This window comes from Nycticebus coucang, chromosome 1 (assembly GCF_027406575.1).
Source record: "Nycticebus coucang isolate mNycCou1 chromosome 1, mNycCou1.pri, whole genome shotgun sequence".
Lineage (NCBI taxonomy): Eukaryota > Metazoa > Chordata > Mammalia > Primates > Lorisidae > Nycticebus > Nycticebus coucang.
This window is the reverse complement of record NC_069780.1, coordinates 60790595-61078952: the sequence shown is the minus strand read 5'-3', so window position 1 is coordinate 61078952 and position 288358 is coordinate 60790595. Positions and strand designations below refer to the sequence as shown.

General features: G+C 36.0%; 2 non-coding genes across 2 annotated transcripts; both read left to right on the top strand.

Annotated features, from left to right (window-relative positions):
- The first annotated feature begins 73887 nt into the window (after positions 1–73887).
- Positions 73888–73994, top strand: LOC128592592 (U6 spliceosomal RNA). Its single transcript, XR_008381941.1, has one exon. It is a non-coding gene; the product is annotated as a U6 spliceosomal RNA (small nuclear RNA).
- A 148616-nt stretch (positions 73995–222610) lies between these two features.
- Positions 222611–222693, top strand: TRNAL-CAG (transfer RNA leucine (anticodon CAG)). The gene has a single exon. It is a non-coding gene; the product is annotated as a tRNA-Leu (tRNA).
- The last annotated feature ends 65665 nt before the right edge of the window (positions 222694–288358 follow it).

The window sequence follows — 288358 nt, the reverse complement described above, 5'->3', positions numbered from 1 at the left end:
ATTTATAAAAGAAAAAATGTCAACGACATTACAAATTGTATTTTTCCATTTCCTTCATCAATTCGTTAGATTCTGTGTAATTAATTCTTGTTCTCCTGGATCTTCTATTAACATTACCTCTAAAAAGATTTCTGGATGCCCTGACAGCCCAGTGGTGTGATCTGGATGAAGTCTAAGCAAGGACGTCAGAAGTGTCTATACCTAAAAATCTATTCTTGATGTGTCAATGGTTTAAGGCTTCTGCTGGAGTCTTACTCCCAGGGCTCTCAGATGGTCTTCTTTTGATTAAGAAAGAAACTCTGGCCTGTAGCTGATTGCAGGGCCTTTAGGCAAGTGTCAGAGTAAAACAAAATCTGTATATAAATGACAGATACTTAATGCAGTCATGGTTAATTTATTACTGATAATTTTAAAGTGTGAAAGGTCTAATGAGAGTTCATAACAAGAATTATGCAACTGACAAGGAATTGGGTATTTCAGTAGCATACAAATAAGATAAAATAGCCATTTCTCAAAAAATTAGACCAGATTTAATTAAGAACAATCAATGATTAAGCTTATTTTCAAATAAGTCAGTGAATGTTACACTTGACATATAAAATAGATGAACATAATTATTAGAGGAAAAAATTTTGGTATGTAACAAAATAATCCTCAGACACCACATGTACAATATACTAAAACACACCAAGGAAATACTAAGAATATGCAACAAAAATACAAAGAATATATAAAAAATATCAAATAAAGTAGCTCAGTAAGTCTGAAGCAGAACCTGAACATCTGTACTTTTATAAAACATTATGGATAATTTAGATATGTCTCCCAATTAAAATAAGAACTGTCTTACAAGATGAAAAATTTAAATTAAAGAAAGAAGATTGAGGTTATTTTTAATAACTAATATTATGTCTAGTAACAACCCATATTATTCAATATCCTGACAACAGCCACCAGGACTTAGCTAAACAGAAAGATTGTGAACACCAGTAAATTTCTAGGAAATTTCAAATTTTATGAAGAACGATGAAGAGTGTGAGCTGTTACTCCACATTCATGGTCATAATCAAGGAAAGTAGATCTTTATTTATGTACCTGGATCAAAGGCCAGAGATATATGACAGCACAGTCCTTATTCCTGAAGGTGATGGGATAGGAGAGTAGTTATACACATACCATGAGGAACAAAGAAGAACAAAAGATTTTCTACTACTTTATATGAGATAGATAGCTAAAACCCTTTACATCCAAATGATTAAATAATAATAATATCTTCCAATAGTTTGAGACCAGAAGGAAAGGATTTTCACCCTAATCTTTTTAGATTAAACACAATTTTCTAAGACTCAGATGAACCCTGCAAGATAGAACCGTCTTCCAATTCTGGGCTTTATCCCTTTTGATGGAAAAATGTTGCTTTAGCTTTATACACACCTAGGGAAAGAGTTCTCCAGTCTTTCTGGCACTTGGAGTATAACCTAGGGATCTAGCCCAGGCCATCACCAGTGGGTTTACTAAAGGAAATAATGGAAATTAGTTATCCTTTCAGATTAAAACAATTAACTAGATAAATGTCTATAGACCTAATCTCTCATGATACATGTAAAGTAAAATACTTCTGGGAGAAGTGAAAGCAAACATTCTGGTTTGCATTGTATACATATTCATGTTTCAGGAGGCTGGGGCATTTGCAGAAGCACTGAAAAATATAGGGAAGTTTTATTTTCCTACCTTCTCATAAAATAGATAATTTATGAAATATTTATATTATGATATTTTACTTGTACAAATTTAACCTAGGGATAACCGATTACCTCTTCTAATTTGGCAATGATGTTCATGCTACTCAACATAATATTTTGTTTTTTAACTATAGCATATATAAATTATTAGAAGTTCATTTTCCTCTTTATCTGCAAATTTTAGAATTCGAATATTTAGGTAAAAGTTTGTGTTCCTCTATAAGTCAATTAGAACAATATTTGTTCACCTTAAGAGGCTATATAAGCTAATTTCTTTTTCATGTTTCTTTTCCTTTTTAGAGATAGGGTCTCTGTTATCCAGGCTGGAGGGTAGTGGAGCAATCATAGCTCACAGTATCCTTGAACTCCTGGGTGCAAGTTATCTTCCTGCCTCAGCCTCCTTAATAGCTGGGGCTACAAGCACATGTCATCACCTTTGGCTAATTTTTTAATTCTTTTTTCATAGACAGGTTTGTGCTATGTTGCCGAGGCTAATCTCACACTTCTGGCGTCAAGGGATCCTCCTGCCTCAACCTCTTGAGTCACTGGGATTGTAAACATAAGACACAGTGCCTAGTAATGTCTTAACATCCTCCAATGATAGGAAAATATTTCATATTCACACATCAGAGGTAAAAACCTTTATGGATTATAGATACACATCCTGGCAGAAAGACAACCTGCAGCTTCAATTTTATAATTATATCCTCGAGTCCATAGTAAACCCAACACACAAAAGCTTACTGAGTAAGATAAGAAAAGAGGGGTCTTCCTTACCAATAGTCAATTTTTTTTTTTTTTTTGAGACAGAGTTTCACTTTGTCACCCAGGTAGAGTGCTGTGATGTCATAGCTCGCAGCAAACTCCAACTCTCAGACTCAAGCAATCTTCATGGCTCAGCCTCCCAAGTAACTGGAACTATGGCCACCTGCCACAATGCCCAGTTATTCTTTTAATGGAGATAGGGTCTTGTCCTTGCTCAGGCTGGTCTCAAACCTGTGAGCTCAGGCAAGACACCTGCCTTGGCCTCCCAGAGTGCTAGGATTACAGGCATGAGCCACCATGCCCGGCCCAGCGGTCAAAAATTTTTAATAGATTTGAACTCAAAGAAGACAAATAGAGAAACATACATGTGTAACAGTTACTAAGCCAGATTCTTTGACATTTCTCATTAAACAGATAATAGATCTCTATAAACCATTAGTCCATTTACAGAGATCATAAAATGGCCTGGCCATAGATGCAAATTCGTAATTATTGCTACCACTTACTAGCCATTTAAAAATACATAGAAAAAAAATCTGAAATTAGAAAAAGAGAGAGTAAAATTCTGTTGCTTTTTGGATTAGTTTCCAGGTAGTTAAAAAAAAAAAAAGATGTTCCTGGGCTTGAGTAACCCCTGAGTTGCACTTTTCTGGCAAAAACATTTTATATTTCTCCCTCTTATGAATCATTTACTCAGGAATCACAGTGGAAAAATTCCCAAATTGTTAAAAAATAATTTTTTATAAAGTAAAATCATGACTATCACGCAGATAAGAAGATAACCTCTTATTAGAGATTTTATTCAACTTGGGATTAACACAATAAAAAGAAATAGTTCAGACAATTCAAAAAAGCATTGAAATAAATACAAATTTATGTGGAGCAAACAAAATAATTAATTTGAAAATGTTTTAAAATATGCTATTTAAAAAGGATGGGGGTGCAAGAAAAGATACTCCATCGACTCTGTGATTGACAGACCTATCTGCAAATACATGGACAAGACTTATTTTTCCTAACTAACTTTCGCAAAAGTACAGAGTTGTAAATCAGCTTCAGGGCAATTAAAACTTAGAAATCAGTTAATCTGGAAAGATGCCTTCTAGAGAATGTGTAGTATTCCATTTAGACACTGAGTTATCTTGGTTCTTTTTCCAAAATTTTCTTTTCATCTACATAAATGAATTAAAATCATATTCCTAATATATCTAGTAATGCTGTTAAGCAATTGAATGTCAGTTTGATTCTTAAACCCTTGCAAATGGCTCTAGAGAGTTTAGTTTTGCTTTTGTAAATGCCTGAAGAAGTATGCTTCTGGCTAGTTGTTAGCTTTCAGTACAAGGGCTCTAGTTGTAGGGTTTTGCTTCTCTTTCCCACTGAGCTCTTTCAAATTGAGGTTTTTATTTTTTACCTATCATACTAATTCTTTAAGCAATGTTTTCTTCTTTTTATGGCATCATGTTATCAAGGAGTTTATTATATGATTCCTAGTTTTTATATCTCTAAACATTTAATAATATTTACTATTTTTCTTTGAATATTTTAGTGAATTACTTAATCTTTTCTTCTAGTAGAAATCCATTCTTCAGCTGTACCTATATAATATTTTCTTTGATCCTATTTCCCCATTCACCATTAACATTGGGTTCCCCCTGCTTATGGCTGGACAGGGACATCATTTTCTAGGAGAATTGATACAGGACTTCTTTACCCAGAATGGCACACAGAACATATTGGACCAAAACAGCTCGTAAACACCATTCTGTCAAGTGTTCCAACTAAGATGCTACTCCCAGAGCCAAGATGCCCCCTAAATGAGACCTCATTCCTTCACAGGGGCAGTTTTAAAATTAACTTCTGCCCACAGGCCCCTGGTCAATTGTGACATATTGCAGACATACATTTCATCTCCCAAACCCCTCCCTGCCTGCAGGGTGAGGAAGAAGGTCCAAATGGCCTACATGTTCAGAATTCCCCCTCTGCTGTGCCAGACTTCTTGTCTTTCTTCTCATCTCGCAATAAAATCTATCCTGTTGCTTAATTGTAGTGCCCATGGGTTCATTCTTCAAATTTCCAAGACCATGGACCTGACAGAGAAAGAGAGATTATGGCTACACTATTATTTATTCAAATATTATATTTTGAATATCAAATGCTTTATTGTGGTTCTTTTTTAATGATTTTGTATTTTCCTTTGAATTATAAATTTCTGTATTTATTTCTCTAATTAAATTTATTTTGCTAATTTTGAATGCTTAGTTCATTTTATTCTAACTCTTCACTTCAACGGAATTTGCCCCAGCAATCATTTTTCCATTTCTAATCATGCCATTGCCAACTTTCATATCCTTATAACAATAATGGTATACTCATCTTTGACTTCTCTTGTCTTCTCATAATCCACATGTATTTTTTTCTCTGCAAATTCAGTTCAGTCTTTAAAATAAATTCAAAACCTAACCATTTGTATTGTTTCTGTTACCTTTTCTGAATCAAAACATTGTCATTGCTCCTCAAGATTAGTAGTAGCCTCCTACCTCCTCCCTGTTTCTACCACATCCTCTATTATCCTGTTCCCACCATAATAGTCTAAGAGAACCTATGAAATACATAAACCATGTTATTTTAGTCCTCTAGGGGTTCTTTCAGAGGAAATCCCCAAAATTCATGATTGCCTATAAGTCCTTACAAATCTATATTTCTATGATCTCATCTTCACATTACTTACATGGAAACATCCATACTGACCTACACATCACTCCCTATAGTGGGTTGAATACTGACCCCTCAGAAAATATGTCTATATCCTGGAACCTATGAGATGTAGTTTAAGATCTCACTATGTAATCATTCTAGATTATCTAGATAAACCTTAAATCCAATGACTGTCGACTAAAAAAGTTAATGATTTATAAAGTGGGAAAAAAAGATCTTTATTTCTCATAAAGGGTAGCAGCCTGCTAGGTAACCATTCCAACAGATTGGGGAGCCGAGCATTGACCACAGACAGGCCAGAAGCCAGGTACAAGTGTTTCAAAGAAGAGACAAAAGAGGGGGAAAAAAGAAAAAAGAAGAAGAAGAAGAGACAAAGGTAACGAGACGTTATACTGAGCTGGGTGGTCAAATATGCATATTCAACAAGCTGTAGGAGGATACATGAATATTTATGAAGCAAAATCATAGAAATATAATTGTGCTTTATCTCTCCCAACCTGTCATGGCTGGAAACTTAGTTTCAAGGTGTTTTTGGGGCCTCTTGGCTGAGAGGTATTGATTCAGTTAGCAGAGGGCTTAAGATTTTATATTAGTTCATATGACAAATTCTCTTTTAAAAGATTAAATAGGAGCCATGTGAAGATAAACGCAGAGACTGGAGAGCTGCAGCCACTAGCAAAAGAATTCTTAGAGTTGCCACAATCTGTTAGGCTCAAGGAACAAAATATCCCCTAGAGCCCTTGGAGGGACTTTGGCTCTGTTCTCACCTTGGTTTTAGACATCTGCTCTCCAGAACTTGAGAGAATAAATCCGTGTTGTTTTAATCCTGGCAGGGTGTGATAATTTGATACAGTCATCCTAGGAAACTAATACATTCCCAACCGAAGTAGATACGCTTTATCCTCAGCATTTGGACTGACTTTTTCTAATGTCTTTGATCATTTTCATCCATGTAATTGTATTACTTATACAATCTTCCTCATTCAAATCTTTACTCAAAAGTCTCATGCAGTGTGGCACATGATGACTACTTTATGTAAAATTGCAACACCACCTTCCTAATGTAGCTGGAATTTCTCCCCCTGACAGAACCTTGTCTTAGAGCAGGGGTCCCCAAACAATGGCCCGTGGGCCACATGTGGCCTACCATGGACATTTATCTGGCCCGCCAGATGTTTTTGCCACAGCTGCCTGTCCTGCTTAGTAGTGAACTTGTCCCGGGCTGCAGTGCACATCTGCCATGTGTGGAATGTGTGCCAACTCTCCGACTCCATTCCTTCTCTCTGTCTCTCCCCGCCAGGTGTTATTGCCATCCTGCTTAGCAACCCACTGTCCTGGCCGCAGTACGCATGTGTGGAATGTGCCCCACACTCTCCAATTCCCCTCCTACTCTCCGACTCTGCTCCTTCTTTCTGTCTCTTGACTCCTCATCTCAGTCTCTGGTGTAATCGGAGGAGTCCAGGTTGCCTGTGCAGAGCATACTGCTACCTAAGGATGGAGGTAAGAACAAGTTAGGATTTTTTTTTTTTTTTGAAGTGAGGAGGTTTTTTTTTTTTCTTTTTTTTTGCAGTTAGTGGGGCCTCTTTTTTTTTGCAGTTAAGGGGGCACTTTTTTTCTGAAGTTAGGAGGTCTTTTTTTTTTGCAGATGGGGCACCTTTTTTAGAAGTTAGAAGAGCCTTTTTTTTGAAGTTAGGAAAGCCTTTTCTTTTTAAGTTGGTTAGTTGGTTGGGGGTAGTTTCTAGGGGAGGTTGAATCACAGTGATAACACAAATAGTCAGTGCTCAGTGCTAATGCAAATTGTCAGTGCTCAGAGGTAATGCAAATAGTCAGTGCTCAGTGATTATGATAATTGTAAGTGCTCAGTCTTAATGCAAATTGTTAGCACTCAGTATAAATGCAAATTGTTAGCACTCAGTATTAAAGCAAATTGTCAGCAGTGTTATCCCAAATGGTCAGTGGTCAGTGTTAATGCAAATGGTCAGTGCTCAGTGTTATCGCATGGGGGCCCCAAACTGGTAATCTGCCTAGGGCCCCATGGGAACTTAATCCGGCTCTGCAGACAGCCAAGGAGTAGGAAACTCAATTTTAATTGCCAGTAAGTGCATTTATATTCTGATTGCTATTCAGTTGTGTATGATGTTGTACGTTGTGTGCTGTGCAAGCCCCGGTTCACACTGTTGTGATCTCTGAGCAGTGCGAGTTCAGCCATATGCTCGGATTAGATTCAGAAGAAAAAAGGCATATGTGCCTTCTTTTTTCCTGCAGTGGAATCTGATCACGTGGGTCTTCTCACCCATGCTATCAGATTCCTGTGCGAGTTCACAGATCGCAGTGAAGTTCACACAGGGTAGTGTGAACTGGAAAAGTGGAGGAGGAACTGGCTCTGTAATCGTGCCTGTTCCTGCACCTCACCAGTGTGAGCCTGAGGTAAAAGTGGAGTTCTACCATATGGGCACTGGTGAGGCTAAAATGATGTGGCTTGACAAGCCTGCATTGATGGACACTGATCAGACTGCATTGATGGGCAGTGCAGTCTATATGTATCTGTGTGGGCAAAGTTATTGCTGGTATATTGTTTTTGGAGCGCTGTATATATATATATATTGGTATTTTACTAAAAACAATTTGGAATCCCTTGGAAACAATGATATCAAGAAAGAGAAAAATTGACTCAGAGTGTAGGATATTCAAAGAACAGTGGACTTATTATTACTTTTTCATGCAGTACAAGGAAAGAGCTGTGTGTTTGATATGCCAGAATATAGCGTTTGTGTTCAAAGAATACAATTTGCGTCAACATTATCAAAATCAACCTAAAGATAAATATGATAGTTTTGTTGGAGAAGTGAGAAAAGATAAAATATTAAAACTGAAATATACATTGACAACTCAGCAAAATACTTTTGTGAAGCAGAAACAGCTAAATACTTCATCACTGCGAGCAAGTTTTCAAGTTGCAGGCTAATAGGATGCACTGGCAGACCATTCGTGGAGGGAGAATTTGTTAAAGAATGCCTTCTTTCTGTGCCAAAGAGATGTGTCCAGAGAAGGCCAATTTATTTAGTACAGCAAGTCTTTCAGGACCCTCAATTACACGAAGGATTGAAGACATGGGAGACAATTTGCATCAGCATTTGCAAAACTCCACAAAAAAACTTTCCTATTTTTCCTTGGCACTCCATGAAAGTAATGATGTTCGTGATTCTGCACAACTTCTAATTTTTATTCATGGTATGAATGACTATTTCAAAGTCACAGAAGAGCTTGCTGCACTGCAAAGCATCAAAGGAACAACTACAGGAGAGGATATTTATGAAAAGGTTTGCCAAACTGTAAATAGTTTGGAGCTAGACTGGGCAAAACTAGCCAGTGTGACAACTGATGGTGCTCCTAGCATGGTGGGGTCTAAGAAAGGAGTAATTGCTCACATTAACCAAGAGTTGGACAAACATAACCATTCTCATCCAATAGCCATACACTGCCTCATCCACCAACAAGTGCTGTGTAGTAAATCACTGAAGTGGAACTCTGTATGAAAACTGTGGTATCTTGTGTTAACTTCATTAGAGGTAATATACTAAATCACAGACAATTTCAGGAATTCCTGTCTGAGCTAAATGTTACCCGTGAAGATGTTCCGAACCACACAGAAGTCCATTGGCTGAGGCAAGGGAGAATTTTGAAACATTTCTATGACTTACTTCCACAGATTACAGCTTTTCTGCTTTCAAAAAACAAAGAAGTACCAGAGCTCAAGGATGCAGAATGAAAATGGCACCTTGCCTTTCTGACAGATGTAACAGAGCTACTCAACTATTTTAATGTGCAACTTCAAGGAAAGGGGAAGCTCATCTGTGATATGCAATCACATGTGAAAGCATTTGAAGTAAAATTAGGCCTCCTCATCATACAAGTGGAGGAAAATTTCTGCCATCTCCCACAACTCAAACTTTGTTAGCATAAAATCCATTGGTTGCATTCCCAAATAAAACATGTGTGGATTCACTGGAAAAGTTGCAAAAGGAGTTCCAATTTAGATTTAAAGAGCTTCATCTCCATGAACAGGACATACAGCTTTTCCATAACCCATTTTCTATTGACACTGAAAATGTGGATATGATTTACCAAATAAAACTGGCTGAACTGCAGAATTGTGACTCTCTGAAAGATGCATTCAAGTCAAGCAGCCTTCCTAATTTCTATGCATCTCTCCCCTCTGAGACATATTCTAATCTCAGGAACCACGCACTCAAAATGACAACCATCTTTGGTAGCACTTATGTCTGTGAACAGACTTTTTCCAGAATGAAACATCTGAAATCTCCAACCAGATCTGGACTAACGGATGCACACTTGCATCACTTGTTACAACTAGCAGTGTCAAATATGGAACCAAACATGGACCATCTCATTAGCCAAAAGCAGGCCCATAGTTCCCATTGAAATACTGGTAAGGTTTTTTTTTATTATTATTAATATTAAATCATAGCAGTGTACATTAATGTGATCATGGGGCACCTTACACTGGTTGTTCTTCGTTTTAAATATTGTATTTGTTCCGATTTTGTTTTTTTACTTCAAAATAAGATATGTGCAGTGTGCATAGGAATTTGTTCATACTTTTTTTTTTTTTTTAACTATAGTCCTGCCCTCCAACAGTCTGAGGGACAGTGAACTTGCTCCCTGTTTAAAAAGTTTGAGGACCCCTGTCTTAGAGATTCAAAGATTGAATCAATAGACCACATGAATAAGCAAAAGGACAGATTTTACTGATAGATGATGGATGGGGGAGAAAGTGAGAGCCTTCTGCAAGCCAATGGGGCTTCCAGAGTGGGAAGTCCCATGCGGACCTTCTGTTGAGGGACTTACCTAGTGCTTTTCCTATCCTGTGGGCAGAGGGGTTTGGGGGAGGTGGAATGTAGGCTGGAATATGTCACAACCATTTGGCATAAGAAGTCTGTGGGCAGAAGTTAGTTTTATAGCTGTCCCTGTGTAGAAATGTGGTCCCAGATGAGGTGCACCCTTCTGATCTGGGAGGAGGAAGACTCTTGTTTAGGGTATATTTCCGGCTCTGGGCAAGATGGCTCAGGTGAGATCATAGTCAGGTTGTATTTTTCAAGCCTGTGGGTGCCCAGAGATGGAGTCTGCAGTAAGACTGATCTCTGAGCTCACGTAGGCCTAGAAAATGGGAATCCCTGTCCATCCCTAAGGAGGGTAACCCTGCATCACTAACATTTCTACCTGGTTTTGTATTTCCAGAGTACTCTTCATTTTCTAAAATAAATGTTTATTTATTATCTTCTGCTCCCTATTAGAATGTATACTTTAGAAAGATGGGCACTTTCTTCTTCTTTTTTAAAGCTGATGTATTTAACTTATGTATTCCTTAGTGTCTACAAGAGTTTCTGGCATATAGCATATAGTGAATGAGTATTTATTGAATAAATTAATTACAGTACCTGAGCTTCAAACATCCAATTTACATATAACTCACACTTACTTACAAGTTGCACTTACCAACAGAGGCTATTACAGGTACTAGGTAAATGTGCCTGTTCCAATTTACATACAAATTCAACTTAAGAACAGAACTACCTATGAAACCTATTAGTTTGTAACAGGGACTACCTGAAATCACTTAGTTTGTCATCTTTCTTTCAAAGTAATAGTATTTCTCCGGAGTAGGGCTAATTTAGACGTGAAGGCATCCCCATGGGGTGCCTGTCACATCCATGACTGGAATCACTGTCTCCACAGATTAACTTAGTGGGTGGTGAGGAAAGAAACATTGTTGATCATTCCCACTCTTCTTGGCTCTCTAGCAGACAATTAATCTAATTAGAGTTTTGTTTTTAAACTACTAAGAAGGAGCAGCTGCTTTTCAAGAGGTGTCCCTGGTAGGTTATGATCAGTCAGTGGGGCTGGGAGAGTGATAGCATGTAGACTGTCCCTGCTCACTGCGGTAGGACTTTTGTTTTGCCCTAATTTGCAACAAAGGTTAGTGCTGCTGCTACCAAGTTTTGTGGTGAGAGGGCAGATCATCATTTTCCCAAGGGACAGGGGAAATGCTGGGACAGAGCATTAGATATTTTACTACCATGTGAAAGAGAAAAGCAGACTCTGTCATCCAGGCGGCAGCCAGGCACTATCAGCTGGGCCTCACTTTTCTCTGGTATATATAAATAATACATAGAACACTAACATTATATGAGGCCACTCTTGACCATAGTGTATCAAGACACAAACACCAGCACTCTGTAATTATATGTGAACAAATTCAAGACACAAATATTGTCCAAGCCATAAAATACTTAACATCCCTCCCTCTCTCCAAGAGACATCCTACCCCGCTGCTTCTTTACCAAATTCAGTTTTAGCCTTAATCAAGTTTTCTTTCCTTCTAGATATGATTTATTTATGGTACCAAATCACATAATAACCTCTATTCTCTTACAATATCCAACGTGAAGCAAAACCCCTTCCTTAAACTCTTCCCTAAATCATTTAACACAAATTCAAATCTTATATTAACTAATTTTGGATGCTCCAAGATATCCTCAATCCCCATACCATTTGCCCCTTGATAAGGTTGTCCAAATTGTACAACTCTAGGGGTGTTCTTACTGAGTGTTGACTAGGAGGCATCTGATACCCACCTATCCACATTAGGCAGCTTCAAACAGTTGTCTAGTCAGTAAAGTGCTAGAAAATGTTCAACAATGGGTTCTCAAACAAAAAGGCATGACTTGCAATGTTTGCTAACATCCGTGGTATAATTACTTTCACCATGGATAAGTTAAAGATACCAGAGATTAAGTTGGCTTTTAAAAATCCTAAAATTCCAAAAATCAGCTATTGCTGGCTGGGTATGACCAGCTACAAGATATTACAGTCTTGAAATCACATCCTTAAAGACTACTTATTTTTGCTTCCAAAGATCCATGCTACCCTGCTAATTTTACAGTTTCTCTAAGGTCACTCTGGGGGCAAGAAAACAGCGTTCCTCAACTGCTTACTCATTCAACACTAACTAAAAAGCCTGAAATTTAATTGTTATTCAAGCAGCCATGTGTTCAGAAGTTTGCAAAATGAAAATTAGGCTTTGGCTTAAAATGCAGATATACATTGACAATTACTTAAAGAACAGAAAGAATTTGGGCTTAATGAAATATAACTTCTGCAGACAGAACTCCTTTTCCTTTTAAGCTGCAGCATACCACATGGCACAAATCATCATATGTGATACTGAAGGCAAATATTTAAAATCGATTTTGGCATTGAATTTCACACATGCTACTTGAGAATTGTTCTTAATAGGAAATATGAATAATTTGCTCCTTAAGAGCATGATACCTAAGATATCATATGTAAAAGAAAAAGTTAATATTAACTAAAGCATTTATAATTGTAGTGCTTAAATAAACCACAAACTGCGAGATCTGAGCTGGAGCTGAAATGTAAACTTACTTTCCTTTTTGTTACCACAAATTGCTTTCTTTTAGCAATTTTGTTTAATCTATATTGCAAGCCCTTAAAGGTAGACTGTCTTTCTTGAAACAAGTACTAATTGGGTGACCTTGGTCAATATACATAAATTCTATTCCCCATTTTACTATTTTGCAACATGAATTTAAAATTAATAAAATCCTCCCTCGGCCCATCCTCCCCCCTCTCTCTGCTCCCTCTCCCCTTCTCTATATTTTTAGGTTATAACTGGGTTATAGCTTTCATGTGAAAGCCATAAATTAGTTTCATAGTAGGGCTGAGTACATTGGATACTTTTTCTTCCATTCTTGAGATACTTTACTAAGAAGAATATGTTCCAGCTCCATCCACGTAAACATGAAAGAGGTAAAGTCTCCATCTTTCTTTAAGGCTGCATAATATTCCATGTTGTACATATATCATAATTTATTAATCCATTCATGGATCGATGGGCACTTGGGCTTTTTCCATGACTTAGCAATTATGAATTGGGCTGCAATAAACATTCTGGTACAAATATTTTTGTTATAATGTGATGTTTTGGTCTTCTGGGTATATACCTAGTAGAGGAATTATAGGATTGAATGGCAGATCTATTTTTCGATCTCTAAGTGTTCTCCAAATATCTTTCCAAAAGGAATGTATTAATTTGCATGAGGGTGATTGGTGGGATTACACCTGCAGTGCATCTTACAAGGATACATGTGAAACTTAGTAAATGTAGAGTGTGAATGTCTTAACACAATAACTAAGAAAATGCCCGGAAGGCTGTGTTAACCAGTGTGATGAAAATGTGTCAAATGGTCTATAAAACCAGTGTATGGTGCCCCATGATCGTATTAATGTACACAGCTATGATTTAATAATAATAAAAATAATAAAATTAAATTAAATTAATAAAATCTGTATCACAGAGTTATGCTGAAGATTAAATTTCATATATGCAAAATGTTTAGAAAAAGCCTTGCATGTGTTAGATGGTATAAACATAAGACTATTCTTATTCTCTGACTTGAGCATACAATATAATTAGCCATTCAAACATGTAAATTTCATGCAAACAAGCATTGCTCAGTAACAACAATTTTTAGAGGCCAGCTTACATGCATAGTATTAAAAATCTTCTTTTAAATGTATACATTTTTAAACATAGAAAATCTTGGAAGCAAAGAGTTAATAAGATAATATTCACAGAACTCTATGAGCATTAGTTATTTGGGAGGAGAAAGTTATATTATCCAATATATTTTAAAATAGAAGTCATAAAAAGGAAAAAAACACAATCATTATAACTGTGTTTCAATATTGGTATATTTTGTTTAAGTTGAAATAAAAGCTATTTAAAACTTTAAAAGTGTGAAATTATCCTTGCCCTTTGAAGTGGTAGTTTAATGTAAATGAAAGAATTAAAAGGTGACTAACCATGTATTACTTTTACACATTTGTCAGCTTAATCCAGTCGGTAGTTTAGAAATTCTGTCACAGATGTCTGAAATTGTTAAAATTAGCATGTTTTATCTGCAGAATGCAGAATGTTCATTTACATAAAATTGGTTCATTTCTAACACAATGTAGCTATAAAAATATGTTTTTATAAAATACATTCAAAGTAGTTGAAATACTTTCTGGGAAAATTATTGGAGGGGAAAAATGGTAGCATTTCTGATGAATTCACCATGATTTATCCCAGCAGGGCCAAGTCCATGCTCTTAAGATTTGATAGTTATTGAACCCTGTTTTAAAGAAAAAAATTGTTATTGCTACAAAAATAGGGTGAAGTATTACTATTTATCAGCAATGTAAGTAATTAGGATAGGCTGCTTTCATATAACCTTTCTCCATCCTCTGAGATTGTTGAATATTCATATAAAAGGCAAAAAAACTGCCACACATAGTACTTTTAAGGTACTAAGTATTTTGAGCAAAGCTGATTTAGTCTGATAAGTAACTGCAGAAAGTTGCCTTTTCTAATGTAAAACATAAAAGTGATCAAAAAACAAAAATAATAGGGAAAATAGGTAGACTGACAGATGAGAGGAAGAGAGGCTAGAGAAGGGGAGAGAGAGAAATCACAAGGAAAATAGGAAAAGAGCAAAGAAAAGAGGAGCATTGTTTTTGGTTTAAACAATTTCTAAGTAGAAATATACTTTCAACAATTAACATAGAACGAACTGTAGGAAAATCCTTCAACCAAAATCTCCAGATATTATGTTCACAAATAACTTGATTTTACTTTTTATAACTAAATATCAGAATGAGTACCGAATCAGATCAATCGAAGCAGGGCTGTTTTTCACACATAAGATTTTCTGGTTTCAACACATTTTCTTCTGAGAGTCCACCCGTGCTGCCTCACCGTCCAGGCAGTTTGAAAGGCCTGCTTCAAAAGTTTGCCAGGCAATGACCAGCAGGGACATTTTGAATAATATGTCTAAAAATCTGAATGTGTAAATATAGGTAACAGGGTATATTTAGCAGCAGGAATTATGCCTTAAATGCCATGAAGTAGAAAAAAAATAGTATGTTGAGTAAAAAGCCAGTGTTGACTAAACCAGATTTAAAGAAGCAGAATTAATTATACAAGGAAAATACACAACAGATGCTGGTCACATTAGTTGCCAGGGGAAAAAAAAAGTATATATAGAGAGATAAAAGCTACATATAAGAAAGGCAAATTCTGTTAATGTTAGAAACTACTGTGGAAGGTCATACACTTCTGCACTGGTTTCTTTTATTTTTATTGACTTTTACTAAAATGCAAAGTATTTTACTTAGGTATATATTATTGTCTTCCTTCCCTAGAATATATTTTCCATAATGGCAAGTCTGTTCTTTGTTTGATGTTGTCTCTACAGAACCAAAATAGTGTCTGGAGTATCACAAATGCTCAATAAATTTTATAAGCTATTACATGGATGATGACTATTATTTTGATATTGGTAGTTCTAGACCTACATTTGTTTGCATACTTTTGTGTTTGTTTCTAGGAGTCTAGTTTTAAGAATGCTCCTAAGTTAAATAATTCTACCTGGATTATTTGATTTTACTTTTTATTAAATGCACACACACACACATACTACTAGCTGGCCTTTTTCCAACTCCTCAGAAGAAATCATTACAAATTTTCTATCCAATTTATTTATTGCTCATTTCCTTTAGCTAAATAATACTAAATGGCACTATCATATTTTCCATTTTTGGTTTTGCAGTTTTAAATATTATTTATTGACTTCCAACAAGGGACTCTTTTTCATACTACCACAAATCTATTTACTTTGCTACTGCCTGTGAGGCAAATAATACTATTTTTCAATTTTTCTAACAACTTTTAGTAAATTTCTTTGGTAATTTTTCCTTGGAAAATTGTTCGTTTCCTCTGAATATAGCTTTAGGAATAATTGTATTCACAAACAAGAGAAAAACTCAATTTAATTCAAGTTGGGGGGAGGGGAAGGAGGGAGAGGACATGGGGAGGATGGTGGGGCCTTGGTGTGCCCTCACCTAATAGGCACAATGTAAGAGTGTACAGCACACCCCCTGTATAAGGGACAAAACTGCAACAGAGACTTTACCTGACAAACCCAAACGTTGCAACCTAATCATTTGTACCCTCATATTAATCCAAAAATTAGGAAAATATCGATCATGTTCAAATCATGGAGAAACGATAGGTAGACTAAAATTAAAATAATATCATTAAAAATTAGAAAGAAACTCAGAGATAAAAACCAAATACTATAATTGAAAACCAGTGATTTTTTTAAACTTGAAAGGGTACAGTGCGGTAAGAACCTGGGAGTCTACACAGACATCCCTTTATCTCCATCAATGACCCATAAAACGTTTGTGTGTAAGCCTAATGATTTCACTTAAAATATTCACTTGAAAAATAAGATTTTTGAATAAATAATTAAATAACTATTCACCTACTCAAACAATCTTTTGTACAATATTTACATAAATTTTTTCTTTATTTTTTTGGCCTGACTCTCTATAGTTGTAAGGCTTTGAAAAAAAGATTTGCATGTGTGGAAATGGAATGAGATTATTTCATATAAGTGAAAAGATTTTGGTTCCAAACTTTTATAAACTCATCCTACTTATCGACATTAATTTCCTGAACTACCCCTATCAAAAAAGGACGAATCAGGGCAGATCAGCAGGTGTCCCCCTTATCCTCTTTCTAATGGCATCCCCATTCCCTTGCAGAGGCGCTTAACTGGCTTCACACTAGGTCCTTTTTTCTTTTTGTGTTTGAACCTAATTTTCTTAAACAAACATTTAACCATGTGGGCATTAGGTTTAACTAAGATATCTAGATCTTCTTGAAAAGTCAGAGATTCTACTACATTGGTTATGCATCTCGAAAAGCAAACAAGTGACTGGAGGTGAGTATTTGTTTCCCTTTTTTTTTTTTTTTGTAGAGACAGAGTCTCACTGTACCGCCCTCGGGTAGAGTGCCGTGGCGTCACACGGCTCACAGCAACCTCTAACTCTTGGGCTTACGCGATTCTCTTGCCTCAGCCTCCCGAGCAGCTGGGACTACAGGCGCCCGCCACAACGCCCGGCTATTTTTTAGTTGCAGTTTGGCCGGGGCTGGGTTTGAACCCGCCACCCTCGGCATATGGGGCTGGCGCCCTACTCACTGAGCCACAGGCGCCTAGCCATATAGAGTCCCTCCCACTAACAACATACACACACACTATACCTACCTTGGGAGGCTGCACTACATAGGCATGTGGCACAACTAGGAATTTGGCCATTCTTGTTTAGTCATGATTCCCAATTTCCCACCTGGAATGACTGCCATTTTTCTCCAAATATTTAAATCCTACAGTTTTCTGTATTTTGTGCACACTTATGTATCCAAATCTTTGCTGTCTTTTCTTATCATCAATGGTAGGTATATGCCAGATTAAGTATTTTTCCTCCATATTTATGGAGAACATGCTGAGAGTTATATACAAGGGTTTCTTTTCTTTTTGTTCTCCTATTTTATCAATATGGTAGTATAGTAAGATTAAAAATTGTTCTATATATATTCACTGAACATTGTTATAGTCACTCCCTACTTTCTAAACTAACTATACCAGGCCATCATAAAGAGGGAACAAGAAATTCAATTTAAATAGTATTTAAATAGTCAATTGCTTCCAAAGAAAGAAAAATACTACTGAAAACAATGTCAAAGGAGACTATGCTGAAAATGTAGCCCATTCTGTTTGCTTAGACACATGGGGAACTTTGGCTCCTGCAAATGTGGCCCAGGACCTAAATTTGGTTTAAGGGATAGAAAGAAACCTGAATTTCTGGTCATAATCATGTGAACTCATGAGAGCAAAGGATGCTGGATTGTAGACCACTATAAATATGCCTTACTCTCAACTGCATATTTCAGAACTAGGATTGTTCATATGATTTCTCTCTCTCTCTATCTGTGCATATATATATATATATATATAATATTCATCTATCTATATCTGTATATCCATCTATCTATACTTATATACATATAGAGATAGATAAGGATATAAATATATAGCTATAGACAGATGGATATGTATCTCTCTCTATATATATATATATAAATAAATTATTTTGATATATATATAGAGAGAGAGAGAGAAAAAAAGAGAGAGAGAGACTTATTTTTGAGACAGAGACAGAGTCTCACTCTATTGCCCTGGCGTCAACATAGAACACAGCAACCTCCAACTCTTGGGCTCAAATGAAATTTTTACCTCAGCCTCCCAAGAGGTTGGGACTACAGGTGCCGGCCCCAATGATTGACTAATTTTTCCATTTTTATTACAGACAAGATCTTGCTCTTATTCAGGCTAGCATCCAACTCCTGAGCTCAAGGGATCCTCCTACTTTGACCTCCCAGAGTGCCACCATACCCTACCTGTTTAAGGAATTTCTCTGAGGGACTTTACTCAGAGTCCCTTAAATACTCTAGACTTCTCTTATGACATACCTATTACCATCTTACCTGACTATTATTTACTGGTAACAATGTCTTCACATATGAGAAAATCATGTTCATGTTCTTGATCTTTCTGATATTAAATAATAAAATATTAATTATTCAAAATAGAAATGGATAAGTTATCAATAAGAATTAAAACGACAATATACTTTAGATTTAATAAATCACTAGTTATAATGAGAGATAGCAGATGAATAAATGACATCCAATTTTAAATAAATTCTGATAATGACATCTACAGGTTTTTAATTATGGCTCATGAAGTCAAAAATAATTTTTCTAGAAGAATATTCTGAACCTCAATAATTAATGAAAACACTTAAGTAAATCTTAGCTATTTATCTGTATTGCAGACATTCAAAAACTAATTTTTTTAATCTAAAATATTTGTAAGTCTATAGGCTCAGCTCATTCCCATATGCAAAAGTTATTTCTTGATTGGTCATCATTTCCCCATCTTGTTTTAGGTGCTAGAGAGACAGAGGTGAGCCAGAGATACTGACTTTATTCTAATGGAGCTGGCATTGCTGCATAGAGTGAAGAAAATCAAATGGAAACAGTTCATGGAGAAAATAGCTTAAATAGTAATAACTGTACAAGAAAAGTAAGCTATGGCTAACTACCATGGGTGTTAGAAATTATAAATTAGATGGGCAGGAAAGGTCCCTGAGTATGTGATGTTTCACTGAGTTTTTAAAAGCACAGAAGGTGTGAGAGATGTGAATTCTCAGCGAAGAGAAATATGGGCTATGAAAGTTCATTCACTTACTTCTTTATTCTGAGAGTGATTCTTGGGCATAGTGTGTGTGCATGTGCACTGAGGCGCCAGAAACCATTCTGGGCAGAGCAGAGACTTCAGTGAGCAAAATAAAATTTCTGCCTTTCTTCTAATGGTAAGACAAACAATAAACAACTAAATAAGTATGTCTATGTTAAATGCTGAGACTTAATAGAGAAAACAATGAGCAGAGCAGGGGACAAGGAGTACTGGGCGTGGGTAGGAATGCAACTTTAGGAAGGATGGCCCGGAAACAGTGATATAAATCAAATCGTAAAGGGTATGAGTCAGCAGACACAGAACGCTATAGAAAGGGAGTTGGCGGGGTACCTTGCGGGTATAAGTAATATCAATTGAAAATGCCCCTCCCCAGGCTAAAAATTTTCTGAAGAATTAAATGGACACCCAGGAAGTCAATGAGTCTATGCAGAGTGAGGAGGGTGAGAAGAGTAGATAAATAGGGCAGACAAGTAACAGGGGATCCCTCATCTGAGTCTGGCAGACCATTGTTAGGGCTTTGGCTTTTTAAAATAAGATGTGAATACATTGGAAGTGGTTAAGCAGAGGGACAACATGCTCACCTAGGTTTAAAACAATTACTCAGGCTGCTGGCTGAGAACAGAATGAAGGGAAGCAAAGGCCAAATTGGGAAGAGGAGTGAAGAGGCTGTGTAGTAATTATTTAGGTAAGAAGTGTCAATAGCTTTGTTTGTGCCAACAATGAAGATGATGAGAAGTGGCAGGAATCTACATACAAGTGGAAAGTCCAAAGGAAAGGATTTGTTGACAAATTGAACATTTAAAATGTTAATTCATTTTAACCTGAAAAGATTTTTAATTATGGGATGCAGTTGTTCAGCAAGGCATTTCAATTTGAAATTCAGAGGTGTACCATTGATTATCACGTCAGATAATTTTATTCTTTAATTTATCGAGTAAGTCATTCCTAAGCATTTACTACACGTAGGTACTTTTGCAGGATTTAAGTAAATAGTCTAAATAAAATAGATTTTATGAACATCTATTCACAAATTCTCATTCTAGAAGACAAAAATGCGAAAACTACTTAATAACTGTTTAAAGATTGGCAAATATAACTACAAAAGTAGAAAAAGTTCTGGGATTCCCATGAATTTACATGAATTTACTTAAAAATTACATAAAAAGAATGACATGTTATGGGTATAAATCATTTTCGGCTTCATCTATTTCTCCTAAACACGAGCTACACCAAAAGGGCAGAAAATGAATAACTCATAGGCATCTCAAGTTTGACTTAAAATAAAGTCACAGAACATTAAACATGATCCAATTAAAAATACTATGGAAATCTTCTGAAAAATGACTTTACTTTTACTCAAAAGCTTTATAATCCTCTCAAACATGTGAGGTCATTGATCTTGGGGTCCTTTATCAATGGAGAAATAGTTCAATGCACCTGTCAAGAGTGAATCTAAAACCTTATAAAGCCATGGGAAAAAATCAAGTGTGCTATTCTATTCCTTAAAGCTTGCAGTTTCAAGGTCAGAACATTTTGATGTCTTCGAATGAAGTTTACGGTTTTGTGAGCTAATAGAACTCAGAGTTGGTTTTGTTAGTGTCTTTAAATACAAAAACAATCCATCCAATCACCCTGCCAGCCATCTGTCCACCCAATATTCTCATGCCAATTGTATTTTTTAATTAAATTATAAAGAGGTAGATCATGTACACACTAATGCATTTATGGGGTACGATGTGCTGATTACATATATAGTTTGGAATGCTTACATCGTACTGGTTAATATATCCCCCTCACCTCATTTACTTAATTATTGTGTTAAGACTTTTTTTTTTTTTTTTTTATTTGGCCGGGGCTGGGTTTGAACCCACCACCTCCGGCATATGGGACTGGCGCCCTACTCCTTGAGCCACAGGGGCCGCCCGTGTTAAGACATTTATACTCTATACTTAATAGATCCGACATGTACCCTTGTAGTATGTACCATAGGTGTGATTCCAATTTTATACCAAACATTGATTATATACTAAGTCAGCCCACAGGAAAATATCTCAATTTTTTTTCATAATCTGGGTATCAGGTTGCATTAACATCAACCAAATTACATATGTTTATTGAAATCCCTTCAGATTTCCTTTAATTCATATTGTTTTATGTAGTCATTTAAACAAATTGTGTCCCATCACTTGTCATGGATTGAACATTTGGAAAAATATTTCAGACGTATATTGTCACCCATATTCAATTTTGCCAAAAAAAAAAAAAAAATTACTTAGCACTTTTCCTATGTAGAACTTATGAGAAAGTGACTTTTGAAACACTTTTCCAATATTAAAATTGTTATAGATAATAAAAATTTACATAAACTTTTCCAAAAATAATTTAGCATTATATAACAGAAATGTTTAAGCAATCTATGACTTGACTCAGTAAAATTTCTGAAAAGAACATATGCATTAGTTTGCTAGGAATATTATAACAAGGTATCACAGACAGGATGGTATATACAACAGAAATTCATTACTCACAGTTCTGGGGGCGTGAAGTATGAGATTAAGGTACGACATGGTTGGTTCCTTCTGAAGGCTGTGAGGGAAGGGTCTGTTCCCGGCCTCTCTATTTAGCTTCTGGTAACTGTCTTCTCCCTCTGTTACTTCCCATTATTTATAAATTATTTTTTCTTTTTTTTGGAGAAAAGTTACAGATTTATCATTTTTTTTTATTAAATCATAGCTGTGTACATTGATATGATCATGGGGCATCATTCACTAGCCTCACAGAGCATTTGACACACTTTCATCACACTGGTTAACATAGCCTTCCTGGCATTCTCTCAGTTACTGTGCCAAGACACTTACATTCCACATTTACCAAGTTTCACATATACCCTTGAAAGATACATTGCTGGTGTAATCCCACCAATCCCCTTCCCTCTACCAACCTCCCCCCTCCCTCACCTCCCTTTCCCCCCTTCCCCTATTCTTAGGTTGTAACTGGGTTATAGCTTTCATGTGAAAGCCCTAAATTAGTTTCATAGTAGGGGTGAGTTCATTGGGTACTTTTTCTTCCATTCTTGAGATACTTTACTAAGAAGAATATGTTCCAGCTCCATCCATGCAAACATGAAAGAGGTAAAGTCCCCATCTTTCTTTAAGGCTGCATAATATTCCATGGTTATGTCTCCAACAAAGGTTTAATAACCAGAATCCACAGAGAACTCAAACGCATTAGCAAGAAAAAAACAAGGGATCCCATTGCAGGCTGGGCAAGGGATTTGAAGAGAAACTTCTCTGAAGAAGACAGGCACGCGGCCTTCAGACATATGAAAAAATACTCATCATCTTTAATTATCAGAGAAATGCAAATCAAAACTACTTTGAGATATCAATTAACTCCAGTGAGACTAGCCTATATCACAAAATCCCAAGACCAGAGATGTTGGCGCAGATGTGGAGAAAAGGGAACACTTTTGCACTGCTGGTGGGAATGCAAATTAATACATTCCTTTTGGAAAGAGATATCGAGAACACTTAGAGATCTAAAAATAGATCTGCCATTCAATCCTGTAATCCCTCTACTGGGCATATACCCAGAAGACCAAAAATCACATCATAACAAAGATATTTGTACCAGAATGTTTATTGCAGCCCTATTAATAATTGCTAAGTCATGGAAAAAGCCCAAGTGCCCATCGATCCACGAATGGATTAATAAATTGTGGTATATGTACACCATGGAATTATCTTTTCTCTATGCCTGTCTCTGTGTCAGTTTTTCTCTTTGTATAATAATTACCAGTCATATTGATTAGGTACCATTTTAATGACCTATTTTAACTTGATTACCTCTGTAAAGAACTTATCATCAAATAAGTCAGATTCTGAGCTACCAACAGTTAGAATGTCAACATATACATATTGGGGAGATACAATTTAACTCATAGCTATTAATATATATCATTATATATGTCTGAATATTTAAATTTAGCATCTTTGATAGGGCAAAAACTTACAAGCACAAAAGTCAAAGTAAACATACATTGGCATAAACATAAATGACTAAATATAGCATGACGTATGTGAAGGTTGCTATAAATTCATTGAAAACACTTAATGTGTATATAGATAGATAAATACAAATATAAAATATGTCAAAATATTCTCTTTCACAAAAAGAAGTTCAAAAGGATTTTATACATGTATGTAGGGGTGTATATGTGTGTGTGTGTATTTCTAGAAAGAAAAGAAAGCATTACCAGGCATTATTAAAAATAGTATTAATCATACCTACCTATAAAGAGTAGGTCTAGGAATTAAAAAGCTTATGGAAATTTTATATCATTGGCATCAACAAAACCTTAGACATAATTTTTCTAAGTACTATGAAAAGGAAAAAGATTGCCTAAGAAAGACAACAAACGAAAATTGAACTTCCCCAGTGAATCAATCAACATGTGAATCTAAGCAAAGCATTTTCTGATATAATTTATTTGTATAAAAAATGACAACAATAATGTCTTTTTTATAATACAAAAAAGTGCAATTCTTACATTTTTAGCAAGATGAAACTCTATGCAATGAATACTAAAGTTGGGGGTTCAGGAGCCCTTATTTCTAACTCGTTTAGTTTAGGAGTGATACGCAGCTGCTTACAAACACACATACACACAGGTTGAGCTTTTGAGTGTCAGGTGGTCAATTAAGACACAGAAGCAAATTGAAGTAACATCAAGCCTTCGCTCACTTATGGTGATAGTGCAGGTAAGAGACAAAAATAAAAGGCTCCAGCTTTCTAGCTTCTCTATAGGATGGCACGAAGCGAGGATCACAAGACAGGCAACACAGATGGATACAACTCTCTCACTGCCAAGGAATGTGAAATGAAAATTCCTTTCTTTTTGGGTCAAGAGGAACTACAGGGTCCAAGTTAAGACTAGAAAATTCTGAAGTCAAAGCCAGGAAAATTGCCATAGGGAAGACCTCTGGCAAGGAGTCCTCTGAGTGGAGGCACCTGGGCTGGAACTGTACCTCTGTGTATGTGCATGCCAACCAGGGCTTGAATCCCTGACTGAAATTCCCTCCAAGAAACTGTAATGCCCTGACTATGCACAGTGTCCCAGATATGGTTGGCACCTTTCCTCAGGAGGTCTACCAAGCAAACCCTTGTAATTGACTATGGCTGGGCCTGAAGGATCACAAATAGAATTTTGGCCCGAATGTACACTGTTCTTAAAGCAATTAAAACCAAGATTGGTACAAATGCTGTATAAGTACTAGTGTATAAATGCAAATGTTTACCAGCAAATGCATAATAATGGCTAGAAATGATAGGAATCTTGAAGTTTATCTTGTATTAAAAAATTTACTTTATAAAAAGTATATATAATCAAGGAAGGAGAAGAGATATTAGAGGATAATAAATGAAACACAAAGGTACTTCAGGTGGTTACAGAAGTTTTTTGAATATTCTCAACTGAAAATTTTAATTCAACTCTTTTGACTTTAAATATTTATAAATTGAGATGTAGAGGAATATTAAATTACTTTTTGCTTACTTTAGAGAACTAAATGAGTTAGAAGTAAGAGTTCCTGACCCCAACATTAGTAGTTATTGAATAGAGTTTTATCTTGCTAAAAATTTAAGAATTATACTTTATTGAAATTATCACCTTGGGCGGTGCCTGTGGCTGAAGGGAATAGGGCGCTAGCCCTATATACTGGAGGTGGTGGGTTCAAACCTGGCCCCGGCCAAAAACTGCAAAAAAAAAAAAAAAATTATCACTTAATTGAGTTTTTTAATAATCCTAAAAATTAACTCAAAGCATCTATATAGAGAATGTCCCTCCTTAAACCTCTTAAAATTATCTTTTTTAGACTCTCAAATAGAATTCACAAGTTTTCATATCCAATAATCCTCTGCTTAATATTTTACACACAACACACATCTGGATTCAGGGTAATCTAGTATTTTTAAAAGCCAATAAGACAAGTACATATGGGGGAAGTGAATTAAATCTAAAAATAAACTTTAAAAAATCAATAATGTACTGATTATAATGAGGAGAAAAGAATCAACAAATACCTGACTTTTATGGATTCTAGAATAGTTTCAGATTCATTTGCAGTACTGAATCAGATAACTTTGAGTTTTCTGGTTTTCTTTCCATTGACATTATCCTGTCATTTTCCATTAAGAAAATAACTGTCTCTTCAAATTATGGGCATTTATTATTATTTTTTATTTTGCAATTGTTTTTACTTGCTTTCTCACTCCCACTATAGAACAAGAGATAAATTAACAAAAAAGGTTATTTATATTTTGGACATTATCAACTTAATATTTTTAAATGTACACAATTGAACATTCAATTGGGAAATATATATTTTAAATAAAAATGTTGGACAAACTTTCTAAAGTGTTTATTAATCTCTTTTGAAAAATGATGTCTTTAAGCATACAAATAATATTGTTCAAAAGATTTCTAAGGTTTAATAACAAAATTTGTTCATCGAGTTGATATTTTAACAGTAAAGGACCAGAGTTTTTTCTCAACATAATAAATGAATTGTTTGAAAACGTTATGTTTATAAACGTTTGTTTATGAAACTTAGTCATACATCATGTCTAAAGCATTTGACTTTCTATTTTTCAAAAATATATGCTTATCTGATGTTGGATAATAACTGTAAGAGCACAATAAAAAAATAGACAAAAATCCTAAGCATTTGAACATCTACATACATCCAGCAAATTATGGGGAACCAGTTTGATTATTCACATTGTTTTGTGTTTCTAGAACAAAAAATCCAACAAAAACAGTCCTTTACTTCTATGGAAGTGTCTCTGGATTGCACATGATGATGCTGGATAATTTCATTATACATAACTCCGGGTTTAAATAAAATGCAGTTGCTGGTGGTTGTTCCAAACACCATACGTTTCTTTTTTCCCTTAGATCTATTTGAAGTTTCTGTGTGTGGGCCGGGGAGGAGAAGGAGTGCCCATGTGTTTTAATGTCTTAGATATTTATGAGGTGTCATTCGTGTTAGACGGATCAAGGCACAAATTTTAGCAAGGTCTCTTGCAAGCTTTGTGACTAACCTCTTGAGTCTCTGAAAATCATTTTTCTCATTTGTAAAATTCCAACAATAATAACTAATCTAGGTTTTCTAAACTTACTTAAAAGTTTTTATCTGAAATAGAATGATATATTATAAATTATATCCTAAACATATAATTATTATATTTCCCAAGTGTGAAATATGTTTTCAACTTTTAAAAAAGTATATTGATAGTTACATGAAAAAAATATACAGTTTTATCATATGTACTGACCAAAAAGTTTTCTTGTGAAATCATCTAATTGTTCTTCAGTGATTATGAAACAGGTATTCCATCTCAATTGTGAAAAGACCCTTAGATAATTACTTTATGCTTTGATTTTAACATAAACATTTATTTCTAAATGTTTCAGATATACTGAAGGCATTTAACATCAGACTTTTTTTTATGTGATGAAATCGTAGTTTCATTTCCAAATGCTTATGTTCATTTTCACATTTTATCTTTCCTGGAATCCAGACAGGTACATTGTAATTATTTCTAATTTGAGGTCATCAGACTAAAGACCAGAATAAATTTTCCTTATATAATCAGTATAGCAATTAATAAGGCAAATGCATATTAGATAATTTGATCCATTCCAATACCTGTGTGTCAAATTCAGTCAAGGATTGACACATATGCTCTGCGATTTATATCAAAGATGACTTTTGAGCATTTCTACTAGAGGACATTTTCAAGGAGGCAAGTTGATCAAAGTATTTATTTTCCCTGGATTCTAACACAAAGCAACATCAAATAACCTTGCTTTGCTGGTTTGGTTTACTTTCATGCTTTGAACTAGAAATATAACACACTAAGCCTTTGTGTCCTAAAGTAAAATTATGAGTCTTTTCTCCAGAATACACTTGAAGAAACTCATGAATAGTTGAAGAAAACATAGATGAAAGTATTTTTCTTGCTTCTCTACTTAGTTATATTTTTATAATCTTGAATGAATTTTTATAGTTTTAGACAGATAATCAAAATATCTCTGGTTTTAGTGTATGTATTGGTTATAACTTATGTGCTTAATCAATGTGAGCTTTGCATAAAATAAGCTTAAATGTGCTCTGTTATGTAGTCAACTGTAAAAAACTCAATAATAAAGAGCATGTAGATTTAAAAATACATAAGAAATATCCCAGAGATCATCTGACTTTTTCATTTAACTTGTTGTATGCGAAGAATAGCTCCTTAGGATTTTTTTTGTGTGTGTATGTGCAAAATATTATAAGTTACCTGATCTAAGAAATGTTATGACTGGAAAGGCTACTGCTGAAATTAGTTGCATTAGTGAACTTGTGACCATTTTAATTGTTATATTAGAGTTTATATTTCCATTATTTTATTATCAATATTATTATTATATCAATTAATTATACATATTTATGTGGCAAAATGTGATGTTTTTAATTTATGTATACATTATAGAAAGATTCAATCAGGCTAATTAACAAATTCATCACCACACCAACTTTTTTTCCAGTGAGATGGTTCAAAATCTATTCTTCTGATAATTTTGAAATAACAATACATTAGGAGGTGGAGCAAGATGGCTGCCAAGTAACAGCTTCCTTGCATCTGGGCACTGTGAGTATGGGGAGATAGCACTCCAGGCATCTCTGGCTGGTGGGATCTGCCTATCATCACCACTGTGAGGATACAGGGAGTCAGCGAGAGACTTCTGGACCCCAAGAAGAGGACTAAAACAGTGGAAAAACGGCAAGTGATGGCATGTGTTCAATCCGTCTAAACCAGCCCGCAACTGTAAGTTCAGTAGCAGCGAGACTGCAAACCAGAAAGGCCTTACCTGTGAACTGTTTTGGTGTCTTTGGATTTGGCACTCAGTTGAACTGCCTTGGGGAGAGCCTGAGCGGGAGTGCGGAGAATTTTGGCTGTTGTCTAGGGAACCAGTCTGAGCCGCTGAGCCAGACGGAGCTAATAGTGTTCGGCTGTGGGACACAGGGAGGCATTGTGAGTGATCTGCCCTGCTAAGCTCCGCCCTCAGGGTCGCAGAGCAAAAATCAGGTGGGAGCTGGTAACCCAGCGACCAAGTAGCCTAAAGGTGGGGTCTGAGCCGCCTTGCAGCCCTAACCCTCAGGGGCAGAGTGAGACTGGTTTTGGCACGCTGGATAAGTGGATAGGCACTTCAGCAGTGATTCCAGCAACAAGCACTTTCCTGGGAAAGCTTCTGCTCAGAAAGTTTACAAGTTCAAAGTGCCTTTTAAGTGGGCTGAAGAGAGATTTAGGGTGTCTACCTGCTGGGGTTTGAGAAATCAGCAGCCTCCAGTCATATCAGAACTGTGATTAACATCTCATACCCCAGAAGACCACGTGTTGCCCAGACAATATTCAATAACATATACATACTGCTTTGTTTTTGGTTGTGTTTTTCTTTTGTTTGTTTATTTTGATGTTGTTGACATTGTTTTGTTTTTTAATTACAACCTTTTCCATATAGATCCTTTTTCTTTCTCAATTTTTCTAGTTTAATTATAATTTCCCATTGCTGACATTTTCAATAACTAGAACTTCATTTTTGCTAGTGTTTCTACCACTATTATTTGGTTTTCCACCTAATTTTATCCCGGAAAGTTTTCTGTTTGCTTGTTTTGGTTTGATTTATAGCATTTTTGTCTTTCCTCTCTATTTGGTGGAGGTGGGGTACTGTGTTTGATCAGGTTAGCAAAGAGCTCCTGACCTCAAGGGAACCACCCAACTGGGCACCCCCAGAAGGTGGGGGATTTTTAAGGTTGTGTCAAAGTACCCTATACATCTATATTGCTCTGTCTCCCTCTTTCTGTGCCTCTCTTCTTTTTGTCAATATTCCTTTTACCCACCCCTCTCCTTTCTCTATATTTCTTTTTTTTTATTATCACTCGGTCCTCCTTTCTTTCATCCCATTTTTGCTCTTAAACCTTCTCACCCTTCTGGTCCTGTAACCCTTAGTCCACAGGCACGAGAACTTAAAGAGCAAGAGGAAGTGAAAGGAAAATTAGGGCAAGGAAACAGATAAAAGAAATCACCCATGAGGAAGAATCAGCAGAAAACTCCAGGCAACATGAAGAACCAGTCCAGAACAACCCCGCCAAGGGGCCATGAGGTAGCTACTGCAGAGGATTCCACCTATACAGAAATGTTAGGAACGACAGAAAGGGAATTTAGAATACACATGTTGAAAACAATGAAAGAAATGATGGAAACAATGAAGGAAACTGCTAATAAAGTGGAAAATAACCAAAAGGAAATCCAAAAACAGAATCAAATAAGAGATGAACGATATGAAGAATAGAAAAAGCATATAGCAGAGCTGAAGGAACAGAAACAGTCAATTAGGGAACTTAAAGATGCAATGGAAAGTATCAGCAACAGGTTAGACCATGCAGAAGAAAGAATTTCTGAGGTAGAAGACAAAGTTCTTGAGACAACTCAGATAATAAAAGAGGCAGAAAAGAAGAGAGAGAAAGCAAAATGTTCACTGTCAGAATTATGGGACTTTATGAAGCGTTCCAACATACGAGTTATAGGAATTCCAGAAGGGGAAGAAGAATGCCCAAGAGGAATGGAAGCCATACTAGAGAATATTATAAAAGAAAATTTCCCAAATATCACCAAAGATTCTGACACACTGCATTCAGAGGGATATCAGACCCCAGGTCACCTTAACTCTAACCGAGCTTCTCCAAGACACATTGTAATGAACCTGTCCAAAGTCAAGACAAAAGAAAAGATTCTGCAAGCTGCCAGGAGTAAGCGCCAGTTGACCTACAGGGGCAAATCCATCAGAGTGACCGCAGACTTCTCTAATGAAACTTTCCAAGCAAGAGGACAATGGAACCTTTAATCTACTTAAACAGAACAATTTCCAGCCCAGAATTCTGTACCCTGCTAAGCTACGCTTAAAAATTGACGGAGAAATCAAATCATTTACGGATATACAAACATTGAGGAAATTCGCCACAATAAGACAGCTCTACAGGAAACACTTCAACCTGTTCTGCACACTGACCACCACAATGGATCAGCAGCAAAGTAAGAACTCAGAAATTAAAGGACACAACCTAACCTCCACACTGATGCAAAAGATAAAACTAAGCAATGGACTCTCACCAAATAAGATGAATAGAATACTACCACACTTATCAATTATCTCAATAAATGTTAATGGCTTGAATTCCCCACTGAAGAGACATAGATTGCTTGACTGGATTAAAAAACACAAGCCATCCATTTGCTGTCAGCAAGAAACACACCTGGCTTCAAAAGACAAATTAAAGCTCCGAGTCAAGGGTTGGAAGACAATTTTTCAGGTAAATGGCATGCAGAAGAAAAGAGGAGTTGCAATCTTATTTTCAGATACATGTGGATTTAAAGCAACTAAAGTCAAAAAAGACAAAGATGGTCACTTTATTGGACAAGGGAAAAACACAACAAGAAGACATTTCAATTCTAAATATTTATGCACCCAATTTAAATGCTCCCAGATTCTTGAAGCAGACCTTACTCAGTCTGAGCAATATAATATCTGATTAATACCATAATAACAGAGGACTTTAACACTCCTCTTACACAGCTGGACAGATCCTCGAAACAGAAATGAAACAAAGATACAAGAGATTTAAATGAGATCCTAGAACAACTGTGCTTGATAGACGCATATAGAACACTCCACGCCAAAAATAAAGAATATACATTCTTCTCATCACCCCATGGAACATTCTCCAAAACTGATCATATCTTGGGACACAAAACAAATATCAACAGAATCAAAAGAATTGAAATTTTACCTTGTATCTTCTCAGACCATAAGGCACTAAAGGTGGAACTCAACTCTAACAAAAATGCTCGACCCCACCCAAAGGCATGGAAATTAAACAATCTTCTATTAATAACAGATGGGTGCAGGAAGAAATAAAACAGGAAATCATTAACTTCCTTGAGCATAACAACAATGAAGACACAAGCTACCAAAACCTCTGGGATACTGCAAAAGCAGTTTTGAGAGGAAAATTCATCACTTTAGATGCCTACATTCGAAAAACAGAAAGAGAGCACATCAACAATCTCACAAGAGATCTTATGGAATTGGAAAAAGAAGAACAATCTAAGCCTAAACTCAGTAGAAGAAAAGGAATCTCCAAAATCAAATCAGAGATCAACGAAATTGAAAACAAAAGAATCATTCGGAAAATTAATGAAACAAGGAGTTGGTGTTTTGAAAAAATAAATAAAAGAGATAAACCATTGGCCAGACTAACAAGGAACAGAAAAGTAAAATCTCTAGTAACCTCAATCAGAAACGATAAAGGGGAAATGACAACTGATCCCACAGAGATACAAGAGATCATCTCTGAATACTACCAGAAAGTCTATGCCCAGAAATTTGACAATGTGAAGGAAATGGATCAATATTTGGAATCACACCCTCTCCCTAGACTCAGCCAGGAAGAAATAGAGCTCCTGAACAGACCAATTTCAAGCACTCAGATCAAAGAAAGAATAAAATATCTTCCAACCAAAAAATGCCCTGGTCCAGATGGCTTCACTCCAGAATTCTATCAAACCTTCAAAGAAGATCTTATTCCTGTACTGCGGAAATTATTCCAAAAAATTGAGGAAGAGGGAATCTTCCCCCACACATTCTATGAAGCAAACATCACCCTGATACCAAAACCAGGAAAAGACCCAAACAAAAAGGAGAATTTCAGACCAATCTCACTCATGAATACAGATGCAAAAATTCTCAACAAAATCCTAGCCAATAGATTAAAGTTTATCATCAAAAAAGTCATTCATCATGATCAAGTAGGCTTCATCCCAGGGATGCAAGGCTGGTTTAACATACGCAAGTCCATAAACCTTATCCACCGTAATAACAGAGGCAAAAATAAAGATCACATGATCCTCTCAATAGATGCAGAAAAAGCATTTGATAAAATCCAGCATCCTTTTCTAATTAGAACACTGAAGAGTATAAGATAGATGGCACATTTCTAAAACTGATTGACAAACCCACAGATAATATTTTACTGAATGGAGTAAAACTGAAAGCTTTTCCTCTTAGAACTGGAACCAGACAAGGTTGTCCTCTGGCACCTTTACTATTCAACATAGTGCTGGAAGTTCTAGGCAATACAATTAGGCAAGACAAAGAAATAAAGGGAATCCAAATGGGAACAGAGGAGGTCAAATTCTCCCTCTTTGCTGACGACATGATCTTATACTTAGAGAACCCCAAAGACTCAACCACAAGATTCCTAGACGTCATCAAAAAATACAGTAATGTTTCAGGATATAAAATCAATGTCCACAAGTCAGTAGCCTTTGTATACACCAGTAACAGTCAAGATGAAAAGCTAATTATGGACGCAACTCCCTTCACCATAGTTTCAAAGAAAATATGGAATATACCTAACGAAGGAGGTGAAGGACCTCTATAAAGAAAACTATGAAATCCTAAGAAAGGAAATAGCAGAGGATATTAACAAATGGAAGAACATACCATGCTCATGGATGGGAAGAATCAACATTGTTAAAATGTCTATACTTCCCAAAGCAATCTACCTATTCAATGCCATTCCTATCAAAATACCAACATCGTACTTTCAAGATTTGGAAAAAATGATTCTGCGTTTTGTATGGAACCAGAAAAAATCCTGTATAGCTAAGGCAGTTCTTGGTAATAAAAATAAAGCTGGGGGCATCAGCATACCAGATTTTAGTCTGTACTACAAAGCCAAAGTGGTCAAGACAGCATGGTACTGGCACAAAAACAGAGACATAGACACTTGGAATCGAATTGAAAACCAAGGAATGAAAGTAACATCTTACAACCACCTAATCTTCGATAAACCAAACAAGAACATATCTTGGGGGAAAGACTCCCTATTCAATAAATGGTGTTGGGAGAACTGGATGTCTACATGTAAAAGACTGAAACTGGACCCACACCTTTCCCCACTCACAAAAATTGATTCAAGATGGATAAAGGACTTAAATTTAAGGCATGAAACAATAAAAACCCTCCAAGAAAGAATAGGAAAAACACTGGAAGATATTGGCCTGGGAAAGACTTCATGAAGAAGACTGCTATGGCAATTGCAACAACAACAAAAAGAAACAAATGGGACTTCATTAAACTGAAAAGCTTCTGTACAACTAAGGAGACAATAACCAAAGCAAAGAGAAAACCTACGCAATGGGAAAGGATATTTGCATATTTTCAATCAGACAAAAGCTTGGTAACTAGGATCTATAGAGAACTCAAATTAATCCACATGAAAAAAGCCAACAATTCCATATATCAATGGGCAAGAGACATGAATAGAACTTTCTCTAAAGATGACAGACAAATGGCTAACAAATGCGTGAAAAAATGTTCATCTCTATATATTAGAGAAATGCAAATCAAAACAACCCTGAGATATCATCTAACCCCAGTGAGAATGGCCCACATCACAAAATCTCAAAACTGCAGATGCTGGCGTGGATGTGGAGAGAAGGGAACACTTTTACACTGCTGGTGGGACTGCAAACTAGTACAACCTTTCTGGAAGGAAGTATGGAGAAACCTCAAAGCACTCAAGCTAGACCTCCCATTTGATCCTGCAATCCCATTACTGGGCATCTACCCAGAAGGAAAGAAATCCTTTTATCATAAGGACACTTGTACTAGACTGTTTATTGCAGCTCAATTTACAATCGCCAAAACGTGGAAACAGCCTAAATGCCCACCAACCCAGGAATGGATCACAAGCTGTGGTATATGTATACCATGGAATACTATTCAGCCATTAAAAAAATGGAGACTTTACATCCTTCATATTAACCTGGATGGAAGTGGAAGACATTATTCTTAGTAAAGCATCACAAGAATGGAGAAGCATGAATTTTACGTACTCAATTTTGATATGATGACAATTAATGACAATTAAGGTTATGGGGGGAAGCAGAAAGAGGGATGGAGGGAGGGGGGTGGGGCCTTGGTGTGTGTCACATTTTATGGGGGCAAGACATGATTGCAAGAGTGACTTTGCCTAACAATTGCAATCAGTGTAACCTGGCTTATTGTACCCTCAATGAATCCCCAACAATAAAAAAAAAAAAAAGAAATAGCAATACATTATTATTAACTTTGTCACCATGGTATACAATGGGTCACAAAAACCTATTCCTCCAGTGCAACTAAAACCTTCAACTACTTTTGTTAACAGCTTTTCTTTTCCCTTTCTGCCCCTACCTATATTTCTTGTAGCCACCTTTGTGCTTATTGATGAGATCAACTTTTACATACTATACATATCAGTGAGATTATATAATGCCTGGTTTTCTAGGCCTGTGTTATTTAAATTAATATAGTGTACTTCAGTTCCATTCATTTTGTCACAAATGACAGAATTTCCATTTTTTTTTAGTTCTATGTGGTATACTGTTGTGTATGTATACATACCACATCAGCTTTATCCATTATCTTTATCATTTAGGTTGTTTTCATAAATTGGCTCTATGAGTAATGCTGACATAAACATTAGAGTGCAAGTATCTTCTTGATACATAGATTTCAATTTCTTTGTGTATAAGGTTAGAAGTGGAATTGCTGGATCATACTGTAATTCTATTTTTAATATTTTGAAGAACCTTCATACTATTTTTCAAAATAGCAATACTGGTTTACATACCTACCAATACTGTACAAAGTTTGCCTTTTCTGTCCATCCTCCACTTGTTATATTTTGCCTGTTTGGTAATAGCCATGCTAATAAGTGTGAGATAATATTTCACTTTGGTTTTAATTAGTATTTCACTGGTAATGAGAAATATTGAGCTTTTTTTTTTTTTCAAATATCTCTTGCCCATTTGTATCTCTGGGAAACATGTGGTCAAGTCCTGTGCTCACTTTTGAATGGGGTCATTGTTTTTCTTGCTATTGAGTTGATTATGTACTTTAGATATTAGTCCATTACCAAATTTATAGTTTGTAAATATTCTCTCCAAATCTGTGGATAATCTCTTTACTCTGTCAATCATTTCCTGTACTGCATAGAAGCTTCTTAGTTTTATGGAATCAAATTTGTCTATTTTTGCTTTGTTGCAGGTGCTTTTGAAATCCTTTTCAAAATATCGTTACCCAGATTAATGTTGTGGAAATTTTAGCCAATGTTCTCTATTAGTAATTTTACAATTTTAGTCTTTATCTTTAAGCCTTTTTTTAAAAAATCCATTTTAGTATATTTTTGTAGATACTATGAAATAAGAATCTAATATTGTTTTGCGTGTGGGATGTCCCAATACCATTTATTGAAGTGTTCCCCATTGAGTGTTCTTTGGCAACTTTATAAAATATCAATTCACTATAAATATTTGGGAGTTTTGTTTTGTTTTGTTATGTGTTTTGAGCTTTCTATTCTGTTCCATTGATAAATGTACCTATGGGCTGGTCCCTTGCTGTTTTGATTACAGTAGTTTTACATCACATTTTGAAATCAGGAAGTGTGATGATTCCAGCTTTTTTTTTTTTTTTTTCTTAATTGGTGTTGTTGTTCAAGATTGGTTTAGCTATTTGGGGTCTTTTCTGGCTACATATGGACATGAGGATAATTTTTTCTATTTCTAAAAGAATCGACATTGGAATGTTAATTAAAATTGCAATGACTCTGTAGATCACTTTCAGTAGTGTAGACATTTTAACAATATTAATTCTTCCAATCCATAAAAATGGGGTGTTGTTCCATTTATTTGTGTCTTCTTCAATTTCTCTTATCAGTATCTTATAGTTTATAATATACATATCCTTTATCTCCTTTGTTAAATTTACTCCTAAGGATTTTATTTTATTTTATTTTAGTCTATTATAAACAAGATATCTCTTTTTTGGAAAGTTTGTTGTTAGTGTACAGAAATGCCTCTGATTTTTATAGATTACTTTGTAATCTGAAATTTTACTGAATTTGTTTATAAATTCTAACAGTTTTCTGGTGGAGTTTTTACGTTTTTCTATTAAAAAGATCATGTCATCAGCAAACCAACAATTTAACTTCTTTTCTGATATGGATGTTTATCTTTCTTTCATTTTTTTCTTCTAATATCTCTTGCTAGGACTTCCAGTCATGTGTCAAATAGAAGTCAGAGAAATGAGTACCCTTCTCTTATTCCTGATGTCAGAGGATAAGCTTTCAAGTTTTCACCATTGAGTATAATGTTAGCTGTGAACTTGTCATGGATAGCCTTCATTTCGTTGAACTACATTCCTTCTATGCGTATTTTTTGAGAGTTTTTATCACAAACAAATGTTGCATTTTGTCAAAAGCTTTCTGCATCTACTGAGATGCAAGGTCAGAGGAAAATATAATAGAAACTAGAAAAACATCAACACATATAATTGCTGGTTATCTGAAAAGATAAAAATCAACAAATCTATGTATAGACTGACAAAGAAATAAAGAGATAAGACTTAAATAAAATAAGAAATGAAGAAGTATACCTTACAATTAATACCCAAGAAATACAAAAATCCTAAGAGGTCACCATGTACTGCACAACTATACACGTATACCAACAATTTAGTTTACCTAGAGAAAATGGATGAATTCCTAGAAAAGTGCAACCTACCAAGACAGGATCAGGAAGAAACAGAACATCTGAAAAATACAAAAACAAATAAAAAAACTCAATCAGTAATAAAAAATCTCCTGTCAAAGAAAAGCCCAAATGGGATTTTTTCCAGGCATGCTGGGATGATTTAACATATGGAATCTATATAGCATATTAACAAATGAAGGACAAAACAATCATACAAAAATCTACCTGTATAAAAGATTTAAAATAAATTGTACTTCTCTAATAATAAAAATTATTATTATTAGATTCAATATCATTATTTTCCATGCCAATTTTAAGTACTTGGATAATGAGACACAGCAATTAAATTTGCTTCTTTGGTCATCTCTCTTATTTGAAATAGCCTGAATCCCCATCTTCTTATACTGGTATTGGGAATTCTCTGAAGAGACAGATGGTTGGTTGAATTCTAGGCAACAGTTTGTGGTGATGATAGAAGACACAAGAGTGTATGCATTTCCTGTCTTAATTCCCAACTGCAATTACTTATTTAAAGATCTTAGTCTGGTGACAAAAGAAAGAGCTAAAAAAAGTGTTGGATTTGGTAATAATGCCTTGGTAATGTCAAGAGCTTGTCCTCATGTAGGAAGTTATGGCAAGCTTGGCTTTTTGCTAAAACATATGGTCACCCATATTGTACCCCTAAAAATACTCCTTGAAATTTATTTATAATCTTTCTAAGAAAAATTCAAAATGTCCCATAGACTTTTAATATTATCTCTTACTTCTTTGTGGTAGAAAAATTGACTGCCTTTGTTCATGGTGAACATGATAAATGATGAGAAAAAACACAATGATAGAGATCCCTCAGGGAGTCACTAGCAAGGTAAGAATATGCATTAATTTTAAGTCAGACAATATTTGCCATTAAATAGCACTAACTGAGGTCCGGAAACTTATGTGAAAATCACAGTAAACTCAATAAACTTGGTTGTAAGATTGTGTTGAATTTCCATGTTTGTTTGTTTTTTTATTTATTTACAGAAAATTTTTCAAATACTTCATTAATTTTACATGTATAATCTTTATTTCTCTGGGTAATTTGCAAATGCTTAAAAACCTTTGACCAATAAAATGTCCATTTGCTTACTGTAGTGGAATAATTTCCAGTTCTTCTTCAAAAAGTTACAGCATTATAAATTTTTACTTTTATTTCCTTATCATTTCTGATAGTGCAAAATTCAAGTACTGGAGAAATAATTGAGAAATTTCTCTAGGACTCTACAGATCATTCATCATTTATTCAGGAAGGAGAAGGTTGTTTTAGATGCTTGAGGTATAGAAATAAGCAGAACAGACAAAAATTCATCCTAAATTATCATTTACATTCTAGAATGAGGAAACAATAAAAAAGAAAGCAAGTAATTATACATTATGTAGAAGAGACAAAAACTTTGGAGGAAAAGTTAAGAAACTGCCTAGAAAAAGTAATAGGAGTTTCCACTAAATTTTGAGTGATCACTGAAAACAAAAGATATTTGAGGAGAGAATGAAAACCAATGAGAGAGCTATCCATGAATGCAGATAGATTAAGGACGTTACAAGAAGATAAAAGCAGGTTCAAAGACTCAGCAATAAAAGAACAATACAGCTAGCACATCTGGTGTGGAGCCAGCAAGGACAATTAAGATAGAGGTGGAAGTCACAGAGGTAGCAGTGGACAAATCCTGTCAGGTTTGATTGTTTTTGGAAAAACAGTTACTTTTATTATGAAAAGACAGGAAGCCAGTGGAGAGTTTAAAGCTCTTACCCTCCAAGTGTTACTCTGCCTGCTCTGCTGTCGATGGACTGAGGTTGGTATGGCAGGGGCGGGAAGTGCAGCAAGCACTTTAAAATTCCCCACAGGGCAGGATGGTGACTTGGGCAATTAAGTAGGTAGGTTATGGCTGCATGCAAGATTTCGTATGCATTCGATGTGGAGATGGGGAGAAAGACTGAACTCAAGAAGGAATCCAAGATTTTTTGGTGTGAATCACTGTGAAATAGAAGACTGGCTTTAGGATTGAAAGAAGAGAAATCTTCAGTTTGGTTTTGCACATGTTGGAGTGGGATGCCTGCTAAAAAATATGAAAGCAGAGTGCCAAGCTAACATTTGGGATTGTGTAGAGTCCCTGGGAGAGGATTTTCTATCCCTCAGGTGGGGATATGATTAAGTTTCCATGAATGTATAGACACCAATTTAAAACATGAGACTGCATGAAATCACTTGGAAAGTGAGTGGAACTAAAAAAGAAAAGAGCTCCAAGGACTCTTGAGGACATATCAAAAGTAAAAGACCAGGGAGGTGATGATCACCAGGCTGAGAGGAATTAGCTAGGGAGGTCGGAGGAGGATCAGAATGAGTCTTGGTAACTGAGATGTGTTTTATGTGATTTAATCCTCTCCATTTATTTGCACATAAAAGTAATTCATCGTAAAATACACCTGAGAGAAAACCTTGAAAACCAGTATTCCCATGAAAATAAAGTTTTTTGGACTTTATTAAAATATATATCACTCCATTTCAAATAATTATTTTGGGGGGGAAATTTTCTAAAATCTTAAATAAGATTAAATAGCTCAATTATACACAAAGCAAAACCAAAAACAAACCAGTAATGGGGGACAGTAAGCAACTTAAAGAACAAAAAAGGAAGGCTTAAAAATGAAAAAAAAAAAAAAGGAAAAATATTTAATTAGCTTTCTTTGATTCACATACCTAACTGTAACTGGGGGAAGGTGTCATCTCATAGTGATTAACAATCTTGTTAGATTCTAGCAAAAAAAATATGAGGTTATCATGACCAAAAGAATATGAATTGGATATTGAAATTATTCACCATTGTGCTTTGATAATTTCCTCTCTCACATTATGTTTTTCCTCTATTTCTAGCACTGCTATATAATAAAAATCAGACCCTTCTTAAACTAGAACACAGCTTTTCTCAAATAATTTATATATCACTTATTTTTCAGCTCTATTATCCAAAAAAGTTAATCAATTTTTTTAAATTTATGAATGCAAATGACATAAGACTAGTATAGATAATTTGTCCAAGCTTTGTGATTTTTTTATTGATCTTGTTTAGTGGTAATAAAATCAAGGATGATTTTACCCCTTGAAGTGGTGGAGGGAGGGGAGATGGGTGGATGCTATTCACATTTAGTAAGTAAAGGCCGAGCATGTTGTTAAATATTCTGCAATGCACAGGACAGCTTCTTATTACAAAGAATGGTCTGGTCCAAATTTGAGTATTTTTGAGTTTAAAAAACCCTGGTCTAGTTTTACAAAACCAATAATATTTTTCTTGCTATATCATTCACCTGGACTGAAAGAATCTTATAAAAATATATCTGAAATAAAATTTTGTGCTGTCTCTTATAGAAAATCAAAACAGACTCATGAAAGGTTTAAATGTATAATGGACTAGCTTAAATATAAAATATAATGTTGGTAGTAAAATAAATAAAATTATTTTATGATATAGACAATACACTAATCCATACTGAATACTGTATGTCTTTAAAAATTAACCTTATAAAAACTGACCGAAGGACCAAAACAATTCAGCAAAAGAAGCATCTGCCATAAATCATTAGCATCATATTTTTCATACTTAAATCCCTACACAACATTTTTCCACTTCTATTCTCTTGGAACACTCATGTCATAATAAATTCTATTGCACTGTAGTTTTGTCTCATAAATTGTTCAACTAAAGTCCAGACAGATTATCAGTTCCTTGAAACAAAAAATAATATATTAGAAAAGTAGCATCAGTATTCTGTAGGCATGTTACATGTTTTTAGTATTAAAACTTTATTAAAATTTTATTTATTAATAAATAAAACTGAGCATTAGAACTCATGTCTTTAAACTCTTGTTCTTTTATTTTGAAATTCACTAAACTCTATTAATACAAATTTTTCCATCATTGTGACTCTCAAAAGTGATTACAATGAAAATATTTTTTAATTTGTTGATTGATTTCCTACTTTTTTGGAGGACCTTACTCTGGACGTAAAGACATAGTTTGTCTTTACATATATATTGAATAAATCTCTCATGAGAGATAAGGCAAGAATGCAATATGGTTAATGCAAAGGAAAGAATGATTAGTGCCGAGAGGCAAATGGAAAGATTATGCTCCATGAGGGAACAGTGCAAAGCATTATTAGTTACTTAGATTGATAACTATAAATATAATATTTAAACCAAATCTTAAATGATGATTAAGTTTTTGTAACAAAAGGAGGGAAATTGCCTTCTTTTAAAAATTCAAAAATAGGGCGGCGCCTGTGGCTCAGTGAGTAGGGTGCCAGCCCCATATGCCGAGGGTGGCGGGTTCAAACCCAGCCCCGGCCAAACTGCAACAAAAAATAGCCGGGCGTGTGGCGGGCGCGTGTAGTCCCAGCTGCTCGGGAGGCTGAGGCAAGAGAATCGCGTAAGCCCAGGAGTTGGAGGTTGCTGTGAGCCGTGTGACGCCACGGCACTCTACCCAAGGGCGGTACAGTGAGACTCTGTCTCTACAAAAAAAAAAAAAAAAAAATTCAAAAATAAAAAAAAAAATGTGTTTAAAGCACAGTAAGTAGACAAATATAAGTGAAAATGAATATTACTTTGAAGAGTCTGGAAATACAAATTTTAAAAAGGGGAAGTAAGGACTTGGAAGCTGTATTTCTTAGCTAAGAGTTATGAAATCACAAATATTTTAGAATACCAATAACTAGATATGTTAAAAATCAATATCTTATGAAAATATTCACTTTATTGATAATCTAGGACAAAATTCTTAAGAAGCTTACAATAATGGACTTCAAGGTGACAGAATTACATGATATTTTCTATCTTAGAAATTTTATAGATTTTATAATATCCATTAGGGTGCCCTAACCTGGTACTTTGAAAATTGTCATGAATAGAGGGCAGATTATACCAGTAGCAAGTGCTAAATTGACCTTCACAGAGTATGTTCTAAATAGTTCACACGTACACGCACACATTTGTAAATCTCACTTTTGTAAATGCTGAAAATTGTGATCTTAACTACATTGCCTGGAAGAATCAATATTCAGTATTTTTTGTTTAAATTCAGCAGTTGGGCGGCCCCTGTGGCTCAGTGGGTACAGTGCTGGCAGCATATACTGGGTGGCGGGTTCAAACCCAGCTCCGGCCAAACTGCATCAAAAAAAAGCAGGGTGTTGTGGCGGGCGCCTGTAGTCCCAGCTACTCAGGAGGCTGAGGCAAGAGAATCGTGTAAGCCCAAGAGCTGGAGGTTGCTGTGAGCTGTGATGCCACAGGACTCTACCAAGGGTGACAAAGTGAGACCCTGTCTCAAAAAAAAAAAAAAGAAAAAAAGGAAGGAAGGGAGGGAGGGAAAGAAAGAAAGTTGGTGAAAATAAATAAAGCCACCCACAGAGTGAAAAGGAAAGACAGACAAGGAAAGCTTCCTGAGAAATTCTAGTTTCTAGTTATCTTTGCCCTCTTTGCCCTTCTCGATGCTTTTTATTTCACTGTTTCACTGGTTCTTTGGAGTCTATGAGATACTTAGTATATATTTTATGAATCCCTTATTTAAATTAAGTTTATATAAAGGCTACTTTTTCATTTCATTGTGATTCTATTAACTCAAGTCTGACACTTCTTCACCTGTCATAGCTCACTGAGTCTCCCTTACAGCCACATGAAAATTATGTATGGGGAAAATTATAAAGCCAACAAAGAAGTCTAGATCACTAAAGTGAGAAAAAAAGCATTTCATTTTTATTATTATTATTAAGTTGTATATGTGCCTGCTTTTGTGAGCTTATACAAATAAATAACCAGATTATAGTCACAAAATCAAAGAATATTAAACCCAAAGGAAACAAACAGGAGCATGTTTGTACCTGATTTTAACAGAAAGACAAAGACAAAATATCTGAATGAGATTTCCTAGGCTAAGTCTGACACTGTAACAGAGAAAAGGGACAGAATCAAATAATATCAAAAACATTGTAACTTCTCAAGAGGTGAATGAATCGATAAATTAATATCTTTTGGATTAAGAAGGAATGAGGTGCAATGGTAGACTACAGATGTAGAAACATGGGGAAGTTGTATGTCAATGAGAAAATTCTGCCTTATTATTTGCATTGTGCTCTCTATAATTTTTTGTGCGTCTTTTGCTATTACTGAATTTTAAACTCACTAGCAGAATACATTACCATTTTTATGTCAATAAAAACCCAGTCTCATATAGAGAACAGACTTTTTATAGATATATATCTTCAAATGTGAATTGAAAGCATTTGGCAAATATAAATTTAAACTTTGAGAGTTGTTAGACATCAGAAGTATTTCTGGAGGAGGAAAAATCAGTGACTTTCATATATTATTTAATATACTTGCTTGATACTTTTATTATTTATAACAAGAATATGTATGTTTTTAACAAGGCAGAAAATAATGTGTAAAATATAAAAAAGTGTGTATGATATGATACCTAGAATATACGCTGAAAAGAAGGCACCCAAATTGGACATTCATCTGCTAAATAAGTAAATAAGCCCAAACAGACAACCTAGCATTTGACTAAAAAAAAAATCTCAAAATAGATCATAGACCTAAATTTAAAATGGAATACCTTAAAACACATATAAAAAAAATAGAAGAAATGTTTTGTGTACTAGGATTTGTAATAAATTTTTAGCTATGGCACTAGAAGTATGATCCATGGGAAAAAATGGCATGTTTTTCCTTACAAAAGTAGAAGTATCTTCTCTGTGAAAAATACCACTAGAAGGATAGAAAGACAAGATGAAGATTGGAAAAATATTTGTAAAAACATACTGGATTTGTATAAAAAATGTAATATACAAAAACTTTTAAAACCTGGTAATAAGAAAATAACCTGGTGGGGCATGATGACTCTTGCCTGCAATCCTAGCACTCTGGGAGGCCAATGCAAGTGGATTAGTTGAGCTCAGGATTTTGAGTCCACCCTGAGTAAAAGCGAGATCTGGCTCTACTAAAAAAAATAATAGTCAAGCATTGTGTCAAGTCTATAAAACCATCTACTTGGGAGGCTGAGGCAAGAGGATCATTTGAGCTCAGAACTTTGAGGTTGCTGTGATCTATGACTCCGTAGCACTCTACCTAGGGTGACAGAGGGACACTCTGTCTAAGAAAGAGAGAGAGAGAGAAAGGAAGGAAGGACGGAAGGAAGGCAATTAAAATACAGGCAAATATATGAACAAACACCTCACCCAAGAAGATATGCAAATGGCAAAAAAGGCAAATGAAAATATGCTCAAAGTCATCTATTATTAAAGAATATTAAATTAACCACTATGGAATAATTAGGATTGGTACAAAAAACTGGGTGTGAGGTATATGAGCATTTTTCTTACTATCTTCACAATTTTTCTCTAAATCTAAAATTATTATAAATTTAAAATTTATTTAGCTTTTCTTACAAGGAAATACATTAGAAGTGATGATGGATATTGCTTAGTTCACTCCACATCATTTGTACCTTTACTGTTAGTTAGTTGTCAGTGTCCATTGTGAATAGGGCTTGATAGTAATTTGAGATTTACATAAATAAATACTCCAATTATATTTGAACTTGAAAATCAGCAATTATGTGTCATTCCTGATCACCAATTTGAGAAGTAGCTATGTGCGTGTGTATGTGTGTGCACATACATTATAATTATAAGAAACTAAATTGATAATTACCATAGTGTTGAGAATTCTAGGACTTGATTACAAAAATATTTGTATATATAATATATATTCTCTCTCTATATATATAGAGAGAGAGAATCAGTCCAATTTTCCTCATTCCAACCAGATGGAAATCATAACTCATTTTATATATATATAAAATTGTTCAAAAATTTTCAGCACATAGCATAATATCTGACTGGTAACAAAAGCTCAATAAATATTTTTGAGAAGTCAATGTTGTTGTTCATATACTAATTAGTTCGAAACAAACCACACTAATGATTTATGAAAAGTGATTAAAAATATACTTAAATAAATGACACTTTTGGAAAGTTTCATCCCACATAAAAATTTCATTGCAATATATATCTACATATTTATACACACACGTATGTATATGTGTATATATATTTATATACTGATTTTTAACTTCTTTGATTAAAATACTTTTCAATAACAATTGCACATACCAAAATCTACTAACCTCATGTTTTAAAACTGGCGAAAATGAATTTTGGCTACAAGCAGGATCCCCCGCTGCCTGAATAGTTGCCAAGAAAAATCTAGCTCAAGAGATTATCTAGTAGGAAGTACTTGAGATTTCATCTCTTTCCGACATTTGTATGAGTTATTATTTACATCTGCTTGCAATGAGGAAAATTGGACTGATTCTCATCCCAATGCTACTGATATTGAAATCTCCTGAAATGAGTATTTGTTGTGATGACTGATAACATAATTATATGAGTTTTCAAGTAGCCATGATTACATTGTGAATTCTAGTGTTTAAGTTTCTCAAGTGTTTTAAACTGCTGATAGCCTTCAAAATTAGTGAACACTTACCGAAATATAAAAAGGCATTAGAACAAATTTGTAAGATTGAAAGCCTCTCCAGATATTTTTCCAGAATATATCCCATTATAGTGAATTATTTTACTGTATTTTAAAACTGAAGATATTCTAAAAATATTATTTCTATATTACTTTATAGCTTTTTCTAATAGAAAAATGTAAGTTAGAATATTTTTCAACATCAATAAAATGGATTGAATACAACAAAAAGTTCAAGGGCTAAGAAAACATTCTTTAACAAGTGAATATTTTAAAGGGTTATATTACTATTATTTTCAAAATCGTGATTGTTTTGGAAAAGTTAAACAGTATCTTTATCACAGTCATAACAAAAACACAAGTAAATTTATCTTACTGTCTATTTTGTTCTATTTAAGATGGATTCACATTTAGAAAAATATAAAAATTTTTGTTTACTGAAGAAAAATATGTACATGAGGATATGTGTATATATATATGTAGCTTTAATTAGTATAATTAGGATATATTACGTATGGCATATTGTGTGTGTTTGTGTGTGTGTAATTTTCCAGAACTACTAATGCCTGTTTCAGAAATTCAGGGAAACATTTTATCTTAGCCAAAATAAATGGTTTACTGGACTAAGGAACAACTTCAAGACATCCTGGCACCACTGAAAGTTCAGAACCTGACAACAGTGACTCAGCTTTTCCAACAAAAAGGAATTAAATATTATTGTGGTTAAATTCTGTGGTTTGTCTTGTATCCTTCATCTGCTTAAAGTTCCCTTGAATTTGCCCCATTGTGTTTTTTTCTGTCCATCTAAACACTGTTTTCTTCTTTCCTTTGTTTCTTTCTATTTTTGCTTTTAAAATTTTAAGTGCTTAGATGCAGTTCATTTTTCCTTATTTAACATTGTTGAAACAAGACCTATAAACACAACTGTATGTTTGTAATATTTTTGTTATCTATTTAGACTGAATGTTTTAATTTTGTGTCTATTAATTTAATTTTTATTGTTTACTAGGTATTTTCTGAAGTAATTCTCTCACTGTTACAATCAAAGACAGATTTACTAAACCCAGAAAATATAAGTATATTTCACAGTAGTCTTTTTGTTTTTGCTTTTGGCTCATTAACAGCTTTATTAATACTTTTCAGTGATTTCCTGAAGAATTTCTTTACATTGCTCTGCATTTAATTATTCTTTTCTCCTATCAATTTAAATTTATTAGGTTGTTAACATTGGTTTTGAGACTGGAAATAAGGCAGTATTTTAGTGATGTCTGGAAAGATAAGCAATATTTTTTTTTTTTTTTTTGTGTAGAGACAGAGTCTCACCTTATCGCCGTTGGTAGAGTGCTATGGCGTCACACGGCTCACAGCAACCTCCAACTCCTGGGCTTACGCGATTCTCTTGCCTCAGCCTCCGGAGCAGCTGGGACTACAGGCGCCCGCCACAGCGCCCGGCTATTTTTTGGTTGCAGTTTGGCCGGGGCTGGGTTTGAACCCGCCACCCTCGGCATATGGGGCCGGCGCTCTACTCACTGAGCCACAGGGGCCGCCCCAAGATAAGCAATATTTAAACATGCAGTGGTGAGATAGGGAGAGAATTCCAAGCTGTGGGGAAAGCAAAGGCAAAACATGGGGAAATTTTCCAATCTTAGAACACAGAAAGGTGCTTGGTGTTGAATAGGTATGATCAGATTAAAGGTATTTCTCATAGAATTTTTATAATTGTATTTATCCTATAGCCAATTACAAACTCATTAAGGTTTTTTGAATGTAAGAAAAGTAATCAGATTTATGCTTTAAAATTGTTATTTAAAAAAATGGACTAAAATATATCCTATCAGGGTGAGAATCAAATCAGAGAGATAGGTTAGACACATGAAATTTTCCTAAGGAAATGGAAGGAGGGCTGGAACTAGCGTAGTGAGAGAATAAAGAGAGGGGATCAAAGAATTTTCAGGTCTAGATTATTTGAGGAAGAGGAAGAGAAAAAAGAAAATTTTAGAATTCTATGTGCTTCTCTGATTAATTCAGTTATGAACACAATGATTTTGAAATCCAATCCACAACTAGAAATATAAATACATTATAAAATAGTGGAAAGAAGATTATTGAGAAAAAAACACATCAATATTTCAGAAAAGTCATTTGCTCTTTATGTTGATCAATTGTAACGATTGCTTTAATACTGTCAGCTATGCCAGAGATGGAAATGAACCAGACATTTCCCCGTCCTAACAGTGCCCAATGTAGGAATGATTCAAATCTGGTAAATCAATAGTCATTTCAAGTGACATATAAATTTATGTTTTTAACCTAGGATGCTACACCTGTTAGGAAGTTACAAGTGTATATGGACTTGATACCTGTCCATAGGCTCCAGAAATAATAGGTAGCATTTATGCGAATGGTCATATGTTCATTATTCTGGTAAAGAGAGTCATAGTTTTTACTGAAGAATGATACTGATGTATTATACCTCCCAGAAAATTAAATTTAAGAACAATTAGAATATAAGAAAATAAATCTTGGAAGAGAGAATTTTGTGAATGTCTACATATAGATTTAAAAAAAAATGACTTGGGATTTTGTGATGTATAAAACCAGCACATTGTACCCCATAGTTGCATTAATGTACACAGCTATGATTTAATAATAAAAAAAGATGACTAGAAAAGAATAATCAGAGAGTTAGAATAATTAGGAAAATGCATTAACAGTGAATACAAGAGGAGGAAAGTTTCAAAAAGAAAGGGATTGACAAATCGTACAGAGACGTCCATAAGTTGGAAGACAGAGCAGTTGCAATTATGAAAAATATGGTCTTCTGTACAGAGTATAAAGAATAGTGGTTGATGAGAGTAAAAAATAAAATTAGAAAATATGTTCAAGAAGTCATTGGTGGTTCAATTTTAACCTTCCCAGGCTATGCTACTACCAAATTATACACTAAATGTGTTTTTTTGTTTTTCCATGAGGACTTTCCTTTCAAATTTACTGAGGTTGAAAGTTTATGCCATATCAAGAGGGCCACCTGAGTGTAACTCTACTGACTTATAATAGATATGGGAGGGACTCTTTTCATATTTTGTCATTTTGTAAGAATTGAATTTATTTTTCAGTGCAAATAATCTGGCATTCTGGGTGAACTTCATGGTGGTAAAGGCCTGAGCCTTGGTGACTAGCCAACTTGGGCTCAAAATTCAAGTTTTGTCATGAAAAACACTCTAGAAAAATTACTCTAAAATTATTTTTCTTGGATCTACTCTAAAAAATATTTTCTATATTTCTATGTCAAAGAGTATAAAATATACCTATACATTTGTTTTCTTTTTTATAAAAATTAAAAGACATAATACTTGTTTTGTACAATATATAAGTGTTATATTTTGAGCAGTTTTTTAAATTATTAATTATTCCAAATATAAAATGAATTAGGAACTTATATATATGTGAAAATATAAAATACATCATGTAAAAATAAAATACTTTTTTTAATATACATGAAGGAAAATAACATGTGATTCTGGTGGCCTGGTGATAGGTTAAGAAAAGGGCAGACAGTGAATGAGAAAGAATTGATCATCAGTAAAAGAAGACACCCTAAAGAACTAAAGCAGAAAGCTACTGATCCACATTGAGCAGGGGTGTCCAACCTGCGGGGCGCAGGCCACGTACAGATTATATGAGGACTGTTTTGTTTATCCGTGATGTTAAGATACCACAAAAAGTATAAGGAAACTTTTTTTTGCTTATCTGCTTCCATTAGTTTTTGTGAATTTAATGAGTGGTCCAAGACAACTCTTATGGTCCCAATTTGCTATGGAAAAGAAGAAAGGTTGGACACCCAAAGTATCTTCTAATGTAGTCTGTAAACACAAGTACACTGGAGTTTGTTTCTATTTTTTTTTTTGTTTTATGGGTGGTGAAAGGTAGTATTGTCATGCTTTGCACAATATACATTTGAAGTGATTATATTTTTTATAATAGTGTCTATCATAGCACCATCCCATTTATGCTAAAGGTTTCTTGAAAGGGAGACACCAATATATTTTAATTTTCACTATCTCTTTCTGGGTACTGCGTTAGCAGTAACAACTTATTATGTGTGTACTCTGCAAGAGAGAAAGATAAACGACTGAATTTGAAATGATGTATTTAAATGTAATATTTACAGATGGTGATTGTTTAATCTTGTTAGCATGGGCAATAGTTCTACAGCACTTTCAAAAATTTATATCACACAGTAAAAACATATTTTAATTATTTATGGGAGACCATAGAACATAACTCCATGACTGATAATGTTGGAGTTGCTAAATAACAGAGAAATTGTTATTAACTGTATGACAGGTCTTATTTAAAGTGGTATACAGGACCAATTTAAAACCTATTATCCATTTTTATCTGGCAAGATAGTGAGATATGAAAAGGTGAAGCAATTTGGCACAAGTCTCTGAGGCATCGTGTGGAGGAGAAAAGAAAAAGTGGTAACTAATCTCCAAATATAACCACCCACAGTTCCTTCTATGGCCATGTGACCAAATTGTTCATCACATCAAAGATGGAATCTGTTCCCTGTCCTCTTGAATGTGAGTTACTCTTGTGACTTGCTTTTATATTAGAATGGTGGTGGAAATGATGTTCTGGGGCCTCTGATCCCAGACCCTGGAGGATTCTGCTTCTCCCTCTAGAAGTTGGTCTTCATTTAGGAGGAAGATCAAGCTAAACACTGAAGTGATACAGGGGTTCTCCCGTTCAGGGCTGGACAGTGCCTTCTGTTTTCTAGGCTGAAGCAAACAGACCTTTTCTCTCCAAAACTGCACTCCCTGAATGAAACAAGACAAGAGAAAAGCAGTTTTTCCAGTACTCCATGTAAGCTAAGACCCCTCTGGAGTGGACTCCCTTTTACTTCCTCCTCCCCTCCAGTGCAAGAACTGCATTGATGACGCTGTTAACACTCTCCTTCAGTCACTAATCATCATCGAAGTCCTGTCAAGTCCTGGCCAAGTATAATTCCCAAACAGTATAAAGCCCTTAGACAAAAGACCCACACAGGAACCCCCCACTTGGGTCTCCTGCTTTGCCAAAGGCTCTGGTGCGTTTCCTCCCCTTTCTATTCTTTCGATCTTAATAAATCCTATCGGATCACTGATCTCTGTGGTCTGTGGGTTCATTCTTCAAATATCCCAGACAAAGGACCTACGACAGAAAGAAATTCCGGTAACAGAGTGATTAGCTTCTATGTATGTGGGGTCCTGGAAGCTGAAAGCCATCTTGTGTGTTTTCACCCTGCTAGGTTGCCAGTGGAATGGAGCTACATAACAGACCAACCCTGGACGAGGTCTGTACATTTGCCCAGCTGAGCCCAAATCAACCCACAAAAAAATGAATAAACTATTATTTTGAAGCACCAAGGATTGATTGTTACACAACAACGGACAACTAATACAGAAATTAAAAACTATAATTAAAGTTCCAACTTAACAAAAATCTAAAATAAAGTTATTCCCACTAGAAGAATGAATTATAAAATGCTGCTCCTGTTGGCAAGAAAGTAGATCATGCTCTGAGATGATGCAGCCACACACCAAGACATGAATTCAAGAAGCTCGCAAGTTCTGTATTATTCTGTACCAGTCACTTTTCCTGTCTTCTTATTCAGATAAAACTCATACCACTTTAAATGATAAGCATCATAGCAGAAGTGGCAATGGGAAAAACACTGTAACAAACGCTAAGTTTTCATTGAAGTGGCTGGAGAATACAGATGACAAAGACCACATGGTATATGGCCCACAGCTTAAGTCTCAAAAAAGACTCCAGGTTTTCCAAAGTCACAGAGAGGTGAGAGAGAAACCATCTACAAGGAATTGTATGAGCAAGAACTTGAAATGTGTTGTATGTCAAGGCCACACGAGTAGCTGCATCTATTTCCTTCTTATTACTCTGACCCCAAATTTCACACAGATTGAATCACAACCTATAATTTTGCTTTTTAACATTTACTAGCTTCTCATTTGTTTTAGAATAAAGTATAGTCACTCTATGTTTTAATTCTTTAAATATACAAACTGACTGTCATCTGAAGGAATCTTCACTGGCTTCCTAAACCAATCACACATTTCTACATCTTCTTCCCAATATAGCCTTCATACTTCACCTTAGTTTTTCTTCAGGAATGATTCCTCAACTCCTCAACAATATAAGTTCTACACATTATATGCTATAAAGAGCTCTGTCTTCCTGTATCCGAACGCTTATCGCACTTTACGAATATTAGTAGTTTATTATTTGCTTTTTCTCCCAGAGAACTCTAAACTCTGTAAGAACATGTTTCCTGCAAGCCTTATTCGACAGGTATCCTCGCTGCTCAACACAGGACCTGTTGCAGAGAAGTGCAATAAATATTTCTGAAAGAATAACTGAATTACCGATACTGACTAATGGCAGACTGAAATATCAGAATGCTTTCTGCTGAACAGAGGAATACTTAAAGTATAAAAATAAGAAAGCAGGGTAGCATTATAGGATAATAAGTAAAGAGAAAATAAAGGATTGAATGCTAAGAAACAAAAAAAGTAAATAACTTGGTCTATTAAAATGAAAAGAGAGTCAAATATCCATAATAACATGGTTCATAAAGTGAGTTGGGTCTAGAGAATAAAAGCAGCAAGGTACAACCAAAAACCATGTAAGGACAATTGTTTGCAAACCTTCTCACTGCAAATACTTTTGCACCTTGACTTCATTTAACAGTGGCTGACTGTTCTCTGTAGTTACAAAGATGAACTTGGTATTATACCTGCTGTTCCAAATTCTAATATCCATTTTTTTCCTCATTGTCATTCTCCTCTGTCATAACTACCAATCATTTTATAAGACCAATCCCCACTTGCTATGTAGCTTACAATAATTGTGGTTTGGACCATCACACAAATTATTTTGAGAACAATACAACTTCAAAGCACAGCCACTGTGATTTCTCTCTTCTGGAGGTCAAGTTCTTGTCTACTTTTCTTCACAACATAGCACATTAATCTAAAACATTTTACATTATATATATTGTATAATGATTTTCTCTCCATTGATAATTCCTATTGTGGGACAGAATTTCATGTGCTTTTTTGTGGGCTCAAGCACTTTTTTAAATGGAGACTCTCATTGGTATAATGGCCTATCATCTATCAGCTTCTAAGTAAATTTCAGGAATTTGAAAGGTAAAAACTACATAAAAGTAAAGAAGCAGAGAAAGACGTAAAAGAACAAACATAGGCAGTCCTTGACATGATGGTTTGACTAAGGACTTTTTGAAATTGCTATGTCTCAAAGAGGAGTACATTCAGTAGAAGTTATACTTGAAATTTTTTATTTTTGTTTTTTTCTCAAGAAGGAAATATTGCTGTGATGGGTGGATACTCTCTAACGAAGCTCCCAGTCAGCCCTCACCCACATGAGGGTAAACAAGCAATGCTTGTATTCTATAGTATAGTCTATCAGTAAATCAGTGTAGGTATCCAACCCTTCATTTTAAAATAGGCTTTGTATTAAATGATTTTGCCTTAACTAATGCTAATCCAAATGTTCTAAGCACATTTAAGGAAGGCTAGGCTACAATGCTAGATAAGCTACGTGTATTAAATGCATTTCTGACTTATAATATTATTATAGGGCTTATCAGGGCATAACCCCATGCATATTGAAGAGAATCTGTAGATCAAAATAAAAATAAGCAAGTAAGATAACCCTTTGATCACTGATAAATCATGTTATGATTAAAATAAAAATAGATTAGATTTCCTCAAGCCTAACAGTATAATATTTTCACATTAAAGTCAGTACAAAAGTTAAAAACAGAAAGACTTTGATGACTCTTGACAGTTTTAGCTGCTTAATTCTGTATTCCTGATGTGCGAGAACCATCACAGGCTTCTCGTTTCTAGCTTCCCTTGTATTTTTCAGCCAACATATTTATGTTTCTGAGACAGAATTTTGCATATGCCATCTTCCTCAGGTTCTCGATGGATTAATGAAGTGCCTCTCAAAGTGAGCTTCCCCCAAAGAGTGATACTTGCTGGAAGAAAAGAAATCAGGTACCACTTTCTTCCCTTTATCTCATGTATCAGAACAAGGGACATAGCCTCATGCCTTCTTGCGGTAACTCTAAGAACATTTCTGATCTGTTCCACGACAGTGATACATACAGGTATCACGTTTCTTCTTTTGCTGCATCAATTTCAGTAATGCTGGGAAGATAGAAGCTCCAGTGAATAAACGCTGCTCTGTTCCTTAGATCTAATTCTATTGCTGCGTAGCCAGGTTTCATCTGCCTAAGAAGCTGCCTAAGAAGCCAACGTCCAGAGACAGCAGGGTGGACAGCAGAGAAAGTTTACTTTGCAATGTGTCAAGTGGGGAGACAGGAGAAATTTCTCAAATCTGCCTCAGTGAAAATAGGAGAGACAGTGCTTTTAAGGATGGTTTGACTGTCAGTGGATTAGTTAATTAGTTTTACTACTTGGCTAAGTTTGGGGCAAAATTATAGGGGTCTAGAAATCATCTCCTTTTGCTTCATAATTCCAGTCGAGTTGGTTTCTTGGTATGAGCCACCAATCTGGACAGCTTAGCCAATCTAGTTGAATACCCGGCATGGACAATATCTTAGAAACTACTTTTAAGGTTCCAAAAGGTGATGTTATCTATGGAGAAAAGTTAATAATCTTTACAGTTACCAGCTATGTGGGAAAAGTTAAGACTCTTTATAAGCACCATCTGGAAGCAAACAGAACTAACTATTATCAAGCAAAGGAAGGTGATTATTGTCATCATTTTAGCTAAGCTTGCTCCTTTCCAGAGTTTCAGGGCCCTTACTTTAGTTCTGGCCTTGCATCCCTTCATTGATTTGTAAGGGCAGTTTCAATCCCATTAATATCTCTCACCTCATGCTAGATATGCAGGAGTTTGGAGGTGGCAAACAAGTCCCCTGCCAAAGCTTCATCTTAGAAGAAGCTCTAACTTCTACAAACTGCTTCATAACTGCAAATACAAATTTAAAATAAAAGGCTTAATTCTCCTGTTTGAAAATAATAGAAGAGACTGAACCTCTATTCTTTAAATTATGGGATACATGAGATATTTTGATACAAGCATACAATGTGTAATAATCAAATAAGAGTAACTGAAGTAACCATCACCACAAGTATTTATTATTTGTTTGTGTCAGGAATATTCCTATTCCACTTTTTTACTTATTTTAAAATATGCACTAAATTATTGTTAACTAAATTGCCCTACTTTGCTATGAAATATTAGCTCTTTTTTATTCTATCTATTTTTATACTTATTAACCATTCTCACTTTTTCTACTCTCCTGATACACTTTCCAGACTCTGATAACCATCAATCTACTCTGTATCTCCATGAGCATAATTAAAAAAAAATGTTAATACCCACATATTGATATCGGAATTTCTTCCTCAGTAGGTCCTTGGTTTCGGAGATTTGAAGAATGAACCCACAGCCCACAGATCAGTGGTAAGACAGGATTTTATTAGACAGAAAGGAATACAGAGGATAAAAAGCATCAGAGCATCTGGCAAAGGGGAAGACCCAAGTCAGAAAATCTTTCTTGGCCTCTTTGTCTAGCAGTCTATATTACATTTCATTTCAGCCAGGAATTGGTAGGTAGAAAAACATCTTTTCAAAGTTAATGAGTACATTAACAAATGAATGAATGTAGTTCCTCCTCCACTAGAGCAAGGTTATCAGGTCCTTACAGTTTTTGTCTCTGAGAAGGGATCAGGATGTGTCCTCCCTACTCAAGGTGAAACTACTCAAAAATGACACAGGCTGTTTGTTCATGACCTTGCTAGAGAAGGGAGCCTGTTTGTGCCTGGAAATGGGGGTCTGATTCTGAGTTCACCTGGGCCTAGAGAATGGAGGGGTCCATGCCCATCCCTGAGTGGGAGAAATGTGTATCAATATGAGTGAGAACATGTGAAATTTGCCTTATTTTAAAGCTGATTTAGAGAGAGAGGTGGAGTAAGATAATCTAGTAGAACATACTTATTTTTCCCTGAACATTTTGTTTTAGAAAACTTGTAATTTCTTTCACTGTATCTTTGAAATGTATGGAAATTTTTGCAAAAGCTAAATAATACTTTTGCCAGATTTACAACCCAGGAAGGCCTTTCTCAAGGGCCATCTCTTTGCAACGTATTGAACAAAGATTGGTCCTCTATATACCAGTTTCTATGGAAAGGTAGTGATACGTCATTCCCCCCACTCAGGGCTGACCGGGGATTCCCCCATTCTCTAGGCCCAGGTGACCTCAGAAATTAGCCTCCCCTTTCCAGGCACAAACAGGTTGCCCTTTCCAGGTCATACCTTCTGGGCTCTAGCAAGGTCATGAACAAACATCCCAAAATGTTTTGGATAGTTCCACGTTGAGTAAGGAGAATACACCCTAAACCCTTCCCTGAAATAACCTTGCCCTTATGGAGAACAAGGTCATTCCTCCAGTTCATTCATTTGTTAATGCGCTCATTAAGTTTGAAAAGATGTTTTTCTACCTACCAAATTGAGAGAATTCCAGTTTAGGTCTCTCCCTTTACCAGAAGCTCTGTATACTCCTCTGTATACTCCTTCTGTATTCCTTTTTGTCTAATAAAATCCTGTCTTTAATGATACCGGAATTTCACTCTTCAGTAGGTCTTTTGTCTCAGGGGATTCAAAGAATGAACCAATGGAGCACGGATCAGTGGTAAGACAGGACTTTTATTAGAAGTTAGAAAGGAATACAGAAAAGCACCAGAGCTTCTGGAAGAGGGAAAGAACTGAAGAACTCTCTCAGGAGTTTCCACGTGGACTCTTTTATCTAGGGGTTTTAAGTCTAAAGGATTACACATGGCTGGCAGGTGGCCCTTTACAGTCTTTGTCCCTGAGAAGAGATTAGGGTGTGTGCTCCTACCCAAGATAGAACCACCCGAAAAACCATCACAGGCTGTTTTGTTCATGATTTTATCAGAGCCCAAAGGGTATGTTCTAAAAGAGGCAGTCTACTTGTGCCTGGAAATGGGGTCTGACTTCTGAGCTCACCTGGGCCTAGAGAATGGGGGGGAGGGCTCCCTGTCTAGCCCTGAGTGGTGGAATCCTGTATCATTAACACTTATCTGTGTTCCATGGGTTCATTCTTTGAATCCTGGAGACCCAGGATCTACTGAGGAAGAAATTCTGGTAACAGTAGGAACCTAATTTCAGTAAGCACTTCCTCCAAGTTGCAAAACTACTTCTGGTTATGCGATTTATAAGAAATATAAAAAAAAAGTAATCAACACAGATGGACATTATTAAAGATCTCAGCACTTAAGAAATTTGAAAAAAATAATGAAACAGTAAAAAAAAATAAGAAAAGGGAAAAAAGAAAAATAAAAACCATAATGAATAAAATAAATATATTTGGAAGATAACTGCAAAACCTAATTCTTTAATAAAACAATGATATCAATAAATGTGTTTTGAAATTAACAAAAAGAGCAAACATAAAAATATCAATTTAAATTAGGAAAGAGAACATATTCAAACATACTGAAGACTATAAAATAAAACACAGTATATTGTGTGAAAATACATTTGGAAATCTCAAGGATATTAACGATTTTTCTAAATATTTTTATACTTTTGTTATATTTTCTAAGGCAAAGACAGTCAAACAGTGGCTTCCCCACCCCCCACAATTCAATTAGCTTCTTTAAATTAAGATGAAGACATTAATTTAATAGAACATTTCCTCTCAACAGTTGCATTTATAACTCCAGCAGAACTAAGACAATCATCTAAAATGATACTTATCTGGAGGCCCAGGGCAAAATGGTTTACCTTAAGGCCTATTAGTCATCACCCTGTAGGCCTAATGCAAATTAGAATTCTGACTTTAGTTCAGTTTGGAATTTTGATTAGCCTAAGGGAATAAAACAAAAGAGGAAAGAAGGACATATTTATTGAATATCCACTATGTATCAGAGAGCTTTTGATGTTTGCTTTCATATAATGTCATTAATTTGATTTTCACAGCTGGAAAATGTATTATTATACATTTTTAGTTTTTTTAAATGAGAGACAGAGTTTCAAAGAGGACAACTTTTTAAAAATCATACCTCAGGTAAAATTGAAATTCAAACTTAGTATGATTGATGGCAAAATCCCTCCACTAATCTGCTGTGTAATACCTCATTTTGTTAAAAAAAAAAAAAGGTACAGAATTACTTCATTAGTTTCCTATTTGGCTTATTTACCTTCTCAAATTTGTTTCCTACAAAACAGTGTTCCAGTTGATGCTCTTACCAATCACACATTTTGAAAAGTAGGTATTTTATGCATGAATGTGATTGGGAAGAGAGAGAATTTAAAAAAAAAAATGGTAGCAGTGCAGATATATATTCATTGAACACTCATTTACTGAATACTTATTCTGTAGTTTTCAGCAAGGAACTAAGAGACCTTCAAACCTATTAGGCCTGAGATGAGAAAAGAAGTTATAGATGAGAAGAAACCAGCAAAGAACCCTGGCCACATAAAAAAAATCAAAGCAACTCAATACCTCAAGGGATCACACTGGTGCTATAGGAGGGACTTCTAACTATAAGGAAATTGTCAAGATGCTAGAAATGGAACTCAGAATATGGATGGCACATTAGATGAATGGAATTTAAGATAAAGTTAAAAACCAACAAAAGAAGCTCAAAAACTGTTTCAACAAATTAATGAAAATGTCACTAAAGAGCTTGACAAAATTACGAAGGATATAGCAGAAATTAAAGAAATGAAAAAGTTATTCAGCAATTTTCAAAATGCAAACAAAATTTCAGCAACATATTAAATCAAGGAAAAGAAAGAATCTTAGAGCTTAAGGACAAGGCTCTTGAGCTAATGCAATCATTTAAAGAGGCAGAGAAGAAAACCATAAGGTAGAGAAAACATTTAGAAAGGCATGGAACTATACAAGTGAACTATACAAGTGAATAAACATATGAATTATAGGTATTTCAGAGGGAGAAGAAGAAAGCACTAAAAAAATGAAAAATCTATTTGAAGATACTATTGAAGAAAATTTCCCTTGTATCATAAGAGACCCAGACATCCAAATACAAGATAGTCATTAAACACCAGGTAGACTTATAGCAATTAGGACATATGCAAAACAAATAGTAATTAACTTGGTCAAAGTTGAAATGAAAGAAAACCTATCAGCATAGCACCAGAATGTTCAGAAGAAACTTTACAAGTCAGAAGGTAGTGGACTCCCATCTTCAATCTTCTGAAACAAAACAACTGCCACCCTAGAACTTTGTATCATGAAAAACTAAGTCACATTTAAAGGAGAAATTAAGCCTTTTCAAAACAAGCAAACATTTGTCATAATTAGACCTGCCTTGCAAGAACTACTCAGGTCTGCATTATATATGCTGGGAGAATGGGGACTGAAGACCCCATTCGTGGCAAAGGAAAGCAGCCCCAGCTTAAAAGAGGAAAACTAAAAAGTAAGCTGAGTGAGTTGGAACAAAGAAAAGTCAGCTAGTTTACATTTAAGCTAGCCATTGCTAGCAAGCTTCTTGCCTATTCTGAAATTCTAGGCTGTTGGGGATACAGCTTATAAATACCCTGCTGAGTCTGTGAGCACTCTGAGGAGAATAATGGTCATAGAAGAGGCTATAGTCATAGAAGAGGCTATGAAGAGTCCTAAGAAAAGATACATCTTCTATCTTTAATGGACAATTCCTGCCCATTAAATAGGCAAAGCAGATACTCATTGTGGAGATATGCATTTGCCTAGGGCGGAGACCAAGGGAGTAGTTCAAGCTCTGAGATATGGGCAGAAGAACTTATATTCCTTATAGCAGAGGAAAATCCTCTGTGGTGGTGATGGGAGGAAAATGCCTCCCTCCCACTGATCCCTCAGAAGAGATTAATGCTGGCGGCAATTATTCCACAGAGAACTAACAGAGCTTAACACGTCCCTACAAATTTGTGTGTGTGACCTCAAGCAGGAGGTTCTCCCAATACAAGGCTCAGATTTCAGATTACTGAAGGCTACTCTTAAGGTTAATAATAATAATAGCAATGGAAGCTGATTATGATCAGTCTTAGAAACTACTGACATCTTTGTTCCCTTCCTCATCTTACCCTCTGAGCAAATAGACTTCAATAAAATCAGAATGGAGCAAACACTCTGGGCCATTGCTGGAATCCCACAAATGGGCAATGGATCCCTGAATTCTCACTTTTAATTCTACTTTATGTCTCTTGTCTTTCTTTACCATCACTCCTAACTCTATTACTTTAGTGGATCACTGCCAGTTTCCACAGGTCTCAGAGAATGCTACTCTCAGGGTAGGACCCCGACAATATAGTGATCACTACAATAGACATCCATCGGTGTACAATTATCCAAATACTGAAGGTTAAAGCCAAAATACTACAATGGTCCAAGAGGTAAAACAAAACAATAAGTTCTACACACCAGGGTGAACATAAATCCACCCCATTTATTAATTTTTTTAGTAAGTGTGAATGACTTAAACTCCTTACTGAAGAGACAGGCTGGCTGAATGGATTAAAAAATGCGAGCCAAGTATCTTTTCTCTCCAGGAAATGTATCTCATCCACAAGGATTCACTCAAAGTGAAAGGATGGAATTAATATTCCATTTAAGTGGAAATCAAGCAAAAGTTGCTATAGCCATTCTCATATCAAGAACATAGACTGAAAATCAACAAAAGAAAGGAAATACAAATATGATCATTATATAACGTTAAAAGGAAAAATTCAACAAGAAAACATAACAACCCTAAATATGCACTCAACACAGTGTGTTCATATTTATAAAGCAAAACCTACTTGATATAAACAGAATGATAAATAGTAGCATCACAATACCCAGGGACTTCAACACCTCATTGACAGACCGAAACAGATCTTCCAAGAAGAAAATAAAGAAAGAAAGGACTTAAATATGACTTTAGAACAAATGGACCTACAACACATTTACAGAACATTCTACTCCAAAACTATTGAATATGTGTTCTCACCAACTCATCCTAGGCCACATAACTCATTTTAATAAATTAAAAAAAAAATAGAAATCATATCATGTAACAACTCTGACCACAGTGGAATAAAATTAAATATTAACTCTAACAGAAACACTAACCTTTACACAAAGTTATTAAAATTAAGCAATCTATGGATGAATGATAACTGGATCATGGAAAAATTATATATGAAAATCAAAATATTCTTTGAAATAAACAACAAAGAAGACACAGATATTAAAATCTGCTAAAACGGGCAGCACTTGTGGCTCAAGGAGTAGGGTGCCGGTCCCATATGCCAGAGGTGGCAGGTTCAAACCTAGCTCCGGCCAAAAAAAACAAAAACAAAAAAAAAAATCTGCTGAAGCAATTCTGAAAGGAAAATTCATAGCCTTAAATGTTTACCTACAAAAGACAGAAACATCGCAAATCAAGAATCTAAGGAATCAGCTCATGGAACTGGAAAAGGAAGGGCAATCCAATGCCAGACCCAGAAAAAGAAAATAAATAACTGATGTCACAGCAGACTAACTTGAGACTGATAACAAAATAATTATTCAGAAGATTAATTAAAAAAAAATTGGTTATTTAAATAGATAAACATGATTGACAGGCCTTTTGCTAGACAGGCTATAGTAACCAAAACAGAAGAACAGAGACATAGACATAGACAAAGAGAACTCAAATATAAAACCACCCACATACAGAGAACTGATCTTAAAAAGCAGAAAAAATGTATACACTGGGGAAAAGAATTCTTATTTAACAAATGGTGCTGGGAAAATTGGATAGCCACATGTAGAAGACTGAAACAGGATTTTCACCACTCACAAAAATTAACTCTGCATCTAACAGACTTAAACTTTAGACATTCAACAGTAAGAATTTTAGAAGGAAATGTTGAAAAATTCTTTTTTTTTGTGATCACTTTTTTTTATCATTTTTTATTTTTTTTATTGTTAAATCATAGCTGTGTACATTAGTGCAATCGCCTGTACCCATTCTAAGATGCACCATAGATGCGGCCCCATCCATTACCCACCCTCCACCAAACCCCCCCCTTCCCCTTCCTTGGCCCTTTCCCCATAGTCTTGTGCTATAGTTGGGTTATAGTCTTCATGTGAAAGCTATAATTTAGCTTCATAGTAGGGCTGAGTACATTGGATAGTTTTTCTTCCATTCCTGAGATACGTTGCTAAGAAGAATATGTTCCAGCTCCATCCATGTAAACATGAAAGAGGTAAAGTCTCCATCTTTATAGATATCAACCTAAGCAAAGAACTTATGAAGAAAAGACAAAAGCAATTGCAGCAACAATAAAAACAAACAAATTGGACCTGATCAAACTAAAAAGTTTCTTCACAGCACATCAATTAAATTCATAGACAACCTATAAAATGGGAAAAAATATTTGCATGCCAGATATGAGGAAAGAGCTGATAACCAGAATTCATAATGAACTCAAGCAAATCAGTGAGAAAAGAATCAAATAACCCTATGAAAAAATGTAGGCAAAAGACATGAACAGATGTTTTCCAAAAGAAAATAGATTAATGTCTGATAAGCATACGAAAAAGTGTTAAAATTGCTATAGCCATTCTCATATCAAGAACATAGACTAAAAATCTATGTTCAAGTATGGCTAGCTTTTTGCCTAAATGATTCAGTGCCTACATCTTACATAAGGTATCTCAGACTCCCTTGTTTGAAAAAATCAGTCTCTAATCAGTAGAGAAATGCAAATCAAAAGCATGATGCGATATTACCTAACTTCAGTAAGAATGGCTTTTATCAAAAAGTCCCACATGACAAATGCTGGTTTAGAGGTGGAGAGAAAGGAACTCTTGCTCACTTTTGGTGGGACTGCAAACTAGTACAATCTCTATGGAAAGTAGCATGGAGATACTTCAAAGAACTAAAAGGAGACCTACCTTTTGATCCAGAGAACCTACTCTTTGGGTAGTTAGACAGAGGAGGAAAAATCATTTTATCAAAAAGACACATAAACTTGAATGTTTATTGCAGCACATTTCACAATCACAAAGATGTGGAATTGATCCAAATGCCCATTATTACACAAATAGATTAATAAAATGTGGTGTATGTACAACATGGAATATTACACAGCCACCAAAAATGGTGAACTAATATCTTTTGTAACAACTTGGATGGAACACAAGACCATTTTTCTAAATGAAGTATTACAAGAATTGAAAAACAAATCACATCTACTCACTGTTAAAAGGGAAATAATTGGTTAACACTTAGGTGCTCATATAATAGTAAAACTCAGCAGAAATTAAGCAAGTGGGAGAAGACAGGTGAAGAAGGATAAATTCACACTTAGCAGGCACAGTGTGCACTATCTGGTTGATAAGCACATTCGTAACTTTGACTCTTACTGCATTAAAGCAACTCATGTAACCAAAATGTCTGTATTCCCGTAATATTCTTAAATAACAAAATAAAAAATAAAGAATAAAATTATAATCCCATCAAGGTAGATATAATAATCAAGTAATAAAATGAATTAAAAAATAATTTCAAGTGTTCAGATAGGTTTTAAAGTAATTTTTTAAAAGATAATGATTTAGAGTACCTAGGGTAGAGCGAGGCAGTGATAATTTATGGTAGATAGTAAAGGAAGATAATCTAAGTTGAGGTGACAGTGGAATTGAAACCTGAATGAAAGCAAGGAGATGGTTTTGCAAATACAAGAGGAACAAAAAGTTCAAGAAAAAATAGGAAAGCAAGACAAATATTCTGAGGCATGATCCAACAGATAAAAAGCCTATGAGTGGATTGTTCTATATTGTGAAGGTGACTAATTGACATAGGGTGGCAATATTGCATAAAAGGAGGTGGTGACCACAGAAGCAGCCTTAACTCTTTTTGTAACTTTCAGAAGCTATGGGAGGACAAATACTTTCTTGCTGTGAATTGTGATTTGCTCTTCAATATGTCTGGGTTTATATGTGCTTCATAGGTGTATTCCTGAATGTGTGGTCTTCAAGAGTTAGGGATGGCTAGCTTTTTGCCTACATGATTCAGTGCCTACATCTTACATAAGGTATCTCAGACTCCCTTGTTTGAAAAAATATATATTGGAATGCCATAGATTTACATGGTATTTCTTTTCTTTCTTTCTTTTTTTTTTAGAGACAGAGTCTCACTTTGCCGCCCTTGGTAGAGTGCTTTGGCGTCACAGCTCACAGCAACCTCCAACTACTGGGCTTAGGAGATTCTCTTGACTCTCAAGTAGCTGGGACTACAGGTGCCCGCCAGAATGCCTGGCTATTATTTGTTGCAGTTTGGCCAGGGCTGGGTTCAAACCTGCCACCCTTGGTCAGCACCCTACCCACTGAGCCACAGGAGTCACCCTTTATCGTATTTCTTTACTTCTCTCTTTTTGCATTTTCTTTAAAACTATTTATATCAAACTTAAGTGTTCTTTATTGTGTTAGATCAAGAAGTTTAAGAGTTTACAACATCCTATTGATGTGATGGGTTTAATGTTCATTAAATTAATAAATGATTATTATACAGTCATAAAATATTTGTCATTTTTAGCCAATGGAAGGTTTATTTTTCAACACAGAAAACTCTCTATTTGCCTTCATAGTTTTAGAGCCTGAATGGCCTCATTTAGTATAAGAATAGTGAAAATGATAAATTCTGAAATAAACATGTAGGCTTTTATCTTTAGAACTGAACAATCCAGCCTTGGGGCATTTTTTTTTTCTTTTACTGAGTTTTTAAAATTATAATTTATATTACTTTTATGTCTCAATTTTCCGGAATTGCAAACTTTCATCTAGCACAAAAATTTGTAAGTAAATGCCTGCACTCAGGACAATGCGTTAGGTTAGTGCACTCTGTCATAAAAAGGATGCACCGAGTAGAAAAGCCAGCATTATACTGACGTGGATCAGTCTCGTGTTTTCAAGATAGTATACGGTACCTCAGAAATCTTCCAATTACTCTGATGTTATCCCTTGAAGGCAAGCAAGTCCTCAGGGCAAAGCTTATATCATTAGATACAGGCTTTGATGTGAACTCTTTTATTTCCTACCACTTTGTCTAACTTTTCAGTACCTGAGTCTACAAAATTGCACATTAGTCCTGGCTAAAATTTGCCTCCAGAGAGATGCTACAAAATGAAACTATTATGCTTATTGCCTCAAGGGTAGATTCTGCTTTAGAGATCAACATATTATATATCACAGTAGTGATAGCACTCCATGGTGTGTGCAGTAGACAGGAGCTCTGTCCTGGTGTGGTATTACTTGAATTTCTAGTTGCAGATAAAGTTCACAGCATGCTCTGTAGATTCACTTTTATCACTGCAAAAATAATCCACAAGCTGTGGTTCAGTACAAAACAAGAAATGTTATTTAGCATGATGCACACCACTAGTCATCACGCTGCAAACCATAGCACAGTATCGGTCGAGATAGTCAGTGGCTATATACTCTCTCATATAGCCTTGAAGTTTTCCTAACAGCCATAGTATATTTAATCATATGATCTCTTTTAAGAAAAGAAATGCAAACAAAAAGTGTCCTTGTTCTTAAGTAGGTCACAGCTGGACATGCCCTGAGTGCATTTCCCCTAGAACATAAATTTCACGTTTTTGCAACAAATGAAATGTGTAATTTTTGGTAAGTCATATGATACATTTTGTTCATAAATTGTGCCAGCTTGGAATGTGATGCTGCTGCTGACAATTAAAGAGGGATATTCTTGTTATTAATACTGCCTCAAAAGTTATAATAGAAGTATGATGATATGCTGTTACTGCTAATCTATCCTATGCCAGGCAATGTTATAAGAGAGGATAGAATATATTACTACCTTGATAGAAAAAGGGCAATCTTATAGGGAAATAGTTGCATTTCCTTTCTTAAAATGAAAAGGAGAGGATTTTCTAGATTGCTCAGAATCTGACAATGAAAGTGTACTATTTCAGAGTACCAAAGCAAATACAATCATGTAATAAATGTAACAATGTGATATAATAATATGTTCTAGGAAAAAGGAAGTACTCAGGCCAACTTTTTTCTTTTGCTTTTGGTAGAGTGCCGTGGCATCACAGCTCACGCCAATCTCCAACTCCTGGGCTTTGGTAATTCTCTTGCCTCAGTCTCCCAAGCAGCTGGGACTATAGGGGCCCGCCACAATGCCTAGCAATTTTTGGTTGTTGTTGTTGCAGTTTGGCCAGGGCCAGGTTCGAACCTACCACCCTCGGTATATGGGGCCAGCACCATATTCACTGAGCCACAAGAGCCACCCAACTTGGGCCAATCTTAAAAACTTCTGGTGTTGTGAAATTTCTTCCTAAATGAGCTGTCCTCTGTTTTACATCTTTTCTACACCTTTCACATTATTTTATAGTTCGTTCACTCTATTCTAGCCACACCAGTTGTTTTTATTATTATTATTATCATTGAACCATGCCCCAGGACTTTTTACTTTATTTTTTTATAAATTCTTAAACTCCTTGTTACCCACATATTTATAAGTCCAGTTTTTCTCTTAATTTATTATCTAAAAAATTTTCACCCACTTAGTATTCACGATAAATTGTCACCCCTCTTCTCTCTCACTCCTGGGCAATGAACAAGGCAGGCAGACTCTTTAACTCATGAAGCTTTTATCACATCACAGTAGAGACAATAGGTCAGTAATTAAATGCATACAGTTTCTAGGGAAACTTTCAAAAGCTTAAAGCAAGATAATGTGCTAGAGCTTGACTATGGGAGAAGAAGGTGGTCATTCAATGTGTATTATAATGTATAAATGAAAATGTTAAAGCCCGATATGCCTGTAGAGTAATCTCAAATAACCATAGAATTATGTGCATAACTTTTGACTGGAAGAATGAACAGGTTGTAATCAGGCAATTATGCTGTGTGCCGCTTGTATCTCGCCAAATGTATCTGAATATCTTTTAACAGATGGCTTCTTAATGAAGAAAAGAATGCTTTTCAAAGGATAAAGTAGGCAGAGGTAAACCCACCGAGGAGTATGCCTCTTTCTGGCCATCTCTTTTTGATAGTTCAGTGCTTCACCCACACAGTATGTGTCGTTTCACCAAATAAAGAGTCTAGACTTTTTCTCCTCCAGAAAACTGTTCTGGAGTTCCCTTCTCCCTGACTGAAAACCAGGAATTAGAGAGGGACCAGCTATTCTAGCAATACCACAAAATTATTTTTACTAATTCCTCAAATTTCAGCCTCACTACCAATTTCCACAATGTCTCTGGACTGTTCATTTTAAATTCTGTTTGTAGCTTTCAGGAATCCAATAGAGTAAATAATTCTTAAGAACAACTCTCTTCAGCCCATTATGTTATAGGTCTCTACAACCTGCTCAGAAAATCATCACTTCTCTAGCTAATCTCCACCATTCACCGAAATGCATTAACATTTATTATCTGTTTGTATTTCTCTTTTAATTCCCTTTGTTCTTATGGATTTAATCTATTTCTTCTTTCTTATCTTTTAAAAAATCCATTTACTTTTATTCAGTGGTGTTGAAGGGATATCATAAATACATGTATCTAATGTGCTTTGTTTCTTAAACATGTTATAAATGATTAAAAACAGCATCATGAAAAATTTTAAGCAAATAATTTATCAGATGAAGACCCTAAATTATTATTTCATTGATATAAAATTTGTGATTTGCACTTAAATATGAAATTTGCATTGTGAAAAGATTTTTATATGCATTATAAATGATCTAGACTCTAGAGCTTATATGAAAGATTTTATATATGACAGTTAAAATGGTTCTGTGTTTATTGATCTAAGGACAGGTATTAATTTAGACACATGAGTGTATATTTGCATATAACAATTCAATTTATTTGTTGAAATAAAAGATTATATGAGTAAAAGAATGAAGCTTAATAGCATTCTTTTAAAACTGAACTAATTTTCCAACTCTCAATGAAGTAATATTAATGTTGAAAATTTTTAACATAAGTAGCATGCTTTTTTCCAGATGTTGATATTTAATTTGCAGCTAGATAACATAAATTTACTAAAGAAATTGAGTTTTTGTATCAAATGACAAGATTTTTATATTTGAAACATAAAAGTGCCAGAGCATTACTCAGGGAAATAAAAATGGATGTCATTTTATCATCACTCATTATTACACTGTTAATTGAAAACGTCTTTTTCCTAAAACATATTTGCATTTATTTAACCTTGTTACCCTAATTCTGAATTCGTATGATCTGAATACTATTACATGTAGTACGTGGTCATTAATAAAGCTAAATGTTTAGTGACCTAAATTGTAAAAAAAAAAAAAAAATTAGTTTATCATATATTTATGATTCAGTAAAAACCTTAGAATCCAGGTACAGAAATAAAAGAAAGTGGCTGACCTAGATATAAAGTAGCCATGCCTCAGTACAGAAAGAAATGTTATAGAAGTCAATATTACCAAGATTTCTAAAATTAATATTTTTAGGAATGTGATTAGTGAATAATGATTAGCCTATGTGATGTTGTTCACATTTCTATTGACCTCAATGTAAATCATCCAAATACAAAAATTGGAATTACTGGTAAATCATGTTTTGACTTTTCAGAGCAATGTTTGATTAACTGGAATAATCAGTGAATGAGAACTGTAGTCATTGAAATAATATTTCATCTTTTATTTTTTTTTGAGACCGGGTCTCTTTATGTCACCCTCCATAGAGTTCAGTGGCGTCACAGCTCACAGCAACCTCAAACTCTTGGGCTTAAGTGATTCGCTTGCCTCAGCCTCCCAAGTAGCTGTGATTACAGGTGCCTGCCACAACATCCAGCTATTTTTCTGTTGCAGTTGTCACTGTTGCTTAGCTGGCCCAGACCAGGTTCAAACCAACTGGCCTTGGTGTATATGGCTGGCTGCATAACCACTGTGCTACCAGCACCAAGCCATGATATTTTATCTTTGAGTAGCTTCATTTATTGATTTAATGCATTGTCTCTATTATGTGCGAGACACTATTGCTAAGCATTAAAGAAATAAAAGTAATTAAAATGAACAGCTTTGCGATTTCATGTAGGTTAACAATCTCTACATGTAGGTTATAATCACAAATGAAGCTTTAACATAACTCTTCTGAATATTTAAAATTTCTTATTTACAGTGAAGTTAATTTCTTATACCACCTCCTGCAAAAATTATTGTAAAATTATCACTATGAGTGAGTGCTCTTTGAAAAACTCAGAAAACTGCTCGAAATACGCAATTGTAGTTGATATCATGATGTATACATGTGATATGTGTGTGTGAATATAATAAAATGGGTACTTTTTTATGCAGTTTGTGGCTGGGGCTGGGCTTGAACCCACCACCTCCAGCATATGGGGCCAGCGCCCTACTCCTTTGAGCCACAGGTGCCACCCAAATGGGTACTTTTTATTTATTTTTATTTATTTTTTTTTTTTTGTGGTTTTTGGCTGGGGCTGGGTTTGAACCCGCCACCTCCGGCATATGGGACCGGCGCCCTACTCCTTGAGCCACAGGCGCCGCCCAATTTTTTTTTTTTTTTTTTTTTTTGGCCAGGGCTGGTGTTGAACCCACCACCTCTGGTGTATGGGGCCAGTGCCCCACTCCTTTGAGCCATAGGCACTGCCCCCAAACGGGTACTTTTTAAAAGGAAAAAGTCATGAAATTTAAAATGCTAAGCAGTATGTTACAAATTCTTGGAAGAATTTGTAAATATTCTAATTATTCTCTTTTGGTATTCTGAGTTCCAAAGAAAACAGATAACAGTTAAGTGAACCAGGAGAGGAAAAACTGAAATGCAAGGTGGTATGTTAATGATCTGACAGAAATTTCTCAATGCACTGCTCATGTTAGGTCAGATGAGACATCTTCTGTGAGACCACACAGAATTCCTGAATCTCCAAACAGTTGGTGGGAGGGAGGAAGGCAAATCAATTTAACTTTGACTCCATCTTGAATGCAGCATCTCCTAGTCAATATTTCCTAGGCCTAATTTCCCTGAATTTCTAGGTTCTTGATCTGACCCTTTCTAGCAGCCTTGGGAAAGCCAAAGAGAGTATTCATCCAGCTGAGGTTTACATAGTGGTCTTTCATGTTGATGGGCACCAGGCTGGGGTTCTTATTGGTCTGTAGAATTGTCGTCGCATTACTGGCTGAGTCTTTACAGTTGTGGAAATAGAGCAAGCTTCTTAGAGAGGGAAGGATGGAGAAGTAAGTAGGGGCCTAACAGGACGATTGTAATTGAGTGTAAAAACAAATTCCAGGGCTGCTTCTGTTTCTCTCTCTCTCACAGTACTACTTTTGCTTTTCTCTTTCTCTAAGTGTATGATTCAGAATTTTTTCTTTCTTTCTTTCTTTTTTTTTTTTTTTAGAGACAGAGTCTCACTTTGTTGCCCTTGGTAGAGTGCCATGGCATCACAGCTCACAGCAACCTCCAGCTCTTTGGCTTAGGGGATTCTCTTGCCACAGCCTCCCGAGTAGCTGGGACTAAAGGCGCCCACCACAACGCCTGGCTATTTTTTTATTGTTGCAGTTGGGCCAGGGCTGGGTTCAATCCCACCACCCTCAGTATATGGGGCCATCGCCCTACTCACTGGGCAACAGGCACTGCCCGAATCAGATCTATTTTACCCCAGATTTAACTACAACATACTTTTGTATATTTTCAAAATTAAATCAGTTAGTGAAAAATTAGCATCTGTAATCATGTTAAAAACATTAATTGCAACTGAAAATGGAAAACATAAAGAAAATGACACTGTCAAAAGAAATTAGTTAATCAGTTACATTATTTCCAGTATTTAAAAATAACCTTGATTTCCAATTTTAAAACACACATGTGGATTTGTAAAAAGAACATTATAATTTGGTGGTATGTATAAAGTTCACTTTTATTTTTTATCAAATTATTTCTTCTACTCCCTGGCAAGCTAGCACATGATACTGAATTTTTGAATAGTTTTATTACTCAAAGGTTATTTCAATTCCTTACACAAATTTGTATTGAAAGTCTTTTGCTGTGCTAGAGTTGTATGTGAAATTATTCTGTTACTTTTATTGACCTTTTGACTTTTCTCTTAAAAAACACAAATATTCTCAGAATGTAATATTATTTTTCTGGAATTTTAAGGTATAGAAAATATAAAGGTAAACAAGAAAACCGACTTTGCCCTGAGACACATAGTACTGTGCAAATTGTGTTCATCTAGTGTCAGCTTTTATAACTGATGTTAGTTGTTCACTGTTTGGCAACTTTAAAGAAAAATAAAAGAAGGAATTTATTAGAACAATACAAAGTTTCTTGTAGGGATTCCAGTAGCTGTAACACATAAGTAAACCAGAACCACACTTTTCTGTAAGGAGGGAGCATGGAGTGATTACAAACTTCTAATTCTGGGTTCTGAGTGATCAGGAACAGAATAGCCTAGAAAGGACGGTCCTCTTTGTATACTGCATAAGGAACTAGAAAAAAGATTCATTTCTGCCTGCTTTTGATCCTTAGAGTCCTTTATGCTAGCCTCAAATTTGTCAAATACACAGCGGCAGACATTCCTGAGCTCATTCAAGCCCTTGTGAAGTGGCTGGACAGCCAGAAGAGTACCTGGAGTCTGAAAGCATAAATTCAAGTTGCTGTTTGAAGGTTGGATTGTAGTGTAACCATAAGGTGCCACTTCTGGCTTCTTCATGATCATGTAACAAAGAGAATTTCCTAGGGGATGGTCCTTATTGTGCAATACGAATGTCACATGGTGTCTGTCTGTTTCAGATGCCTGGACATTTCCAGGGCTGTCTTCCTTTCACCTTCACTTGTTAAGGTAGGTCTTCAATCCGGCTATTTTCCTCTCCAGCTCCTGGTTCTCCTCTTCCGTCACGAGAGTGGGCTCAGGATGATCAGGAGGTGTTGGTGGACTGAGGCTCTACCTGATATTGCCTAACATGGAGGCAGAATAAGAAGGTCAACTTTGTGCTTAGTCACTGTAGCCTTAACAACCCAGGAATAGATAGAAACAAAATAACATATTAAGAACAACTTTTGGGCCAGGCATGGTGGCTCATGCCTGTAACCCTAGCACTCTGGGAGGCTGAGGCGGGTGGATTGCCTGAGCTCACAGGTTTGAGACCAGCTTGCCCAAGTGCCAGACCCCCATTTCTAAAAAATAGCTGGGTGTTGTGGCAGGTGCCTGTAGGCCCAGCTATTTGGGAGGCTAAGACAAGAGAATTGCTTGAGCCCAAGAGTCTGAGGTTGCTGTGAGCTATGACGCCAGGGCGTTCTACCAAGGGCGAAATTGAAAACAAAAAATAGAAAAAGAATGATTTTTATTTGTTGTACTCATTTCTATCTTTATATTTTTAGAAAAAATAAATTAATGAAAGAAGCAAGGCAATACTTAACACAATTTTATAAAACAAATAAGGAAAAGTCAATCCAATCTTTCCTCACTTAACCAGAGTTCAGCAGTAAAGAAGTTTTAAATGGATTAGGTAACTTATGGTAGCATCACAATTTATATGATAGACTGAAAAAAATTAAAACACTAAAACACCATCATCATGGTGATGCAGGACAGGGTGGCACCACAACCTTCCGCCTTAGCCCTGGCAGTGTTGATGCTGCAGCGGCAGGGGGAACCAGCTTGATGGAAGGGCCTACACCTGCAGGGGAGACACTGGTCCTTGCTATCTGCTCCCAGTGGACTTCTGACTGGTCAATTTCATAAATGGCCCTTGCTGTCTCTTCCACATACACTTCTGACTGGTAGATTTCATGTAAGTTTCTAAGGCCTAAGAGTTCATTGGACAACTGGCTGTTACTGACAAGACCCACACCCTAAAAGTCAACATTGAGTTCCCTAAAACAACCCCCCTTCTATTATATAAACTCCTGAGCAGAGAGCTCCAAGACAGACCTTGAGAGAGCAGGAGAGCTTGTTCCCCTCCTGGGTTCTGTCTGCCAGGGCCTTTGGTTTTTGTAAGTTTTTGTATTTCTTTCTGTGAATAAATCCTGACTTTCCACTGATCCTGTGGTCTGTGGATTTATTCTTTGATTTGCCAAGACCAAGAACCTGAAACTCCAGTAGCAATGGAGTGAGTATATTTTGTCTTTTGAACGTATAAATATTACTTTATATTTTGAATCACATATATTTAGGAAAAAATATGTTTTTTTTTTAATACTTGTTCCCCTAGCTTAATTTTATTTATTTATTTACTTATTTATTTTTGAGACAGTCTCACTTTGTCGCCCTTGGTAGAGTGCTGTGGTGACACAGCTCACAGCAACCTCAAACTCTTGGGCTCAAGTGATTCTCTTTCCTCAAGTCTCCCAAGTAGGTGGGACTACAGGCACCTGCCACAATGCAGGCTATTTTTTTGTTGCAGTTGTCAGTGTTGTTTAGCTGGGCTCAGGCCAGAGTTGAACCTGCCAGCCTTAGTGTATGTGGCCAGTGCTATAACCACTGTATTACAGTGCTGGGCCTCCCCTAGTTTATTACTCATTTAATCATTGTTGCTGAGTGTTTTATAGATTAGCACTTTTACCTCTTTTGTGTAATTATATAATAGATGTTTCAAAAGATGAAGATGTGGTGAACTGTAAGTCCCCATTTCTGGAATGAATAACTTATTTCTGCAATTCCTGGTAGTGCTTCTCATAAATAGCCTTTGGTTTTATTCCCCATCTTACAGTAGCTCAAAAGAGTCAGTCCATTTTCCAAGTTCATATAGGGTTTGTTGAGGCATGTGTTGAGAAACTGTATCACAGTTCAACTTCTCCCTCCACTAATTTTTGCTTCCTTCTTTTCTCTTCCAGAAGCATTTTTTTCCAAAAGCACTCTGTAATAATTGTTCTCCGTTAATTTAAGAGTCTGATTTCTAGGAATCCTGTACAGTGATGAAATATTTGAGGAATAAGTGAATAGTTTACATGTATTTGAGGCCATAGTTTACACTGTAGATTAAATATGGAACCAAATCATTATGACTTATCTTATTAAAAGGTGGATTTTAATTTTATTCTCCTTGCGTGTGGGCTGTACTTCATAATTTGTTTGATGAACAAAATGTTAAAGAAGGTGCTTGCTTCGACAGCATATTTGCTAAAATTGGAATGATACAGAGAAGATTAGGATGGTACCTGTGCAAGGATAATAGGCAAATTTGTGAAGAGTTTTTATTTAAAAAAAAAAAAATGTGAAAGAAGAAACCTTCCAGGCTAGGTTGTAGGAAGCTTTTACGTTTTGACTTAATGCTTTTTAAGAATATTTTTTAAAGTTTATTTATAAAGTCTATCATTTCAAATCTTCTTGAGGGCTACCCTGAGAGGTACCCTAAACAGGAAATGACCTGTTTAGGCACATAGGTGTGTCAGGTACCAGTCCCAACAATGCTATGGGTTCCCTCCCACTGCCTTGGTGGAAATGAGAGGATGAAGATAAATGAAAATACAAGAGACAAAAAGAGAGCTTGAGGCGGAGCAAGATGGCAGCCGAGTAACAGCTTCCTTGCATCTGGGCACTGTGAGTCTGGGGAGATAGGTCTCCAGGCATCTCTGGCTGCTGGGCTCTGCCTATCATCACACCTGAGAGGATACAGGGAGTCAGCGAGAGACTTCTGGACCCCAAGAAGAGGACTAAAACAGTGGAAAACCTGCAAGTGGTCGTGTGTGTTCAATCCATCTAAACCCACCCGCAACTGTAAGTTCAGTAGCAGCGAGACTGCAAACCAGAAAGGCCTTACCTGTGAACTGTTTTGGTGTCTTTGGACTTGGCACTCAGCTGAACTGCCTTGGGGAGACCCTGAGCAGGAGTGTGGAGAACTTTGGCCTTTGTCTAGGGCCCCAGTCTGAGCCACTGAGCCAGACGGAGCTAATAGTGTTTGGCTCTGGGTCACAGGTAGACATTGTGAGCGATCTGCCCTGGCAAGCTCCGCCCTCAGGGTCGCAGAGCTGGAATTGGGTGGGAGCTGGTAACCCAGCGACCAAGTAGCCTAAGGGCGGGGTCTGAGCCGCCTTGCAGCCCTAACCCTCCGGGGCAGAGGGAGACCAGTTTTGACACACAGGGTAAGTGTATAGCCACTTCAGCAGTGATTCCAGCGACAAGCACTTCCCTGAGAAAGCTTCTGCTCAGTAAGTGAACAAGTTCAAAGTGCCTTTTAAGTGGGCTGAAGAGAGATTTAGGGTGTCTACCTGCTGAGGATTGAGAAACTAGCAGCCTCCAGTCATATCAGAACTGTGATTAACATCTCATACCCCAGAAGACCATGTGTTGCCCAGACAATATTCAATAACATATACATACTGCTTTGTTTTTGGTTGTGGTTTTTTTTTTTTTTTGGTTTGGTTGTTTTTTTTTTGTTTATTTTGATGTTGTGGATTGTTGTTTTGTTTTTTAAGTTCAACCTTTTCCATACAGATCCTTTCTCTTTCTCAATTTTTCTAGTTTAATTATAATTTCCCATTGCTGCCTATTTCAATAATTAGAACTTCATTTTTGTTAGTGTTTCTACCGCTATTATTTGGTTTTTCCAGCCAATTTTACCCCGTAAGGTTTTCTGTTTGCTTGTTTTGGTTTGATTTACAGCATTTTTGTCTTTCCTCTGTACTTGGTGGAGGTGGGGTACTGTGTCTAATCAGGTTAGCAAAGAGCTACTGACCTCAAGGGAACCACCCAACTGGGCACCCCCAGAAGGTGGTTTGTTTTTTAAGGTTGTATCAAAGTACCCTACTGTACACCTATATTGCTCTGTCTCCCTCTTTCTGTGACTCTCTTCTTTTTGTCAATATTCCTTTTACCCACGCCCTCTCCTTTCTCTATTTTTCTTTTTTTTTCCTTATCACTCGGTCCTCTTTTCTTTCAACCCTTTTTTGCTCTTAAACCTTCTCACCCTTCTGGTCCTGTAACCCTTAGTCCACAGGCACGAAAACTTAAAGAGCAAGAGGAAGTGAAAGGAAAATTAGGGCAAGGAAACAGATAAAAGAAATCACCCATGAGGAAGAATCAGCAGAAAACACCAGGCAACATGAAGAACCAGTCAAGAACAACCCCGCCAAGGGACCATGAAGTAGCTACTGCAGAGGATTCCACCTATACAGAAATGTTAGGAATGACAGAAAGGGAATTTAGAATACACGTTGAAAACAATGAAAGAAATGATGGAAACAATGAAGGAAACTGCTAATAAAGTGGAAAATAACCAAAAGGAAATCCAAAAACAGAATCAAATCAGAGATGAAAGATATGAAGAACATAAAAAGGATATAGCAGAGCTGAAGGAAATGAAACAGTCAATCAGGGAACTTAAAGATGCAATGGAAAGTATCAGCAACAGGTTAGACCATGCAGAAGAAAGAATTTCAGAGGTAGAAGACAAAGTTTTTGATATAACTCAGATAGTAAAAGAGGCAGAAAAGAAGAGAGAGAAAGCAGAACGTTCACTGTCAGAATTATGGGACTTTATGAAGCGTTCCAACATACGAGTTACAGGAATCCCAGAAGGGGAAGAAGAATGCCCCAGAGGAATGGAAGCCATACTAGAGAATATTATAAAAGAAAATTTCCCAAATATCACCAAAGATTCTGACACACTGCTTTCAGAGGGCTATCGGACCCCAGGTCGCCTCAACTCTAACCAAGCTTCTCTAAGACACATTGTGATGAACCTGTCCAAAGTCAAGACAAAAGAAAAGATTCTGCAAGCTGCCAGGAGTAAGTGCCAGTTGACCTACAGGGGCAAATCCATCAGAGTGACCGCAGACTTCTCTAATGAAACTTTCCAAGCAAGAAGACAATGGTCATCTACCTTTAATCTCCTTAAACAAAACAATTTCCAGCCCAGAATTCTGTACCATGCTAAGCTAAGCTTCAAAATTGACGGAGAAATCAAATCATTTACTGATATACAAACATTGAGGAAATTCTCCATAACAAGACCAGCTCTACAGGAAATACTTCAACTGTTCTGCATACTGACCACCACAATGCATCAGCAGCAAAGTAAGAACTCAGAAATTAAAGGACAGAACCAAACCTCCACACTGATGCAAAAGATAAAACTAAGCAATGGACTCTCACAAAATAAGACGTGTAGAATACTACTACACTTATCAATTATCTCAATAAATGTTAATGGCTTGAATTCCCCACTGACGAGACATAGATTGTTTGACTGGATTAAAAAACACAAGCAATCCATTTGCTGTCTGCAAGAAACACACCTGGCTTCAAAAGACAAATTAAAGCTCCAAGTCAAGGGTTGGAAGACAATTTTTCAGGCAAATGGAATTCAGAAGAAAAGAGGAGTTGCAATATTATTTTCAGATACATGTGGATTTAAAGCAACTAAAGTCAAAAAAGACAAAGATGGTCACTTTATATTGGTCAAGAGAAAAATACAACAGGAAGACATTTCAATTCTAAATATCTATGCACCCAATTTAAGGCAGATTCTTGAAACAGACCTTACTCAGTCTGAGCAATATGATATCTGATAATACCATAATAACAGGGGACCTTAACACTCCTCTTACACAGCTGGACAGATCCTCTAAACAGAAATTAAACAAGGATATAAGAGACTTAAATGAGACCCTAGAACAACTGTGCTTGATAGACGCATATAGAACACTCCATCCCAAAGATAAAGAATATACATTCTTCTCATCACCCCATGGAACATTCTACAAAATTGATCATATCCTGGGACACAAAACAAATATCAACAGAATCAAAAGAATTGAAATTTTACCTTGTATCTTCTCAGACCATATGGCACTAAAGGTGGAACTCAACTCTAACAAAAATGCTCAAACCCACCCAAAGGCATGGAAATTAAACAATCTTCTGTTGAATAACAGATGGGTGCAGGAAGAAATAAAACAGGAAATCATTAACTTCCTTGAGCATAACAACAATGAAGACACAAGCTACCAAAACCTCTGGGATACTGCAAAAGCAGTTTGGAGAGGAAAATTCATTGCTTTAGATACCTACATTTGAAAAACAGAAAGAGAGCGCATCAACAATCTCACAAGCCATCTTATGGATTTGGAAAAAGAAGAACAATGTAAGCCTAAACTCAGTAGAAGAAAAGAAATATCCAAAATCAAATCAGAGATCAATGAAATTGAAAACAAAAGAATCATTCAGAAAATGAATGAAACAAGGAGTTGGTTTTTTGAAAAAATAAATAAAATAGATAAACCATTGGCCAGACTAACGAGGAATAGAAAAGTCAAATCTCTAGTAACCTCAATCAGAAATGATAATGGGGAAATAACAACTGATCCCACAGAGATACAAGAGATCATCTCTGAATACTACCAGAAACTCTATGTCCAGAAATTTGACAATGTGAAGGAAATGGATCAAAATTTGGAATCACACCCTCTCCCTAGACTCAGCCAGGAAGAAATAGAGCTCCTGAAAAGACCAATTTCAAGCACTGAGATCAAAGAAACAATAAAAAATCTTCCAACCAAAAAATGCCCTGGTCCAGATGGCTTCACTCCAGAATTCTATCAAACCTTCAAGGAAGAGCTTATTCCTGTACTGCAGAATTTATTCCAAAAAATTGAGGAAGAAGGAATCTTCCCCAACATATTCTATGAAGCAAACATCACCCTGATACCAAAAACAGGAAAAGACAAAAACAAAAAGGAGAATTTCAGACCAATCTCACCCATGAACATAGACACAAAAATTCTCAACAAAATCCTAGCCAATAGATTACAGCTTATCATCAAAAAAGTCATTCATCATGATCAAGTAGGCTTCATCCCAGGGATGCAAGGTTGGTTTAACATATGCAAGTCTATAAACGTTATCCACCATATTAACAGAGGCAAAAATAAAGATCACATGATCCTCTCAATAGATGCAGAAAAAGCATTTGACAAAATCCAGCATCCTTTTCTAATTAGAACACTGAAGAGTATAGGCATAGATGGCACATTTCTAAAACTGACTGAAGCTATCTATGACAAACCCACAGCCAATATTTTACTGAATGGAGTAAAACTGAAAACTTTTCCTCTTAGAACTGGAACCAGACAAGGTTGTCCTCTGTCACCTTTACTATTCAAGGTAGTGCTGGAAGTTCTAGCCAATACAATTAGGCAAGATAAGGAAATAAAGTGAATCCAAATGGGAGCAGAAGAGGTCAAACTCTCCCTCTTTGTTTACGAAATGATCTTATACTTAGAGAATCCCAAAGACTCAACCACAAGACTCCTAGAAGTCATCAAAAAATACAGTAATGTTTCAGGATATAAAATCAATGTCCACAAGTCAGTAGCCTTTGTGTACACCAATAACAGTCAAGATGAAAAGCTAATTAAGAACACAACTCCCTTCACCATAGTCTCAAAGAAAATGAAATACCTAGGAATATACCTAACGAAGGAGGTGAAGGACCTCTATAAAGAAAACTATGAAATCCTCAGAAAAGAAATAGCAGAGGATATTAACAAATGGAAGAACATACCATGTTCATGGATGGGAAGAATCAACATTGTTAAAATGTCTATACTTCCCAAAGCAATCTACCTATTCAATGCCATTCCTATCAAAATACCAACATCATACTTTCAAGATTTGGAAAAAATGATTCTGCGTTTTGTATGGAACTGGAAAAAACCCCGTATAGCTAAGGCAGTTCTCCGTAACAAAAATAAAGCTGGGGGCATCAGCATACGAGATTTTAGTCTGTACTACAAAGCCATAGTGCTCAAGACAGCATGGTACTGGCACAAAAACAGAGACATAGACACTTGGAATCGAATTGAAAACCAAGAAATGAAACTAACATCTTACAACCACCTAATCTTTGTTAAACCAAACAAGAACATACCTTGGGGGAAAGACTCCCTATTCAATAAATGGTGTTGGGAGAACTGGATGTCTACATGTAAAAGACTGAAACTGGACCCACACCTTTCCCCACTCACAAAAATTGATTCAAGATGGATAAAGGACTTAAATTTAAGGCATGAAACAATAAAAATCCTCCAAGAAAGCATAGGAAAAACACTGGAAGATATTGGCCTGGGGAAAGACTTCATGAAGAAGACTGCCATGGCAATTGCAACAACAACAAAAATAAACAAATGGGACTTCATTAAACTGAAAAGCTTCTGTACAACTAAGGAGACAATAACCAAAGCAAAGAGATAACCTACACAATGGGAAAGGATATTTGCATATTTTCAATCAGACCAAAGCTTGATAACTAGGATCTATAGAGAACTCAAATTAATCCACATGAAAAAAGCCAACAATCCCTTATATCAATGGGCAAGAGACATGAATAGAACTTTCTCTAAAGACGACAGATGAATGGCTAACAAACACATGAAAAAATGTTCATCATCTCTATATATTAGAGAAATGCAAATCAAAACAACCCTGAGATATCATCTAACCCCAGTGAGAATGGCCCACATCACAAATTCTCAAAACTGCAGATGCTGGCGTGGATGTGGAGAGAAATGCACACTTTTACACTGCTGGTGGGACTGCAAACTAGTACAACCTTTCTGGAAGGAAGTATGGAGAAACCTCAAAGCACTCAAGCTAGACCTCCCATTTGATCCTGCCATCCCATTACTGGGCATCTACCCAGAAGGAAAGAAATCCTTTTATCATAAGGACACTTGTACTAGACTGTTTATTACAGCTCAATTTACAATCGCCAAAATGTGGAAACAGCCTAAATGCCCACCAACCCAGGAATGGATTAACAAGCTGTGGTATATGTATACCATGGAATACTATTCAGCCATTAAAAAAAATGGAGACTTTACATCCTTCGTATTAACCTGGATGGACGTGGAAGACATTATTGTTAGTAAAGCATCACAAGAATGGAGAAGCATGAATCCTATGTACTCAATTTTGATATGAGGACAATTAATGACAATTATGGTTATGGGAGGGCAAACAGAAAGAGGGAAGGAGGGAGGTGGGTGGGGCCTTGGTGTGTGTCACACTTTATGGGGGCAAGACATGATTGCAAGAGGGACTTTACCTAACAATTGCAATCAGTGTAACCTGGCTTATTGTACCCTCAATGAATCCCCAACAATAAAAAATAAATAAATAAAAAAGAGACAAAAAGAAAGTTTAAGATAGAGCTGGGCCAGGAGTCTGTATGCTCTTCTTTGTGAGTTTCCACACAGCATGTAGCATCTTGTTCCAGGCCAGCTTCATTTTTATTTCATACATTTCATTATTTTTAATCGTAAATCTCATGAGGGAAGGGCAAACAATGACAGTAAGGTTCTTGCAATACTAGCATTATCCTAATTAAACTATTTTTTAATTATGCTAATTAGATGGATTTACTTTTTACTTTTATTGCTCTAAGGTATTTATGATCTTTAAGGCAAACAGAACGTGGAATAGCGAAAAACAGTCCAAGAGCAGAACATCAGAGAAGACCTCAATTAGGCCATGCACACAAATCACAGGAGTGACAATTAATACTCAAGAAGTTTTTTGCTCAGGCAAACATACATTTCTGGTCATATTGAGATGACAGAAGAAAAGAGATATTTTATCTCCAGAGCAAATCTTGCTGTCTTTAATAAAGTTTAAACATTCTACATAGTCTATCTTTACAAAAACACTTCCTCGCTCAGGGAGAATAACCCCCCCTTTCTGGGCAAGTCTCACCTGTTTAGAGACCTCCTTAGGTGGGGGGGGGTTGTTATACTGGGGAAGGCTGAAGTTTTAGCAGGATGTTTGTGGAGTTTTAAAGTCTCCAGGCCTCTGGCAGTGGGTTTTGCACCCGATTCAGGGTTTTCCACATCCACTTCTCTCCTGTTTCTGTTTTCCATGGCCATCCTCTGCAAGCACTTTCTTAATTTAATTCCTAACTGACTTATAACTAATACTTGTATATTGGTTTTAGGCTTATTAAATCATTGTTACTAGCAATGCAAGCACATCAAGATATGACTCTCCCCTTAAGAATGCCCACGTGCATCTACATAGGTCAATGATCCAACTGATCTAGGCCTTATAATCATCTCTAAAACCACACTTTGTATATGAGGAAAACTTTCTTAGAACTGCCAAGTGAGACCATCAGCCATCTAGCCTCCATTGTGTGATTTTTCTTGATGCCATGAAACAAAGGCATTATCAGGCAGAGCCCTGGCCACATTCCTAACTCTCACATCCAAAATTGTGACATGGAATGAAATTTTTGTTTTAAAGCACCAAATTTTAAGATAGGTGGGCATCCATTTATGAATCAGAATAGCTTAGGACAATAACGAGCCTGTTCCTCTTCGTGTGTGTGTGTATGTGTATAAAATGTGATACTATGTGTAGTATTTCTCAATCTAAAAATCAATACAAATACCTCATGTCCATTTTTAAGACTATAATAAAACTTTGCCTGATAAATATAAAATACAAAATTTGACAAAAATAAGATAGAGAAAACAGGCATGATTTTATATATATTGAGTCTCACTCTGTAGCTTAGGCTAGAGTGCAGTGGTATCATCATAGCTCATCATAGCCTTAAACTCTTGGGCTTAAGAGATTCTTCTGCCTCCTCAGCCTCCTGAGTAGCTGGGACTAGAGTTATGTGACACCATGCTCAGCTAATTTTTCTTACTTTTTTTGTAGCTATGGGGTCTTCCTATGTTGACTAGGATGATCTAAAACTCTTCAAGCAATCTTCCCACCTTAGCCTCTTAGGGTGCTAAAATAACTGGCATAAGCCCCTGCACTCATCTTACAGATTATCTTATAATATTATAAACAATTGTGGAATTGTTAGAGAATGTCTGCTAATTTGGGACAAAGAAGATAATGCTTATATGAAAATGGAGAGCATTTGAAGATCTTTGAGCAAAGATAGTATGTGATCAAGAATAGTAATCAGATGATGCTGATTAGTATAAATTTGTGTAGAAAGAAACACATGTAGATAAGTGATTAAGACTTGGCTTACAGTAAGCCAAGAAATTGATTGCTCGTATCTCAATCAATGGAAATAAAGAATTAGAAGCTTTTAGCATAAATTGTTTGGTATAGCTTCAATCGGTCATAGTGATGGAATGAAAGTGATGAGAGAGAAGAGGTTGTTGATGGTGAGTCACTCAATAAAAGGTGATGCCATTATTAGATTTTGAGAAGCAAAGGGGAAGAAAAAGCTCTTGGAATTGTGCTATGCTAAACTTTATCTTGTCTCTAAAGCATTATCAATTATTTTTGCCTTAATATGTTTCCTAATATGAAGTTATCTGTGTTAACAGTAACTTGAAATATAAATTATACTATATAAATAGTTTGAGATTATTAATATAATTCAAAACTTGTGAAATTTCTCTTAAAAAACGTGTTCCTACTTTAACTTCAGGTCTTCATAATTATTTTAAATATTTTGAATTTTTTAAATGAATATGTATGCCTTTTCTGAGTAAATTTTGCTTGTATTTATCATGTGCAGACTATCTGCTGCTCAGGAGTAAAACCACATGTGAAAATCTATTCATTAAATCCTGTAAGGAAACTGTAGCTTCTCCATTACTAATGAGAGATTTAACAAAAATCACTGACAAATTATATCTCTCCTTTCATTTCTTTGTATTTATATGGTATCCTATTGATTCAAAGCTCACAATATTTACTGCACATCTGTTTTACATTTGCAAATATACAGAATACTGCTTCATTTAATGTTTTGTTCCTTACATCCCTTATGCCTGATGCAATTACAGAATTTAGGAAGTGGATAGAAACCTAGTTGAATGGGTAAGAAAAAAAAAACAAGTGTACCCACAGCTGTATAATACTTAAACTTTATAATACATACAAATAGACTCCTTAAGCTCCTGCAGGATGCCTGAACACCTGGTAGATGAGATGGAAATGCAAAGTAGCTTAAATATTTTAATTCACTTTGCTCAGAGAGTCGGAATATGCAACTATGTAGTCATAAACGGAATATATGGCTTGCATAAGATATTTTCTCTTAAGATGTTCTTCAGTAAATGGTCCCAAAGCAGTTTTAAATACCTATCAACCTAAATTTGGAGGAGCTTATGAAGAAATATCTAGTGACTGCAATCAATACCTCCTGTGGACTGACAGAAAACTTACTTTACTCTTCTGTTAGAATTAAAAGATCAAGGGCAATATGTATAAGAGAGACTCTGCAGAAAATATGTACAAATATTAGTTGAGGGACTGGTTAGAAGTTCTGGGGACCAGTACTATGTCAGTTGACTTTTCAGTGAGAAGATAGTGGTAAATAAATATAAAATTAATTTTTCTTTTTCCTTTCTCTGCATGAAATATTCTAAGAGCAGATATTGGTGCTATCCTATAACCTCAAAGGTTGCTGTTTGCTACATTCATGCTGCTAACTAGTCTTCAATGTTTTGTATTCTTCTACTATATACTCCTACAAAATTCTTCCATATATGAAAATGAAACCAGGTAGCAAACAAAAAAACAGTGCTAATTGCCATTGCCAACCACATCAACTTAGGAGTTGAGGTCCAAATATTCCCCTAACCAAATGGTAACCATTACCACCAATACTCTAGTTGTTAACAATATTACTGCCCCATGTCCTAATCCAGAAGTGTATAATTACTTTTCTTTTTTTCTAAATTCTGAAATGTTATGCATGAACAAAACAAATCAGAAAAGATTGAGCCTCTCCTACAACATCATTAATATATTTTTATTCTCTAGATGTTATCAACATATATGTTATTATATATTATTTATATTCATAATGCATGTACAGGATACATTAGTATTCATTGTTATATAATGTATTCATTATTCAACACAAAATAGACACGTTAGAAAGGAACATAAACATTTTTTACATAGCTCATAGATTATCATGCACAAGTCTCTTTTGAGGTCACTGGCTTTATCCACCATAGGAATAATCAATGAACACATGAGAAATTTATGATATACTCCCTGGTAACTAGAAAAATGGGAAAAACCAAAGTTAAGATCTTCTAATTACAGTCTACAGTGAAAGGATTTTCTTGCTATCTCAGATTGCATTCTCCAATAATATATTCATAAAAATGATTTCGTTTTTATTTTGGTCTATCTGGTGGCTTATCTTTATGAATATTATCTTCATGTGGAAATAGCTTAATCTCTATGCATGTTATCTTCATGTGGAAATGCATTTGGAAGTTTACAAACTAGAATTATTTACACATATTTGGAACATGGTGTTTTTTAGTCTGATATTTGTCTGTTAAAAATAAAAGCATGTTGGGTGACACCTGTGGCTCAAAGGAGTAGGGTGTTGGTCACATATGCTGGAGGTGGCGGGTTCAAACCCAGCCCCGGTCAAAAACTGCAAAATAAATAAACAAATAAATAAAAAATAAAAGCATGTCTCTTACCTATCATTATTGTACAATCTTTATCTCTAAGTTTTTTCAGAAAAATAAGCAATTCTATTGTGTGACAATTTTTAATATTACCTTTTATTACTAAATATTACCACTTTAGTTAAAATTATGCTCAAATATATACAACCTTTTCTACTTTCTCAAAGAGTTTTAAATAATGAATAATATTGATTCAATTACAAGTTTAAAGATTGTTGATAGAGGATTAAATGATGTACTCTTGCCATTTTAACAAGTCCTTGAACAATAGGTTTGCATAAGGTTTCTAGAGCCTCTAGCTACTCTGTCCCTGTAATAGGAATTTAAGAAATATATTAAGAATGAATAAATAATTTAATGAGTGTCAAGTGAAAGAATCATTTATTTAATTTCTTTTGGTGGACCTGAATCCAGTTTGAAGGCAAAATGAATGACATACATTTCAATTTTTTTTAAAGTCTGAGGAGAATTTTAGGTGGTCTTGTTTTATCTGGAGTAGAAGCACAACCCCATGGAAGAAAAATTAAAAGAAAAGAAAAATAAAGCAGGGGAAGGAGAAACTCAAGTATAAAGTGTTACATTAGTGGGTTTCTAATTTTCTGACAAGTGAAAACGTGGGTTCAATGACACAGACTATACTCAGAAAGGCCACGTGGAACCAGAACATTTTAGAAAAGTTACAGAGAATAAAGATGAGTGAGGATGTTTTTTCCCCTGGCTCTTCCCCATCTCTTATCTTTGAAATTTGTCCCAGGGGACATTTGAACCCATTGCCACTTTCAAATGACATTTATAGGTCTTTCTGAACAGATTTGGGGGAGGTTAGACTTAGGTCTAGAGCTATCCCCCCCCCCCACTGTGACAGTCCCAGTAGATGCCAGGACCGAGCTCTGCCCACACCTCTGTGGCAGTGTTTAGTGATGAAGCAACATGGGTGGCAGCTAGCACTTTCCAACCATGAGACAAGACACAGGGGTAAGCCATCAAGGCAGCATCACCACCCAGGTGTCAGGAACTGTAACTGACCAGATACATTTTAGGGAGATACATAAATTAGTTCTAGAATACTCTGCCTTTTTAGATCTTAGATCTGTTCCTTATATTTCTGATTCATTTCTGTCCTTACCATCCTTGATTCTTTGAGTGATTTTCTAGAAATTGAAACAATATCATAAATATCATTTATGAGCAAACAGTATGTGATAAATACATTAGTAATGCTTGGGGCAGAGTCATTTAAGACCTGTGGAACATGCAGCAATCAACTGAGGTAATAATAAAATCAAAAGCAGTGAAAGAGAAAAAGACAGGACACACAGAATAGAATTTTCAAAAGTGGCACCCAAGAAACTACTGCTAGCTTGTGGGGCTTCTGCAAGTGGCCCTGAGTATTTGTTCCACCCAACTTTTATTGAAGGCTATTTTCTCATTTTAGTCAAAAGGGTAAGCTGAGGAAGGGAACAAAAACATCAGCAGTTTCTCTGAGTAAGCATGTTAGTTCTTATTCTAGTTATAATCATTTAACTTTGAGGGTCTGGGCGGCCTTGAGAAATTCAGAACCTGAGCCCTGTGTGGGGGCAGCCTCCTGTGTGGTCATGCACCCAGATTCCTTGGGGGAGGTTAGACCCTTCTAGTTTCTCTGTGGAGCAGATGTGGTGGTGTCAGTTCTCCTCTAAAGAATTGGTGAAAAGGGGGTACTTCCCCCTTGTCTCCATCCAGAAGCATTTTCCTCCATGGTTAGGGTACAAGCCCTGCTGCACATATCTCAGGGTGCAAGCTATTCCCTTGATCTCTACCCTGGCCATGATACAAATCCCGACAATGGGTATTTGCTTTGACTGTTGACAGGGCAGGGGTCAGCCTGGTTATTGTTCCTTCCCAGGCCTAGCATGCAGCTTTTGCCATGGCCATTGTTCTTCATAGTGTTTACAGACCCAGCAGGGGGTGGACGGGGTTGCAAGTTGTATCCCTTACAGGCTAGGGATAAAAGCAGAAACTGCTCAGACGAGTAATTTAACTGTTAGTTTAAAAGTGAGCTAGATAAATTGTTTTTATTCTGCCTTGCTCAGCTTATTTCTCTGTTTTTAACCCTTTTCTGGGAGTGTTTTCCCTTGTCAAGAATGGGATCTTGTATCCCCATTCTCCCTGCAAGTAGAACTTCTAAAATGTTAATTAAGTTCCTACCACAAGTCCCCATCAGGCAGCTAGTTATTATGCTATAGTAAAGATGATATGACTGAGACATAAAATTTTAAGTAATATCTTCAAGGTTAATAGTTACAATTTGTGACACCAAAATTTATACTTAGAACTTCTGAATAAAAGGCCAGATCATATTTTTAATTCTATATCAAGATAATAAGAATTTGTCTTTGGTGTTAGGCTTTTGAGCACTTTTCAAGATAATTAAGAGTTTATCTTTCTTTGGTTTTAGGATTTGAACAATTTTAAGTAAGAAATAAATTGCTTAGTCTCGTCATTCTCAAATTGTACATCATATTTAGCCTCAGTTATAATTTTACCAACTAATACAGTAGGATTATCAACAAAGGCTCATGAAAGTATAGCATTTATTTATAAGTAAGGGTCGAGAGGCATTGTAGACGTGGTAATTTTTCGTGCTCCAGTCAACAAGAGAAGCAGCTATAGTTAGGAGTTAAGAGTACCTAATCAGTTTTTGGTGTTTATATTCCATACTATCATTAATATGTTTTATTTGAAAAGTAATGAGATATATTTCACTTTGATTCTCTAAGTGTAATTATAGTATTATGTGATAATATGAAAGTCACACTAGGTTGTCTTCATAAAATATAGTGAGAAAGGTTTATTTTCCAAATGTTTTATTTGACAATGTGTCTTAATGCTCATTAAAACAACAAAAACAATCACCAAGACAATCATTCTATCTATAAATCTGTATGTGTTTATGTTTGTATGGGAATATTTCAATCAGAGAGAAACCAAAGAATAAAAACATTTATAAAACGGGCCTTTTGAGTGATAGAGCAGATGTACACTTGCCCCTACACTGAGACAAACATCTGAATGTAATAGAGGCTTCCCTATTGAGGAGTCCTAAGGATTTTCATGGAGCAAATACTGACAGAGATAATAACTAAATAACACTAAAAACCACACCTTCTGTGATTAGCTATATAACTGCTTAAAATAGCAAAAAGTGTCCAACATTATAAATTTTAGTCTAGAGACTGCTTAAATTTTATGCATTTATTTTGTTAAATGGCACAAACATTTCTATTATGTGCTCTGGGAAGTTACTGAAGACAATGTGCATTTCTGACATAATGATTATTAGAGTTATTTAATATGATAAAAAGTAAAATGATTGCAATAAGAATTGTGGCAGGAAATAATTAGCTCCTTGATTCATGGTCTTCAATAGAAAGATAATACTTAAAAACAGTAACAAAAAAGAGCTATGAGCAAATATAATAAATTACTTAAAAGTTTATCTCTGCATCAATGTGTCTGCATCAATAATCACAAAAAATTCATACATACATTACTTTATTTAGGTACAGTACTGAGACACTCTTGGTAGTTGAAAATAATTCACATTTTGTTTTCTGTTTTTAACTCAAAATGAATTAACAGTATAGAATACTAGAAATCTAAGCACATTTTTAGATTCCTTTAAAAAGCACACTTTTTTATTAATGAATAAATAAAATTTTGATTACCTAATACAACTAAAATAATACTGCCTTCTTCTGAAAATCCTTGGGAATCAAAGATGTTTTTAAGAAATGAAAGTGCTCATTGTGAATTGACCAGTGGCTCTAGTCTCTCACTGAAGCATCGCCACTGTCAGTAGAGATGAAAATCGCAAACAATTGAAATGATTGGCAGAGCCCCTTTCTTGGCACATACGTCAGAAATCTGGCCAATGGCATTCTAGGAACCTTAAGGATGTACATATCTCTGTGTCTCTATGTCATGCAAAGCCAGAGTAAATTCTAATTTGATCAGAGTTATGGCTTTAGGTATTTAGTATTAATTCAAAAAAGTTAAATTTCTATGTGCTATGTTATACTGAGGAAAATAATTCTATACTTCAAGTGCAGGAATATAGTTAAAAAAAATGTGAGAGATATTGAGTGCTTAATTATAATTGCTGATTATCCTATAATTAAACTTAAATTGTTAAACACCTGTTTCGATACACACTATACAAAACTATTATGGGCTTTTTGAATTTTAATGGAGAATATAATAAATGAGACCAAATATACATTGCCTCTGATGTCTAAAAATGTTTTTATTTGCTATGGAATAGTTGATGGAAGAGTAAGTTAGGAGAAGCCTCAGTCATCATGTAACATTCAAAAAATAAAATTAAGGGATTGTCAGATTGTTACTTAAAATTCATTTTCTCAAAAATGAGGACCTAGAATGCTAAATACTGTAAATATTTAAATTCAATATATCCAACAAGTATATAAAGTATTTGGAATTTTATAGCAAAAACAAAGTAAAGAAATGGAAAATAAATTATATTTTTATATATAATGTTTAGAAGTTCTTGATATTTAAGTTCTAGAATAGATTAACCAGAAGTTTGAACATAATAAAATGATTATGTTTTATTTTCACTCATAAGTTTGAACATAATAAAATTATTATGTTTTATTTTCACTCATATAATTGTCATTTATATATCTATTCAATTAACATTGAGTTCTAACAGGTATGGTTTACATTGTTTGATTCCCTAACATGGAACTTGTTTAGTATGCTGTGCTTATGATTAAATATTTTGTTTTTCAAATCTTTGAAACCCTTAAGACAATGAGAATATTATAGAAAAGCATACTCTTTTGAAATATGGTTTAAGAGAAAATACCAGTTGAGTTTTCAAAGATGAAATGATAAGAGTATAATATTTATAGTTCTCTTTATTCTAATGTACCTGGAAATTCCTGATAATCTAAGTCCAAAAACATAAAGGGTTTGTGTACTATCATTACAATTGAAATGTTATCAACCCCAATCACAACTCCAATTGTGATTGGAGTTGATAAGAGTCTTGGATGTTAAGGAAGAAAAAGGAGATGGTATAGTCCTATTAAAATTTTAGTTCTTCTACTTGCTATCTAACAAAATAAATGTTAGTCTTGGATAAAGATTACATGGAGGATAAAGTTCCAGTAATTGAAAATTTACCAGTTAGAAATTTGTACTAGTCTGGCCAGAAAATTTAAGCACTCAATAATCTCTTCTTCACATGGCTGCAAAACATAAATAAATCAAAAGAGCTATTCAATCCAACAGCTTCAATGAAGGGTAAACTGATAAATTTGCATAAAGATGCTATTTTATGTCACCATGGCATTAATTGTATCCTGAATATGGACTGAGGGAAGTGATTAGGAGCTCTCTTAACTCACAGAATACTTTCTGAAAATTTAGGCAAATTGAATGAATTTGTTCTTCAAGTATCCTTATAACATATGGCTCTTTTTCATTTGGAGCTAGATGACTATAACAAGGCATGTGTCCTATGAAACAGGGTAAAGAGTAGATTTTGTTTACCTTTTAGAAGACAAATGCAGAAGCTCCACTTCTTAGAATTGATGAAATCCAGATTATCATACACAGATTCCTTAAAGAGTCTCTAAATTACACAGTGTTCTAATAGACAAGTCAAGGTCATTATTATCATCATCAATTTTATCCATGTTATTTACTTTCTAACATAAGTAAACACACATAGGACAAGAAAAAGTAGGGAAATATATGAATACACAGAGTGGACAGAATGCTGGAGAAGAGTATTTGTTTAAAAAAGGTAGAATTTGGCATAATTGGAAAAGATACAGGGATGTTAAAACCCATGTTATCCCTTCCTATTGGTCAAACCAGAGTGAATATTGGCGGATAGAAGCCTTACTTTCTCATGGTAAATTGGGGACAGCAGATAAGAGGATGAGACAGTTTTAGACTCATTCGTGATTTTAATTACATAACTGTCTTGGATAAAATTAACAAGCTGTGGTGTATGTATACCATGGAATACTATTCAGCTATTAAAAAAATTGGAGACTTTACATCCTTCGTATTAACCTGAATGGAAGTGGAAGACATTATTCTTAGTAAAGCATCACAAGAATGGAGAAGCATGAATCCTATGTACTCAATTTTGATATGAGGACAATTAATGACAATTAAGGTTATGGGGGGGAGGAAAAGCAGAAAGAGGGACGGAGCGAGGGTGGCGGGGCCTTGGTGTGTGTCACACTTTATGGGGGCAAGACATGATTGCAAGAGGGACTTTACCTAACAATTTCAATCAGTGTAACCTGGCTTATTGTACCCTCAATGAATCCCCAACAATAAAAAATAAAAAATAAATAAAAATAAATAAAAAATTTAGTGCTATGGAATGTATGCGTTCCCTCAAAATTGAAATTGAAGCCTATAACTTCAATGACAGTAGTCAGAGGTGGAGCCGTTGAGAGGTAATTAGGTCTTAAGGGTGCAGCCCTCACAAATGTGATTATTGTTCTTTTAAGAAGAGACATTAAGAGAGATGATGTTTGCCATATGAGCACACAGCAGGAAGAACATCTATGAAGGGAAACAGAAAAGCAGTCCTCACCAGACCTTAGAGCTGCTGGTGCTGCAAACTTGCTTTTGAACTTATTAGCCTCCCTAAATAGGAGAAATGCGTTTATGCTGTTCATGCCACTTGGTCTATACTATAGCTTGAGCTGAAAAACACAGGTTCTTAAAATCACACTGGTATGATTTTGGATGACTTGCAAACTTGGCAAACTTTCAAACTTACTTAACCTTGAATATCAATTTTCTCATCTGCTACTTAACTAATAATAACTACAGCAGCCATTGTCATAAAAAATGTATGTGACATATGGTGCGCATTCACATTCATTTAAAAAATATTAGAAGAAGGAATATCATGCATCAGGAACTCATCAATTTGTAAAGGAATAAAATGGTATAAAAAAACTACATATATGTGTGTTCCATCCATGTAATAGGTGATGATAAAATATTGGTGACATATTCTTTATGTTGACTTTCAATAACTAGCTATTTTTCTGAATTTTAGAACTTCTTTTGGGAATACTAGTTATAATAATAGAGTGATGTAATTCTAACCAGAGTGCATGAACTCTTTACCTTTATATGCATTGAATAAATCCCTGAACTTTTAATCTCTAAAGATAGACGATATTTAATATAAAATAAAAAGTATATTTGGTGCATTGCATGTTTATCTTCACCAGCCAAGAGTCCCCTTATTTTTATTCTAAATTAGATAAGGAAGGAAATAAAGACATTTCACCTCAAACACATAAACTTTTTCCTAGGGATGAAAGTGAAGGCTAAGTGTGAGAGAGAGTTTCATTTGACGTGTTTATTTTCTAATAATGACCAAGTAAACGTGTTATATTTTTTATAGCATATGGGTCACTATGGAAGTTTGAGACATACTGTGCTATGGTCCATTATTTCATTTCCAAGAAACAGAGTTGACAGCATCCTTTCTGATTCACCTGAACAAGTTTCCACTTGTTCAGCTTATCAGTGTTGCTGGGAGGACTTTGTTTCTATTAATGTGGATTTTATGTTTCTTGATTTTTTTGTATCTTAGCATTTTTGTAATGACCCACAAACAAAGTGACAAACAGTTGGAGTATTAATTAATATTGGTATAAATGATTCTTTTAATCCCAATATATTATCCTAAGCATCTACGTCTCCCTGGATTTGAACTTGTCAGCTTAGTCTGCTGGGATGAGAACAGAGCTGCAGTCTGGGCTGCTTCTCCCCGAGATGCTGCAGAAGAGCATTGTCCATGTTGTCTTTGATCAGAGTAGTCAGCACTGTGAAAGCTCCAGGGGCCATTGGCCCCTAGAAGCAAGACATGTAAGGTGACAGGATAGATAGGTGAGGACCCAGCAAGTGGACAGCTTTTGCAGGAGGGGTAGCAGGAGAAATTATATAAGCTGTTAACAACACAGGTGAAGTTCTGAAAGTACCGTCCGTGACTTCACTAATGTAGTAAAACAACTGTTTTTTTGGCTGACATCAATGACTTCAATACTGTCAATTAAATCTGCAAACAGCATTTCAAGAGTATTTTTCATGCTGGAGCTGTATACTAGGTTGCTGCCTTGCCCAAAGCAGGAAAAATTGAAATTGAATCAATTGCTGTCCAAAGCCTTCTTATAGCAGCATGTCTATAACTAGGCCTCATGTTTAGTCTATAATTTTTAACATCTTAATTTTTATGATTGATGTAAAATCTTCATTAACATTTTAATTATTACCATTGGTGAAAATGTAAGGTCGACTAAAATATCTGTAGTTATTATGGAAATACTATATAACCAGGGTAGTGAACATGAAAATTAGACAATAAATCCAGTTGCTGATGTAAAGTTCACTTATATACAACCATATTACTGAATATGGGAAGGGGATACTCATTACATAGTTACTCCAATCAATAAAGAAAAAGGAAATAACAGGTAAGAAAGATGAGTTATTGTTCTTGAGAAATAATCAAAAAAACATCTAATTCAAAGTAATTTAATGATGTGAAATATTCTCATTTCAGATTTGTGATTCTGCTTACATTTAAGTAAAAATTAAAGTATTTCATGGCTTGGCGTCTGTGGCTCAAGCAGCTAAGGCGCCGGCCACGTACACCTGAGCTGGCGGGTTCAAATCCAGCCTGGGCCTGCCAAACAACAATGACGGCTGCAACCAAAAAATAGGCAGGCGTTGTGGCAGCCGCCTATAGTCCCAGCTACTTGGGAGGCGGAGGCAGGAGAATCACTTGAGCCCAGGAGTTGAAGGTTGCTGTGAGCTGTGATGCCACAGCACTCTGCCCAGGGTGACAGCGTGAGGCTCTGTCTCAAAAAACAAAACAACAAAAAAAAAACTCTGACGTACTTTAATTTTTTTTTTTTTTTTTTGAGACAGAATCTCACTTTGTCACCCTTGGTAGAGTGCTATGGCATCACAGCTCACAGCAACCTCCAGCTCTTGGCTAGGGCGATTCTCTTGCCTCAGCCTCCAGAGTACCTAGGACTACAGGTGCCCGCCACAAGGCCCGGCCATTTTTATTGCAGTTGCCACTGCAGTTTAGCTGGTTGGGACTGGTTATACCCCATCACTCTTGGTATATGGGGCCAGCACTGTACCCACTGAGCCACAGACCCCACACAGTATTTCAGTTGTAATGGTAGAATTCAAGGAGAAGAAAGTGGACTGTAATTTTATATAAACAATATTTTCCTAATGGAAATAAAATAGACCTGCAGGAAAAAAGGAACAACAAAAAATCTGCTTAATTACAGCATACCTATCTGAATAAATAGGTCATTCAAAATGTCACAAATATTTGTGCTTCTATAGTTAAAACACTTTAATTTCTCAGTTTGACACATCTAGTATGTCCAACTCCAAATAAATACTATCAGAAAGACAATAATAAAGTATATTAAATATAGCTAATGATTATAATCATATTAACAAAAGATACTATATTATCAATTTGATGTTCTGAATATAAAGTAAAGTGAAGGAATCCGAACATATGAAAAACACATTAAAAATGTAATTCCTGGGGCGGCGCCTGTGGCTCAGTCGGTAAGGCGCCGGCCCCATACACCGAGGGTGGCGGGTTCAAACCCGGCCCCGGCCAAACTGCAACCAAAAAATAGCCGGGCGTTGTGGCGGGCGCCTGTAGTCCCAGCTACTCGGGAGGCTGAGGCAAGAGAATTGCTTAAGTCCAGGAGTTGGAGGTTGCTGTGAGCTGTGTGAGGCCACGGCACTCTACCGAGGGCAATAAAGTGAAACTCTGTCTCTACAAAAAAAAAAAAAAAAAAAATGTATTTCCTTATATTGCCTCTGCACGTCTGAATTTTGGTGTAAGTAAATTTGTGTTTTCTCAGAATTGATTAATTCTTGGACAGTTAAATAGGAAAAATACAAATTTTACACAAACTGTTGTGCATATCAATTTTATTAAATAATAGGAGTAAAATTTTTTTTATATTCAAAATCCCCACTTTTATTTTTTTCTGCGTACTTGGTCCAAAACTGAGGGTGTTACAAATGTGAGAATTATGCCAAAGAAGTTGCTTTATTATTGTCACAATTACTTGGATGCAATTTTTCGCTGGTAGGTATACGCATATGTATACAGATAGTCCAATCACTACTACCCACTTACTGGCTTCCAATATCTTCTTTCCTTCTTTTTTTTTAGAGACAGAGTCTTACTTTATCACCCTCGGTAGAGTGCCGTGGTGTCACACAGCTCAAGGCAACCTCCAACTCCTGGGCTTAGGCAATTCTCTTGCTTCAGCCTCCCAAGTAGCTGGGACTACAGGCACCCAGCACAACACCCGGCTATTTTTTGTTGCAGTTTGGCGGGGCCGGTCTGAACCTGCCAGCCTCCTTATATGGGGCCTGCACCTCACCCACTGAACCACAGGTGGCACCCCCCCCTTTTTTTTTTTTTTGAGGCAGAGCCTCACTGTGTTGCCCTTGGTAGAGTGCTATGATATCACAGCTCACAGCAACCTCAAACTCTTGGGCTTAAGAAATTCTCTTTCCTCAGCCTCCCAAGTAGCTGGCACTACAGGCACCTGCCATAACACCCAGCTATTTTTGTTGCTGTTGTTGTTGTTGCAGTTGTCATTGTTGTTTAGCAGGCCCGAGCTGGGTTCAAACCCATCAGCCCCAGTACATGTGGCCCACACCCTAACCACTGAGCAATGGGTGCAGAGCCCAACATTTTCTTGAATTTATCCGAATTCTCATTTGATGCACATCATTCCAAAGTTGATTTTTAGGTGGCCAGATAGTAAATCCAAGCGTTGACCACAGTTTTTGATAAATTATATTTTCTTCCTACTTCAGTATTTTTTTCTTCTCTCTTCACTGCAACCTCCATATCCTTGGCTGCTAAAGTTTACTTCTTCAATAGGCTTTGTATTGCTTTTTGTCTTCTGTAAATAAAATATGAACCCCATGAGGACAAAGAGTTATGTCTGTTCTATTTATTTTTGTATCCTCAGCATTTAGAACATTTTGCGATACCTAATACATGCCCAAGAAATATCTTTGACGTAATGAATGAATGAAAGTAGTGAATGGTTTGGCTTCAGGACAATGTTATTTTGGGAAGGAAATATGTGATAGCATGTTGTCTCATGCATACTTCTGTTCTTGTTACAACTGCTTTTTATTTTGTTTTTTAGGTAGCCTTCTATGTTTGTTTTATATTATTTAAAAGAATTTTCCCAGAGATTAGTAAGAAAATATATATAAAATGAAATATTGTCATGTGGTTTTGTAGTTTTTTTTTTTGTTTTTTTTTTTTTTTTTGTAGAGACAGAGTCTCACTTTATGGCCCTTGGTAGAGTGCCATGGCCTCACACAGCTCACAGCAACCTCCAACTCCTGGGCTTAAGCGATTCTCTTGCCTCAGCCTCCCGAGTAGCTGGGACTACAGGAGCCCGCCACAACGCCCGGCTGTTTTTTGGTTGTAGTTCAGCCGGGGCCAGGTTTGAACCCGCCACCCTCAGTATAGGGGGACGGTGCCTTACCGACTGAGCCACAGGTGCCGTCCTGGTTTTGAAGTTTCTTAAACTACATGTATTCACCATGGAGTGAATGGCATATAAACTGAATGCGTGATTAGATAGCAATGTACACCAACTGTAGGGTGACACTCATTATGCCCTGACCTGTACGGAGCATTTGCCCAATGTCAGAACAAACTGGAAGATTTAATGACTACATTTTCTCAATAGTGTCATCATTATCTCTTGTCATACTTAAAACAGGGACAATTTTTTTACATAGTTAATTTCTAAATACTTTCAAAAGCAAAACAAAACAAGTCAAAGGCATCTTCTTACTATTAGAGTGAAGTTTAAAAGGATAAATGTTGGTATGCCTATATCTATTTTTAGTTAGATATACAAGCTAGATATACACCTTTTCTTGACAGTGTAAATTCTTCCAATTGATTTGGCTTCACAATCTACAGAGGTCGGCTGTCATATTTTGTGAGAATCCTGGGGATTTGAACTAAATTTAATATGTCTTATGATTATTGACTTGATAAAACAAGATGAATATGGTTACACATTTCACTTATTTTTGTTATTTACTTAAATTATTGATTTTATCAAATATTAGTCTTTTCATGGCCCTAAAAATGAAACAAAATTCATATTTTAGTATAAACAGCACATTTTCTTGTTGCTATTAGATGTCCACAATTTTTCTTTTTCTTCTCCCCATATGCTATATAATAGCTAAGTATACTTTGATGGACCACAAATCAAAAAATAGACTTAAAAGCGTCACTTGGATTTGCTTAGCATATTAGAATATATATCAACTCTTAAGTTTGAAAAAGGTAGCAAAATAATTGGTAAGAATGAAAATATAATTTAAAAAACTCATCCTTAATGAAACTTAGGAACAAGAAAGTTCAAGATGTAATTTTACTATTGTAGTTTAGCTGCAATTACATTTTAGACAGGGTTAAATCCTGCAAAATTCTAGTTCAAATTGGGGGCAGTATATTATTTCAAAGTTTGTTGCCTGTAGTTACTTCTAGACTTCTACAGACCAAAGATCAGCTTGACATAAGGTTATAGTTGACTAAGCATAACAATGAGCTTGAGTATAAGTGAAATGCCTTATGGTTACAAGCAAGAATGACCCACCTTTTCTGACATTTACTGCCTTCTATGGTTTTGCAAGCCTTTCTTCTCTGCTGGGTTTCTTTGCAGCAGATTCAGAGTAAAATTTCCCAAGTGATTATTTCTTTTTTGAACTGATACTATAAAAGAGCAACTATTTTTTTTTTAAGTGCTGTGAGATTTTAACACACAGGCAATGCTGAAAACGTAAATGTCTCTGCAGAAGTCATCTTCTCGTGCCCTTTATTGGTATATACCAGCATCCCAGGAAATGTAAATAATAGAAGGGCAGTAAAGACTTTAGACCTTCTCAAAGTAAAAATGCACCCTGCTAGCGACTTGTTTTCTATGTTATTGAAGAATAAGGCTAAGTGGAGAAAAGGCATGCAGAGACACAGGCAGTCTTAGAATTTAACATAGAATAAAACAGAATAGTCAGACAAGATAATAAAATATTAACTGACATACTAGAACTTACCATTTATTTCTTAAATGACAGCTACTTCTTTTTGATAATTTTTATTTTAATGGCAGATGACTAAATGGAATTTCTTCTTAACATCAAGAGGTTACTATACACATAGATGTACTTTCATAGATATTCCAATGTCCATAATATGAATTATAAATATCTTGCATAAAATTAATTTTGTGTGTGGTATATGATTGGAAATGATAAGAAATATTGGGTTTAAATTGACTTTTATATCATTTTTCGTATTATTTATTTTGTATAAATTTTAAGGGGGAAACCTGTATCATTATTGATCTAAATTTAAATACATTAATAGAGTCAAAACATTTAGATAAGTAATGATACAGGGTTCCCCAGTTCAGAGCTGCACAGGGACCCCCTCACCCTCCCATTTTCTAGGCCTGAGCAAAAAGGACTTTCCAGAGTGCGTTCTCTGGACTGAAGCAGGGTAAGAGAAAAGCAGGCTGATTGGTAACTCACATGGGCAGTCTCTCCTGGGGTGGAAAGCATATACTTTGCTGCCTCACCTGGGATCAGGACCAGAAGGGCCATATTCATGTGCTAATTATTTTCTCACTGCTGCCCCCCCCCCCCACCCCTGACCCTGGCCTAATGTGACATATTTTGGACATGCCTTCCCCAGGTCCCCCTGCTCACAGGCAGTATATGAACCCTTCCTTAGACTAAAGACCCACCGGGGCTTCCCAGTTCGTTCCCCAGGCTCTCTACTGCCCAAGGTTCTGTTGACCTTCTTTCCCTAACCTATTTCCTTCCTTGTCAATAAACTCTGTCCTTTCCCTTATCCACATGATCTGTGGTTCCATTCTTCAAATCCTAAGATCAAAAGAATTTCTGGAAACAGTAAGACAAAAGTCCACTCCCTTTACCCTTCTTTACAGTTGGAGTTGCTGCCCAGAAGCAATCATATTTAATTATGTATTTCTGCTCTTCATACTTTTAGTTGTCACTTCATCTCTAAATAGTAGGCAAATTCTAATTTTTCATTTATCAGAGCTAGAGAGCATTGATTTCTTTTTATAACGCCTCTAATTATGATGAGACTATTTTCTCAAAGATTACTTCAGGAATGTGAGACCACAGAACACAAGTTCCATTATTTGCACTATCAATCATAAGAAAATATATTTTCCACATTTTGTAGAATAAAAATGAAAATACTGCTACCCTTCCTTCCATCCCTTTCCCCTTCCATGTCTCTATCTCTAGGAAAATAAAGAAAAAAAAAAAACTTTTATATTCTCAATAGGGACTTATTTACATCTATTAATGATGATAACTGAGTATTTTGTGATTCATCTTTAAAATTAAAAATGTTATAAACCTATGAAAATTAAAAAAAAATTATGATGCAAATATTTAATGTGCCAAGTCATTTCTTATGACAATGTTTTATTACTTAGGGGTCTAATCCAAGCCAGTTATTCACTCAAAGCAAGATTTTCCTAGCATCAATTTTAAATTGATTCTTTTTTCTTACATTCCTTTAATTCAAATTTATGCTATGATGTCATTTGTTTATATTTAAACCATAACTTTCTTTGTAACATTTTCTTCTTCATCCCTCCAGCAACTTTTCTTTTCCATTTATCCTTTGTCTTTACAACTCATAACCCTACAATATTCTTACATTCAATTTTTTCTTTCTTTCTTTTTTTTTTTTTTTTTTGGTCAAGTCATCTTACTTAGATAACCATTGTGCCGCTTGAAAATACACTTTTATATGTTATAAACTTATGCTCAAGCTGTTTGTCTAGAAAATCTCTTTGTTTCTCAGCTGGAACTTCCTCTAATAGTTCTGCTGATTCTTTGATCCATATCATTCTCCTTTTGTCCTTCACCTTTCATTTAACTGGACTTAATCTCTATCAGAATATTCTGAGAGCGGTAAACACTTTGGAGCCAATATTTTTGAGTTTTTGCTTATTTGACATATTTTTGTTCTGTGGTCATACTTGACTGATAAGTTGATTAGACAGAGAATGCAAAGTTGAAACTATTTTCTTAAGATCTGAGAAGGTATTATCCTTTCTTAATTTAGCTTCTAAATGTTTCATAACAGTCTTATTTTCATTTCTTTATACTGTTGCTAGAATTTCTTTCTGCAGTTGGTCCTTGTTCTTGGATCAAATAATGAAAACCTAGGGACAACATAGATCAGTAGTATGATAGGATTTATTAGATAGAATGGAAGAGAAGAAAGGATAGACACCAGTGCCTCCAGCAGAGCGGAGGGGACTCAAGTGGGAAATCCTCACATCAATCTTTCATCTACAGGCTCATACTGTTTGGGGAATTACAATTGGCCAGGATTTAACAGACTTCAGTGTTAATTAGGGACTGAATGAAGGTATTAACAAATGAATGCAATTCCTTTAGGTGGGGGGACAGAGTGGCAGGAGGTCCACTCCAGAAGGGACATAGTTCACATGAAATGCTAGAAAATCTGCCTGTTGGGTGGCGCCTGTGGCTCAAGGAGTAGGGTGCCGGTCCCATATGCCAGAGGTGGCGGGTTCAGACCCAGCCCTGGCCAAAAAAAATCACAAAAAAAAAAAAAAAAAAAAAAAAAAGAAAATCTGCCTGTTACTTGTTTTGCTTGTATTCAGAGAGTACAGTTTACATAGAAAGAGTCTATTTGTTTAGGCCTGGAGAATGGGATTTTTTACTATCTTTGAATGGGGAAAACTTTGTATCAATGGGTGACTAGGTTTTCCTCTGAAAGACTTAAGAGTCTCATTATTCCTAAAATTTAAGATTGACAGTGTTTTGAGGGTTCCTCTGCCCACTCCTGCTATTTCTGAACAAAACCTTTCAGGAATATCAATTTTAAGATTTGTGGCCATTCCAGTAATATGACATTTTAAGACATTATTTTTGATAAATTCTTCCTCTCCATTTTCTCTGTTCAATTTTTTTTTTTATCCTTTAATATTCAGTGGTTGCATCTCCTATACAATTTTTCTATGGCACTTGTTGTTTATCAAATATTTTCTTCCTTTTATTTTTAGTTATTTATTTTGGTCATCTTTAATTTTTAGTTCTGAATTTCCTATTGATTTCTTCTTATTATTAGCAATAAAACTTTCCTTTAATTTCTATTTCTTCTGGAATTGATCTGTTTTAGTACACCTGTTTTTTTGTTACATGAATCCAAAATGTATTTAAAACTATTTAAGACAATAACTGAAAGTTATTTTTTGATCTATTTGTTCAATTCAAATTTTAATGTTTTTCTCAATACCCTAACAATAAACTCAGAATTCATTCCTTCCTCCCCTCCCCTCCCCTCCCCTCCCCTCCCCTTCCTTCCTTCCTTCCTTCCTTCCTTCCTTCCTTCCTTCCTTCCTTCCTCCCTCTCTCCTCCCTTCTTCCTTCCTTCTTTCTTCCTTTCCTTTTTTTAAATGAGACTTTCTCTGTCATATTGCAGCCTTTTTCAAGAATTAGTAATGTGGAATTAGCCAGAGATATTTTTGTGAAGGACATTCTACAAATTTTAAATATGTAAAAAAGGCAGCTCCTGTAGCTCAGACGGGCACCGGCCACATACACCGAGGCTGATGGGTTTAAACCCAGCCCAGGTCAAATATAACAACAATGACAACTGCCACAAAAAAATAGCCAGGGGTTGTGGTGGGTGCCTGTAGTCCCAGCTAATTGGGAAGTTGAGGAAGAGAATTGCTTAAGTCCAAGAGTTTGAGATTGCTATCAGCTGTGATGCCACGGCACTCAACCCAGGGTGACAGCTTGAGACTCTGTCTCAAAAAAATTAAACTAAACTAAACTAAAATAAATAAATAAATAAATAAATAAAACAGTATTTGTTGACTAGCTGTCTTTGCATTTAGTTAAGCAAATGGGGAGGCAGCAATGACAAGTAAGGAACACGTGTGTTTCAGGACCCAAAAGTTTGTCCTTTGGGCATCTGTGCTTTTCTGTTAGCTCTTCCAGCTCTATATGGAAGAGCTCTACAGATGCTATTTCAGCCAAAGCTAATGCTTGTTCCTGTGCATCAGTGTCTCCCCTTGTTCCTTCAGACCTATAGGTGACCCAGTGATTATGGTTCTCTGCTGTTGCTAGACAGAAGTACTTCCATGGTTTCCATGAGTCCCTTTTTTTTTTTATTTTTTATTTTTTTTGTAGAGACAGAGTCTTACTGTACCGCCCTCGGGTAGAGTGCCGTGGCGTCACACGGCTCACAGCAACCTCCAACTCCTGGTCTTAAGCGATTCTCTTGCCTCAGCCTCCCGAGTAGCTGGGACTACAGGCGCCCGCCACAACGCCCGGCTATTTTTTTTGTTGTTGTTGCAGTTTGGCCAGGGCTGGGTTTGAACCCGCCACCCTCGGCATATGGGGCTGGCACCCTACTCACTGAGCCACAGGCGCCGCCTCCATGAGTCCCTTTAAAATCAGCATCTCTAAGGGCGGTGCCTGTGGCTCAGTCGGTAAGGCGCCAGCCCCATATACCAAGGGTGGCGGGTTCAAACCCAGCCCAGGCTGAACTGCAACCAAAAAACAGCGGGGTATTGTGGCCGGCCCCTGTAGTCCCAGCTTCTCGGGAGGCTGAGGCAAGAGAATCACTTAAGCCCAGGAGTTAGAGGTTGGTGTGAGCTGTGTGATGCCATGGAACTCTACCGAGGGCCATAAAGTGAGACTCTGTCACTACAAAAAAAAAAAAAAAAAAAAAATCAGTATCTTTAAAATCAGTCCCTCATTACATTTTCTACCATTACTCTGATGGCCAGTGAGATAAGTTTCAAAAGAGGTGCCTTAATTTTTTTTTTTTTTTTATTGTTGGGGATTCATGGAGGGTACAAGAAACCAAGTTACACTGATTACATTTTTTAGGTAAAGTCCTGCTTATAATCGTGTCTTACCCCCAAAAGGTGTGGCACACACCAAGAACCCACCCCCTCTTGCCTTCCCTCTCTCTGCTCTTCCTTTCCCCACCCCTCCCTTCCTTCATTCTCTCTCTGCTCTCCCCTTCCCCCACCCCACCATGACCTTAATTGTCTTGATTGTCCTCATATCAAAATTGAGTACATAGGATTCATGCTTCTCCATTCTTGTGATGCTTTACTAAGAATAATGTCTTCCACTTCCATCCAGGTTAATACGAAGGATGTAAACTCTCTATTTTTTTTAATGGCTGAATAGTATTCCATGGTGCACAGCCTTGTTAATCCATTCCTGGGTTGGTGGTCTAGTACAAGTGTCCTTATGATAAAAGGATTTTTTTTCCTTCTGGGTAGATGCCCAGTAATGGGATTGCAGGATCAAATAGGAGGTCTAGCTTGAGTGCTTTGAGATTCTCCATGCTTCCTTCAGGAAACGTACTAGTTTGCAGTCCTACCAGTGTAAAAGTGTTCCCTTCTCTCCACATCCACGCCAGCATCTGCAGTTTTGAGATTTTGTAATGTGGGACATTCTTGCTGGGGTTAGATGGTATCTCAGGGTGGTTTTCATTTGCATTTCTCTATTGAATAGGAATGATGAGCATTTTTTCATATGTTTGTGAGCCATTCATCTGTCTTCTTTAGAGAAGTTTCAATTCATGTCTCTTCCCCATTGATGTATGGGATTGTTGGCTTTCTTCAGGTGGATTTATTTGAGTTCTCTATAGATCCTAGTTATCAAGCTTTTGTCTGATTCAAAAAATTCAAATATCCTTTCCCATTGTGGAGGTTGTCTATTTGCTTTGGTTGTTGTCTCCTTAACTGTACAGAAGCTTTTTATTTTAATAAAGTCCCATTTGTTTATTTTTAGTGTTGTTGCAAGTGCCATGCCAGTCTTCTTCATGAAGTTTTTCCCCAGGCCAATATATTCCAGTGTTTTTCCTATGCTTTCTTTGAAGATTTTTATTGTTTCATGCCTTAAATTTAAGTCCTTTATCCAACCTGAACCAATTTTTGTGAGTAGAGAAAGGTGTGGATACAGTTTCAGTCTTTTACATGTGGATATCCAGTTCTCCCAACACCATTTATTGAATAGAGAGTTTTTCCCCCAAGGTATATTCTTGTTAGGTTTATCGAAGATTAGGTGGTTGTAAGATGTTAGTTTCATTTCCTGGTTTTCTATTCAATTCCAAATGTCTATGTTTCTATTTTTGTGCCAGTACCATGCTGTCTTGACCACTATGGCTTTGTAGTACAGTCTAAAATCTGGTATGGTGATGCGCCAGCTTTGTTTTTATTACTAAGAACTGCCTTAGCTATACGGAGTATTTTCTGGTTCCATATAAAATGCAGAATTGTTTTTTCCCAAATCTTGAAAGTACAATGTTGGCATCTTAATAGGCATGGCATTGAATAGGTAGATTGCTTTGGGAAGTATGGACATTTTAACAATGTTGATTCTTCCCAGCCATGAGCATGGTATGTTCTTCCATTTGTTAATATCCTCTGCTATTTCCTTTCTGAGGATTTCATAATTTTCTTTTTAGAGGTCCTTCACCTCCTTCATTAGGTATATTCCTAGGTATTTCATTTTCTTTGAAGCTATGGTGAAGGGAGTTGTGTCCTTAATTAGCCTCTCATCTCAACTATTATTGGCATATACAAAGGCTACTGACTTGTGAACATTGATTTTATATCCTGAAACATTACGTATTTTTTTATGACTTCTAGGAGTCTTGTGATTGAGTCTTTGGGGTTCGCTAAGTATGAGATCATGTCATCAGCAAAGAGGGAGAGTTTGACCTTCTCTGCTCCCATTCAGGTGCCCTTTGTTTTCTTGTCTTGCCTAATTGCATTGGCTAGAACTTCCAGCACTATGTTGAATAGTGATGGTGACAGAGGACAAACGAGTCTGGTTCCAGTTCTAAGAGGAAAAGCTTTCAGTTTTACTCCATTCAGTAAAATATTAGCTGTGGGTATGTCATAGATAGCTTCAATCAGTTTCAGAAATGTGCCACCTATGCCTATACTCTTCAGTGTTCTAATTAGAAAAGGATGCTGAATTTTATTGAATGCTTTCTGCGTCTATTGAGAGGATCATATGGTCTTTGTTTTTGCTTTCATTAATCCAGTGGATAATGTTTATGGACTTGCATATGTTAAACCAGGCTTGGACCCCTAGGATGAAACCTACTGGATCCTGATATATGACTTTTTTAATGATAATCTGTACTCCATTGGCTAGGATTTTGTTGAGAATTTTTGCATTTATATTCATGAGTGAAATTGGTCTGAAATTCTCATTTTTAGTTGGGTCTTTTCCTGGTTTTGATGTCAGGTTGATATTTGCTTCTTAGAATGTGTTGGGGAAGATTCCTTCCTCCTCAATTTTTTGGAATAATTTCTGCAGTATGGTAATAAGCTCTTCCTTGAAAGTTTAATAGAATTCTGGTGTGAAGACATCCATACCAGGGCATTATTTGTTGGAAGATTTGTTATTGTTTCTTTAATCTCACTTCTTGAAATTGGTGTGTTCAGGAGCTCTATGTCTTCCTGGCTAAGTCTAGGGAGAAGGTATGATCCCAAATATTGGTCCATTTCCTTCACATTGTCAAATTTCTGGGCATAGAGTTTCTGGTAGTATTCAGAGATGGTCTCTTGTATCTCTGTGGCATCAGTTGTTATTTCCCCTTCATCTCATTAAGGTGACTAGAGATTTTACTTTTCTATTTCTAGTTAGTCTGGCCAAAAGTTTATCTATTTTATTTATTTTTTTCAAAAAACCAACCCCTACTTCATTAATTTTCTGAATGATTCTTTTGTTTTTAATTTCATTGATCTCTGATTTAATTTTGCATATTTCTTTTCTTTTGCTGGGTTTAGTCATAGATTGTTCTTCTTTTTCCAATTCCATAAGATGGCTTATAAGTTTTTTGATGTGTTCTCTTTCTGTTTTTTGAATATAGGCATCTAAAGTGATAAATTTTTCTCTTGAAACTGCTTTTGCAGTATCCCATAGGTTTTGTGTCTTCATTGTTGTTATGCTCAAGGAAGGTAATGATTTCATGTTTTATGTCTTCTTGCACCCAACTGTCATTCAACAGAAGGTTGTTTAATCTCCATGCCTTTGTGTGGGGTTGAAGATTTTTGTTGGAGTTAAGTTCCAGCTTTAGTGCGTTGTGGTCTGAGAAAATACAAGGTAAAATTTCAATTCTTTTGATTCTGTTGATGTTTGCTTTGTGTCCTAGGATATGATCAGTTTTGGAGAATGTTCCATAGGTTGATGAGAAGAATGTATATTCTTTATCTTTAGAATGGAGTACTCTATATGCTTCTATCAAGCACAGTTCTTCTAGGGTGTCATTTAAGTCCCTTATATCTTTGTTTAATTTCAGTTTAGAGGATCTGTCTAGCTCTGTAAGAGGAGTGTTAAAGTCCCTTGTATTATGGTATTATCAGATATCATATTGCTCAGACTGAGTAAGGTCTGTTTCAAGAATCTGGGAGCATTTAAATTGGGTGCATAAATATTTAGAATTGAAATGTTTTCTTGTTGTATTTTTCCCTTGATCCTTATAAAGTGACCATCATTGTCTTTTTTGACTTTAGTTTCTTTAAATCCACATGTATCTGAAAATAAGATTGCAACTCCTCTTTTCTTCCGAGTTCCGTTTGCTTGAAAAGTTGTGTTCCAACCCTTAACTCAGAGATTTGTCTTTTGAAGCTAGATGTGTTTCCTGCAGACAGAAAATGGATGGCATGTGTTTTTTAATCCAGACAGCCAGTCTATGCCTCTTCAGTGGGGAATTCAAGCCATTAACATTTATTGAGATAATCGATACGTGTTGTATTATTCTATTCATCTTATTTTGTGAGAGTCCATTGCTTAGTTTTATCTTTTGCATCAGTGTGGAAATTAGATTCTGTTCTTTAATTTATGAGATCTTACTTTGCTGTTGATTCATTGTGATGGTCAGTATGTAGAACAGGTTGAAGTATTTCCCATAGAGCTGGTCTTGTGGTGAATTTCCTCAATGTTTGTATTTCAGTAAATGATTTGATTTCTCCATCAATTGTGAAGTTTAGCTTAGCAGAATATAGAATTTTGGGCTGGAAGTTGTTCTGTTTAAGTAAATTAAAGGTGGGTGACCATTGTCTTCTTGCTTGGAAAGTTTCATTAGAGATGTCTGCTGTCACCCTGATGGATTCACCCCTGTAGGTCAACTTGTGCTTACTCCTGGCAGCTGGAAGAATCTTTTCTTTTGTCGTGACTTTGGACAGGGTCATCACAATGTGTCTTGGAGAAGCTCAGTTAGAGTTGAAGCGACCTGGGGTCCAATATCCCTTTGAAAGGAGTGTGTCAGAATCTTTGGTGATATTTGGGAAATTTTTATTTATAATATTCTCTAGTATGGATTCCATTCCCCTGGAGCATTCTTCTTCCCCTTCTGGGATACCTCTAACTTGTATGCTTGAACGCTTCATAAAGTCCCGTAATTCAGTCAGTGAACCTTCTACTTTCTCTCTCTTCTTTTCTGCCTCTTTAACTATCTGACTTACCTCAAGAGCTTAGTCCTCTACCTCTGAGATTCTTTCTTCTGCATGGTCTAATCTGTTGTTGGTACTTTCTATTGCATCTTTAAGTTCCCTCATTGACTGCTTCAGTTCCTTCAGCTCTGCTATATCCTTTTTATATTCTTCATATCGTTCATCTCTCATTTGACTGTGTTTTCAGATATCCTTTTGGTTATTTTCCATGTTATCAGCAGTTTCCTTCATTGTTTTCATCATTTCATTCATTGTTTTCATCATCTGTATGTATCATCATTCATCCCTTTCTATCATTTCTAACATTTCTTTATAGGTGGAATCCTCTGCAATAGCTACCTCATGGTCCCTTGGCATGGGGTAGGGGAGGCGGGTTGCTCTCGACTGATTTTTCATGTTGCCAGGAGTTTTCTGCTGATTCTTCCTTATGAGTGATTTATTTTATCTGTTTCCTAGCCCTAATTTTCCTTTCACTTTCTCTTGCTCTTTAAGTTGCCGTGCCTCTGAACTAGGGTTTTGATGAGTCCTTTGGTACAGGACCAGAAGGATGAGAAAATTGAAGAGCAAGAAAGGAAAAAGAAAGAAAACAAAAAAAAAAAAAAAAGAAAGAAAGAAAAATGAGAAAGGACAGGGATTGGGTAAAAGGGAATATTGAAAAAAAGAAGACAGGCACAGAAAGAGGGAGACAGGAAAAATATAGGTGTACAGTAGAGTATTTTGATTGAACCTTAAAAAAAACTGGCACTCCAAGGTGCCAGTTAGGTGGTTCCCTTGAGGTCAGCGGCTCTTTGCTAGCCTGTTCAGACACAGTACCCCACCTCCACCAAGTAGAAAGGAAAGACAAAAATGCTATAAATCAAACCAAAACAAGCAAACAGAAAACTTTACAGGATAGAATTGAGGCAAAAAACAAATAATAGGGGTAGAAACTGCAAAAATAAAGTTCTAATTGTTGAAAAAGGTAAAAATGGAAAATTATATTTAAACTAGAAAAATGAAGAAAGAAAAGATAAATCTACAGGGAAAATGTTAAAATTAAAAAGAAAGCAATATATATATGTATATATGTATTGCTGGATATTGTCTGGGCAACAGGTGTTCTGGGGTATGAGATGTTAATCACGATGCTGCTATGGCTATACAAGATGGAGATCAGAGGCCTCTGCTGATTTCTCAAACCCCGCAGGGTGGAGATCATAACTCTTTCCTCAGCATGCTTAAAAGCCACTTTAAACTACTAACCTTGGATAAGCAGAAGCTTTCCCAGGAAAGCACTTGTATCTAGGATCACCCCTGAAGTGGCTATCCACTTACCCAGTGAGCCAAAACTGGTCTCACTCTACACCCCTGAGGGCCAGGGCTGTAAGGTGTCTCAGTCCCTGCCTTTAGGCTGCTCAGTCACTAGGTTACTTGCTCCTGCCTGATCCTTGCTTTGCAAACCAGAGGGTGGAGCCTGCCAGGGCGGTTTTCCCACAATGGCTCTGCGTGACCCACAACCAAACACTATTAGCTCCGTCTGCCTCAGAGGCTCAGTCAGTTGCCCTAGACAACACTTAAAGTCCTCTGCATTCTTGCCCAAGTTCTCCCAAGGTAGTTCAACTGAGTGCCAAGTCCAAAAAAACTAGAACAGCTCACAGGTAAGGCCTTTCCAGTTTGCAATCTCACTGATGCTATATTTACAGCTGCCAGCAGCATTAGACTGAATGAACATACACAAACACTTGACAGTTCTCCACTGCTTTTGTCCTCCTCTTGGGTTCCAGAAGTCTCACATTGTCTCCCTGTGTCCCCAAAGGAATGTTTCTGGGCAGATCCCACCAGCCAGAGATGCCTGGAGTCTTCTCTTCCCAGACTCACTGTGCCCAGTTGCAAGGAAGCTGTTACTTGGCCTCCATCTTCAGAGCTGCCTTAATTTTACTGCAATAATTAAGCACAATTTTTGAGGCAAGGACCTTGGTTTTTCATATTGCTATTTAGTTTTTTGATTTGGTGTTAAATATCTGGCTATAAGCCATCCTATGATACAATTATTCAATTTATCCCCCATTTCCAACTCTACTTTTTTCTTTTCCTCTCTGGAACACATGTGTTTTCTCAGAACAGATGATTTAGAGTTGTTCTGAGATATTTACTCCACCTGGAGATTAGGCCTTTAGTCACTTTTTCACACTTTGCTTCTACAATAATTATTTTGGGGTAGGGTACACAGGAGGAGAATAAATAATTGTTATTTCTTCTATTTGTCTTACTTAACCAAAGATTTATTTTCCTATAGCTTGCTTTAAATACAGATAGAGAATATTATTTAGATTTTTCTCCTTACTAAAAGAAAAAATAAAATGCTTATAAGTTATAAAATTTAATCTCTAAAAAAGGTATACTTTGGGAATTTTTATATCTACTACCTTCCCTTTTATACTAATCTCACATAGTTCTTACTATTAACTATTTGTATTAGTTTCTCATTAGTCCTTATAGTGTTTCTTATTGCAAAAATAAAGAAACATTTATTATACTCAAATACAAACATCTGTATCCTTGGTTGTGTCTCTTTAATTTTATTTTACTGAAACATCTTTGAAATCATTTTCTATCAGATTTTAGGTTTCACTTGATTTCATTTTATATGTTAAAGCTCGGTATTCTATTGTATATATATACTATATTTTGTTCAACCTTGCCCTTATTGGTGGGTATTTGGGTTATTTACAATATTTTTCTGCTATAAAATAAAGTTGTAGTAGAAGGGGTGTAACTTCAGAATAGATTACTAGAAGTAATATTGCTGGATGAAATTTTAAATGGTTTCGTAGAGAAAAATAATCTTGTCAGATATCAAATTCATCTCTGCACAATTTGTATGATCATTTAATTCCCACAGACTCTTGCATATTGTGTGTTGTCCAACTATTGGATTTGTGTCAATCTGATAAATAGGCAATGGTGTGTCAATTTAAGTGTTACAAATGCTACTGGTCTTGGTGGTTCATGCCTGCAATCCTAGCACTCTGGGAGGCTGAGGCTGGTGGATCGCCTGAACTCAGGAGTTCGATACCAGTGTAAACAAGAGCAAGACACTTTCTCTACTAAAATTGAAAAACCAGGCAGAAAAAAAAAAAAAAGAAGAAAAGAAAAACCAGGCAGACATTGGGATGGGCACCTGTATTCCCAACTACTCAGGAATCTCAGGTAAGAGGATCACTTTAGCCCAAGAATTTGAGGTTGCTGCAAGCTATGGTGCCAGGGCACTCCGCCCATGGCAGAGAGTGAGATTCTGTCCAAAAAAAAAAAGTCATATGAGTGAGGCTTGAGTATTCATATTTTAAGATTCATAAGAGTAATAATAAAATGATAAAGCATACATGAAGCAAATAATTAAAATCATACATAAAGGAAATTATTAAAATTAAAGGTGATAATAAGTTTTTATGTGTATTATTAAATAACAAAATCTTTAGAGTAGAAAGATTCTTAGCCTTTTTCTTGAATATTTTTTAAGAAGATAATGATCACTACAGTTTCTTCATTAGTAATATGCACCAAATATAAGAAGAAAGAAAATTAGCTTTTTTTCTTTTGTTTATTTTTATTTTATTTATTTTTTTTTTTGCTAAATCATAGCTGTGTACATTACTGCAATTGAATGTACCCATTCTAAGATGCACCTTAGATGTGGCCCCACCCATTACCCTCCCTCCACCAAAACCTCCCCTCTCCCTTCCCCTTCCTTGGCCCTTTCCCCATAGTCTTGTGCTATAATTGGGTTATAGTCTTCTTGTGAAAGCTGTAATTTAGCTTCATAGTAGGGATGAGTACATTGGATACTTTTTCTTCCATTCCTGAGACACTTTGCTAAGAAGAATATGTTCCAGCTCCATCCATGTAAACATGAAAGAGGTAAAGTCTCCATTTTTCTTTAAGGCTGCATAGTATTCCATGGTATACATGTACCACAATTTGCTAGTCCATTCGTAGGTCGATGGGCACTTGGGCTTCTTCCACGACTTAGCAATTATGAATTGGGCTGCAATAAACATTCTGGTGCAGATGTCTTTGTTATATTGTGACTTTTGGTCTTCTGGGTATAAACCTAGTAAAGGAATGATAGGATTGAATGGCAGGTCTATTTTTAGGTGTCTAAGTGTTCTCCAAACATCCTTCCAGAAGGAACGTATTAGTGGGCATTCCCACCAGCAGTGTAGAAGTGTGCCCTTTCCTTCACATCCACACCAAAATTTCTGGTTTGGAGACTTTGTTATGTGGGCTACTCTTACTAGGGTTAGGTGATATCTCAGAGTAGTTTTGATTTGCATTTCTCTGATGATTAAGGATGATGAGCTTTTTTTCATGTGTTTGTAGATCTTGCGTCGGTCTTCTTTAGAGAAGTTTCACTTCAAGTCCCTTGCCCACCCTAAGATGGGATCACTTGTTCTTTTCTTGTTAATATATTTGAGTTCTCTGTGGATTCTGGTTATTAGACCTTTATCAGAGGTATAAACTGCAAATATTTTCTCCCATTCTGAGGGCTGTCTGCTTACTTTACTCATTATGTTCTTGGCTGTGCAGAAGCTTTTTAGTTTGATCAGGTCCCAGTAGTGTATTTTTGATATTGCTTCAATTGCCTGGGGAGTCCTCCTCATAAAATATTCACCCAGGCCAATTCCTTCAAGAGTTTTCCCTGCACTTTCTTCAAGTATTTTTAGTTTCATGTCTTAAGTTTAAATCTTTTATCCAGTGAGATTCTATCTTAGTTAATGGTGAAAGGTGTGGGTCCAGTTTCAATCTTCTACAGGTTGCCAGCCAGTTCACCCAGCACCATTTGTTAAATAGGGAATCTTTTCCCCACTGAATGTTTTCAATCGACTTGTCAAAGATCAAATAACAGTAAGTAGCTAGATCCATCTCTTGGTTCTCTATTCTGTTCCAGACATCTACTTCTCTGCTTTTGTGCCAATACCATGCTGTTTTGATCACTATTGATTTATAGTACAGTCTCAGGTCTGGGAGCGTGATTCCTCCTGCTTTGTTTTTATTGCTCAGTAATGTTTTGGCTATTTGAGGTTTTTCTGATTCCATATAAAACGAAGTATTATTTTTTCAAGATCTCTAAAGTATGACAATGGAGCTTTAATGGGAATTGCATTAAAGTTATATATTGCTTTGGGCAGTATGGACATTTTAACAATGTTGATTCTTCCCAGCCATGAGCATGGTATGTTTTTCCATCTGTTAACATCTTCGGCTATTACTTTTCTTAGAGTTTCATAGTTCTCTTTGAAGAGATCTTTCACGTCCTTTGTTAGGTATACTCCCAAATATTTCATCTTCTTTGGCACTGTTGTGAAAGGAATAGAGTCTTGACTGTTTGTTCAGCTTGGTTATTGTTGGTATATACAAAGGTTACAGATTTATGGGTGTTGATTTTGTAGCCCGAGACATTGCTATATTCCTTGATCACTTCTAAAAGTTTTGTAGTAGAATCCCTAGTGTTTTCCAGATATATGATCATATCATCTGCGAAGAGTGAAAGATTGATCTCTTCTGACCCTATGTGGATACTCTTGATCGCCTTTTCTTCCCTAATTGCAATGGCTAAAACTTCCATTACAATGTTAAAGAGCAAGGGCTAAAACTTCAATTACAATGTTAAAGAGCAATGATCTAAGTGGAAATGATTTCAATTTAACTCCATTCAATATGATATTGGCTGTGGGTTTGCTGTAGATGGCCTCTATTAGTTTAAGAAATGTCCCTTCTATACCAATTTTCTTAAGTGCTCTGATCATGAAGGGATGCTGGATATTATCAAAAGCTTTTTCTGCATCAATTGAAAGAATCATATGGTCTTTATTTTTAAGTTTGTTTATGTGCTGAATTACATTTATAGATTTACGTATATTGAACCAGCCTTGAGACCCTGGGATAAATCTGACTTGGTCATGGTGTATAATTTTTTGTTGTGTTGTTGGATTCTGTTTGTTAGGATCTTATTAAGTATTTTAGCATCTATATTCATTAGTGATATTGGTCTCTAATTTTCTTTTCTTGTTGAGTCTTTCCCTGGTTTGGGGATCAAGGTGATGTTTGCTTCGTAGAATGTGCTGGGTAATATTCCTTCTTTTTCTATATTTTGGAAGAGATTTAGTAGTATAGGTACTAGTTCTTCTTTAAATGTTTGGTAGAATTCTGACGTAAAGCCATCTTGTCCTGGGCTTTTCTTTTTAGGGAGATTTTGTATAGTTGATGCTATTTCAGAACTTGATATGGGCCTGTTCAACATTTCCACTTTGTTCTGACTAGGTCTTGGTATGTGGCGTGCTTCCAGGTATTGGTCGATGTCTTTCAGATTTTCATATTTGTGAGAATAGAGTTTCTTGTAGTATTCGTTAAGGATTTTTTGAATTTCTGAGGGGTCTGTTGTTATTTCATCATTACCATTTCTTATTGATGAAATTAGAGATTTTACTCTTTTTTTCCTGGTTAGGTTGGCCAAAGGTTTATCTATTTTATTGATCTTTTCAAAAAACCAGCTTTTGGATTTATTGATCTGTTGTATAATTCTTTGTTTTCAATTTCATTTAATTCTGCTCTGATTTTGGTTATTTCTTTTCTTCTGCTGTGTTTGGGGTTGAAGTGTTCTTCATTCTCCACTTGCTTGAGATGTTCCATTAAGTTATTGACATCCTTTCTTTCTTTTTTCTTGAGGAAGGCTTGCAGTGCTATAAATTTCCCTGTTAGGACTGCCTTTGCAGTATCCCAAGGTTCTGATAATTCGTGTCTTGATTGTTGTTTTGTTCCAAAAATATGGTGATTTCCTTCTTAATCTTGTCTATAACCCATATATCCTTCAGTATAAAGTTATTTAGCTTTCATGTTTTTGTATGGGTATGCAGGTTCCTGCTGCTATTTAGTTCAACTTTTATTCCATGATGGTCTGAGAAGATGCAAGGAATAATTTCTATTTTTTTAAATTTGCTGAGGTTAGATTTGTGGCCTAGGATGTGGTTGATTTTGGAGTATGTTCCGTGGGCTGATGAGAAGAATGTGTATTCAGTTTTGGGGGGATGAAATGTTCTGTGGATGTCTGTTAAGTCCAGATGTCGAATGGTTGAGTTTAAGTCTAAAATTTCTTTGCTTAGCTTCTTTTTGGAGGATCTATCCAGGACTGCTAAAGGGGTGTTAAAATCTCCAACTACTATGGAAGTGGAGGAAATCGAGTTGCTCATGTCTGTTAGAGTTTCTCTTATAAATTGAGGTGCATTGTGGTTGGGTGCATAAATATTAATAATTGAGATCTCATCATATTGAGTATTACCTTTAACAAATATGAAGTGTCCATTCTTATCCTTAATTATTTTGGTTGGTTTAAAGTCTATTGCATCTGCAAACAGGATTGCAACACCTGCTTTTTTCTGCTTTCCATTTGCCTGGAATATAGATGACCATCCCTTCACCTTGAGTCTGTATCTGTCTTTTAATGTAAGATGCGATTCTGGTATGCAGCAGATATCTGGCTTGAGTTTTTGTGTCCAGTCCGCCAACCTATGCCTCTTTAGAGGACAATTTAAACCATTCACATTAATTGAGAGTATTGCTAAGCCTTTCGAGAGACCCGTGGACATTTTTAATCCTTTTGTGACTGTGGAAGTTGGAATTTGATCAAAAATTTTTTTGGTGGGTTTACGTTTGTGGTGGAGAATTACGCTGGTCTTTATGGAGGATAGGTCTAAGAATGTCCTGAACAGCTGGTTTAGTTGTGGCAAATTTCTTCAACATGTGAATGTAGTTGAAATATTTAATTTCTCCGTCATAAATGAAGCTCAGTTTATCTGGGTACAGGATCCTGGGTTGAAAGTTATTTTGTTTTAGGAGATTAAAAGTCGATGACCATCCTCTTCTAGCTTGAAAGGTTTCAGCAGAGAGATCTACAGTTATTCTGATATTCTTCCCCTTGTAGGTAATGGTTTTCTTTCATCTGGCAGCTTTCAGAATTTTCTCCTTCATATTAACTTTAGTGAAATTGATTATGATGTGTCTGGGGGATGTCTTATTTGGGTTGAGTCATGCTGGAGTTCTGAAACTGTCTGCTATCTGAATTTTGGAATCTCTTGGCATGGCTGGAAAGTTCTTCTTCATAATCTCATGGAGAAGAGACTCTGTGCCTTGTGAAGCCACTTCATCACTTTTGAGGATCCCTATAAGATGAATATTGGTTTTCTTCAAAGTATCCGAGAGCTCTCTGAGAGAGTGGTCTGTTTTTGTTCTCCATTTCTCTTCTTTTTTGAGGGTTTGGGAGCATTCGAAAGCTTTGTCTTCAATGTCAGAAATCCTTTCTTCTGCTTGCTCCATTCTGTTACTGAGGGATTCTACCCTGTTTCTCAGAATGTGTTGAAATCTTTGGTTGTTTGGTCTTTGAATCCGTTGAATTCTTCAGATAACTTTTGGAATTCTAATTCGATCTTATTTGCTATCCAGATCCTGAATTCAATTTCTGACATCTCAGCTATTTGTTTGTGTATGGGGTCTTGTGCTGTTTCTGCCTCATTGATCCTTGGGGGAGTTGATCTACTCTGATTATTCATATTGCCAGAGTTTTATCTGTTGATTTTGCCTCACGATTGTTTTTCACCATTGCCTCTTGCTGTCCTCAGAGTTGGGGATGTGTCTCTCCAAGATTAGACCCCAGCGTGATCACTCTATTGTTGCTGGATCTTTGTAGTGAGTGACCCTGTGTAGCTAGAGCTAGGTAGTTCTGGTTGTGGAAGCAGCTCTGGTTTGTGACCACACCCGGATCCAGGGCTAGGGGTGGTGCACACGGTTCTGGGAGTTCCAGGTGCCCAGTGACTTGGCACAGAGAGCCCAAGACTCCAGCATTCTCTGGCCAGGAGAAGAGCTCTGTGCAGAGGCAGGGAGGGCCCCAAAGGGCATGCAGCTACCAGAGTCCCTGTCCAGATGAACAGGCTAGTGTGGAAGCTGGGAGGATACAGGAGGGAGGATGCAGGGTTGCGTGGCTCCCGCAGTTCCTGGTCAGGGAATGTGGAGGCCGGGTGGGTGTGGGTCACAGGTTGGGGGTCGCTGCACAGCTCTTATGGAGGTCTGGGCGGTGCCAAGCCCAGGAGTTTGAGGTTTCTATGAGCTGTGACGTCACGGCACTCCACCCAGGGCAACAGCCCAAGGCTCCAGTGTGCCAAAACCATCTCACTCTGCCCCTAAGGATTAAGGCTGTAAGGCAGCTCAGTCCCTGCCTTTAGGCTGCTCAGTCAGCAGGTTACTTTGACCCACCCATTCCTTGCTCTGAGACCCTGAGGGAGGAGCTTGCCGGGGCAGTTCTTTCACAATGGCTTCCTGCGCCCAGCTCAGTGGCTCAGTCTGGGGCCCCAGACAATGCCCAAAGTTCTCCACACTCCTGCTCAAGCTCTCCCCAAGGCAGTTCAACTGAGTGCCAAGTCCAAGAACACCAAAACAGTTCACAGGTAAGGCCTTTCTGGTTTGCAGTCTCACTGCTGCTTGTACTTATGGTTGCTGGCGTGATTAGGTTGATCGAACACACGCAAACACTTGCCAGTTTTGCACTGTTTTTGTCCTCCTCTTGGGGTCCAGAAGTCCCTTTCTGGCTCTCTGTATCCTCAAAGGGATGATTATAGGCAGATACCACCAGCCAGAGATGCCTGGAGTCTTGTCTCCCCAGACTCGCTGTTCCCAGTTGCAGGGAAGCTGTTACTCGACCACCGTCTTTAATCTCTCTCCTTATTAAAAGCACCACTGATCCAGTCTATTGTAGCCAAGTTGTCACAGAAATTCAGCTCAATGGCCAGAGCCTTCTGTCGCAGCCCCTAGTGTCCCCTATGGCTCTGGACTCAATCACCTGCAGGAAGGAAGCAGACGTGTGGTGGATTAGAAGTACAAGCTTGCAGGAGGCAGGCTAACATTATTTGAGGGTAGCCTCTCTGATTTTCTTGTTAAATTTACTTCCTAAGTTTTTTTTAGTTTATTATTTTACATGCCTAAATTGACAGATAAAATTGTATGATCTACAACATGACGCTTTGAAGTATATATATGTATATATATATAGAGAGAGATTGTGACAAAGATGAAATCTAGCTAAAATACTGTATTAATTATCTCACATCACCATTATTTTTGTGAGGAAAACCTTTTCCATCCACTCCTTAGCATTTTTGAAGAAACAATGCATTGTATTAACTATGTTATAGTCATCCACATGTAATCATTATTCTACTTTCCTAGATGTTTTATACATATTTTTCAGTTTTTAATTTAGCATTTATATTTCAGTACCACTACTATTTTTAGCTTTTTCCTATTAATTATGAATTATAAACTTTGTAATGGTTGATTTTACTGAGAATTGTGACATGTTTTTATGACTATATGTATGTATGTCATTTGACATACTATAACAAATTTTGTTGTTTCCAGATATGAAATCATCTTTGATTTCTAGGATGTCATTCATAAAGGATCATTTTTATATTCATGTGTTGATATTTATTATGGAAATTAAACTGTAATTTGTTCTCTTTCACTGACTTGAAAACATGAATAAAGGAAGTTTCAATTCTTTCCTATAATCAGGAAAAGTTTAAATAACTTTGAGACTATTTGTTTTATATAATTAAGTGGAAATTAGAAAAAATATCTTCCAGTACCATCGACCCACAAATGGACTAGCAAATTGTGGTACATGTATACCATGGAATACTATGCAGCCTTAAAGAAAGATGGAGACTTTACCTCTTTCATGTTTACATGGATGGAGCTAGAACATATTCTTCTTAGCAAGTATCTCAGGAATGGAAGAAAAAGTACCCAATGTACTCAGCCCTGCTATGAAGCTAAATTATGGCTTTCACATGAAGACTATAACCCAACTATACACAAGACTATGGGGCAAGGGCCAAGGAAGGGGAAGGGAGGGGGGAGGTTTTTGTGGAGGGAGAGTAATGGGTGGAGCCACATCTATGGTGCATCTTAGAATGGGTACAGGTGATTGCACTAATGTACACAGCTATGATTTAACAATAAAAAAATATAAAAAAAAGAAAATCAGAGAAACAATATTAAGAATACATTTAAGTATCATTGAAGTAATTATAGAAGAATATCTAAATAAATAAAAGATATAACCTGCTCTGGTAAGTGGAAATTTTAACCATACAATTGCCAAAATTTCCAAACATATGCTGTTGTGTATATTTGTTTATGTGTATTCAGCACTATTGTATTTACAACATACAATGTAGATTTGTCTTGTTTCATTTGTTTTTAATGCTGTTTTGACCTAGATTTGAGGCTCTGGCTGGAAACCTGCAAATTCCTCTTTTCAGCATCTGATTAAATGCAGACTCCAACAGTCTCCCTTAGGGCTCTTATACCCTGTGTCACTATTCACTAGTCCTAACCGCCCCAGGGCCAGGTACCTAACAACTAGAATAAAGAAAACCCTTATGCCTAGAAGCATAATTATTCAAATTAGCCAATTCATAGGGATCCCTTGAAATACTAAATAATCCCACGGGCTTGCCACACATAAGATACCTGCTATTCAGCCCTCTGTGCCCAGTGGCAGTTTTGTGTAAATAGCAAAGAGTTGTAGCTTTCAAGTATGCTGGTGTCTCTGTGTTGTGTTGGGCCATTAAAGGAAACCCTTAAATATCTGGTAATGGAAATAAGATAGTTTGGCCATGATCACCTACTCTTGCACAAATGGTGGGGAGACAGCTCTAGGTTTACCAGCTGGTTCCCAAGTGCCATGAGGGCCGCTGGGGATAACTCGGCAGCCTGCTGGTGAGTTTGCTCTTCAGCCTTGCCATTTGCTGCTGTGTCAGCCCTGATTACCACATCTTTCCTTCACCAAATGTCCTTGGCTTTGGAATATTCAAAATGAGCAATGAGCATTGGCTAAACTCTAAGGGACTGATAACTAAAGGCAGACAAGGGGGCTAACTGAGCTGTCCCAAGAAGAGGCTGCTAGAGCTCTCCAACTGCAACTTTTTGATCCTTTGAAGGTATAGTGGAAAACCTTGTGATGGGAGGCAGGTGCTTACCAGGCAGGCCACAGAAGGTCTAGCACTTTCCCATAGTTCTTGCATTATCAAATGGAGACAAAAAATTGTGGCTTTAGGCTGCTAGAAGCTGAAATGATGGGAATGAGTGGATGTTGGGAAAGCCTCCTTATGGACAAACGTGAACCAGTGCCAGAAAGTGACGTCAGTCTCCAATATCTGGGCTGTGGGTCCAACTGCCTCTTTCTGTGTCTTTCTGAAGTCCATTGTCCATACACAGCATTATAGAAGAAAATGCCCATAGTAGTCCTGTGCCAGAGAAAAGAAGTTAATTCTGATCCAACTTAAACACCCATTGCAGGGAGGTCTCTAATCCTGACAGTACTGATTTCTCACTATCTAGAAAAGAAATGTACAAATATGATCAGGGTGAAGAGAAGCACACCTCTGCCTCTCCTCCAACAAAATATACTTGATGAACAGACCAAAAGAAAACAACACTTAGGCCTTTTGTTACTATAGGGGCCTGTGGTAAATGTATCTTGCTCTGCAGACCTGTATCTTGCTCTTATTTTCTAAATCTATCTTCCTCTTTCTCCTTTCTATTCCTCAATAAACTTCATTTTATGCCTGCCTTGCAACAAATAAATAAATAAATAAATAGATAACTTATATATAGATGAAGAAATAAAATAGTGTGCATGTATATTATATTTGTATATTATTACTATTAAATTGAAGCACAAGTCCATCATTTGACCCAATTAAAAAGCCAAAAGTTGCTAAAATAATTTATATACTAAAAAGATAAAAAAATGTGCAATTGGCTTTTGTTCTATGAGTCCTAAATTAACTTTAATACTTGCTCAAATGCAACAATTGGCAAAGCTTCAGGTACTTAATCAATACTGGAGTTCTAATTACAGTTATACTTTGTAATCCCAGTAAATTAAACATTATACTCCCTAAAATATTAGGACAATAACTTAACATAAAATATAGAAATATAGGTAAGCCTTACTTTAACTATAGCCTGCCTAAATTTCCCCTAGTATCCATTGCCCAAAATATCCCATAGTGGGCATAAGAGCTCTGACACAATGAATAATAAATTAAATTAAATTAAGTGTTAGACACTTATAAATGTTCTTGATAAAATGAGACCCCATAAATCCCCAGGTAAAATGGTTAATTTGCCCCAATATAAATTAAAACAAAGCCCTCAAAAAATCAAAATTTATTATTTAAGACCCAATTAATAAATGGTGAGACTATCCTCACTGCTTCTCTACGTGCCAGCCCAATGTTTGCTTAAACCTAAAAATGAAATAAATTATGAAAGGGAGCCTCTTGGTAGTCTACTACAAACTTAATGCTGTGGTCCCATCCATTAAGTGCCCTATAACCAATGCCCAATATTATCACAATTACAAAGTAATCCAATCACCCACTAATATTAAATATATTGTTTTATACATTTGGCTAACACATTTTGCTCAGTCCTTTTTTTGATAGCTTCTCAACCACTGTTTGCATTCATCTCTGTAAAGAGGCAATTCACCTTTATCAGAATACCCATAGGGTAGGCCTTCTTTTCTCTTCTTTATTTCATTGATGATTGACTGACTCACATCTTACATCAACTTTTTAAAACCCTCCATTGCCCTTTCTTGCATTTCAAGTGGGGTACAACTCTTTGCCTTAACTCCATGCAAATAAATAGTCATTATAGATGAGGCATTTTAATAATTTGCCCTTCATCTTAATTTTGTTAAGTTTATCCTTATCCCATAAATGGTGAAGGCCAGCCCCAGGACATGTATTCTCTTGAGATTGATTAACCATAAGTTGTCCCATTGTTCTGACACCCCATGTCATATGTCACCATTTTTTTTTTTTATTGTTAAATCATAGCTGTGTACCTTAATGCAATCAAAGGGTACAATGTGCTGATTTCATATACAATCTGAAATATTCTCATCAAACTGTTCAATGTAGCCTTCATGGCATTTTCTTAGTTATTGTATGTACACATTTGTATTCTGCATTTAGTATGTTTTGCCTGTTCCCATTCTAAGATGCACCGTAGGTGTGGCCCCACCCATTACCGTTCCTCAACCCTAACCTCCCCCCTCCTTTCCCCTCCCTTGGCCCTTTCCCCATATTCTTGTGCTATACTTGGGTCACAGCTTTCATATGAAAGCTATAAATTAGCTTCATAGTAGGGCTGAGTACATTGGATACTTTTTCTTCCATTCTTGAGATACTTTGCTAAGAATAATATGTTCCAGCTCCATCCATGTAAACATGAAAGACGTAAAGTCTCCATCTTTCTTCAAGGCTGCATAATATTCCATGTTGTACATGTATCAAAATTTGCTAGTCCATTCGTGGTTGGATGGGCACTTGGGCTTCTTCCATGACTTAGCAATTATGAATTGAGCTGCAGTAAACATTCTGGTACAGATGTCTTTGTTACATTGTGACTTTTGGTCCTCTGGGTATAAACCTAGTAAAAGAGTTATAGGATCGAATGGCAGGTCTATTTTTAGGTCTTTAAGTATTCTCCAATCATCCTTCCAGAAGGAACATATTAGTGTGCATTCCCACCAGCAGTGTAGAAGTGTGCCCTTTTCTCCACATCCACGCCAACATCTCTGGTTTTGGGATTTTGTTATGTGGGCTACTCTTACTAGGGTTAGGTGATATCTCAAAGTAGTTTTTATTTGCATTTCTCTGATGATTAAGGATGATGAGCTTTTTTTCAAGTGTTTGTAGATCGTGCATCTGTCTTCTTTAGAGAAGTTTCTCTTCAAGTCCTTTGCCCACCCTGAGATGGGATCACTTGTTCTTTTCTTGCTAATACATTTGAGTTCTCTGTGGATTCTGGATATTAAACCTTTATCGGAGGTATAACCTGCAAATATTTTCTCCCATTCTGAGGGCTGTCTGCTTGCTTTACTTACTATGTTCTTGGCTGTGTAGAAGCTTTTTAGTTTGAATAGGTCCCAGTAATGTATTTTTGATACTGCTTTAATTGCCTGGGGAGTCCTCCTCATGAAATATTCACCCAGGTCAATTCCTTCAAGAGTTTTCCCTGCACTTTCTTCAAGTATTTTTATAGTTTCATGTCTTAAGTTTAAATCTTTAATCCAGTGAAAGTCTATCTTAGTTAATGGTGAAAGGTGTGGGTCCAGTTTTAGTCTTTTACAGATTGCCAGCCAGTTCACCCAGCACCATTTGTTAAATAGGGAATCTTTTCCCCACTGAATGTTTTCAATTGGCTTGTCAAAGATTAAATAACTATAAGTAGCTGGATTCATCTCTTGGTTCTCTATTCTGTTCCAGAGATCTACTTCTCTGTTTTTGTGCCACTAGTATGCTGTTTTGATCACTATCGATTTGTAGTACAGTCTCAGGTATGGTGGTGTGATTCCTCCTGCTTTGTTTTTATTTCTGAGTAATATCTTCGCTATTCAAGGATTTTTCTGATTCCATATAAAACAAGTATTATTTTTTCAAGATCTTTAAAATATGACAATGGAGCTTTAATAAAAATTGCATTAAATATATATTGCTTTGGATAATATAGACGTTTTAACAATGTTTATTCTTCCCAGCCATGAGCATGGTATGTTTTTCCATTTGTTAACATCTTCAGCTATTTCTTTTCTTAAAATGTCATAGTTCTCTTTATAGAGATCTTTCATATCCTTTGTTAGATAAACTTCCAAATGTCTCATCTTCTTTGTCACTATTGTGAGAGGAATAGAGTCCTTGACTGTTTTTTGGCTTGGCTATTGTTGGTATATAAAAGGCTACAGATTTACGGGTGTTCATTTTGCTGCCTGAGACATTGCTGTATTCCTTGATCACTTCTAAATGTTTTGCAGTAGAATATCTAGTGTTTTCCAGATATACTATCATGCCTTCTGCGAAGAGTGAAAGTTTGATCTCTTCTGACCCTGTGTGGATACCCTTGATTGCCTTTTCTTCCCTAATTGCAATGGCTAAAACTTCCATTACAGTGTTAAAGAGCAATGGAGACAATGGGCAACCTTGCCTGGTTCCTGATCTAAGTGGAAATGATTTCAATTTAACTCCATTCAATACAATATCGGCTGTGAGTTTGCTGTAGATGGCCTCTAGCTTAAGAAATGTCCCTTCTATACCAATTTTATTAACTGTTCTGATCATGAAGCGATGCTGGATATTATCAAAAGCTTTTTCTGCATTAATTGTGAGAATCATATGGTCTTTATTTTTTAGTTTGTTTATGTGCTGAATTACATTCATAGATTTACATATATTGAACCAGCCTTGAGACCCTGGGATAAATCCCACTTGGTCATGGTGTATAATTTTTTTTGAGGTGTTATTGGATTCTGTTTGTTAGGATCTTATTATTTTAGCATCAATATTCATTAGTGATATTGGTCTATAATTTTCTTTTCTTGTTGGGTTTTTCCTTGGTTTGGGGATCAAGGTGATGTTTGCTTCATAGAATGAGTTAGGTAGTATTCCTTCTTTTTCTATATTTTGGAAGAAGTTTAGTAATATAGTTCTTCTTTAATGGTTTGGTAGAATTCTGACATAAAGCCATCTGGTCCAGGGCTTTTCTTTTTAGGGAGATTTTGTATAGTTGATGCTATTTCAGAGCTTGATACAGGCCTGTTCAACATTTCCACTTTGTTCTGGCTAAGTATTAGTAGGTGGCGTACTTCCAAGTATTGGTTGATTTCTTTCAGATTTTCATATTTCTGAGAATAAAGTTCCTTGTAATATTTGTTAAGGATTTTTTGAATTTCTGTGGGGTCTGCTGTTATTTCATCTTTACCATTTCTGATTGATGAAATTAGAGATTTTACTCTTTTTTTCCTGGTTAGGTTGGCCAAAGTTTTATCTATTTTATTGTATTTTCAAAAAAACAGCTTTTGGATTTATTGATCCTTTGTGTAATTCTTTTCTTTTCAATTTCATTTAATTCTGCTCTGATTTTGGTTATTTCTTTTCTTCTGCTGGGTTTGGGGTTGGAATGGTCTTCTTTCTTCAGTTGTTTGTGATGTCCCATTAAGTTATTAACTTCATCTCTTTCTGTTTTCTTGAGGAAGGCTTGCAGTGCTATAAATTTCCCTCTTAGGACTGCCTTTGCAGTATCCCAGATGTTCTGGTAATTCATGTCTTGATTGTTGTTTTGTTCCAAAAATTTGGTGATTTCCTTCTTAATCTCATCTATAACCCATCTATCCTTCGGCATAAGGTTGTTTAGCTTCCATGTTTTTGTATGGGTATGCAGGTTCTTGTTGTTATTGAGTTCAACTTTTATTCCATGATGGTCTTAGAAGATGTAAGGAATAATTTCTATTTTTTTAAATTTGCTGAGATTAGATTTTTGGTCTAGGATGTGGTCAATTTTAGAGTATGTTCCATGGGCTTATGAGAAGAATGTGTTTCAGTTTTGTTGGGATGAAATGTTCTTTAGATGTCTGTTACATCCAGATGTTGAATGGTTAAGTTTAAATCTAAAATTTCTTTGCTTAGCTTCTTTTTGGAGGATCTATACAGCACTGCTAAAGGGGTGTTAAAATGTCCAGCAACTATTGAACTGGAGGAAATCAAGTTGCTCATGTCTGTTAGAGTTTCTCTTATAAATTGAGGCACATTCTGGTTGTTTGCATAAATATTAATAATTGAAATCTCATCATATTGAGTATTACCTTTAACAAATATGAAGTGTCCATCCTTATCCTTAATTATTTTGGTTTGTTTAAAGCCTATTGCATCTGCGAATAGGATTGCAACTCCTGCTTTTTTCTGCTTTCCATTTGCCTGGAGTATAGATGACTATCCCTTCACCTTAAGTCTATATTTGTCTTTTAATGTAAGGTGAGATTCTTGTATGCAGCAGATATGTGGCTTGAGTTTTTGTATCCAATTAGCTAACCTGTGCCTCTTTAGAGGACAATTTAAACCATTCACCTTAATTGAGAATATTGATTACCTTTCAACAGTCTGGTGGACATTTTTAATCCTTTTGCAACTGTGGCGGTTGGAATTTGATCGAAAGTCTGGGGGTGGTTTAATTCTGTGGTGGTGGATTATGCTGGTCTTTATGGAGGATAGGTCTGAGAATATCCTGGAGAGCTGGTTTAATTATGGCAAATTTCTTCAATATGTGGTTGTCATTAAAGTATTTAATTTCTCCATCATAAATGAAACTCAGTTTAGCTGGATACAGGATCCTGGGTTGAAAGTTATTTTTTTCTTAGGAGATTATAAGTCAATGGCCATCCTCTTCTAGCTTGAAAGGTTTCAGTAGAGAGATCTGCAGTTATTCTAATACTCTTCCCCTTGTAGGTAATGGTTTTCTTTTGTCTGGCTGCTTTCAGAATTTTCTCCTTCATATCAACTTTAGTGAAATTGATTATGATGTGTCTGGGGGATGTCTTGTTCGGGTTGAATCATGCTGGAGTTCTGAAACTGTCTGCCATCTGAATTTTAGAATCTCTTGGCATGTCTGGGAAGTTCTCTTTCATAATCTCATGGAGACGAGACTCTGTGCCTTGTGAAGCCACTTCATCACTTTTGGGGATCCGTATGAGATGAATATTAGTTTTCTTCGAATTATCCCAGAGCTGTCTGAGAGAGTGATCTATTTTTGCCCTTCATTTCTCTTTTTCTTTGAGAGTTTGGGAGCATTTGAAAGGTTTGTCTTTAATGTCAGAAATTTTTTCTTCTGTTTGTTCCATTCTGTTTCTGCAGGATTCTACCATATTTCTCAGATCTTTGAGGGCTGCAACTTATTCTCTCAATGTGTCCAAATCTTTAGTCATTTCGTCTTTGAATTTGTTGAATTCTTGAGAAATCTTTTGGGTTACTGTTTGGAATTCTAATTCGATCTTATTTGCTATCCAGGTTCTGAATTCAATTTCTGACATCTCAGCTATTTGTTTCTGCAGGTGATCTTGTGCTGTGTCTGCCCCATTGTTCCTTGGGGGCATTCATCTACTCTGATTATTCACATTGCCAGAGTATTTCCATTGATTTCGCCTCATGATTGTTTTTCACTGTTGCCTCTGGCTGTCCTCAGAGTTGGGGAGGTGTTTCTCCAAGAATAGACCTCAGTGGGATCACTGTATTGTTGCTGGATTTTTGTAGGGAGTGACCCTGTGTAGTTCCTCTGGGGCTGCCCCAGCCAGGTAGTTCTGGTTTTGGGAGCAGCTCTGGAGTATGATACACCTGGGTCCAGCAACATGGCTGGGGGTGGTGAACATAGTTCTGGGAGTGCCTGGTGCCCAGTGACTTTGGCACAGAAGGCCAAAGACTCCAGTAATCCAGAAGAAGGGCTCTGTACAGAGGCAGGGAGGGTTCCTGAGGGCATGTGGCTACCAGATTCACTGGCCATATGAGCAGGCTCGTGTGGAGGCAGGGAGGGTACAGAAGTGAGAACGCGGGGTTGCTCGGCTCTCGCAGTTCCTGATCAGGGTGTGTGGAGGCCTGGCGGTGGGTTGCAGGTCTCTGTGCCGCTGGTACAGAAGTCTAGGCAGGCGTGAGTCGTAGGTCACAGCGTAGCTCTTTTGGATGTTTGGTGGGGAGGTGCTTTTCTTGAATTCCTTAGAGAATGACTTTAATCCAACTAAAAGTTGACTTGGAAAGGCCAGGACTGGGGTTGCAGTGACACAGGTGGTGCTGTCTCTTGCAGCCTGGAGCTTCCCAATCGCCTTGTAGGTCGCTCGCTGTGGGCAGCCACAGGCCCAGCAATTTGTGGTTGAGGCGAACCACCGTGCAGTCTCCCAGGCAACTGGGATGTTCAGGCCTCATGCAGCAGGGCCTATGTCACCATTTAAATCTAAATTTCCACAACCTGAAATACCTTTTTCAGCATTAGGTTATAAGAAGTAGATAATTAATCCATACTCTTTCTCTGATTCTCTCTAAAAACTTAGAATTAGCAGTCTAGGGTCATTCTTTCAGTGTGACTACCCAAAAGAACATTTAAAAAATTCTACTCAGTAAATAAAAAAACTCATATTCAGAGACTTAATAAAAAGTATCACATTCAATATTGATAAACCAGATAACTTGTCTTTGGTAATAATACAGTCCAGAGGAAAATCAACATTGGACTGCAAAAGTATACCAAGTGCAGCTTTATCCATTCTGATGATTATTGGTCTTATTACTATTGTGTTTAGCACTTTCACTATTTTCAATTCAGAGACCTAAACTTTACAGTAACCTACTGTTTCAACTAAACATCAGAAATGCTGAGGTTGTCAGGTTGTTGAGTTTGACTACTGCAGCCCCAAACCTCACTGGTCTGTCCATCACCATTTAAGAGTACAGAAGATTGTTGATTAGATATTGTGCTAAAATGTCATTGGCAAATATGGTGAGATGAACATCAGTAGATTTTTAAGGTATAAATAAAATGGTAGTGGATGAAGTGATAAATGGTGTCAGAATATATAGACATTCATCATTTCTTTGTGTTAGGAACATTTTATTTCCATACTTTTAGTTATTTTAAAGTATAGTAGAATCTTCCTAGTTGACCATCTCCCCATTTAATTTGATCTAATCTTCATAGACTTGACATGCACCACATGTATGTGTCAATGCAGAAGGCCTAGATTCTTATGTTTATCATCTTCATATGTTTACCAGTTGTTCTGGTTTTTTGCATGGTCAACTTGATGCATGTCCCCTTCATCTAGGGCTGAAGACAAACCCCATTTTCTGGGCCCAAATAGGGTTATAAACGAGATTGATTAGAAGTGTCATCTAAGCCACTACCCCTGGAGAGGAGCAGACTGCCCCCCAAAGAACCACACTTATCTACAAGGCCAATTTTGAAATTAATTTCTGCCCACAGGGCCTTATCACCAAGCAGTTATGACTTATTTTAGAGATACATTCTGTCTCCCCAAAACCCTGAGCCTGTAGGAGTTTGGAAATGCTACATATAAACCTCAGGCAGAGAGGCTACCTACTCAGCCCCTCCTCCACTATGCCAGACACTTTCCTCTTTCTTTTCTCTTATTTCTAATAAAAAATTGTCTTTCGCTTACATGTATGGATTCATTTATCAAATTTCCAAGATCAAGGATCCACAGGAGAGATTCTAGTAACCAACTTACAGAGGTTCCATATACCTTAACTTATTGTGGATACCCCAACTATTTGATTAATTCATATTGTTTGCCTATATCAAAACATCGCATATACCCTATAAAGATACACAGCTATTGGCCAGGTGAGGTATCTCACACCTGTAATATTAGCACTAGGGGTCCAAGGTGGTTTGAGACCAGCCTGAGCAAGAATGAGACCCCCATCTCTACTAAAAACAATAAACTGAGGCTAAAGGATTGCTTGAGCCTAAGAGTTTAAGGTTGCTGGGAGCTATGATACCACAGTACTCTACCAAGGTCCACAAAGTGAGACTCTGTCTCAAAAAAAAAAAAAATAAATAAAATGATATGTAACTATTATGTAGTCATAATAATTAAAAACTTTAAGAAAAGAAAGAATATAATAGACTCAGCATGTCACTTTACTTTTTTGAGAACTTTGAAGAAAAACAGCAAAAAACTTAGAGAAAAATTTGAGCTTCAAAGAAAGGTTTTCTTAAAAGATGTGATGTTTGTTAAATATGTATGTAGTTAGGAATGATTTCATATATTGTAAGGACTAATGATGTAGGAGAAACCAGGACTAATAGAGGAGCAGAGTCCTTTGTAAGGACAGAGAGGTGGCAGCCAGAGTGATGATCTTCTGTGTGGGAAGGGCTTCTGAGAAGGGGAAGGTAGCTCCTTCCATTCTTAGAGAAAAGGAAAGAATGATAAGTATATATCAAAACATGTATATAATTAAATATGAGGGCAGAAAAATGGGCAATTTTAATTTCTCAAAGACATAATGGAGTAAATCATCAGCAGGATGTGTGTTTGTGGATGGAGTTTGAGATGAAAGAGATGGAAGTTAGGATGTCCAAAAGGTCTGATAGTGTTAAGTAAATTTTTGATATGTGCTGTCCTACTGGGAATATCTCCCCAAATCTATATCAGGCTCATACAATAATTTTATAAAATTATGTAGTGAGATTGAGTTAAAAGTGCTTTCCGTATTAATTACAGCTTTTTGCCAAAGGAGGAATGTTGTCTCTGGATTGAATAAATATAAAATTAAAAATTTGATTTTTCACATGTTACCCACGTGGCAGCAAATGTTAAGAAATGTATATGGAAATGTTGAATAGTTTTAATTTTTCAAAGTATTTAATGCTAAGATATGTATGTACCATATGTATGAGATTTAAGTTTCCAGAAGTTTGAGTAAAGGAAACTTTAATTATAATAAAATCTGTCATTTTCTCTCCACACGTACACATGAAAGCTAACATCTTCAAGTCACTTCCATTGTGAAGAATACTCCGCGCAATTCTTCACTTTAGAAAGATGAATCTTTGAATATGCAGGTCTCATTTGCATTAAAATACAGTCATCTGCATTGCTATTTTTGCCAACCTAACTATCAAAAGTGCATCATAGTGAATGGCTATTAAAAAAAAAAAAAGTCAATTTGAGGGCATAAGCTTTGTTTAGCTTTAATAAAATTATATCCCTGATGCCTCAACTTCAATACTAGATTCTATGCCAATTGTGGATCAATTTGTACTGATAAAGTTATACAGGCTAATACAACAATAATTTTTATAGTAATTTAATTCATTGCCAACTGGTAGGGAATCTATAGTAAAAGTTAGGGATCACTCATATTCAAATAACGCAAAATAATACATTAGACTGTTTTCCAGTACTTAGCTCTCTAGGAAGGAATTTTCAAAGCACATTGGCAACAGACTAGAATTCATACAGGATTATGCAGTTTGAGAGCATACAAGTGTGAACTCATTATGGCACTGACATGAAAGTTATTGAGTTAACGAAATTATAACTGCATAAAGAATAGGTGAAAGACGAATTAATGGAAACAAACAGCAGAGGTTTTAAACACTTGTGACACAAAAGGTGTGAATGTTTTCAGAAATATTTATATATAGTGGTCCTGGTAATAACCTCTCTTAAAACTATTGTGACTTGAAAGTTGGAATATTTCTTCCAGGCTGTGGGCAATTATTTTTCATATTTTGTGAGCACCTACTACACGCCAGTCACTTTAGGCACTGGGTGTGCAGTGGCGAAAAAGAAGGACAAATTGTCTTTCTTTATAGACCCTCTAATCTAGTGTGGCACTCAAAATGAACCAGCAAATACATCTCTCAGGTGATGACAAGTGTGATAGGAGAATTGAAGCCATCACAGGGAATAGGGAGTGACACCCGAGAACATCTCTCAAGTGCTCAACAGCAAACCTGTAAAGGTATGCAGAGCTGGAAACTGTTGGCAGCAATCAGGGTTTGCTTTACTTTGAAACTCTACTGAGTTGTTAACTGAATAGTTGAGTTAACTGATAAGTGAAAAGCAGGTACATGAAAGGAAAAAAATATTTCCCAATTATATTATCCTATTGTAATTGAATGGTCAATAATCAAAGATTACTTAACCTATTTTTAGAGCTAAACTTTTCCTATGATGCTGATATTCTCAATAACTATTATAACTTTTACAATATTTAAGAAAATAAAAACTACATATTTCATGCAAGCCAAGCCAGCTTAGGTCATGAAAGGAGTCTTTCTTGTTGGTCTCAATGTGACATGACAAAACACACATATATTGAAAACAATTTTATGGCAGTTGGGCCTTTCTGAGCAGCCTAAGTGTTTAAAACACATCACCTCAAGGCACAAAACTTCCCATTCTCTCAGGTGGGCAAATGAGAGTGGGTTGTCAGCCTCACATTCACTGAGGAAAAAAATAATTAGCCTTAAAATGAGGTAATTTTATGTTAAAAGAATAAGAATTGTAAGAAATTGTCACAAACTGATATATCAAACAATATGTTTCTATATATACCAATACAAATATATTATTTTTGGATAGGGAAAAAGTGAGAAGGAAAGAGAGAGGAGAAAAAAGAGAGAGAGTGATGTAAGTTCCTCCCCAGCTCAGGACTGTGCACATTTTCTGGGCCTGAGGAGGCTCACAGCCAGTCTGCATTTTGGTTAATCACTTTCCTTTGGGCTGCCACTGCTGGGAAGGGTGGAACACCCAGGTGGGGCAACATTCCTATACCATTTATTTATTTATTTAGACAAAATCACTTTGTTGCCCTCAGTAGAGTGCCATGGTATCATAGCCCACAGCAACCTTAACCTCGTGGGCTCAAGTAATCCTCTTGCCCCTCAGCCTCTGGCGTAGCTGGGATTCAGGTGTGCACCACCAGGGAGGGCTAATTTTTCCATTTTTAGCAGATATAGGGTCTCACTCTTGCTCAACATTCATATTTGGAGGAAACAAATACTAGGACCATGGCAATGGACTAAGCAGGAGTTAGTGAAGCTGAAGGGAAGCAGATCAACATGGGATGTGCTGCACATGTGTGGCCCCTAAGACTTCCAGACACGCTTCTTGATAATTTTTTTTTTTTAATTGACTATACCCCCAAAGGCTTCTACAGTAAATAGTGGAAGGAAAGCAGGTAAGTGTCACAGTAAGTGCAAAGGGAATGCCCCGAATAGAATGCAGAGATCCTCTGTCATGCTGACTCTATTGTTGAATTAAAATTCACTATTATTCTTTGGGCTTAGGCAGTGTATCATGCTTATCCCACACAGTTAAAAACTGAACATAACAGTGTGGGCAAACAGGTAAAGAAAATGAAGTGTTAGTTCTAGACCAAGAGCTCTTTTCGGAGACAGTTTATGTTTGAAATATGAGAACAATTTAAAAAAACTGCATACCTTCATATTACTCTATTTTTTATAGTGTTTCAACATCTGAAATGAATAAATCACTGCTAAATATAGAAAATAGACTGTTTATTTTAGTTTATGGCTTTGCACAGGTAAAAGAACGTCAATATTTGAATTTATCTTTTGCACTTGAATAATATAAATAATCCAGGCTATTTTCCTTTTGCTTTTAAAATGTGGGCCCTGAAGTCTTATTTGTGCTATAATTCAAACAATTGTCAAAGTTTCACCTTACAAGACAAGAAATCACTTTGTGAAATCTCACTTGCTAATCTTACACCCACCACATACTCCTATTTTCTCAGGTTCTTGTTTAGGCTCCATAACTCCCAAGAAATCAAACACGGAAAGAAAAGCAAAGCAAAGGAAGCCACATTTCAGTGAGGTTAATCCTGATATATAATTGTAGATTATATATTTCTCTATAAAAAAAGAATATTAGTGTACATAAGGAATGTGTTTTTGAATAAATCTATTATAATTTCAAAAACTAATGAATTGCATAGGAAATTTTCCACACTTTTACATCAGATCAGAAACTAGGATTTATGTTATTAGCCCTAACATAAATGAATACATTGGTTCTTAAAAATAATAAATGCAAATTTATCCCCACTTAATTTTGCCACCATTTTCTGGAGTAATTTACAGCATCCACTACTGACTTTTTAATTTAGTCTTCACATTTATGTAAATTACCTCTTAATGTTTACTGCTTTATAAAGGGAGAATATCTGTCAGTATTTGTAGGTTCCTACAAATAGCCATTTAACATAATAGAATTTGAAATCATGTTTTTGTATCACAAACATACATAATGGCATCTATCAAAAATAATTTATATTTTATGAAACAGCATATTGCAATCAAATAATGTAACTCCAAACTTTTCTTTTCATCTAGATAACCGTTAGGTAAGAGGCATGACTTAAAAAATTCTTCTGACTTATTTGCAGTAGTGAAACAAATATTCCATTTCAATAAATCCCTCCTCTCTTTTCCCCTTTATGTTCTAAATTCCATTGCTAAGATTTACTTTTCCTATTTTTAAAAAAATGATACTTTTTAGTGGTTTCAGGTCTTTATGATTGGGATTGATAAAGCAAGGAAAAGGACTCCATTCTCGGAGATAAACTTGGACAGGGACAGGGTCTGAGTAGAGAAGAAGAAAAACACAGAGGAGGGGAAGGGTCTGGAGATGCACATGGGGCTTCGAATGGCCTCAAGTGATTCTCTCACCCCCTCCAAACATGCTAGGATGACAGGCCTGAGCCATCCCAGGCACAGGCTTGTGGTATGTTAATTATGAGGCAAGCTCTTGTCTTCTGCCGATTGCTTATGTCTATGAAATGTGTCTTTCAAGGTTAGTTTTTTTTTTTTTTTTCTTTATCACAGCATATGTATCTTTGGGAGAATCACACCCCGCTGGTTCTTAACTGAAACTGCTTCTGAAGTGTGTGAACTAGAAACCCAGTAGGAACAGCACTTCTGCTATATATTATTAAAAACGCCATACTTCTTTAAAAAATTCTGTGCTATTCTTTCCCCAATCAGAAAGGCTCAGCTCAGATTGCAAAATTTCAACCTTTGACTTAAGTTATCTGTTTTACATCTTTCCCGAAAAAATGTGTAAGACTTGTGTTTTTTGATGGATTCAATGCCTTTTTTACTTCCTTACCTTTCTTTGAGTTTTTTGGCCCAGATATTTGCTGTTCTAACATATTCCTCTATATGCCCTCGAGTGGGTTCTCAAATAGTGAAAAACTGAAAGTGTACAATCCCTTCAAATATTCAGAACTTTAAAAAAATCTTCTAAATAATTCAGAGGTCTAAGAAAGAAAGAGTTTATCCTTTCAGTATTTCAGAAGAAAATATTTTGAACTGAATGGTAAAAAAAAACTGTTAAAATTTGTGAGATACAGGTAAAGTAGTGCCTAGAGTTTAAGGTCTTGTGCAAAATCAAAATTTTAAATTTAATTATTTAAATTTGGGTTGGGAGCAGTGATTCACTCCTGTCATATTAGCACTCCGCGAGGTCAAAGTGGGAGAATCATTTGAGCTCAGGAGTTTGAGAACAGCCTGAGCAAGAGTAAGACCTCATCTCTACTAAAAATAGAAAAATTAACCTGGCGTTTTCATGGACACCTATAGTTCCAGCTACTTGGGAGACTGAGACAGGAGGATTGCTTGAATTCAGGAGTTTGAAGTGGTTCTTCTCTAGCCTGGCCAGGAGAGTAAAACTCTATCTCAAAAATAAGTAAATAAATAAATAAATAAATAAATAAAATATATATTTTGATTAATTAATTAAAGTAACAACAAAAAATAATTATGTAAGTTTGGATCTTAAGAAGCCATAGAACAACAAAAATTCAGCACAAAATGTTAGAAGAAGGAAATAATGTTATTAGTATAATAATATATTATTAATTATATTATAATTTATTATCATGTAATAATAGAAATTATAATATGATAATAGTAGAAATAGAATAGGAAACCATACAGCAGAAAAAATAAATTAATTCAAAGCTGATTAATGGGTTTAATAACTTTGATAGCCTTCTGTACATACTAATCAAGGGAAAAAAGAGTAAAGAAAAAGTGTAACATTCTGACATTTCTTTACTACTTGGTCTGGTACTAGCAATTTAAATGTAAAATTGCACTAGTACTCTGTGGGCAAAAGGACTGAGATGTCTTCTTTCACCAGACCTAATTAAATTAGCCAAAGTATGTTTCTACTCTCTAAAAGCTGATGAGTAAGGACCTAGGTGGCCTATTTCATATTTTGTAGGCCTGGGTAGGCTGGTTCTTTATTTCTCAGGGCCTTAAAAGTTATGCACATACGTTACTAATCTAAGCAAACACTTTGCTTGGGGGATGAGGGTAACCACAATAACCTGCCCATTAAAGCTCCTAAAGCTAGTTGGTCCAGCATATTTTCTCCATATGTATTTTAGTTTCACATCTGTTTTTCAAGTTTTCTCAAGTATGCTGAGACATTTATCTGACACTGGGAACTGAAACCTCTTTCTCACATGAGTTTAAGCCTTTTGAAAGATAAATAGGATTCCAAATGATGAAAAGCACAACATTAACTTTTTTCCCCTCTTTACTGATAAAGGCTAGATTAAGGAACATGGCTTGGGTGTTTGATCTAAGTTAATTTTATTATGTTGTATTCTTAATAAAAACAGACATAACCAGCCATTTACTGATAAACTGTGCACCTGATTCTATGACACTTGAAGATGTAAAGAGAAATACCTAGTCTATGCAGAAAAGAGAACAAGAAGGAAGAGATGAATTTCAGAATGTGGTCTTATTTTCAGAAACATAATTATAGAAAAAAAATCTTGTGTCAAAAAGCAGCTGTGGAAATGCAAATTAGTATAACTTCTATAGGAAACAGAATGGAGATTTCTCAAAGAACTAAAAGTAGATCTACCATTCAATCCAAAAATCCCACTATTAAGTATCTACCCAAAGGAAAACAAGCCATTGTATCAAAAGACACCTGTACTCATATATTTATTACAACATAATTCATAATTGCAAAGATATGAAATTAAGCTTTGTAGTTTTCACCACCTGAAGAGAGGGTATATACAGAGGGTACCAAAAATGTATACACGTTTTAAGCAATTTATCTTTGTATTATTTTAAAAGTTGAATTGAATTATGGTAGCAATGTATAGTATGGCATTTGTTCAAAAGGTGGCATTAATCAAATGAATGTTAACATCACCGTGTGATAGGCATAAGTAGGCTAGCTTTTGCTCTTGAAATGTGTATGCATTTTTTGCACCCTCTATATATAGATGCATATGTATGTAAACATCCTGAAATAATACTCAGCCACAAAAGGAAAATGAAATGATGTTTTTTGCATCAACTTAGATATTAATAGAACTTGAGGCCATTAGTGAAGTAACTCAGAAAGGGAAAATCAAATTTCACATCTTCTCACTTATAAGTGAGAGCCAACCTATAGGTATGCATGGTTATACAGAGTGAAATAGGAGAGATCAAAGACTCCAAATGGGGGAGGATGGGAAGGGGGTTTGGGATAAAAAACTACCAATTGAGTACAATGTACACAATTTGAGTGATGGGTACACTAAAAGCTCATACCTCACTACCACAAAATATATTCCTGTAACAAAATTCCACTGTACACTCTAAATACAGAAGGAAGGAAAGGAAGGAAGGAAGGAAGGAAGGAAGGAAGGAAGGAAGGAAGGAAGGAAGGAAGGAAGGAAGGAAGGAAGGAAGATCTCTGAGAAGGGCTGGGCTGGTTTGGTTACATTTCAGAATCTTGGCTTATTTTAGCAGAAAATTAAAAAAGATATTGTTTTTATACATCAAATTTGTGTGGTGTACCATACAAGTTGATCTATATCTCTAGAAGAAAAACAAATCCAAGGCATCCCTACTTTTAGTGGAAAAATTGCTAACTGAATACTTTCAAAGTTTATTGCTGTACAATTATTTGTAGACAGCAGGAACCTTATAGATCCCTCAGAGATGTCTGGGTTTAGCTCCGCAGACATCTAGTTTTAGTGAAAATGAAAAAGGGTAAAAATTCAGCAAGTACAGATGAAATCATAGGATTAAGTGAGAGTAACCAATTTATTGAAATAATATTCCTTTGAGTTTATAATTTACTTTAAATATTATTTCCTTTTAAGTAGATATACCTAAGTAATGACGTAAGTTAATAATTGTGGAGCTAATTTAGCATAGGTGCATGTAATGTCTTCCCTAGCCTCTGGCTTGTTACTCTTTGTATCTTCAAATTAGAGCAATATAAACTTTACATTCCAGGTTCATTCATATTTCTGCGCCTCACTTTTGAGAAATGAAGTTAAATAACTAGAATAAATTCTAAAAATAAATTGAACATCTAATTTCCTTTGATGCAGCTGCCTTTGCTCCATATTTTTAACTTGATTAGAATACTGACACTTATTTTTCTTGTTTCTAAACAATACTTTAATTGCTACCCCAGTTTCAGAAACTAGAATCTTGTATGTATCTCTCCTCTTAAATCTATCTCAGATCCTTACTCCTTTGACCAACTATCCCTGAGAAAGTAGTCTCTCCTTACATCCTCTCCTAGTTTTCCTAGAGTTGAATATCCTGTTTCTGTATGCTGTTCTTTGACACTGAATTTCCATATCTTGCTGTTAGAACTTGTTCCCTATATGATCTTAGCAGCCTTCCTAGATCTGTACCTAATTCCCTTTTCAGACACCCTAATTTTTCTTCAGCTTTGAGTGTTTCATGTGAAACCTCTTCATTTTATTTTTTTTTGGTATCTCTTCCATTCTCTTTCTGCCCTGTCCACACACATTTCATCTGCTAAGAGTTCAGTCACAAATCTATTATTATTTTGTAGTCTCTAGAGCTATTACAAATTTTCATCCTTTAGTTGAACTTTTCTTAGTTATATGAGGCTTTATTTTTTAATCATTCACTTGTCCTAGATAAAAGCACAATCTCCTAAACCGTATTCCATAACCTAAGGCTCAACTTTCCTTTAGCACTACAATTCCTAGACTATGTACCAGGAAAGATAAATAATACTCCCAAGAAATAAATTGACAAAAAAAAAAAAAAATGTTCAGATTAAATGTTATAATGTATCATAATGGAGTTCATTTGTCATTTTCCAATGATTAATAGTCAATTACACGTACAAAAATAATTTTAATGACTGTGATAGATTTATCTCAATATTAAAATAAAGGGGAAATAAATGTTTATTCAGGTATTCTTTTGTTAAAATACACTGCTAAAATAATCATACTCATTGAAGTTGTTGACCTCTATTTGTGATTATTAGATTTTATTTAAAATTACATTTAGAATGTATAATATTAATGAAATGAAATGAAATTTTATAGTATTGTGATGATTTTAATCATGTAATGTAATATAATTCTAATTTTCATTATATTTATAACTATTAAAAAATGGAATTTCATCCAAGAATTCTAAATCTAGGGAGTATTTAGAAATTACACTTTTTAATCTTTTAAATGAATGTCCACATTTCATGCAAAAGAAAATTCATACAGTTGATTAATGACTTAACATTACTAGTTTCCTTTATCTCAGAGAAGAGCATTGCAAGACTTCCCACTCTTATGCTACAGCGTGTCCCAAAGGTCACCATACATATATACCCAGAGAATACTGGAAATTATAGCTAAATGTAACTTCATTTATAAAATAGTCATTACAAGTTTTACAAAATATTTTCAAAATATTTCTCTACATGTTGATATATAAGTAAAAAACATTAAAGATATATGCTATAATATAAAATATAACACAAGTTTAACTTTTCCTATGTATGGTGGCCTTTGGGACACCCTGGAATTCTGAGTCTCAAAATGCTATTCCTAGAAGAGCAGCATTAGCATCGTGTGGGAGCTCAATAAATGTGCAAGTTATGTAGCCCCCTCAGAGAGCAAACCATCAGAGACTCTGCAGACAAGGCCCAGGAATGGGGACTGAAGACTCCATTCTTGGCAAAGGAAATCATCCCCAAGAAAAGAGGAAAATTTCAAAGTAAGCTGAGTGAGTCGAAACAAAGAAAAGTCAGCTAGTTTACATTTAAGCTAGCCATTGCTAGCAAGCTACCTGCCTTTTCTGAAATTCTAGCCTGTTGGGGATACAGCTTACAATCACCCCTGCTGGGTCTGTGAGTACTCCAAAGAAAAATGGTCATAGAAGATGTTATGACAAGACCTAGAAAGATACATTAACTGGGTCATCTCTTGCCTAGTAAATAGACAAAGCAGATACCCACTGTGGAGATTTGCATTTGCCTGGGGCAGAGATCAAGGGAGTGGCTCAAGCCCTGAGATATGAGCAGGAGAGGTTATATCCCTTATTGCAGAGGAAGATCCTCTGTGGTGGTGATGGGAGGAAAATGCCTCCCTTCCACCAATTCCTCAGAGGAGATTAACACCAGTGGCATTTTGCTCCACAGGGAACTAGCAGAGTTTAACACCTCCCTAGAAATCTATGTGTGTGATCTCAAGTGGAAGGCTGTCCCAGTACAAGGCTCAGATTTCAGATTTCTCAAGGCTACCCTTTAGGTTAATAATAATAACAATAGGAGCTGATATGCTCAATTAGAGAAGCTGCTGGTGTTTTTCCCTCCCTCATCTTACCCTCTGGGCAAATAGGCTTCAATAAAAGCAGAGTGGAGCAAATACTTGGGACCATGGCCGGAAGCCCACAAATGGGCAATGGACCCTTGAGCTCCCAGTTTTAATACTGCTATGTGTCTCTTGTCTCTTTATTTACTGTCTTTTCTAACTCTATATTTCTTCAGTTGGTTACTGTCAGTTTCCACAGGTTTTAGTGGACCCTGCCCCCAGGGCGGGACCCCAACACAAGTAATAGATATTAAAAATAGGTAAAATTTTAAGCATATATTTTATATATCTTTTAATTTATTATCAATAGAAAATTTATATTTTATAATAATAATCTATACTTTGAATTAGCTAACTATCTACTTATAAAAATATCTACAGCAATTAATGAATGTGAAAAAATTAGACAACTATTTTTTGTCATTTATATACTGATTGTATCATGAAAGATACATTTTTAAGCCTAAGTTGAAAGAAAATTTTTATTATAATTAATATTTGTAGCATATGCTATAAAAGTTCTGTTTTCATTGAAAAAAAAATTCTAAAGGAATATTGAGATGTACCCATAAAATACAAAACATGTATTTGAACTTATGGAATTTTAAGAATTTGACTCCTTTAATTGACCACAGGTAATAGGAAGAAAGAAAAGAAAAAGAAAGAGACAGAGGGAAAGAGAGAAAGAAAGAAAGAGACAAAGAATAAATTTTAAAATCTCCACAATTTGCAAGTTGATATGCTTATTTGCATTTTAAAGGATTTAAACAAATGCAGGTTTTATTCAAGAAAATCTATATAATATACTGTATAGGAAAGATATAAAAATAACCCTCAAATACATGAAAGCACTTGCAAACACATAATTGGAGAAAGGAAAAATAAACAATGTTGAAATACCATTTCTTACCTATTATAGTGTAGGCAAAGATTAAAAGATATCATGACATATTTTGTTGGTGAGACTGTGGGAAACTGGTAAAATCCTTCTGGGAAAAATTTGACAGCACTTTACAAAACTTCCCTTTCAATCTTAGAAACTCCACTTCCAGGGATCTACGTTGAAGATATATTTAAAAGAATACAAATATTCACATACGGAGGAGTAATTATATCACAGTTTAGTTAACCACTCTTTTGAGTAGGAACAGGACTGTTTTCAATATTTCCTAATTGCAAACAATAAATTATGGTACATTCATGCAATGAAAACCTGTGTAGCAATAAAAGTAAATGAGAAAAATCTCCTTGAACTGATACAGACTGATTTTCAGGATATATGAGCTTCTGGGCAGTTTGAAAAAACAAAGCACTATCCTGTATTTATAGCATGTTCCTTCTTATGTAAGAAAGATTTATCTGGGTCTTGTGCAAAAGAAAGACAAAAATAGTCTTTCTTTTAGTAAGTAAATAGTAAAACCAAGAGAAAATAATATTGTTTAACTATACAGGGTAGATATAAAAAAGACAGAAAGAAGAGAAGAATGAGAAGGGGCAATAGGGATGGGGTGGGAATAACATTTTCTGAACATCCTTTTTAGTGTAACTCTGACTTTTAAAATCATAGTAATATTTCATATAACAAAAAAATAAGTAGGTAAACTAATTCAACTAGGATATATGAAGACCAAAGGTAAAATTTAAAAAAGAAAAAAGTATTCCAAATATATTATAACATAAAACATGATTCTGAAGCAGGAAGCCAAGGAAATATGTAACCTAAGTATATTTACTTTTAGAAAAAAAGTATTTTGACTGGAACTGGAAAATTAAAGACAAAAACATCTGTACATTAGCACTGCATTCCAGTTTGTAAATTTGTTTCGCATAGAAATTCAGTTAGCAATTCTGAAATTGCTTCATGTCTATAACAAGATCAAACTTTTAGGTAAATATACTATAAATAATGAGATCCATGTTTCTCACTGTCACATAAAGAAATTACAAATAGGCCAGGCGCAGTGGCTCAGAACTGTAATCACAGCATATTAGGAGGTGGAGGTGGGTTGGTTGAGCTTCAGAGTGTAAGGCAGCTTGAGCAAGAGTGAGAAGCTATACTAAAAATAGAAAAATTGGCCAGGCATTGTGGCAGGGGTGTGTAGTCTTAGCTATTTGGAAGACTGAGGCAGGAGGATCACTTGAACTCAGGAGTCTGAGGTTGCTATGAGCTAAGCAGAAGCTAGTCTGGACAACAGAGTGAGATTCTGACTCAAAAAATAAAAATTTAAAAAAATAAAATAAAATTTAAAAAAATACTAGTAAAAGAGGAAGACTAAAATAAACATGGTTAAATACTATTAAATCAAGGGTATGAATGTGTGGGGTGTATATACAGTATATATTTATTCATATATATACAGAAATACACATATTTCTGTAAACACAAGGATGTTTATATGGTGCATGATAAACATTCACATTTACATTTTTGTCTCCTGTCTTCCGCCATGGTAGAAGCAAAGACACCTCAGTTGCAAGGAGTGCAACTAACACTCAAATATTGGTTTTTAAATGCTGTTCTCCAATAAAGGAAGCCATGTATCCGTGAAGATGTGGTTAGATCCAGGGTGGTTGTAAACAATATGAGATGAGCCTGGAGAATTGTGTGGTGTGAGAAAGTAGACATGATCCCAATAGGGGGAGGCCATGTCAAAAGTGTGCAAGTGTCAACGTTGGGTCTATCTGAGCAAAAATAAATGATGACAAGAAATTATAACCCTTGTGAAAAATAAGTATTATTGAACCTCTATTTATATATAATCAAATAAAAAATTAAGTGGAACAGAGGGTACAGCTTTCCCTCATTGAAGAATTCCAATTAATCAATTAATAAATGTAGATCAAAAGAGGGACATAGATAATCACCATTAAGTAAATATTACAGTGAGATCTGTAAAGTAATCAATGGATGGATAGTAAAGAATGTAACTTTACCCCCAAAGAGGTCTGGCATTTGCCTTCAGCTTCAGGGAGATAATCTCTAAGTTTTTGCCATGTTATATCTAATAGGAGGGTTTTATTTGCCTGGGGGCCCTGGTCCATGCTGGGTAGTCTGACAATGTGATTTTGAGTGGGAACAGTGGACCATTTGTATTTGCAGTGTCAGCTTGATCTCCAGGGAGAATGGAGACTAAGGTCCGTTACATCAGTGGCCAAATAGGGTTGTGTGATTGAGCCATAATAGTGATTCCAATACCGAGGCTCAGATGAGCCTCCCTGGTTGGCACTGCTCAATGCTTATTGTCACACCTCAGTGCAGAAAATAAAGCTATGAACACCCCCAGCAGTAGAATAGTTAGAAGCCACGTGTTTGAAAATTTCCTGGCCTCTGCCCTGTGCAGTTTTTCCTCAGCTAATTTCAATCTGCATCTTTTAGTTTTAATAAACTATAACTGTGAGTATAACAGCTTGCTGTAAGTTCTGTGGATTCTTCTAGCAAATTATCAAAATGAGGGTCTTAGAGACTCCAAAACTTACAGTTGGTGTCAGAAAGAAATGCAGACTTATGAACTGTGTTCCCTCCACCATTTCAATGGATAAAACCAAAATTGGGGGCAAAAGTTTGAGAGCGACTGGATATCAGCATAGTCTAAAGTACAGCTGTAAATATTTTTATTATTAATTACAAAGAAAAGATAGTAATGGCCCACATTGGACAAATGCAGCAGATACTGCTTAACTAAAAGATCAAGGTTGCATCATTAACAATAAGACATAGTGACATCGTGAAGCATCCTACCCCCACCAATATGCTGCACTGATAATTTGAAAAGGAAAAACATCACTTCTGTAGTTCCTTTCCAAAATGCATATAACCCCAGTAATCAAGAGGTTAATGTTAATGTTTGTTAATGAACATCGGACAAACCAAAACTGAGGACTGTTTCACCAATAATGGATCAGACTCTTCAACAAGGGTCAAGGTCCTGGAAATGAAAAAAGACTGAGGAGCTGACAGTTTGGAGAAGACCAAGAAAACATAATGAGTAATTGCAATTTGGTATCTTGGGTTGATTCATGGCATCTAAAAAACAAAGTCATGGATGGAAAAAACAAACAAACAAACATAAACTCTGAATAACAACTGTAATTTTGATATTAAGAGTTTCGTACCGATGTTAATATTTTAAGTTTTGGTCCTGTTCTATGAGATGTGTTAACATTACTGGAAGTTGAGTGAAAGGTGTGTGGGAGCCCCTATTATTTTTATAACTTTTTTAAGTCAAGAATTATTTCCAAATAAGAAAGAATGAAAGAGAGAAAGAAATGGGAAGAAAGGAGGAAGGGAGTGAGTGAGGAAGGAAGGAAGGAAGGGAATTAGGGAGAGAGGGATGAGGGAGGAAAGGAAGGGATAGAGGGAAGGAGAAAGGGAGGGAAGGCAGGAAGGGATGGAGAGAGGGGGAGAGTGGGAGGGAGAGAGGAAATGAGAGAAGGAAGGAAGCAAGGCAGGCAGGGAGGGAGGGACAGAGAATAAGAAGGAGTCAATGAAGTAGAGACAAGAAAGGATGGAAAGAAAAGAGGAGGTGAAAGGAGGAAAAAGCCAATATGAAAACTCCACAATGAAACACATCTGCTTCCAAGGAACTTTCAATTATAACTCAATAAACACAAGTTTATATATGCTTGCTTCTCTCTAACTCCTTAGATCTCATTTGAAGATGAGGATGAACTGAGGAGCATATAATACATACAGATGCCCCAGTCTCACGCTAAAAGAAGTAAATCAAAATTATCTCACTAGGGATGAAGATTCCCTCTGGTAATTATTAACAGGATGTCCAGTTAATTGCTCAGACAGGTTTGAGAACATCTAGTTTCTACTGTAAGTGATTTGATTATCTGACTATAGCAAAGGAAAATACATAAAGTCTTAGAAAATATTGTTAAATGAAGTTATATCAGAAATGAAAGTGATACAGTTCTGTTATTATAACGCAATTTTATGGCAAAATAGGATGATTTTTTCACAACTTCTCTATACCGTTTATTGTGTAAATTAAGGTAAATGTAAACATTTTGAATGCATTTTCCAAAATGAATTGTCTTAGTTATAATTAACTTGGGATGAGAGACAAAGAGATAAGAAGATAATACAAAATAAAGATTTTTGTTATAGAATTATTACTCATACCAGACTTGAGGTTCTTGGATCCTGTTTCAATAGACATTGAGGTGAGAGCAGAAAGATTTATGCAAGCAAGGCTTTTGTTGGGACCTTATTATTATTATTATTATTATTATTATTATTTTTGTGACAGAGTCTCAAGCTGTCACCCTAGAGTGCCCTAGCGTCATAGATCACAGCAACCTCCAGCTTGGGCTCAAGCAATCCTCTTGTCTCAGTTTTTCTACTTTTAGTAGAGATGGAATCTCACTTTTTCTCACGCTGGTCTTGAACTCATGAGCTCAAGCTATTCACCTGTGTTGGCCTCCCAGAGGGCTAGGATTACAGTTGTGAGCCACAGCACTGGTCCAGGACTTTTTATTTTAAAAGGGGGGATTGGGGAGAGACAATTGCCAGTTTATAGGGCAACCTGGTTGGCTTTCTGAACAAAGGACTGGGGCAATTTTACTGGCTATAAGGAGGGAGGCAGTGTCAGTCCTAGTCACCCCTTGTAGAGGCAGGGCTCTGTTGGTGACCGCGAGTTGGTGGGCACAGTCCTTCACTCTGGTCGTGATTTTTAGCACGCAAATATAATGAGGGGAAAGTCAGGGTAAGGTCAGTATGGGGGCATTTTCTGGCTTGAGGTGTTTAGATTTGGATAGGCAGGGTTTCCTTACAGGTAGATTCCTGGAAGACATTACTCAAGAGACAAACAAGTTGGTCCTCTCTTTATCTTGCTATAGGCCCAATTCCAGTGGCTAGGAGGCCATCTGTTTTTTGTTTGTTTTGTTTTTGTTTTTTCTCTGTTTCTACAATTAGGCTGAGTCATGCTGCCATAGGTTACCTCTCTCGGTCAGGAGTGAGGCCCATGTTCTGCGTCTATATTGTCTCATTATCTCCAAAGATCCAGGTCAGCAACAATCTGATGGTTCATCAATATATTGTCTTGTATTTGAATATGTCACACATATTCTCAAAGATTGCTTGAAAATGCAGACTTATGTTTTCTAAAGTGTTACAGAACATGTCCAGGTCTTACTCCTCTTTTCAGCTCTTTTCAAAAAAACTAAAATCAAAAGATTGTGAATCAACAACTAAAAAGGACTTTTTAAAATTATGTGAGTCAGCTATTTCTTTTTATACATTAAAAAAGCAAAACAAGGGCGGCGCCTGTGGCTCAGTCGGTAAGGCGCCGGCCCCATATACCGAGGGTGACAGGTTCAAACCTGGTCCCGGCTGAACTGCAACCAAAAAATAGCCGGGCGTTGTGGCGGGCACCTGTAGTCCCAGCTACTCGGGAGGCTGAGGCAAGAGAATCGCTTAAGCCCAGGAGTTGGAGGTTGCTGTGAGCTCTGTGATGCCACGGCACTCTACCGAGGGCCATAAAGTGAGACTTTGTCTCTAAAAAAAAAACAAAACAGAACAAAATACAACTGTACCCAAGGTAGTACTAATGGCCAGCATGAATAGTCATGGGCAGAGTTCGTTCCCACACAATCATAGTCAAATAATTCATAGTTGAATAGTTGAATAAGTGGTCTATACCTGCTCATTTAACTGGCCAAGAACACTTTACATTTTGAAGCTGAGGGCCAATATTGGTTTTGCTATTGTTTCCTATGAAGAATCTCAAGAAATTTCACCACAAAGTATGACTCCATGGTATAAAGAGTATTAGGAATTAATGGCCCTTGAGATCAACAGGCATTGGAAGGGGCTTTCCTTCTTTCTCCACTAAAGAAAAGGATCCATCTACCAGGCCTGGTGGCTCTCACCTGTAATCCCAGCACTGTGGGAGTCTGAGGAGACAGGATTGTTTGACCTCAGGAGTTCAAGACCAGCCTGAGCAAGAGCAAGACCCCCATATCTACGAAAAATTGAAAAATGAGCTGAGCATCCTAGAGGGCACCTGTAGTCCCAGCTACTTGGGAGGCTGAGGCAGGAGGATTGCTGGAGCCCAGGAGTTTGAGGTTGCTGTGAGCTAGGCTGACACAAGGGCATTCGAGCATTCTAGAATGAGAATCTGTCTTAAAAAAAAAAAAAAATCAGAAAGAACATTTGATAAACCTTCCCTTCTCTATTATCTTAAATATTGCAGGAAAGGAGATTACGAATGCAACCAGAACTGGCCCAAATCATTTTAAGTATAATACCTGTGTCTCAGGTTAATTAATTTAACTTCCAAAGAGAAACATTTACATGTCCATCTATTTCCCCTATCTATTCATTCTCCCAGATATGTATTTTTCCCCCCCAGTAACCATTAATTGCCCCTAAACAGAATTATCTATATTCCTCATCTCCCTCTCCCTGCAAAAATGAAGGTATGTAAATTTTTGAGCCCCTCTCTGACATGGAAAATCACTCTGTGATTCTCCCAAATGCGCCGTAAATAAATCTTTCTCTTTTCTCTTACTGATTTGACTTATTGTGAGTTGATCTCCTTGAACTTTCTGAGGCATAAAGGAAGTTTCTTCTCCCCCACACTTATGCTTGCAAACCCTTCTTTTAACTTATTAATTATGTGGCACAAATGTGGGTCTGAATTTAAAAAAAAAAGAAAAAGGGAATGGTCATTCTTGTTAAAACATTACTATAGCTGGAGAAAAATGGACCATGATTAAACCTCCTTCTAAACAGGGTACATTATTTGGAAAACCTTTGCTAATTTACTCTTGATGGATAATAGTCTTAAGTACCATTTCTAACATTGAATCAATACTTTTAAAACATTTCGGCAAGTAAAAATCTCCTATACATGGTGCATGAAATTGCAAACTTCCTTGAAGGCTGATTTTATACATTTGTTTCTCTGAAAAACGTCTGTCTTTTCTCACTTAAAATCCAGCATTAAGAAGCTATAATATGGTGTTCTACTTATACCCATTTGAAAGCATCTTTTGCCTTTAGAAATCATGTCACATCATTCTCATTTACTCAGTGAAGTGCTCTGAATGCATTCAAAATGAGATCCACAGACTCAGATTTTCTGTATGTGCAATTATAGATGAGGCAGGTTCTGTGTTGTCTTCCGTCATATTAATTCTCAAAGCTAAAAATAATAGGTACACTTTAATTCAAATATGTCTCTATCTACAGCCATATTTTTACACAGTTGCATAGATATAGTGCATTACCAGTTAAGGACCTATTTTGTGCATATATTATGGCAAAATTATGGAGATTATTCAGTAAGAATTAGAAGTGATTTATTTTATTCCACTTCTTTCAGGCTTATCTGGACAATTGATCAAGTAGAATTTAAATTTACATCAAGGTATGTTTTGCACATTATGACATAGGATTTTCTTTTAAAATATAAGTGAACATTCTGTTTAAAATGTAAAGAGCCCTACTTTTTAGGTAAGTATATGAGAGCACTTTTACAAAATAGCATTTTGATGTAAGAAATTGTATGTAACTTTATTAATGAAAGACCATTAAGTATCTCTCAAAGCAATTGCTAACAGTGTAGCTAAAGAAATTTAAACAGGAGGGAAAAGTGAATACATGCATTTGTTAGAAGGCCCAATCACAACATTCACACCTGCCAAATAACTTGTTATTGAACACATTAAAAGCCTTTAACGGTAGTAACAATGTTGCTACCAGGTTTAAGCTTTATTTTCAAATACTTCTTGGCATAAACATTTGTAAGTGTATCTATAATCACTGCAGGAAGTAAAGATAACGTTTAAACACTGCTTTAGAAGTGGGATTTGTGAGCTGTTATGTTTTGAAGGTTCCAATGTTTCAGTATAGCCAGAGAAGTACATTAGCAGTGCCTATGCTTAATAGAGAAGGAGAATGTTTTCATTAGTTCATGGAAAGCAAGGTCTTGTTATCTTTAAAGGGATTCTCAGAGATTCTTTTGGTAATCTAAGTGATCAAGTGGATGTTGTCAGAAACTTTCCTTTTCTGTCCTGAGATGAAGACCAATGACAAGACAGAATGGCATGTTGATAATTATAACCTCACTCTCCTTGAAAACCCCGGGTTTCATTTTGGCTCTTCTGATCTACTGTTATGGGGTACAAAGTACCTTATACCTGTGGGAAAATTAATTTATTGTTCTTAGAAACTTTTTGTATTCTAATCCATGCTCTAATTTAAACCACAGGTACACTCAGGGATACAGGACAAGAGAACACTTTTCTTTTTTACAACTGCTGTAACTAGGACAACGCTTATCTGTGAAATCACTATAATACACACATACCAGTTTTCTCCTAACTCTCATTTGATATATGCAGTTGATAATAAGTTCCATATCCAGGGTGACAGATATAAGTATGAAAGGTTTGGCATGTCAGTTGTAACTTCTAGCCAATCAGAAGTCAAGAGGAAACAAAAGTAACTGTAATTCTTATAAAGAATGAGAATCTAAACATGAACTGTGTCAAGCAATTTATTTAAGCTTTCTCGTTTGTTAGTTACAACAACCGTATTGAACAGATGTTGGAATTTTCTCCCCTTCATATTGAGACTGAGCCATGTTACCCTTGAATACATGTGCATCTGAATTTAGAGTCTCGAGTCTTAAAGGATTGATGTTTAAAATAGCTAAGAGAAAATTGTGAGAAGCTTAGAGGAACCTTGTAGCTGCAACTCTCGGATTTGGGTATTGTGTTAGCACATTTTAATAACATTTCAGTGTCTTGAAGGCAAAATCAGAATAAAGAGTATACATTTTACAGCAGTAAATATGTTCAAAAACCCTTGTTTAGAATTGAATTATTAGCAAATAAACAAGCCAGTAAGTGGTAATAAGATTAAGTCAGCTAATGGATCACCACAATGTCACACGTACTAGCTTATATACACTCACAAGGATATATGATTTTCTTACATAGATATAGCTTACCAGTAATTTTTCAAGCCTAGTGAGACATCTTTATAAGCTAACTAAATGTTCGAGAATACTCAAAGAACAAATATTGGATAGTAAAGCACACTCAAGTCCTAGATAGTTAATAATGAAAGCTCATTTGTTATGCCTTTCGCTTCAAAGTGCATAAGATAATTTTAGCAAGAAAACATATGAAAACCAGTGAGATACATATTTCATCCAGGAATATTTGTCCATTCAGCCATCTATGTCCTTTGAGTGGAGAGTTTATTTCACTTGCATTCAATGTTGTCATTGATGGGTAAGGACTTACTGCTCCCATGAATTTATTTGATTTCTGGTTGCTTTGTGGTCCTCTTTTTTTCTTCCTTCCTTCTTTTCTTTCTTTCTTTTTTTTTTTGCACTACTATTATTTCCTTTGATGGTGTATTTTAATTTATTTCTTTTTGTGTGTGTGTGCATTTCTTGTAGGTTTTTTGAGTCGAGTTCATCATGAAGCTTGCAAGAAACCTTTCCTAGCTAATTATTTTTAAAAGATAGCATCTAGGCTCAGTGCCTATGGCTCACACGGCTAAGGCGCCAGCCACATACACCTGGCTGGTGATTTCGAATCCAGCCCAGGCCTGCCAAACAACAATGATGGCTGCAACCAAAAAATAGCCGGGTGTTGTGGAGGGCACCTGGAGTCCCAGCTGCTTGGGAGGCTGAGGCAGGAGAATTGCTTGAGCCCAGGAGTTGGAGGTTGCTGTGAGCTGTGATGCCACAGCACTCTACCCAGGGTGACAGCTTGAGGCTCTGCCTAAAAAAAAAAAAAAAAAAAAAAAGATGTTATCTAATTTCTGCCTACAAAAAATAAACAAACAAGGATACATATAAAAGAAGCTCTTCACTTTCACTCCATGTATCATACTTTTGACTTTTTATTGTTTCCATTTATATTGCTTTAAACTATCTCTTACAAAGTTGTTATAGTTGTTATATTTGATAGATTTGCCTATTAGTCTTCAAGATGTAAATGGTTTATATAGCACAATTATAGCAATAGAGTATTCTGTATTTGTTTACTTGCTGAGCAGTGAGTTGTATACCTTTAAACGATTTCTTATCTTTCCTCAATGTCTTTTCCTGCCAGGCTAAAGAACTCAATGAAGCATTTCTGACTGTTGATTTCATCTGTTGAAATGTCTCAGCTTTTATTTGCCTGGGAAAGTCTTTCCCCTTCATGTGTGAGGGATACTTTTGAAGGATACAATCTTCTAGAGTTAAGATTTTCTCCCTTTGGTACTTTGAATATGTTACGTCATTCTCTCCTGACCTGTAAGGTTTCCCCCGAGAAGTCTGCTTCCAAATGTAAAGGGGCTCCTTCTTATGTTATTTTTTCTTTGTTATTGCTTCTTTTAGGACTTTTTCTGTATCTACAGTCTTAGGGAGCTTGATTATTAAATGCCTTGAGTTAAGTCAGTTTCGCATTAACTCTACATGGTGTTTTATTACCCTCTTCTTTCTAAATATTGATATCATTCTCTGAGGTTGGAAACTACTTTCTCTTTCTTCTCTTTCAGGCTGGTCATTCTTAATTTGGTTCTTTTGAAGCTGTATTCTAGATCTTCTAAGCAGGTTTCACTCTTTTTTATTCTTTCCCTTTTTACTCTACTAACTGTGCATTTTCAAATAGCCTATCTTCCACCTCACTAATTCTTTCTTCTGCTTGGTCAGTCAGCTGTTGAGAGACTCTGATGCATTTTTCAGTTTGTCCTTTGAATTTTTCAGCTACAGAATTTCTGCTTTCTTTGAAATCAATCTCTTTGTTATATTTCTCTGATAGGCTTTCAAATTACTTCTCTATGTTGTCTTGAAGTTCACTGAACTTCTTCAGAAGAGCTATTTTTAATTTTTTGTCTGAAAGATCACTGTAAGATTAATCACTGGTGACTTATTTGGTTCACTTGGTGAGGTCTTGTTTTTTCCTGGGTGTTCTTAATGTTTGGGAATGTTTGTTGATGTCTAGGCATTAATGAATTAGGTATTTTTTTCTACTCTTCACAATTTGGGCTTGGTTTGAATTGATCCTTCTTGAGAAAGCTTTCTAGGTATTCAAAAGGAATTGAGTGCCGTGATCTCAGTCCTTGGTCAATGCAGTTTTATCAGTACTGGGGGTGCTCCAACACCAAGAATGCTGTGACTTCTTACAGACTCCTGGTAGTACTGCCTTGGTAGACTTGAGTAAGATACAGAAGAATTTCCTGGACTACCAGGTGAAGACTCTCACTCTTTCCCTGTTCTCTGCCCTGGGCTTCTGCAGTTGAGGAGCAGTGACATGGGTGCTCCCTGTGACCCCTGTGGCTGGAGTTGCCCCAGTAATACCGGAAGCCATCCCAGTTTCACCCAAAGCCCATTGGCACTGCTGCGTGGGTGTCTGTGATGTTTATTCAAAGCCCAAAGGATCTTTAGTCAGAAGATGGTGAATCCTACCTGGCCTGGGTCTTTCCCTTTATGACATTGGATTTCCTTCTGGCCCAGGGGGGTTCTGCAGATACCATCCAGGAACTAAGGACTGGAATCAGGGCTTCAGGAGTCTACCTGCTACTTTATCTTACCTTTGCTGAGCAAGTACTCACATTGTAGAGAAGTCCTCTGAACTCTTCCCTTTTCTTTCACCAAGTGGAAGAATACTCCCCTTGACCTGCACTGTCTAGAGTCTGGTGGGAGGCGTGGGGGGGCACAGGCACAAGTTTGTTTTCTACCATTGGTGCCCCACTGGGTCACATGCACCCCAAGTCCCCTGGATTGGAGCCGGCACAGCCATGGTACTTACCCCCAAACCACTCTTTGTGGCCTGATGGTCTCACACATTTTTCCCAGGCTCCAGGCCTTTTCTGTCAGCCAGTGGTGGGTCTATCAGGAAATCAGGTTTCTGCCCTCTGGCTGGGCTGTTCCATATGCTCCCTCCAAGAATGCCTGCAAAATTCTGCCCTGAACTTTCTTCCCCTGTGACAGGATGGCCCTGAGTAAATATGTAAAATCACACAATCACTTCACTCTCCTTCCCCTGGGTAAACAGATTCTTTTTCCACCCAGGGCTCTGGTGCAGTGCTGCTAGGGACTGGGGAGGGATGCACTGGCAGTGATGCAAGATTGTCTTTCACTTTCCTTCTTAGTGCCTCTTTCTTTGACATAATGTTAAGACCAGATACTACGGTTGTGCCCTGGATTTTTTATTCTTATAAAAGTGCACTTTTGAATGGATAGTTGTAAAATTTGGTGTTCATGCAGGGGATAAATGCTGGAGATTTCTGTTTAGCCATCTTGCTTCATTCATGGGCCAGTAATGGAAATGTAATTTTTAAATGGCTCCTCAGGAAAGGGCTTGCAGAGAAAGTAACAGATGAGCAATGATTGAAATGGAGTAAGCTATTAATATTTCAGGCAGAAGACACAGTAATGGCAAAGCCCTGAGGTAAAAGTAAACTTGGCTTTCAAAGAATACCTAAGAGATCAGTGTGTTTAAAGGGGGGGAAGTGGGGAAAAGGAGATAGAAGACCAAAACAGAAACCAAAGGGCTTCAAAGGATGAAAGCTCCGGCATGCCTTGGTCTTTTGCAATCAGTTGAAAAAACATGGAAAATTCTGAGCAGAAATATAATTATTTGACTTATATTTAAATAGTATAATTGTAGATACTTTGTAGAAAATAGACTATCAGGAGCAAGAGTGTTAGGGATTTGGGAATAATATTGGTTTATTAAGGGTTGCAGCTGTAAAGGTGGTGAGAAGCATCTGTGTTCTAGGGAATGCAAGTCACTCTTGCAAGGGACAGCAATATGAGGAGGAAAGAAAATGAACAGACAATATGGACGAGTAATTTGCTGGAGAGAGAAACTGAAAATGTGAATAACCCCCCCCCCCAAATTCCCCAGATAATTGGTAACCAAAAGATATAAGAATACCAAATGAACTTCATCATAGCCACAAATTACTAATTTTCGTCATAAAATAAGACAGCTGGCAAATGCCGAGTGTTGTTGTAATGTGGGGCCATATCATTCCTCATCTATTGCAAATGGAGGTATAGATTGATACAGCTTTTCTAAACAGTACTCTGTGCCACAGACTCAAATTAATACATGTGCATCCTACAACCCAGTGATTCTCCGGTTGGATATATGTGTATATATCCCAGGGAAATTCTCAATAAGTTCATAGGGAGCATAACTGAGGATGGCCCAGAAAGTATTTTATTATTATTATTATTTTTTATTGTTGGGGATTCATTGAGGGTACAAGAAACCAGGTTACACTGATTGCATTTGTTAGGTAAAGTCCCTCTTACAATCATGTCTTGCCCCCCAAAAGTGTAGCACACACCAAGGCCCCACCCCCCTCCCCTTCCCTCTCTCTGCTCTTCTTTTCCCCTCCCCTCCCTCATCCTTTCTCTCTCTGCTCTCGCCTTCCCCCACTCCCACTGTGACCTTAATTGTCAATAATTGTCCTCATATCAAAATTGAGTACATAGGATTCATGCTTCTCCATTCTTGTGATGCTTTACTAAGAATAATGTGTTCCACTTCCATCCAGGTTAATACAAAAGCTGTAAAGTCTGCATTTTTTTTAATGGCTAAATAGGATTTCATGGTATACATATACCACAGCTTGGTAATCCATTTCTGGGTTGGTGGGCATTTAGGCCGTTTCCACATTTTGGCGATTGTAAATTGAGCTGCAATAAACAGTCTAGTGCAAGTGTCCTTATGATAAAAGGATTTTTTTTCCTTCTGGATAGATGCCTAGTAATAGGATTGCAGGATCAAATGGGAGATCTAGCTTGAGTTTTTTGAGGGTTCTCCATACTTCCATCAAAAAAGATTGTATTAGTTTGCAGTCCCACCAGCAGTGTAAAAGTGTTCCCTTCTCTCCACATCCATGCCAGCATCTGTAGTTTTGAGATTTTGTGATGTGGGCCATTCTTGCTGGGGTTAAATGGTATCTCAGGGTGGTTTTGATTTGCATTTCTCTAATAATTAAGGACAATGAGCATTTTTTCATATGTTTGTTAGCCATTCGTCTGTCTTCTTTAGAGAAGGTTCTATTCATGTCTCTTGCCCTTTGATGTATGGGACTGTTGGCTTTTTTCATGTGGATTAATTTGAGTTCTCTATAGATCCTGGTTATCAAGCTTTGGTCAGATTCAAAATATGCAAATATCTTTTCCCATTGTGTAGGTTGTCTATTTGCTTTGGTTGTTGTCTCCTTAGTGTACAGAAGCTTTTAAGTTTAATTAAGTCCCATTTGTTTATTTTTGTTGTTGCTGCAAGTGCCATAGCAGTCTTCTTCATGAAGTCTTTCCCCGGGCTGATATCTTTCAATGTTTTTCCTATGCTTTCTTCGAGGATTTTTAAATTTAACTCCTTTATCCATCTTGAATCAATTTTTGTGAGTGGAGAAAGGTATAGGCTCACTTTCAGTCTTTACACATGGATATCCAGTTCTCCCAGCACCATTTATTGAATAGAGAGTCTTTCCCACAAGATATATTCTTGTTTGGTTTATCCAAGATTAGGTGGTTGTAAGATGTCAGTTTCATTTCCTGGTTTTCTATTCGATTCCAAGTGTCTATGTCTCTAATTCTGTGCCAGTACCATTCTGTCTTGACCACTATGGCCTTGTAGTACAGCCTAAAATCTGGTATGGTGATGCCTCCCAGCTTTGTTTTTATTACTAAGAACTGCTTTAGCTATACGGTTTTTTTTCTAGTTCCATGCAAAATGCAGAATTGTTTTTTCCAGATCTTGAAGTACCCTGTTGGTATTTTAATAGGGATGGCATTGAATAGGTAGATTGCTTTGGGAAGTAGAGACATTTTAACAATGTTGATTCTTCCCATCCATGAGCATGGTATGTTCTTCCATTTGTTAATATCCTCTGCTATTTCCTTTCTGAGGATTTCATAATTTTCTTTATAGAGGTCCTTCACCTCCTTTGTTAGGTATATTCCTAGGTATTTCATTTTCTTTGAAACTATGGTGAAGGGAGTTGTGTCCTTAATTAGCTTCTCAGCTTGACTGTTATTGGTGTATACAAAGGCAACTGACTTGTGGACATTGATTTTATATCCTGAGACATTACTGTATTTTTTGATGACTTCTAGGAGTCTTGTGGTTGAGTCTTTGGAGTTCTCTAAGTATAAGATCATGTCATCAGCAAAGGGGGAGAGTTTGACCTCCTCTGCTCCCATTTGGATTTCCTTTAGTTCTTTGTCTTGCCCAATTGTATTGGCTAGAACTTCCAGCACTATGTTAAATAATAAAGGTGACAGTGGTCAACCTTGTCTGGTTCCGGTTCTAAGAGGAAAAGCTTTCGGTTTTACTCCATTCAGTATAATATTAGCTGTGGGTTTGTCGTAGATAGCTTTGATCAGTTTTAGAAATGTGCCACCTATGCCTATACTCTTCAGTGTTCTAATTAGAAAAGGATGCTGGATTTTATTGAATGCTTTTTCTGCATCTATTAAGATGATCATATGGTCTTTGTTTCTGCTTCTATTAATATGGTGGACGTTTATGAACTTGTGTATGTTAAACCAGGCTTGCATCCCTGGGATGAAGCCTACTTGATCATGATGTATGACTTTTTTGATAATAAACTGTAATCTATTGGTTAGGATTTTGTTGAGAATTTTTGCATCTATATTCATCAGTGAAATTGGTCTGAAATTCTCCTTTTTAGTCGGGTCTTTCCCTGATTTTGGTATCAGGGTGATCTTTGCTTCATAGAACATGTTGGGGAAAATTCCTTCCTCCTCGATATATATATATATATTTTTTTTTTTTTGGCAGTTTTTCTGGCCTAGGCTTGGTCTGAAACTCCACCTCTGATGTATGGGGCCGGCATCCTACTCCTTTGAGCCACAGATGCCACCCTTCATCCTCAGTTTTTTGGAATAATTTCTGCAGTACGAGAAAAAGCTCTTCCTTGATGGTTTGATAGAATTCTGGCGTGAAGCCATCTGGACCAGGGCATTTTTTCATTGAAAGATTAAAAGTATTCATTATTATAACTGGGCATTAGATGTACCCTTTATGTGCATTACTAACAGATAAAACAACTAAAAAATAAGTTTTGTAGGAAGACAAGGCCCAATGGAGAGAAAGAGCACCCAAACACCACGTTTATAAGAGGAAGGGCTTTATTCTCCAGCCGAGAGCTTGCAGCATAGAAGAATTCCAAATGGCTGTGCTCCCTGACTGCCTTGGTCTTTCCCTTTTTATTGACAGTCAAAAAGTTCCACCCCACAGGTACCCTTCTCATTGGCAAATTTGAATCAAGTGAGAGATGCTATTCCTGACCCTATAGAACTACAGGATTTCATAGAACTTGGAAATTTCCAAGTTTCAGGAAGTTAAGTTTACAAATTTCCAAGAGCTGAGTCACTGTGGAGAAGACCCTGCATGTGCGCCCTTGTGGTCTCCTTGAGAAGACCTGTTCTTCTAGACCTCACCCTTCTCAGGTATCCTCTCTCATAAGCATTAAATACACAGAAAGGAGAATGCAATTGACAGGTTGGGGATAAAAGAGAATAATGTCTGATGTTCAATTTCAGGACCTATTAGACCATGCAAGAAAAGACAATGACTAGTCTGTTGACTATAACACAAAGATCTCAGAAAAGAAATTTGTAATGGAGATATATTTGATGGTTATCAGCAGAAATCAGGCAAATTTTAGACACAGTTTATAAAGACCTTCTTAAAGATAAATTAGTGTCACGAACTAGCGCAGCAAAGGGGAGCAAACCAGAGTGGAGTTGGTGGGAATGAGGAAAACACAGCATAAGAGAGGCCAGGGAAGCAAAGTACGAGATGGGAGGGCTGATTGAACTGATGCCTGCAACCAGCCCCAAAGCACAAAATCAGCTTTATTTTATACTGTGTGTACAGAGTTGTCCAGGGGGAAGTAGCATAGACAATATGGAGAAATAACATAAACAAAAGACATAATTTTGGTCTTACAGTACAATCGGAAAATATAAATGACTTTAATAAAGACGAATCATCTTGTTAATGGTTTCTACTCAACTTCTTTAACATATGATAAGAAAGAAGAAGGGCAAGATCATGAGGATTTCAGTGTAGTTAACAAAACAAAGGAAGAACCTTGTGACTTAGTGGTTTCTGCTCAACTTCCTTAACATTACTGGAAGTAGGAAGGCAAAGATCACAAGGGCCTCTGCATAGTTAACTGGACAAAGAAAGAGCTAGGTGACATCTGGCAGAGGGAGCCTGAAGAAAGGAATAAGGCTGTTTTGGGAATGGAGAAGAGGTTGGGGGCTCATTCCCTGAATGTTCCCCTGGCTGTGAGGGCCCTGCTGTTTCAAAGCCTGCTCTCAGCAAACTAGAAGAAGATGAAAACAAGTAGAAAACTTATTTAAGATTGGAGTCAACTGAAAATGAGTATCTCATAAACATGTCAAAATGATTTTCTCTCATTATTTCACATGTACAAGGCACTAAACTGAAACTAGAAGATTAATACCTACATGTTCACATGAGAGAAAAACTCAATGAAATTCAAGTGGGAAGAGGGGTTGGGAGAGGGGTGGGTAAACTTCCACCCAACGGGTGCGTTGCATGGTTATAGGGCACATTACCTGGGTGTTGGACTCACCTTACAAATGCAAACTATGGAATCTAACTTTTTGTACCCCCACATTAATCTGAAATTAAAACAACAAGAAAAAAGAAAAACTTTAATTCTAATGACTAAAGCATTAGCATAGAAAACTGAACAGTTGATAAGAAAAGAGCTAAAATAAAATTTCAGATACATAATTTTATTTAATAAAATTAATTTATTTAATTATTTACATAACAAGAAATATTATTCCAACCAATTTGAGTTTGAGTACTATCGACTAGACCCCAAAAGTACGTGATGGCACAGAATACACCAAGGAAAAATGTATCCAGGGTGCTCTTTCACGTCAATAACTCTGTAAAAGGATGCAACTGCATATAAATGGGTTGACAATACTTTGAAGTTCCCTTTATAATCAGAGCTGCCAAAGACTGTTGGGTGTACATATTTTTAGATAAATCACAGCATTTGTAAATAAAATGTCTATGAAACTTTACAGAAATTATATTCAGACAGATTTGGATGACGGCAAAAAATAGTGTTTCTGCTTTTGTACATGTTTGCACACACATAAGGTTGTGATGTAATCTCTATAAATCGAATTGTGAGGGATCTCAGATGTGAGTTCTTAGTAAAACTGAGAAATTTCTTGACTTGTTAGCACTACCAATTAGCTCATGGCAGAGTTGGACTAGAACAGACCTTGACTCCTGATAAATCTATGTCCCACTACTGGGTAAAGACAACTGAAAAATGTATTATTCAAGCACCATTATATGAGTATGGTTCATATAATGCCATAGAATTTTTAATGTCCTCCATTTCTAATTACATGTATCAAAGAAAATTACATATTAAAAATCCTAATATGGAAAAATATGCCTTTTATACTCATTTGTTTTTTGTGGTTGCCATTTCTTTTTTTTTTTTGTAGAGACAGAGTTTCACTTTATTGCCCTCGGTAGAGTGCTGTGGCATCACACAGCTCACAGTAACCTCCAACTCCTGGACTTAGAGATCCTCCTGCCTCAGCCTCCTGAGTAGCTGGGACTACAGGCGCCCGCCACAATGCCCGGCTATTTTTTTGTTGCAGTTTGGTCGTATATGGGGCCGGCGCCCTGCTCACTGAGCCACAGGCGCCGTCCTGTGGTTGCCATTTCAATGTCCTAGTCATTTGCTTTAGTAACATATTATGTATTAAAATTATAATTATTGGGAGGCTATGGCAGGAGGATCACTTGAGCCCAGGAACTCAAGTCCAACCTCAGTAATGAGACTTTGTCTCCAGAAAGGAAAACATTGTACTCAAAAACTGAATACATTTTAATACGTTTTGGTATTATGTCATTTTAAATTGTTCATTTTATTTAAACTTGACACCCTAATTTGTTAGAAGGGTCTGTAAATATTGTCCCCTTAGAGCCCTCTGGGAATAAATGTGTCACTGTAGAGTAATTTAATTATAATGAGATCCCTCATTATAAACAAATAGATCAATTATGTACATAATTCTTAAATATGTATATATGTAGGCATATATTTATGAAAAAGATATATGCTTATTCAAACATCCTTTAAAAGTTTTGTTTTTGTTTTAAGAATTTAGCTTTACTGTATTTCATTGAGCTTAGGTTCTGATGACAGAAATTATATTCCTCTACATTACATACATTTCTAAAAATCACTAAAATCCACATGGATCACATTATATTGCCCTTGCTAAAAGATTATGTATAAGTTATAACAACCTTTTAATTATGCCACTTTGCTGGGTATCTCTCAGACTTCATTGTTACCAATGCATGGAGAAACTGGATTAATTTTGTAATAGATTAAATGCTTAGAAAAACATTAGTAAGAACTAATCCTTCAAAAATTGCTTATTCTGGAAAAACAAGGTAATGTTATATTCAAAATCCTGTGGCTCCTAGTACAGGATAAAATTTTTATTTTCCTGTAACTTACACTCTCCTTTTTACTGGTTGCCTGACTGTCCAATTATGGGAATTTATTAATCACAAATCAAATGAAGGCATTCATTTCATTTTCTTCTTGTTCTCTTTCCAGCTGCCAAGTCCAGCGACAGACAGGGAGCAGTCAGCAGCTCTCACCAGGTTGGCTGACTGCGGCTATATCTGCACTGCTTATAGTGCTCAGCGGGGAGTACGTGTTCCTACAAACTTTTTGAAATATTAAATACATAAAATTATACTGAGGTTTTTGATAGCAGAAGACTGGCTGCTCTGTGGTTTTCTGATCAGGGTTCTATTGGTGATTCCGAGAAGTCAGTGGCGCCTAAATGGGTTAAGTCTAATGAGGTTTCAAAAGCTGATAGTATAATTTAAGATGACTTTCAATCTCAAAGCTATAGACCTGGCTGACCCCAGCAAACTACAGTATTTGTAAATGTTCTGCTATAAACATCTTCGAGTCAACCAAAACCAGATGTATTAAGTGAAAAAATTGAGTTGTGGGCCTCTGACTGCCTTGTTGTGGGCCTTGACACATCTTCTGATCAGAAAATTGTAAGGCATCTGATACTTCCCAGACTTTTAGAGGATACAGTCTTACACACACACACACACACACACACACACACACACACACACACACACACACACTTGGTTGTTTTAATTCTCATTGAAGAAACATAATTACCTTAAAACTTTATCATCATGATCTTATATAGTATGTTTCTCAAGGGGAATCTAAAATCAGTTTAAAGAATTACAACAGAAGGAATAATTAAAACCACAAACTTTCCTTAAAAAAAAAGGCAGAAAAATAAAACTAACAAGTAAACAAACATAAAAACTCCAAACAGAATATATTTAAACTCCTTAACATTAGAAGAAAGAGTTTGATTTTAAAATTATTGAAATTCATTTTTTTGGAGAATCAATGATAATTTAAAGAAGTATGAAGACTAGCGGTGGTTTAGAAGTGACCATTCTTACATATATATTAATATTATAATTTGATATTATATGTCTCTGAAGGTAAAAATGACATGAAATACAGTTAAGATATATACATTTATTTAAAATAGTGATAATTTCTTTATAGCATAAAGTGGTTATTTATAAATATAACATCAAAGTGATTTCCACAATATGAACACCTGGACAAAATCTTAGAAGCTTTGGAAACTTAATTTAAAGTTAATATTTCTCAATCTTTGTAACTGTGGGTTTCTTAAAAAAGAGAAAGCATTTTCCTCACTTTTCAACATATTTTTTGGAAAATCTATTTAGAATTCTGTACTACTTTTTTTCCATTAAAAAAATGTATGTCGTAATATTACATATTATGATCACATTATGCATAATATGCATAAAGGTCATATAATTTGCCTGTGTACATTTTAAGTCAAACTTGTAAGTGGGCCTTTCACCCAGAATGTGGACTTTGCACCAGTTAGGTGTGAATTTGCCTAATCACTCCTCCTTTCTCCCACCTGATTGATTTCCACTGCATTTTACTTCCATAGGTGCACATAAGTGTTGATCAACTAGTTCCAGTTTAATATTGAGAACATGTGGTATTTGATTTTCCATTCTTGTGCTACTTCACTTAGAAGAATGGTCTCCTGTTCTATCCAAGTTGTTATGAAGATACCAGATCACCATTTTTTTTTAAATGGCTGAATAGTACTTCATGGTGTACATGTAACACATGTACTAATCCACTCATATTTTGATGGACACTTGGGTTGTTTACACATCCTTGCAATTGTGAACAGTTGCTATAAATATTTGAGCAGAATTTTGTTTTGGATAAAACGTCTTTTTTTTCCTTTGAATAAATACCTTGTAGTGGGACTGCTGGACAAAATAGAAGGTTTACTTTTGTTCTTTGAGGTATCACCATACGACTTTCCATAGAGATTGTACTAGTTTTTATTAAGCAAATCTTATAACAATAAGTCAAAATGAGCAGTAGTTTTGAATCAACTAAGCTTGAGTCCTTTTTGAATAAGCTAATGATGCAATGTTACAAAGTAAAATCTTCCTCCACATAAAAGTTTGTACAAAATTCAGTGTGTTTCAAAAAATGTCTTTCCCCAATAACTGAAATTAAGGCTTATTTCAAATAATTGTGACTTTATACATTTTTATCAACTAAAACATATTTATGAAAAACTTTCATTTCCTATGATGAATATTGATTGAAAATAAGTAAAAAATAATAAAAGTAAGTCTTAGAGAAACATCGAATAATTTTAGAAATTGTTTTGCATTTTAGAATTATCATTTTTAAAAAATTCCCAATATTTTAAAGCCAAGATTAGTTAACACACTTTACTTCTTGTAACTTAATATTTGATTTGAACTGAAATACCCCTTACCAACTGCTGCAGGGGTGCAAGGTGAGAACTAGAATAAGGATCCCAAAACTCTGTGAAGGAACACACTTAGCTAAAAATAACAATAACAATCAGCCACTGTCCCCTCCTTTGCTTGATAAAAGTCATTGTCCCCTGTTTGCGTCCAGCTGGTTTTTATCAAGATTCTCATCTTTTTCCTTACAGTGGATAATTGTAAAGATTCTTAGCCTTTCTCCATAGATAACATCACCTTTTGGGACCCTAAAGGTAGTTTCTAAGATATCTTCCAGCCCCCACATTCCAGTGGATTGTCTAACCCGCCCAGCACAGAGGGCCACACTAAGAAACCAACCCAAGTGGAATCATAACCCCAGGAGCTGAAGCAAAACAAGAAGATAGTGTCCAGATCCCTATAATATTGCCCCAAACTTTGCCAATTAGCAAACCTAAATACCTAATCTCCTGATTGTCAAACTATCCTTGCCCTCCTAATTCTAGGGGAAGAGGATTTGAGAAAACCCTGCTGTCTCTGAATATTGGCTGCTTCTTGGGCAATGGCCAGATAAAACTGGTTGGGTGGAAATAGGGCCCATTTGTTTGTATTTTTTAAATTTGAGGTAGAGTTGTTGTTCATAGTTCTCCAAAAGCACAAAACTTACCTATATAAACAATAAATAGCAAGAAAAAAATAATAAAAAGCCCTCCTAAGTTTGAAACACTGAGTTGGGCTACATCTAAAAAATTTAAAAATATGCTTAAATAAACATACATTGAATGCTATGTTTTTAAAATATGTACTACACTTCAAATCAATCACTTCAGAAGATTATTTATGTGTTTCGACAATCAAGGTACTCTTCTATGTGTTAATATTTCTGTTCTAGACTTTATTTGCTTGCATTCTGATTATAATGCTTGCAAATCAAATATTTAAAATTATTGTGACTTTCCTTATTTCCTAAGTCCTTAATTTTATTGTTTCTGAAAATAAGCAAAATATCTAAATTTTTCTTTTCAAAAAAAACATAGGTTTTTGATGTAGTTCCAAGAAGACAACAGTCAAAATAATTTAAATAAAGACATTTTTATTGAAAGAGTGATTATCGGGCGGCACCTGTGGCTCAGTCGGTAAGGCGCCGGCCCCATATACCGAGGGTGGCGGGTTCAAACCCGGCCCTGGCCAAACTGCAACCAAAAATTAGACGGGCGTTGTGGCAGGTGCCTGTAGTCCCAGCTACTCGGGAGGCTGAGGCAAGAGAATCGCTTAAGCCCAGGAGTTGGAGGTTGCTGTGAGCTGTGTGAGGCCACGGCACTCTACCGAGGGCCATAAAGTGAGACTCTGTCTCTACAAAAAAAAAAAAAAAAAAAAAAAAAAGAGTGATTATCAATTCAAATGGAAAGAATGTCTGCGATTGAAGTAGTTACTTAATTTTTTATCCTTGAACCCTACTATTTGCAATATTAAAAAGCCACACAATTTTTATGTGTATTTTTTTGCTTAGTATAAAAGTCATAATGATTTACGTTATTTAAAAAATTATTCTAGTAATTAATTTTACAAGTAATATTTTTTCTAAAATAAATGTGGTCTTGTTGGTAAAAAAAATTGGGACATCTTTTATCTGACTTTTGACTATGCTTAGAAAATGTTTGAAGAAATTATATTACATGAAAAAATTTTTATATCTGTCTCTCTTTCTATCTCCTGGAGTTTCTACTTAATTGAGCTGAATAAATTTCATATATAATTATGTAAATATTTATTTACTCAGCCACTGCCTATAAGCAATGTTATTCAATAACAGAAAAGACTTAAATTGAACAAGTTTTTCCAGGGGAGGGATTGACCTAGGGGGTGGAAAATCCTTTGGATCTATACTACGGCTTAGGTCATTAACCAACATCTCAATAGAACACTTTTCAGACAGGAAGGGAGATGGATGCGGTTGTCTTTCCTCTCCATTTATTTTTTATGGTTATTTATTCACAGATGATGTGGGCAGACTGTGTGCAGAGATAAAGCATGGGTAATTTAAGGGCAAATGTAACCTTCAATTGGCTAGGGTATTCAAAGTGCTCTAAGGAATTAAGGGGAAAGTAGGCCATCCGAATCATAAACATTTTTAACGTTTACTTCTTAAGTGAAGCTAATACATGCTTGTTCTAAAAATGCAGGGAAAAAATGACTTCAAATAGGATAAGGAAGGAAGTTAAACAAAACAGAATTATTAAACCATGCCAGTTTCCACACCTCTATGAATTTCAGTAGGTGGTCTGCTTCTGACAGTGTACAAACCAGCGGGAGAGTTTGCTAATGAAAGACAAGATACATGTGTTGACATAGCATTAAATGACTGGTTTGTCACTCCCCCAGGATATGAATTGTGGATTCCATGGGGTAGTAGCACAAACTAACTGCTTTTATCCTCTTGTTTTCTTGACTTTAACGTCTCACACAAATTAACAGCTTTCTGTTTGCCATTTGCATGTTTATTTCATGTCATGCTTGTCTAAAATCAAAATTGGCCCACTAGTCATGCACTTTAAAATTTAGAAGCTCTTCAAAGACCTGCAGGATGACTTAATGAGTATGGAATGTAATTCTCTTCTTTACATCAAATTAAATATACCTCGTCTATGTTCAATATTTCAGAGGTACACTGTGCGTGCTATATATTGAGAATAACTCAATATAAAGGGATAGTTTATGTCTTTCATGTCCAAAATATTTGCAATATGATTGGCTAGCTATGGATTTTTATTCCTGGTTTACAGCCACAGGGGAATTTCTAAATTATAACACTGCAGATCTATGACATTGTGTCCCAGAATATAAACAGCAACAGGACCTAAAAAGATCAAAGCTCAAGTTTTCTTTTGAAAAAGAGACTGTTATAAGAAAACAATTTTCTCCTTTTTATCACCATGGGATATATCCATGGGCTTGAGAGGTCATATTATCATTCAAATTCTTTAAAGTTAGTTTTTCCGAGATGAGAGAATAATCAAAAGTAAAGCACCCTCCTGAGGGTCATGTAATATAGTTAACTCTGACGCCAACATTACAAAGTAGATACTAGTGTCCAGGGAAATGAACTTATAACTAGTTAAAATAAAAAGTAGAGAATCTTCTGGTCTTTTAATTTTTCTTTCATTATCAACATGACATGAATTACCACATCTGTTCCACTGACTAGTACTTCTACTTAAGAAATATAACAGAAAGATTACTTACAATATGAAACTGACTTTTTCTGCTATTGTCAAAGTTTATATTTATTTGCAGACTGAGATTGACACAAATTCATTAATCTTAATTTTGCGATTGTTGGCAAGTCACGTTTTTTTCTTCAAAAAATCAGCAATTGTACATTTAAACTAATTGAGTATGTGTTCACCTATGTTGGTTTAGAAGTATAATACTTATAGATTCCAGTACTTCTAGCTATTCTAGAGGTGATATTGCTAACATGAGAAACTTCTGTCTTTTTTTAAGAGAACAAAATTTTAGAAAACATGTTATAATTGGATATTGTTTAAAACATGTGTGTCATTCCTGAAAATCAAGTTTCTAGACACAAGTCTGATAAATGGTCTAACGTCAATTATATTAGTCCTTTGTTTTAACCATGGCAAAGCTGATAATTCCTTCCACCAATTTTGTCCAATGGCACTGAAAACTTTAGTGAAATTGTTATTAGAAATGATCATTTCTTTGAATACACAGATATAGATAATGTATTCCAATTTGAGAAAACATAACAGCAGTTTAAGAGAGCAGTAACTAAACTGCATGGAACTAAACTTGTCTACCCTGTGCCTAATGCTGTTACTTATGTGAATTTTAAACTAAATATCAAATATTTAACACCTGTGGAGTGTGAGAATGTATAAAGTGCAATGGGAAATTCATATATGAACTATACATGTTTGTACCAAATATCTCGTATTTACCCAAAGATAAGGTTTATTGTACATAAGATTTATTTCTAGGTTAAGACCAGGAACTGTAGAGTTACGATGGATTCAAATCTAAGACTAGTCAGAGTCAAAATTTCAAATTGGAAAATTGAAAATGAGTTATAACACTGTGAAGTCCCGTAGTGTCAACTACCTTTGATAAAAGAATGTCTCACTTTTCTTCCTGTCTTTCCTCAAGAATTTCTTTGTATTTGTTTTTTAGAGGCATTCTGTCACTTAAGCTGGAGCGCAGTGGCAGTATCACAGCTCACTGCTGCTTCAAACTCCTAGCGAGCCTCAAGCAATCCTACATCAGCCTCCTGAGTAGCTAGGACTAAAGGTATGCACCACCACCACACAGCTAATTATAAAAATGCTTTTTTAGTAGAGATGGGGGTCTCAAGTTTGGTCTTGAACTCCTGGACTTAAGCAATCCTCTGGCCTTGGCCTTCCAAAGTGCTGGGATTATAGGCATGAGCCACTGCATCCAGCGTCTTCTCATTTTTTATATGGTATGAAAATATTTTATTGATATTGAAGTTTGCTTTAACTTTTCAAGGGTTGATTTGCTTTTTTTATACTCTCTTGTTATGTAACTTTTCATATCTAGTCATTTGAAGATAAAAATTTAAAATACAGAAATATAAATTTGCTCATATTTTTATCCCAATTGCCTAGCATATCAGAGTGATGAGATAGTGAGATTACTTCTTTTTTTAATATTCAGCTAAAGAGTGAGTTGAGTTTATTTTTTGAAATACAGGTTGAGCATACCTAATCGAAAAATATGAAATCAAAACCTTTGTGAACACTGGCATGATTCCCCAAGTGGAAAATCCCACACCTGACCTCATGTGATGAGTAACTGTCAAAAACATTGTTTTCTGAACAAATCATGGACAACATTTTCTAAAATTACCTTCAGGTCATATGCATAATGTATACATTGAGAGGGGATACAAGGAAAGGAGGCTCCAGGGGGGTGGGAGGCCTGCTGACCAGGGAAGTCTGGACGGCCCATGGGAACATGCACCACTCAGCAGTTCTTGCCAAAAAAGGGAAAAAGAATGTGGGTGTGAGGTAACTTAGGTAATCAATGACCAATAGAAAAGAACGATAATCAGTAATGAACAGAAAATGGCAATAATTCTTGGAGGCCGGAGGGAGGTCAATGAAAGGCCTGCAACCAATTTCAGATGGCGAGAAGGGTTATCTGTGCCCGGTGCTCCTTTGCATTTGTGTCCCTCTCGCCTCTTCTCATCTGTGAGAGACTCTGTGCTTAAATAAAATTTCTACTTGCTACCCTGAAATTTGTGCAGGTTACTTCTGCTTTCTATTCAGGCTGCCTGTGCTGCTCTAGTTTTACTATTTGGTTTCCACCCACTTTCACTTTTGATTCCCACCACACCTTGGTCAAACTTTTTAGTTCAGCAGAATAATCAAACCAGGAGAACTGGGTTCGGCGAACTGGGACTCCGAACACCAATACATATGAAACAAATGAATTTTGTGTTTTTGTTAGGTAACTAGCTAGAAATCAGACTCTCTTGAGGAAGGAGGACAAGGGCGTGGCCTCCAAGCGTGACCTTGGTGCTCCACCTTAGTCCGAAATCCAGTATTTGCTCACACCAGGGGAGGAGGGAATACCCTCCCAGCATATCAGAGCTTAGTGTGCAAACTGCCAAAGAATGAAGAGGAAGAGGACATACAACAGAGTCTTGAAGGTGACCTAGAACAGCCCTAGACTAATTATCAGGTTATGACCTTAAATATTCATTGTGGTCCACACCCCTGCAATAGGTTCTCAAAGACACTCACAGCAGACAGATCCATGTGCGCAGTAAGACTCTTGGTTGCAAGGTGACCTCTGAATCATGAAGTAGGCCTAACCCAGTGAGTATAACGTTTGCCACTTGGATGCCCATCTGCTGTCTGTGGAGACTGTATCGTGTTTCTAAACCTTCTTACTCTAAAAACTTAATTTTCCCCTCCTCAATAAACTTTGTTTAATGCTTACCTGGGGTGTCTGTTCATTCTTTGGCCATGAGGACTTCAAGAACTGAGGATGCAGGAAGTTGCCTTGAAACCCAGAATTTCAACTTGAGTCTCATCTCTAAGCTATCTCACTATGTATGTGAAATATTCCAACATCTGAAAAAAAAGAAAAAAAAATACAAAAACCCGAACACTTTTAATCCCAAGCAGATAAGGGGTACCCAACCTATATATAAAGACATTCTTTTTTTTTTTTTATTAAATCATAGCTGTGTACATTGATATGATCATGGGGCATCATTCACTAGCTTCACAGACCGTTTACCAAGTTTCACATATACCCTTGTAAGATGCACTGCTGGTGTAATCCCACCAATCCCCTTCCCTGTACCCACCTCCCCCAACCCTCCCCTCCCTTTCCCCGTTCCCCCTAATCTTAGGTTGTAACTGGGTTATAGCTTTCATGTGAAAACCCTAAATTAGTCCCATAGTAGAGCTGAGTACGTTGGGTACTTTCTCTTCCATTCTTGAGATACTTTACTAAGAAGAATGTGTTCCAGCTCCATCCATGTAAACATGAAAGAGGTAAAGTCTCCATCTTTCTTTAAGGCTGCATAATATTCCATGGTGTACATGTACCACAATTTATTAATCCATTCGTGGATCGATGGGCACCTGGGCTTCTTCCATGACTTCGCAATTATGAATTGGGCTGCAATAAACATTCTGGTACAAATATCTTTGTTATGATGTGATTTGTGTCTTCTGGGTATATGCCCAGTAGAGGAATTACAGGATTGAATGGCAGATCTATTTTTAGATCTCGAAGTGTTCTCCATATCTCTTTCCAAAAGGAATGTATTAATTTGCATTCCCACCAGCAGTGCAAAAGTGTTTCCTTTTCTCCACATCCGCGCCAACATCTCTGGTCTTGGGATTTTGTGATATAGGCTAGTCTCACTGGAGTTACATGGTATCTCAAAGTAGTTCTGATTTGCATTTCTCTGATGATTAAAGATGATGAGCATTTTTTCATATGTCTGAAGGCCGCATGCCTGTCTTCTTCAGAGAAGTTTCTCTTCAAATCCCTTGCCCAGCCTGCAATGGGATCCCTTGTTCTATTCTTGCTAATGCGTTTGATTTCTCTGTGGATTCTGGTTATTAAACCTTTGTCGGAGACATAACCTGCAAATATCTTCTCCCATTCTGAGGGCTGTTTGCTTGCTTTACTTACAGTGTTCTTTTGAAGCTGCTTCAATTGCCCGGGGGGTCCTCCTCATAAAATACTCGCCCATCCCGATTTCTTCAAGGGTTTTCCCTGCACTCTCCTCTAGTATTTTTATAGTTTCATGTCTTAAGTTTAAATCTTTGATCTAGTGAGAGTCTATCTTAGTTAATGGTGAAAGGTGTGGGTCCACTTTCAGTCATTTACAGGTTGCCAGCCAGTTCACCCAGCACCATTTGTTAAATAGGGAATCTTTTCCCCACTGAATGTTTTTAATTGGCTTGTCAAAGATTAAATAATGGTAAGTAGCTGGATTCATCTCTTGATTCTCTATTCTATTCCAGACATCTACCTCTCTGTTTTTGTGCCAATACCATGCTGTTTTGATCACTATTGATTTGTAGTGTAGTCTGAGGTCTGGTAGCGTAATTCCTCCTGTTTTGTTTTTATTTCTGAGTAATGTCTTGGCTATTCGAGGTTTTTTCTGATTCCATATAAAACAAAGTATTGTTTTTTCAAGATCTTTAAAGTATGACAGTGGAGCTTTAATAGGGATTGCATTGAAATTATATATTGCTTTGGGTAGTATAGACATTTTAACTATGTTGATTCTTCCCAGCCATGAGCATGGAATGTTTTTCCATTTGTTAATATTTTCAGCTATTTCTTTTCTTAGAGTTTCATAGTTCTCTTAATAGAGATCTTTCACGTCCTTCGTTAGATAAATTCCCAAATATTTCATCTTCTTTGGCACTACTGTGAATGGGATAGAGTCCTTAACTGTTTTTTCAACTTGACTGTTGTTGGTATATATAAAGGCTACCGATATATGAATGTTGATTTTGTAACCTGAGACATTGCTGTATTCCTTGATCACTTCTAAGAGTTTTGTAGTAGAGTCCCTAGTGTTTTCCAGATATACTGTCATATCATCCACGAAGAGTGAAAGTTTGATCTCTTCTGACCCTATATGGATACCCTTGATTGCCTTTTCTTCCCTAATTGCAGTGGCTAAAACTTCCATTACAATGTTAAAGAGCAATGGAGACAATGGGCAGCCTTGTCTGGTTCCTGATCTGAGTGGAAATGATTTCAATTTAACTCCATTCAATATGATATTGACTGTGGGTTTGCTGTAGATGGTCTCTATCAGTTTAGGAAATGTCCCTTCTATACCTATTTTCTTAAGTGTTCTGATCATGAAGGGATGCTGGATATTATCGAAAGCTTTTTCTGCATCAATTGAGAGACTCATATGGTCTTTGTTTTTTAATTTGTTTATGTGCTGGATTACATTTATAGATTTACGTATATTGAACCAGCCTTGAGATCCCGGGATAAAATCGACTTGGTCATGATGTATAATTTGTTTGATGTGTTGCTGGATTCTGTTTGTTAGGATCTTGTTGAATATTTTTGCATCCATATTCATTAGTGATATCGGTCTATAATTTTCTTTTCTTGTTCGGTCTTTCCCTGGTTTGGGGATCAGGGTGATGTTTGCTTCATAGAACGTTTTGGGTAGTCTTCCTTCTTTTTCTACCTTTTGGAACAGGTTGAGTAGTTTAGGTACTAATTCCTCTTTAAAGGTTTGGTAGAATTCAGATGTTTCAGAATCTCTAGGCATGTCTGGAAAATTCTCTTTCATAATTTCATGCAGAAGGGCCTCTGTGCCTAGCAAGGCCACTTCATCTGTTTCTGGAACTCCTATGATTCGGATATTCGCCTTCTTCGAATTATCCCAGAGCTCTCTGAGAGAGTGATCCATTTTTGCTCTCCATTTCTCTTCCTCTTTGAGAGTTTGGGAGCATTCAAAGGTTTTATCTTCGATGTCAGAAATCCTTTCTTCTGCTTGCTCCATTCTGTTACTGAGGGATTCTACTGTATTTTTCATATCTTTGAGGTCTGCAAATTCGTGCTTCAGTGTGTCTAAGTCTTTGGTGGTTTTGTCTTTAAATTCGTTAAATTATTGAGACAACTTTTGAATTCTCCTTGAATTCCTAATTCCACTTTGTTAATCTTGTCTGCAATCCAAATTCTGAATTTGATTTCTGACATCTCAGCCAGTTGTTTATGAATGGGATCTTCAAATGCATCTGCCATACCTTTCCTTGGGGGGGAGGTTGATCTATTCTGGTTATTCATGTTACCAGAGCTTTTCCACTGATTCTGCTCCATGGTTGTTTTACTCCCTCTGATTTTTTACCCTGGGGCTTTGTCGAGGGCCAGTACAGTGTTGTGGCCTGAGAAACTGGGGCCCTGTCTGGTGTGGTGGGGATAAATGGTTCTTCCTTGTTTTTAGCTGGTTTCTCTTCCACCCTAGTGAAACAGATACTTTGGATTGAAGTCTCAGCTGTGGAGAAATATCAGTAATTAAGTCACCCCGCCCCCACTGGCAAACAATTGGAAAAGAAAAATCAAACCTTCCTACCACCGTGCACCTAGGGCACCACCTGATTTGTCCTCAGGTGATTGGTTCAGGTCAAAAATGTCCAAATCAATTGTCTCAGTCTGCACCTGTCTCGGCTGAGAGAGTTTAAGAGGTCTCTGGGAACTGGATCATAGGGGTCTGGTGACTACCCTTTTGTGGCTTGCTCCAGTGCTGCGTGGAGTCAGAAGAAGCCACCCAGCCTATAAATCAGTCTGGGAAGGTTGCTGCCTCCTTCCCCACCTTGCACCACTTCACACCCAGTCACTGATAGCCCTGCAGTTGGCTGACCCTGTTGCCTGTAGTGAATCGGTACTCCAGGAGTTTGTACCTGCCTGAATCACAAGGAAGTCTGCCAGGCCGCTGTGCTCTGCCTCCCTCCAGCAGGAGGAGGTGAGGCCTGACAACCTCGGGCGCTAGATGAAGGTTGAGGGGTTTTCACTCAGGTCCAGTCTCGCCCCTGATTAATGTTACTGACAGAACAGAACAGAACAACTTTGTGGTTCCCCTGTAGAAGAGAAGCTGAATTGAGTTCCAAATCAGCTTGTCTTTGCTCTTGTATTGTCTATAGGCTGACGATCCCCTGAGGGCCAGGTGCATCTTAGGGTTAGTAATGCGGACCTCTGGGTCAGCCCCGCCCTGGGAGTTTCCCTGGTTTGCAAGTTGGAGTTGCCTCAGGCAAACTCAGAGTCTCTGGTTGCCCAGGGAGACAGGGGGTGTGGCTTCACAATATTCTGTAGTGAGCCATATTGCTAGCAAAAGAGGGCTGCTGCCTTATGGCTCAGGCAACCGTTGCTCCGGTGTAGCTCCCCTCCGGCCAACCTTCCTCTCTCCGCTCCTGTATCCCAGAGTCTGCACCGACCGGCTGCAGCCCAGCACTGTCTACACCCCTCAAGCAATTGCCCAAGAGTCTGGACCCCTGGGGGACAGGCCTCCAGACCTTGGAGCGAGAGCAGAGGGGAGCGCGGGGAGCGCTGGAAGCCTGGGGTTGTGGGCAGAGAACACACACAGCTTTACACAGTTTTATGCCTGGCCGTATTGTCACCAAAAGACGGCTGTCACACTGTGCCTCAGGGAACTGCCACTCCGGTGCAGTCCCCTCTCTGCCAACCGACTGGGACTGGCCTCCAGACCCCAGTGTGAGCGAAGGGGAGTGCTGGGAGCTCAGAATTCCAGGTAGAGACTATATACAGTTTATACAGTTTTATGCCTGGCAGGAGGACGCCGTGGCACCCTAGTAGGGGAGGTAGGTCCAGTTTTTAGAGGGTCTCTCCCGTGAAGTGTAGTGGGAGGACGTTTGAACTCTGCCTGGTTGTTTGTGGGGCACTCTGAGCCGTTCTTATGGGGGAGGGGATTCCCGTCCGCTTGGTGATGGATTTTGTACCTTTTGTTTGTATCCTTGTGGTCGCAGCTCACCTCAGTGGGGTTGACGTGTGTTCTACAACCTTCTCTCTTATTCTAAAGACTTTCTTCTCCTCTTCTCTTTTATTCCCTCTTCTCTTTTTTTCTCTTTTTTCTTTCCTTCCTTTCCTCCTCTTCTGTCCTTCTTAATGTCTTATTCTGGTGTTTCTTTTCTGGTCAGCAACTCTACTCTTTTTCCCCTCCATAGATTTTAATTATGTATTAATGAATGTCCATGAATGTATATGTACATTTGAAAAACACAGAAAGTGTGTATATTACATTGATCAAATAATATTGCGCTAAATGTTATTCTCTTTTTTCATTTATATTCAGTACCATTATTTTTTAAAGAGTTGTCCATGTTGCTGCACATACTTAAATGTTACTCTTACGACTACTGGATTTCCCCCATAGTTACCATACAAAATATTATTTATCATCTTGATAATGATAAATAAGAGGTATGTGTATTAGATTGTGTCCATGCTTTAGTACTCAAACAATGTTATGATAAAACTCCTTACAACACATTTTCTTGGGGACTTATACCCTCATATTTCCAAAATATATGCCCAGGTGCACGAATGAATACGTGATACATACCCACACATGAAGTATGACTACCCATAATTTTGCTAAATTACCACTTGTGTATGTGAAGATTAGTCTTTCCCCAGACCTTTACCATCATTATTATTTGACTTCTATAATTTTGCTGAATCAATGAATGTATTTACTTTTCATTCACAACCAAAACATTAAGCTTCACTTCACATCTTTGCAGCTCATTTGAATTTTCCTTGTAAATTGTATTTATATATAATTCATCTGATATTTTTCACACCAGCTTTATTATATTTGTAAAATGCCATGAATATATTATATATTATCCCACTATGTTGTTCTGTCATTGTAATCATCTTCACCAAGTAGTTTACTCTTTCTAAAAAGCAATTTATCAAAACTTTAACTTATTTTTTATTTTAGAAAGTTGTTTATTTTAGGAATTCCTGCTTCACTTAAGGTTATACATATGTATTTTTGCTTTTCTTTAAGGTCACATGGTGCAAAAAAGATACAGAATGATTAAGTAATTTGGTCAGGGTCATTCAGTTAGTCAATAGTGAAGCTGGGCATCCACAGATATTTATTAAAGGAAGAAAGTACCACTTGTTTAGTGTCAATAGATCCCACCTGCCCCATCTAACTGGATAAGCAGGAGATCTTAGGAGATCCCCCAAAGGCAGGTGCCAAGGTATAGAAACGTTTGGATCAGGATAATGGTCTGGAGATTGGCAGCCTGTTTGAATTTTTCTTTAGATACAAAACAACAGAACCAATTTTTGCTAGTTTAAGTAGAAAACAAGTACATGAATTAAAATATAATAAACAAAATATTTTTGAGGCCTGGGCGAGAGTCAAGACTACAGTTGTGACAACGACTAATTGTAAGGTCACAGCAGAAACCAGTGCTATTTCCATCATGATGATTGCCTCAAATAATAAAACTCAGAAACAAGATTGGAATAGAAATGGCTACTTCGGCCATCATGATAGACACCACGATTTAGGGAATACATTTTTCAACTACTGTGCAAGATATTTCTGCCACCACCCGGGAAACAATGTGATAGCTTTTTTTTACATTTCTTATTCCCAAAGTGGAGTTTCAACTGGATGCATATGATCGCAATGCTTAGGTCACATGTGTAGTCTAAATTTGAAGGGAGGTGAAATTTGTAACAGGTGGGTACTGCCAAACAATGCAAGTTCTTTGAAAGGATAATATGTACCTGTATATATGTGTGTGATATATATATATATATATATATCACATATATATATATATAAAACAACTTGCATTTGCTCCTCATTTCCATCTCCCTAGAAATACTGAAAAAACTTCTTTGAGTCACTAAAGCAGAGATAGTTTGAAAAATTACCATAAATATAAAGATTATAATTTAGATTGTTACTCATGGTAAATACTACATTTCCCTATTTGTTTATTGATTCAATGATTCATTCAAAGATACTGCCTGTCATCTATTCACTATGCATATGCTATTAGGATAAGAAGAAGAGCAATCCCAAAATTATTTTCCATAATAGTGACATGAAATGAACTTGATTTCAAAATTTATTATGAGCACTTTAATATGTAATAGACCTTTTCTTTACTTACAGAAATATTCTTTTTTTTTTTTTCCTATCATAGTTTAAGAGCAGGAAACTGAAGTCTTCAAGATTAATCTTCACCATAAAAGAGATTTTTAAAAGGTTTTATCCTTCCTAGAATAAGCAGCAATAAAAACATGGACCTTTTTTTCAGAAACTCTTCTTAGGTGTCCAGCAGTTATAATGACAACATTCTAATTTTTCCTGAACAAAAATTGTAAAATCTCAGTTAGTATTTCCTAAAATATAACATATTTTCCAGAACACTAAAGAATAGCATTCAATATGGCTTCTATAGGCAAATAAGCTTGTGATATGCTATACATGTCATATATGCTCCATGCATTTTTATTATTCAAGTTAGAATATTAAAGATCTCACACATTCTGTAATAATAAAACTTTGACTTTGTATAAAGCACTTTTCCCTGACAGATAAATGATATTTAGTTTTAATAAATACTTGGTATCTACAGCCCTTTTCTCTCAGTTGAATAGAGTTGTCTCTTTTATCTTTGTTATAGATAAGATATTGGACATAAAATAAACAATTTTTCTTTCATAAGTAACTTTCTATGTCTAAATTTTTAAAAGAAATCAGGAATTTCAATAAGAAGATTTTTAATTCCATACTGAATATTACCATGTATACTTATAAAGCCAATGATTATTTTAGCTAACCTCTGTTTTGATGGGTTGAAGCCCAAATAGGACCAGTTGTTATCCATTTTGAACATTAACATATTCAAATAAGTGTCTTTTATTACTAGATTTATGAGAAACTATTTGAAAACGTTCAATCTACTCATTCAGATTTGCTTCAGCATATACTATTGTATCAGTGTTGTACTACTTATAATTCTCCATCTAATTGTTTTTCTCCTTCAAAAAGTGCAATCATGGGCGGTGCCTGTGGTCAAGGAGTGGGGAGCCGGTCCCATATGCCAGAGGTGGCGGGTTCAAACCCAGCCCCGGCCAAAAATTACAAAAAAAAAAAAAAGATTTAAAAGTGCAATCATTCACACATTAAATTGTTGTAACTTTTGAACCTATCCACCATGTCACTTATATTTTTCTTCATTACAACATTTTATGATCCATTTATTTATTCATTTATTTATTTGCGTTGTGTTTTAACATTTTTATTCTATTGCACTTCCAGGTCACTAATTGGGGTTTATCAGTGTGTGTACCTTCCTTCAATCTATCTGTTGAATTATTTAAAGTAGAAAATATTGTTGTGTTGTTTTGCTTCAAACCTCTTTCTCTGTTATAATTCATGTTATCTCCTTACTGCTTTTGTTACATCTCTGTTGCATTTCTTATCTTTGTCTTGTAAGAATTCCAACCCTCTGATCATTTGTTCTATTGATTCTGACTTATTTTCTGTTATTATTATTCTAGTTTTTTGTTTCTTGGTTGTTGACTGTCATAGGCATTAACAGGCTGGTGAACATTTGAATGTGAAAGCAGATGTACATCTCAAGACCGTGGATATAGGTAACCCACTAACAGCCCCCTGCAAACATATTTGGAGAAAGCTTCTTTGCAACCACCATCTGCCTTATCTTTTAGCCTCAGTGCTCAGGGGTATCTCAGTCCACACTTTCATGTCCTATTTTCCCATCATGGGAGGAAGGGTGCTGCAGTCTGAATGTTTGGGTCCCCTCAAATTCACATTTTGAAGTTCCTGCCCCCACAGTGATTCCATTAGGAGGCAGGGACTTTGGTAGGTGAGTAAATCCTGAGGGCCCTGTTTTCATGAATACAATCAGTGGCCTTATAAACATGGCCCCAGTGAGATCTCTTGCCCCTTCTAATGTGTGTGAACACAGCAAAAGGATGGCTTTCTGTGAACCAGGAAGCAAATCTGCATCAGACCTGGATATGCCAATGCTTTAATCTCAGATTTCCAGCCTTCAGAAGTATAAGAAATAAATTTCTCTTGCTTATAAGCTACACAATGTCTGGTACTTTGTTGCAGCATCCCAAATGGAATAAGAAAAATAATAATTAGGAACTATCACATGGCCTGAAGCCCAACTCCTTTCCATGAATTCAGATTTCATTTTTTTTTTCTTTTTTTATTTTTGGGGATTCATTGAGGATACAATAAGCTAGGTTACACTGATTTCATTTGTTAGGTAAAGTCCCTCTTGCAATCGTGTCTTGCTCCCAAAAGGTGTGACACACACCAAGGCCCCACCCCCCCTCCCTCCTTCCCTCTCTCTGCTTCAGATTTCTAATCATCAATCTCTGCTCAGAATCCACAGCTTTATGATTCTAGGAATCCGTGATGCTAGTTCCAAAAGACCACACTTAGCTAAAAGAGATAAAGAGCTTATAAAATTTTCCTTGCCATAAATTACACAAAACATTGAGCTTTCACTGTCCTCAGACACTCAGAGCTTCCAGCCTTGCTTTCATTCATTCAGGGAAGATAGATGGATTGCAGTATAGTACACAGGAATCTATGTGTGTGCCCATCTTTCCAGCAGTATACACCGAGGAACATTTTCAGTCCTTCAAAAGAGATAGCATAGATTCTATGAGCTTGGAATAGTGTGCAATTTAAGTTACTGTCTTTTGTCTCAGCCTATATGTTCATCCATTTATTCATTTATTTTTTCATTCATTAAACAACTATTGAGTGTCTACTCTATGGCAGGCACAATAGAACACAGAAATTTAGTGGTGAGGAGAAACAGATGCTGAATTAGCCATCATAAAGCTCAATGTCTAGTGGCAGAAACAGACATTAATGAAAAAAAAAGGAAGGAAGAAAAAGAAAACAAAAGCAAGAAGAGCAACCGAGGAAATGTAAGCATGCAACTTACATTTGCGCTATGTACTATGTCAGGTACAATGAGAAAGAGGTATACGGAGTTTGAAGACATGTAATGAGCAAACATCAGCTTGCCAGAGAGATGAAGAAAGTTTCAATAATCCCTATTTGTGTTAAATAACGAGGATGAGCATGATTTACCTGGGCAAAGAGTAGAAAAAGAAAAAAATAAAATTGTAAGCTTTTAGCTCCAGTGAAGAGAGGGAGGGGGAACTTGATATACGTATCTATCTATGATATATTCTATGTCCTTAGAAGGATTAGTAGAAGCAAAATCATGAGAGATTTTTTTTTGCAGTTTTTGGCCGGGACTGGGTTTGAACCCACCACCTCCATCATATGGGGCCAGCGCCCTACTCCTTTGAGCCACAGGTGCCGCCCGAGAGATTTCTTAATCACAAAAAAATTTTGTTTATATTCCTAGACCAGTGAGTGTGATTGTTAAGCTTTAATCAGGGAGCAGCATATGAGATTCTTATTTAAGAAAACCGAAAACAGAAAAGCAAACTTTACCGTATAGAAAATAAATTTGAGTGAAGAAAAAGTGGAGTTTCGGGGACCCCTTTGGAGTCTACCATGGTCTTCAAAGTGAAAAACTTTAATAGCCAGAAGGAATGTGCAGTTGAAGATATGGAAATAGGAATACATTTGTGAAATAATTAGGAAGTAAAATTGTCACAAGTATTTGACATAGAGTTTGAAAGGAAAGGAGGTGTTGATAGCGGAATGTCAGGTTCTTGGTCTTGGCGATTTGAAGAATAAATAGACAGACCACAGGATCAGTGGTAAGTCAGGATTTATTTACAGAAACCAAAAATTGCAACAACTACAAAAACCAAACCTCCTGGCAGAGAGAACCCAGGAGAGGAATAAGCTCTCCCGCTCCCTCTTCGAGGTCTGTCCTTGGGGGTCTCTGCTCAAGGGTTTATATAGTGGCAGGGGGGTTGTTCCATTAGGGTGTGAGTCTTGTCAATTACAGCCAGCTGTCCAATGAACTCTCAGGCCTTGGAAACTGACAGGAAATCAGAAGTTCACCGTGGAGGAGACAGCAAGGTGTCAGCATCTCCCCTGCAGGTGTCTGGCCCTTCCAGCCAGCTGGCTCCTCTGTCCACAGGAGCATCAACACCTCCAGGGCTAAGGCAGCAGATCATGGTGCTGCCTTGTCCTGCATCAATTCTCCCTCTCCAAGTGGAAACTCTAACTGCTGTTAGGGAAAAGGGCGAAGACTCGATCTAACTGCTTCTTGTTGAATAGAGTGATGATAGGAGGGGGCAGTTAGGTTTCTCCGGAGGGAGAGCGATACAGGGGTCCACAATAGAATTGAGCCTTGGACAGGAACCATCTTTACTGTGTGTGGCCTGATGACATTTCTGGAAAATATAAATCTGATCAGTATAATCAGTAAAAAGCAAAGGTAGGACAGTGTCAGGTTAGAAGCACAAAGTTAGCGATGCTAGAAAAAACTATATTAACAGTTTTCTTGCCATTTTTTAAATAATAACTTCAAACCTTCCTTTGGCTCACAAGTGTAGGTGGACTGTGGCTGGCTCTCTTCATAGTCTGCTTCGGTAGAAGGTGGAAGGTTCCAGGATTTTACTCATGAATGATGTATCCAGGAATCCACTCCCATAACTTTAACAGCTGTAAAGGAAGATAAGATAACAGGAAAGGGACCTTCCCAAGTTGGGGTTAGGGAAGGTGAATTAGAGGGAAGAGTTTTGATCATGACTAGATCCCCAGGAGAGAAAAGCTCTTTCAGTGTTGAATGTGAGAATATATTGGAGTATTAAGGGATACAAATAGTTGTTCCTGTTGAAGTTAGTATGTTCCTCCTCCAAAGGTGGGTAGGACTTGTAGACATGATTAGGTAGGTATGAGGAAACTGTTATCCTGATTGTATCTTAAAGATTGAGTGAAAATTTTGGTAACTGATACATTTACAGATTTGGGGGATAAAAGATTAAGGTTAGAGAGAAGTACAGACAAGGTTGCTCTAATGTCCAGAAGACATTCTGTTACCTGGTCTTCCACTGTGAGGCAAACTCAGGGCTCTTGAGGGGTGATGACACAAGCTAGAGCCATGAAAATTTGCCCCAGGCACTCTTAGTCCAGGTCAGGTGCTGATGGGATCACTGTTTCCAGGCAGTTATTCCTAAAGAGGCCAGCCTGCCCACATTGGAAGCACTTGTTCTTAGCTTCTCTGGCTTCCCTTTGCCCCTGGAAGGTGTTTGTTTGTTGGAATGCCATTACTAGAGCTGTCATTCTTTTTTTATCACTTCTCTCTTTTTCTTCCTCTTTCTCCTGATCTCGGTTATAAAAGATCATAGTGGCTGGTTTAAGAAGATTCTCTAGGTTATGATCTAGGCCTAGAGCCAATTTCCAGAGTTTTCTTTGAATGTCTGGAGCGCTTGAGTAATAAATTTGTCTTTTAAAATAATTTGACTCTCTATGAAGTCAGGTGCCAATTGGGTGTGTTTTCTCATTGCCTCCCTAAGCCTCTCAAGAAAGGCTGAGGGATTCTCATTTTGCTCCTGGCAAATAGTAGACAACTTGGAATAATTCACAGGCTTTTTCTTGGACCGATGTAAACCTTCTAGGATACAAGTTAGAAAATGTTTACGCTACCAGTCACCTTCCTTCTCAGGGTCCCATTTGGAATCCTGAAGGGGAACTGCCTGTCTTCCCATGGGGTATCTATCCCTGTCCCCAGGAGACATACTGCCATCCATATTGGATATGAACCACAAATCACCCCACTTCCAGGTTTCATCCAGTACTTATTTTTTTTTGTTAAACATTAAAGTTTGATCTAATAGTAATATTGTATCTCTCCGAGAGAGGTTAAAGCTTTGTCCTAACCCCTGGAGAACATCTATGTACTTATCGAGGTCATCAGAAAATTTTCCTAAATCAACTTTAATTTGCCTTAAATCTGCTAGAGAAAATGGAGGGTATACTTGCACACTTCCCCTTTCACCACTTGCAATCTCAACCAAGGGACACAAAGAAGGATATGGTTGCCGTTTGGGGGTCCCAGGAGGACCAGAAAAAACTCTTGGGATAGCCTCCCTCCTGAGCTTTTCTGAACGCATGGAGGAAGGTGTGGGAGAAGTAGATGGAGGGTTTGAACTAGGGAATGATGGTGTCTCCCTTGAGAATCCCTGACCATTTGGGGAAGTTACTATAGCTGAGAGAGCAGAATCTACCTGGCAGGTCTTACCCAACTGGGGGTTGTCCCTGAGGGAAAAGAACACTTGCGCATAGGGCAGCTCAGACCCCTTTTCTTCCTGTTTACAAAAAGCATCTAGCTGAAAAATGGTGTCATAATTAAGTATACCCTCTGGGGGCCATTGTTCACCAGCGGAGAGTTGATACTGAGGTCAGGCCTGGGTGCAGAAGAAAACCGTACATTCTTTTTTCAGCGCCTGGGGATCAAACATGTCCCACTGCCCCAGAATACAGCCCAGTGGACAGAGAATCCCACCCTGTATTCCTGAGTCATCAGAGCATCCTCTGACCAACCCAAGAAGCCTTCCAACCAAACAAAAGGAAGCGTCCTTCCAGTGCTTGGGGAAGAGTACCTGAAGAGAGTGGCCTCCTCAGCCCTGTGCTTGTCTAGAACTAGCCACTCTCACCAGTGTAGCGCTTAGTGCCCGCCGGTTCTCCTGTGCTTACAATGTGCCGGCAGCACAGCTCCGAGAAATCAGGTATCAGGAGCTTTGGTCCCACCTGATGCATATATTCTGCCCCTTTCTGCCCCTTCCCCCCACTAGCCTCAAAGTATCAATCAAAGGGGGGATGAGCCCCATCCTGGAGAAAATGGCTGTGTGATGTTTGCACGTTTAACTCTATAGAATCTGTATAAGCTTTTTCTAAACTCTCTGTAACAAAAAGGAAAGTAGGCTTTCCATGATGAGCAGGTCTTGGTGTTAAACGCTATGCTTTTCTAATTTCTCTTTCTTTCTCAAAGGTTAGCAAAGTTATCAGGGTTAAATTGAGAGACCCTTTAAAACTTTTTGTATTACAATTAGTTACACTTAGCCGAAGTCCTAGACAAACCTAGAATTACCTTAAATTTCCCCACACCAGAAGAAATCAAATACCCAGGGTCATCCTCATTGCTCTTCTTTATGTTCAAAAGACTGAGCAGTAGCTAAGGTTCAGGGCTATTCCCAGGAGTCATCCCAGGCTTCCCTTCACAGGCCTCTGGTTGGTTGCCCAGACAAACTGTGGAGGGGAATCATGTTGCCCCTTGTTTGGGGCTGACTTCTCTTTAACAAGGTCAGCCCTTGTGTTGTTAGGAACATAAAAACACTAATGAACATTAATAACTCTCAACCCACCTAAAACATTTGAAACCCCATTAAAACATCTAATATACACTTCTAAAAAACCAGAATACCCTTACAAAATTAACAATATAAACAATTCTTGCCTACATTCAAACAAAGCATATATGCTATTAAAGGAGAGAAAGAGAACTAGAGGTCTACAGAGATAAACAGAAACAATTTGGGACCATGGAAGAGAAGAGAAGACAGGAAAAGCTGGGTGAGCATGAGTTTTCAAAGGCCCTCCCCAGTCCTGGGGTCAGAACAATTGCTGGGGACCCCAGGGCCTCTGGATCCTACTTCCTTACTCGGCTCTCAACCAGGGAAAAGGAATAAACAGAGAATAGGTTCAACATTCTACTAACAGTCCCTTCCCCACCTTTCTGAAGCCAAGGGGAATTAGAAAGTTTGCTCCCCAACAGCCTCTTGCCCGTGACCTGGAGGCCAGCATCTACACTATGGCCAGTTACATATGGGGGGGGGGGCATTGAATTTATTAATCTCCACTAGGATAGCTATAGAGAAAAACAGGATAGAGGTAAGTAGTCCCATTGCTTACCACAGATGTCTTCTTTCCCTCTCCATATGGGCCACCAAATATGTTACCGGAATTTTGTCTTCTCTCCTGGCTGGCTCACCCAATACCAGAATGTCAGGTTCTTGGTCTTGGCGATTTGAAGAATAAATCGATGGACCACAGGATCAGTGGTAAGTCAGGGTTTATTTAAAGAAACCAAAAATTACAACAAGTACAAAAACCAAACCTCCTGGCAGAGAGAACCCAGACGGGGAACAAGCTCTCCTGCTCCCTCTTCAAGTCTGTCTTTGGGCTCTCCGCTCAGGGATTTATATAGTGGCAGGGGGGTTGTTCCGTTAGTGTGTGAGTCCTGTCAGTTACAGCCAGCTGTCCAATGAACTCTCAGGCCTTGGAAGCTGACAGGAAATCCACCAGTCAGCTGTGGAGGAGACAGCAAGGTGCCATTCATGAAACTGATCAGTCAGAAGTCCACCTGGGGGAGATAGCAAGGCGCCAGCATCTCCCCTGCAGGTGTCCGGCCCTTCCAGTAAGCTGGTTCCTCTGTCTGCAGAAGCATCAACATCTCCAGGGCTAAGGCAGCAGATCCTGGTGCTGCCTTGTCCTGCATCAGTGTCAAACATAATTTCTCTGTTAGGTTTTCTTTTTCTATTAATATTAAATCATAGCTGTGTACATTAATGCGATCGTGGGGCACCATATGTTGGTTTTATACAGTTTGACACATTTTCATCACACTGGTTCCTTTTGGAAAGATGTTTGGAGAACATTTAGAGTTCTAAAAATGGATCTGTTAGGTTTTCTGAAGTGGATTCAGGTTGGTTCACATTAAAAAAAAAAAAGATGGGAATATTATAGAATTAGGCCTGAAAAAGAGTAAGCTGGACATACACAGGAGACAATTATTTCTGTCTAAGGGGAGTTGAAGTCATTGACAAAAATGCGGACTACCAGTTTAAATGGAGTAACAGATTTTAATTACATTAAAGAGGAAAATGAAACTTCAAAGAGAAGAGAAAGGATTCATGAGGAAAAAGACAAATTAAGAGTATTGACTGTCAATAAAGCTCAAAACAGTTTAAAGAGGAGATACTCAAAAGTGTGCAAAGCTTATACCAGGTTCAAGTATAAGAAAGAAAAATTTCAAATAGATTAGTTACATGGAAGTTGAAGGTGAGTTGTAATTTACTGAAGTAATGCACAGTAATCCTATTTTGCAGAAGGATGTTATGTGTAGAACAGCGAAAATGGAAAGAGACATTTTAGAAAACTCCATGCAAAAGTCTGACTTCCTCAGCTACAGCTTGGAGACCTCCCAGGGCAGTTAAGTCTGGGTAATGTAGCTTTCACTCCAATTTGTTTCCATCCTCAGTATCTTTGTCCCTATTTCCTTAAAGTCTGGTGTCTTAAGAACTGCTGTTTCTTACTTTTGTCATTTTTTTAAATATATATATATATATATATTTTACTTATAAACACTAAGTTAAAATTCATTCCTGATTACCTTACTGAAAGTAGGTCCATTGTTGATAAGAGTTATGACGCACAAAATTTGACATGTAAAAAATATGAGTCAAAAATGACTCCAAGGTTTTGGCACGAACTACTAAAAACATGAAGTTGCTGTTAACTGAGACAGGAAAGACAGGTTACTGATGCTTCTTTAGAGGTTGTGTTCTTCTGTTATTACCCACAGTTCTCAAATCTGGCTATAGATTGGATTATCTAGTGAGCTGTCTGAAAAATGCCTGAGGTCTTACTAAAAACACAGCAGAAGCTTTATAGTGTAGTGTCAGCACATTGAGATGAGAAAAATGTTTCCAAATTATTCTAATATTCATGAATGTTTGAAAAATCAGAATGCTATACTACTGCTTCTGGGGGCAAAAGGAAACTTGTCTGTTGCCCCCAAATGTTTGCTAAAAGATCAACTCACTATTTAGATGGATTAATAAAAGAAAGAACTTTATTTACTGTGCACACAGAGAGAATCACAGAGTGATTACCCAATATTCCTGGGGGGATCCAGAAATTTGTAGACCCTCCTTTTGAGGTGGGAGGATAAGGAATACAGGCAATTCTGTACAGGGGCAATAAATGATTGCTGGGAAGGAGGATGGATGGGAGAAACACTTCAACTTTTGAATGATTCTCTTTGTAAGTTATATAACCTGAGAGGCAGGTATTATATTTAATGTGATTTGGGCTAGATCTGGTTGCATTCTTGATCTTTCCTGAAATATAGCAAGATAACAGGGAAGGAAGGTAATTGTTCTTTTTTATGGGATCATCTGGTTTACACAGAGGGAAAGCCCCCACCAATGTCTGTTGATTTCTAAGGGCCTTCAATTCAAAATACTCATATTGGGGGTGAAATTTCCTAACTCCTTTATGCTTCTTTTATTCTAATATGCTTATAAATTACTTCGGGGTCTTATAAATTTAAATTCTTATTCAGAACTAATTACTTATTCAGTAACTAATACACTTAGCATTGGGACTAATAATGTCCCAAGTGATTCCAGTGCTGCTGGTCTACATTTTGCATAGCAAGGCACTTACTATTCAACTTCACGATAGAATATGATATGTCACAGTGAGGAATGAATGGATACACCATGTAAAGCTTTTGCGTTAGTTCTTCTATATTAAAAGATATATAAAGTAAAGGATTCAATGGCTAATTCAACTTGGCAAACAGTCAGTTAAACAAGATTTAGAGGGGTTTCTCCAGTGCAAAGTTTTTGATCGCAAATGCCTTCTTAAAGTTATTTCTTCTGAATCCCCATTTTCATGGACCATATTACAGGATTATTGATTTGCAAAACCTCCTATCCTCTACTAATGCAAAAGTTCAGCTATCTACAAATAATCTTTGCTACTTGCTTAAAGCTTAAAACTTTACTGAAACATCTATTTCACTGCTTTGTTTTCACCTTCCTAATCTAATTCATGGTTTGTTAATCCAGTTTTATTACAAATCCAAATAGGTTTTACAAACAACAAATTAATTTTAGTTTTGAATTGTGAAGTGATTATGTTGCACATACAGGTGTGATTGTTTTTGTATTTTAAAAATACTTGAATATGAATATGCTTCTTATGTGTTCTCCTCTATAGCATTTCCATGTACATTTTAAAAATTATTTTCTTTGCATAATTTTTTAGCATATTATTTGGTGATATAAGGCCATTTACAAGCATTGGCAGAAATGTAAGAAATGAGAAAAGGATTCTTTCCAATAAATTACACTGAGGTTTTATTAATAGAAAATTTTATAAACATTTTCTTAAACATTACCTAGAGAAATTTAATATTGATGAGAATTATGGATTAACTGCAACAAAATTAATTACTTCTTTAGGAATTAGTAATGAAACCTAAACATAGCAAGATTTGGCAGCCTCCAGGTGAACACAACTCACTTTATGTTGATGCTGAAGGGATGAAGGGTTTTAGGTTTGATACCACATGTGGGACTCCAGAGCCTTCTGTGATACCTGCCTCCCCCCAATTGATACTAAGTATTTTCATGTTTCTTCAAGTGTAGGAGTGACTCATGAATAGTCAGGGTCCCATTTTTTCCTGTTACAGCCTCTTTATGCTGATGTCTTACTCACCCCATATATCTGCCATTTCACCAGATGCAAGGAAACTGGTAAGAGATGTAGCCAATGGATAGGACATGCTGGGGTGTGGAGAGGATGTGGGAGCTGAGGTGTGATTAGCTACCTGCACACTAAAGATACATAGAATATGATGAGTCAAACATTTAAAAAAGCTACACAGTTTGCAGTCTATATTAACATTAATTACTATTCTATTTTCTTCATCAACTTAACACTATTATGCTAAGAAACTCTTACCCAGGAAGGCAAAAGTTACAAATAATTTTATTCCAGGAACTTTCTGAAGGACACATCCACTCTTCAATAGGAACATCAAACAATAGTTCACACATGTGTAAAACATTACACAAATGTTGCCTTAAATCCTTGCTGTACTCATTTTACCGATGTTAAATTATTACATCATGCTTCTCTTACCTTATCCTGATGGGGCTCCTATGTTGAAAGACCTACCGTAAATCAGACTTCAAAATCTTACTAAATATCACAGATTTGTCCCTGCCCTTTAGAGATATTATGAAGACACTAAAGAGCAGGGATCTCTTCTTGAGAAATAATGTGAATGCTTTCATTTTTCTGTACATTCAGGGTTTTCTAATAAAGAAAGTTGACATGCTCTAATGAGAGAGAATGTCTTTTTTCCTAAAACTATTTACCCTCGGATGCTGAAGTGATAGGTCTGGAGCTGTATGTTTACATTTCAAAGGGTAACAAAACCAAGAGCCATTCATTACATTCCAAAAGGTTGTAAGAGAAAGGATGGGATTTTGTCTTTCTCTCCCAAAGAAAGACATTCCTGAGAAAAGGATAAGGCCATCCTCTTCCACTCTCTCTACAGCGGAGGATAGGTGAATATGTCAACCCCTGGATAAGCTTCCAGTTTCATAATTTGTGGCTCTTCTCCTATAGTACAGTTTTCTACCCGCTCCCACCTGCACACTCCTTGAGGGTACATGGGGCTTTCACCTCTTTGCCCCAAGGAAGAAAATGAAGCATGAGCAAACAGTGCTAAGACAGTTTTCAAGTAAGTAATTGGTCTTCATCTGTAGTCCAGACAATTTCCAGATAAAATAAACAAAATATAATGTACATTTACTCACTATGGTATGCATGAAGCTTAGAATCATTTTACAAAGTGTTTTGGTGAGTCAGTATCCAATGGGGTTGAATTTCATAATGTTTTTGTGAGAAAAATCTCTTCTTTTCATCCACTCTGAGAGCTCAGAATAACACCTTAGTGGTAGTTAAGGTTTAGAACGTGCCTCACTCCTTCACTGTTCACATCTTTCTGCCATTCATCTATAAAACTCAAAACACAATAACAAGAACAACAAAGCACCCTCAGACGAAAGACGTGTATATCAACTCTTGGGTATTGATGCTTAAAGGATTAACGATTTACTCTCTTTTCCTAATACCATAATTAAAGCTCAAGAAAGACATTTTGCTGTAATCTAAGACATTCCCCTCCCCCTATTTTTCAGATAGAATCTAGCTAGGTCACTTGTAGCGCGCCATGGCCCCAGCCTAGATCACAATAACCTCAAACTCCTGGGCTCATGAAATCTTCCTGCCTCAGCTTCCTCAGTAGCTGGGACTATAGGAACCTACCACAATGCCTGGCTTGTTTTCTATTTTTAGTAGGGTCTCCCAGGCTGGTCTTGAACTCCTAAGCTCAAGCTGTTCTCCTGCCCTAGTTTCCCAGAGTACTAGGATTGTAGGTGTAAATCTGCATCCACTGTATCCAGCCTCTAAGATGTTTTCTATGGTTCCATGTACTCCCACATGCTATGTAAGGAAGGCAGGATAAGGAGAGATTACACCTCCAGTAAAATCTGGACTAACATTTGTTTTGAAGGTTTTTAAACAGAAACCTTCGTTTCTTACACTTCCTTGACTGGGAAGCTCTAGTGAGCCTCCAATAGTCTTTCCTGCATTTTCTATGGCCACTAAGTCTTCCTCCCTCTGTAGAAGCTCTGTTACAATCTCAAATTCCTAGTGTAAAATTTGTGCAAACCTTCAAGGATATCTTCCACATTCAGTCATCCTGGCTTGAAATTTCATATAGTTTAAACTACCAATGAAAAAGAGCCAGACTCTGTAAAATAATTTGAAGAGGTTTATTCTGGCCAAGTATGTGCTACAATGGCCTAGAAAGCCGCACCCAAGAAGCCTTGTAGAAGTGGAAGAAGCCTTGTACAGTGGTCAGCCAGTGGTTGGGTTACAGTCTGGTTTTGCACATTTCAGAGAGATAGAAATTAGACAAAAATTCATAAATCAATACATGGAGGGTAACATTGGTTTAGTCCAAAAAGGTAGGACATCTTGAAAAGGGGCATGACAGGTTATAGGTGGGTTTAAAGATTATCTGATTTGTATTTGACTAAAGGGATGAAGTCTAAAGACTTAGAATGTTTTAAATTAAAAGGAATCCTTTTAATCAGAGACAAGCCACCTTAGACAAGTCATGTGCCCAGATTCAAATGATCTGTAAACTAAATTGATAACTTGCAGATATGGTTTAAACTTTAACTTATATAGCCTTAGGCTTATTAATTAGTTACAGGGTATATCTAAGAAGTGGGGGGCATGATGAGGCATGTCTAACATCCCTTCGTGATGCTAATGACTTAGATTTAGGGTATTCCCGGCATCCCCTTGGCTAACAGGGTACAGTCCGTAGGATAGCTTAAGATTTTACTTTAGTTCAAAAAAGCATTTTATTTAATGCTTGTTTTTAAATTTTAAAACACATATGAGTGCTTCTCAATCATAAGCATATACATATTATTTAGGATCTTTCCACATTGCAAATTTGAACTCAGTAAGTTCAGGTAGAGCTGAGAGTCTGCCGCTCCACTGAGCTCCCAGGTGATAACCACAGACTGAGGCAGGAGAAAAACAGAGCTACAACAAAAGAATTTGCAAATTTCAAAGTAATATCTACAATATCTACTCAAAGCAAATTTCCCATGAGAAACTTAGACAATTCTATGATGATATTTTTACCTTGTTATAGTCTTTAACACACACACATGAATGTTATCCATATTGTATCAGCGTTACTGAAACTATTTTAAAAACAAGTTTTTCTTCTATAAAATAAAATCTACACTTACTGGTTTATGGACATTTTTATTCTTTCATGTTTCTTTAACATATTTTGTAAAGTTATGAAAATGAGGATTAAAATATGACATACACTGAGTTTTTTTTTATTTTATTTTATTTATTTATTTAATTATTTATTTATTTAGAGACAGAGTCTCACTTTACTGCCCTCAGTAGAGTGCTATGGCGTCACACAGCTCACAGCAACCTCCAGCTTCTGGGTTTAGGCGATTCTCTCGCTTAGGCCTTCCAGGTAGCTGGGACTACACACGCCCGCGTGGCGCCTGTGGCACAGTGAGTAGGGCGCCAGCCCCATATACCGAGGGTGGTGGGTTCAAACTCAGCCCCCGCTGAACTGCAACCAAAAAATAGCCGGGCGTTGTGGCGGCTCTGAGGTTGCTGTGAGTTGGGTGACGTCATGGCACTCTACTAAAGGCAGTAAAGTGAGACTCTGTCTCTACAAAAAAAAAAAAAAATATATATATATATATATGACATACACTTTATGGAAACAGGTTTTTTTTGTTGTTTGTTTGTTTTTAGCAAAGCATAAAAAAATCCTGGTACTATGACTTTTTTTCACCTGATGTAGGAAAAGGATATAGGATATAGGAGAAAAGCTTATGGGATAAAAAGTAAATTTTATCATGATGTTAAAATGACAATTTTCTTAACTCAGTTTTCTTTTGCTGACTAAAATGATAATTAAAGGACAGTTGAAAGCAAAATCAACTCTAGGGATTTTGACAGCAGCAGTGTAAATAAATTTTTCCAATTAAAAAATCCTACCAAGTTAAAAGGTAGGGGGACGAACACGCTCAGAGAAAGAACAACAATAAGCTAGATCAGACTAGAAATACCAGGTATGCAACTAGTAAGAAAAATGGTAATGTATATCTTAATTTTGAATGCTATTGCTCAGTATTTTCTACCTGTATTTTTATCAAATTAATTCTTTTTATTGGACAAAATTCAATCTGAAAGCACAGCTTTAGATGTGAATTAGGTGCTATGCATAGCATAAAACTGGGAATGGTATGTACTGCTTCATTGAGTTTACAATCCAAGTTAATATTATTGTGTGACGCTTCAGTAAATGTGGTATACCTGAGAGGCCAATGCACTCCATCAGGCACCTGAGTGTCATTTACTGTACCAGGAGAGGTAACAGAAATTGAACCCCAGTGTTCTGAAAGAACATGTTTACCTCCCATGGGTGAGCACCAGAAACTAATTTTCTCACAGTAAAAGAGAATGATAATTGTGGAAATGATGAATGTATTTCTTTTTATTAAGACTATATGATTATGCAACAACCATTTCTACACTTGGGAAAATCAAATGTAAGATTCAAATATATAAAAAATATACACACACACAGTAATACATGGTCTCATTAAAGTAATACATGGTCTCATTAAAGGCACAGCCAACCTTCTAATTTAGTGCTGTTTTGAATTGTTTTTGTTTCACTATTAGAATAATTCGTCAGATAAGTTTTTTTTTTTTAATGTAGAGGTATGCTTCTTGGGATGCTCAAGTAAAAGAATATAAAATATATAAATTATAAACAATTTAACTGAGTTTTGTATTGACATGGGGAAATATATATACATAAATTTAAATAGATATATATTTATGTGTATACAAACACACACACATGGGCTATCTGGAAAGTATTCAGTTGGGTAATATGAAAAATAGAGACATGTATGACTGGATACTTTCCGTATCACATATAATCCCCAAAGATAAACTTAGTTGAACTCTTAGAAAGGGCCTTCAAATGTAAAGATTTTATAACTGCAACAATAATTTTAAGATTGAGGGTATGGACACTGACTGTTTAATGATAACTTTCTGCTTGGAATTTCTTCCCTGATTTTCTAAGGCAAAAAAATCCCAAATGTTGGCATCATTCACCATTCTTTTATACGGCGTATATGTATGTGTGTATGTATATATATTTCACGAACAGTAGAGGAGGTATGTAATAAATAAAGAAAGAACGGTTGTTTGAATCATTTTACAAAATGTTCATATATTTTCCTCCCAGGCAAGAAAGGTTACAACTAAGTACTTACTATAACTATTATTGGACAGGAACTCTGCCACGTTATTTGCCTATGATTTCTTATTTTATTGTAAAACTGTATAAATGTAAACATAATTCACATGTTATCACTTTGGAAAAGTTAAGTTCCTTAAGAAAATTAAAATAATCATTGAAATATCATTTATGTGTCTTATGCTTATATTCACACTTGGTGATAACTGTTTTTTAACTTTTTTTTAGGTAAATTACAGAAATCAAGGATGAATGGAAATCAAGAAGAAGAAAATAAGAATAAATGATAGAGAAGAAAGTTTGAGTATGTAGGTGAGAATCAAAAAATGCATGTGTGTAAAGATTTGGTAAATGTGTTGTTACAGGCACATAAAACTATAAAATATAATAGAACTAATTAGTGAGTAATATTATCAAAATTGGGTGAAGTTCACAAAAGTATATGTATTTAACATATTTTGACACTAAATATAATGTATACACCACAGCAGGCAATGTATCTTTGTTTAAAATATAATTTTTAATTTTTGCTTCTATGAATCATGGTTTCTTAAGGCACGATTTTGAGGATTATAACAATATATCATCATTATTTTATTGATTTTATATTTTTTGACTTTATTTTTTGTAATATACTGCACACTGCTTTAATCTTTTCTATGAATTTAAAACTTGGTTAATTTTTGGAGTTTCAGATGGATCGCCTTTTAAAAACGGTTTTATTAAGAGTTATTTATTACAAAGTAGAATAAAAGTACGTGGTGAAGAACCATACATAACTGTGATTGTTTGAATTTATTAGAACATATTTAAAGCGTTCAATAGCAGTCAGAGAAGTTCATAAAATTCTAATGACTAGAGATATATGTAAGTCATTGTTCTAGTAAATAATTCTAAATCAACATATTTATGTTATTACTTGTCAACCTCAGTAGCTAAACTTTATAGCAAACAGCAGTTTTTCTTTTCTATTACCCTTTTTTTAACTCCTAATTAAGGAGAATATGGATCTTCAATTTCAGCCTATACCTTTACTGTGAAGTTTAAGCGAAATAATTAAATGTTGATTTCCAACTATATTTAGTGTGTACTTGAGTAAAAATAATGAGCTCCTTAAATAAGCCCGACTTTAAGTACTTTCTTTTTAACATTTCTACAGCTTGGGTAAATATCCATTTCTACTTACCAGAAGCCGAAATGTCTTGCAAATCAATTCTAAACTCAAATATGTCGATCTTTTTTACTAACTCTTATTCAACAAGAAATAACAAACAACACTAACAATAACAATAACAAAATTGCCAAACTTGATTTTTCTGCCACTTAATTGGAAGAGTTTAATTATTAAAACTAGTTATCATCTATATAAACTTCATTCCATGTTTTCATATGTAGTTTATACATTTTACAGCATTATTCATCCAATCTCTCATTGGAACCAAAAGAATTATACATACAACATCTCTTTGAATGCAAACATGAAGAACAATAATTAACTTGGATTATCTGTTCTATTTTGAAGAAATGAACCAATTTATTCCTGACTTAAGTATGTCCTTGAACTTCATCACAATTATTAACATTTGTCACTTGACCAAGGAGTATTATAACCACTGCAAAATAAATCTAAAGAAATTTGGGATGTATTTGTTGAATATCATCCAGAAGTTAAGCTATTCTGTATTATAAGAACTTTATATTAGTTATCGCCAATGTTCTCAAGTTCCTGATATGTATGCTCCTGTGCCAGAAATGTTAATTAAATCATTCATGTTTTAGGCCACTGTGGTGGTTCGCACCTGTAATCCTAGCACTTGCGAGAAGGAGGCGAGTGGACTGTCTGAGCTCACTGGTTCGATACCAGCCTGAGCCAGAGTGAGACCTCATCTCTAAAAGTAGCCGAGCGTTGTGGCAGGCACCTGTAGTCCCAGCTACTTGGGAGGCTGAGGCAAGAGAATTGCTTGAGCCCAGGAGTTTGAGGTTGCTGTGAGCTATGACACCATGGAACTCTACCAAGTGGCTACAAAGTGAGACTCTGTCTCAAAATATATAAAATAAAATAGTTCATGTTTTAACAGTGAACAGTTTGCAATTAATTCCTTCAGCAGGAGTCATATTATGAGCCTGGATTTCTGAGGACAAAACACCTGGGCATTTTCTCTGCTTCCACACTGCTTTTCATTCTTCTGATGTGGACGTTGACCCCACGGTGCGCACAAGCACGAACACAGAGAGTCTGGAAGTCCATTAAAATGAGCCATTTATCTGCCTATCTTGACTTACAAATTAGTTCTCTACTTGTCATTTTTTAATTTCGTCTAGATGACTTATTGACATTCATTGGTAATTTGAGTATTTTTTTTTGAAAAACACACAATTAAGGAAGGAAAAGTATATGAATGTTGGCAGGTGAAAAGTTAGCTCACTATATCCAAACTTCATTTGATTTCTACATTTACAAAGTACATAAAAACTAATAGTGAAATTATGATAAAAATGAAAGATTTAGTGATCAGTGCTGCATAGTTAACATCATTTAATTCAGAATATTTGTAATTAGTGCACACATGCAATGAATGTGTACTACATGTACTACATATGTGCCTGCTTTGAAGTAGTATTTGTGTAATCATTTATTAGTAGTGTAGCATTAGCCTTATTACTTGGTAGATTTTGATTATAAAAATAAACATCATTTTGAATTTTTTCAAATTAGATGTATTCTGTTTTGAATGGTTAATAAAAGAATATGATTGCTGATATATACTTACCTTTCCAGTAGATGGTAGTACAGATGTTCATAAGACTAGATTTAGTAGTATAGACTTTGAAAGGAGAGAAGTATTTTCAAACTTAAAAATCACATAAAAAAACTTTAGTGTTAAATATTATGTGAATTATGAGGAGTAGGAGAATTATAGAAACTGATATGTTTATTTTAATAGATGAATTTTAAGAAATAATATTCTTGTGTATGTGTTGCTTCTAAGTAAAATAAAATTTAAAAAAAATCACAGCACCAGTACCCAGAATGTCAATCCCCAATTTTTATACGTGTTTATTATTACTGTGACTCTAAACACTGCTTTTTCACTTTTTTCAAAAAGCCTACTCAATTTGATGTTTTGTAGTTAATTCGATCTTAAATCATACATCTTCAATCTTTAGTCATTATTAATAAAATGACCCTGATACTTCATGTTCTTTGATATTGTCCCAAGTCTCTCCTCTTTAGTTTTGTGATGTTTATGGTTTGCTCAGTTGAAACTGCTCTTGAAAGTTGATGGAGGAGTACAAGGTCCTCTACAATAGGAACCCCAGAATTCTGTGAAGGAACTGGCTTAGCTAAAATAAAGATAATAATCAGCCATTGTCCCCTCTTTTGCTTACTAGTAGCCACTGTCCCCTTGTTTCTCTATAATTGCTACTTTAGAGAGCACAGCTGGTAGTTCTAAAGATTAACATTTCTCCTAGATAACATCACTTGTGCAAAAGCTAGGGTAGTTTTTGAGATATCTACCAGGTCCTGCATTCCAGTGGATTGTCTGACCCACCCAGACAGTGCCCTATTTACTAGGAGACTGATGGTTGCACTCTGAACCCAGACAATTAGCACACCCTGATTGTCTAATCCTCTGCCCATCAAACTGGCTTTACAAACCCTGTCTCCCTAATTCTCAGAGAGGCAGACTTGAGAAATTCCTCCGGTGTCCCACTTAGAGCTATGCAGAATAAACTTCCTTGGCTGTAAATCTTGCTGTCTCATGGTATTGGCTCCTCTTGGTCAGCAGGCAGATGAACCTGCTTGGGAAGCAGCATGATTAACAACAGGATTGATTTAAATATATGCTTCCAAATCGGTGAGATGGCAAAGAAAAAGATCTCAGAAATTGTCACGAATATGTTGTAAAAATCCGCAAAAAAGTAATCACATTGGTATATTTTATAGAAAATGTAATGTTAAACAAATGTTTGATTGTGGAAATTATATGAAGAAGGGAGAATTCTTTGTATGGTTTAATAGCATAGACCTATGAGTGTCTGAGAAGAAAACCTTAGCTTTGTGGTTTATATATATGCCTCCAGCAGTTTGTTTAGCACTGCCATGCACAGCACTAGCCTTCCTACATTCTTTATTGTGGTATGTCCTTGTAGAGTCATTTGTATTTAATTAGGTCTCAGTGGGAGGAAGTGTAGAAATGACTTTACAAAACCACTTTGATTCAACTCTGCGCACTGTGACATAAACCCACATGCCCTGGAATAATTATGAATAAGTGGACTATTTGAAATGCTGTGTACCCAAAGCAGCTTGGTTTTATGTTCTGCTGTGGGTATAATAGGATAATCCTTTGGGGGCTGGAGACCCCAAGCTATACAAAGACAGCAGCCTCTACTGGCAGTCGCATCATCACCTGAGTAGCGAGGGAGGCTCTGCATGGACCTTGGCCTTGCACTAACCTTTATGGAAGGTCACTAGCACTTTTGGGTCAGGATGAAAGAAGAGTTTGACATAATTATGCCTGGCATTTTCAACAGTGATGGAAATTTTCAGGTATTGTGTGTCTCTTTTGCCTTAAACTATTGTTTTTCTGAATGATTTTCTTGCACATGGTTAAGAATTTATCTAATACCGGTGAGTAACTACTACCTACCTAATCATGTTAGGTAATTACTACTTAATATTTCTGAAGATTTCCAATTTTTGCCTGAGAGAAACCCTATTACCAATAGTTGTCAAGGTTTAGTTTACTAATTTTTATTTTTAAGTTACACTTTTTTGTGTACAAAGGAAAACTTAGAGAATCTCATTATATAAATATACAAAGTGAGGTTTTTCTCTGGCTGACTTGGGAGGGTGACTGGGAGGATACAGAACTCCTGTCTTTCCACCTATTTACTGTCACATACCTGTTCCCAGAAGTAGCTCAGGGCATCTTTTGGAGGCTCAAACAAAAGAGGGCGAGAGAATGTATAATGTGGACATCTGGTTTTAATATCATAAACTTATAAGAAAAATCTTATTTTAAAAAATGTCAAGTCATGTGAGGAGTGATCAAAAGCAATATTGAGGAATTAACAGATCATTATAAAAATAACTAAAAATGCAGGGATGTAAGTCCCATACAAATACATATACACATCCACCCAGATTTAAAAGTACAATATCGTCTATTAAAGGACAAAGTGGATCCTGCTGAAAACCTGTCAGCCTTTCACATGTATTTCAGACAATCTAATATCATTCTGTTCTCTAATCATTAATTATCTCTTTATTGTCACGTTTCCCCCCATTTCTTTTATCTTCACAAAGAATCATCTTCCTCTGTTGTTGGAAACTTCCTCCCCACGCACACACAGATGGTTAATGTAGAAGTATTGGTGTCGGCTGTAGAGTGATCTCCGTTTTCCCGTGTCTCTTGGTTTTCTCCAAACCTATTTTATATACTCAGACTTAACCTGAATATATGTATCCCATCTTGCTGAATCTAAACCTTTATCACCTAGTCTAACTATCTTTTGAGCCTTAGCTCTGTACTCCCTGAAATTTATTCTAAAGAATGAAACATGTTGACTTTGAGATCTCCTTGATATATCCCAGTAAATCTTAACTCATTTAATGCTCCTGTGGCTTTACTTATCTGTTCAGCCCTGTCTTCACTGAGCAAAATCTGATTCACTGTTTTATGTCTCTAAATTTGAACCTTCACCAAAACCCCCCAAGTGAAAGAAGTTACGCCTCCTAAATCCTGTAGGATATGATATAATTTTCACCACAATTTCCAAGCATTCCTCATATTATTGTGGTCTTGTCTCCTATACTTGATTTTAATATCATGTATTTTGAAGTTATTAGCTGTGGATTTTTTTTTTTTTGTAGCTATGGATTATTTTTTCTTATATTCTAGATTTTCTGGCAAAGCATAAATAAGAAAAACATTTAACTAAATTTACAAATACTCTCATTAACATTAGAAATAAAAGAAAATAATTTGGAGATATTACAAAGGTAAAGGTAATACAGGAAATTGTAAAGAAGCAGGAAAAAGCTTTAAAATATTTTGACAATTCATTCTAAAACATAAAATTTAAATCATAAAAACATCTACCTGAAGGTCAAATACAAAAACATATCTGTATTTATTTACAAGATCTTCATGCTTCTCTTTTATGTATGTTCTAATAAATTATCACTGTATATTTTCCTTTAAAAATCGCTGTTTATTTAATATGAACATTGCTGGAATCATTTATTATTATTTCTCCGTCATAGTAAAAGTAAACATAAACTACATCTAAGTGAGTTTATAATATGAAGTAGGTGGTGATCCAGAAGAGGGAATTGGTACAAAGTTTCATTCAAGGCAACAGTTATAATTAAATTTTGATATACCTTTTGCTTTTTATTATGAATATTCTTCAGGAAAAGTTTGCTTGTATTTCATTGCTCTTTAGGCTATAAATTGATGATGTAAAATTTGTATTTATGACACTATTAATTAATTGCTAAATACTTGTTTTAATTTTACTACATGACCAAACTACAGTCAGAGACATTAATCATATTGAGCTTTTTAAATCTGAAAAAAACAACTTTATCTCCATGAATAATTTTCTGCGTTAAGTTGATTACTCTAAAATAAGAGCTGTATTTATTGAAGGAACAAATGTCTTATTCATATTTGTAAAACATATTCTTGTGCATTATAATACATATTCTTGGGTAATGAATTATGACATTGTTAGCAGTTCATGTCCAAGATTACAAACTTGGTCCTCGGAAATTTTGTATCAAAATTTAGGAACAGTTTCTTTGCTTATATTGAAACTATGTTCTTCTTAAGTTAGTAGCCATACCTTAAGTATGTACCATATGTATGTACATATGTATAGCCATATGTATGTACCATTCATACGTACTTTATGAATATAAAATTTTAGAAGCTAATAAATAGAATCAAATGTGATGAGAAAAATATTGTTTTATTTTTAAATAATAAAATCCATTTTGAAAATGCTTAAGTAGCTTCGAAGTTATTCAAAAAAGCCAGAAAAAAAAAATGTGAAGATTTAAAGATACAAGCATGAAGAAAAGAAATGTAATTTATCATTGCTTGTTTTTACAGTTACTATCAGATAAGCAGAACTTTCTTTCAAAGTGCTTTGGATATAGATTTTATGTATCAGAAATAAAAACAGATTAAAAACTCTGTATCTTTTGAAAAAAATGAAAAAAAGAACTGAAGAAGTTATGAATTGAAAAGAGTTGAATGGTGAGTGCCAAAAATTACATAATATCTTTTAGGCCTGAGGAGCCAGTTTACAAATAAAGACAGCAGTAGTTACCAAACATGGTATCAACTGTTGCTACTATTTAATTAGATTTTTTAGAAGCTACTAAACATGAAGGAACAGCCTCTTTAGGGGTAGCTGATGGACAAGTTTAGAGCTAACACTTTGTAATGGGACACTATCCTGTAGGATGTGATTTTAGTCTTGTGAGACCTTGGGAAGAGAATCTAACTAAGCAGTGCCAAGACTTCCAATTAACAGAGCCTGGGATAAGAAATGGACTGTTTTAAACTGCTAACTTTGTGGTAATTTGTTCCATAGCATACAATACGAATTCAACCCCTCTTTTACTGAAATCTGTCCGATAATAAATCACTTGAACAAGAATTCTCATTTTTTGCTTATCAGAAACCCGAATTAAGACACCATATCAAACAAGGTCTCTTTTTATTTCTACTATAATGATTCACGCTATTTGGCTAGCTGTCACAAGGCAATGGAGGTAGTCCCCTGACACCTGCTTCTATTCTGTTGATGCAAATACTTTCAGATTCTCAGACAAAGCCACATACCCATCCCCTATATCCACCCAGCCACATATGCACTTACACCAAATACAGGGTTGTTAGTGGGCAATTTTAAAATTGCACACGAACTTTATGGACACCTATATAACAAACTCAATGAGTGCACCATTTGTAAACTTTCTCACCTGTGGTGGGTTTAGGAAGCAGTACTACTCATGGATTCCTCTTGAGCTTTAGGAAAATGAGATGCAGAGCACAATTCTTTTGAAGGAAATCTTCCTTATCAAATCCACTTAGTTACCCCATATCCCAAAACATTTATATTCTTATTGTGGAATAACACTGGAATCAGTAATGACTTTGCACTGTATCTTATCTAAGCTGGAGCTATGATTGCAAGAATTCTTTTCCTTTGTGATTTTATGTGAAAGGTTGTTATCAGAGAAATTTGCAGGAGAGTTTGAAGTTGGAAAAGAAGCAGCAGCAATTCTGCTATGTCTTCTATAGTGTTGTAGTATGTCTGAGGTCACTGAGACTCAAACACAGTGGCACACTTGCCACGGATCGACCAGGCCATTGAGATGAGAGGTGGTGAGAAACAGATGAGGGCTTCAGCCTGTCTTTATGGGTTTCGTATCATCCCTTTGGTTCTAGTTTGTCCTCTTTCTCCATTGCTCCATGTTCAATTCTTTCTAACTAGCCACCTGCCCTGCTAACATCAATTATTTCAGCCTCACCCACAGGTGCAATAGTCACTGTCCTTCATAGACTTCCTTACCAGCTCCCACAACTGTTTAAAGTCTGATCCTTATGATAATTTTCATACTACCTGTCACTCATACTAATCCTGCTTTCCTGGTCAAGCCTTAGCATTTGTGAGCATATATTTTGAAATTTCTACAAGTTGGTGTGGATCTAACACTAATAATGTCTTAAACATCATGTCTGTAGCTTATGACCTGTCTTTTATATAGCACTCAGGTTTTGATTGCACTTGATCTTTACCAATCAAACATCCAGGGTCCAGTTGCAACATTTATCCTAATTGTTGTGTTCTTTGCTATTTAATACCATGCATTTTCAATCACAGAGATACTCATGGAGTAAGTGCAGATCCTCAGAGTCTGACCACGTGCCCATGCATGCACTTGACCCTGAAGTTGCTAGGTTCCTCCTCCTACCAGCCTAGACTTAGGCATAACGCTACATGTTAGGGCTGTGAAGTTAGCCTCCTAATCTCTCCATTCAACAAACCACCACCTTAACCAATGGTTGAATAGAGACCTCCAAGGGATTGTAGTCTCCAAGCAGGAGATATCAACATCTGGATCAAAGGTAGGCAAGCGTTCCCATGTCCTTATCAAACATGTGATGTCATGTCAGCCCAGTGCAGAGATGGCTGCCACCTCCCATGACAGAGTGTGTATGCCCAATCCCAATCCTTTCCACACCAGTGCAAAGATTTCCGTAAAAGGTAGATGGCAATAGCAAAATACAGAAATCCTCTCTGCTCACAAAACAAGTGGTCATCTGGCAGAGGTCAGGGGCAGAGGCAGAGAAGGGGAGACCAGGGAAGTCCTTCTGTTAGAATAAATCTGTCAAGAATACATTCTGGAAAGTCAACAGGGTCTAACAGACAGCACCATATGTGAGCCAAGTCACTGCGGCTCTTTTGCGTGCTCCATTGTTCACTGGCCTTCACTTACAAGAATAAATCCATATATAAAAGTATTTAAAGTTTTGAGGGAGTAAATCAAAAACATGTAATCTTAAGGTGGGGTCTTCTGAATGTGAGTTCCTATGTAACAGCAATAGTCACAGGCCCAGGGAGGCAGGTGTGATTCCTATATGTATGGGGTTAGCAGCACATACACTTTATTTAACGCGTAAGCAAAGTGAATCCCCATAACGTAATTCTGGGAATATTTGTCTGGAAAACCATCTAGTTCTGGTCTAAGACCCAGTATTTAATCAAACAACATTTAGAAATAAAGTTTCCATATTTACAGGATGTAGAATTAAATCTCTGTGCAAAAGTTTAATAGATGCCAACATAAAATGGAATTTTATAGATGTTTCCTATGAACTCAGCCTTGAAGAAATGAATGATAGAATTTTAATAGCTGAAGTTCTAGAAACGCAAATGTACATCATGTTATTAAAGGTCACTGCATTAATTTATTGGCCAGTATGGAAAGCCAAATGCAAATGTCTTCACTTTCAAAGCAGGTATTCCTCAATAACCTACTTGTTGTTAGGACACACTCCCAAAGTAATCTGGCATTGCTATTATAAAGGTCCATATCCATATTCATTCATAGTCTCCTAAACCTTCACCATAGTAACATAGATACAACACTAGATTCGAATTCCATGAAGTTTTGAGTATTTGGTCTCAATTCTGTTTCTGGCTGATCTATTTATACAGAAAGATAAAGTCACCTCTGGGGGATATATCTTTATGTAAGAAAGTTTAACAAGGGCGGCGCCTGTGGCTCAGCGAGTAGGGCGCCGGCCCCATATGCCGAGGGTGGCGGATTCAAACCCAGCTCCGGCCAAACTGCATCAAAAAATAGCCGGGCGTTGTGGCGGGCGCCTGTAGTCACAGCTGCTCGGGAGGCTGAGGCAAGAGAATCGCGTAAGCCCAAGAGTTAGAGGTTGCTGTGATCCGTGTGACGCCACGGCACTCTACCCGAGGGCGGTACAGTGAGACTCTGTCTCTACAAAAAAAAAAAAAGAAAGTTTAACAAAAGACTTAGGGAGGGGCACACATCCATTAGATGAAGCAGTGAAAAGCTCATTTAGGAAGATCAATCAGGAAATAATTAGCCTCATGTTATTTGAAAGTGAAATAGCCAGTTTGGAATTAGAGGTGAGAGAGAGAAAAAGAGGGTCAAGGTTCTTCAGAACGTTTTCATCTATAACAATCCGGATTTAGACTCCAAGGAGCAGAAGCTGCCTGTCATACTCTTTTAAAAGTCTTCATCGGATTCAAAATTTCACTTTTCTTTCTCTTTGTTAGAGCAGCAAAAATGAGCTCTTTCTATGACCTGGCTTATGTCAATAAAATGGCATGACATATTTCCTCAATTATAAAACCTATCATTTTGCAAGAGGAAAGAAACTAGTAAATCAAGATAAAAAAATATTAGTTTAAATTTTATATGACATTTGCAAATGGGAAACAAATGTTTAAGAAATAGTTTTGGTCTAAGTTCATATTGCCTAAAAAGACAGTCTGGCTAGAATTGAATTTTTATAAAATTATATACAGTGCATTTTGTTTAGGAGTTCTAGAACTTCTCAGGGTCTCCTTTAAATGGACCTTAATAAACCTTTAGTTGGATCCCAAGTTATGTTTCATGAGAAACTTTCCAGATCATCCTCTTTTTTCTTTCTTTGACATTTCATTCTTGTTTAATGCTTTTATTCTTTTGTACTTTCTTATAGTATTCTTTCTCAAGTTTTTTTATTCTTTTGTCCTTTCATTATTTTATCACTGCACTATTTTTTAACCATTTGCAAATCTGTCATTTAATCAGGTATCAAAAGAAGTATCCTTTCTTATTGGTTTGTAATTTCCTCTTATCTCATTTGGTTGATTCTCATTAAGGTTTTATTGTTTTAATACCTTTCAATTGATGGTTAGGTTAGATAAAATAAGCACTTTTTAAAAAAGACACTGATAATATATTTTAGTTACCACACTGTTTTGGTTCCTGCGTTCTTTTGCACCCAGGCAAGTTTCTACAGGCTCACTGATATTTAACACATTTTTCCAACCTGTTTATTCATTGTTACTCTTCTCACCTTTCAGTGTAGACATGAAGTCTAACTTCAATTCAGCTTGTTGAATTTTTTTCTTTTTCTGTCTTTCTTTTTTATTTATTTATTTATTTATTTATTTATTTATTGAGACAGAGTCTTACTTTGTTGCCCAAGTTAGAGTGCCACGTCATCACCAAAACTTACATCAACCTCAAACTCTTGAGCACAAGCAATCTTCTTGCCTCAGCCTTCTAAATAACTAGTACTATAGGCAAGTGCCACCCCCTCTGGCTAATCTTTCTATTTTTAGTAGAGATGGGATTTCACTCTTGCTCACGATGGTCTCAAACTCCTGAGCTTGGCAATCCTGCCTTTGACTCCCAGAGTGCTAGGATTACAGATGTGAGCCACAGTGCCCAGCCAGCTTGTTGAATTTTTTTCTCTTGACTTCTAGAAAACTTATGAAAGAATTAAGTGCTCAAAAATATCAACCATATTAGCCTGAATAGTTTGCATATGGCTTTCTGATTCAAAATTCAAATATACATAAATTAAATTCCATTTTCTAGAATTACTCAGGTAGTGTATGGCTTACTAAAAAGATCCAAGAAATGTGTCGACTATAACACTTTGTGTTACATTCTAAAACAGAGGTAAGCAGATTGTGTCACTGTAGTCGATGAGAGTGGCACCTGGTACTCAGAGACAAGGACAGTGAAATCTTAGCCGAGTCTTAAAGGATACATGGGGGTTAACAACACAAAGAAGCAGGACGAGAATGCCAGGGAGACAAGGATGAGCCAGTCCTCTCAAGGGCTGGAGTGTCAAGTTCTGGAAGTCAGTCTTTTTGGAAAACAAAAAAGTATTCAGTTGGGTAGAGGAAAGAAAGGAGAGATTTGCCAGTGATGAGGATGGAGAGATAAACTTGAGGTAGGAGATAAAAACTTAAACACCTATCAGGGCCATACTATAAGAAACTTTTTTTTTTTTTTTAATTTTGATGGAGATATACTGTAAGAATGTAACAGAAACCTATATGAAATTAGGCTATGAAGCTATTGCCTTTAAATCACAAGTACATTATTCCACTCTGTTTTGTGATGCATAGGCTGAGATGCTGCTCCCTGCTTTGTACTTTGACAACTGAGTACTTCTTTGATTCTGTCAGCACAGGGGATAGAGAGATTAAAAAGTGTAAGGAGAGAAGAAACTTTCTTCTTCTTACTTGCTTACTGTTGTTCCCCAAACAGATCTCTTCAGAAGTTTGTTGGTTCCAGCCTCAGGCTTTCTTTTGGCATTCCTGAAACCAGCCTAATGACCTCCCTCAAAGGACCAGTAGCTGCTTAAGCCCCAGCTCAGCAGAATGTTTCTTCCTTTCCTCTAAAATCTCATGAACAGGACCTTTTCCCCTTGTATCTGCTAGCATTGGGCATGGTAGACACTTCGGAATTAATTCTAGTGTATACCAAATTTTTTGTTCTAGTCTTTGGACCTATAATGGGATATCTATGTCAGATTAAATACCTTCCTTTAACATATTTAGCATTAATTGTGCTTCCTGACAGTAAACATAATTCAAATTCAAAAATTTTTAAAGCATGCAAATTTAATATAGAAAAATTACCTGGTGTGTACTCTATATACAATGTTTGTTAGTTACATCAAGTGAGAGGATATTGAAGCCAGCATCAGACAACCCAAATGTTTTAAGAAGAATGTTCCAGGATGGCACCTGTGGCTCAGTGGGTAGGATGCCAGCCCCATATACCAAGGGTGGCCAGTTTGAACGCAGCCCCGGCACCAAAAAAAATAGCCGGGCATTGTGGCCGGCGCCTGTAGTCCCAGCTACTTAGGAAGCTGAGGCAAGAGAATTGCCTAAGCCCAGGATTTGGAGGTTGCTGTGATCTGTGACGCCACAGTACTCTACTGAGGATGATCAAGTGAGACTCTGTCTCAAAAAAAGAAAAAAGAAAAGAAGAATGTTCTAAACATCTTGCAACACTATTGTTATAATACCTCATTGAGATCTTATTTTTTTTAATCTTGTTATAATAAAAGAAGGAGAGTCTCCATCATATCTTGGAGGAAAAAAATTAGCCAGGCACTGGCAATGGGCAGAGTGAAAATGCTAGGGAGAAAGTATGGTGGCATTCAAGGAAGAGTAAGGGTCCAGTAGAGGCCCTCAGCACATGTGGGGGATGAGACAGGCTCCAGTACACTGTGAATTCATGCTCAGTCATTCTTACATCATGTAAGCTGCTGTAGGCTTTTCTAAGGATTTTGGCTTCTGACTTTGAGTGAAATAGAGTGTCTGTGCAGAAGTTCGAACACTAGAGTGACATGATAATTTGTCATTTAAAAGGATCTCTGGATATTGTATAGGTAATAAATTACAAAATAGGGTCATGGCTGGAGCAGTGTAATCAGCTGGGAGTTACAGTGAGAGTAAAAGGTGATGGCAATGCCAGGCCTCAGAAATACACACTTTAACATTGAGTCCTACAATTGTGGGTTGTGGGGCAATCTTAGCACAACAAATAAATGCACTGGTGTTGTCATAATGAAAATGTTTCACTCAACTCAGTGTCTGAGATGACGTTTCTAATATGAGAGGTGAATATACAGATAGGAAGCCAAGTAGTGAAATGAATATAAAGGTGAGAACAAGTCTGTGACGTCTCCTTCATTTCACATCAAGACTAATTTTCACTATCTGAAAATTACACCCACTGTTTTGGATACGTGGATACGGAAATGTGTTAAAGAGTCACTGAGATGTCTGAACACACTAGAACATAGACTCTAGAGCTTAAGAAGGTTGTTTTACTGACTTTTATCCACAGACTTCAGAACATTACCTGGATTATAAAAGAAATTCCATAATAAGTTGCTGAAATATCGAATGAACAAAATAAATATCTGTTATCATGGCAAGTAGAGATTTAAAAAGGAAGTTTTTATTTAAGGCGTTCAAATTTGCTTTACTTATTTAAAATTTTGATTTCTAGGTATACCAAAATATATTCCAGTTGAGATTCATAATTTACTTTCACTTGCTAAAGTGCCATCTATTCTCCTTTTCTTAATTACAACAGACTATAATTGTTCAGTCCCTTAATTACGTAATTTGAATAACATATTAAAATATATTATTATTTTTTTTTTTTGTAGAGACAGAGTCTCACTGTACGGCCCTCGGGTAGAGTGCTGTGGCATCACACGGCTCACAGCAACCTCTAACTCTTGGGCTTACGCGATTCTCTTGCCTCAGCCTCCCGAGCAGCTGGGACTACAGGCGCCCGCCACAACGCCCGGCTATTTTTCTGTTGCAGTTCGGGGCTGGGTCCGAACCGGCCATCCTCGGCACATGGGGCTGGCGCCCTATTCACTGAGCCACAGGCGCCACCCACATATTAAAATATTTTTAAAATTGTTAAATTTTGCACAAACTTAGATACTCTATTTTTTTTTTTTTTTTTTTTTTTGCAGTTTTTGACTGGGGCTGGGTTTGAACCTGCCACCTTCCACCTCCAGCATATGGGGCCAGAGCTCTACTCCTTTGAGCCACAGGCATCACCCTATTCTTTTCTTTATATAACATAATACATCTACATATGCCTAATTAAATTAATTGATTAATTAATTAATTTATTTTTTGAGATAGACTCTGGCTCTGCAGGAGTGCAGTGGAACAGTTTTGGTTCACTCACTGCAGCCTTCAACTTCTGGGCCCAAGCAGTCCTTCCACCTCAGCCTCCTCGTGGCTAGGAATAGAACCACCCTGCCTGGCTAAATTTTTATAGAGACAAAGTCTTGCCATGTCTGGTTTATAGAGACCAGTCTTGCCAGGCTGGTCTCAAACTCTGGACTCGAGCCTTGTCCCACTTCAACCTCCCAAAGTTCTGGGATTACAAGTGTGAATCATTGTGCCTAGCCATATGCCTGATTTTTTTTTTAAACAATTTGGATAATTCATTCTCTCGCTAGATTTTTCTTTGAAACATCTGAGAAAACATTTTTGTTATTAATTCAAAAGATCTTAATCCACTGTTGTTATGTCAATCTAAATTAGGGTTAATGTTAAAATTTAAAACATGTTTCATATATAAGAATATTCTGCTAGAATTTTGGATTTGGATACTATTCTTTTTTTAGATTATTATTGGTAGAGTTTCACCATAAGCTACTTGGTATATGAAATAGGAAGCAAATTCTGAATAAATCAACCTTCTTTGTTCTACCATGTAAGTCTACATCCTTTCAGGTTAAATAGCACATAGTTCTACAAATAGGTGCTTTAAAGCTGCTAGAGACAGCAGAGGTGCATGGCATTAGTTAATTCAAGTCAAGAAAAATATGAAGATAAGTAAAGATCAAAATACAATTATCTTTCACTAGAAAACCTTTATGCTCCTGAGTCTTTCTTCAATATGTGATTATACTGTATTCCACAGTCTATGTGTAAGAACATGTCACATTTCCTTTGTATATGTCTTACTCTCTAGATAGTATTGACCAGAGAAATTTCATTGCAATATTTTAATTTCTCTTTTAAAATTTATCTGACCATATGACAAAGAAATAAGCAATAGGCTCTTTCTACTACTTTAACAAGCAATGCTAAAGCTTACTTTCTTCCAGAGATTTTGGAGCCAGCACCAAGATGTCAAAATGTTAGGAGATTTTTATTTTGTCATTTTCTTGCTAACTACAGGTGTATACTATTTTTTCCTCCAAGGAAATCAGAAGCCTGGAGGATATTTTGTCCACTGAGGTGAAACTAGGGGCTTATAAGCCAAGTGCTTAATGGGATCACATGGGCAGAATCTCCCTGGTTTAGACAAGGAAAGAGATTTGCAGGAACAAGCTTAGTGACAAACCTGAATTAGAGAGATGATGAAATAACATTTTATTTGCTCATTTGTAACATGAGTTTACCCCTAAGTGACACCTTTTGATACTGTTTGAGAAACCCCATATCCTAAGTAGATACTACTAATATCCACACCGCAATACTTTAAAGGATTCCTCCTATGGTTTCTTTTTATCTACTTGTATGAATAATCACTGTCATCCTCATCATCACAAATCAACTTATAATGCAGTTTCAGCAAACTGTGGGAAATGCTGGTGGTATTGTCATAATTATTATTGTATTGTCATAATTATTATAATTTAGAAATCCACATGTGTGTATCTCCTCACTGACTTAAATTCATTTCATTTCTCTTTGACAGATTTATAAAAACCTAAATAGTATTTTCAATATATGTGTGAAATGCTCAAAAATCTTTAAGATTAGATTTTAACAAAGGAGATAGCTTGAAGAATATATATTCCTAAAATACTTTCTAAAATCTGCATTTCTAAACTTTTAATCACAGGACAGAAACTTTGTGCTGATGCATAAATATGAATACAGCTAACTTTATAAAAACAGAGGGAAACAATTTTTTTGAAAAAATTAAATAAGCAATTGTGGAAAAAGCAACCAACTAATTAAGAAAGTCCATTTTGCCCAGATCATCCATATGTTGGTGGATGATTGACTCAGACCCTCCTTAAATTTCTCTCATAAAATAGTCAATATAAATTGTATTCCAAACTTCTAAAAACATGCCAGTTTTGAGTGGGAAAATTGTAGTCTGTGGTTTCTACAATGAGCAAAGTGAAAAAGATTTTTTATCTCCTGCTAGAGACTTAACCAAGAAAGGAGCAATTTATTCCAAAAGTTATTTTAATACAATGAAAATTATGAAAGGTTTTAGTTTTTCAACATCATATCCTAAGTTAGAGACTACAATTCTTGCCATGTTCTTAGTTGGCACTGCTATTTTCAATAACTTACAAGAGTTTTTATCAATCAGATTACTTACACCAGTAAAATTCTTCTCTATATTATCACATCTTATGTCATTGTTCTAAAATGTATGTCATATTAAACTTAAGTTATATGTTAAAATTCTCTGGTTTCTTTTATTTTCAGGTGTGTATATGTCTGTCTGTATATGGGTGTATTTCCTACTCCATATTTTGTTGTCTAAGATGCAAAATTATAGTTGCTATTTGGATTATTTTCATTTTCCTTGCAGTGATTAAATAGTTACTTTCTACTATTAGCACGTCTACTGAAAATGTTAAAGTAAATATATTATTGAAAAATAAAAATATTTTCCATTTTTATATTGAACATTTTCTGATATTTTAAATTTAAAAAGGGGCACCTAAATTAGCACCTAAATTAGCAAGCTATTACAGTAAAAATTAAAATAGTTAATACAAACTAAAATATATTTCCAATAATATGAACATGTATAGATACAGATATAGCCAACATCGCAATCTAAGTTTTGTCAAATGCTAATGAGAGATAGAATAAAGGAAGCTCATCATAGTGAAGAAATTCTTATGACATTCTTGAGAAAAGTCATTTAAAAGTAACTAATTAAGCATTTTTTTTTCCTTCTAATGTATTTCCTGCAGTTAAACCTCTTACTCACTGGACCCATTCCAGAATTTTATCATAAGTAATAAATCATAGCAATACCCCATGCTAGTACTGAAAAACTAAACTTGATTTCTTTATTTTGAGTTTTGTGATTATCTCCCTTTTGTTTTTGACCACTGAAAAAGAATAAAACCAATGACAGATATAACAATTTCCTGTGTTTCTCCAAGAAAGAAAAATTCAAAACAGCAATACTTTCAAGTAGATATCAGAACAAAGAATACAAATTGTTAAATACTAATGTTTCTTTATATGAACATATTGAAAGAACCAATTTGTAAATATAGTAAGCTACAATGAATAGCCTGAAAATCAGTTTGTTAAACAAGTCTCCTGAGAGTTGGTCTTTTAAAGGATTAATTCAAAATATGCTATATTTAGGCTCCCATCACTTATGTGAAAATATTTAACATATGAATCTCTGGGAATCATTTATTAAACACATAGATGAGAATATAAATCTATAAATATACATATAATTACAAATGTCTTTATTCATTCAAGAGAAATCTAATTGTGCTAAGACATAGGGTTTCAAAAGTTACACAAAATTTGTCCATATTGTCACTGAAGCTTTATGGTCTTACAGGTCGGGCAAATATTAAACAAATAATTGTCAATTCATTATTTAATGGGAATTGCAACACAAAGCAAAATTATAATCTGCTGTAAATGTGCAATATAGGGTGAAAAGAATGGCTACCTACGTGATGTGTCACAAGGATGATTACCTAGACAAAGTGAGACAGAGGCTAAAAAATGAAGGTAGTTGTTATAACTTGTGCATTTGACTTTTCAAACCTGTGTCCATTCTTGATCCCTAATGGGAGGTGTTTTGAACATAGGGATGGATCCCCAACGCATAGAATAATATCCCCCCTTGGGTAGTGGCAGGAGGTTGGTGATTTGTTAGTTCCTGCCAGACAGAGCTATTTTTTTTTTTTAGAAAAAGCCAGTTACCTCCTGGCTCCTTTCCTTTCCTCTCTCTCACCCTGTGATCATGACAGGCAGGCTCCTTTGCTCCTTTTCCCTCTTTGTCATAAGTGGAAGCAGCCTAAGTTCTCTCCGGAAGCAGCTGCTGATGCCCTGCTTCTTACACAGGCTGTGCAAGCAGGCGCCAAATGGACCTCTTTTTGTTACTAATTACCCAGCCTCGGGCATTCCTTTATAGCAACACAAAAGCAGAATAAGATAATAGTTTACCAGGCAAAGAAATAAAAATAAGTAGCTCAGACAAAAGAAACAGAATCTGTGATAAGGTTGAGCCTAATGAAGGCTGTCGCATTCTAGGAGCCAGGAGAAAGTCAGTCTCACAAGTGACCTAAGAGAAAGGCCTCACTCATGCTTGGACGTCTCACATCACATAGAGTATGTCACACTCGTCGGCAGGCAGGAGACACGATCTTACTAGTTATGATGAAAATGGGTGGGGGGTGGGAATGGGTAAATCAAGAATGCCAAGGGAGTCCTTAACCAGTACACTAGGATAACATCTGGGTGAGAGGTGTTGATGAGTAGTGAGTGGTAAAGAGGAGACAAAATAGAAGATTATACATCCAGAGAAAATTGGATTTCAGTTTAAGATGCAAGTAATTGTTGATGCTTGGACATGAGACAATATGGCACAACAAGGTCTGTGAATGGTGAACAGAGGGTCTCCAGAGGAACCTGAGCACCTGGAATTAGATCCCTATTTCTGTGTTGCCTTCTGCAGGTCCTTGGCAAGATGCTGCAGAAGTCTCCAACCTGGAACCGGTAACAGCCATCATCAAAATATCCTCTAAGAAAACTTGGTTCTCCTTAGGCAAATGCTTGGGGAAAGGATTGCCTAACCCAAGAAAACCTTTATCACAAAGTCAGCTGTGCCCTTGCCAAACACACACACACATGCACACATGCACAAAAAAAAAAAAAAAAAAAGAAAAAGAAAAAAGAAGAAAGAAAGAAAGAAAAAGAAAAAGAAAAAAGAACCAAAACCCAAACCATTCACAGTTTCAAAAGGACCTTAGCAGAACCAGAAAACCAGGAGCCGGAAGTTGATCTTCCGTGCCCACCCACTTGCCCTGATGTGCATGGTTCCCTGGCGTGGTGACGCTGCTGGAAGCAGGAGGTGCTCTGATTATCCCCTCACCTCCACCCACAGGGCAGTGTCAGTGGGCTTTGGTGGTGAGCTGAGTCTCCACCACCACTCTGCATTAAGGAAAATGAAAAAGGCACAGAAAAGGAGGTGAAAGTCAAGGCTAGTAAGCATCCCACTTTCTCACTCTCTTTGTGCCAGTGAAGGTAAGTGAGGAAACGAATGTGTCAGCTCACTGGGCAGCAAGGGGTCTGAACAATGTGGTGTGAGACAGGAAAGGCACACACTCTTGGTCCCCTTTCCTCATGTCATAGGCCCAGTTTCCAGCTGAGCCTCTACCTCTAAGAGGAACTGATAAGGCAGAAGAAAATGGTACAGGCAAGGCTACGTGGTGCTGCCATTCTCTTATCCCCTTCTCTGGTGTCAGAGAGGCTACATGTGTATCTGAGTAGGAATGCAGTGAGGGTTAGCTCTCTGCTTCCCTTCTCCTTGATGGCAGGGGCCAACCGGGAGCTGATCTAATATCCCACTTGGAGGCAAAGGGAGATAACTGGCAGTCCCTGCCTTCTAGAGGAAAGTGTAGTGAGACTGAGGGGAAGAGCTTGACTTACATCCACACCTCTGCAATGGAGTAGTGAGAGTTATTGCCAATGTTTATCATGGGGTATATACAAATCACACACACACACACACACGAAGAATTATAAACCATTGTCAGTTATATACCATGGTCTGTCTCGATGTGTAAGACAGCTTCAATACTCAAACATCAGTCAAGATCATCCACCATATCAATAGAAAAAGCAAAACAATCATTTGATCATATCAATGGTGCACAAAAAACACTGGGCAAAATCCAACACTTGTTTGAGGTCAAAAAATACCTTCAGCAAATTAAGCAAAAAGGCACATTTCCTCGATTTGTCAGAGAATATTTACCAAGAACGCAGGCTACCTATTTAATTGTGAAACAGAGAATGGTTCTCCTCTATATTGGAAGATCAGATCAATAAGGAGGAGGGCAAAAGAAAGGAATATTTGTGATCATTGAATTACTTTATATATTTATTTACTATATTAATATCCTGATCGAGGTATTTTAACATATTTTGTTAAGATGTCACCATGGGAGTAAACTGGGTAAAAAATATGTAGGATCTATGTGTATTTTTGTCTTTCAAGGGCATGTGAATCTATAATTATTTAAAAATTACTTTTAATTCAAAACAAGACATGAAGATAACATTTGAAATCTCTTTGACAATGTAGAGCAAAACTTTTTTAGGCCTTTTGTACTTTTAACAAAATATTACATTTTCAGTAAAGTTTAAGATAAATGATTATACAATGATATAGAGAATTTTCCAATTTTGTTGCTAAATGAAAAATTAATAAAACAAAACAATAATGAAAAATTAAGAATAAAAACAAAACAAAACATTGAATAACATCTTCAAAAGGGAGTGAAATCCCTCTTAGGGACATTGGTTTTTTTTCCACATGAAATAAACCATTCAATTAAACACAGACTGCAAGATAATATGGGTGTAGGGCCAGGATCCAGAATCCAGCTTCCTAAATAAGTGTTATGAATCATTTAATGGGAATTTTTATTAATATCTTTGCTGTGCCATGTCTGGTTGTAAAAACTGTCCACCTTTTCACATAGGCATGCCATAAGCACACACAAATTACAGCAAAATTTATAGCTTTAGTCTTCGGGGATCAGAAAGATGGTCCTGCCACAGATGTGTTAGCAATTCAGGGTCAAATATAATATAATATACATCCTTTTGGTGGAGAAGTGAGCTCACAAAAGAGTATAGAAAACATTAAGGCAGTTGGAGTGGGTAGGGGAAGTTGAAAACCAGAGTCGTAAAGTCACCCTGATGCTTAAGATGCTTGAAATGTGCTTGGTTTGTTGGCCAAGCAAGCTTAGAAAATTAGACTCACCCTCACGACACAGTAGATTAGGGTGAGTCTAAATAGAAGTACTCTAAAGCTGTGGTCCTGAACCCCCAGGGTCACAGACTGGTGCCAGTCCCTGTCCTGTTAGGAACTGAGCTGCGTGGCAGGAGGGGAGGGGCAGGGGAGAGAGCGAAGTTCATCTGTATGTAGTCGCTCCCCATTGCTCTTGTCACCACCTGTGCTCTGCCTCCTGTCAGACCAAGAACAGCATGAGATTCTCCTAGGAGCAAGAACCCTGATGTAAACTGTCATGTGGCATGCGAGCCATCTAGGATGCTGTCTGCCTAGAGAGAATCGAAGGCCTGATGGTCTGAGGTGGAGCTGAGGCTGTGATGCTAGTGGTGCGAAGCAGTGGCAAATACAAGATGGGATCTTTTAGTTGCAAGAAAACAAGCTCAGGGCTCTGACAGATTCTGCAGTGTGGTGATTTGTATAATTATTTCACTAAATATTACAATGTAATAATAATAGAAATAATGTACACAATAAATGTTATGGGCTTGAATCCTCTAGAGACCAATCCCTGATGCCCAGTCTATGGAAAAATTGTCTTCCATGAAACTAGTAGTCCCTGGTGCCAAAATAAATCTCTACCTTCTGCTCAATTTTGCAGTGAAGCTAAACCTATTATAAAAATTATAGTATATTAAAAAACAGAAATACCATCATTCTTAGAGAATACACAGAGTAATAAATTGTAGTCTGCAATTATATTTAACCTGAAATCTGTCAGAACTATTTCACTTGAAGTCGAATTAAATCACCTGGAACAGAGTACACTGGGTACACTCGCTTTGAAGAGTTCCAGTCATGCTGATGTGTCTCTAGTTATATCTCTGTTTTACACACTTTGTTCTAACCCCAACAGAATACTAATTATTGTAAATGGATTCCTCAGCTGACAGAGACCTTTAGCAAAAAGACAGGCTTGACATGGACAATTGAAAGTTAGGTAATGAAACCAGCATGGTAGAATGTTAATTAACCACCTTCATTTTTTTGATAAGTGAAATTTTTACATGTAAAGTAATTCGGCCTATGCAATATTTCATATTTACTGGGGTAAAATATGATTTGAATGAATATAATCTACTTGTCTTTGAAATTTAAATACATGGTCAGTTATTCCACTGGTATGTTTCTTGCTCATGTAGGATTTTCAAAGACTTAAAAGCAGATCTCTGACTTTTCTCTCATAATGAATACCAAAGGCCTAAAATAAATCATCATGGGACTTTGACACATCATTTATGGGCAACACTTCCTTTTCATTTTCTTGAATAATTAGAAAACCTAGTATTATTTACATCAATACATGAAGGATGCTGCAAATTGTCTTTTGTTATATTTTAAGAGTAAAATTTTCGATGCTGTCCTGAACAGTGATGGATTTCTTAGATCACTAGGAAGGATACACTTCGTGCAATCACACAACTCTTCAGGCATTTTAATTATATGAGAAATAAGAAAAAAGTAATGTAGGTTACTCATTTTGAGCATTAGTTACATTGTAGCCAAATTTTATGCCAGTAGATATTACATAAATTTCAAACATTGAATGAAGAGTAAGGTTTCCTGGAATAGTTCCAATCAAACATTTTTATCCCATGGAAAGTTATATGTAGCAACTGAGCAAAAAATGTGTTTTCTCATGAATTATTTCTATTTATCAATCCTTTTCTGTGTATTTGGCTTAGATTTGATATTTCAAATACTTGTGCTCTTCAACTACACTGACTCTCTTCAGGAATTCTATCACTTTTTGCTTTTTTCCGGTTTTGATGCTTAGAAGCTGCCATTCCTGGAACGACTCTTCAATTAGCACTTCTCTGCTGGGGCAGCCTTCTGTGCATTTGCTTGTTCATCTGCCTTGTTGTTTATTAAAAACAGAATTAATTAACTGCCATTTTTATGCTTAATTCTTTTTTATCTTAATTCAGATATGGCTAGCATGTGATTATGCCAGAGTATAAAGTTTATATAAATATTAGACTAAAAAGAAATACAAATATTGTCAAATTCAGCAACTAGACTTGAAATATTAATGTTATGATGCAGCTTCCAGAATCTTTGTTCACATGACCTCTGATGTTGGCGAACATTTAATGAGTAGCCGAAAAAGTATAAAATTAAAAATATAAATATATGTGTATATATAAAAATATATAAAAAATTAATATGTAAAAATTCACCGGTGAACTCAGGTGGTGAATATTTAAAAAGACACATATATATCATTTGATTCTTTTAAAAATAACTTTGTATATAATATATTATTAAGGAGCTATTATGAACATTATCTGTTATTACAAATTTTTAATGTTATTACAAATGTTAGTCACATTCTAATTTTAATGGTAATTTGTATTATTAACAAAATTTCAATAAATGGATAGACCCAATTATGTTCCTCATAGACCTATATATATTTAAAATCATAGATAGCAGTACAAATATGTGTAAAAGTAGTAATATCATTGAATATATTTTAAAAGTTAACTGTTGAAAATATTTGATTTAGATTTACTGTGTTCCTTTACAAAAAGAAAAAGAATTACATGCCATTTGAGAAAAATATAATAGTAAATTTTAGTATGAGATCATTCTTTTTCATTGTGTGAAAAGGGTACACATTGCCATTATAAACTGCCATTAGAATAAATGCTGTGTACTGAGGAGGTTAGTCAAAAAAGGAAAACAATATATTATTTTAAAAAGTTTTAAGAGTTTAAATGAATTGTTCCAAGAGGGTGGCAGAATTATTCATAGGAAAAAATTGACCTTTGCTGGAAAAAAATGTGTCTTGATCCGTCACTTTGGTGATGAAATGCAAGGCACTTCTATCATCTATCTAATTCACACAGGAGAATTAATTTGCTTTATAAAACAATGATTTTGTGCTTGACACATGATTGTTTAAAAATGAAGTAAGTATCATGGGAGAAAATATTAGAAGAAGGAAGGGGTGAGGCTGAGGAGGGTACGGGGAAGATGGGGAAGGGTCATGTTGGGAGATGTGGAGCCTCCTATTCTGTGATGTATTGACCATTGATATTTCAGAAACCAGGATATATAGCTTACAATTTGAAGTTATTTTCTGCCTATGTTGTAATTATCTTCTTTTACTGTCAAAATCCAGTAATGATCTGTCACACTCAGCAGTACTTTTTAGAGACAATTAGACCATGGAGGAATTAAAAGGATGGACCAGGGGTTCTCTTAATGTTCAGTAAGAGTATAAATAGAGGCCTAATATCAGTGCTTAGATTGAAGATTGAAAGTCTGGTAACTTTGAGGAACAGATGAGAACTTTGCGAAGACCAGTCTTCTCAGGGTCAATAAACTCTTTTCACTCATATATACCAAAAGAAAGAGGAGTGCAAAACACAAAAGCGACAGTCTCACAATGTCCAATACAACTTCAAGGAGTATTAGCAGTTTTTAGAACTCGTGATAATTTAATAAGATACCAATAAAAAACTACTTTTTCTGTTTTTCTATTTTCCAAGAAAATATTTAAAGTGGTGTGAGAGGTTTTGAGAGAGAGATAATTTACCAAAATGCAGAAAATATGTTTTAGGTGATGAGTTGAAGAACATATTTAGAATGAAATTATAGATATACGAATGCTTCTTAATAATTTATAAGAAGGATAGACACAAAAGAGTTACATTTTAAGAGACATTTCAGATCAGTATAATGAATTATTTTCACAAACCCAGATCAGGCATGGCCTTAATCATTCTCATGCACATTCAGTCTAAGTTTTCAGAAAATTAATCACTTTAAAGCATTTTATGTGTGAAATAACATGGCTTTTTATTGGGCATGGCAGGGTAAAGTTGTTTCAGCACTATCACGACTCTCAGGTGTATAATAGATCTCAGCTCTGGGCAGCAGGTCTAACTCGAAAACGTGATGCCTTTCTTTATCCTGTCAGTGTAGGTTTTCTATATAAAAGCCTTAGAGAATATCAGAGAGCTTAGGTAACAACACGAAGCATTTTCAATGCTATATTGATCTGTGCAAATAATAACTATCATCTGAAATACAAGAATAATTGTTAAAATACACCCCTAAAAATAGAAGAAAGATTTTGTGTAAACTATAAATCAACAGACAACATTAGTTAAAGTGATTGAAATTATCTGAATGAGGAAATATATAAATGTATCTAGTGATTTTCAAAATTGAATGAATGAATGTTTGTTATGGAAAAAGTAAACTTTGACCTTCTGGTTTCTATCACTGTTAATTTTGCTGCAATAATTGCTTCTTACTCATAGTTTTCATATTAAATACAAAATAATCGGATACAATTTTTAGAAACTGTTGTTTTTTTTCATTTTCGAAAATGTACTGTTTTAACTTTTTCATTTTGATTCAGGAGTAATTATAGCTAACTGATATGTAGGAGAGAGATCAAACAGAATACGTTCTTTAGAAAATGTGTGTAAATGATGGTGAAAACTGAAATAGGAACTGATTTTCAGTCCAACGGATATTTAAAGAGGAAGGAATACCCTTCAAAATTCCATGAAAGTTATTTTGTGTTCTAAATAGAATAGTGAGTAGTATTCAGCCTTGGAAATAGCGATAGCAGTTCCATTATTTTCTCTATTCAGTCTTATTATTAAGTAACTTATATAATTATGAAACAGAAGAATAACCAAGTTTGTAACTCTCATTAAACCTGTGTTCAAAAGATATCTAAATTCTTTTTTTCTTTTTTTTAATTTTTTTTTTTTTTTTTTTGGCCAGGCTGGGTTTGAACCCGCCACCTCCGGCATATGGGACCAGTGCCCTACTCACTGAGCCACAGGCGCCGCCCAAAAAAGATATCTAAATTCTAAAGGGTTAGGAAAAGTGTTTAGAAACACTTTTCTAAAATAAAGTTCAGTTTAGGCCAACTTTATGATCTATTTTCCATTTTTTTTACATGTGGGTGATTTTCAGAGTTGCTTATATTTACAAATGGTTAACATTTTTTACTCTATAAATTTTATGATAAAGACTCAAAAAATCAGTATTTAAAGGATTTGACATGCGAGCAAGACAGTGTATGGCTATAAAAGTTGCTTTTGTGGTGAAATGACAACCTATAATGATGTTAGAAAGTTTGTTTTTAGGGTTTATCACATCTTCCCCGTGTGTTAGGAGACACTTGAAAGTCATTAACCTATACCTATTTATCACTGGTACACCATGGTAACCCAGAAGAGAGTTATTACAGTGGGTTCAGACATGCTCTCAAGAGACCAGTCATGGAGGACGATCATGCTGCCAGCAAAAGCAGGAGAAGCCGTGAGGTCACAAGAGAGGTGCGTGTGTGCGCAGCAGAGTGTGTAGGGAAGGAAACAGGCAGAAATAAAGAAGGACGTCAAGGGCAAAGCATTAACGTGCCCTGACAAGCAAACATTAGTGGTTAATGGGCAACAAAATTTTAAAATGGGGGTCTCCCAATCTTAAAGGTATTGATTTTGTATTTTTATTGCAGGGCACAGGACACCAAAGTTATATTACCAGCACTTAAGTCATTTAAATATCCACACTTAGCTTGAAGGAAATAAAAAATTAATGATGGACGTTATTCCACCTGGTGCTTAAGTCATTCTTTAGGCAAAAAATATGTGATTAGGAATTTGTTGAATACTTTCAGGCCATATTGTTTAGTGGTAACCTTGACGAATGAGAACATTTTGCTGCATGCTTATCCCTTTATTTCCAGGATGTTATTAAATTTTTCTAAACCACTGAAAGGTACTTTTTTCTCCTGATTTCTTTGTTGTATGGTTATTTGATTTTCATATTTTAATATCTAAATATATGGAAATATATAAAATTGTCATTCTCATCACCAATAACATGCACACGTGAAAACGACCTACATTCCAGGGGCTGTATATTATTTTGGATACCATAAACATATTAACTTGTGCTACCAGGTTAATGTTCTTTTTCCTGCATACCTTAGAATGTGGATTTTTCTTCTTTCTCTGCATAAATTTTAAATTCTTACATAAAATGATTGATCTAAAATGTAATACTTGTGCACTAATACATATTTTGTTTTGTTTGGATTCCAGGTTTGAGGGGTGAATGAAATAATACAACACAAATGTATTTGCATCAAATGAATATAGTTTATACGTACCTTTTTTCCCACTGTATTTTCACAGAATGATTGTTAATTGTTTATCAAAGAGAATGTTCCTCTAGTGACAATAAAACACTACACACAATTTGTAGCTGTGGTGTAATTTGGGTTACAATTTATGATTTTCTCACTTTCATGTTTATGTAAGGAATAGAAGTAGTTATTATATAGTAAACATGTTCTATCATTTGTCTTTCAGGTTTTTGATTAGTATAATTACAAATTAAAAAATTACAAGTGAATTGTTAAAAATAACAATCATTTTCCATTTCATCCTTGGAGTAGTGCTTTTTTGATTATAAAAATAAAGTAAAATGTATAAATACACTAGATACCAATGCTTCACAATGTACTCACGCTTCATTTCAAACATATGTTTTCATCAAAATAACCTCATTGTTCATGTACATTGAATTTATATAAAATAAATACTGTTAACTAAAATGTATTAACATGTTTACTTTGGAAAAATATAGACTTTTCATGTGTTTAATATTTGATGTTCTATACTATTCTAGCGATAGTACGTGTACCTTTGTTGGGTCTAGAGGGTGATTTGTCAAGATTGAAATGTTTTGTTATTTTTTTGAAAAGTCTCTTTTTGATACATTTATTGGCAATTGGAGAGCATTTTAATTTGATCTAGAATAACAGAAACGTTTACCTTTCTTTCCTGTACCTGTTAGGTTACACATTTAGGGTACATGTTAATGCTGTGCAATTATCCTATGAGGAGAAACCTCCACATTCAGAAGAAAATAACAGCCTTAGGGCAGAGAATTCTATTTTCTACTTATTGGAGAGTCTCCCCAATAAAGTAGGTACAAAAATAACTGCCTTGTTGTTTTCAAGTCTTTCTTGGTTTCTGTAAGACTTAAGAAACGTATATGTGTAGTTTTTAGCCAATGTACATTTATTTATAAAGATAAGGATACTTTGTATAGGAAATTTATTTCTTAAGGATTCAAGCCACTAGGACAAACTTCTTCTTCCTCCTTGCTGCTTATTATATACAGAACTAATGATTTTCTTAATATCTAGTGCTTCTTCAAATTTAGAAACTGTGAATCAATATAGTAGCTATTCAGTGTGTAGGTACTGGGATTAAGTCTTATCCAAATTACTTCTCATAAAAAGGTTGTTAGATACGTATTCTCTGATATATATAATACACATCTACTACGCATATAAATGATCTGCATTTTTAATTGAAATTATTTCTCAGAAAGATTACTAGGTATGTATTCTAACTAACTCATCCTACAAGACAGGGTATAATGTTTGAACAATTCCATGCTGTGAATCCAGGTTAAATGACTGATTATTGAGTTTTTGTCATGAAAACTGCTTACCTGCTAATGGACTTTTCAACTCATTTTAAAATTGCAAAATGACTGTCATTTATAACAGTTAGTGCATCACAAAATCCACTCTTCCCCTTTGGAAACATTCACTGTGCTGCCACCATGGCAACATATAAGTGTCAGGAGTTTTTGGAAATGTGAAGTTGAATAACTTTTACGGGCCTGCCAATGAACTGTTTTCTTGAAACATTCTGAGAAATTTTTTTTGGCATGTCAATGTGTTTGAAGTGACTATATTCCTAGGAATTTAATGCATTTTCTTTTCCTACTTCCTTATCACTTCTCTTGTTGCTGTGTATTTTGAAGCACCCCTATCTTTAATAATTTGAAAATAGTATTTCTAATGTGAAACTTCCAATTTTAGATTTCAGTTGTAGGGCCAGTTGTCAGGATGGCCGAGTGGTCTAAGGCGCTGCGTTCAGGTCACAGTCCACCCTGGAGGTGTGGGTTCGAATCCCACTCCTGACAAATTCACCTTGGCTCGGTGTCTGTGGCTCAAGTGGCTAAGGCACCAGCCACATACACCTGAGCTGGGGGGTTCGAATACAGCCTGGGCCTGCCATACAACAATGACGGCTGCAACCAAAAAATAGCTGGGCGTTGTGGAGGGTGCCTGTGGTCCCAGCTACTTGGGAGGCGAAGGCAGGAGAATTGCTTGAGCCCAGGAGTTGGAGGTTGTTGTGAGCTGTGATGTCGCAGCACTCTACCCAGGGTGACAGCTTGAGGCTCTGTCTCAAAAAAAAAAAAAGAAAAGAAAAAAAGAAAGACTTTAATAGATTTCAATTGTTACTTTGTGCCTTTAAAATCAATTGCTACCGATTGAAATTTAAGATGGACATGAGAGGAGAATATGGAAATGAGAAAACAGTATTGTTTTTTTTTTTTAATTTGCAGATTTTAGTGTTTTCATGAGTGATTGTCAGCTAGTTAATGCATTAAATGATTATCCCTCATGGGTAGTTACTTAAACATTTTTTTCTTTTAATTTGGCTTCATTCCTGAACAGGATTATTTCATGAGATGTGCATATTTTATCCTTACCCAGCATGAAATTAGAGCTGCCATTAGGGATGGGTGAACTATTTTAAAGAAAATCAATTTAAAGCTAAGCTTTCCTTCAGAAAAAAATACAGTCTAAAATATTTTCTTACAGTAAAGAAAATAAGTTCAGATAGCAATGTTCATTTTTGTAACATATTATACAGGTTGGGCCAGAGACAAGGATTAGTTTTATCTGTCAAAGTGAAGACATGCAATGACCTTTCGAAGTTTTGCACCATGTCTCTCTGTTGGTTGGGAGGAGGGAAGACAGGTGAACCGGATTTCACATAAAGGATTCATACAGACAAGGATCTAGTAGAAGTAATTGAAGGCTTTGCAGGGATGGATAATGAAGACTTTGCGTAGGAGTCTGAAATTAAAAGCCATTGTTAGCAACATAGCTTAAAAGTCTCAAGGAGAACGCCATGTGCTGGTTTCCCTAAGTTAGTTCCCTAGAACTTACCTTCTGAATGCACTGAAAATATATTTGGAAGGAAGGAAAGGAGGGAGGGAAGAGATAGAGAAAGGTGTTGGTTTGCAAAATGAGATAATTTTAACTGATGTATTGCTGCTGTTTCTAGGCAAAACCTATGTGAGCCCTTAGATGGAATAGAATAGAATATCCTTTTATTATTTTACTGAATACAACATAGAAGGAAGGGAAGTTGTTCGGCTCAGTTTGCAAGAGTGTTATTAAGCAAGGCATCAGGAAATCTGCAGCTCAGCTTGCCTGAAGCCAGAGGGGCACCTTAGTTGGCGGTGGCACATCTCTCCTACCAACAGGAATGCTGCAGGAGGTCCCCGCTGAGCTAGCAGGGATGTCTGCAGATTTCATGAATGATGCTTGAGAGCGGAAAATATAGGGCAGTAGGAGAGGGAAGGGGGAATCCAGCAATGCAGCATGGACAAAGGTGAATTATTCCCTGGGTAGTCCCAGTACAAGACAGGAATAGAAAACTTGCCAGATATCTGAAGCCAAGCATCAACGGGTAGAGGAAAACAATTTATGGAGTCATATTAATGTGGCCAGACTTACACACAGTGATTCTTAAAGCCTTCGTCTTTTGAAATGTAAGTGTTCCTGTATACTTTCAATCTTCTTTATTTCAAATATTATAAAATGGAAATGTATAAGGAATCTTCCAAAATTATTCTCTATGTAATATACAACAATCTTGACGTCTTTATCACAAAACCTTTCCTTCCCGTTCCCTTCCCTTCCCTTCCCTTCCCTTCCTTTCCCTTCCCTTCCTTTCCTCTTCCATTTCTTTCCAACACAGTCTTAGTCTGTTGCCCAGATTAGAGTGCCGTGGTGTCAGTTTAGCTCACAGCAACCTCAAATTCCTGGGTTCATAGAATCCTCCTGACTCATCTTCCCAAGTAGCTGGAACTACTAGGACTATTGGCCCCCAACTCAATGCCAGGCTAATTTTCTCTATTTTTAGTACTGATAGGGTGTTGCTCTTGCCCAGGCTGGTCTCAAATTCCTGAGCTCCCTGGGTCCTCCTGCCTTGGCCTACTAGAGCGACAGGATTATAAGCACAAGTCACCACACACAGTACAAAAGCATTTCAGGGAATACAAACACTTAAAACAGACGAATTTGTCAATATGTAGCTACATAAAGGAGAAATAAAAGTACCTGATGTCTTTGATTCTGAAACAAAGCTACACTATATAACAAAAATTTTTTTGATTATTTTAACAGTTAACGATTAATGGTTAGTATTATTTAGTTAACTCTATTATTTGTTTCTTGCTCACATTACGGTCCATGAAGATGCTCCTACGGGCAATGTATCTTTCTGTGGGGATGACACAGTATCTTTCAAATATTCTGTGATGGACAGGAAATCATAGAAATCATAAGTGCCCAGAATCAAAAAAGTCATATGAAACTTTGTTTACACAGACCTTTGGTTAGAAGTATACTCTACATATGTAAAAGATACAAAGAATTTCAATGCCTAACCACAGGCAAAAAAATTCTATACTATGTAAGTAAGATTAACCTTTTTGATTATCTGACTTTCTTTGGTATAATTATACAAGGTCTATAACGTACAAGATATTTTCACATATATTATTTCATTTACTCATTAAAGCAAGACTGAAGCAGGTGTAATGGATTAAAAACTAAGGCTTCACATAGCTAGGAAAGAGAGGGGTGAGGATGCAGTGTCAGTATTAGAGCCCATGGTCCAGTGTTTTCATTCTCTAACAGATATCTGTGTAATTTTATTCGAAAAAATTCTTGTGAAATTAACTCTTTATGTCATATCCATTCTTGACACAAATCAAAATTTTATTATATTCAACCTCCACTTTGCAAGAACACCGATGTGCATTTTTGCCCTATTGCTTTCTGTTAAAATCCAAAAGAATTAAGCTAATTAACACTTATCCCAAATCATTGTTAGGAGTGCTAATTAGAATAATGCCACTTGTTAAAAGAATGTGTTTTATGCTAATGGATAAAATAAAGAGACAGTGTAGGCACGTGTTTTTAAGTATCTGACTCTAGATTAATTCATGCCTAAATATAGCATATACTTGTCACTAATAAATGCATAACTTATAAGCTTATAGTATCTATATAACTTATGAATTGACTACTGGTCTCTTTTAGGCACATTGTAAGCAGAAACTACCCATCTTCCAAAATTTTATTAAAGCATATCATGTAGATTGTTATGTGAGAAATGAGAAGTCTAGTATCAAAACTACAGAAAATTTTCCATTCAACTCAAGAATTTAGAACTTATTCATTCTATAATTGAAGCCTAGTGCCTACAAAAGCACTTACTTCCCTCTGACAGTACCTTGCCTTCTCCAGCTGTCTGTTGAAGCTTATTCTTCTGTTATTATAAACACTTCACAATGACATTGTCAATTATTCTTAATCTTTCATCTATTATTAGTCTCCGCAAAATGCAGAATCCCAGCAGAGCTTAGAATCATCTATCATGTTGCCGTGCACAAAAAGTCTTTCCTTATATGTAGAACAATTCTCATCTGCAAATTTAGGATGAAGACATGACAAGCACTAAAAGAAGTGACATTATGCTTTCCCATATTCTAAATTTAAATAAACAATTAAACTTTGGAACACCTACCCTTTAAGTGATCCTGCTGTATACTAAGTGTCCAGCAAATTATTAAGTCATCACTGAACATTTTAAGTGTGTAGGGTCTTAGATAGGTTGATACTCATTTAAAGAAATTGAAGACATCCGATATCCTCTGAAAGAGGATAAACTCAGTGGAAGAGAGTGGAAATCGTGGGCATTAAATGTTCATGCAGCCTTCTCTCTTCTTTTGAAAACATGGTTGCTGGTAGATTTTGGTGCATGTTGTATTCATGTCTGTGGTAAGTGACACCCTGTGGAGAGGCCCTATATTCTGTGAAGCACCCCAAATCAACTAGAGGTTTTCTCCAGATAAACAACTATCTGTGTACTCAAAGGTATTGCCCATTTTCCTACACAGCCGTAAGAGGCCCTGCACATCCCTCTCTCATCTCCCCATTATGTTATTTTCACCATAGCCACTTTCATCTTCTGGCAAGACTAGAAAATAAAAAGATTCATTTAAATCATCCAAAAAAGAGTGATAGATTTTAATTTCAGGGGTGCTTGTGGTACACTCAGAATGAGTCATTCCTAGAGACAGGGTAGAAAAAAAAAACAAAATAGCAGATCCTTTATTGCTGGCCTTTAGAATTAAAAAAAAAAAAAAGTACTTACAGATCATGTACAGTTTGATGTCTGTTTTTGTCTATATTTAGTATTTTTGTTATACCTGAGATCTTCCAATTTTCTAGGCTCACATTTTTATGAGGTTGGGGGGGGGATGCCACTAATCACAAAAGGCTCCTTTTGTGCGTATAAGAAATGAACGATCTGTTTAGCCTCCTCCACCTTCCAAGCAGGTATATATTAGTTTTGCATGGCTGCTGTAACAAATAACTACTAAGTTAGAGGCTTTTAAAGTCACAAAACTATTCCCTTGAAATTTTACACTTAAAAAATCCAAATGGGTCTGACAGAGTTAAGAGCAAAGTGACAGCGGTGGTGTGCTTCTTTCTGGTAGATCAAGGAGAAAATTGGTTTCCTTGATATTCTGCTCACATATTCCATGGTTCTTGGCCCTTCCTGTCTTCAAAGCCACCAATGGCCTGTGGTAGCATCTTTCTCACATCACATCACATTATATCATCATATCACTTCCCATCATCATCCTGACTCTAACTCTTCTATGTCTGTCATCTACATTGGACCCACCGGAGTCATCCAGACTAATTTCCCCCCCTAAAGATTAGCAACTTTAATTCCTTTTGCCATGCAACCTAACATATCCACATATTCTATGGATTAGGATGTAGACATTTTGGGGGGGCATCATTTCCTCTTCTACAGTAGAATAATTTAATACCACAGGCACTTTAATCTGTTTTCATATCATAACACATATAATGAGGCATGGCTAATGTTCTATCATTTTCATTGACTTCTTTAGGGCAACGTGCCCACCTAATGATAGGTGTCTCACCAAGTTTTAGATAGTGCAGGTCTTCGTGATATACCAAGTTTTAAATAGTGCAGGTCTTCGTGATATTGCCTTCTATCTAACAGAAAACCTCTGACAAAGATATAAAATCCATACCAATTCTTAAGACTTGAACTTCTGTGAGACCCCTACGGTAATAATGTCAGCCGCTGTTATTACAAATCCTCATCAGGTCTCTTTTTTGTAACCAAAGTCTGATGCAAGGCTGTCTCACCTTGACATGGGGAAAACTACATGTCAACTACACAGAATAGGAGGTGGGATATTGTACCTAACCCTGATTCCCCACAAACCTATTCATGTCGGTTCAGCTAACTCAACCACATGCACCAAGCCACACCAGAGAACAATCCCAATTTAAAGACTGATGAGATAAATGAGTTGGTCAAGTTCAAAGGTTTTTTTTTTTTTTTTTTTTGTCTATAAAGCCAAGAGATGAACAATCCAAAGGATAAAAAAGAAGACCTATGTGAGTAAATGCAGTTTCTAAATAGCTCCTTGTTCTAAGAGAAACAAATCTAAATGTTAGCTTTTAAGTGGGGGCCTTTATATGCCTGGCCTTGTGGAGGGTCACAGCAGCTCCTAAGACTCGGGTGACTACCATATGTTTTACAGCATCATAGTCTTAGACTGCCCCGTTTCCAGCCCTGCCACATTTAAATATTGCATTTTGCTAACTTCAGAATTATTTACTTGGTTTTCTATTTTCTTAGAAAATAATTTCTTTCTTTATGTGTATTTATTGGGGAACTGTAAAAATTTCCTTTGTAAATCTTTATCGGACTTAGGGCAATGTAATCTGCATTATGTTTTTTACTGTGAAATTTAAAAATTTATCAACCTAACAAAATATTCTAAGAGGTGACTAAGTAAAAGTGGCTTTAAATTTTACTAAAATCATTGGATACTTTGTTATAAAATACCAAATATAGACTATTTTATAATTATATTTGATAAAACACCATATACTCTGCCCACACATCAAGCATGCAATTTGAGAATGTCTTTTGTGCTATATTAATAAGAGTGCCATAAAAAGTTCTATGGGAAAATAAGTTGAGGAATAAAAAAGTTACAAAGTAAATTTAACAGGTTCAAATGGGCATATTTGTGTGTGTTATATACGAATGTGTTATGTAGTTCTCTAATGAGAAATAAGCAATACAGTGTTAATAAAAGCAATTTAGCTAAAGACAACACTTTCTGAAGAAAAATTCCTAGGAATAAATGTAGTGAAACAAAAGTGTATATTTCTGCTTAAAACAACCTCAGTTTTCTTTCTCACAATATTTCTTTCATGTTCACAGTGTAATTCTCTTTAGAAATGACAATATAAAGTGAAAATTATTGTACTGCTTGTTTTTTATTTTATTTTTAAACTGAAACTATCTCTTTCAGTTTTTCATTGTATATGATTGAATTTTCTGCTTGTTACCTACATTTTAACAGGTTAATTGATAACTAATTACATCTTTAATTTGTCTTTAATAATTGGTATGCCATATTACTAATTGTTCAAAATAATTTTAATCAATTATCTTTGGTTCTTGAGAAATAAATAGAAATAATTTTATTGCTATAATAATAATAATATTAAAAAACATTCTAGAAAGGGTAAGTAGATTATATATAGAAATTTTGATATGTAACAAAGAGGCTTAAATTTAGCCTATGTTACGTGCAATTATTTGTGAGGGAAAACTGTAAAAATGTTACAATGTCAAGCTTCTTAGGGGAAACTCAATCTTGCTGACTTTCACTGAAATTAATGTTTTAGTAAGAACATTTGGATAAGTATGTATTTGATAATCGCTACAGTGTCTGAACAGTCTGTTTATATGCTATTCTATTTGTCCAAGTAGTGATAGGAAAACCATTCATAAGCCTCCAAAATGAAGCCAGGACTCCTTCTCAGACCCTGTTTGATTCACTGTGCTTTATTCTCTTCTCAGGATTTGAAGGAGATTTGCTCTCCTTCGAAAGCCTTGTTATTTCCCTTTATTTTTGCTTCATTTTGCTTCGCTTGTTTCTCAGTACTTACAGACTAGAAAGTAACCCTTTTTGGTAGCATTTATTTTCTGTGCTGCACCCAAAGACAAGTACAAAAGAAGTACAAAAATAGCAATAGCAATACAAAGTTAACAAATATTTTTGTAGTAATGTCACAAAGCTGACACATTTCTTAAGTATTGGTTCCTTATCTGTATGTTTCTATTCTGAGGTAGTTCAAAGTAGGCGGCCAGAAATATGACCAAGAAAATACACAACAATTGCTTTTGGTCAAAAGATTAATTTTTTTGAGTGTCTTAAAAAGCAGAACCCAAGCGGGATCAACTTTGCAAGAGATTTATTAGGGACAATGACTACATAGGAAAATGAAGGCACTGGGGAAGGGAAAGAGAGCCATCAGATATTGATGCAGTTGTTGACATAGATTAAAGGATAAGAGGATGGAAGAAAGGTTTAAAAGCAGTATCTAAGACTGTAACACAATTCTGAGTTAAAGATGGTCTTTGGGAAGACCTTGAGACAAAATCACTCAGCATCAAAGGTTTATTCCACTGTCTCCTAGGAATGGGCATGCCTTATATCCCTGCCACACTCAGTTGTTAACTGGATAAGACTAGTGAGAAAAAGGGTCTTAACACTAAATGTGATAAATTTCATTCTGCAATTGCTGGGGCCTTTGCTGGATTATGTTCCCTGAGATCACTAATTTGTGAGGTGGATTATAAAAGCCACCACGTATTTCATATCTCTCCATATTTATGTAAATATCTCTTTTATTGAGAATAGTTGATCTTTCCCCTGACTGTACCTCCAATCATTGTGTTCCACAAACAGTGTCAATTTATGGAACAATCTTGTGGTCTTAAAATAAAAATTAGAAATAAGCAATGACAAGCATGACTTAGAAGTAATTTTTCAATTTGTATTATCTTTGACATAGGGGGGCTGAACAGATTACGAACTAAGATTGTATTATATTCTGCCTTCAAGAAACCAGTTTTACCCATGAAAGTGTATATAGACTGGAAGTAACGGACAGAAAAAAGACATGTAATGCAAGTAGAAATTCTAAAAGAGCAAGAGTAGCTATACTTATATCAGATAAAATAGACTACAAATCTAAGAGTACAAAAAATAGATAAAGGTCACTGTATAATCATAAGGGATCAATTCAGCAAGAGATTATAACAATTATAAATATCTGTGCACTCAATGCTAGAGCTCCCAAGTATAAAAAGCAAATGTTAATAGATCTAAAGCAGTAGTTCTCAACCTTCCTAATGCCTACTAATGCCACGACCCTTTAATACAGTTTCTCATGTTGTGGTGACCCCAACCATAAAATAATTTTCATTGCTTCTTCATAACTGAAATTTTGCTACTGTTATGAATAGTAATGTAAATATCTGATATGCAGGATGTGTTTTCATTGTTACAAAGGAGTTGCGACCCACAAGTTGAGAAACACTGATCTAAAGGGAGAGAGAGACACAATAATAGTAAGGGACTTCAATACCCAACTCTTGGTAATGGATGGATCATCCATACAGAAAATAAAAAAATAGGGTTATATTACATACTAGATCTAATTGGCCCATCTGACATTTACAGAGTATTTCAGCTGCTACAGAATACACATGCTTTTTATGAAACACTGTGCAGAATAGGCCTTATCTTAGGCTACAAAATAATCTGAACAAATTAAAATAAAAAAAGAAATCATATCAAGTATCTTGTCTGACCACAATTAAATAAAAGTTTAAATCAATTATAAGAGGAACCTCAGAAGATACACAAACACATGGGAATTAACAATATGTTCCTGAGGTTGGTGCCTGTGGCTCAGTGGGTAGGGTTCCAGCCCCATATACCATGAGGCGGGTGCAAACCTGGACCTGGCCAAACTGCAAAAACAAGCAAAACGAAACAAAAACAATATGTTCCTGAACAACCAGTAGGTTAATGAAGAAGTTAAGAAGAAAATTTAAAAATTTTTGAAACAAATTAAAAAAGGTACCAAAACATGACAAAAGCTATGGGAGATAGGAAAAACATGAGTAAGAGGGAAATTTGTAGCAATGAACAGCTATATCAGAAAAGTAGAAAGAATTCAAATACACAAAGGAATAAGTCACCTCATGGACCTAGAAAAACAGGAAAAAAAACAAACTCAAAATTAGTAAAAGGAAAGAAGTAATAAATAATAAAGCTAAAATGGATAAAATTGAGACTAACAAAACAAAAAAGTTCAAAAATGAAAATCTTTATGAACGTCAACAATAATTAGCTAGAATAACTGAAAAAAAAAGAAAAGACTCACATTAAATCATAAACAAAAAGTACACTTAAGAACTGAGTCCTTAGAAATACAAAGAATCAAGAGAGACTGTTATGAAAAACTACACAACAAATTAGAAAACCTTGAAGAAATGAATAAATTCCTGGATACCTCCAGCAACCAAAAATTGAACCATGAAGAAAAAGAAAACCTGGGGCCGGAGATCGTGGCTCATGTCTGTAATCCAAGTACTTTGGAAGGCTGTGATGGGAGGGTCATTGGAATCAGGAATTCGAGACCAACTTGAGGAACATTGCTCCCATCTCCACAAAAAATGGGAACATTAGTCAGGTGTGGTGGCATGAGCCTATTTAGTATTCAGGAGTTGAGGTAGGAGGATTTCTTGAGCCCAGGAGTGAGGTTGTGGTGAGCTATGATGATGTAATACCACTGTACTCTAACCCTGGCAATAGAGTGAAACTCATTCTTAAACAAATAAATAAATAAGGAGAGAGAGAGGAGAAGAAGAAGAGGAAGGAGGAGGAGAAGACCTCAGCAAACCAGTAAGGAGCAATGGAATCAAAGACATAATACAAAATCTCCTATCAAAGAAAATTTGAAGACCTGATGGCTTCACTGATAAATTCTACCAAACATTCAAAGAAGAGCTAATATCAATCCTATTCAAATTCTTCAAAGAAATTAAGAAGGAGAGGGATTACTTTCAAACTCATTGAGAGGCCAGTATTACTCTGATGCCAAAACCAGACCACAACCCTTTCATCTCATGAGCATGCTGCAGCTATGTTCTGCAATTATATTTTCTGTTTACCAGCCTTGAGCACTGCTTATAAACACATGCATATTAGTCTCAAATTCATCATTTTTAGGCTTGATGTTTTGATAATTTCTATTTTATATATAATGTATCTACTTAGATATGTACGGTACTTAGTAAAAATGAAGTGTTAGTTAAATGAACATTTAACACCAAAAAAATTTGGATGGTTAATCATATTTGGTACCTGATTCTCAGAAGAGCCAAATTGACATGTTATCTGGCCAAAATTGATCAAACAAAGTGTTCCTTTGTCTGAAGATCTTTAATCTTCCAATCATTGCTATAAAGTACCATTTCAGAAAAAAAAAGTTCATAGCATCACATGGTGATATCTGCTTGAAGGATAACATAATGGCAAACACTAATAACATTATTACTTATTTTACTAATGCATATATATTTGACCTCTGGAGTCAAGCTTTGATTCTTTTTGATCTCTTTATCCCTAATCTCTACTCCATGTCTGTAAGGCTTGTTGAATTGGTCAAATGATGAATGTAACAAAGTCCAGAAAATATACCCTAGGAGATTTTTGCAGGTAAGGCAGATGTTTTGAAATGTGCATTTAAAAATACACATAAAGAGAATTTAGATGAGTTTGAGAAGTATAATTAATTAAAGTGAGAGAAAATATGAATTATTAAAAATATTAAGTGAATGCTTCTAAACAATGAGTCAGCTCTTTCTCAGAAAAAAAAAAAAAAGACTGGATCTCAATTCACCTACATTTAAAAAGAATATTGAATGATGGAGAAAAAACATTTCTTACATGTTTTGTCCTCTAACTTCAATAATCGAACTTCTTTCTTCAACTTAAAAAAAATAACCTTGGGATAGACAATGTTGCAAGTGGATCAAAGAATATAGTCATATAGTTACTGAGGTGGCAAGGGCCTAATCTTTGCAAGGCCTTGAGTATGAGACTGAAGAGTTTTAAATTGGATTCAAAATTGTATTGTACTGTTTGGTATAGGGAGGGAAACCATCAACTCAGAAAGTATTTTTTGCCTTTTTCTTTTTTTTGTTCTTTCACCTTAGCACCCTCTGAGATTGGTTTCAGAAATATCAAAATATCTGGAATCATTCATCTGATTTCATGCTTTCTGAGCTACCACATAATGGAAGAAATCAATAAAGGTGATGCCTACTTCTTGTAAGTATGTTTTGCACTTTTCCAGCATTTTATTTTTCCTCTTTTAGTCATCAGGGGCCTTCCAGACCTTGGAAATTTGGTATTCCAACTGCTTCTCATTTGGTTACAATTACTTACAAGTTAATCCATTTTCTATTTAAAACTTTTTGATTTTCGAATTTATGCATTAATTTGGATATAAAAAGCTTTTCATAGTTTTGTATGTTATCCATATTGGAATAAACTAAAAAATGTGAATACTTTTGAGAAGTGAGTTTTGAGTCAGTACATACCAAATACATATGATGCAAGAGAAATGCTATTTTATTAATTTAGTTTATAAATCGCCAGTTTTGATGATTAAGAGAAGTTGAATGTATGTTTTATCATCAACATTCTATAGCATACATTGCTCTTTTTATTATTTTTATCACCTTTTGGAAAATAGTACTGCTAACTGATTTAAAGAATTAACTGGGGTAACTTATTTCATGCTTTTCAAATCACAAGTAACCAGAACCCTGATAATCTCCCAACAATATCTATGTAAAAATGTATTAGTTATGTTGGATTTATTGTTCTTCACCACAACTATAGTCTATGTAAAGTACTCATAGCCAACCAAATTTTAATTAATTATTCAAAGGTTATTTTGTGAGTTACTGATAGACTTACCCCACTGAAATGAAACACATAGTATTATAATTTCTCCACCTTTCATCTAACGTAATCAAAGTGGAACTAAAACAGTGTTAGCCAAATCTTTTTCCTAGAGACCTGTGATGCCAGTTTCTCTACTCTTTTTCTAAAGTTATATGCAGCTCTGACTTCGTCACAATCTAAAATGATTGATTTCAGAAAAAGTATTGTATAAAATAACTGAGTACCCCTTTCTTTCCATGGCCTTGATTTCTCATTGAAAACTACGTTCTTTATCTCCAAAGTGTTTCTCAAAACTATTGTGACCTCATCCTCGCTGTTTTTTTCTTTGTTCACTTTTCTTCAACTTTTGTTTGGATTACAATAGCCTTAGGGTGTCTCTTGCCTATCCTAACATTTTTTGAATCTACTACAACTAAAATATCACCAAGTAATATTGAACTTGTCATTTTCCTCTCTGAAAATCTAAAGTAGCTTATTAAAGTCAGTAAGAAAATTTCAAGTTTTTCTTATAGGATACTATGCATTCCACTATATATTATACTTCCTTTCAACCATTACTACTCTCAGGAAAAAAGTTCATTTTTTTTTTAAACTGTATAAGAAGTTTACTATTCCTAACACAGCATGATTTTCTCTACCATTTGCTTATCAACAGCATTTCTTCTATTTCATCAACTGATGACATTATCTACTGAATACACAACCTAAACAAAATGTTAATAAAGACACCCCAAATCATGTTGAAATGAATGGCTTATGGCTGCTTCAGTTCTTCACATTATGCATTAAACAAGTCTTAATTATGTTTTACTCCTAACATTTGATTATATAATATAATGATTATAATGTTTCACTACTAAATTGTGAACTTCTAGCGTGAAGACAAATTTAGATATTGTGTCTTCTCACTCATATGTAGGAGCTAAAAAGGTTGATTTTATAGAGGTAGAGAGTAGAATGGTGGTCATCAGAAGCTAAGAAAGGTGAAGGAGGGGGAAAAAGAGGTTGCCTAAGGGCAGCGCCTGTGTCTCAAAGGAATAGGATGCCAGCCCCATATACCAGAGGTGGTGGGGGGTTCAAACCCAGCCCTGGCCAAAAACTGCAAAAAAAAAAAAAAAAAAAAGAGGTTGCCTAATGGATAAAATATATAGTCAGAAAGAACAAGTTCTAATGTTTGAAAGTTTCAATAGGATGACTGACTATAGTTATCAACAATTTATTGTATATTTTAAAATACCTTAAAGAAAAGATTTGGAATGATCTCAACACACACAAATCTTTGTGTTGATGGGTATCCCAATTACTCTTATTTAAACATTACGTAGTGTATGCAGGTATCGAAATATCACATGAACATCTTAGATGTGTATAAATATTATGTATCAATATAGCAAATAAACTAAATAAAAAAAAAGACACGGGAAACATGTGAAATTGTTAATAATTGTTCTGAATGATGGGATTACAGATAATCTTTTTTTCTTTGTAATTTTCCAGAGTTTCCAAATTTTCCAAGATAGAACTATGTTTTCCTGTAGTAATCAGAACATTTTTTTATCAGAACTTTTTTTTTTTTCAGTTTTTTTTTTTTTTTTTTTTTTTTTGTAGAGACAGAGTCTCACTTTATGGCCCTCGGTAGAGTGCCGCGGCCACACACAGCTCACAGCAACCTCCAACTCCTGGGTTTACGCGATTCTCTTGCCTCAGCCTCCCGAGTAGCTGGGACTACAGGCGCCCGCCACAACGCCCGGCTATTTTTTGGTTGCAGTTTGGCTGGGGCCGGGTTTGAACCCGCCACCCTCGGTATATGGGGCCGCCGCCCTATTAGAACATTTTTTTAATAATAATTAAAATCCATGTGAAAAATAAAACCTTATTTGTTGTATACTTGGTTGCCTTTGTGACAATGTTGAGAAATGGGGCCTTTCAGAGGAAATTGGGTCATGAAGGCTTCCACCTCATGAAGGATTCATTCTCCTATTGCAGTTGTAAGTTAATTATCTTGTGGCTTTGTTACAAAGTGACCTCTCTTTCACACATACTGCTCTTTTCTTTACCCTTTAAACTCTTCCTCCATGGGATGAGCCTCACCAGATGACAGTGCTTTGAACTTCCCGGTCTCCAGAACCATGAGCCAAACTCTTCTTTATAAATTACCCAGCCTGTGATATTCTGCTATAGTACAGAAAGGGGACTAGGATATTATCTGACATACCATTGTCCTGATCACGTGTTATTGATCATGTTGTTCCACTAGAATATAAAGTTTGTGGATGCAGGATTTTGTTTTGCAACTTTTATGTCCACTCAACAGAACACTCCTAAGCATATAGCAGGACCACTGTACTGGTTTGTAAAAAGAAATAATGAATAATCAATGCATAAATATGAATGACCATGTGATTTCTGCTTCTGTGATCCACTTTCACAGCTAACTTTTACCCTTTCATGATAAACAAGAAAGTCATAAAATTTCCCTTCATCTCTAAAGCCAGGTTGTTTCTCAGTGTTACTGCTGTGTTTGATAACCTATTTTTGAAATCATTTGGTTAGAAAATTACCACAATAATTCCCATGTGTATTTTTTATTAAGTCTGAAAAACATTTACATTTTACTTATCAGTGAACATTGAATAAATACAAGGAAGAGAATTTACATATATCCATTTTTATCCATGCTAAAAATAGTTCTTAATATATTATCCTTTTAAACAAACACTAATCTGCAAAGTAAAATAGATTTTATTATTCAATTTATATATAGGTAAGTAGACTCAATATAATTAAGAACATGATTTACCCTTATTATCAATAGCTGAGTGGTAAAAGGACAATTTGGTCTGGACATTTCTTTGATGCTATTTCTATTAGGCTACACCCACTCTCACGTGTATTGTTTTACTATTGTACATTTGTTCAAGATTCAATAAGTATTCTTTAAAATCTGATGAATGAATTCAAATATGATTTACTGTTATTATCAATAGCTGCGTGGTAAAAGGACAATTTGGTCTGGACATTTCTTCAATGCTATTTCTATTATGCTATGCCCACTCTCACATATATTGTTTTTACTATTGTACATTTATTAAAGATTCAATGAGTATTCTTTAAAATCTGATGAAAGAACAAATTGAAATCTAATTATTTTACTCTCAAGGATAATTAACACATTGGGTAGTTGATTTCAATATCAAAAAAGTTTTATAAAACTACAAATTATCTTCATATTATTCACTTGAACACATTACTATATATTTTTCTTCCTTTTACTTTATAAGGATGTGGATGTCTGCATCCACTAAGCTAGTCTCATAGGAGAAGATTCAGGAGAAAGTATGGATCAGGTTAGTATTTTGTTGTGTTCATGTTTTTTAAGCATTGAAAAGAAATACATGTTTCCATCTAAATTTAGCCCATTGTAACTAACTTAAAAAATGTATCCCTTTATAATGTCTTTTAACAAGTCCTACAATATTTCTATGCAACTGTATAATTAAACAAAATTCTATTTCCAGTCTTCTAATCAGTAAACTCACAGTGTATCTTTATGCACAGATTAATATAACAAACTAATTTATATTAATCACATAAATGGAATAATACCAAATTAAATAACAACCTATTTAGGTCAATGAATCAGAAGTCATTAGCTCAACAAGGTAGTACAGAGAATTGAAAATAAGTTTGAAAAATTAATATTTTACAATAACAATGCACTTAGAATAATAAACAGTTCCAGGCATTATTTTCATTTATTTATTTATTTATATTAAGTTGTATACACATAGATCATGAATACATTTATGCATATGTGGGTTCATTTTTTATTTAATAAATAAGTCAACAAATAAATTCTTTTTTTTATTATTAAATCATAGCTATGTACATTGATATAATTATGGGGCATCATTCACTAGCTTCACAGACCGTTTACCAAGTTTCACATATACCCTTGTAAGATGCACCGCTGGTGTAATCCCACCAATCCCCTTCCCTCTACCCACCTCCCCCCTCCCTCCCCTCCCTTTATCCCTTCAGAGATGGAACATATTCTTCTTAGTAAAGTATCTCAAGAATGGAAGAAAAAGTACCCAATGTACTCAGCCCTACTATGAAACTAATTTAGGGTTTTCACATGAAAGCTATAAACTCTTATAAATAAACTTGCTTAATTAATAAATTCTTGAATGTCACCATGGTACTGAACATGGTGTTCGTCCTCCTCCACTTGGTTAGGCTGCCTGTGTTTCAGAAGCATGCACAGCGCTCCCGAGCACATCAGCACACGTACGTACGTGTGCCACACACATATTTTCAACCAAGACCAGTTACCAAAATCACTTAGATGTTTTAAAAGATAGCGTCCACATGTCAAATGTGTATTCTAGGAAAGCTTTTCTTGGTATTTAGTAACAGATAGAAATCTGTTGAAGGACATCACCTGACTTTTAAAGGGGAGTACAGGGCAATGTCTCCACATGGGAAAAATGTTAAAAGTAAGGAACTATGAACTCCTCAATATTATCAAATCATTTTGGCAAATATGTATATACACGTATATACATAGAGTCACAGTGTATATATGTATATATATACAATTTTAATGGTTATTTTTCTGAATAATAAATTATTTACCTGTGATTTAAACTGTTAAGGTTGTATAGTGTTAGCTTTTTCTCTGACATCGATATTCCACTTTCTAGCTTGACTTTAGATGAGATTCTCTGTATGATGCTGGTTATTGATACTTCATTATCAATATTTCGGTGTCTTTGTGCTATATCTGCACCTCCTATAAAGGACGTGTAACTGTCATTTAACTTTAAATCTTTTTGAATGAATACTTTGTATCATGCTATTTTGGACTTTGCATACAACCTTCTTATTTCCCCTTTCTTGGATTGATAGTTTTTTCTTATCATACACAGTTTTAAGTTTTTGGAATCTATATGCGTTATTATAGAATATACCTGTATTTATTTTCTATGGCTGCCATAACAGAATACCACGGATGAGGTATTTTAAACAACAGAAAGTTATTTTCCCCAAGTTCTGAGAAGCCGGAAGTCCAAGATCAAAGTTCAGGTTGGGCTGGTCTCTTCTGAACCTCTCTCCTCAGCTTAGAGATGGCTACGTTCTCGCTGCACTCTCACTGCACTCTCACATTCCTGGTGTATATCCACGTCCCTGGTGTCTCTTCATTTCCGGGTAAAGACACAGTCATATTCGATTAGGGACTCCACTAATTTCCTTTTTAAAAGCATTATCTCCAAAAACAGTCACATTCTAAGGTGCTGGGACTAGGGCTTCAATGCACAAATTTTGAGGGGCCATAATTCAATCTGCATCATTGTCTGATCTACTCAGGAGGAGATAAAGAATATGTTTTTCTTTTATCTGAACCATATGAATTTAGAATTTTAATTCTACTCATTTCCATTTTCCTATATTGTTTTCCCATTATACATAAATATACATATAAGTACATATTCATGCTTCCTAAAGTTGTCATTTTTGTGATTACTAAATTTCTATAGTCAGCTGTAACTTGTATTTGCCAAAGTATTAATTAATTTCTTTAAAAAAAGCCTTTCTAGTATTTTATTTTTTTCTTCTGGAAATAAATTGATAAGCGAAGATATTTTAGGAGAAACCTATCTAATTATTTTAGCTAGCACTGCATTTTGAACTTGTTCTTAAAGAATGGTTAACCATAGTAAAGCAGTCTGTGGGTTTTTTTTTTTTTTTTGTGGGGGGCTGGGTTTGAACCCACCGCCTCTGGTATATGGGGCTGGTGCTCTACTCCTTGAGCCACAGGTGCCACCCAGTAGTCTGTGTTAATATATATTAAATAGAAGAATGTTGAAAATATCTATTTGTTGCTTTTTGTTTCATTTTTGATCTTAATAAGTTTGCTGCTATTTAAATCAAGATTTATGCATTAGAACCTGTTCCCTGTGGCTGCTTTTAAAGTCATTCCAATGTCATTGATGATCTGCAGTTTCATTATCATGTGTCAAAATAGTTTCTTTTAAACTGTATTTATTGGGTTTTCTTGCACTTTACTGATTTGTGATTAATATCTCTAATAAAGTCTAAAAAATCTTTACCCGTTTATCATAAATTTCATTTCTCTTATTTTAGTCTCTTTTAGAACTTCGATAATATTTAGGATAACTTTTGTTATAATTCTTCCCACTTATCAATGATTCAGAAACTTTATTACCATCTCTTTGCCTTTCAGAGTTCTGTCTTCTCTAATTTATTCATTTGTCTATTAGTTCTTTCATAAGCTATGCTTCATCTATTGTTAACCAATTTATTCAGGTTTAATTTTGTCATAATATTTTTATTTTGAGTTTCATTCTTATTTTTAAATCAACATGGTCACTTTATACATCATATTTTGTTTTGGTCACATTTCCAATCTCCCTCTTTTGAATTTTGTAAAAGTTTTAATCACAAAACTTTTTATATATTCACAAAAATTAAATTTATAACATATAAGATTCTTAGAGGTTGAATTCTGCTAGTTAAAGTTTTCACTAACTCTTGCTTCCAAGGGCATATATGTCATGATGTTTTTAGAGTATTCTCATGTTCATCTGAAATCTATGTGATGGTCATCCTGGTGGGCCTCATTTGAGAATATGTTCCCCTAAAGACATAATATTTTATTCTGTTAGTTGCTCTATCATACAGAAACAGATAAAACCTTTGTCTCAACTTAAATTTTACCAATCAGATAATAGTATTCATATGAATCTAAAACCCAGCAGAGTACAGAGAATAAAACAGATTTTGAATGTTCCAAATTCAAATTTTAAAAGACACTTTGATTTTTCTCTCTAAATCCCAGATGTAGACGTTTTCTTTTCTCTTTCTATTATGTTGATTAAAAAGATTTATTCTATTAACATTGTTGGAGTATATAGCCATTTTTTTATCACGGCTTTACATACGAATCTTGGTTCTAATTACTCAATTTATTTTGACCTAAGGCTTTGTCTTTGGCTCCCAATATGTTCATAGAATCCAGGCCTCTCCATCTTATTAGCCTGAAAACATGCTTTAAAAATTAATTTGAATCTTAGCTTGTACAGAAGCCCTTTTTCGTTTAAGGCCCAGAGGTTTATTTCTTTGAAAGTGTTTAAAAGATCTTTGTTCTTTTATATACATCATTTCTAGGTATTTGTGGTAAGTATAACATTTGAGTAGTCTATAATGTTGATTGAAATATATTGAAGAAGTTTTATTTCTAAAGATTTTAGAGTTTTTCTTGGAGTAAAGCACTAATTTTTATCTTGTACGTGAGATAGAAAAAGCCTTTGAAAGTCTATAGATTTAATGACTTCTATATTCCTTAAAAATAAGTCATATTTAAAAACTTCTATCATACTTGAGAAGAAGAATATCATCAAATGGTCAAGAAAACCTGGGTACAAGTTTGGTATGGTTACTAAGAAAACTGGGAGGTAGAAACAGAAAAGCAATTAAACAGATCACCATTCATATTCATAGACCTATTTGAATTTGAAATTAATGATTTGATTAGGAATCAGTTCTGTTCTGCTTTAGACACTTTTAAAACGCAACACTAACAAAAAAATAATATCCATTTTAGAACAATCAATGGTTAAAATTTAGAAAGTGGGTGTGGCAGAAAAAAGACAAGAAGGTAAAAATAATTTAATTGATTTACTATTTGTCATTTTATAATTGAATTTTACAAATTGTGTATCTGTATCTGTTTTTACCTGTTCTCATTATCACTAATCAGTTTAATTAATAATATTTCATATGGTAATTTTGCAGTTCTATGCATATAGGAAACTTTTTATTTCAAGTAACATTATTTAAAACAGGAGAATACATTTTTAAAGAGGAAATTTTAATTAATATTAAATGGAAATGTACAGAAAGCATAGAATTGATTTTAAAGTAGAATTATGATGTGTTTTTAAATTCAAAGAATAGTGTAATATAATATTGATGCTTTTGAAACGCTAGTAATATACATACATGCCCTTAAATGATTATAGTAAATATTGTTATCCAATGAATTTTAAAGTAATTAATTCATCTCAAAAATGACAAACTTTTAAAAACATCCACAAACATCAGAAGATCATAAATACAACACTGATTTTTTCCACTAATCTAAAACAAATGCCATTTTTCTTGATATAACAGCAGCACAGAATACACTTATCTAGATCTGTCCAATTTATTAAGTGTTTTCAAATTGAAGTATTGGAGTTTGGTTAATATTTTGATTTAATAAAAGATGCCATTGCAGGCCCGTGTTAATCAGATACCCACTTTGAAAGATGCACACTGGATAGTGTCTATTAGTCCCTCAAGCCCAGCTCAAAGCTCTTCTCCTGCTGTAGATTTACAGAAACTAAATTATATTAGCTACATTAAAGGCAACTTCATCTTTTGGGCAAAATTTGTGTTCAGTTAATAAGGAGCACCAGTGAGAAATCTGAGGGTAGGATCTGAATGACACTGATTATTTTATCTACCCCCTTCCTTCAAGTTCACTGAGGATTAACCTTCCTCTGCTGTGTGGGAATGGCCCCTGTCAAGCAGGCACTCCACATGGCTCTCTCTCTCTGTGTTCCAGTAACTGCTGTGTCCAACATTTTAGGCCTAGATATACAAACCATGCCTTACACTTTTTTGCCCTTTCCCACATATAACAGTCCCTCCATTAGCTCTTCTCAAATTATCCAGTCTAAGCATTCTGTTTCTTACAGAGATTCTGACAGGATTTTTTTTTTTTTCAATTTTCTTTCTTTTAGTATTTTAGGTGAATTTAGAATATTATATGTATTATGTTACTTCGGCATTCTTTAAATAAAGACTCTATTGTCATCCTAATCTAGATACAAAACCCACTGTAATAACAATAATAACATCATTATTAATAATAAGATGAATTAACATCTCCTATGTGCCAGTCACCCTTATAAGAGCTTTAGAAGCGTTAGTTCCCATTTCATGGATGAGAGTTCTAAGTTGAGAGATTTCATAACTGTTCCAAGATCTTACTGACAGCAAGTGATGAAATAAATATATCTGCTGTATAGGAAAAAAGAAGACAGTAATCACGACAAATGATATCTAACATTTTACATGAATTTGTATTCTAATAATGTCAGCCATTTGTATAACAAAATTGTAGCTCTTTTGCAAAACTAAAACTGCAAAGTATTTACAGATGAAAATTCCTCAATGCAACATTTAAATTGCAAATAAATGTTTCATTCAACCTACAATATACACATTTATTTCCAATACAATAATATGTAGCCTGCTGCATAATGAAATGTCTGCTGAGACTCATTTTAGCTTTGGAAATGCTTCTCACAGGAGCAATCATGATTAACTCTTACAATACAATTTTTCAAAGTACAGATCACATCTACCCATGTTTACCTCTTACTTTTAGACATTAGTCAGAAAAATAGTTTCAAGAGGCATGTTCCGTAAGTCTTTAGTCATCTGAAATTAATGCTATTGGTATCTCTTTATCTCCATGTCTGACATATTTTAGAAAACAGAGTTCTCTCATCTTCCTGCATTCAGAAGGAAAGAAATAGATTCACAAGATCACTTTCCACCGATGCTGCACAATGTGTGGTTAACTCAGCACAACATCTAGTCTCTCCCCATGTTGTTCACAATGGCTTTCCTATAAGGTCCCAAATTAGAGTTTGCCAGTGAAGTCAGAGTGCGTGAGATTTGAATAGCAGAAGTGAAGGGATGGTCATTGTCCTGAGGAGGCTTTGGTGGTGATCAAATCTAGTGAATTCTCAGACTGCTCCGGGATCTGATCTGTGGTTCTGCCAGCCACGTGTGGAACTGCGTAGCTCCTCTAAATGCTTTGTCATCTCTTGTTTCTTAACTCCACTGCCTCAGGATAAAGTCTTTAATAAATATTTCTTCAAGTATCTTGCTAAGCTTTTCAAACATTGACTTCCCTAGTCCATTCCATATGTCTTCAAGTTTCACTTCCTGTGTGACTAGAATTCCCAAATTAATTGTAGTGGCTTTACCTTTCTGACTTTATTTACACCCTGACCAATGTAGCCAACAATGGATTCAGGGAGGAAAGTCAGGAATAGCACCTAATGAATTCTGAATTCTGGGATTGGCTCTCTGATTTGATCAGTTTTAAAGTTGTTGATGATCTCAGTGCAAACTTGAACACACAACCAAACTATTGTTGCTTTAAAACACTGAGTTTTTCTCACAGGGATTACTTAGGTATAATGTAGTTTGCTTTATACTATTTAACCATCTTTTCATACTGCCACATAGACATGGATCAGGGATTAGCAGAAAATGACAGAAAACAATTAGCGGTGTGCATTTTGCTTTGCAGCTGTTAGTGAGACGGAGTATGCTTCACCAGTACATACAGTCTAACTTGGTTAGTGGACTCATCAGCCAACTTTATTATAAACTTTACCTTGGGAAGCTACAATTTGAAATATATAGAAACACAGAGAAATCAGGAGGACAGGAACACATAAAGGTAGAAGGCAGGAGTAACCAAAGCTTTGGATAGAAGAAAGAAATTGTATTTAATGATTGATGGAATAGGAATAACAACAACGTTACAACAAACTGGGAGCACATTAAGTTGATTTTTTAAAAAAGGAAATTATAGACAAATACGTACCCCTAATAAAAAAAAAATTCTATTGGTATACTAGAGCTTTATTCGTCTGCTATAGTTACCTTGTGGTCTAGAATTCCTAATTTTCCATACAGTCTGAGGAGAGACATATCTTTTCCTTAATTCCTCAGGTATCTCTAAAGTGAAAATATCTAAGCTTAGATAATCTAAATGTGCTACTATTTCATTCAAAGTACATAATTTAAATAAGCAGACAATTCACTTGAAATTCATATACATACTTGGAACCATTAGAAAATTGAAGCAGAAAAAATGACTAAACGTTCCATTTTCATCACATTCAGACTTTTCCACAAGTTCCTATTAAATTTAAATTGATAGCAGGTGAATATATGTAACATCAGTGCCCTTATTTTTGCTTTAATCCTACTCAATTCTTTGACTACTCTATAAAGTTCACTTCAGTGACACGAGGTCTGACAATTAATTTTGCGAACTTGCCACTGTGCACTTATGTTGGCAGCACTGTGCTAACCACTCCGTAAGACTTCATAACCTTGGCACAAGTTGTGTTTGTGTTGAAATGTGGTGGTGCCTTAACGAATGATGTTCATTGTTATTATGGGTTTTTGTGTTCCATCACAAGAATGTCAGATTGAATTAGAGGATGAATAAGTATTAAATTTCTTGTTAAACTTGGCAAGAGTGGAAGTGAAATCAGGGACATGTTAGTCCAACTTTATAGCTAGGCTGAGGTGGGAGGATTGCTTGAGCTCAGGAGTTCACTACTAGCTTGAGCAAGGAAGAGACCCCACCTCTAGTAAAAAAAAAAAAAAAAATCAGCCAGGTGTTGTGACAGGCACCTGTAGTCCTAGGTATTTGAGAGGTAGAGGCAGGAGGTTTTTGAACCCAGGAGTTTAAGGTTGCTGTGAGCTAGGCTAATGCCATGGCACTCTATCCTGGGGTAGCAGAGTAAGACTCTTTCTAAAAGAAAAAAAAAAGGATTAAATGCTTTTCTGAAGGGAGAGAAAGCATCCCTGAAGAGGAGAGGTCAGGGTGGCTAGTATTGAGCAGAACTGACAAAAACATTGCAAAAATTCATCAAATTGTGTACCAAAATGGATGGCAGACTGCAATAAGTTCCAGGCTAGCTCAACATCAATAAAGAAAAAATCTGGAAAATCTTAACTTGGCCAACAACTCATGGCTCTTACATCACAACAATGTACCAGCTCACACAGTACTGTCTGTGAGGGACGTTTTATCCAGCAAACAAAGAATTGTAATGGAACACCCTTCTTACTCATCTAATGTGGCCCCAATGACTTTTTTCTTTATCTAAAAATAAAAGAAATATTGAAAGGGGGTACATTTGATGTCATTCATGGCATCAAGGGTAATATGATAACCATTTCAGAAAATGAGTTCCAAATTTGCTTGAACTAGGTATTGGTGTTGGTGTATAGTTTTTCAAGAGGAACATGTCAAAGGTGACCATAGTGATATTCAGGTATGTAGCACTTTCTCCAGGACGAGTTTGCAAACTTAATTGTCAACTATATTTTATATATATGTGTGTGTGTGTGTGTGTGTGTGTGTAAAATTGGGAAAAAGCAAAGTTTAGTATTTTTTAATTAAAACTTGTCTAGAGAGTAAATAGTTTCAGCTATGTTTTTAACCAATATTCAAATACATTACTTGATCTGATTTAGGGTTACAAAAATCCTTGATGGGGAAAAAAAAGTCCTGATTTATCTAGTCATGTCTTATCATCCCTATGAAATATAGAAGACTACTGAAAAGAAACATTGTGATATTTATTGAGAAATGTTAGCCATCAAAATTTTCATCTATTTCATTCTCAATTTATTCCTATGTTGAAAGAGGAAAGAAAAACAGCACTCTGGACATTTCATGATTGTGGTCCCACGGAAGAGAGAGCATAACATAATTTTAATCTTCACGAGAAAGACTGAGAAAACATTTATAATAGATATTTATGTTATTGTTCTTTTACTTATTCATTCACTAAATAAATATTGCATTCTGAACACTAGAGTTGGAAATATGATGCCACATAAAATAAACAAGCTATCTTCATGAAGTTTACATTTAAGTGGCAGAGACAAACAATAAGCAAATGTCAAAAAATATGAATATCATGTTAGTCATTAGTTTGGAGAAGAAACATAAAGGTAATAAAAGTGGGTGAAATTACATTTAAGCTGGCACCTGAAGTGGAGGAGATATATATGCACATATTTAGGGAATGCAAATAATAATTGTTTAAAAATTACTGTCTATGTTAGACCTCCCATTTGATCCTGCAATCTTATTACTAGACCTCTGCCCAGAAGAAAAAACTCCTTTTATCATAAGGACATTTGCACTAGACTGTTTGTCACAGCTCAAGTTACAATTGCCAAAACATGGAAACAGACTAAATGCCCACCAACCCAGGAATGTATTAACAAGCTGTGGTATATGTACACCATGGAATACTGTTCAGCCATTTAAGAAGTTGGAGACTTTATATCTTTTCTATGGATGGAGGTAGAACGTATTCTTCTTAGTAAAGCATCACGAGAATGGAGAAGCAAGAATACAATGTACTCAATTCTACTATGAAGGCAATAGATGATCTAAGACAAGGCAGGTGCATAGGGGAACTGGAGATGGAGGAGAGGGGAGGCGGAGGGGATGGTGGATTATAGTGTATTGTACACCTCTTGGGGGTGGGACGCAATTACAAGAGGGACTTTATCGAACAACTTTAGTCAGTGTAACCTAATTCTTTGTGCCCTCAATGAATCCCAAACAATAATAATAAAAAAAAAAGGATGGAAGTCAGGGAAGGGATGTCAGCATACAAAGGATATATTATTAAACTATTTACCATTGTATAAACTTGAGCTTAATCTAGCTGGGAACTTAGGAAGCCAGCATCCACCCAACGGGCTAAGAACCAGAGAATTAAACACCATCCACAACAATCAAGTTTAGAACAGTTCCCAGAGTGAGGAAGAGACATTCTTTCGCAGGACAGGAGAAAGCACACAGACAAAAGACACACTGATGCTCGCAGTGAAGGTAGCTATGCTAAGTGATAAGGCCCAAAGGTGTGTAAGGGAGACCCTGACAACACTGCTACAATATGCATAAAAATATGAGCATATACAGGGTGGCCATAAAGTTCATGTGTAATTTAAAATAGTGTAAAATTTATTCCTGCTCTGTTTTAAAAAAAATTACTGTCAAATTGTAACACTCACTTCCAAAAGTTATATTCAGATAGACAGTTAGAAAGAGATAAAGGTATCCAGCAAATTTCTTAATAGAAATTTCACATTTCAGATAGTATTAAAATCTAACATATACCAAATGGCATTTCATTCATGAATGTTTATATCATAATATTACATATAAATTCTTCCTCTTCTTTTAAATCTTGTATCCATTTATCCTTCATATGATTCCTTCATCAAATAAATGTACTATACAAACCTAGAGGCATGGTTTTTCTGTAGTTTTTAGGCATTTTCACAAGCAAATTATATTGACTTATAGTGGCATGCTACGCTAATAGAACAAACTAGGAAATCTCAGTGGTTTAACACAATGGAGATGTGTTTCATACATTTGGTAAGCCTTCTTGAATCTTCTGGTCAACCATACATAAAGCAGCAATTCAGCAATCACGCTGAGGGAGGCCTCTCCATACATCAGCTGTACTGTCTTGAATTTATGACGTCTTATGCTTGCTTATCAGGAAAAAGTACAATCAGTCCTGACTCCATATCACTGAATGTAGCTATGCTTATGGACAGAAGGATACACAACTGTAAGAAAAAAACCAGATGAAGTTTACACCAATATAGATTTGTTATTTTGAGGTAAGGAACAGAAAAGATAATATTGGATCCATTTTACAGCTTAAGATAATAAATAGTAATAAAAGATGTTTTACTGTGTACAGGAGTAATTGTCAGAATTGTTCAAATTGTTCACTTACACTTAATTTCTCTTAATGCATATAAAATTTAGTAGATGTCCCTGAATCATGTGCTGTAGTACAATTTCACTGTGAAAGGGGAAGCATGATGAAAACTAAACAAGATGATGGAAAGATGAACAACCTCTATATAAACTTATTAAAATTTCTATGATGTGCATTACGGAAATGACAAGAATGAGAGAGTGTCTTGATTACATGCCGTCCTCGGTTACAAGTGAGATGGATTTTATAGATTCATTCTTAAGTTGAATTTGTATGTAGGTTGGAACAGGCATATTTACCTATTACCTGTAATGACCTCTTTTTGTAAGTGCAAGCTGTATGTATATCGTATGTTTATAACACAAAGATTATCTTTATTTAATAATTTAATAGCTTCGCAATAAAATGTAGTAATACTCCTCCTACGTACTTAGTAGTGACTTTCCTTTTTTAGATGAAAATCCTCCTGCCTGTGTAACTCAGCATGTATTCTCTTTGAAAATTTAATATGTAATACATATAACTCCTTACTTTCACTAATAGATACTCCTACTGCTAGCCCTTCTCCTCAAATCTAGATTCTGCTTCTCCTATTCCTCTCCATTAACAGCAATATAGTTTGAGAGATAGAGTGAACAATATTTGATAGCACAGCAAAGTGACTATAATCAACAATAAGTTAGAGTATACTTTAAAATAACAAAGAGTTGAATTGGGATTTTCCTAACACAAAGAATGATAAATGCCTGAGGTGGTGGATACACTAATTACCCTGATTCAATTAATACATATTGCATATTTGTATCAAAACATCATTACCTTATACACATATAACTATCATGTGCTCATAACAATTGAAAATCAATATTTTGTTAAAGGGCCTTCCTTGGGAGCCATTGCGTAAAGACTCATGCCTGCCTTCTGAGTTGTCAACCATAGTTCCTGCTACGTTTCCCCTTTTGCCTTGCAGTCTTCACACCCAACTTCCCACTGCCACTGATTTTGAAAACATTTCTTGGATTTGATACAAAACTAGATCCTTCTGCCATGGACTTAAAACCAACTCACTCTTTGTAAGTTTTAAGGAGGTTTCTCATTTCTGGAATTCATTCCAACTCATTTCTCTGTTAGTTTAAGTCTTTGCCTTTATATTGACCATCTTAAAGCTTCTTCCTTTGGTAATTAGAAATCTTAGCCAGTGTCATGCTTCAGGTGTCCACGACACTTATATCTCCACTTTTTCTAATTACAGATTAATCTGTATGTTTAAAATATTATTCTATTACTGTAAAAATGGTCTATGATTTTGCTTGTACTTTTTAAAAAAGGCACCTGTAGTTTCTTTCAAATTATCATTAGTTTGATAAAATTAATAGAGTGACACATTTTAACACAAAGATTAGCCAGTGAAGTCTTTCTACCTTTTTCTCTCACCTTTATTTAATTTCATATTGAGTAATACTTTTTGTTTTCGCCTCCTCTGTACTTAATGTTAACGTCATTACAAAGTCATTTGTATCTTTTCACTAATGTCATCTCCATAGAATCTTCATGAGATAGGTACTTTGTATAGTTGTGCCCTTAGTTCACATAAAGCGGAGTCTTGGATTTTATTTTCCTCAGTAGTGCACACCCTTCGAGTGGCAGAACTGAGAGCTGATACTAAATCCATTCCTTCCTTTAGTTTTCTATTGGATTTTGATTTTATAACACATTTGAATTCAGTATCTTAAAAATTCAATGAATATATGAATTCATATTGAAGAAAGCAGAGTCTGATAACTTAATGGGAAACCAACTATTATCACATAACTTCCAAATGTGAGTTAGGGTATTTCTCGCTTAAAACATTACTACTTAGACACCAGTTTGTTTACAGAAGTCATGGAGCCCGAGAGCACACGTAACATCCCCACGATCACACAGGAATAAATAGTAAATGTGAAATCTGAAATTAGCTCAACTGGCTGAAATTATCCTGGTCTTTCTGCTTTTCCTTTACTCTTCTATATTTAGCTCAATTTGTTACAAAAACAAAAGAACAAACAAACAAAAAGACAAAAAAAAAGCTTAACTTTTATAAAAAAGGTAAAATTCTTCTTATTAAAAATATATTTCAAGATATCTTATGCATTATAAATCTATCTTCTAGATTTAGCTAGCTTTATCACATTTGAATTTGTTTTTTACTTCTTTGACAGAATATACTAACAATTAGGCTATCTTTTAGAATACAGTCAATTATTTAAATACAGTTTTAATAAAGAGAGTTCATGTTGTCCATATTTTTTTCAAAAAATACCATACAATCCACTACAATATTATATTATTTCATTTATTCCAAAGGGTTTTGAGAATTCGATATTCAACAAGTGCTGTAATTAGCTCTAAAGTTGCAACTACTGGCTCTAAAGTCACAATCATTTCAGCCGTATGTGTCCTATGTTGCCAAGGGCAGAGGGAGTGGTGACATTGAAGGGTGATAATGAATAGAATAGAATAGCAGAATCACAGGCAGGGCAGTCTACCCAGATAGGGAGGATGGGTGGGGATTGATTGAGATAACAGTACTAGGTTTACAGGAAGATGGTGTGGTGAACAGATATCAAAGCATCATTTAGATATTCATCTAAGTAGAATAGGGTACATTATTACTAAAGGAAAACAGACATACTTAAAGTATTTTTTATCTCATCAACTTCACTGTGTTTTTCTATTTATCTAAAACAAATCCATTATATTTTAAAATAGATTAAGCTCTTTTTAAGTTTTTTCTTAGATTCATTGAGACCATTACTATTTAAATGGCATTATACTCCTTACTAATATTAATTTAAAAAGTTAATGTGTATACAATGTTTGACAATTAAGTTTGTGAACATGCCACCACGTGTTTATATTGGCAGCTTGGTAAGATTTCATAACCTTGGTATATCAGTGTCTCACAGCTGTGTGCCTGTCAGTGTGTGGCAGTGTCTTACTGAGTGATGTTCATTATTATTGATGGGTGTTCCTGTGTGCTGTTGCAAAATGTCAGAGCTTGAATTATAGAAATGAACAAACATTTGATTTTTTGTTAAAGTTTGGAAGAGTGAAAGTGAAATCGAGGACATGTTATTCCAAGTTTATGGGTATAATGCCAAGAAGAAATGGCATTGTACAAATGGATTAGACATTTTTCTGAGGAGAAAGTGTCACTGATGAAGAGAGGTGAGGGTGACTAGTAATGAGCATAACTGACAAGAACATTGCAAAAATTTATCAAATTGTGTAGCAGAATGGATGGCAGACTGTGAGAAACATATAGACAAAGTAAACATTGATAGAGACAAAGGAAAACCTTCACTAAGAATCTTGGCTGACAACTCATGGCTTTTGCATCACAACAATGCACCAGCTCACACAACTCTATCTGTGTGGGAGTTTCTAGCCCTTCTCACTGGATGTAGTCTGCAATGACTTTTTTCACTACTTGAAGATAAAAGAAATATTGAAAGGAGGACATTTTGGTGACATTCATGGCATAAAGGGTAATGCAATAACAGTTCTGACAGCCATTTCAGAACAAGAGTTCCAAAATTGCTTTTAAGAGTGGACTAGTCACTGGCATAAGTGCACAGCTTCCCAGGGGGAATACTTTGAAGGTGACTGTAGTAATTGTCAGCAATGTGATATGTAGCCCTTTCCCCAGGATAATTTTGCGAACTTTATTGTGAGACCTCTTGTATACATGAATGCAATTTTTCTAACTTCTGATGTTAAAGAGTCACTATATCTTTATGAAATTATTTTTTTAGAAAGTCAACATTTTATTTTCTCCCCATTTAAGAGTATATCTATGAAGGAAAAAGAAGAAAATATTTATTTATTGTTCTTTATAGTAAGATGCTGTGTCTTGAGTACATTTTCTTTGGCATTACTTTTCTTTTGGAAGGATTGTTTGGGAGTTCATAATTTGACAGTTTTTTTTTCCCCAAAAAATATGGGATTTCTCTAAATTCATCACTTTACTTCTATTAGAAGAATGAACAGAGAACACAGTTAAGAAGCTCAGATCCTTGCAATGTGCAATTTTTAGCATTATTTAGTGAGAAAATATCAATTAAAATTAAATAATTTTGATATTATAGCATTGTGTATTCTGGAACAATATTTTAATTACAATACCTATAGTTATTTCTTTCAATATTTGAGATACTGTATGTAGGTATACATGTGTGGGTGGGTGCATTTATGTGTCTTTAAACAACGTAAAGGATGGATGGGGCTATTGAAGATTTAAATTTTGCTAAGCTAATAAGAATCTTTACATCAGCGCAAGAGTCTACCTGGTTTACTACTTACCTTGTTTTAATTTCACTAAAATCAAGTAAGTTTGTTTCTATTTTAGTTTTAACGCTTGCAAACATTCACTTTGGAATGGCTTTAATTAGACTGTGTAACCCTTTATTAGCCAAGAGAGACTGTCTTTTTGCATTTCCTTTTGGCAATATCCATTTCTTATTTTCTTGCCTAGTCATTTAGAGCATTCTGCATTTCAGCCAATCTTATTTAATAAATCTGCTATAAATTTTTCATTACTATAAATCAAATGAATATTTAACTATTACATACACACACAATTGTACCAACCTATAATACATATATTTAATAAAAGAGCATCTATTTATGTGTTGATAAATTAGAAGCGAGCACCTCAGTTGAAAAAAATGTTCTTTGAAAGTGTTTACATTTGGAACTTCTTCCTATATAACATAAAGATTAGCCTTTAAAGGAGAAACTTCTAATCAACATCAATATATCCTTGTCTACCGTTTTTAAATTGCAGAATAACATACATCAGAGCAAGTTTTAGGAATGAAATGACACTAGGATCTGGCTTATGGTTTCTTCGTTCCTCTCATCCATTTCCATCACAATGCTAGCTAAACCAAGCAGTTTAAGAATACAGAGGATCATTCACAAATTGTGGCAGGTATTCAACCTGCAAATTTCAGAGCTGTCAAGGTTGAGTGTTTCAATCAATTCTGACATCTCTTGGCATTTCCTTTCATATTCTAGCTTCTATAAATAATATCCTTTCTTAGGTGCCATTTTAGGTTCACAGGCTTGTTTCTCCTCCTAACATGAAGAAAGGTTGTGTTTTATCTCTTAGCATATCTTTTCTTTTCTATCTTTTCTAAAAGAAGTTATAAGTTACATATTAAATGAACTACCTGATCCTGAAATACTGTATTGGAAAGAAATGTACTGCTAGATGACGCACTAATGAGAACATAAGAACATATTATTTAGTACCTGTACTAAGATATTTTATTAAGATTTTAAAATATTTTCCAAACTTAACAGTAGAATCTTCAGTAAAGTAACTTGCCTGCTATTTCAAAGAAATGCTTTCTGAAGATTCTCAATGATTTCGCTTATATATAAATTTCCAGGAACAATAATTTATATACATATGTAATTACCCTTTTTTGTTAACCAAATAAGTCTATTTTAAACAAAGTAATTCCATCTAGAATCAACCTCTGAATTTATTTAATTTTATACTATAACAAAGGCCTCCTTATAACATGCTTTTGCTGTAAAAATGTCGCCTACAGAAGATCCTAAAGGGAAACCTGAAGAACAATTTTAAGTATTTTTCAAGTTTACCACATTCTTTCAATCACCACCTTGATTCAGTGTGCTGTCTTAAGTAGAAATTAAATAAGACAACTTAAAATGGGTCAGGCCCATTTTAAGTTAGTGTGTTTAAAATCAGAGTAAGAATATTTAAATATTAGTAAGATATTTAACTATTTAATTAGTTAAATTAATAATAGTTAATATTAATAATTAATAATTATTAAAAATTAATAATAGTTAATTATTTAACTATTTAAATATTAGTAAGATATTTAAACTGATTTAAAATGAGTCTCAATTGATAAATGGGTCAGACCCATTTTAAGTTAGTGTGTTTGAGCCAGAAAAATTTAGTAGTCTTTTATTGAGGGTTCTTGAGACTAAATACTAATCCAGAAATATTATAACTTTTTTTCCAGAATCATTGAAAGCCTTACTTGTACAGCTATATAAATGAATACAAAGCTACTCAATAGCAATACTGAATAGCCTCCGTATAGCCCCATTTTCATGCCAAGGAACTCTGAAACTTCACACGTGGTACTCAAAGGGCTCAGATTCTTTTGTGCCCAGGGAAATAAATAAGGAATTCCACTGATGTGTGAGTGGCATTTTCATAATCTGGAAGAAAAAATTGTAGGTGACTGGATACATTTCTGTCAGTGATTTATTATAATTTTTGAAATTTTTTTAAAACAGTAAAGTCACAAACTAATCAATCTTCCATACATTCGATTATAGGTTTGCTTATTCTCCATATTTACTTGTCAAGTAGATATAATTAATATATTTATATAGTACATGTTACTAGGAAAAACAAGTATCTAGTTCCCTTCTCTTTCCTGGGCAAACTTTCCAGCATACTTGAAGTCACTGGGCCATCATGATACAAATTCTTGGCAATGGATTGTGAGTGAAAATTGAAGGAGTCTTCTTAGGATCTAGGCAATAAAAAGTGACTCTCCAGTTCACTAGTCTGTTACCATGCTCTTTAGTCCACTTGTTGAAATGAAGGGACCACAGGATAGTCACCAAATGGATCATTCAACTGTGAATCATCAGGAGCAGAGCAGATTGTGAGCAAAAAGGAAAACTTCATTGTGTTAAACATGCTGCATAAAATACTCAATCCTGATCAATACATTCATGGTAGGAAAAGGTTATGTGTTTAGGTGTAAGTTGTGTTTGCTCAAAAACTCTAGATATTTAAACTGATTTAAAATGAGTCTCAATTGATAAGGAGTAATTAATTTTTAATGCACTAGTGGCTGGTAGATTTCTTCAGTATATTCTTACTCTGATTTTAAACACACCACAAATCACATCAATATTCAGGCTGAAAATGAGAATTTTTTCTGTCATAGAAATATAGTCACCATATATTTGTATGAAATACATATACAATATAACTTTTTAAATAGCCAGGTCCATACATTATTTATATTTTGGTTTGGAGGGGTTATACTAAATATATATTTGTCTTGTCTTCTATTTCTTTTTAAAATTTCAACTCAAATACTCTTTTTCTCTCCGAAATATTCCTAATTGCATTGTCTGTTGCTTGTATATTTTTACATGTGCCACAAGGTGGAGATTTTGTGGTTTTGCTTTGCATTATAGCCATTGTTATAACTCTTTCCCCATTGCCCTGTAAACTCTGTATGAACAAAACTGTTGCAGCATGCCAGCCAAAACGTTCATTGATTGGGTGAGCACCTGCTTTGATTACCAGTGCTCATGATGTTCTAAGCACTTTTATTATGTATTATATTTATCTTGGAATTTCTGCAAGGCTTGAAAACATGAATTGTACTAATACTTACTCTTGGTACTAAAATTAGTTTTCTTCAGCTTAAACAAACTAATAAAATTTCTATGTGGAGATATGGGAATGAGGATAATTGATGTTAGTTAACTGTTTCCAAAGAATGTAAGACTCAGTTCATTTGGAGAATTATGAGGTTACTGCTTAGTCATAACTCTCTCTCTCAGTCAAGAACTGTAATAAAAAGTAACAAAGGTGACACAGAGAAAATTCTACTTTTAGCATTAATAATAATGATACTAAACAAAGGAAAAATATTTCCTTGTGGTTTTGGTGCTACCTTCATGACCTCAACTATTTTGACAATATCCCTGTTAACTAATCTAGTAATTTAAATAATTCAGTGTTCAAGGAATAGAGTAAGATTATTTGGCCTAAACATTTAAGAAAATCAATTATCTGCTAAGACACCATCTTTCTTTCCCATTAAAGGAATATTTGTGTTACAATACCATAATGTTACAATGTCACAGGGGCTAATAACCTGAAAAGCTTAAAAAGGATGATTGGTAGCTAGCTAACCACCAATTGGTGATTTAAAAATTTTAAAATAAATTTTCTTTCTTGCAACAGATTGGAAGGAATTCATACTCTTAATATACAAATGGATAATGTTATTTTAACTGTTCAAAATAAACCAAAACATATACTGATCTGTTTTTTTAAGTTATCTTTTACTTTTATTTATAAATATTAGTTTTCTATTTTTTGAGACTTTGGAAAAAAATAATAAGAAGTTAACTGATGACTCCATACTGAACCTCAGAGTCAAAGCATTCTATAATAGACATACTCTTATCTGACAATGTGAATGTTACTTTCTTTGCATTATTATTATTGTTACTTAATATTTTGATGTAGCAATCATCTGATTTCTTTTCTGAAACATTTACCTTCGTTCATTCTTTACAAGGTTTTTGTTTCTAGTTTTTATCTTAAACATTGTCATTATTATTAAATTTTAAGGCTTTTTAATTCTGTGAGGGCAAAAAGTGGAAATCTAACAAACACATGTATATGTAAAAAAATAAAAATAAAAATAAACCGAAACATATACTTCAACATATAATTTTTAAATAGATTTTATTTAGAGAAATTTTAGATTTGCAGAAAAACTAAGCAGAAAGTACAGAGAATTACGATGGACCCTATATCCCTACATGTACACAACTATCCCACTATTAATACCTTGCACTAGAGTGGTAAATTTGTTACAATCACTGACCCATGGAGACATCATCATTACCCACACTTCATAGTTTTCATCAGGTTCATTCTTCCTATTATATTTTCTATGGGTATTCCCTTGCCCCTTAGGCCATTGATTTTTCACTCTCCCCATAGTTTGGCTTTTCCTGCATGTCTAGCTGAACTCATATAATATGCAACCATTTTCAGATTGGCCTTCTTCATTTACCAATAGACACTGAAGTTTCCTCCTTGACAATTATAAATACATGGCTATAAAAATCTGTGTGCAGGTTTCAGATGGATATGACTTTTAGATTTCTGTCGATAAATTCCACAGAAGATAATTGCTATTTAGTATGGTCCTAGTACATCTAGTTTTGTAAGAACTAATAAACTGGCTTCCAAGGTGCTATACTATCTCCCATTCCCACCAGCAGTGAATGAGAGTTCCAGTTGCTCCATATCTAGGGCTTGCGTGTTGTCAGTGTTCTGCATTTCAGCCATTTCATTAGCTGTGTAGTGGGATTGGTCTTGATTCAGTTTTTGTGCATGTGGATGTTCAGTTGTTCCAGCACCATTTGTTGAACAGCTGATCTCTGCTGGATAATCTCTTTCTTTCTTTCTCTCTCTCACACCCACACACACACATATGAATGATGGGCAGATTGGCATCACTATACATTCATTGAACCCAACCTTACAGGGACCTTCAACACTGCCCAGCACTAGTACTGTATATTCTGATTGACTTGCTTTCCCAGGCTCCACAAGCAGCATTTCAAACATTCTTGCCTTTGTAAAAGATTGATTTTTCACAGTTCCTATTAGAAGCACTCAATTATGTCTTCTTAAAGATATTTTTAAAAATGTTACCAATGAGTCCCTTCTTAAAATAAAAAGGAAAGAAAGAAAAATCACTTAGGAAAAGGAATCAAACACTGTCTGGTGTTCCTACTGTATTCTAAAAGGATTTGCATTTAAGATATGCCTATTTGGGAGCAGAAAGAATTAACATTAAGTATTCGAAGTGTGACTATTCAGATAAAACAACTCTGTCCATAACTTTGTGTGCATACCAGGGTAAAGTTAATTGGCTTTGATCTGTAAAATATTTCATTCTTTTACTTTAATGGTTTAGGAGAAAAAAAGCTAACAGCCATGAAAGCTTAATGAGATTTGTTGGTATGTGGCTACCAAACAATTGGGATGTTAAAATCTTCAAAATATTTGTTCTTCTTTTGAAAGAGATTTAGAAAAATTCATGCTCTTTATATTTAATTTGGTGTATTGTTATAGATCAGAACAGCTTTTGTTCTCTCCACTTTAACGTTGTCAGGGTTAAAGATGTTTACCAATTTCTTTTAATTTAATTTATTTTTTTCTAATTTCAAGACCAGTTTCCCAATAGGTCTACACTGAGAGGTGATTGCTTTGTTTTCCCCTTCGAATTTATTTATTTACTTATTTATGTTAAGTTGACAGGTAAAAATCCTACATTTATTATGTGCAATGTAATGTTTTGAAGTATATACACATTATGAAGTAGTTAAGTCTAGATATTTAAAATACAAATTAAAATAAATAATTAACTCATAACCTAAAGAATTATAAAATTCAATATAAGCAACTTGGTAAAAAATCAGTCACAATAATTAAAAAGGCATTATTTGTAATATAGTGATCTTAGAGTTATACTTACTTTAGTTTCTGAGTTAGGCTAATTGCTGAGGGCACACTGATGTGAATACATAAGCAATTTTTCAGACAGGAGTTCTCTTTGCTTCCCTCTGCTATCTGTGAAGATAATTTATCCGTATCACATCAAATGAAATTAGGCTGAGGCAGGTGGATTGCCTGAGCTCGCAGGTTTGAGACCAGCCTGAGCCAGAGCAAGATTTCATCTCTAAAAATAGCTGCGCATTGTAGCAGGTGGCTGTAGTCCCAGCTACTCAGGAGGCTAAGACAAGAGAATGGCTTAAGCCCAAGAGTTGGAGGTTCCTGTGAGCTATATTGTCACGGCCCTCTACCAAGGGTGACAAAGTGAGATGGTGTCTCAAAAATAAATAAATAAATAATACATTTCCTCACATAGTTATTTTTGTAGTGAGATATTTAACATCTATTTATTAGCATTTTTCGTGAATATAACATATTATTATTTACTATAGTTACCATGCTGCACAATAGAGCTCTTATACTTCTTCCTCTTATCTGAGTGCAACTTTGTATCTTTAACCAATATCTCCCTAATCCCTATCACAACAATCACCATCCTCCACTAACCATTAGTCTGCTCTCCTTCTGTGAGATCAACTTTTTAGATTCCTATATGAGTAAGAGCTTACAGGACTTGTTTTTCTGTCTGGTTGATTTCATTTAACCTAATGTTCTTCTTGTTTATTCATGTTGCAGTAAACGGCAGGTTTTCCTTCTGTCAAAAGGTGAATAGCATTCCACTGTGTCTATCTGAAGGCATACTTCAGAGATATTGCTGGTTCAGTTTCACATTACTGCAATAAAGTGAATGTGTTACCAGAGCAAGTGACATGAAATATTCTGTTTCTCAGCACATAAAATTTTTGTTTAAATGAAACTATAGTCTATTAAGTGTGCAACAGCATTATGTCTAAAAGAGCAATGTGCACACTTAAATAATAACTTATTGCTAAAAAATGATAATTATTATAAAAGTGTTCCCCTCTGTCCACACCTGGGCCAGCATCTGCAGCTTTGGGACTTTCTGATGTGGGCCATGCTCACTAGGGGTATGTGATGGGTTTGATTGCATTGTAATGGTGGTTTTGATTTGCATTTCTCCCATGATTAGGGATGATGAGCATTTTTTCCATGTTTGTTAGCCATTTGTTTGTATTACTCAGAGAAGGTTCTATTCATGTCTCTTGCCCAGTGACACATGAGATTGTTTGATATTTCTTTGTTGATAAGTTTGAGTTCTCTGTAGATCTTATGTATTGACCCTTTGTCAGATTCAAAACGTGCAACTATCTTTACCCATTCTGAAGGTTGTCTACATGCTTTCATTGTTGTGTCCTTAGCTGGCAGAAGCTTTTCAGCTTAATTAAGTCTTGTTTGTTTCTTGGGACTGCAAACTATTACAGCCTCTTTGGAAAGCAGTGTGGAGAATCTTCAAACATCTTAAAATAGCTCTTCCATTTAATCTTGGAATCCCATTACTAGGCATCTACCTAGAAGGAAAAACAGCATTTTATCATAAGGACATTTGCCCTAGCTTGTTTATCACAGTTCAGTTTACAATCGCCAAGATGTGGAAACAACCTAAATGCTCATCAACCTAGGAATGGATTAACAAACTGTGGTATATGTATACCATGGAAAAACTATTGAGCCGTAAAACAGATGGAGACTTTACATCCTTTTTGTTGACTCAGATGGAATTGAAACACATTTTTCTTTGTAAAGTATCACAAGAATGGAAAAACAAATATCCAAGGAACTCAATAGTAATATGAAACCAGTAGATGAACTAATACACACCCATACAAGAGAAAAACTCAATTTAATTTAAGATAGGGGCAGTGGGAAGGAGAAAGGTGGAGAGAAGAGGAGGGAGGGAGATTGGTGCGCTTCCATTTAATGGGCTCAATGTAAAGGTATATGGCATACCTCCAGGGTGTGGGACATAACTGCAATAGGCACTTTGTTGAACAAATGCGAATAACCTAATTGTGCCCTCACATTAACATGAAATTTTAAAAAAATGTTAATTATTACCTGAACCTTTAGCAAGTCATAATCTTTTTGCTGGTAGAAAGTTTTGCCTGGATATATTGATGGCTGCTGACCAGTTGGGGTAGTTGTTGGAAGTTGGAGCAACGATGACAATTTTTAAAAATAAGAAATAAGTTACCAACTGCATTATCCATCAATAAGAGATCAGCCTTTCCTTTGCAACTTTATAGCCAGGCATTGGCTTTCCTTCCGAGTTATAAACGTTCTAGGTGGTGGCATCTTCTTCCAATAGAAGGCTATTTTGTCTACATCTGTTGTTTGGTATCACTACCTTCATCAGTTATCTCTGCCAGATCTTCTGGATAATTTGTTTTAGCTTCTACATCAGCATTTGGTGTTTTACCTTGCACTTTTACCTTCCAGAGAAGGTTTGATTTCAATCAAGACCATTAAAAGTTTCTTCATATCAAAAATAAAACTGCTTTACTTTCTTATTTTTATATGTTCACTGGTATAACCATTTTAATTTCCTTCAAGAACTTTCCTTTGCATTCGCAATTTGGCTAAGTGTTTTCTGAAATAGGCCAAGCTTTAAGCCTATGTTAGTTTTTGACATGCCTTCCTCACTAAGCTTAATTACTTCTAGCTTTTGCTTTAAAGTGAGAGACCTGCAACTTCCTTTCACCTGAGCACTAAGAGGCTATCATAGAGTTATTAATTGGCATATTGTTGTATTTCAGGGAAGAGGAAGGTGTGAGAAGAGGGAGAGAAATGGGCAACTGCTGGTCAGTGGAGTCAGAACACACACCATGTTGATCAATGAAATTCACTGTCTTATATGGGTGAGATCTCTAGAATTCTAAAATGATCATAATAGTAATATCAAACATCACTGATCATAGATCCTGATAACAGGTATAGTAACAATAAAAAGTTTGAAATAGGATGGGTAGAGCAAGATGGCAGCTGAGTAACAGCTTCCCTGCAACTGGGCATGGTGAGTCTGGGGAGATAAGACTCCAGGCATCTCTGGCTAGTGGGATCTGCCTATAATCATCCCTTTGAGGATACAGGGAGTCAGTAAGGGACTTCTGGACCCCAAGAGGAGGACAAAAACTGGAAAACTGGCAAGTGGTTGCATGTGTTAGATCATCCTAATCCCACTGGCAGCTGTAAGCACAAGCAGCAGTGAGATTGCAAACTGGAAAGGCCTTACCTGTGAACTGTTTTGGTGTTTTTGGACTTGGCACTCAGTTGAACTGCCTTGGGGAGAGCTTGAGCAGGAGTGCGGAGAACTTTGGGCATTGTTTAGGGCCCCAGACTAGGCCGCTGAGCCAGACGGAGCTCATAGTGTTTGGCTGTGGGCTGCAGGGAGCCATTGTGAGAGAACTGCCCCAGCAAGCTCTGCCCTTAAGGTCCCAGAGCAAGGATCGGGTGGAGGCTAGTAACCTAGTGACTAAACAGCCTAAAGGCAAGGACTGAGCTGTCATACAGCCTTAACCCTCAGGGGCAGAGTGAGACTGCTTTTGGCACACTGGAGCCTTGGGCTGTTGCCCTGGGTAGAGTGCTGTGGTGTCACAGCTCATAGCAGCATCAAACTCCTGGGCTTGGCGTCGCCTGGACCTCCATAAGAGCTGTGCCACAACCCCTGACCCGTGACCTGAACCTGCTGGGCCTACACATGCCCTGACCAGTAACTGTGGGAGCCGCGCAACCCCATGTCCTCCCTCCTGTACCCTCCCTTCCATCACACCGGCCTGCTCATCTGGCCAGGAACTCTGGTGGCAATGTGCCCTCCAGAGCCCTCCCTCCCTCTGTGCAGAGTCCTTCTCCTGGACAGAGACTGCTGGAGCCTTGGGCTCTCTGTGTCAAAGTCACTGGGTGCCAGGCAACCCCAGAATTGTGTGCACCACCTCCTGCCCTGTTGCTGAATCTGGGTGTGTCACACTCCGGAGCTGCTTCCACAACCAGAACTCCCTGGCTGGGGCAGCCCCAGAGGAACTACACAGGGTCACTCCCTACAAAGATCCAGCAAAAATAGAGTGATCCCACTGGGGTCTAATCTTGGAGAGACACCTCCCCAACTCTGAGGATGGCCAGAAAACCATGAAAAACAATCATGAAGCGAAATCAACAGAAAAACTCTGGCAATATGAATAATCAGAGTAGATCAACTCCCCCAAGGATCAATGGGGAAGACACAGCACAAGATCCCATGCACAAACAAATAGCTGAGATGTCAGAAATTGAATTCAGGATCTGGATAGCAAATACGATTGAATCAGAATTCCAAGCAGTAACACAAGAGATATCTCAAGAATTCAATGAATTCAAAGACCAAATGACCAAAGATTTTGACACATTGAGAGAAGTTGCAGCCCTCAAACATCTGAGAAAAACAGTAGAATCCCTCAGTGACAGAATGAAGCAAGCAGAAGAAAGGACTTCTGACATTGAAGACAAAGCTTTTGAACTCTCCCAAACTCTCAAAGAGAAAGAGAAATGGAGGGCAAAAACAGATCACTCTCTCAGAGAGCTCTGGGATAATCAGAAGAAAACCAATATTTGTCCTATAGGGATCCCCAAAAGTGATGAAATGGCTTCACAAGGCACAGAGTCTCTTCTCCATGAGATTATGAAGGAGAACTTTCCAGACATGCCAAGAGATTCTGAAATTCAGATAGCAGACAGTTTCAGAACTCTAGCCCAACATAACCCAAATAAGACATCCCTGGACACATCATAATCAATTTCACTAAAGTTAATATGAAGGAGAAAATTCTGAAAGCAGCCAGATGAAAGAAAACCATCACCTACAAGGGGAAGAATATCAGAATAACTGCAGATCCCTCTGCTGAAACCTTTCAAGCTAGAAGATGATGGTCATCAACATTTAATCTTCTAAGACAAAATAACTTTCTTTCTTTTTTTGAGATAAGAACTCATTTATGAAAGAGAAATTAAATACTTCAATGACATTCACATGTTGAAGAAATTTGCCATAACTGAACCAGCTCCCCAGGATATTCTCAGACCTATCCTCCATAAAGACCAGCATAATCCTCCACCACAAAAGTAAACCCACCAAGAAAAAAAAAAATTATTAAATTATAGCTGTGTACATTAATGTGATCATGGGGCACCATACACTGGTTGTATAGACCGTTTTTCATCACACTAGTTAACATAGACTTCCTGGCATTTTCTTAGTTATTGTGTTAAGACATTTACATTCTACATTTACTATGTTTCACATGTACCCTTGTAAGATGCACAGCAGGTGTAATATCACCAATCACCCTCCCTCTGCCCGCCTCCCCCTCTCTCCCCTCCCTTTTCCCCTTCCCCCTATGCATAGGTTATAACTGGGTTATAGCTTTCATGTGAAAGCCATAAATTAGTTTCATAGTAGGGCTGAGTACATTGGGTACTTTTTCTTCCATTCTTCAGATACTTTACTAAGAAGAATATGTTCCAGCTCCATCCACGTAAACATGAAAGAGGTAAAGTCTCCATCTGTCTTTAATGCTGCATAATATTCCATGGTGTACATATAACACAATTTATTAATCCATTCGTGGATCTATGGGCACTTGGGCTTTTTCCATAACTTAGCAATTATGAATTGGGCTACAATAAACATTCTGGTACAAATACCTTTGTTATGATGTGATTTTTTGGTCTTCTGGGTATATGACTAGTAGAGGACTTATAGGATTGAATGGGAGATCTATTTTTCGATCGCTAAGTGTTCTCCAAACATCTTTCCAAAAGGAATGTATTAATTTGCATTCCCACCAGCAGTGTAGAAGTGTTCCCTTTCTCCACATCCACGCCAACATCTCTGGTCTTGGGATTTTGTGATATAGGCTAATCTTACTGGAGTTAGATGATATCTCAAAGTAGTTTTGATTTGCATTTCTCTGATGATTAAAGATGATGAGCATTTTTTCATATGTCTGTAGGCCATGCGCCTGTCTTCTTCACAGAAGTTTCTCTTCAAGTCCCTTGCCCAGACTGCGATGGGATTACTTGTTCTTTTTTTGCTAATACGTTTGAGTTCTGTGGATTCTTGTTATTAGACCTTTGTTGGAGACATAACCTGCAAAAATTTTCTACCATTCTCAGGGATGTTTGCTTGCTTACTTACTGTGTTCATGGCTGTACAGAAGCTTTTTAGTTTGATCAGGTCCCAGTAGTATATTTTTGATACTGCTTCAATTGCCTGGCATGTCCTCCTCATAGAATACTCACCCAGGCTGATTTTTTCAAAGGTTTGACCTGGACTCTCTTCTACTATTTTTATAGTTTCATGTCTTAAGTTTAAATATTTAATCCAGTGAGAGTCTATCTTAGTTAATGGTGAAAGGTGTAGGTCCAGTTTCAGTCTTCTACAGGTTGCCAGCAAGTTCACCCAGCACCATTTGATAAATAGGGAATCTTTTCCCCACTGAATGTTTTTAATTGGCTTGTCAAAGATCAAATAACAGTAAGTAGCTGGATTCATCTCTTGGTTCTCTATTCTGTTCCAGACATCTACTTCTCTGTTTTTGTGCCAGTACCATGCTGTTTTGATCACTATCAATTTGTAGTACAGTCTGAGATCTGTTAACATGATTCCTCTTGCTTTGTTTTTATTTCTGAGTAATGTCTTAGCTATTCGAGGTTTTTTCTGATTCCATATAAAACAAAGTATTATTTTTTCAAGATCTGTAAAGTATGAAAGTGGAGCTTTAATACGGATTGCATTAAAATTGTATATTGCTTTGGGTAGTATGAACATTTTAACAATGTTGATTCTTCCCAGCCATGAGCATGGTATGTTTTTCCCTTTATTAACATTTTCAGCTATTTCTTTTCTTAGAGTTTCATAGTTCTCTTTATAGAGATCTTTCACGTCCTTTGTTAGATAAACTCCCGAATATTTCATCTTCTTTGGCACTACTGTGAATGGAATAGAGTCTTTAACGGTATTTTCAGCTTGATTATTGCCACCCAGAAAATTTTGATCAAATTCCAACTCCCACAGTCGCAAAAGGATTAAAAATATCCACAGGGCTCTCAAAAGGCTTATCAATGTTCTCAATTAATGTGAATAGTTTAAATTGTCCTCTAAATTTAAGGCACAGGTTGGCTGACTGGATACAAAAACTCAAGCCAGATATCTGCTGCATACAATAATCGCATCTTACATTAAATGAGAAATATAGACTCAAGGTGAAGGAATGGTCATCTATACTCCAAGCAAACGGAAAGCAGAAAAAAGCAGGCATTGCAATCCTGTTTGCAGATGCAATAGGCTTTAAACCAACCAAAATAAGGAAGGATAAGGATGGACACTTCATATTGTTAAAGGTAATACTCAATATAATGAGATTTCAATTATTAATATTTATGCACCCAACCAGAATGCACCTCAATTTATAAGAGAAATCTAACAGACATGAGCAACATGATTTCCTACAGTTCCATAGGTAGTTGAAGATTTTAACACCCCTTTTGCAGTGCTGGATAGATCCTCCAAAAAGAAGCTAAGCAAAGAAATTTTAGACTTAAACTTAACCATTCAACATCTGGACTTAACAGATATCTACAGATTTTGATCCCAAAAAAACTGAATACACAATTTTCTCATCAGCCCATGGAACATACTTCAAAATTGACCACATCCTAGGCCTCAAATCTAACCTCAGAAAACTTAAAAAATATAAATTATTCCTTATATCTTCTCAGACCATCATGGAATAGAAGTTGAACTTAATAACAATAGGAACCCACATACCCATACAAAAACATAAAAGCTAAACAACCATATGCTGAATGATACATGGGTTACAGACCAGATTAAGAAGGAAATCATCAAACTTTGGAACAAAACAACAATCAAGACACGAATTATCAGAACCTTTCGGATACTGCAAAGGCAGTCCTAAGAGGAAATTTACAGCACTGCAAGCCTTCCTTAAAAAAATGGAAAGAGAGGAAGTTAATAACTTAATGGGACATCTCAAGTAACTGGCGAAGGAAGAGCACTTCAACCCCAAACCCAGCAGAAGAATAGAAATAACAAAAATCAGAGCAGAATTAAATGAAATTGAAAACAAAAGAATTATATGACAGATCAATAAATCCAAAAGCTGGTTTTTTGAAAAGATCAATAAAATAGATAAACCTTTGGCCAACCTAACCAGGAAAATAAAAGTAAAATTTCTAATTTCATCAATAAGAAATGGTAATGATGAAATAACAACAGACCCCTCAGAAATTCAAAAAATCCTAAATGAATACTACAAGAAACTCTACTCTCACAAATATGAAAATCTGAAAGAAATCGACCAATACCTGGAAGCACGCCACATACCAAGACTTAGCCAGAACAAAGTGGAAATGTTGAACAGGCCCATATCAAGTTCAGAAATAGCATCAACTATACAAAATCTCCCTAAAAAGAAAAGCCCAGGACCAGATGGCTTTACGTCAGAATTCTACCAAACATTTAAAGAAGAACTAGTAACTATACTACTAAACCTCTTCCAAAATATAGAAAAAGAAGGAATATTACCCAGCACATTCTACGAAGCAAACATCACCTTGATCCCCAAACCAGGGAAAGACCCAACAAGAAAAGAAAATTATAGACCAATATCACTAATGAATATTGATGCTAAAATACTCAATAAGACCCTAACAAACAGAATCCAACAACACATCAAAAAAATTATACACCATGACCAAGTGGGATTTATCCCAGGGTCTCAAGGCTGGTTCAATATACGTAAATCTATAAATGTAATTCAGCACATAAACAAACTTAAAAATAAGGACCATATGATTCTTTCAATCAATGCAGAAAAAGCTTTCAATAATATCCAGCATCCTTCATAATCAGAACACTTAAGAAAATTGGTATAGAAGGAACATTTCTTAAACTAATAGAGGCCATCTACAGCAAACCCACAGCCAATATCGTATTGAATGGAGTTAAATTGAAATCATTTCCACTTAGATCAGGAACCAGGCAATGTTGCCCATTGTCTCCATTGCTCTTTAACATTGTAATGGGAGTTTTAGCCATTGCAATTAGGGAAGAAAAGGCGATCAAGGGTATCCACATAGGGTCAGAAGAGATCAAACTTTCACTCTTTGCAGATGATATGTTCGTAAATCTGGAAAAAACTAGGGAATCTACAACAACACTTTTAGAAGTGATCAAGGAATACAGCAATGTCTCAGGCTACAAAATCAAAACCCATAAATCTGTAGCCTTTATATACACCAACAATAACCAAGCTGAAAAAACAGTCAAAGACTCTATTCCTTTCACAGTAGTGCCAAAGAAGATGAAATATTTGGGAGTATACCTAACAAAGGATGTGAAAGATCTCTACAAAGAGAACTATGAAACTTTAAGAAAAGAAATAGCTGAAGATGTTAACAGATGGAAAAGCATACCATGCTCATGGCTGGGGAGAATCAACATTGTTGAAATGTCCATACTACCCAAAGCAATATACAATTTTAATGCAATTCCTATTAAAGCTCCATTGTCATATTTTAAAGATCTTGAAAAAATAATACTTTGTTTTAAATGGAATCAGGAAAAACTTCAAATAGCCAAAACATTACTCAGCCATTAAAACACAGCAGGAGGAATCACACTACCAGACCTCAGACTGTACTATAAATCGATAGTGATCAAAACAGCATGGTACTGGCACAAAAACAGAGAAGTAGATGTCTGGAACAGAATAGAGAACCAAGAGATGAATCCAGCTACTTACTGTTATTTGATCTTTGACAAGCCAATTAAAAACATTCAGTGGGGAAAAGATTCCCTATTTATCAAATGGTGCTGGGTGAACTGGCTGGCGACCTGTAGAAGATTGAAACTGGATCCACACCTTTCACCATTAACTAAGATAGACTTTCACTGGATTAAAGATTTAAACTTAAGACATGAAACTATAAAAATACTTGAAGAAAGTACAGGGAAAACTCTTGAAGGAATCAGCCTGGATGAATATTTTATAAGGATTCATAAAATAATCCTTTTATGAATCCCAGGCAATTGAAGCAGTATCAAAAATATACTACTGGGACCTGATCAAACTAAAAAGCTTCTGCACAGCCAAGGACATAGTAAGTAAAGCAAGCAGACAGCCCTGAGAATGGGAGAAAATATTTGCAGATTATATCTCTGATAAAGGTCTAATAACCAGAATCCACAGAGAACTCAAATGTATTAGCAAGAAAAGAACACATGACCCCATCGCAGGGTGGGCAAGAGACTTGAAAAGAAACTTCTCCAAAGAAGACAGATGCACAATCTACAAACACATGAAAAAAAGCTCACCATCCTTAAGCATCAGAGAAATGCAAATCAAAACTTCTTTGAGATATCACTAATCCCAGTAAGAGTAGCCCACATAACAAAATCCCAGAACCAGAGATGTTGGCATGGATGTGGAGAAAAAGGCACACTTCTACACTGCTGGTGGGAATGCACACTAATACGTTCCTTCTGGAAGGATGCTTAGAGAATAGTTAGAGACCTAAAAATAGACCTGCCATTCAATCCTATAATTCCTTTACTAGGTTTATACCCAGAAGACCAAAAATCACAATATAACAAAGACATCTGTACCAGAATGTTTATTGCAGCCCAATTCATAATTGCTAAGTCATGGAAGAAACTCAAGTACCCATCGACCTACGAATGGACTAGCAAATTGTGGTACATGTATACCATGGAATATTATGCAGCTTTAAAGAAAGATGGAGACTTTACCTCTTTCATGTTTACATGGATGGAGTTGGAACATATTCTTCTTAGCAAAGTATCTCAGGAATGGAAGAAAAAGTATCCAATCTACTCAGCCCTACTATGAAGCTAAATTATAGCTCTCACATGAAGGCTATAGCACAACTATGGCACAAGACTATGGGGAAGGGGCCAAGGAAGTGGAAGGGAGTGGGGAGGTTAATGTGGATGGAAGGTGATGGGTCGGGCCACACCTAAGGTGCATCTTGGTATGGGTACAGGTGAAACTTACTAAAGGCAGAATACGAATGTCTACATACAATAACTAGGAAAATACCATGAAGGCTGTGTCGAACAGTTTGATGTGAATGTTTCAGATTGTATATGAAACCGGCATATTGTACCCCTTGACTGCACTAATGTACACAGCTATGATTTAACAATAAAAAAAAATAATAAAAAAATAAAATTAAAAAAAGAGAAAAAAAATATGAATTTGAGGTGGGCACACACACATTTAGACCATAGCAATGCTTAAATCCTAATCCCCAGAACCTGTACAATGTTATGGTAGAAGGTCAAAGTTCCTAGTCAGCTGACCTTAAAATAGAGATATCATTCTGAATTATGTTAGTGGGAAAAATGCAATCACAGATGTTTTTAAAAATAGTAGGTGGAGGCTGGACGCAGAAGCTCACACCTGTAATCCTAGCATGCTGCAAGGCCTACGCAGGTTGATTGTTTGAGCTCAGGAGTTTGAGACCAGCCTGAGCCAGAACAAGACGCCATCTCTAAAAATAGCCAGATATTGTGGTTGGTGCCTGTAGTCCCAGCAACTTGGGAGGCTGAAGCAAGAGAATTACTTGAGAATCACAAGAGTTTCAGGTTGCTATGACCTTGGCACTCTACTGAGATGACAAAGTAAGACTCTCTCTCTTTAAAAAAAAAAAAAAAAGTAGGAGGAAGTGGATGAGAGAATCAGAAGGAGACTGATTCTGGAAGAAAGATAAAACATGGAATTTGCTAGTTTTAAAAATGGAAGAAGAAATCCATGACCCAAAGAATATGGACATGCACTAGGAAATGGAAAAAGCAAGGGAACAGATTATTACTTAGAGCTACTAAAAGGAGTGCCAACCCTGCCAACATGACTTGTGTCAGACTCATTATCTGATCTATATATGTCTACTACTGATCTGTAAGTTAATAAATTTGTATGCTTTTAAGTCACTAGTGTACTATTATTTTGTTGCAGTCTATGTAAGAAACTCATATAATCTACTTATTTTTAAATGTTAAACCTAAAAAAGAATTTCTTTTTGTTATTTTGCTTACTATTTTAAAAGATGGAATAAATATCAACAGGGTGCCTTGAAATAAGTTTTTTTTTTAATTGCATCTCATTTTATTTGCAAAACTAATGGGGCCTAAACTGCAGTGAAGTTTATTTACTTTGTTTTATTTGGGAAAAGTTCCTGAGCCTTCAAGGGAAATTATATTAAACTTCCCTATTCTCCAAATATATTATTCTTTTTCTTTTTTTTTAATTTCAGGTTAATGTGAGGGTACAAGTAGGTTATATTTGCATTTGTTACTTAGAGTTCCTCTTATAGTTGTGTCCCATACCCACAAAATGTGCCATACACCTTTACATTGTGCCCATTAAGTGGGAGCACAGCAATCCATTTCCCTCCTCTTCTCTTTCACTTCCCTGCTTCCCCCCAACTTGAATTGAATTGAGTTTTCTCTTCTGTGGGTGCATAATAGATCGTCTGCTGGCTTCATATTAGTATTGAGTAAATTGTATATTTGCTTTTCCATTCTTTTTATACTTGATCAAGAAGAATTTATTCCCACTCCCGCCAGATTAATACAAAGGATGTAGTCTCCACCTTTTTATGGCTGAATAGTATTCCATGGTATACATATGCCTCAGTTTGTTAATCCATTCCTGAGTTGATGGGCATTTAGGTTATTTCCACATCTTGGTGATTGTAAATTGAGCTGCAGTAAACAATCTAGTGCGAATGTCCATAGGATAGAACGATTTTTTTCCTTCTGGGTAGGTGCCTCATAATGGGAGTGCAGGATCAAATGGGAGGTCTAATTTGAGTTCTTTGAGGATTCTCCATACTTCTTTCCAAAGAGCCTGTATTAGTTTGCAGTCCCATCAACAGTATAAAAGAGTTTCCCTCTATATATATCTGTGCCAGCATCTGCAACTTTGGGACTTAGTGATACGGGCTAATCTTAAAGGGGTTAGGTGATGTCTCAGGGTGGTTTCGATTTGCATTTCTCTGATGATTAGGGAAAATGAGCATTTTTTCATATATTTGTTACCCATTCATCTATTTTCCTCTGAGAAGGTTCTGTTCATGTTTCCTGTGCAGTGATAGATGGGACTGTTAACTCTTTTTTTGTTGTTGATTAATTTGAGTTCTCTATAAATCCTAGTTATCAACTCTTTGTCAGATCAAAACATGGGGATATTGAAGGTTGTCTATATGCTTTAATTGTTGTGTCTTTAGCTGTACAGAAGCTTTCAGTTTAATTAAATCCCATTTGTATGTTTTTGTTGTTGTTGCGATTGCCACTGAGGTCTTCTTCATAAAGTCTTTCCCTAGACTGACATACTCAAGAGTTTTTCCACACTTTCTTCTAGAATTTTTATAATTGCTTGTAATAGATTTAAATCTTTAATCCATCCTGAGTCAATTTTTGTAAGTGGTGAAAGGTGCAGGTCCAATTTCAGTCTTGTACATGTGGTTAACCATTTCTCTCAGTACCATTTATTGACTCGGGTTTCTTTACCCCAGTGTACGATTTTCTTTGGTTTATCAAAGATCAATAACTATAAGAGACTGATTTCATCCCTTCATTTTCTCTTCTGTTCCATGTGTCTATGTCTGTATTTTTGTGCCAATACCATGCTGTATTGATCACTGTGGGCTTATAATATAACCTAAAGTCTGGTGGAGTGATGCCTCAAGCTTTGTTTCATTATTAAGAATTGTCTTAGTGATATACTTTTTTTTTTGGTTCCATACAAAATGAGGAACTATATTGTCCAGTTCTTCAAAGTATGATGTTGGTATTTTAATGGGCTTTGCATTGAATTTACAGATTTACTTGAGTAGAATAGACAATTTAATAATGTTGATTCTTCCAGGCCAAGAGCATGGTATGTCCTTCCATTTGTTAATGTCTTCCGGTATTTCTTTTCTTTGGGTTTCACAATTCTCTCTTCAGAGGTCCTGTACCTCTCTTGTTAGGTATATTACTAGGTATTTCATTTTCTCGAAGCTACTGTGAAGGGAATTGTGTCTTTGATTAGGTTCTTGACTTGGCTATTATTGGTGGCTACTGATTTGTGGACGTTGATTTGTACCCTGAGATGTTACTGTGCTTCTTGATCACTTCCAGGAGTCCTGTGGTTGAGTTTTTGGGGTTTTCTGATTATAAGACGGTATCATCAGCAAAGAGTGAGTACTTGACCACTTCCACTCTCATTTGAATGCCCTCTATATCCTTGTCTTGCCTGATTATATTGGCTAGGACTCCCAGAACTACGTTGAAGTAGTGTCAAAGAGTGGACATCCTTGTCCATTCCATTTCTAAGTAGAAAAGCTTTCAGTTTTACTCCATTCAGTATGATATTAGCTGTGGGTTTGTCATATGGCTTCCATGAGTTTAATAAATATGCCATATATGCCTATATTCTCAACGATGAGGTACACGATCTATTTCAAAACATTAAGAAAGAAAGAACCTTCCTAACACACTCTAGGAAGCAAACATCACTCTGGTACCAAAACCAAGAAAGGACTCAACTAAAGGTCCCATCCTTGTCTTGTTAGAAAAGAATGCTGAATTTTGTCAAATGCTTTTTGTGCATCTAATTAGAAAATCATATGGTCTTTATTTTGGGGTCTATTGATATGATGAATTACATTTATGGATTTGTGTATGTTAAATCAGTCTTGCATCCCCTGGATAAAGCCTACTTCATTGTGATATATAATTCTTTTAATGTATAGCTGTAATCTATTGGCTAAGTTAGGTTGAGTATTATTGTATCAATAATCATTAATGAGATTGGTTCGTAGTTCTCCTTTATAGCTGGATCTTTTCCTGGTTTTGTATCAGAGTGATATTTGCTTCATAGAAAAATTGAGGAAGATTTCTTCCTTCTCAATGTTTGGAAGAGGTTATGCAGCTCATCTTTGAAGGTTTGAAAGAATTCTTTTGTGAACTATCTGGTCAAAGGCTTTTTAGTTGTTGTTGGAAGATTTTTTTGTTGTTTTTTCAATTTCAGTGCTTGATGTTAGTCTTTTTACAGATCTATTTCTTCCTGCTTAAACCTAGGGAGATTGTGTGATTCCGGGTAGTGGTTCACTTCCTTCACATTGTCAAATGTCTGGTCATAGTTTTTGAACTAAGTTCTTGAGACAGTATTACTAGTACCCAGCCACGTATGTCCGTATTTTTGATGGTACATGGCTGGATACTTTTTGGACAGCTATCACCTGGAAGTATTAATGTAGATATACCTAAGGGGTATTTCAACAATCATTCTTGCAATAGTAGGAGTGGGGATTCAGCACGTGCCAGCAGGGGGTGCTCATGTATCATGGGCATAGCTACTGCCTCATACATGAGGAAAATGGCACAATTGGAGCACCAATTCTGTGAATGAATTCACATGTGAAGAAAAATAGAAAACTCTATGACTGAAACTGTCAACCAGAAATACCAATATTTTGCATTTATTCTTGGATATTTCTTTTATATATGAATACATGATTCTTGAAGAAAAGCAACTTTAATTAAAAATTAATTTCTGATCTAAAATTACATAATATTTAACAGAATGCCTACATTTCTGCCATACTAAGTTTTGAGATTGAGAACAAAAATGTATTTTACTTGCTACAATGTTTGGTAGAATTCTGAATTTTGTGGTGTGAATATACATCAAAGAAATATTTTATTATCTTTACTACAATTTGTTGCTCAGCAAATTAGCATCCTGGGGACTTCCTCTTTATATTTATGTAGTCATTAGTTAAAACACTTTTTAAAATTTTCTTTTGGAATTGTCCTAACCACTAATTCATAACCACTCCCAGAATATCAAGCTTACTGATGTTCACTTATTGGCATAACTCTGTTTCCACAACACTTTTGTTTTATATTTACTCACTATGATGAAATGCATGGCTTTATTATTCACATTATTGTTGGAATTTATTTTAAAACTCAATTCATCAACATGAAAGAAAGTCGTAGCCTAATTCCTTAGTTTAGGATGTTTAAACAACCAACGAGAATGGTTACATGAAAATTTATGCAACTAACACACACACACACTCTCGAGGAATTGTGCTATGCATGGAATAAATGCAATTCTTCCCTGCCAGAAGCATGCCTGATGACTACCACAATCTCTGTACACATGTGTGAGACTGCATAAAACACATCAAAGTTCCAAACCTAATCCAGCCGTGGGGACCAAGTAAATCAATGGGCTTATTTGTCTGTTGTTTTTGCCACTCTTTTAACCTTGTCCCCGAATTCTCATAAAATAAGAAATATCTTTGCTCCCTGTAACAAACTCTCAGAGTTACAGTCATGTTTTAGTAAGACACTATTGATTTCTTCCAACATTTAAGTTTCTCCATCTTGTCTCCTATCCAGTCACTCTGCTTGTCTAGGACAAAGTTGTTTCCTTTTAAAAATATACTTAATGAAGTCATGCTCTCTCATTGTCAACCATTCATAAAGATTTCAGTAACCCACAGCTACAAGATATTTTTAATACCTCCTCTCATCCTGAAAATTCCCAGTAACCTAGAAAACTCTGATGTTGATTTCATGCTACTGATTTCTACCTTATATTCTCTGCTGCTGAAATCTCCCTGCCAAAAAGAATAGATCTACTGAACAGGTGCACATAAGCTTCAGGCTAGTTTCTCTATAAGCTAAATCTTTTTTTTTTTTTTTTCTATTGTTGGGGATTCATTGAGGGTACAATAAGCCAGGTTACACTGATTGCAATTGTTAGGTAGAGTCCATCTTGCAATCATGTCTTGCCCCCATAAAGTGTGACACACACCAAGGCCCCACCCCCTCCCTCCATCCCTCTTTCTGCTTCCTCCCCTCATAACCTTAATTGTCATTAATTGTCCTCATATCAAAATTGAGTACATAGGATTCATGCTTCTCCATTCTTGTGATGCTTTACTAAGAATAATGTCTTCCAATTCCATCCAGGTTAATCCGAAGGATGTAAAGTCTCCATTTTTTTTAACGGCTCAATAGTATTCCATGGTATACATATACCACAGCTTGTTAATCCATTCCTGGGTTGGTGGGCATTTAGGCTGTTGCCACATTTTGGCGATTGTAAATTGAGCTGCAATAAACAGTCTAGTACGAGTGTCCTTATGATAAAAGGATTTTTTTCCTTCTGGGTAGATGCCCAGTAATGGGATTGCAGGATCAAATGGAAGGTCTAGCTTGAGTGCTTTGAGGTTTCTCCATACTTTCTTCCAGAAAGGTTGTACGAGTTTGCAGTCCCACCAGTGTAAAAGTGTTCCCTTCTCTCCACATCCACGCCAGAATCTGCAGTTTTGAGATTTTGTGATGTGGGCCATTCTCACTGGGGTTATTTGATATCTCAGGGTCATTTTGATTTGCGTTTCTCTACTATATAGAGATGATGAACATTTTTTCATGTGTTTGTTAGCCATTCGTCTGTCATCTTTAGAGAAGGTTCTATTCATGTCTCTTGCCCATTGATATATGGAATTGTTGGCATTTTTCATGTGGATTAATTTGAGTTCTCTATAGATCCTGGTTATCAAGCTTTTGTCTGATTGGAAATATGCAAATATCCTTTCCCATTGTGTAGGTTGTCTCTTTGCTTTGGTTATTGTCTCTTAGCTGTACAGAAGCTTTTCAGTTTAATGATGTCCCATTTGTTTATTTTTGTTGTTGTTGCAATTGCCATGGCAGTCTTCTTCATGAAGTCTTCCCCAGGCCAATAGCATCCAGTGTTTTCCCTATGCTTTCTTGGGGGATTTTTATAGTTTCATGCCTTAAATTTAAGTCCTTTATCCATCTCGAATCAATTTTTGTGAGTGGGGAAAGGTGTGGGTCCAGTTTCAGTCTTTTACATGTAGACATCCAGTTCTCCCAACACCATTTATTGAATAGGGAGTCTTTCCCCTAAGGTATGTTCTTGATTGGTTTATCGAAGATTAGGTGGTTGTAAGATGTTAGTTTCATTTCTTGGTTTTCAATTCGATTCCAAGTGTCTATGTCTCTATTTTTGTGCCAGTACCATGCTGTCTTGACCACTATGGCTTTGTAGTACAGACCAAAATCTGGTATGCTGATGCCCTCAGCTTTATTTTTATTACTAAGAACTGCTTTAGCTATACGGGGTTTTTTCTGGTTCTGTACAAAACACAGAATCATTTTTTCCAAATCTTGAAAGTACGATGTTGGTATTTTGATAGGAATGGCATTGAATAGGTAGATTGCTTTGGGAAGTATAGACATTTTAACAATTTTGATTCTTCCCATCCATGAGCATGGTATGTTCTTCCATTTGTTAATTTCTTCAGCTATTTCCTTTCTGGGGATTTCATAATTTTCTTTATAGAGGTCCTTCACCTCCTTCGTTAGGTATATTCCTAGGTATTTCATTTTCTTTGAAACTATGGTGAAGGGAGTTGTGTCCTTAATTAGCTTCTCATGTTGACTGTTACTGGTGTATACAAAGGCTACTGACTTGTAGACATTGATTTTATATCCTGAAACATTACTGTATTTTTTGATGACTTCTAGGAGTCTTGTGGTTGAGTCTTTGGAGTTCTCTAAATATAAGATCATGTCGTCAGCAAAGAGGGAGAGTTTGACCTCCTCTGCTCCCATTTGGATTCCCTTTATTTCCTTGTCTTGCCTAATTGTATTGGCTAGAACTTCCAGCACTATGTTGAATAGTAAAGGTGACAGAGGACAACCTTGTCTGGTTCCAGTTCTAAGAGGAAAAGCTTTCAGTTTTACTCCATTCAGTAAAATATTGGCTGTGGGTTTGTCATAGATAGCTTCAATCACTTTTAGAAATGTGCCACCTATGCCTATACTCTTCAGTGTTCTAATTAGAAAAGGATGCTGAATTTTATCAAATGCTTTTTCTGCATCTATTGAGAGGATCATGTGATCTTTATTTTTGCCTCTGTTAATATGGTGGATAACGTTTATGGACTTGCGTATGTTAAACCAGCCTTGCATCCCTGGGATGAAGCCTACTTGATCATGATGAATGACTTTTTTGATGATAAGCTGTAATCTATTGGCTAGGATTTTGTTCAGAATTTTTGCATCTATGTTCATGAGTGAGATTGGTCTGAAATTCTCCTTTTTGTTTGGGTCTTTTCCTGGTTTTGGTATCAGGGTGATGTTTGCTTCATAGAATGTGTTGGGGAAGATTCCTTCTTCCTCAGTTTTTTGGAATAATTTCTGCAGTGCAGGAATAAGCTCTTCCTTGAAGGTTTGATAGAATTCTGGAGTGAAGCCATCTGGACCAGGGCATTTTTTGGTTGGAAGCTTTTTTATTGTTTCTTTGATCTCAGTGCTTGAAATTGGTCTGTTCAGGAGGTCTATTTCTTCCTGGCTGAGTCTAGGGAGAGGGTGTGATTCCAAATATTGATCCATTTCCTTCACATTGTCAAATTTCTGGGCATAGAGTTTCTGGTAGTATTCAGAGATGATCTCTTGTATCTCTGTGGGATCAGTTGTTATTTCCCCTTTATCATTTCTGATTGAGGTTACTAGAGATTTTACTTTTCTATTCCTCATTAGTCTGGCCAATGGTTTATCTATTTTATTTTATTTTTTCAAAAAACCAACTCATCGTTTCATTAATTTTCTGAATGATTCTTTTGTTTTCAATTTCATTGATCTCTGATTTGATTTTGGATATTTCTTTTCTTCTACTGAGTTTAGGCTTAGATTGTTCTTCTTTTTCCAATTCCATAAGATCTCTTGTGAGATTGTTGATGTGCTCTCTTTCTGTTTTTCGAATGTAGGCATCTAAAGTGATGAATTTTCCTCTCAAAACTGCTTTTGCAGTATCCCACAGGTTTTGGTAGCTTGTGTCCTCGTTGTTATGCTGAAGGAAGTTAACGATTTCCTGTTTTATTTCTTCCTTCACCCATCTGTTATTCAACAGAAGATTGTTGAATTTACATGCCTTTGGGTGGGGTCGAGCATTTTTGTTAGAGTTGAGTTCCACCTTTAGTGCCTTATGGTCTGAGAAGATGCAAGGTAAAATTTCAATTCTTTTGATTCTGTTGATATTTGTTTTGTGTCCCAGGATATGATCAATTTTGGAGAATGTTCCATGGGGTGATGAGAAGAATGTATATTCTTTATCTTTGGGATGGAGTGTTCTGTATGCGTCTATCAAGCACAGTTGTTCTAGGGTTTCATTTAAATTTCTTATATCATTGTTTAATTTCTGTTTAGAGGATCTGTCCAGCTCTGTAAGAGGAGTGTTAAAGTCCCCTGTTATTATGGTATTATCAGATATCATATTGCTCAGACTGAGCAAGGTCTGTTTCAAGAATCTGGGAGCATTTAAATTGGGTGCATAAATATTTAGAATTGAAATGTCTTCTTGTTGTAGTTTTTCCCTTGACCCATATAAAGTGACCATCTTTGTCTTTTTTGACTTTAGTTGCTTTAAATCCACATGTATCTGAAAATAAGATTGCAACTCCTCTTTTCTTCTGAATTCCATTTGCCTGAAAAATTGTCTTCCAACCCTTGACTCAGAGCTTTAATTTGTCTTTTGAAGCCAGGTGTGTTTCTTGCAGACAGCAAATGGATGGCTTGTGTTTTTTAATCCAGTCAACCAATCTATGTCTCTTCAGTGGGGAATTCAAGCCATTAACATTTATTGAGATAATTGATAAGTGTGGTAGTATTCTATTCGTCTTATTTGGTGAGAGTCCATTGCTTAGTTTTATCTTTTGCATCAGTGTGGAGGTTAGGTTCTGTCCTTTGATTTCTGAGTTCTTACTTTGCTGCTGATCCATTGTGGTGGTCAGTGTGCAGAACAGGTTGAAGTATTTCCTGTAGAGCTGGTCTTGTTGTGGCAAATTTCCTCAATGTTTGTATATCTGTAAATGATTTGATTTCTCTGTCAATTTTTAATCTTAGCTTAGCAGGGTACAGAATTCTGGGCTGGAAATTGTTCTGTTTAAGTAGATTAAAGGTAGATGACCATTGTCTTCTTGCTTGGAAAGTTTCATTAGAGAAGTCTGCGGTCACTCAGATGGATTTGCCCCTGTAGGTCAACTGGTGCTTACTCCTGGCAGCTTGCAGAATCTTTTCTTTTGTCTTGACTTTGGACAGGTTCATAACAATTTGTCTTGGAGAAGCTCGTTTAGAATTGAGGCGACCTGGGTTCTGTATCCCTCTGAAAGCAGTGTGTCAGAATCTTTGGTGATATTTGGGAAATTTTCTTTTATAATATTCTCTAGTATGGCTTCCATTCCTCTGGGGCATTCTTCTTCCCCTTCTGGGATTCCTGTAACTCGTATGTTGGAACGCTTCATAAAGTCCCATAATTCTGACAGTGAACGTTCTGCTTTCTCTCTCTTCTATTCTGCCTCTTTTATTATCTGAGTTGTCTCAAGAACTTTGTCTTCTACCTCAGAAATTCTTTCTTCTGCATGGTCTAACCTGTTTCTGATACTTTACATTGCATCTTTAAGTTCCCTAATTGACTGTTTCGGTTCCTTCAGCTCTGCTATATCCTTTTTATATTCTTTATATCGTTCATCTCTTATTTGATTCTGTTTCTGGATTTCTTTTGGATATTTTCCACTTTATTAGCAGTTTCCTTCATTGTTTCCATCATTTCTTTCATTTTTTTCAACATGTGTATTGTAAATTCCCTTTCTGTCATTCCTAACATTTCTTTATAGGTGGAATCCTCTGCAGTAGCTACCTCATGGTCCCTTGGCGGGGTTGTTCTGGACTGGTTCTTCATGTTGCCTGGAGTTTTCTGCTGATTCTTCCTCATGAGTGATTTCTTTTATCTGTTTCCTTGCCCTAATTTTCCTTTCACTTCCTTTTGCTCTTTAAGTTCTCGTGCCTGTGGACATGTTTCCACTGTTTTAGTCCTCCTCTTGGTGTCCAGATGTCTCTCACTGACTCCCTGTATCCTCACATGTGTGATGATAGGCAGATCTCACCAGCCAGAGATGCCTGGAGTCCTATCTGCCCAGACTCACGGTGCCCAGATGCAAGGAAGCTGTTACTCGGCCACCATCTTGCTCCGCCTCCCTGTAAGCTAAATCTTAATGTTACTATTGTTAGAGACTTCAACATTCATCTGTTATGTGTATGTTCCTTAAACCAATGAGTACACTAATATTACCCGTGGTCATTTAAAACAGATTCTATGGAGACTAAGTAGAAGTGAGATATTTATAGACAATAGCGCTATTTGCAAAAAGAAGTGTATCAGCTCCTTCAAAATCATCAGGGCATTGGCTAATATTTAGATATGCAGAAAAACAAGCGAATGCTCATTCAAATTTAGTTTTGTTATGTGTCAGGCACTGGGAACTTGTTTTTAATGAGTTAATAATTCTTAAAATGTCTCCCCAGCACACGTTAACAGCTGCATTTTTTATTTGTTTCTCCTATCACAAGTGTGGCTAACTTCCTATTTACTTCAATGATGGAAGTCTTTCAGAGTGTTTTGACCTTTTAGTCAATTCGGGATGCTTTTAACTGTTTTGCCACAGTTAGGAAGGATTGATCAGTTACTATATAAGGCTCCTACATACTAAAAGGCTACTTAATATATCTGGGTTAAGACAGTTCATAAACAGCTGAACACATATTTTATTGGTTTAATAGTGCAGGTGGTTATATCACTTTCATAAAAGGGCTTTCACTTTCTTCACTTTCAATGCAGAATCTGGCAAGTGAACTGATAATCAATCACATTTGTTCTGTTGCTTTTTAAAAGCTTAAATGTTTCACTGTGAAAAGCTGCGACTGAGCAGACACAGTGGGATTTCATAAGGGTTTTTATTAGACAGACCCTCCGCTAGCATAAAAACTGATTTAATTTTCAATGTGCATATAGCACAAACATTACCATTGCAGAAGAACCTATGGGGTATGAAATATCAATTTGCATTTTTTCAAGATCCAATCTTTTTAAATAGGTGTTCTGTCTGTAGGCCAATTCACAAGGGAGCTGGGAAATGGAATGATAGAACAACAAGCAGGTGCGGCAAGTGAATTCATCTTTACTGGGTATTTGAAATGATGAAATTCGAGAAGCATTTACTGTTCTCTTTATTCCTACAGCTGCAAGTTGTAATGGAAAGTGTACCTCACTGGGACTCAGGACTCTTGGATTCTATAGATGGTTCTATGCCTAAATAGAAAGGAAATTACGTTCTTAGATACCGAACTAACATAAATGAGGTGATCCTAATTAAAATGAATCTGCCAGCGAAAAGCCATTCAGTGGGAGTTTTTGGTTACTCCAAGAACATCCTGAGTCAGTCCTGTTTATAATTGATAAGACTTGACAATGGTCTCTCTTCCTGAAGGGTAGTGTTAACTTTTTGGTTGACTCTCAGCAAAGGACAAGGCATACAGTCATCCATAAATATTCATTTGTTTTGCGTGGTTCCAAATTCCCTTCTTTCTCTGTGCAGGTGGGTTTTTTGTTTGTTTTGTTTTGTTTGTTGTTTGTTTGTTTGGTTTTTGTTTTGGGGGGTATTTTTTGGTGTAGGCTGTGAATCCAGATCATCATCCTTGAATTTCTTCTTAAATACATCCCCCTCTTTTCCCATGGACTGAACGTGAGTGGTATGATGTGTAGGAGGTGTTCCTTAGCTGTATTTTAGAAAGCTCATTATTATGATACTGAGACATGATTTAGATTGATAATATTTACTTAGTGTTGATTTTCTTTTAAGAACTGTAATTTAAACATTATCTTATTTTAAGTCTCAATATAGCTCTGAGATGAAGATACTATTATTTCTGTAAATGACGAAGTGAGCAGTGGTTTCACTAAGCTTACATAGGCAGTAATTGGTGGAACCTAGATCCAAATGATTTGTCTTTGTCCATTTCTAATGTACTTGAAGGTAAGCACTTCTGTAGTCAATCTTAAATTAGAACTGGCAAGATTCAATTTTTTTACGAACCCAGTATTTTTATGGGTTCTCAGTTTTTTCTCAATATTTTTTATGAACCCAGCACAATTAATTCTCAATAAAGTGTTAATATTTGAAAGATTTATTTTGATTAAAAAGTTGAAATATCAGCTAATTCAATGTATAGTAGATATTTATTAAACATATAAGCTATTTTATGCATCTGCTAATTGAATCTAAGTTCATATTTATGCCTTTACTTAAAATCTGGAAAAGATATGTGTCTTCTTGGAGCATATAAATAAATGTGGAATACTGAAATTCACTGCTTATAGGAACACTGAATCATTTACTGGCAACTTCTCACATTAGCAGCATAAAATCCTAAAACACCTGAAAAAGTTGTGAAAATGATCTCTGAAATTTCAAATATATGGTCAGTGACTCATATGTCAGAAAGGAGTTACATATGTATTTCTCCAGGCCCTTCCCACTGAGATATATCTAGACACAGACTGTTAAGAAGCCAAGCAAGTGAAGAAACAGCAAACCAAATCACTGAAGGGGGCTCCACTAATTACATTTAACCTCACACAGGCACATTATTTTCAGAATGGTTGAGACGGAGGGTTCCTTCACACTGAACACAAAGCAGTAAGGCTGGATGACATCACCAGCTAAGCTGTGCGGGGAATTTTTAGATGTTACAGGAGAAATTAGTTAGAAAAGGAACTGAGCAATGAGAAAACTACATAGTTCTCAAAACTATGTGTTAAAATCACTTCGGAAGCATTTAAAAATAGTGATGCCAGGGTTCCATTCTCAGAAATGTCAGTTTTGATGGTTTGGCCCCAGATCATGTAAGATTTTATTAACCATTGATTTAAATGCTCAGACTAAGTAGACAGTGAGTTCATCAATATATTGCTTCATTTACAAAACCCCGCCAATTTTATTGATCTAAAAAATAATAATTTGTTCATCTTGACCAATTCCATATGAAGTAGAATACGTTGATGTGACTTGTTCTGATTCACATGGTGATAGCTGAAGATCACCCACTTAGTTGAACTCGGCCAGAAAAATAGACTAGCTGGAAGGTTCAAAAAGGTTTCACTCACATAGCTGGGCCTTTGGGGTTGACCTTGTTGCCTCTTCCTTTCCAGGTGGCATCTCATTATTTATGAGCCCCGAACAATCTTATTTATAATATAATGGCTGCCTCTCCTGAGAGGAAGAAAGTAGAAAATGTTAGTTTTCTTAAAACCTGGCTTTGGTTTCTGGTTTCTTGTTTTTGTCACTTCTGTTACATTAAATTGGTCAACATAAGTGTCAAGGACAGGCCGAATTCAAAGGAAAGGGAAATTAACTGTATCTTTTTGGGTAAGAAGTGGGGAAATCTTTGTGGCATTCTTTAATCCACTCTAAGAACTGCTGCTACAACCCTACTACATCTCTCTTACGAATTATGGTGGCGGTCTTCAAAGTTTGCTTCACCTGCAAAGTAGCATACAGCTTCAAATAAGGACAAGCAAGACAGGGAGCAAGATGGGAAGGAAGCTTAGTAACATTACTGGTGTGCTGAGACTGTAGACAAGTATTATTAGTCATACAATTCGAGTGTCGTAAATTGTTAGAAAAGTTTCGGAGAAAGGGTTAAGGAGAATAAGTTCAGTGGAGAGAAAGCACCGAATATCTTGGGGGCGACCTGAATGTGGGTGTTGTCCAAAGAATGGGTAAACTGAATTTAACTAGTTTCAGTTTCCAAAGTGACATCATCCTGATAGTCTCTGTGGCAGTCAGCGCTATGTATCAAACATCTTCAGTTCCTTTCCTTCTGGATACTTGGTAGAATTGCAGGAGCCCATCTGCTTTAATATTATGTATGTCCCTGGGATTTGCTTTGAGCAATGAAATGTGAGCACATGTGGTAAGTGTCACCACATGGTGGCAATGCCAAGAGAGACACACTTTTATACATCTTCCCTTTTCCTGCTGTGAGGATGTGGTAGTATGTGTCATAATAGATCCTAGTCACAGTGGACACCTGAGTAAGATTACCCCTCCCAACAACAGCTTTGGATATGGACAGGAAGTATGGAAAAAGTGATCTCTTTAAAGTCACTGATATTTCGGAGGCTGATGTTTGTTTGTTTTGCTTTGCCGTATAACTTAGCAGGGCCTGATGATACAGTAGTATGGGCTTTTATGGCTCACTTTCTCCAGTATTTTCTAATTATGTTCTGATAGTGGAAATTGGCTATTTTTCTCTGTTCTGTAGATCCAGAGGGTGCCAAGTGGAAGTAAGTGTTTGGGAGACTCAGTCTAGCCCACAAATCAGCCTTAAAATGATCTCTTTAAGTGGTATTTTCAAGTAATCTGTCACTTAAAGTTTTAAGTTTATATTTTATGGGTTTATGCATATAACTTTGGCCATCATTTGTAGATGAGTAGACAGAGGGGCAGAGTTCCCAGTGAATTAATTATTCAATGCCACTGACCTGCTGCCACACTCAGGAAAGCTTTACTAATAGAGATGCCAGGTTTGCTAAGACCAAAAAACAAAATACCCTACACAACGTACACACCCAGAATTCCCTAGCTGATGAACTTGTGATTGTCTTTATTTTAGGAAAGTTTGTATGGGGTTTTACCACTTACTTTGGGCTTAGAAACAAGAAGGTCTCAGCTTCAATTGGTTTTCTTAATATTAGAATAGACAACCATAGGGGGCTTTATATTTTCATATGGGTAAAGTACACATATCGATTATGTTGTATTTGTGAAAAATTGATTATTGACTGTTAAGATAAAGTCCCATTGTCTGCACTATCATTTATCTATCCACCCAATAAAGGAACTCTTGATTGTTTTTAAGTTTGGGCAATTATAAATAAAGCTGCTATAAACATCCTTTGAAAGTTTTCATGAGAGCATAAGTTTTCAACCCATTTGGGTAAATACCAAGGTGCATAACAGGCTAGTCGAAATTACTTTTAGTTTTGTAAGAAACTGTCAAACAGTTGTCCACAGTGGGTAGACCATTTTGCATTGCCCTCAGCAATGAATGAGAGTTTCTTTTGCTTCACATTCCACCGGTATCTGGCATTAACAGTGTTTTGGATTTTGGTCATTCCAATAGGTGCAAAATGGTATCTCAATGTTGCCTTAATTTACCTTTTCCTGATGACATTTGATGTGGAAAGTATTTTCATATGCTTACTTAAATATACATATCTTCTTTGGTGGTAGTATTGTTTAGACTTTTGCCCATTTTTGATGGGTTATTGCTTTTCTTATTGGTGAGTTTTGAGATTTCTTTATATGTTATGGATAAAAGTCCTTTATCTTATATGTATTTTTCAAATATTTATTCCCAGTATACAGCTTGTCTTTTCATTCTTCTGACAGTGGCTTTTGCAAAGCAGAGGTTTTATTAATAATTATGTATAAGGAAGTTCAGGTTATCAATTCTTTCTTAGATTGTGCCTTTGGTCTTGTGTCTAAAAAATCATTGCCATACCTAAGGTTATCTAGATTTTTTCTGGATTATCTTCTCTTGTACTTTTTTTTTTTTTTTGAGATAGATTCTCACTATTCCCCCACTCCACCCCCCGGTAGAGTGCTGTGGCATCACAGCTCACAGCAACCTCAAACTTTTGGGCTTAAGCAATTCTCTTGCCTCAGCCTGCCAAGTAGCTGGGATTACAGAAGCCTGCCACGAGGCCTGTTTTTTTGTTGCATTTGTCACTGTTGTCTACCCGGCCCCAGGCCAGGCTCGAACCCGCCAGCCTCCGTGTACGAGGCCAGCGCCATAACCACTGAGCGACAGGCACCAAGTCTTCTCTTGTACTTTTATGTGCTTTTCATGAGCCTAATGAATTAACAGAGATCCTTTAAACTATAATATTAATTAAGTAAAGTACATAATAGTTTTCAGTAAGACAAAGTCTGTTCTTCACTTACTTTCATTGAACAACCGTTTCTTTCCCTTTTTTGTTTAATGAAAGACAAATCCTTATTAGGGAATAACCTCCTTGTTCTGCTTTCAGTTTTTCAGAAGAAATAAGAAGACATGCTAATGATCCAGAAAATGATAAGTAAAAATTTTGTCTGAAGTAAGATAACAAAGGGAAATAAAATAGTCATGAATATCCTGAGTGTCTTGTCTATGTTTATGTGCGTGTGTAAGTGTGTGTGAATGGCAATAACCGACAGAAGTAGAGAATTTTCTTCATCCGACAGGATGCCCTGAGTTACAGCCTCATTCTTCCTCCCCCTGGGAAGTGCTTATTGTTCACATCCCTTCTCTTGCCTGCTTGCTATGTAATTTAAGACTGATGCCTCCCTATGGGAAATGAAATTTGATCAGAGAACAAGCTTCATTCCCTCCTAAAGAAATTATGCTTTAGTGACTGCTGCTGTTGGCTCTGTCATAATGGAAATGTATAATTAATGCCCTTGCTTCAACAGTTTTGGAAATAGAAGCATCTGAAACTGATTCAAAAAGAAGGATTTAATATTGAACCCTGCCTCTGTCTAACCATTAATGCATTGGATTATAAGAGCCACAGTTTACTAAAATGGAATGATTGAATTTTTGATACCTGGATTGGTTATTGTG